This window comes from Ictidomys tridecemlineatus, chromosome 10 (assembly GCF_052094955.1).
Source record: "Ictidomys tridecemlineatus isolate mIctTri1 chromosome 10, mIctTri1.hap1, whole genome shotgun sequence".
NCBI classification, from domain to species: domain Eukaryota; kingdom Metazoa; phylum Chordata; class Mammalia; order Rodentia; family Sciuridae; genus Ictidomys; species Ictidomys tridecemlineatus.
This window is the reverse complement of record NC_135486.1, coordinates 110,303,699-110,542,313: the sequence shown is the minus strand read 5'-3', so window position 1 is coordinate 110,542,313 and position 238,615 is coordinate 110,303,699. Positions and strand designations below refer to the sequence as shown.

At 45.4% G+C, this 238,615-nt stretch overlaps 9 protein-coding genes, 3 long non-coding RNA genes, 1 other non-coding gene and 1 pseudogene across 21 annotated transcripts in view; 8 read left to right on the top strand and 6 right to left on the bottom strand.

Moving 5' to 3' along the window:
- Window positions 1-2,341: 2,341 nt before the first annotated feature.
- Trnaw-cca (transfer RNA tryptophan (anticodon CCA)) lies at window positions 2,342-2,413 on the bottom strand. The gene has a single exon. It is a non-coding gene; the product is annotated as a tRNA-Trp (tRNA).
- An 11,703-nt stretch (window positions 2,414-14,116) lies between these two features.
- Atp5mf (ATP synthase membrane subunit f) lies at window positions 14,117-23,087 on the top strand. Its single transcript, XM_005339739.5, has 4 exons — window positions 14,117-14,257; window positions 19,519-19,626; window positions 21,759-21,875; window positions 22,929-23,087. Exons 1-4 carry the CDS (start codon window positions 14,245-14,247, stop codon window positions 22,955-22,957), a joined length of 267 nt encoding a protein of 88 aa, XP_005339796.1. The 5' UTR covers window positions 14,117-14,244; the 3' UTR covers window positions 22,958-23,087.
- Window positions 23,088-23,850: 763 nt separating this feature from the next.
- On the bottom strand, window positions 23,851-40,210 carry Cpsf4 (cleavage and polyadenylation specific factor 4). Of its 4 annotated transcripts, none has more exons than XM_005339735.5 (8): window positions 39,974-40,210; window positions 35,990-36,040; window positions 34,106-34,258; window positions 31,994-32,089; window positions 31,480-31,573; window positions 29,575-29,647; window positions 27,851-28,021; window positions 23,851-24,771 (listed from the first exon to the last, which is right to left on the bottom strand). In XM_005339735.5, exons 1-8 carry the CDS (start codon window positions 40,074-40,076, stop codon window positions 24,703-24,705), a joined length of 810 nt encoding a protein of 269 aa, XP_005339792.1. In that variant the 5' UTR covers window positions 40,077-40,210; the 3' UTR covers window positions 23,851-24,702. The 4 variants fall into 4 exon arrangements, with proteins under 4 accessions (XP_005339792.1, XP_005339793.1, XP_005339794.1 ...); XM_005339736.5 differs by having other exon boundaries at window positions 27,851-27,946; window positions 39,974-40,209; XM_005339737.5 differs by having other exon boundaries at window positions 27,851-27,943; window positions 39,974-40,208.
- Window positions 28,015-58,713, top strand: Ptcd1 (pentatricopeptide repeat domain 1). 4 transcript variants are annotated; one of them, XM_078023729.1, is made up of 9 exons: window positions 28,015-29,108; window positions 31,243-31,346; window positions 42,563-43,061; window positions 48,430-48,648; window positions 49,277-49,378; window positions 51,381-52,082; window positions 53,132-53,248; window positions 53,901-54,083; window positions 54,896-58,713. In XM_078023729.1, the coding sequence occupies exons 2-9, from the start codon at window positions 31,324-31,326 to the stop codon at window positions 55,070-55,072; spliced, it is 2,022 nt and encodes a 673-aa protein (XP_077879855.1). In that variant the 5' UTR covers window positions 28,015-29,108; window positions 31,243-31,323; the 3' UTR covers window positions 55,073-58,713. The 4 variants fall into 4 exon arrangements, with proteins under 4 accessions (XP_077879855.1, XP_077879854.1, XP_013220379.2 ...); XM_078023728.1 differs by lacking the exon at window positions 49,277-49,378 and adding an exon at window positions 44,823-44,963; XM_013364925.4 differs by lacking the exons at window positions 28,015-29,108; window positions 31,243-31,346 and adding exons at window positions 40,289-40,478; window positions 44,823-44,963.
- On the top strand, window positions 34,303-36,763 carry LOC120887282 (large ribosomal subunit protein P1 pseudogene; annotated as a pseudogene).
- On the bottom strand, window positions 55,457-61,345 carry Bud31 (BUD31 spliceosome associated protein). Its single transcript, XM_005339733.5, has 4 exons — window positions 61,229-61,345; window positions 57,461-57,583; window positions 57,093-57,259; window positions 55,457-55,690 (listed from the first exon to the last, which is right to left on the bottom strand). The coding sequence occupies exons 1-4, from the start codon at window positions 61,320-61,322 to the stop codon at window positions 55,640-55,642; spliced, it is 435 nt and encodes a 144-aa protein (XP_005339790.1). The 5' UTR covers window positions 61,323-61,345; the 3' UTR covers window positions 55,457-55,639.
- A 1,867-nt stretch (window positions 61,346-63,212) lies between these two features.
- Pdap1 (PDGFA associated protein 1) lies at window positions 63,213-74,956 on the top strand. The gene is made up of 6 exons (XM_005339734.5): window positions 63,213-63,368; window positions 66,647-66,738; window positions 67,973-68,080; window positions 70,319-70,440; window positions 72,265-72,416; window positions 74,209-74,956. Exons 1-6 carry the CDS (start codon window positions 63,356-63,358, stop codon window positions 74,265-74,267), a joined length of 546 nt encoding a protein of 181 aa, XP_005339791.1. The 5' UTR covers window positions 63,213-63,355; the 3' UTR covers window positions 74,268-74,956.
- Window positions 74,957-77,358: 2,402 nt separating this feature from the next.
- On the bottom strand, window positions 77,359-89,189 carry Arpc1b (actin related protein 2/3 complex subunit 1B). Of its 2 annotated transcripts, none has more exons than XM_078023730.1 (10): window positions 89,051-89,189; window positions 82,949-83,022; window positions 82,183-82,287; window positions 81,502-81,724; window positions 80,752-80,859; window positions 79,685-79,891; window positions 79,518-79,593; window positions 78,711-78,916; window positions 77,997-78,087; window positions 77,359-77,671 (listed from the first exon to the last, which is right to left on the bottom strand). In XM_078023730.1, exons 2-10 carry the CDS (start codon window positions 83,010-83,012, stop codon window positions 77,633-77,635), a joined length of 1,119 nt encoding a protein of 372 aa, XP_077879856.1. In that variant the 5' UTR covers window positions 83,013-83,022; window positions 89,051-89,189; the 3' UTR covers window positions 77,359-77,632. The 2 variants fall into 2 exon arrangements, with proteins under 2 accessions (XP_077879856.1, XP_005339788.1); XM_005339731.5 differs by lacking the exon at window positions 89,051-89,189 and adding an exon at window positions 88,393-88,533.
- A 19-nt stretch (window positions 89,190-89,208) lies between these two features.
- On the top strand, window positions 89,209-90,900 carry LOC120887483 (uncharacterized). 2 transcript variants are annotated; one of them, XR_005730750.2, is made up of 2 exons: window positions 89,209-89,430; window positions 90,091-90,900. It is a non-coding gene; the product is annotated as an uncharacterized LOC120887483 (long non-coding RNA). The 2 variants fall into 2 exon arrangements; XR_013426827.1 differs by having other exon boundaries at window positions 89,233-89,504.
- A 2,185-nt stretch (window positions 90,901-93,085) lies between these two features.
- On the bottom strand, window positions 93,086-128,279 carry Arpc1a (actin related protein 2/3 complex subunit 1A). The gene is made up of 10 exons (XM_005339730.5): window positions 128,127-128,279; window positions 121,941-122,033; window positions 114,729-114,833; window positions 108,056-108,278; window positions 105,799-105,906; window positions 102,667-102,879; window positions 99,232-99,307; window positions 98,841-99,034; window positions 96,626-96,716; window positions 93,086-95,034 (listed from the first exon to the last, which is right to left on the bottom strand). Exons 2-10 carry the CDS (start codon window positions 122,002-122,004, stop codon window positions 94,996-94,998), a joined length of 1,113 nt encoding a protein of 370 aa, XP_005339787.1. The 5' UTR covers window positions 122,005-122,033; window positions 128,127-128,279; the 3' UTR covers window positions 93,086-94,995.
- A 51-nt stretch (window positions 128,280-128,330) lies between these two features.
- On the top strand, window positions 128,331-136,810 carry LOC120887219 (uncharacterized). Its single transcript, XR_005730325.2, has 2 exons — window positions 128,331-128,905; window positions 135,868-136,810. It is a non-coding gene; the product is annotated as an uncharacterized LOC120887219 (long non-coding RNA).
- An 11-nt stretch (window positions 136,811-136,821) lies between these two features.
- Myh16 (myosin heavy chain 16) lies at window positions 136,822-195,952 on the bottom strand. The gene is made up of 43 exons (XM_078023727.1): window positions 195,712-195,952; window positions 193,654-193,797; window positions 190,708-190,864; window positions 189,667-189,694; window positions 189,255-189,351; window positions 188,513-188,605; window positions 187,527-187,590; window positions 187,050-187,148; window positions 185,559-185,662; window positions 183,694-183,832; window positions 183,038-183,306; window positions 181,837-182,007; window positions 180,493-180,672; window positions 178,827-178,953; window positions 177,786-177,844; window positions 176,386-176,473; window positions 175,884-176,001; window positions 174,534-174,654; window positions 171,244-171,380; window positions 169,528-169,609; window positions 166,661-166,834; window positions 165,689-165,916; window positions 164,826-164,930; window positions 162,554-162,640; window positions 162,101-162,246; window positions 160,982-161,072; window positions 160,522-160,578; window positions 159,797-159,883; window positions 157,833-158,078; window positions 156,694-156,811; window positions 154,838-154,965; window positions 154,291-154,487; window positions 153,196-153,328; window positions 152,139-152,355; window positions 149,945-150,081; window positions 149,751-149,854; window positions 147,066-147,258; window positions 145,936-146,139; window positions 144,883-145,008; window positions 143,572-143,742; window positions 142,770-142,970; window positions 141,506-141,727; window positions 136,822-137,196 (listed from the first exon to the last, which is right to left on the bottom strand). Exons 1-42 carry the CDS (start codon window positions 195,919-195,921, stop codon window positions 141,527-141,529), a joined length of 5,838 nt encoding a protein of 1,945 aa, XP_077879853.1. The 5' UTR covers window positions 195,922-195,952; the 3' UTR covers window positions 136,822-137,196; window positions 141,506-141,526.
- Window positions 141,617-145,567, top strand: LOC144367447 (uncharacterized). Its single transcript, XR_013426828.1, has 5 exons — window positions 141,617-141,743; window positions 142,391-143,081; window positions 143,529-143,593; window positions 143,692-143,769; window positions 144,399-145,567. It is a non-coding gene; the product is annotated as an uncharacterized LOC144367447 (long non-coding RNA).
- A 22,906-nt stretch (window positions 195,953-218,858) lies between the features above and the next one.
- Kpna7 (karyopherin subunit alpha 7) overlaps window positions 218,859-238,615 on the top strand; it is a 24,559-nt gene continuing 4,802 nt past the window's right edge. Inside the window, exons 1-8 of the mRNA XM_078023726.1 lie at window positions 218,859-219,166; window positions 221,418-221,546; window positions 228,935-229,017; window positions 229,427-229,695; window positions 231,131-231,213; window positions 233,066-233,329; window positions 234,959-235,192; window positions 237,034-237,216. Of these exons, the coding sequence (XP_077879852.1) occupies window positions 218,879-219,166; window positions 221,418-221,546; window positions 228,935-229,017; window positions 229,427-229,695; window positions 231,131-231,213; window positions 233,066-233,329; window positions 234,959-235,192; window positions 237,034-237,216 (1,533 nt within the window). The 5' untranslated portion in view covers window positions 218,859-218,878. The remainder of the gene's footprint in view (window positions 219,167-221,417; window positions 221,547-228,934; window positions 229,018-229,426; window positions 229,696-231,130; window positions 231,214-233,065; window positions 233,330-234,958; window positions 235,193-237,033; window positions 237,217-238,615) is intronic.

Below are 238,615 nucleotides of genomic sequence, written 5' to 3'. Positions count from 1 at the left end.
AAAATGGTAGGTAAATATACTGAAGCAGAGATCAGCACAAAGCATACATCCATCTAGAAATAATTTTTAGTTGGGGGAAAAAAATCTCAAAAACAACACTCACTTCTCCAAGATAACTGATAAGTAAAATTTCTTATTATTTTAAATTGAGTAAATTCAAAAGTCTTGAATCTACGTGTTCAATGCATTTAAAAACTAATTTGATTCTACTCTGACTAGCTCTGCAAAATTGTGACATCTGACTGTCTGGGTCACACAGGAGGAAGAATTTTCATAATAAAAACACACTCAATACCAAGGAGTACCAGTTTTCAAATTCAACCCCCACTCAGGTCAAACAGCCTAAACGAAACGGCTATATTCTATTGAAATCTTAAAAAAAAGTGTTTTTGAGAAAAGACTTTGCTTTGTTTTGTACTTATATTTTTCAATTTCCTAAAGGTTTTAGAATTTTAAGTGCTGTAATTAATATGGGGATGAGACTATGCTTATGAAGAACAAAAGGTTATCACTGCATTTTAAAAGTTCATAAATGTGAATGAATTTCTAGAAATCTGCTATAGGTCTACTCTTTTACAATGTTAATCCTAGCCTCATAGGTTCTGCCAATCTTTGATTAACCCAAGGGATTAAACAAAAAGCATAAAATTCCAGCAGTCTTCACTTACACAGTCCAATTAAAATCAGGTTTCTTGGAATATATCTAGAGGAAATTTTTAGTGCTTTCCTCTTTCAGTGATGACATACATACAAGGGTTAACTGTAAGGAATCCTAATATTATAAGATTATTTAATCAGATCTTTAAGAAGTTGGAAAAAATATATGTATTCTAAAGTCACTGGAGGTTAACAGAAAGATATAGTCCAGTACTAAATTACAGATGACAATAATGTTCACAATAAATAGTAGTGATTCCTACTTTGTAGGAAGGGTTAGAAAGAAGAGAATCCCCACTGCCAGGCCCTAAGCAACTTAGCAATTAGGAGACCTTGTCTCAAAATGAAAAATAAAAAGGCCTGGGGTTGTGGCTCAGTGGTAAAGCCCCACAGGTTAAATTTTCAGTACCTCTTGCCCCCAAAATGACAAGAAACTCAGAGGGAATTCCAAACTCTTTGGAAAAGCTGACAACAAATATTGAGCTATCCAACTGAGAGGTGATAAGATTGATATACAAAGAATTTCCTGTTGGGGCTTTTTACAAACAGGAGCACATGCTCCGATCAGAAGGTTGTGCATTCAAGCCACTGGTACATTAAAGCAAGCTGTTCCTCTACCATTTCTAAAGTTTGTTTAATTGACTTTTTAAAAAACAATACTTAGAAGAAGCTCCACTCTCATCTTTTCTTTAGGTGTTAGGTATGGGATCCAGACTCTTATGCATGCCAGGCAAGTGTCCTACCACAGAGTTACAGCCTAGACCAGGACAATCATTTAAACTGAGGAAAGAGCCAGCCCACAGGCTGATGCAGGGGAAGCTCAATCCTGGAAAGCATAGAGCTATCTCTATTTCCATTAAACATGTGTTTCTCTTCCCTCTTGGTGCAGGACAGCTGGTTTATATCTGGAACTTATTTGTTTCATAGCCAAATTGGAAGGATGCATTCAACTCCTAAATGTAATGGTAATAAATGCTCTGGTAATTTTCTACTCTTGGGGACTTCAAGAGCTTTCTTGTATATATCATTCATTTTTAATCAACTCACAGTATTTTCTCTTTAACCACAATGTTCAGAAGGAACATTGAGGGAACAAACTCAAACAATGAAAAGTGTGCGTGTGTGTGTGTGTGTGTGTGTGTGTGTGTGTGTGTGTGTGTGTGTAGGGAGGGGCAGAAAGACGAAAGACGGGAGGGGGGAAGGATGGAGGGAGGGAGAGGGACAGGGGGAGAGAGAGAGAAAGAGAAATTGATTTTGACTTATTCATCAAGGTGATCCAGATATCAACCCAAAGAAACTGTGCCATACCCCATATCTGGGTCCTGGGACCCCAAAACTACTTCTGCACTTGAAAGAATTAATTAACAAAGTCTCTTCTCCTGGGTTGTTTTCAGGTCCTGTTTGAAGTCATCTGACTGTCTTCTCTGAAGCCTGGTCCTGATGGGGTAAATCCTGATAAGGACGTGAACAGAATGACCTAAATTTCAGCTCTTGTGGATTTTTTCCCCTCACTTCCTCACTCTTCAGTTCAAGTTTCTGTCCATTGCAAGAGTTGTTCAAAATAAAATTCTTGGGGCTAAAGAAAAGCTAAGGAAGGTCGGCGTTGAGAGCAGCAAGACGTTTATTTCACTCAGAAACAATTTTTAATATAAATCCCAGGGGCTAAAGAAAGGTACCCCAACTCTGACCCCGACGTGATTTGAACACGCAACCTTCTGATCTGGAGTCAGACGCGCTACCGTTGCGCCACGAGGTCTGGGAAATGTAGTGGAATTGCGTCTTACAAGGATGTTGATTTCAGCAGTCGTCAGGTGCAGTGACCGGGATTTGTGTTTTGCTCTGCCTTTACAATAATTTGGTATTGACTATGAGTTCTTTGTCCCTTTTGTAAGGTCACGATTCAAAGCGAGTAAATGAAGCCGGCGAGGTCCAAAAGGCACGTTCTTGTAATTCAGGAAAACTACCTTCCCAGGGCCATAAAGGCTGAGAGCGTCGTTAGGGGAAGGACTGAAAACAATTTTCAATGCCAAGCGCGGCTCACCAGGGGGGCTGCTGGGGGAGGGGCGCGGGTGTCTGTCATCAGGGATCCAAGTTCTCTTTCCCTAGTCCGTCTGCTCACATATTTGCACTTGAGTCGCACCTTAGGAGGAAGACTATTTCCTGGTAATCTCAAAGGGCACTTTAAAGTTCCTTCCTTTTATGCTTAAAACAACCACAGTCTTTGTAGAAAAAAATAATTAGATTAAAAGAAATTATAAGAGGTGTTGAACACCTACAGGCACCAAGGGAGGCTCTGCATATACATCTTGCCACTTCCTGTGATCTCAGGTTAAAGGACAGAGGTGGGGAGGGGAGGGCATGGCATTTTCTTTGGCATGTTGAATAGACTGTGGATTACACTGTTTATTTCAGTATCAGCACTTATATGTATGCTTACATTCACATTGTTGTGTAACCAATCTGTACAACTCTTTTCATTTTGCAAAACTGAAACTCAATTCTTGTGTGTGTGTGTGTGCATGTGTGCAAGCTCTTGCCCTCGAGTGCTAATGATAGAACTCAGGACCTTACACATATTCAGCAAGCACTCTACTGCTAAGTCTGAATATAACAGGTTCTCATTCCCTCTTTTTCCAACCCCTGGCAGCCTTTCTATCCCTGTCTATGAATTCCAATACTCTAGGTGCCTCAGAATCAGAAAAAAAAAATTTTTGTCTTTTGTGACAATATAATGAAGAAATGAATAAATGATAAGGTTGTATTTGAAGATGCTGGAAAAATGCAAACAATAGAACAAATCCTTTGTGACATCAGATGCAATAAAAATTGTTTTACTTGGGGATTGGCTTTTCCACCAAGGGGATGGATGTGTTTTCCAATATAATATGGCAAAGAAAGGTACACATCTGTGCAGAACATTTTATTGGTTGATGGGAAGATAATCTTGTCCTTCCCCAATGGGATTAGTGAATTATTAGGCAAAATTATCAATATTAAAGAGGGAGGAATTTGAAAAGAACTTAGAGATCTGTTCTAGATGTTGGGGTTTCAGGGTAAATAATTTCATTAGGAAACGTGAACTCTGATTTCTGGTGATCAATTGCTCACAGTTACTACTACCCACTGAACTTTGGCTTACCCAGACTAGTCAGATTAGGAAGAATGTTCCAGCTCTCAATCTATTTACTGGTGAGGCAGACCTCTGATGAATAAGTTATCTCAAATTCAGGGTGGATCAGTTGCCCTGGTAACTCCTGGAGCTGGAGAATTTTAATCCTCTCATCACATCTATAAAAATCACCTCTCTTTATACTCCTCCTGGTAAAGTTGGGGGTTAGAACTGGTAGTGTAAGGAGATAAGTGATTTGTTCTTTTTTCCAGGTATATATAATTGGATACCTTTTCACCAATTTCCCAGCGAGTGGTTCAACGCTAATGTGCCCACTGGTCCGTAAAATGAGGTGTGAAGTGCTGTGAAGTGTAGTTATCAAGAAAAGTCTAGGGCCCTGGGTGTGTGACTCAGCAAACAGAGCGTTGCCTAGCATGCGTGGGGTCCTGGGTTCGGTCCCCAGTGCCAAATAAAGACAAAATGATTCAAAGAATATGCAATTGCCTATTGTAGGAAATACCAGCATCTCTGGAAAAATCTGGACTCCCCCACTCCTCTCGTCCATTTGTTAACTAAAAACTTCTCTTTTAGAGATATAATCGTAGCTGGTGTCCCTTCTGCCCTTGGATCCACCCGGGGTGGAGGGGTACGGTCCTTGCAGCGCCCGCCTCTGGCCTTTCTCTGTGGCCTTCTAGGCTCCGGATGTAGGGATCGTGGGCTGGGGTGGCGTTAGCGTAGTGTCCGAAGAAGGACGTGGGGAGGGGCGGGGACGCAGGTGCCACTTGCCACTTTTTCCTGGTATTGTGTGCTCCTGTAAGGTCCCCGGGGCGGAAGTTTCCGCAGCTCCTTGTCCTCCAGCCCACTAGAGGGGTCAGTACCAGGAGGCGGCCGAAGCCAGGACTCGGTGTTGTGGGGTCTCCCCGGTCCCCGAAATCTTCTGTGTCCCCTCCCCCTCCCCCGCACTTCAGCAGGAGTTGGGATGTGCCACCCCTTTGCGCTCTTCCCTGCCGTATGGAACCTTAGGTCAGACCCCCTGGACCGGATAAAGCCAAGCAAGTAGCCCGGTGAAACTTAGAAGGACTTTCTGAGTGAGCTAGGAAGCGCCCACGTAGTAAAGAGAAAGCCACGTCCCTACACCTGCGGCTGGTGGAAGCCCAGTCCTGAAGGGTGGGAGTGAATAGGCGCTGGCTCTTGGGCGAGGTCTTCCTTGAGTTCAAAACGCAGCTCTAAGTACGTGTGACAAACTCCCGGTAAGACCAAATCCTACTCCCTGGCACTGTCAATCTACACGCACCACTGGGAACTAATGAACTTTGAAGACAGAGAGTTCAAGGTCTAGTGAGTGATTGGAGCACAGGTATAAAATGAGAATAATAAAAGTACCAGAGCAGGCAAGAGTGACATAGAACTAACAGTGTGGGCTATGGAGAGAGGAAGGGGGAAAAAGGAAGAAGAAGAAAAGAGGAGGAGGAGGAGGAGGAGGAGGAGGAGGAGGAGGAGGAGGAAGAGGAGGAGGAGGATCATTATTATCAGCATCATCATCATCATCATCATCAAGCCATGGCACAAGCCTAAAGCCCCAGCCACTCCTGAGGTGAGGCAGGAGAATGGGGAGTTGAAGGCCAGCCTGGGCAATTTAGTGAGTGCCCCAACCTCCCAATAAAGAATCCAGCTGAAGGTTTAGGTCAGGAAAATATATTACTGTCGATGTTTGTTGTGGTTTATTAGAGAGCATCAATAAGTCAATAAATCAAAAATGAATTCCTTTTCTTCAAATTTTTATTGGTGCATTATAGTTGTACAAAATGATGGAATTTGTTATTACATATTCATACACTCACATAACAAAACAATGTAATTTGACCCAGCGCTCCCTGCACCCCCACCCCCACCTCTACTTTTTTTGGTAAGGGGAGAATGTTTGAACCTAGGGGGATACTCGACCACGGAGCCACAACCCCAGCCCGTCTTATTTATTATTTTGAGACAGGGTCTTGATAAATTTTCCTAAGTTGCTGAGGCTGGCTTTGAATTTGTGATTCTCCTACTTCAGCCTGGGATAACAGACATTCACATCCACACCTGCTAATAATAAATTTTTTTTCCTCTCACATATTTTTATGGTTGTATATACTGATGGAATTTGTTGTTACATATTGGTACATGCACACAATACATAATAGAACAATATAATTTGACCAACATCACTAATAATGAATTCTTGTTAAATTTTTGTAACCTATCAGACTGGAGGAAGATGAAATCTCAGTGTAGTTTTGATTTGCATTTCCCTAATTGCTAATAATGTTGAACATTTTTTTCATATATTTGTTGACCATTTGTATTTCTTCTTTGGAGACATGTCTATTTAGTTCATTTGCCCATTTATTAATTGGATTATTTGGTTTGGGGGTGTTAAATTTCTTTAGTTCTTTATGTATTCTAAATATTAATCCTCTGTCAGAAGAGTAGCTAGCAAAGATTTTCTTCATTCTGTAGATTTTCTTTTTGCATTCCTAATTGTTTCCTTTGCTGTGCAGAAACATTTTTTATTTGATGCCATTCAATTTATTAACTCTTGGCATTATTGCTTGACTTTTAAGGGTCCTATGGAGAAAGTCATTGCCTGTGTCTATATGTTGAAGTGTTGACCCTACATTTTCTTCTAGGAGTTGAATAGTTTCTGGTGTAATTCCTAGGTCTTTGATACATTTTTGGGCTGCTGTTTGTGTAGGGTGAGAGATAAGAATCTAGTCTTATCCTTTTATATATGGATAACCAGTTTCCCCACAATGTGAGTTTAAAAAACACTGTCTTTTGTCCAATGTATGCCTTTGGCTTCTTTGTAAAGGATCAGATGACTTTATCGGTGTGAGTTTGTCTTTGTGTCTTCGATTCTGTACCATTGCTCTATGTGTCTGTTTTTATACTGGTACCATGCAGTTTTTGTTGCTACAGCTCTATAGCATAATTTTTAGTCAGATATTGTGATGTCTCCAGCATTTTTTTTTTTACTTAGAATTTTTTTGGCCATTCTGGGTCTTTCATTCTTTCAAATTAATTTTAGAACTGTTTTTTCTATTTCTGTGAAGATTGTCTTTGGTATTTTGATGCAGATATAACTGAATCTGTATATTGCTTTTGGTAGTATGGCCACTTAAACAATATTAATTCTTCCTATCCATGAATATGGGTGGTCTTTCCATTTTGTGTCTTCTTCAATTTCTTCAATGTTCTATAGTTTTTATGGAATAGATCTTTAACTCCTTGGTTAGTTTTAAGTTTTACCTTTAGGCTTTTTTTTTCTTTTTTCTTTCTTTTTTTTTTTTTTTTTGAGGCTGTTGTAAACAGGAGTGTTTTTTCTTATTTCTTTCTCAGCAGATTCATCATTGGTATATAGAAAAGCTATTGATTTTTGTATGTTGATTTTGTCACTTTACTAAATTTGTTTATTAGCTCTAGCAGTCTTTAGTGGAGCTTTTTGAATCTTCTAAGTACAGACTTATATCATCTGCCAACAGTGAAAATGTGATTTCTTACTTTTCTATTTTTATCTATTTTATTTCCATCTCTTACCTCACTGCTCTGGCTAAAACATATAATTCTATATTGAATAGGAGTGGTGACAGTGGACATCCTGTGCCCTTTCACATTTTAAAGGAAATGCTTTCATTTTTTTCTCTATTCATTATGATGTTGGCTTTGCCTTGTTCATTTGTAGTCTTCTTTGTTGTTGAAGTAGCTTCCTTCTGTCCCTCGTTTCTTTGGGTTTTTATCATGAATGGTTGTATAATTCTGTAGAAGGCTTTCTCTGCATTTGTTGAGATGAGTAAATAATTTTGTCCTTAATTCTATCTATGTGATTAATTGCATTTATTGATTTGCATGTTAGACCATTCTTGCATTCCCAGGATGGAATGTTGTGCAATGTATTCACTAATATTTCATTAAGAATTTGTGCTCCAGGAATAGTGGCACATGCCTGTAATCCCAGTGGGTCAGGAGGCTGAGGCAGGAGGATCGCCAGTTCAAAGCCATGGCAATTTAGTGAGGCCCTAAGAAACTTGGCGAGACCCTGTTTCAAAATAAAACATAGAAAGGGGTGGGGATGTTGGTCAGTGGTTGGTACCATGGGTTCAATCCCTGGTTAAAAAAGAAAGAAAGAAATAAAGTACATATCCTAGGTTTTAGGCAAAAAAAAAAAAAACAAAACCAAGACTATATAAACAGCTGAAATATAGACATATAGGGAGCAGCACACAGAGGAGGGAAGTTTTTTTAAAAAAAGTGACAAATCGGAAGAGGGTGTTCTTTGAGAAAAAGAAATGGAGAGAATAAAGGTGCTGTTTGCCTTTTGTGTGCCAAGGATTGAGCCCAGGCATTTAACCACTGAGCCACACACACAGAGTCCTGTGTGTGTGTGTGTGTGTGTGTGTGTATTTTTAAAGAGAGAGAGAAGAGAGAGAGAGAATTTTTTAATTTTTTTTTCAGTTTTTTGGTGGACACAACATCTTTATTTTATTTTATGTGGTGCTGAGGATCGAACCCAGCACACCATGCATGCCATGAGAGCGTGCTTGAGCCACATCCCTAGCCCTTTTTTTTATATTTTATTTTGAGACAGGACCTTACTAAATTGCTGAGGCTAGCTCTGCTGTTTGCTTGTTTAGTAAGAATTCTGGAAAGTGTTTTATTTTTTAATTATTTATTTTTTAATTTTTAATTTGTTTTAATTAATTATACATGACAGTAGAATGCACTTTGGTACATCATATATAATGGAGTATAATTTCTCATTCTTCTGGTTATATATAATGTAGTATTTCACTGGTTAAAGTTTTTCTATATATATGTGTGTGTGTGTGTGTGTGTGTGTGTGTGTGTGTGTGTGTGTGTGTGTATTTAATTGTAGATGGACACAATCCCTTTATTTTTCTTATTTATTTTTTATGTGGTGCTGAGGATCAAACCCAGTGACTCACACGTGCTAGGCATTGAGCTACAACTCTAGTCCCTCTGGGAAGTTTTAATACTTTAAACCATTTGAATGCATGGTTTCAAATTTCTAAGCAGGCATTCAAAAAGATCCTGCTCCTCTCAGGAGTTCTCAGGTCTCTACCTAGGAGAGCCCAGTTAACCATCCTGACTACGAACATGCCTTGACCAGAAGGTTTTACTTGACTTGAGGACTTCCTGCTCTTCATGGGGCAGGTGCACATCTGGGTTCTAGCTTCATATTTCCTCCTTTCCAGTCCAACTCCCAGTTTTCCCAGTTGCTGTTGCCCATTCATAATGTCTGCAGTTCCTCCCTACAGAACCTCAGATTTCTGAATCTGAACCCTGGGCCACCCACTGCAGGACTCCATTTCTCCCATTTGGCATCTGTTGTCATTTTGGGGTCACCTGTTTTGTGCAGGTCAAAGTGGGAAACCCATGCTGTGCTGAGGTTTGGAAACCATTTAGGCATCTTTGGCAGAACTTGAAGAGACTTAGGGCCCCAGACATAGTGACTGGGGGAAAAGGGGATTGTGGAGGGCGAAGGATGTCCCAGCCATTAGGGCAATTCCAAGAAGCACATCTGCTTGGCCTCTCTTCTCAAGCTCCATCTTGTGTTTTCAACTGTGATAACATATTGTAAGGATTTTAGAATAATATGCTATATTTACACAGAGATGCATCTTTTCTGTGATTTTTCCTTCACTTCTGAAATAGTTTCCCTTTTTTGGGGGGCGGGTGGTGCCAGGGATTGAAATCAGGGGCACTTCACCACTAAGCCACATCCCCAGCCCTATTTTGTATTTTATTTAGAGACAGGGTCTCACTGAGTTGCTTAGTGCCTTGCTTTTGCTAAGGCTGGCTTTGAACTCGAGATCATCCTGCCTCAGCCTCTGGAGCTGCTGGGATTACAGGCATGCAACACTTTACCTAGCCTGAAATAGTTTCCTTTGATCATTTTCTTTCCACTCTTAAGATTTCCTGTAATGTTTCTTTTACAGCATGTTTATTTGTAATGAATTCTTTGGTTTTGTTTGTTTTAAACTATGATGTCAGGTGTGACGCCACATACTTGTACTCCTAGCTACTCAGGAAGCTGAGGTCACCAGTCAGTTGAAGATCAACTATAGCACAACACTGATTCAAAACAAAACAAAGCAAGCTGGGCACGATGGTGCATGCCTCAGCAGTTGCTGAGGCTGGTTTTGAATTCACAATCCTCCTGCCTTAGCCTCCCAAACTGCTCGGATTACAGGTGTATGTCAGCATGCCTGGCCTTTGTTTTCATTTTGAAATATATTCACTGGATATAGAATTCTGGGTTGACAATTCTTTTCCTTAAAAGTTCTGTGCCACTTTCTTCTGACCTTCATTGTTTCTGATAGAAAAATTTGCATTTATTCGCATCATTGAGTCCTCAGGTAAAACTGCTTTCTTTTCTGGGTTCCTTCAAAATTGTTTTGTCTTTGATTTTTCAGAATTTTGATTTTGACATCCTGCATAAGGGTTCTTTGACTTTATGCTGTTTGTAGTTCCCTGAACTTCTGAATCTGTGTTTGTCTTTTATCAAATTTGGAGTTGTTCCATTATTTCTTTTTTAAAAAATACTTATTTATTTATTTATTGGCGTAGATGGACACAACACAATGCCTTTTTATTTTTATGTGGTGCTGAGGATCGAACCCGGGTCCCGCCCATGAAAGCGAGTGCTCTACCGCTGAGCCACAATCCCAGGCCCTGTTGTTCCATTATTTCTTCAAAGATTTTTTTTTCCTGTGCAACACTTCTCTTCTCCCTCTGGGAAACCACTGACCAAAATATTTTGGTATTGCCCCACAACACCAAAGGTAAATTTTTTCTCAACATTTATTTCCTATGTTGTTCAGACTGGATCATGTCTATCAATCTATCCTGAAGTTCAGAAAGGTTTATATGTTATCTTCATTCTGGTTGTAAGTACATCAGTTATTGCATTTTTCATTTCTAAGATTTCTATTTCTTGAGCTGGTGTTGGGGCTCAGTGGTAGAATGCTTGCCTAGCACGTGTGAAGCACGGGGTTTGATTCCCAGCACCACATAAAAATAAATTAAATAAATAAATAAAGGTATTGTGTCCATTTACAACTAAAAAATATTTTTATATTTATTTATTTTTGGCAGACACAACATCTTTGTTTGTATGTGGTGCTGAGGATTGAACCAGGGCCGCATGCATGCCAGGCGAGCACGCTACGGCTTGAGCCACATCCCCAGCCCCTAAAAAATATTTTTTAAAAAAATTTCTATTTCTCATTCAGTTTTATTGCTTTTTTTTCTTTCTGAAACTTTATATATGACCACTCATTTTGATTGGAAATGAGTGTTAACCCTTACTTTTGGAGTATCATTATAATAGCTGGCTTTAGGTCTCTGATAATTGTCTTTTCAGGTGGACAACTATTGGTTTTCTCTTCTGCATGAGTGGGGTTTCTTTTTGGGGGGGTGTTTTTGGTGATATTGCAAATCAAACTGAGGGGTGTTCTACCACTGAACTACACCCCACTCCTAGCCCTTTTTATTCTTTTATTTTGATAGACTTTTGCTAAGTTGCCCAGGCTGGTCTCGAACTTATGATCTTCTTGCTTCCACTTCCTGAGTCACTGGGATTACAGGCTTTTGCCACTGCACCAAACTAGTATTTTTATTGTGATAAAATATACATAATATTTATCACTGTAAGCATTTTAAGAATACAATTCAATGTCATTAAGTACATTCACTTTGTTGTGTAATCATCAGTACCATCCATTCCCATAATCCTTTCATCATCCCAAAGAGAAATACCATACTTCTCAACCATCTCTACCATTCTGACCTAACCTTACCACATAGCCACAGTCATCTACAACTTTGCACATACAGTTCTTGGTGATGGCATGAACTTCATCATCTTGTCCATTTGGGCAAATACTCTTTGTTTTTTCAAAATCCAGCTCAGATAAGTGCCTTTTCTCTGAAGCCCTCTTTGACCTCCCCCACTGAGGAATGATGGCTCCTTGTTCAGGGCTGTGCTCCTGCCTGCCTCCACAGCATCAGCTACCTAACACCAGGGCATCTTACAATGCAGAGAAATTGTCTGATTGATTTCTTATATCCCCAGTGCCTAGTACAGGGCAGTGTGGTTTGATAAATGGAGAAATGACAAATGAAAGACAAGTTTGATTATTAATTCCTAATACAAATATCAATTTACTGATCCAATAACTAACATACATTTTTTGGGGGGTACCAGGGATTGGATTTAGGGGTATTTGACCACTATGCTGTCAGATCAGGTGAGGCAGGCAGCGACCAAAGGAGGCAGATTTAAAAGGGCCGCTGAACGAGGCTTTATTGAGATATCACTCCAGGGCGGAACTCGATCAGACCCACAGAGGGGACAGGAGAAGGGTCTGAGGAGAAACCCCGTGGAAGCTCCACCGGACTGGACTTTTATGGGGCTTACAGCAGGAAGGGAAGGGCTTGGGACAGGAAAAGGTGTTTTTAGGGTCCCTTGTCCTGCTGGAGTTGGTCAGGGGAGTTGGCTGAACACCAGGATTGGCCAGGGGGTCCTGCTGATTGACAGGCATTAGTCAGGAGATCTGGCTGATTGACAGGCGTTTCTGCCGGCATCTGATTGATATTCTTTTCCCACACCGGCTGCTTTGTTCTAAGTCGCCACTAAGTTGCCACCAAGTCCACCACCGACCTAACATAAGCCACCTCCCCAGCCCTATTTTGTATTTTATTTAGTTGCTTAGTGCCTTGCTTTTGCTGAGGCTAGCGTTGAACTTGTGATCCTCCTGCCTCAGCCTCCCCAGATGCTGGGATTAGAGACATGCACCTGTAATCTGTGCCCAGCCTCATGGCACCTCTGTGCGCCCAGCCTAGTACCAGGGATGACCTGCTTCCCGTGAGCCTCTGCTCCCAGCGTCAGATGGAGCTCATGCTCCCTACCCATTCAATTCTTAGTCATTTATTTTCATACACATTGTTTCCTTTAATTCCTACAAAGATGCCCAATAAGCATTATGCCCTTATTTTATAGAAGAGGAAACAGATTCAAAGAATCAAATCACCTTGTTCAAGTCAGAATTGCTGAATGAGAGACAGAATCCAATGATTTGAGTCCTTGATTATCAATACCAGATTGTGGCCTTTCTAGAAAAAAACAAGATGGTGTGCCTGGAGGCATCACTGTGGCAGAAAGAAAAACTGGAGCCATCAGCTGACAATGACTCTGTCTTTGACCAAACACCAGCCAGGCTCAATTCAGCATCAACTTTGGCCCATACAAACTTAAAGAGACACATAGTTTCTTTCTTCTTTAAAAAAAATTTTTTTTGTAGTTATATGGACAGAATACCTTTATTTTGCTTATTTTTATGTGGTCCTGAGGTTTGAACTCAGTGCCTCACACATGCTAGGCAAGCCCTCTGCCACTAAGCTACAGCCCCAGCCCCACTTCTAACAGTGCATCCCTAAGATGACCCATACCTTCCCTTATAAAGTGCTTTCTTCAGAAAAATCAAGCCTGCCAAAAGAATTTTCTGTTTGTTCCAGCCAACACCCTTGTGCCCTAGGCTCTGTGAGAGGGTAGGTGTCTAACTTCCATAAATGCCAGTTAGCAAATCCAGATGGGTTTTAAATGTTTCAGACCCCTTCATGGTTTTTGTAATTTTTCACTTCCTTGACTTTACAAAGACCTTGAACATTCCTTCCCTATCCCTTTAGAAGGCTGAGTCATCTTCTGTACAAATCTAAGTTGAGTTAAATTCACAGGACTCTTCCCTTTTGCAATAGTTTATTACTGATGAAAATCTGTTCTTACACCTTTAACTAGCATCCAGCTTTGTCTATCTTGATAGTCTCCCTAGAGTGTTATTTCTGTCCTCAGAGAACAGCCCATAGCCTGGACACCTACAGGTGCTCTTGAGTCAAACTTATGCGGAGCTTAAGTCTGAACACCAGTTTCTCCTGGCTCCTGTGAATTCTTTGAGAATTTCAGCTTGCCTCTCATCCTTCACAGCTTAAAAGAAAGAACGTGCTATGCCCCTCTCATTCCTCGTAACAATTTTAAAAGATCTTTTTATTAGTCGTCGATGGGTCTTTAATTATTTATATGTGGTGCTGAGAATGGAACCCATTGCCTCACAGATGCTAGGCAAGAGCTCTACCACTGACTCTCTCTCTCTCTCTCTCTCTCTCTCTCTCTCTCTCTCTCTTTCTTTTTTTTTTTTTTTTTTTTAAGTCCCTTCCCACCTCCTTAAGTAGAGAACCCAAACTGAAGCATCCCTTAACTTCTGGGAACGTCGCCTCTCCCCTCATGGCACCTCTGTGCGCCCAGCCTACTACCAATGATGACCTGCTTCCCGTGAGCCTCTGCTCCCAGCGTCCGCTGGGGCTCGTGCTCCCTACCCAGCACCCCTTGCGTCGCCCGGCTCAGCGGACACTAGGACTCCAAGATGGCGTCAATCGGTGAGTTCCCGGCTCCCGTTTGGAAGTCGCTTTGGAGGCTGAGGCTGCGTTCAGAGTTAGAGCCTCACCCGGAGGGGAGGGAGCTGCGAAGCAGCCTGCCCTTCGCTCAGGGACTTCACTGCGGCCTCACCTGAGGCATGCTGGACCCTTACTCCAGGCTCCTGCGCCGTTCGACTCTTCACGACTCGCCTAGCTTCGGCTACCCGCTGCTCTTGGTCTGGGCCGCCCGGAATGGGCGAGGAGGATGAGGGCAGCCTGGAGACTTGCTTCTCGGCCGGGGAATGCGCTGCCTTGGGCCATTCTCCCTCTCTCCACTAAGGAATAGATGCTTCCTTTCCCCCACCCCCCGCGACACGGGCGACACGGGCGGTTTGCACCTGACCTTTAGGCACATCCTTGTTCCCAAAGCTGAATCTCAGATTAAGCTCCAGGAGGAGCTAATACCCAGGATAGTGCATAAGGTTCGATGTGTAAATATTGAATAGGCTCACGGGGCGGGGGGGGGGGGAAGTGACCTGTTCAAGGTCACAATTTATGAGAGAACCGGAGCTGGGATTCAAACATTACCGTGTGGGGCTTCACAGTAATGAACTTAATTCTCAAGGGTGGCCTTAGGATCTGCAGGCTTTTCCAAGACAATGCATGTGTCAGTTTGTACGCTCGTCCACTATGCGCACATTATTTTTAACAGGAAGCCATGTTTTAGCTCTAGAGCCTCCCAGGAACTTATCAGGGAGCAAGTTACTGGGAACTTTGGTCCCTTTTTTTTTTTTTTTTTTAGTTGTTGATAGACCTTTATTTTATTCATTTACTTATACATGATGCTGAGAATCTAACCCAGTGCCTCATACGTATCAGGCAAGCGCTCTACCACTGAGCCACAATCCCAGCCCCGAGGTCCCAGTTTTAAAGATGAGGGAAAATAACGGACTGAGATGAGGTGTGGCCTGGAGGTGTGGCCTGAGGTCACACCGTCTCATAGTGGCAGAATTTTTCTTAACTCATGTGTGTCTTGTTTCTATATTGGTGCATAATTTACAGTGAGATTCATTATGCCACTTTCATACATGCATACAACATAATTTGATCGATCTCATTGCCCAGTACCTTCCTTTTCCCCTTCTCTCCTCCCTCCTCCCTCCTCTTTTCTGTATTCTTAATATCAGCCTGGAAAAATGAAGAGGTGATCCAAAAAGGGGAGAGTGAAGCTGTTTTCCCATCTGTAAAATGGGCATGAGATTATTTGTGCTCCAAAGAGGTGTGAAAGGGGAGCTTTGAGGGTCAGCATCTTATTTAAGTAGAGGGTTGAAATGAAGAGTGCTATGGACTATAAGGATTAAACAATTTAGTACATGTAAGATACTTGGAACACTGCCTGGCCTATAGAGGAGGGCTGGTCTTTCTAGTGTTTACTTTGTGGTGTTTGGTGAAGGTCATGTCACATTTATGGCCTATTCACCATCATCCCAGGTGAAGAATATGAAGTTTGTCTGCTCAGTACTGATGATCATTCAGATGATGTCTATTGCCATAGCTCAGAGCTACTAGTTCAATAGTAGATAAAGTGAGGGAAATGTGAATTATCAGCAGTAGATAGGGGTTGGCAAAGTGTGGCCCTCAGCTATATTTTGTGTGTGTGTGTGGGGGGGAGGGGTTCTAGAATTAAACCCAGGGCCTCAAGCATTCTCAGTAAGCGCTTCATCACAGAACTACATCTTCAGACCCAGTGTTGTTTTTGAAAGCTTTTTGATTGTTGTTTTAGTGGTACTAGGGATTGAACCTAGGGGTCCCCACCACTGAACTACATCCCCAACTGTTTTTTTAATTTTAATTTTTTTTTTTTTTTTGGTGTGTGGTTTTAGATGGACAACATGCCTTTATTTTGTATATTTTTATTTGTGCTAGGGATCCAACCCAGTGCCTCACACGTGCTAGGCAAGTGCTCTGCCACAGAGCTACAGCCCCAGCCCCAGCCCCCAGCTCTTTTTGATTTTTATTTTGAAACAGGGTTTGGCTAAGTTGCAAAGGTTGCCTTGAACCTGGAGTCCTCCTGTTTCAGACTCTCAAGTACTTGGGATTATAGGTGGACACTGCCCAACGAAGAGTTGTTTTACATAAGTAAATAAATAATAACTTTTAAAAGACTGTTACAGAGACCTTATGTGGCATGCAAAGCCTAAAATCTTTACTCACTGGCCAATTTCTGGGTTGGGTTTAGCATCCAGGAAACACTTGTTTTTTCCCTACAGTTCCGTGGTAAGTGGGTAATATACCTCTCTAAGCCATAAAATTGCTTACCTTCTCAAGAACTTACGATTGTTCTACAACCATTACTGAAGGTGTCCTGTACCAGGAACTATACTTGGGAATGTTCCTTTAAGTATTCATAATCGGCAGAAAGATAATAGTTCTCATTTACATAATTCCTAGACCCAGGTAACAATTATGTTATTACCCTTATTTTACAAAGGAGACAACTGAGACATGGAGAGAGCAGTAACTTTCTCTAAGGACACATAGCTAACGAGTGGTATTAAAGGCAGAATACTTGATCTGGAGTCTGCTATTTGTCACCATACTCTAGTGCATCTTAGGTGAACCATGATAGTAGATGGATGTTCCCTTGCTGCAGAGGTATGTTGGGGAAGGAGTTCTAGTGTGGCTGCCAAGGACCAAGGACTTTGTCTTCCACCAAAATAGAAGTTCTTACAGTAAGTGCACCTCTGAATTGCATAGCCCTTGTGATGGTGCTGTATTTGACTCTTCTTAAGGCTAATGTGTTGCTTTTTTCTTTTTCTTTTTTTTTATACCTCTCTGCCTTTAAATATTTTAAGGAAATATTCTTGTCTTCATAGTACAGATATATAAATTGGTAGAAAAATAAATATTAAATTGTTGGCTTTTTTTAAAAAATGTATTTTTTCAGTTGTTGATGGGCCTTTATTTATTAATTTATATGTGGTGCTGAGAATCGAACCCAATGCCTCACACATGCTAGGCCAGCACTCTACCACTGAGCCACAACCTCAAACCAATTGTTGGCTTTTTAAAAAAATTATTTTTTAGATATAGTTGGACACAATACCTTTATTTTATTTAATTATTTTTATGTGGTGCTGAGGATCGAATCCACACCTCGAATGTGCTAGGCAAGTGCTCTACTGCTGAGCCACAACCCCAGTCCCAGATTGTTGGCTTTTTTTCCCCAGCCACCATGGCAGCCCCTATACATGGTCATGAACATACAGAATGTTTACATTTTGTGAATGGGAAAAATTAGCTTCACTAGGCCCAGAGTAATTTCTTTCTTTTTTTTTTCTTCCTTAAGTCACCAGCTTTACTTGAATTGAAAATACTTTGATTTAAAATGCTTTTTTTTTTTTTTTGGTTGTTGTTATTTTTTTCTAGGCCTGGTGGTGTGTACCTGTAATTCCAGCACCTCAGCAGGCTGAGACAGGATCCTGAGCTCAAAGTCAGCCTCAGCAAATTGGTGAGGCCCTAAGCAGCTCAGTGAGACCCTGTCTCTAAATAAAATATAAAAAACGGGGCTGTCTCTGAAATAAAATATAAAAAGACTTGGCTCAGTGGTTAAGCATCCCTGGATTTAATCCCTGGTACCAATAAAATATGTTTTTTTCTTTGTTGTGACTCTTGTAATATAGTTCTATTTTTGAAAGTAGTTTAAAGCTTTTTTTTTTTTTTAATTAGTGATGATTTCAAATTCAAAGCAAAGAAAGTAATATAAAGAATGCTTCCTACTCTTTACCAACTTCAACAGTTTGCAACATTCTGGCTTTTTTTTTTTTTTTTTTTTCCTTTTCCTTCCAGTGCTGGATATGAAACCCAGGGTGTCATGCATGCTAGGCAAGTGCTATACCCCTGAGCTATATATCTCCTGAGTTCTTATTCAAAAAGAAAAGTGGTATAGTTTCCCTTGGACTATAAAACCTTATCATTCCAAATGAGGACAAAATTGGGATGTAAGATGTATGTTTGTTAAACTTTTCTAGAAACAACATGTACAAGTTAGAGAAGGGTATAGGTCATTCTTGGATAACATTATTGTTTGGTGTTAAGCTTTAATATCAGTGACACTAAACTCTCCAGTAGCAACTTGAAGTGGATCCTGAAAACTCGCTTTTTTGTTTTGTTTGGGTGGAGGAAGAAGACCTTTGAGACTGTTTCATATTTTATAAGTAGTCCATATTTTATAGCTATTCCCAAACTAACCACAGCTTTCTCTTTGTAGAGAAACCAAGGGCTATAATTAATCCCTGAAAGTCCAAATGCATAAAACAAAGTTCAGGTTTATATGCCATTGCTTTGTCTATTTCCTTTTTTTTTTTTTTAATACTTGTTTTAGTTGTCATTGGACCTTTATTTTATTTATTTATATGTGGTGCTGAGAATTGAACCCAGTGCCTCATATGTGCTAGGCAAGGGCTCTAACACTGAGCTACAACCCCAGCCCTGTACTTTTTGATGTTTCACATAGATAGACTTTATTAAGATTTAAACAATAATAGCAGTCTACAGTGTTGCAAGCACTGTTCTAAATGCCATTACATCAATTCTCATTTACTCTTTGGAGTAAGCCATTTCATAGTTAAAGAAATTGAGCCTCATGGAAGAAAGTAATGGTGTTTATTTGAGATAGGACAGGTGGGGAAGGAGGTCTATATGAAGACATTTGAGACAGTCCTGTGATAATCTTAGAGAACTACTTTTACAAAGACACTCAAGTGAGAATAACAGGGGAAACAGAAAGGGGTTGGGTAGAAATGTGAGTCTGGTAGGTCATTGTTCCACCAGAAGAATGTTAGCACCTTGAGATCAAGGCTTTCCTGTCCTTTTTCTCTGTCCCTGTCATATCTGTAGTGCTTAGCAGGCTGCATGACTCCCACCCCTACACCAAAGTAAATGCATCAACTACTTGTGATGAGTAAATAAAATAGGGTAAAATAAATGTTAGTTTTATAGTAATCTATTTTGTCCTCTTTATTGTGTTCTTCCTGGTTGTCCTTAGAGCTCTTAGCTGTTATTCAGATATCTTGTTTCTTCATAAAGCTGTTGTTGTAGTAGCTGCTACAAAGGCTTAGGCTTAAAATAGTGGTTTCTCTGTAACATTTATTCCTATTATGAATAATAGTGCAGTCTCTATGTTGTTATATCTACCTCCATTGAATAATTGAAATAGTGACATAAAAGGATGCTATTTATATTCTAGGTTATTCATTGTGTCTTCTTTTGTTTCTTTTCAGTGCCAGTGAAAGAGAAGAAACTCATGGACGTCAAACTAGGGGAGTTGCCAAGCTGGATATTGATGCGGGATTTTACCCCTAAAGGCATTGTGGGAGCATTTCAGAGAGGTCAGAATCTGAAGGATACATAAACAAGCAAACCTCTGAGTTATCAGGTCTCTTTTTGTAATGAATTAACTTGGACAATAAAAACTTGGTCTCAAGACTAGTCTGAGCTGGGTGCAGTGGCACACACCTGTAATCCTAGTGGCTTGGGAGGTTGAGGCAGGAGGATTACAGGATCAAAGCCAGCCTCAGCAATTTAGCAAGTCCCTAAACAATTTAGTGAGACCCTGTCTCAAAATACAATACAACAAGGGTTGGGTATGTGGTTCAGTGGTTAAGTGCCCTGGGTTCCATCCCTGGTACAAAAAAAAAAAAAAGTTTTTAGAAAAGGACAGTGAGAGGTGGTCAGCCTTTAAATTTCTATATTTGATTGGCCCTATCAAAGGTTGGCCCTGAGATATTTTCAGCCAAGAAATGTTTGGTTGCTTGGAATTAGCACATCTGCTTCTAAGAGAAATGTCTGTTAGCATTTTTATGCCCAATTGTTCTAGAAGAAATTGAGTTTGAATCAATGGTAGACATCAGTTAGTTTTTTTTTTTTTTGGTACTGGGGATTGAATTTAGGGACACTCAACCACTAAGCCTAGCCCTATTTTATATTTTATTCAGGGACAGGGTCTCACTGAGTTGCTTAGTGCCTTGCTTTTGCTGAGGCTGATTTTGAACTTGCCATCCTCCTGCCTGAGCCTCCCTAGCTGCTGGGATTATAGGTATGTGCCACCATGCACGGCTCAATCTTTTCTGGTACTAGGGATTGAACCCAGGGGTGCTTAACCACTGAACCACATCTCCACCTTCCCCTTTTTTAAAATTTTGAGACAGAGTCTTGCTAAATGCTTAGGGTCTCACTAAGTTGCTGAGACTAGCCTCAAATTTGTGATCCTCCTGCCTCAGCCTCTTGAGCTGCTGGGATTATAGGTGTGTGCCACCACACCCAGCTGGACATCAATCTTATCATGTTTATCTTCTTGCCTGAACTTCCAAGACAAATATTTGAAATTGCCCATATTTCAGGCCTGTGCATTTTTAAAGTACAGTATTAAAAGCTGGGCTAGTGGCCTTTAATTCTAGCAACTCAGAAGGCTGAGGCAGGAGGATTGCAAGTTCGAGGCCTGCCTGGGCAACTTAGTGAGAAACCCCATCTCAAAAGGAAATATAAAAAGGCTGGGTATGTAGCTTAGTGATAGATCACCCCTGGACTATTCATGTCAGTCCTGTGTAATTTATCATATCATTTCAATGAAGAAAGACCCAGATCATCCTATTGGGGTCCCCTCCCTCTGTTTTTTGGATTCTGACTGCCTTAGTCTTCCCTAAGGTTTTTCCTCGAGTTCTACCATGATAAAAAGTGGTTCCCCCACTTTTGCCCAGGGAGTGAATGAATGTGGCCTATTCATGCTCAGAGCTCCCTAATTCCTTTGGGGCATTCTTTTTTTTTTTTTTTGTACTAGGGAATGAACCCCAGGGTTCATTTATTATTGAGCTACATCCCCAGTCTTTTTAAAAAAAAAATTTAAAATTTTTAATTTTGAACCAGTATCTTGCTAAGTTGCTGAGGCTGGCCTTGAATTTGCAATCCTTTTGCTTCAGCCTCCCAAGTAGTGGGGATTACAGGAATATGCCACCACACCAGCCTCCCTCGCTGTTTTAAACTAAGACCACCATCACATTCTTTTTCATCAACCTAAAGCGTGTTTGTTTCCCTTCTGGTGGGTACATGTCCATTTTGTTAGGCAACCCAGTGAAGAGAAGAATGCAGGGAAGTCCTCCTTCTCAGAGGCCTAGTTGTTGGGCTTCCTTATAAAGGAGTTGGAATCTGGGACAGAATTAGTCAACATTAGGGTAAAGGGGATTTTTAAGGGCTAGACAAAGTGAGGTAGGATCCACGGCAGATAAGCTAGATCCTCTCTAGGAGAGTAAGGCCAAAGGGTAGATCCAGGTACAAGGTGGACCCAGTATTGGAGCTGTTCTTGTGCTGTAGGTCCCCCAGGCACCTTTATCAGCTAGGGAATATAGGGTGAGTGAATTAAAGAGCCAGAGTAGGACTGGGTCCCTGAATTCCAGTCATCCTCAAATTGTGCATTACAGAAAGCATTTTCAGCAAAGCAGGGCAGTGAGTGCCTCTTCTGTTGCAGGTTACCACCGATACTACAACAAGTACATCAACGTGAAGAAGGGGAGCATCGCGGGGGTCAACATGGTGCTGGCAGCATACGTGCTTTTCAGCTACTGCCTTTCTTACAAAGAACTCAGTGAGTGCTTCTTGCATTATCTTGCCTCCAGCTCCCCCGTGAGATTGTGGTGATGGCTTGCTTTGTTAGATACAGTAGTTCACTTTCTGCCAGCTGAGGGACCTTTAGTATGTTTCTTGCCTACACTTCCATTTAAAGAATCGGGGGAAATATTTTTGGGTACTGGGATTGAACTCAGGGGCCCTCAACCACTGAGACATATTTCCAGCCCTATTTTTTTTGTAGTTGTAGATGGACAGAATGCTTTATTTTGTTTATTTTTATGTGGTGCTAAGGATTGAATGCAGTGCTTCCCGCATGCTAGGCAAGCGCTCTGCCACCAAGTTACAGCCCCAGACCCCCAGACCTATTTTTGTATTTTATTTAGAGACAGGGTCTCACTGAGTTGCTCAGCACCTCACCAGGTACTAAGGCTGGCTTTGAACTTGTGATCCTCCTGCCTCAGTCCCTTCAGCTGCTAGGATTACAGGCATGTGCCACTACGCCTGGCTTAGGGTACTGTTTTTAAGTGAGAAGTTTGTGACAAGAACACAGGTGAAACAAGATGAAGCTAGGGTAAAGGTAATATTTGTTAAGCATTCTCTAAGATCCTTCAGGCTCTTGCTAAAATTTGGCTTGGTCTTCTTGGTAGCCTGTGCACAGAGGGTTGAGTGGCACTCTCCATTGTCTGTGTAGTGTTCTGGAAAACTTTTCCTGGCTCTAAGACATGAGATGGTCTCAGATGATATGCAGCATGGCCTGAGATACCTGGGAAATATCAGTGGTTTTCCAGTCTGTTTTTGATAGCATCTAGCCCCTGCCAACCTGTTGTATTCAGCCAGTGCTTCCTCTAAAGGTTGTTTGACTAAGTGGGTGTTCCTGGAAGAAGCTGGCCAGGTGGCAGTTGGCTCCTAAGATGTCTCTGGCTCCAAGTCAGCTGACTGTGCAGACAGGTTCTGGGTCATTTGAAAGGAACTCATAGGAAGGCTGCATGGTTAAAGCTTCTGTCCTCTTGAAGGCTTGTGTTTTCACCAGAATACCTTCTAAAAAACTTGCCCTTTCCCCTCACTTCAGAGCACGAGCGGCGACGAAAGTACCATTGAAGAGGGGCCAGTGTGGAGACCATATTATGTACTCTTGAGACTTCCTCCCCTGTGAAGAACTGAAATCATGGCCTCACGGCAGAATCCTTTCATATCCTGAGTATTAATACCCAATAAAAGGTGACTGGTATGTGTGCTGTTTGCCTGGTGTGCCTATCACTCCCAGGGCTTTAATCCTTGGAGCCCCCATGGCTTGGGCTGGCTGTCATGAGTGTTGTGGAATTTGGAGGTACTGTGGCCTTTGTCAGCCAACAGACAGAAAGCAGAGGGCCCTGTGTCCCTGAAAATGCCAGATCTCATCCCTGGCCATCTAAGCTTTAGGCAGGGAGGTTTTCAGATGACTGCAAAGTCTTCTCTTTACTTATTTTTCTGCACAAACTAGGGCATCAGGGGCTCCTGGGCCAGTTCACCAAGCACTATTTGGAGAGCCCTTAGGAAACATAGGCTTCCTGGTAAGATGGCTTTGATAGCAGGGAGCTCAGTTGGATAGGAATGAGGGAAAGGCACAGACCTGATGTGGGCTGCCCCCTATTCATCAGAGGGCTTCAGACGACATTAGGTGTATGTAGGCCGGCACCACTTCCTTACTGAGGTGCCAACAGTAAGCATATACACTGTGCTGGGTGCAGGCTATGGGGGACAGGCTGGGGAGGGCAATGTCATGTCCAGGATCCCCTAGAAGGGCTGAATCTGGATGAATAGGCATCACCCAACAGCTGACAGGGGTGAGACCTGCCAGCTTTGGGTACAAGGGCCCATCTAGGCAGCACCACTGCTCTTTGTGAGATTCTTTCAAAGAGATGAGAAAGCACCAATCACCGCTTTATGCCAGGCAGCTAGTGCAACCAGTGGGTCTCCCCAGCACACAGTCCCCATAAGTAATGAGACACCGCTTAAAAAACAAGCTTTAATCAACTTCATAAAAATTGTTCTTGTAATTGAACTTTGATAGGCCCACTTGCCCAGCAGGTTGCAGGTGATGGTTTCACATTTTCCAGGCTCAAGGGCAGGGCAGTCTCCTCTGCATGCCACAGGTGTCTGAGTGACAGTACAGACTCTTGATCAGCAGGAGGTAGGCGCAAATGGATCAGCTATTTAAAGGGTGGTGTGTGGCTCTGGCTGAAGAATACCTTCAACATCATCAGGGCCCCATGAGAAAATAAGCCCAGAAGATAGAACCTCAAATTAGAGAGCCCTGCAGCCCTCAACTGCTGCCACCTGGACTCAGGGCTAGGCTGAGGCAGTGAGTGCACTGAGTTTGTCAGGAAGGGCTCCCTTGTTCAAATCACATTGATAGGCACAGCTTCAGGATTCACCAGGACGCGGAGGAATGACCTGCCACAGCTCTGAATGATCCACCAATCCCTGGGCTCTCCAAGAACTGGTGTTTAACGAGCCCCTGAGGGGAAAGGCCACCTTCCACACACAACAGCATAGCACAAGCCCTTCCTCAACTACATCCTCCCCCTGGAGGGTAGGTGTGCAGGGAGTCCCAGAAAAAGAGGCGTGGAAGCCCAGGCAAACATGATGTCGACTTGGGGACATAATGAAGCACATGTCCCTTTTTAAAAAGAGATTACAGCAAAATGATAGGAAACTTAACAGTTGTGGCCCCTCAGAACGACAAGCCCCAGTGAGCATGCTTGCCAGCTTTAAGTCAGCTGCACCAACACAACATTCAGCAGGCAGTGCACACACCCAACAGCAGGGCCCCTCAGGCTGCTCTGAGCTGACTCCAGCTGCCATCACTGTCCACTGAGAAAGGCCAAGTGCCCTTTGGTGCATCTGTTGGCGTAGTGTCCTTTTTCACCACACTGGGAACAGTAGAAGGGGAAGGAGAGAGAAAAATACAACACCATTTTCAAATGTAATTTTCAACTAAGGCAGTACCCACCAAATACCAAGCTAGGGAGAACCCTGAAATTCTGTGGCAAGATTTCCTTTCAAACACAAGCAGAGGAATCTTAAGAAAGGTGCAGTGGTACAGAAACTGCAGCCAGCAAGGTCACCAGAGTGACCTGAGAGCCCAGCAAGGTGCCCCTTCAGCCTGTACCTCACCTGCACCAGACCTGGGCCTGCCTGGGAAGGACTCACAAGTGGGTAGCAGGATGAAGAGAAGTCCACGGCATCAGAGCTCTCGGCCCTCTCTGCACACAGGCCAGTCAGTCACTTACCTCTGAGCCAACGTCTGGGGCCTCCCTGAGGAGATGGGGGAGGGAACAACGCAAGAGAAGCTACCAGGCTCCTTCCCCAGCTTTGGGAGCCATGGCTATGGACACAGGGTGGGCTGTACTGACGCTTTCCTCCATTTTTTTTTTTTTAAATACTGCGGATTGAACCTGGGGGCACTTAACTACTGAGCCACATCCCTAGTCCTTTTTTATATTTTATTTAGAGACAGCGTCTTGCTAAGTTGCTTAGGGCCTCCCTAAATTGCTGAAGCTAGCTTTGAACTCTCAATCCTCCTGCCTCAGCCTCTAGAAGCCTCTGGGCTTATAGGTGTGTGCCACTGTGCCAGGCTCCCTCCTGGCTCCTGCACAACTGTCTAAGCTACCCATGAGAACAGGTTTTAATCACAGGGTCAAAGATGGGACAATGATTAGACTTGGGTGAGTGGAGCTGATAGTGTCACCTCTGACACATGTAACACTGACCCTGATTTATATTGGCTGATTACCAGGACCTCCCATAGTGTCTCTATCCTTGTGAGACTTAAAACAGAAGGGAAATCTAAGTGAATGGCAACCTCAAGCATGAAACAAGAGACTCAAGAGGCATCTGGAGGGTGCAGATGCTAATCCCCATTCCCCACCCCAACTTTGTTCCCATAATCCCCACTCCCTGCTTCCCTGGTGTGCAACAATATAAAGGGGTTCTACTGTCCCTACCCAGTGCCCCTATTTCTTCTGTTATCCTACACTGCAGTCTCATGTTTTTAAGATCTGTTTAATCTGTAGGTGCGACTTCATGGATAATTGGCCCTTACGCTAATATGATCACCAGAAAGCATAACCACAAGGCCCCACTCCCAGGACCTAGAACATCCATTGGTCTTCATAATTGTTCCCAGGAATCTAGGATTCCCATGAAGTATTTTTAATATTAACAGCATGAGCTGAGCGCAGTGGTGCACACCTGTAATCCCAGTGACTTGGGAGGCTAAGACAGGAGAATCTCAAGTTCTAGATCAGCCTCAGCAACTTAGTGAGGCATGCCTTCCACCCATCTTGCCTTTTCCAGATCTTTCCCTTTCCTTGCTCTTCTCATATCTTAAGGCTTAGGCTCAGAACTTTCCCCAGTGAGGCTTTCTCTGAATCCAGATACACTTTTCCTTGAGTGCTTTTAAGCACTTGCCTTCTTCAGCCCCAGGAATGCAAGTTTCTGCTGGACAGAGCAGCTCAAGGAATGCTTGGCTGCTGTGGCAGAGTCCTGGGGCCCAATCTTTCCTGAGGACAAGCTGGATGGACATTTTAAGTACATGCTCTTTGACTTAGAACTATCTCTTGCATACATGGATGCCAGTGACATCAGACAAAAGCTCACAAACTATACAGCACTGTTATTAGGAGCAAAAAAACAAATCGAGTGCAATGGCACACACCCATATTCCCCATACTTAGGAGGCTCGGCAGGAAGACTGCAAGTTCAAGGATTGCCTCAGCTACTTAATGAGACCCTACTGCAAAAACTTCAAAAACTATAGTGGAGTAAAAAACATTCTTTCTGTTGTTTTTATTATTATTGTTTTTGGTACTAGGGATTGAACCCAGAGGCACCTAACCATTAAACCACATCGGCAGTCCTTTTTTATCTTGAGACAGGGTCTTGCTAAGTTGCTTTTAGGGCTTCCCTAAATTGCTGAGGCTGGCTTTGAACTTGTGATCCTCCTGCCTCAGCCTCCTGAGCTGCTAGGATCATAGGAATGTGCCACCGTGTCTTTTTTTTTTTTTTGGTTCAGGGGATTGAGTCCTGGACCGTGCACATGCTAGAAAAGTACTCTACCACTGAGCTACACCCCCAAGCCCCTTTTATTTTTTTTCTTTTGACACAGTTACACCAAGTTATCAAGGCTGGCCTTGAACTTATGATCCTCCTGCCACAGCCTCCTGAGTTACTTGGATTATAGATGTGCACCACTATATCCAGCTATGTTTTCTGAGTTTTTAAACATGAACTCATTCTTTGGAACTCTGTGGAGATTCTGTATGGCTAGGGTTGAGAATATACCCCTCAGAGCTCCTTCTGGGAGCCCGTGGTATACTCCAAGGAAGCCAATTATAGATTAAACTCAGTTTGTGACTTTTAGCTCTCACTAAGGATGTGAACACAGGCCCCAAATCATGTAAGGATCAGCTACCAACTACCTGTTCCCAAGGAATTGTTTCTCCTTTCCACCCACAGCCAGGAATGAGAAAGTTTTCTAGTAGATTTGTTTAAATTCACCCTTTCCCCGAGTGTCCCACTTTAGGTTAAGAGGTGTGGAGAGTGTGTTCCCAATCCAGTTCCTCCAGCACAGGCAAAAAGCTTTGTCCTATTCCCTTGAGTATGCCTGGATGCATGATCTAAGGATGCCTGTGGGGCAGACAAAGCTTCAAGGATCACTCTTTGTTGCATTTGTTGTTTCCATTTTGTTCCCTAGCACTTAAAGATCTCCCGTTTTCGTGCAAGCACAGTCCACTCATTTAGCAGCAATATTTTATTACCCTGCACTATGTCTTGATGTGTTGGAGGAAGAAGGATGGTCTCCACTATAGTGGCCCACCTTTATTTTTACAATCAGCAAAAACCAAAGTTTTCACTTTTCAAAAGTAACCAACCACACATCTAGGGAAGGAGGGAATGGTCAATGACCTGAGAGAAGACCCCACCCTGTCCCCAAGTCCTGGGACTCACCTTGTAACAAGTGACCTGCTCCAGCGGCCGGGGTCCCCGGTTGCCTGCACTGCTGTTTTGACTCTGCATGACCCCGATGACCTGCGGGGCTCTCTGCTGATTGGGAGAAGAGTTCTGACTCGTTAACTGGATCAAGGAGGACGACCTTTGTAATGGCGGATTGTTACTTTGCTGGAAAGAGTTACACAACACGGTTTTACTGTGGAAAACACGTGCACGCAGACTACCAATGGGAACAGGAAAAAAGGGCGGGACTGCTCCCGCATGACCAGCAGGAAGAGGGCTTCCGCGATGGCCCAGCTCAGGAGTGGGCAGAAAAGAAACTTGTGGTGATGATGGCAGGAGCTGCTGCCCGAAAAACACCATGCAGACACACAAAAACGAAAAATAAAAGTAGAAAACAAAACACCAAAGAGACAAGAGGAGGTCTCTGGGGCAGTAGGGCGAGGGCATGATCAGGCCTTACTTTTGTTTCTGAGGTTCTAGCTTCAGGTCAGGATGAACGCTTGGTTCAGCCAGATGTTTAGCAGCCTACACGGCGAGCAACAGTCACAGAAAAACAGTTGGAGCCTGACATGCTGACCTGTGTTCTAGGGGCTGAGAGGGCCTTCCTCTAGAGAGTAGCAAGAAGGAAGGGGATGGAGGCTCCTGGGACAGGGATTCCTCAGCAAGGCCACCTCTCAACGAGGTGGGTTCTTGGCTCTGGCCCTCTAAATGCAGGACCCAAGCTAGGAACCTCAGGCTGTTCGCTGCATTCCTGCCCAGGAATTCCTGCCTTTCCTAAAGGTGGGGATCAATGGAGGCCAAGTGCAGTCACATCCCCTCATGGATGCTCAGCTCATGACAATGAAGAAGAATGGGAGGGGCTTTGGCAACTGACTCAGAGCCCAACCAGGTAGGAGGTGAGGCTTCAAGATTGGCAGACCAGTTTACACGGAGGGCCTACTGGAGGCCCTGCCTAACACCTGGGCCAGCCCTTCCTCTGGGCCCAGTCCCCCACTCTGGTAATCAAACCCACACAGCCCTTGATTTTGGGGGGCTGCTGTAGATCCTCATTTGTTGATGGCATTTCCTTCTCTCCCTGTGCTTGAGGGGACCAACAAACTGCACTGTGGGCCTGAATAGACAACTGGAACCAGCTAGTCCTTCAGCCCTATTCTTGGTTGGAACCTCCAAGGAGCAGCAATGTTACTGGCCAAAGAACAGTTGGCCTTGGTTGTGCTACTTCATCAAGCCCCTTCCTGCTGGTGCCCCTCAGGTAAGTCTTTCTTTAAGAGCCCACTTTCCCCATTTAAAAGGGAAGAACAGAAACAAGAGCAGGAGATGTGGGCCCAGGCCACCCTTTACCCAGCTCCTGAGGCAGGCACTATGGAGCTGCAGTGGCACCTTGTCACATTCTCACAGTGACACACAATCTTGTTTGCCATCCTGCTCTTGGCCTCATGTTGCTGAGGTTCTAGGTTTGAGGCAAGGGATGAGGCCAAGTGGGAATTCAGCTCTGGCAGAAGCTCTCCATCTCTAGGGAGATATGTGAACTGCTCTCCCTGATTTTTCTGCTAGAACTTGAAGGCACTTCCCTTCTCTCCTGCCTCCTCCCTCACTCTCCTCTCACAGGCCTCCAGCTGGGACTATAGCATACTGTACACTGCAGACTACACACCGAAGTGGCACTGAGTTTCTCTCTGCAGGACCAGCATGGCCAAGGAGGGGCGGGGGCACGGTACCTTTGTTGGAGGCTGCGTCTGCTGTGGCAGTGGGGGCTGCTCAGTGGTTCCCATAGGCAGTTCAAATCGAGGGCTGGTTACCCGGCAGCCAGAGGGATTGAGAACAGAGAAGAAGGTACGAGAGGAGACAGGTCAGGTTGTGCTAGGAAAACTGCACCTAACCTCTGCCCAAGCAAAAGCAACGCAAATCACTTAGAGGCAGCAAGTCTGGCACTCAGCAATGCCTGTGGGAAGCCACAGAACAGCAGGAAAAACAGAACTGATGGGCCTTGGCTCAGACCCAGCTCTACCTATGCAGAGCTAGGAGACCTTGGGCAAGTGCTGCTCTGAGAAAGGTAAGCACAGGCACACCTGGAGTATGCCTGCTGTGGAAGGGCTGTGTGCACAGAAGGCCCCTTCCCCAAAGAATCTGTCTGGAGTGTCCTAATAATGTATAGGACCTCTTGGTGACATGCTCACCCTGTAAGCATTAGTTCCCAGACCATCTGCAGGCTCATGGGTGCTCATATAGGGAGCGGATGCCAGTGACAGCATCAGCTACCTGCACACAGACAGGGGCCAGGGTCCCCAACAACCAGTAACTATGCTCTTGCTGCAGGTTCAGCATAGTGGTCAGAGGCAGCATGGGCACTCTGTAGTCTTAACATCACCTCATGCAAAAATCCATCCCTAAGTAACAACTAAGTGAAAGAAATGTACTAGGAACTGGGTACAGTGGCACACACCTGTTATCCCAGCAGCTTGGGAGGCTGAGGCAGGAGGATTGTGAGTTCAAAGCCAGACTCAGTAACTCAGCAAGGCTCTAAGCAATTTAACAAAACCTCTCTCTAAATAAAATACAAAAAAGGGCTGGGAGGGCTGGGGTTGTAGCTCAGTGGTAAAATGCTTGCCTCAGCACCGTATATAAATAAATGAATAAAAAAAGGTCCATCAACAACCAAAAAGCAAACAAACAAATAAGGTGTGAGGAGGTACTGGGATGTGGCTCATGGTTAAGTGCCCCTGGGTTCAATCCCTGGAGGAAAAAAAAAAAAAATACACTGGGCTCTAAAGGCCAAGGCAATGACCCTGAAAAAGTGTCACTAACCCCACTGGGCAAGAAGAATCCGGCTTCAGGGGCCCACAGATCTGTGACCAGGTATCACCACATGCTACCATGTGCTCTGGCCAGTGACTGAGCCCTGAACCCCAGGGTTTTCAGGTGGGAAGTGAGTACCATCTTTCCCACTTGCCAGAGTTATATGAATTATTTCATATGGAACCACAAGACAGGACCTACACAAAGAAGGCCCTGAAACTTTAATTCCCTTCCTCTAGGACACAGGTTCCTAAGGTTTTTTTTTTAAGAGAGAGATTTTTTTTTAATATTTATTTTTTTTTAGTTCTTGGCGGACACAATATCATTGTATGTGGTGCTGAGGATCAAACCCGGGCCGCACGCATTCCAGGCAAGCGCACTGCATTCCAGGCAAGCACGCTACCACTTGAGCCACATCCCCAGCCCTCCTAAGGTTTTTTTTTTGTTTTTTGGGGGTTTTTTTTGGTGCTGAGGATGGGCCTCACACATGCTAGGCAAGTGCTCTACCACTAAGCTATATTCCTAGCTCTTACCTGAGGTCCTTAAACCCCCTAAATCATAGCTTATGTGAGAATTTTTCTGGAGCACAGGGTCTGGAGAGCCTTCATCAGATTCCCGGAGGGCACAGGACCCATGGAAGATTAAATGCTGGCCTAGGCACAGCTGATTTTATGCTCCAGAAGCAGCAGCGGTCGTAAGTAGTAATTTCCTCCCCCATTTCCCACTCCTGCCCCAGGCCCTGGTGCTGACATCACCCAGTGACCTAAGCCCAGCTGCAACCAGGAAGGACAAAGGGGCAGCAGCAGGGCTGGGGCCAGGGTACTCACTGCATGAATTTACACGAGGGCCCCTCCGGGCAAAATCCCACGAGGTAATTCACACAGATGACTCTCCGCGTGTGCCGGTGCCTGCACAAGGGACCTGCAGAGCCCAATGTTTGGGTCACTCAGATGCCCCCTCTGTGGGGGATACCTTGGTGTCCCTGCTAATAGTTAATAGCCCCACCCAGACTGCCTGGGGTACAGAGAACCAGAGTGTGGCTTCACAGGCTGGCTTGGGTTATCATTCATAGAGGACAACAGGCAGAAAGGCCTCTCTACACTGGGCTCCTCATTAAAACTGCAGGCAAGAATGCCATCCACACAGCCTCTTTGGGAGGCCTGAGGGAAAGGAGTAGTGTGAAAAAGTCTCACTGACCACAGAATTCAGGTTTCACTGGGACAGATGGCACAGATGGAGTTATGTCCCAGGAGCACCAGCTGGCAGCCCTAGGGTGATGTGGGCAGAGGGAGGGGTATGGCCTTTTTCCTGGGGCCAAGCCCAGCCTACCCCAGCACTTACCATGCTTGCAGAAGCCACGGTCGTACCAAGGGCAGTCCTTGATCTTGGACTCAGGGTCGATGTGAAGGAAGGGGCACTCCTTATTGCTGCACTCCCCTGTAGGAAACCCAGACATGTGGCCTCCTAGAACAGTGCTACGAGAGTTCCCAAGGCAAAGAGGGCCCAAGGGGGTCCAGTGTCCAGGCTTGGCCTGGCAAACCCTGAGCCCAGGGCAGAATTTTAGTGGGGCTGTAACAGTTTTTCCCTCACATGCATCATTGCTGCTGAGAGGGACAATGACATCAACAGAGCCTGGCCCAGGGCAGGCTCTCATCAAAATCCATAGTTCTACCCTTCCCAGAGGTCAGTGTAGCAATTCAGATATGCAAATGCACCTGAGACTAGGGAATTCCCATTCTACTTTGATCAGCTCTTCCCATCTATGAGCTGGGATGGGGGAAGGTCTAAGGAATTCTAACTTTTAGGATAAACACAGGGAGGATCTGGGAGCTCAAGGCTGTGTCCATGTGGTGGCATGGGATAAGCCTAGATGATGACACCACACGTAGACTAGTGCTTCTCAGAAGTAACCAGCCCAGCTGGCCCCCGGCACCAGGACATACTGACTTTCCTGGCTGACCACCCGCTCACCTCCAGATCTGCTCTGCAACCTATGTTAACCCTTGCTTACGATCAAGAGGACATTTAAACTCCTGCCCCGGCCCACCACAGGCTTAGGGACCCCCTTCTCAACCACTCTGGTTTCCTCTGCTGCCCAAGATGAATCCTTCCTACCCTCCAGTTGCCAGCCCAGGACTCCTCTTCAGAGTCCTTCCCAGGTCTCTCTGCCTGAAGTAGATTCCATGTTGGTCTCACCACTGCTCATTTCCTTCCCAGCACTTTCCATAAAAAATTTTCTTCCTTGTCTCACTGGCTTATCAGCTGCCTTTGTATCCAACCCACTGAAGTAAAAACTCATGGGGCAAGGACCAGTCTGTCCTCTTTATCCCTTTATGTATAGGGGACCCCAATACACATCTGTGGACAAGTGACAGAAGTTGCAGGTGATGTGTCTGCACCAAGGCAGGAGCTACAGGGAATAGGCAGGCAGAGGGGATTTCAGAGATGGGCCCAGCAGGAAGGAGGGAACCTCAGGCCAGCCTGCAGAGACATGCCCTCAAGGGAGAGCTCTGGGGCCAGATGGGAGGCTCAGCCCATTTCCAGCATTGCAGTGGGAGCCATGGGAAGCTGGGAAGGCTGCGTCCTAGTTCTGTCTGTCTGCTTTGACTTCATAGCTTATGCTGCCTCAACAAAACAAGCCACAACTATCATTAATAAGCCAGCAGCCAAGCCTGTTGGGATGCTGAAGTAATTAACATCTCCTCTAACAATAGTGCTTTGAAAGTGCAAAGCAAGCCCAGCACTCAGCTCGCTGCAAAGCCTCCCACAGGCTTCCAACCTCCTGCCCCAGCCCCTACATAGGGCCTGCAGTCCTAGGTCCAGAGCCAGCCCTCGTGCTGACCAACAGAGCTTCTTTCTGGGTCACCTTGAAGGTCAGAGCAGTCATAAACCCTGGGGACTAAGCTCTACACCAGCACCACTGCTTCCACTCTGTCCCCTGCTTCTCCACACAAGTCACTCAGGAAAGGTGAGGTCACATACTCTATGCAGAGCTCAAAGCAATCTGTTTTAAGGTGAAGAGTGGGGCTTACTGCCACCAGGAGACCAACTCTGAGGGCTGTGAAGATGGCAAAGATATTACCCCAAATCACATTCCCAGAGATAAGGCACCAACTTAGACCCAGGGGTGCTCAATGACCAAGCTGGATGGAGACATGGATTTCAGGGATCAGGCTACCAGGAACAGAAGCAAAGTCTCTGATCAGCTGCGCTGCTTATTTGCTTAATGGGACCCTTGTAAATCTCAGTGTCTAAAAGTACTCCAAACTCTGGAGCACTATAAAGACATGAGGGGCTATCACCATGATACCCCCTCACTACAGAGCCAGTTAGGGCTAGTAGGCACTGCCCAAGTTTCTCATCAGAAACTGGATATATGGGAGAAGGTAGAGATGCAGCAGGCCTTAGGGTCTGGGTTCTTGGTGCTGCCTCCCAGGGTTTCATGCGCCTTACCGAACTTGGAGTAGAAGTAGCACTCAGGCATCTTGGTCATATCATACTCATGCAGGAATTCACACTGGTCCCCTTTCTTGCACAGCCCCCGCAGCCAGTGTTTGCAAACTACTGTCTTCTCACCGCTGATGTGGCGAAATGGGCACATGCCCCCTGCCCAGGAAGAGGGGCCACTGAGTAAGGAGAGGTATGGGCTTGGGGAAATGAAGGCGCCTTCACCCCACACTTCTCTGAACCACTTGAAAGCAGCACACCCTAGGAGGTGGTGGAGGTGCCCCTGGCAGAAGGCAACGTGGTTTCAGGCACTATACCAGCAAACATTCTCTTTAACAGTAGTTTTAGTTGTAGATGGACACAAAGCCTTTATTTTATTCATTTATTTTTACGTGGTGCCGAGGATTGAACCCAGTGCTTCACATGAGCTCGCAAGCACTCTACCACTGAGCTACAACTCTAGTTCCCCAGCAAACATTTAACAGTTTAACAGCTCTGTATTTTAGTTTAAGGTGTTTTAGAAAAATATAACTGAAACATCAGATCAGGATTTCATAGATATTACTGTAAGATGAAGGTAAAACAGGCCTAGGTTGGGGTGGGGCTGCAGGGTCAGTTTATTCCTTAATTAAAAATAGTTCCAGTGGTACACTTATACAGGAAAATCACAGGGTTGGTAAAACAAAGACTGGGGTTTGAGAAACCCTAAAGGATAAAGAGGACCACCAAGAGAAGCCTAGAGTCCAGATAGGAGTTGTCTCCTGTTAGAAATGCTCACTTTTAAGCCTCCAGATCAACTTTAAAATGGAAGAAATTTAATATATGCAAATGAGGGGAGATGTCCTTCTGCAGCAGGACCTGTACTGCCCAAATGTGATAGAGTCATCCTCGGGGAATGTCAGACATAACTGGTATCCTAGCAGGACTACAGGGAAGGCCCAACAAGAATGAAGCTGTAAGCAGGAAAGATCTATGCTTGCCCGTCCAGTAGAATTTTCTGTAAGAGTGGAAGGAAATGGCCTACATCTCTGCCGTCCAGCATGACAGCCACTAACCACACATGGCTATTTAGCATTTGAATTATTATTATCTCACTGAGGTACATTTTTTTTTTTTAATTTCAATTTGAATAGGCCCATGTGGGTAGCGGCTACTGTACTAACAAATAGCTGTTAAGGATTGCTGTGGCACACAAGGTGGCTGGTCAGAGTGTAGAATAAATAAGCAAACACATGGAAATAAGACCAGGAGCCCAGTGGGGGAATGATATCCTGACCATACAGTATGACACTGAGCTAATTCATCTACCTGCTTTAGTGACAAATGACTGCTATGCAACCAAAACTAACCCAAATCATCCTCTAGATCCATCCTCTTGATCTAGTCCTGTGTTCCTTGTCCACTTTCTGATTTAGTTTCCTAAATAAATTTTCCTATAGGGTGAAAAATGCCCAGACATATACATGCCCAGAATTAACAGGCTATCTGGCTCAAACAGTGTGTATTGGGACCTGGTTAGTACAAACAAGACCTCAAAAGGAGTATTGCAGGGTCCTTTGCTAAGAAGCCACAGTGGACAGAAAGCCGGAGAGAATGGAATCAAAGAGGCCTATATTCACTGGGCTCAGTCACAGAGTAACTCTGGTACCTTGAGAACATTCCCGGATGCCTCAGTGCTGGGGCTTCTTCTCTGCTGAGGTGAGAAGGCAGCATCTGAGCCAGGTTTAATCCTGTGTTTAGATTTGGGGATGCCCCATCAGGTTCCTAGCCTATTCAACTAATGACATTGTTAGTCTACAGAAGGCAACACAAGTCAGAGACTTGGTGACCTACAAGTCTGCTAGGGGACAAGGTGGTGAAGGGGCATTTTAGAAAACCGAAGTCTCTTACCTTTGCCACAGGCAGCTTTCAAAAAGAATTCACAGACAGCAGCCCCCGACTCTGTAAAAAGAAAGGGAGCAGCATCAACCAAAGCAAAGTGCTATTTGCAATGACTGAAGAAGGGTTTATTCTGGCCTTTGACCTAGGGTACAGGAAACATTAGCAAAAGATGCAAAGCCCAACCAAGTCAGGCAAAAACCACTTATTTCAGTCATTCCTTGCAAAATGAGACATGCACATTGAGACAGAGCATCAGTCAGTGCTGAGAACCTCCTGGAAGTGACCTTTCAAGGTATTAGAAGCTGAAGAGTGGCTTTTCCTCAGATGCCACCCAGGTACATGGTCCTTCCCAGGAAGCAAAGGTCACATTGGGGTGATACCCTTACTTCATCTGGTGACTAGAAACATACAGGACACCATGGCCTACATCTCTGAGTTCACCTGTATCTACTCTGCTCTTGTCCTGCAGGATGATGAGGTGATTGTCACAGAGAGGATCAATACCCTCATTAAAGCAGCTGGTGTAAATGGTGAACCTTTTTAGCCTGATGCATTTGCAAAGGCCTTGGTCAATACCAACACTGGAGCCTCATTGGCAATGTTGGGGCTGGTGGACTTGCTCTGGCAGCTGATAAGGCACTGGCAGGAGGTCCTGACCTCTCCACCACTGTTACCCTAGCTAAGGAGAAGAAAGAAGAACCTGAGGACTCTGATGATGCTATGGGCTTTGGTCTTTTTGATTAAACCTCTTTTGTAACATCTTCAATAAAAAGCTGAACTTTACTGATATTCTGGGAATCTGCTCTACAAAAACAAAATAACAACAAGAGTTAAGAGTGGTTGAGGAAGGTAGGATGGAGTACAAGATCACAAAAATAGGTTAATTACCCCAGCTCAGACCTTCCAGGAGGGCTAATTCATGGCACTTAAGAAGGAGGAAATGATCTCATAGGAAATATCAACAAGCAAATGGGGCCTATGAAGGGAGACAGGTTACAGAAACAGAGGCAAGTGCCTATGAGATGCCAGTCCTGAAGAAAGACTGTAAGTAAAGACATGGATTCAGACCTGCTCTTAATATGCATCATTAACACATCATTACTAAAGGAGCATGGCCTTTCTTTTGCCCAGGTGTAGCCGGTTCTGGGAAGGTAAGCAAGACCACAGAGGCAGAGTACAGTAGAAGTCTATGGGACCCTGAGGCCAGCTATTCTGAGTCCAGGATTCACCAGCCACAACTTCTAGGGTAAACTCTCTTTTGCTTCAAGAGCTGTTTTTCTTATTGGCAGGCATTTCAAAATTTCTGAAAAGCCACCAACAGAATATATGAAACCCATTTGCTAAGCCATAGAAGAGATTCTATGGCTTATAAGCAGCAGGTAGATTTTGCTACTATAGAGTTAACGCTGTTGTATTTAGAGGTGTTACCAGGAAGTTAGAGGAGAGTCATTATTTGCACTTTAAAAAGCTTGAAAAGGGGCTGGGGATATGGCTCAAGTGGTATCGTGCTCGCCTGGCATGCGTGAGGCACTGGGTTCGATCCTCAGCACCACATAAAAATAAAATAAAAAGATATTGTGCCCACCTAAAGCTAAAATATAAATATTTTTTTAAAAAAGCTTGAAAAGTCTTGTGTTAAAAAATCCATCACTGGGGGGGCTGGGGTTGTAGCTCAGTGGCAGAGTGCTTGCCTAGCACACATGAAGCACAATGTTTGATCTGCAGCACTACATTAAAAAACAAACAAAAAATACCTACATAAACAAAATAAAGGTATTGTGTCCATCTACAAGTAAATATATATTTAAAAAAAAATGTATTACTTGCATGCCAGGTGTGGTGGTGTAGCCTGTAATCCCAGCAGCTTGGGAGGTTGACAGGAGGATCACGAGTTCAAAGCCAGCCTCAGCAATGGCGAGGTGCTAAGCAACTCAGTAAGACCCCGTCTCTAAATAAAATACAAAATAGGGCTGGGGATGTGCTTCAGTGGTCATGTGCCCTTCAGTTCAATTCCTGGTACCAAAAAAAAGTATCACTTGCCAGGCATAGTGGCATACGCCTGTAATCCCAGTGGCTCTGGAGGCTGAGGCAGGAAGATCATGAATTCAAAGCCAGCCTCAGCAACAGTGAGGTGCTTAGCAATTCAATGACTCCCTGTCTCTAAGTAAAATACAAAAAACAGGCTGGCGATGTGGCTCAGTGGTTGAGTGTCCTTGAGTTCAATCACCAGTACCCAAAAAAAAAAAAAAAAGAAAAAAAAAGTATCACTTAAGAGTATTTAGTCTTGTTCTTTTCAGAGTTTCATTCTTTAAAGTCAGAAATCCACAGTACTGGGGACTGGTGTCAGGCAGATTGTATAAGAGAATACCTCAGGGGCAAAACTGAGATGGGAATGAACTGCAGGGAAGAGTGAGGAAGGATCATAGTCTCATTGGGCTTTAGCATAATGAATATGATCACAAACAGTGAGTGCTACCAAGTTTGAGGCCCTGGGCTGGGGAGGCACTTGTGCTGACCTGACCATCCCTAGGAGTAGATATGTGGGATCCTTATCATTGCACCTGCTCCCACAGGCTTGTAGAATGATGGAGAGATGAGTTGCCTTTCCTGGATTGTTCCATGACCTCAAGCCAGTGTCATCAAGACAGGAAAAGGCTGGGAGTCGTGGTACATGCCTGTAATCTCAACTCTTGGGAGACTGAGGTGGGAGCATTATTTATGTCCATGCATTCGAGACTAGCCTGGGCAATACAGGGAGAAGGCATATTAAAAACAAAACAAGACAGAAGGACCAAGTGCTATGGTGTATGCCTGTAATCCCGGTTGGCTGGGAGCCTGAGGCAGGGGGATCACAAGGTTGAGTCCAGCCTCAGCAAAACTTAGGGAGATACCATCTCAAAATAATAATAATAATAATAAAAAAAAGAGAGCTGGAGATGTAGCTGAGTGGTAGAGCACTTACTTAGCACTTGCAAGGCCCTAAATTCAATCCATAGTACCATAGGGGGGAAAAAAGTCAGAAGTCCTAGTGTGTGAGTGGGTGGGTGTGTGTGTGTGTGTGTGCGCGCCCGCGCGCGTCTGAAGTTGAAGAGTTATTTGCAGGAGGTGTCTGTGTGTGTAAAATGATTTGAATTTGTTTTTTGAGCATAAACATTGTTTGGCACATGAGTATCAGCAGGAGGGGATAGACTCAAGTTGGAAGCCCTGATTGCCAGAAGGGGAATGAGGCTGCAGAGACAGGAAGAAGAGCACCAACTGCAGTCCCCTGGCAGTCATGGGAGAGGGGATGCAACCCTGGAGAGATCTCCTGGCTTTGCCCAAAACTGCTCTCCCACCTGGACCTCTATGAGCTCCTTGAGCTTTAGTGTTATACCTGTCATTAACTCAGAAAGGAGTTAAGAATTAATCTGCTGAAAGTGAGGATAGAGAAGCCAGGAGCCCCTATGTGAAGAGGGAGAGTAGAGGGATCTCAGAACAAGGGTCGATATATCCGCCTGGGTACAATAAATGACCCAGAGTTGGGTTTCAGTGGAAAAGCTGATAGATCCAGAACCAGGAGTGATCTCACAGGAGTGGGGAGTCTTAGGAAAAGAACGGCATCCGAAGGTCTATTATGGGTTTCCTGGAGCGAAAGAGAGCTGGTTCTTCCCTCCCTGGGCTCCTGGAACAGCCCGGTTTTGGTGAAAGCAATAAGGCGGCGCTTGGGGTGAGGGAGGTGGGAAGGGACTTCTCTCTGGTTGGAGAAGCGGGTGTGTATGTGGAGGTTTCCAAATTGGGAGAATGCGCCTTCATTCAAGAGTTACGGGGACAACGGACATAGTCCTGCCGCCCTAAAGCTTATCACGAACAGCCCCAGGCGATCCAGGGTCCGAGGAAGGGGCTCCCGGGTCCGGGCGAGGGAGAGGGGTCCCACATGAGGGGAAAGGGCCCGGGACGCTGAGTCTCGGGTCCGAGCCTGTCTCGCCCGCCCGCCCGCCGGGGCCCCGCGCTCACTGTCCATGCCCGGGAAGGGCAGCGGCTGCGCCCCGAGCTGCTGCTCCACAGCGATCTCCAGGTCGAACTTGATGTGGTCCACGCTGGCGATGATTTCCTGCATGGCGGCGGCGGCGGCTCCCCGGCCCGGCTCCCCCTCAGGTCTCTGGCCGCCCGCACCCACTGCCCACCACCGGCGCCGCCACACACGACCCTCCTCCTCCTTGCCCGCCGCCGCCGCCGCCGCCCGAGGGATGCCGGGAGCGCCCGGAGCCCGCGCCGGCCCTTTCGCCTGTCCAGACCCGGCCAATAGAGCGCAGAGTGCCGCCGCTCCGCCAGGCTCGCCTAGCCGCCAGCCGAACGCCTGCTTCGGCCCGCGCGCGAGTTCGCGACGCGGAATGTGCTTGCGCCTGCGCGTGGCCGGGTTGAGGCACGCATCGCGGAGAGGGTGACCCTGAGGGTGCCGCGGGGAGTGGACTCGGGGACGTGGAGGCCAGGGCGGCGTTCACTTCGCTGGAAGGTTCGAGTGAGTTCCTGTTCGCTCCTCGCAGGAGTCCCCGGACTCGGCGGAGCCTGAGCCTGGCCTGTGCGTCGTGGGAGGAGACCGGGCTCTAAAGGCGGGTGGAGAGGGGTCAGGGTTGGCCCGAGGGTCCCGGAGCGCATCTGGGGTCCAGCGGATCCCTCCAAGGGGGAACGGCGCTGGGAGTCTCTAATTCAGGATTTCAGACCTGGTAAGAAAATTCCTTTATTTTCTCTGTGTGAAAGTGGGCATTTCTGTCTCTGACTGAGCTGCGTTAGCAGCGCCTGGTATTTCAGGCGGAGATGAGTGTTCGAGCCGCGTCTGCGGCACCTGGATCTACCGTTTACACTCGTTTCCGCCTTGAAATTATGACAGGATATCGCTATTTAATACATCGAACGAGAAGAGAAGCACATATACTAGCGCAGCCTGAATGTGTATGTATTGCTATAGTACTGCTGCAGGACCTCAGCAAATCTCTTCCTTACCTCGTCTTGGTCACTCATCTGTTCAACCTTCTATCACCTCCGAGGTCTTTTCATTGGCAACCATCCAATACAGCCATACCTTAAAATATTTTCCTGCTGTTAGCTGGTTATTCTGATTTTTTTAAATTAAAGGATTTAAAGTATGCACGCTGAAATCTCTAGCTCAGTACTGTCTAAAAGAAATAAAATGCAAGGCCCAGCACATTAGCGCAAGCCTGTAATCTCAGTACCTCCGGAAGCTGAGACAGGAGGAGCCTGAATTCAAAGCCAGCCTCAGCAATTTAGGGAGGCCTTAAGCAACTCAGCGAGACCCTCTCTGTCTTTAAACAACATAAAAAAGGGCTGGAGATGTGACTCTGTGGTTAAGCACACACACACACACATAATATATACCCACACAATATATATATATCAAACACATAAGTAATTTTAAATTTTCAAATGGTCACATTAAATTAAAAGAAACTTTGAAATGAATGTTAATAATATATTTCACTTAGCCCAGCGTAGCTGAAATATTTCAGGACTTTTAAAAGTTATTAATGTGTATTTTAGATTCTAGTTTTTTTGTAAAAAAGACTTTGAAATCCAATGTGCATTTTACACTTAAAGCCATATCACCTTTCAGACTGGTCACACTGCAAGTGCTCGGTAGCCACATGCCACAGTGGCTGTTGTCTTGGACAGCACAGCTCTTCCCTATTTGTCCACGAGTTTTCCATAAAAGAAACACTTGAGTTAGATTCCTTTTGCAGAGGCCTAGAATGCCAACAACAAATTTTTCCTAATAAGTGATAGTAACTACAGCTTTTATATATATATAATATGTATATATATATATTATATATATATATATATATTTTAGTTGTAGAAGGACACAATACCTTTATTTATTTATCTTTATGCGGTGCTGCGGATTGAACCCAGTGCCTTACCTATGCTAGGTGAGTGTTCCACCACTTAGCCACAACCCCACCCCAATAACTACAGGTTTTGAATACCTCTTAAATGCCAGGCATTGTACTAAAAGCATCTCATGTAATTTCATTTTACAGTTGAAGCTATCAAGGCACAGGAAGGTCAAGTAACAGGTTCTAGGACTCTAACTTGGCTCTGACTTTAGTGTCCATGTTCATAGATCATGATTTGACAATACCAATAGCTTATTATCTAATAAGTGTTGACAATGCCAGCACTGTGCTACATGCTTCGTATAAGAGTTTGAACCCAGGGGCACTTAACCTCTGAGCCACATCCCATTTTTGTGTTTTATTTAGAGGCAGGGTCTCACTGAGTTACTTAGGGCCTCTCTAAGTTGCTGAAGCTGGCTTTGAACTCACAGTCTTCTTGCCTCAGCCTCCCAAGCTGATCTAATGCATCATGATCTCACCTGTTGCTACAGTGCTGTGTGGGTAACCTTGTTAATCTCAGTTTAGAGGTGACACTGATGTTGGAGCAGTGAGTGCCCAGGGGCATATGGATAGTTGTTTGACAGTGCTAGAATCTAACCTCAGGGCCCACTTTAACCACTTCTCTGTCCTCCTTCTGTCTTTGATGACTATGATTTTGAGTTGACTTCTTTTTTTCCCTGATGTATTCCAGGCCTTGTGGGACAGAAAAGACAGAGATGGACCCCGTGAGACTTGTCCGCCTATTCTCTTGGGCCCGCCCCTTGGGGCTCTTGGGCCTCCAGCACTTTGACTTTCTTGGAGCCCAGTGGACAGGAGGCAGGGAGGGGCTTGTGTGGCTGAGGGCTGTGGGGCCAACTCAGCCAGCCTTAGCCGCCTTCAGCAGCTCCCCTTTGTCAGCTGCCTTTGAATCTGGGAGCCAGAAGAATATGAGCAGCCTCCACTCTGACCCAAGCCAGCCCAGCTCCACAGGCCCTCAAGAAGAAGAGGAGAGCTTTGGAACCCTCTCTAATAAATACTCCTCCCGGAAGATATTCCACAAATCAACACCCCAGTTGTATGACCTACGACTCAGGGAACAGAATATTGAGGAAGATGAAGAAGGGGAACTGGAACCAAAATCATGGCCGGGCCCAAGAAACACCCCATATTGGTACTTCCTTCAGTGTAAACGCCTAATCAGGGAAGGAAAGGTGAGGAACCTTGGGATTTGGCTTTCCTGCAGCTCAGTATATTGTGGTGGGCCACCCAGCCTTCCCCACAATACATGTTGAGATGCTCAGTGTTTGGTCCATGGGCCCTTTTTCTTCCCTGGCATCATTTACCCTGCTGACCCATCAGTCTCATGGCATTGACGTTCCCTAGCTGGTGTATATCTCCAGCTGTGTTCTTCCCATGGACTCTGATCAGTGTATTGGTTTTCCTCCTTGTCATCTCCCTGTGCTTATCCACACAGGCACCTGTACAGATTCAAGTCTGTTTTCCCACACTTCACCTCACTTCATGGCAATCCTGTCATTCCATTGCCAAGGCCAAACTTCCTTAGGTCATGCTTCATTCTTCTCTTGCTCTTACCAACTCTACCCCCAGCCTGTCGCTAGCCCTAAGTACTTCTCACAGCCCCACTCTTGAAAGGCCTTCTCTTTGCCCTTCTCAGCTATTAGAACACTTAACACTTGTTGCTCTGGTCACTTCCTGCCATGCTGTCAATCACAGCACAGAGCTGTCATGTTAAACAGAAGGCAGATTGGGTTAATCATTTCCCCCAAATTCCCAGTGTATTCAGTGGCATTTATGTTGGGGTGTAGTTTAGTGGTAGAGAATTTGCCTAACATGCTTGAGGCCCTGAGTCTAATCCCCAGCACCAAAAAAAAAAAAAAAAAAGAGAAAAAAGGTTATTTTTGTGGGGACTGATAATGATATTACTTTGTGTTTAAAAGTCTCTTGGAGGTATGTGCTGAAGTTCTTATGGATGAACTGAGAGGATCACTGAGATTTGCTTTAAACATAGTATTTGGAGGGGGCATGCAAGCTACAGGTGCTACAGGTGAAACAGGATTGGCTAGATATTTACAGTTGTAGTTATACTGTTCTCCTTGCTTTTGTGTACATTCGGATGAAAAGTTAAGAAATAAAGAGAAGCCAAAATCTCCACGTGGCTTTTTTTTTTTTTTTTTTTTGGAGCCTGCAAGATCTGCCACCCTCATCCTCCACTCCTCCATTATCTCTCTACCCTCATCTCTTACTTTGTTTCATTCACCTCAGCACCCCAACTTCTCATTCATCTTCCAGGCCCACTCCTTTGCACTGACTATTCCCTCAGAGAGCCTCCTGGCTCTCTCCCCTATCTTCTTCAGGTCTTTGTTTATGCGCCACCTGGCTCCTAAAGATGAATCCCATGTATCTTTCTTCCAGTATTCCCTGCTTTAATTTTTGTTCATAAATACATATGTATTTCTTCATTACTGCACTTTGTGGTCTGTCTTTCCAACTACAACATGACTTCATGAGGGAGGAGCTTCTTCTTCACAGCCAGTGAATAGATTTTGCTAGGCTTATAATAGATAGGACTCAGTAATTATTTGAATTAACAGATGAAAGTAATTAAAGGGTGAAGTAGTGAACTGAGGATTTAAAAATATATACATATGTGTGTGTATGTGTGTATGTATAATCTTTTTTGGTGTTGGAGGATCAAACCCAGGGCCTCATACATAACCAGGCAAATGCTCTACTATGAAGCCACATCCCTCCCTGTGAACCAAGGATTGAACCGGGGAGTAGAATAGGGAGTAGAGATGAGGCTAAAGCAACTGTGGTCTGTGGAGGTTTATAGTCACCCAGAGCTGCTGCCCTGCACCATGTCAGGACGGTTCCTCCCTCCCTCTACTGAGGGTCTCTGAGGCCATCCTAAGCCCTTGTCTCATCCTCACTTTGTCTCCCTTTCCTGCCAGCTGGCTGAAGCCCTGGACTTATTTGAGAGGCAGATGCTAAAGGAGGAGCGACTGCAGCCACTCGAGTACAACTACACGGTGCTGATTGGGGGCTGCGGGCGGGCTGGCTACCTGAAGAAAGCCTTCGGGCTCTACAATGATGTAAGTGTGCCACATGCTCTAGAGAATATGGGTTTTGGGACCATAAGGCTGGGTACAGATCCTGAGTGTGCCACTTGCTGGTGCTTTACTCTGGGTGGAGGACTTAAGCTCCCTGGTGGCAGAGTTATCATCTATAAAACGAAGGTGATCTTGGGTATTAATTGAGATGACACCTTCAGCATCCACCTGGGCCACCATGGGCCCACACAGCTCCTTCCTTTTCTGCTACTGTTCCTGGTTCATGTTGTTTTTTATCCCCTGCATATGGCACCCACATGCACTGGCTTCCACATGAGAAAGTACTTTTATTCCTTCTGGAAGATCACTTTACTTTCCATTCATTTACCTCTTTGGTGTGTCATCATTGGGAAGCTATTTCCTTCATGAGTCAAGAAAGGCTTCCTGGGGAGGTCGGTAGATCTGTCGGAGACAGCCTGTCTACTGATGCCAGAAGGTTGGGGGTCCTTTACCCAGCAGGGGCTTCTGGGGATTTTAGTCTTCCTGTCACTCCAGGTCCAATGATCTATAGCTGGAAGCAAGGGGGAGTCATTGCACTTACAAATGGTAGAATAGCATGACAGCTTTTAAAAGACCTACATAGACTTAGGGACCCTGCTCAAAATAAAAAGGTCTGGTATGTAGCTCAGAGATAGAAGTGCCCTTGTGTTCAATCTCCAGTACTGCAGAATAAATAAAGACCTAATAAATAGTCATGGCACAGGAAGACAGGAGGCTTCCCTGGCCAACTAGCTGGCAGAAAATAGTTCACATGCCAGCTAATGGGCAAGGAGAAAAGGGGGAAGTTGGTCACCCATTCAGTAGCAATTCTCCTTTACATCTGCAGAATTCTTAAGTGATTGCCCTACTTATCACCACCTTAGTGAAGCCGGGCTTCTCTATTTAGCCTTTGTCATTCTCTATCCTTTGTTGCCTGTTGTTGTTCTTATTGATGTGTGTGTGGTACTGAGGATTGAACCCAAGGCCTCAAGTGCATGTGAGGCAAGCACTTACCAACTGAGTTATATCCCCAGCCCTCAAATGCTTTTTATTTGGAGACAGGTTTTCACTAAGTTATCCAGGCTAACCTTGAATTTGTGGTCTTCCTGCCTCAGCCTCCCAAGTTGTTGAGATTATAGATGTATTCTAATTAGTATTTTATGTTTACTTTTTTATGTATTTGTGTAGTCCTTAGGATTAAACCAAGGGGCACTTTACCTTTGAGTTACATTCCCAGCCCTTTCTTATTTTTCATTTTGAGAAGGGTCTCACTAAGTTGCTCAGACTAGTCTCAAACTTATAATCCTCCTGTCTCAGCCTTCCAGTCACTGGAATTACAGGCATTTTTTAAATAGCCATTTTATTTTAAAATAATTTTAGCTTTATAAAAAAAGTTGCAGAGGGCTGGGGATGTGGCTCAAGCAGTAGCACGCTCGCCTGGCATGTGTGCGGCCCGGGTTTGATCCTCAGCACCACATACAAACAAAGATGTTGTGTCCGCCGAAAACTAAAAAAGAAATATTAAAAAATTCTCTCTCTCTCTCTCTCTCTCTCTCTTTAAAAAAAAAAGTTGCAGAGACAGTATAGAAAGTTCCCACATACCTTTCACCCAATTTTTGCCATATTGACATCATATAGTACCATACTACATTCGTCAAAAGAAAACACTCAATATCAGTGCATGGCTGGGATCTAAATTCCAGACTTTATTTGGATTTCACCAGTTTTTCCATTCATTCTATTCCTGTGTGCATTCTGGGCTTTCAGACTGGCACTAGTTCCTGCAGTCTGTGACATTTTATGAGTCTTCCCTGTTTTTCACAACCATGACAGTTTTGGAGAGCACTGGTCAGGTCTGGTACAGACCCATCAGTGTGTTTGGCTGGTGCTTTCTCTTAAGATAGGAGTTGGGGTGTGGGAAAAGTCTATCGCAGAGGTTAGTGCCCTTTCATGTCAGGGTGCACATGCATCAACACATCTTATTACTGATGACTTGAACCTTGGTCACTTGGTGAAAGTGGTGTTTGCTAGGTCTCTCCAGTGTTTTCTTATACTTTTTCCCTTTTCACCCTGTTTTCTGGGTATCCTTCACAGCATTTAGGACTGCATGTGAGTACTTGATCATCTGCCATTTATTTTTCTTTTTCTAATGAATGCTTAATGAGGATAGGCTCTGCTTGCTCTGATCACTACTGGTTCCCACTGAGGACATGAAGGAAGTCCTTTGTTCACACCTATCAAATACATGATAAACACAGAGTGTACATCTTCCTCTAAGAACAGATTATCATCTGCATTCCTCCCCCCCCCTTTTTTTTTTTGAAAAAAGTACTTTTTTGGAAAAAGCAGCTTGCCACTGAGTTATATCCTCAGCCCTTCTTATTTTTTTAATTAAAAAAACTTTTTAGTTGTATATTGACACCATAACTTTATTTTATTTATTTTTACGTGGTTGTGAGGATTGAACCCAGTGCCTCACGTGTGCTAGGCAAGTGCTCTACCACTGAGCCACAAATACAACTCCTTATTTTTTATTTTATTCACTAAGTTGCCCAGGCTGTCCTTGAACTTGCAGTTCTCTTGCGTCAGACTCCGTTAGCTGAATTACAGGTGTTTATTATCACACACAGCCCACCTGCACTTTTCGGATAAGGAAATTGAGGCTCAGAGAAGAATGGACATGTCCATGGTTGCCCTGTAGGAGAGCATTGGAACTGGGATTTGAGCCCCAAATGATCTGACTCTAGTAGGGCTCTTTTCAGTGCCTCAGCAGCTGGTCACCTGCCCCATTGGTCAGATAACCTTCTCCAGGCAATAGTGAGTGCTTGGCTTTACTAGTAGGCTCTGACTCCAGTGTCCTCCTCAGCCACCTGGAGGCTTTATAGGTCCCTCATTCCCAGAGTGTGACATAGATGTTGGATAGTCTTAAGAGTGTGTATTGCTGTTGGCTGCTGCAAATGGGTGGGGAGCCACCCAAGATCACTTACCTATACTCTCCTACCAGCCCCTGCATCTCTTTTAGGATGATGGTTTCATTCCCAGTTCTGCAAGGAAAACTCACTTGCCCGTGACCCCTTAGTTAGTGAGCACTGTGCTTCTTTTCCCAGACAGATCCACCCTGTGGCCCTTTGCCAATCAGGGTGATCTGGTTGAGGTTAGGGATTGGAAGACCCCTGCTGCAAACACCCCAGGCCCAGAGCAGTCTTGACAAGTGACCAGGTGCTCAGCGAGAATGATTTCTCATTGGAATTTCTGGGGTGAAGTCTTCAGTTTCCAGAGTCCCTCTGTAGAGTTGGGTTTAGATATGTAAATGTCCCTTGGTTCAGCCTTAGCCCTTTGAAATGTCCCTTGGCTCAGCCTTAGCCCTCAGGTCAGTGGACTATAGTAATATTACCTCTCTAGGGTAACTGCTTTTCTCTGTGTCCAACTGATCCTGGTACTACATCTTACATTTCTTTCACTTCAACAGATGAAAAAACGGGATTTAGAGCCCTCAGATGCCACATATACAGCCCTGTTCAATGTCTGTGCCGAGTCACCCTGGAAGGACTCTGCCCTTCAGAGTGCCCTGAAACTACGACAGCAGCTCCAGGCTAAAAATGTCCAGTTCAACCTGAAGACATACCATGCTCTGCTGAAGATGGCTGCCAAGTGCTCAGACCTCAGGATGTGCCTTGATGTGTTCAAGGTGGGACAGCCCCCTCCCTGTTTCTCCCTTTTGGGCCCAGTTCCATCAGGGCAGGTTGGAGGCAGAGACAATGGTAGGCTGTGGGGCAGGGTGGGGGGGCAGGAAGCCACCAGTCGTGGGGTGGGGAGCCCCTGTACTGACTGGAGGGCCAGAGTAGGGGCTTGAGGTACTGAGAGGTGGAAGGGACATCTCAAGGAGGGGAGAGCCAAACCTGACACACCAAGGGGCCAGTGGGAACTAGACACACTGCAGCACAACATGGTGGTGGGGTTGTTCCAAAGATTCTAGAAGACCTGTCCTTTCACAGATGAGGAAACCAAGGCCAGAGAGCTGGGGGCCTTGCCCTCATGGTCACAGCTGGCTGATGATAGAGCTGGGACATTGAGGCCAGGGCTTCAAGGCCAGGGGCCAAACATGGCTGCTAGGGTGTGGTCTATGCAGAGGTGCTGCCCACACTCACTGGCAGGTGGATGTTTGGCTCAGGAGCTGGTTCCAAGCTGGCCCCAAGTGCCATATTTGTTCACTTAGCTCATTAAGACACATGAGCCTGGTTCTGGCCTAGTGGGCCAGGCACCTGGGCCTGGATCCTGTTGCAGATTCTCAATGGAACCACCTTATTCCCTCCCAGGAAATCATCTACAAGGGGCATGCTGTTACAGAAGAGACCTTTAGTTTCCTGCTCATGGGCTGCATCCAGGACAAGAAGATAGGCTTCCGACTCGCCCTGCAGGTCTGCCCCTTCCACCCTGCCTTCCTGCCCTCCTTCCCCTGTGCACCTGCACCAGGAGTGCAAAACAATGATCCTTTGTGCATTTCCTGAGTTTTTGCTACTCTACTGCCTTATGCCAAGCATTTTTATATTTGTCATATTTTGTCTTTCTCAGCAGCCATTGTGAGGCTCACTGCTCTCATTTTACAGGTGCTCAGGAGATGAGGTCCATGGAGACACCAGGGCTGGTCCTCAAGTGAGGGCACAGCCAGCCCATACCTTTCCCACTGTGCTGGATGGCCAGCCCAGGCCCCTTTAGCTCATGGTCCCTGACTGCCTGTAGCCCACTCCACATCCCCTCTCTCCACTCAGCATCTGCAGGTGTGACCCAGAAATGTGTACTTCATCCCAAAGTCAAACCTGCAGCTCTAATTCCAGTTCAGCCCCCAGAGATAATTTTCCTCATCATGTGGGAAGCTGGTGTCAGTGCTGGTGCACAGCTACTTCTGAAGTCACACTGTCCTAAAGTATGCTCCATAGACAAGCAGCAGCAGCCCCATCTAAACTTCCTGTGTCCAAATCTGCATTTCAGCAAACTCCTTGCACAGAGTCTGAGTGCCCTTACAAGGAACAGTCTGGGGTCAGATGCTCCCATCCCCGATGCAGAACCCTTAGAAGTAGTGGCTAGCTGGCCATCATGGATATAGGTAGTTCCTCTCATTCCTTGAACTGATCTGTTCTTCTTAGAAGTAATCTATTGTAGCAGTGGCCTATTTGTGTTACACTCTGGTGAACTGCTTCTGCTAGACACTGTTAGCCCCATTTTTCAGGTGAGGGAACTGAGGCTCACAAAAGTTAGTACCTGCCTGAGGTGCTACGGCCACTAAAAGCTGGGCCTTTAACTGACATTTTATTTGACACTAGACCCTGAATCCCAACTGCCATAGGATGGTGTATGTGTCCCTTAAATCTCCATCTGTCAGCTATTCCTTGTTGGGTATGTCTGCCAAGATTCTGGATCTCTTCAAGGCCCTGCTGTGGTGGGCAGTGGCCCTCTTGCAAGACTCACCGAGCTAGGGTCTAACCTGTTCCTCCACATCTGCACACACATCTCTCAGGAGGGCAGGGTGTCAGACATATGCCCTAACCCCAGGTTGAGGGTAGATTCCTGCTAAGCCCACAAAGCAGAAATGTGTCAGAGCAACCCAGATATGAATAGAGCTGCATCCGTTGATCACACACTGAATGTACTAGATGTCATACAGTGGAGATGAAAATAATATGTCCTATGAGCAGATGGAGACTCAGTGTTCACAACTAATGAGGGTGCAAGACTTCAGCTGCAGTTGGCCTGAACCCAGCCCCTGCAATCTGCTGGCTCCGAATCTGGCTCCATGTTGCCCTGTGCTGGACTCTCAAGAGAATTCTCTGTTAGCCTCAGCACCCTTAAGTCAGGAGTTGGGCATATAGCAGGCACTCAGGAGTTACTGCTGGATCCTATCCTTAGAAGTCAGGCTAGGCTCTTCCAGAACCTAGCCTCTCTGCCATCTCTCCCTTAGGTAAGGGGCTCTAACGATGTGCAGAGGGATGAGACTGCGAGAACAATTTTGGGGTGAACTTGACGAAAGAGAAGAATTGCAGGCCCCTGTGAGGCCTCCCATGGAAGGAGTTTCAGAATTCTGATGATTCTTATTTGTCAGAGCCTGGTGTCAGGTTAGACATTTTTCTTGAGATGTGGTCTTACTGTGTTGCCTAGTCTAATTCTGAACTTCTGGTCTCAGGTGATCTTCATGCCTCAGGCTCCCGTGAGCAGAAACTAAAGTTGCATTACACGTGCAAAGCTCTTTTTTAATTTGGTGGTGCTGGAGATGGAATCCAGGCCTTGTGCTTGCTAGGCAAACACTGTACCAGTGAGCTACACTCCAACCTTCTTATGTCTTCTGATTTTGATGTCTGCTTGCTGCCAGTGCCCACCTCTACTAGGAGGCGGGAACACTGAGCTCATGTTTGTCTCCTCCTACAGGTGTGGAGGCAGATGCTGAGTCTGGGACTCAAGCCAACCCAACATGGCTACAACTTGCTGTTAGGGGCAGCTCGGGACTGTGGCTTGGGGGACCCAGAAGTGGCCTCCAGGCTGCTCCTGAGACCCAGAGAGGAGACAGTCCTGCTCCAGCCCCCAGGCAGGCGGCAGGCAGGGAAGAAAGGCTCTTCTGTGATTGATGGTGTAATGACCAGAGTACATGTGGAGGCGCTGGAGAGGGAGCTGTTTCTGGAACCTTCTCAGGCAGTTGAGGGACTTCCAGAGCCTCGGGAGGCCCTAGTGCCCTGTAAGGCACAATCTGAGGTGGAAACCAGGGCAGAGCCTGACCACACAGCAGTTCTTACCCCAGTGGCTCTGAAGCCATCTCCCTTGGAGTTGGAGATCAACCTCCTGACCCTGGAAACTGTCTCCCCAGCTGTGGTCTCCTTTGGGACAGTGATCACCCCTGCTGACAGACTAGCTTTGATAGGGGGCCTGGAGGGCTTCCTGGGCCAGATGGAAAAGCACGGGCTCCAGCCCGACATTAAAACCCTCACACTGCTGGCTGAGGTGGTAAAGCCTGGGAGCCCTGCGGAGTCCTCACTGCTGACCATCCTAGACAGGCATCAGGTGGAGGCTGATGTGACATTCTTCAACACACTGATGAGGAAGAAGAGCAAGCTGGGAGACCTGGAAGGGGCAAAGGTGAGGGTCTCCAGAGCAGGCTCTGGGCTGTCAGGGACTCTTTCTTTGTTCTTGACCCTTGGACTGTAGAATGTGGTTCATCTATATCTGGAACCCTGTTCTAGGTTCGACCCTGGGTGAGTCTGGAAATTGAGCCACTAGCCAGCCAGGTGCATCCCTGCTGTCCCCTGCCATCTTCATGGAGCTCACAGATTGGTGGGGAAGGGAGATGTCATCATCACCTTGATAAGGGGATATGATGGAAACAGGGCTGCAGTGCCACTCAGCCCGGCACTGGAGCCCGAGTGGCCTCACCCTACACACTGCAAGGCTGCACTCCCTCCGCTCTGGACACTTCTCAGAGCGTCACATCTATTTATTTCTCTACTGAGCAAACCAGGAGGCACGACTTGTATGTGCATGGCTTAACAGGTGGAGGTGTTGGGGCTTTTGACAGGGTTTTGGCCATTCATATAAAGAGATTTTGTGTTATTTTTTTTTGCCAGAAGTACTGCTCTGGGCATTTGTGAGAGTCAAAGGTGACAGATGTTGCCTCTGCCTTCATGCTCACAGAGGACAAGTTAAACATGACAGAGCCCTTCCCCAGTGGTCCATCCTGACTCAGGCAGGCTGAGGGGACACCCTCCTCTTCATACCAGGCCTGGCGCTCCCTCAGCCAGCACTTCCCACTGCAGGCAGTGTTGCCTCCTGCTCTGAATCTTGAGCCCCTGAGGCAGCTTGTCCTCAGACTGATTGGCTGGCTGAGAAGCTGGAGGCAGCAGGTGGGAGGCAGGATATGAAGGGCAATCATGGAGAAGGGACAGTAGGCTGGCAGTCAGGGTGCACATGCTGAGGAGCTGGGTCCTGCAAGGAAAACTGGGCACTATTTGGACCTAGAGTGCTGATCTGGGGCCAGAGGCACTTTGCTGTCTGCAGAGGGAGCCATGAAGCCTCTGAGTAGAGCTATGCCCTTGTAGTCTTCAGCATCCAGCCAAGGGCTTCATGGGAAGGCCTCAGCAGGGTTGGTGGGTCATAAGTCACAGGTTACAATGACATGTCTGCCCTCACAGGCGCTGTTGCCAGTCCTGGCAAAAAGGGGAATTATCCCCAACCTACAGACGTTCTGCAACCTGGCCATTGGGTGTCGTAGGCCCAGGGATGGTCTACAGCTGCTTGCAGACATGAAGGTGAGGGGACTTAGGCCCAAGTAGGGTGCCTGTGGTTCTGGGGAACACTTGGGTGCTCAGGAAGAAAATCTGTGGGGGAATTGTGGGCCCCAGGCCTCTGCACTGGGGCACGGCAAGTAGGATAGCTCCTTTCTGCTGCTGAATGGCCATTGGCCTCCTTTTTAGAGTAAGTTGATCTTGGTGAGCCACTGTGAGAATTGGTACAGAAAGCAGAGGGTATTCCTGTCTGGAAGATGGAGAGGTGGGGGACAGGTCTGGGACCTGACACTGCAGAGGGACCTTGCTAAATGGATTTTACCTGATCACAGCAGAGCGCCACTTCCTGGGGTGTTTGTAGTCACTGTTGTGTCACCCAGCCAATGCTGGCTGCTTTTCTAGGCTTACCACCACATTCTGATGACCACACTTGTCTGTCACCAGAAAACTCATCCATGAGTGAGAAAGTGGTTGCCTCCTGCTTCTTTCTCTGCCTGTCAGTTATCTCAGTTCTTCAGGGAGAACACATGCCTTCCTTTTGGAGGGGGAGGACAGCCTATTGTTGCTATGAGATTCCATATTGCATTCCTAGTAGCTGCCACAAGACAGCCAGAGCAGACTGTTCTGTCCTAACAAATATCATCTTTCTAATTGTGTGATATCCGTGGTGTTCTAGAAATCCCAGATGACCCCCAACACCCACATCTACAGCACTCTCATCAATGCAGCCCTCAAGAAGCTGGACTACACCTATCTCATTGACATCCTGAAGGACATGAAGCATAACAGGGTCCCGGTGAATGAAGTGGTCATCCGCCAACTAGAGTTTGCAGCTGAGTACCCACCCACCTTTGACAGGGTATGTGCACCAAGCTCTGAAATGCTCATTGTCTCCTTAATCATTGCTGTTCCTGCTTCTGACCTTATATCATATGTGGTAATGCTCTGTATCTCTGATCATTCTTTTCTTTTGCCTATTTTGTCCTCCATCCCCTACGTTCTTACAGTACCTGGTGTATCTTGTTTCTCCTTTTCTTATCAGCCCTCTGTGGAGATGGCTGCAGTAGTCCCAAGGTGATAGGTCAGAAGGGAGTCGGAGGCTCTCTGGAAAAGGTAGAATTGGTGGGACCCAGCAATTCATGTGGGGGCTCTTGTGACATCTATGGATCGAGGAACAGTACAGTGCACATTCAGGAAGAAAAATAACTGTTGGACAGATAGTGGTCTGGCCTGCCACATATAATTACTTTGAATTAACTTATGTATGTATGCATGTATATATGGTCGGTCCCGGGGATTGAACCCAGGAACACTTTACTGCCGAGTTACATCCCCAGCCCCTTTTCATTTTTAGACTTTTTTTGGCTAAGTTGCTAAGGGCCTTGCTAAATTATTGAGGCTGGCTTTGAATTTAAGATCCTCTTGCCTCAGCCTCTGAGTTACTGAGATTACAGGTGTCTGCCACCATATCCGGCTGGAATTTCTTCCTTAATGGTGGCAATGCTCATGTTATATTCTTCTCTGTCTCCTGTAGTCTCTTGGAAGCAAGAACAGTAGGGATAGCTTCCCCAAGGACTGAGCCAGCTGCTGGGTTATGAGAATAGCTGTAGACGATATACAGTGATTCTGATTACCAGGACTCCCCTGAATTCCATGCTTTTCCAATTACAGTACAAAGGGAAGAACACTTACTTGGAGAAGATCGATGGCTTCCGAGCTTATTATAAGCAGTGGCTGAAAGTGATGCCAGCAGAGGAAACCCCCCACCCCTGGCAGGAGTTCCGGACCAAGTCCAAAAGAGACACTATCAGGGATGCTGGTGTGGACGAAGTCCTTGGGGGCAGGTAACAGAATGCACAGCTAGAACAAAGTGCCTGGACCTTGGTGCCTGATGGGAGTCCCAGGAGTCCTTTCCATGATAAAGACAAGCAAACATGCTGGTGTCACCTTCCTTGAGTTGGAAATGCAGCATTTTATGGGTACAGATATGAGGACAAACACTGGGCCCAGGGTGCCCAAGAGCACCTGCCACAGCTGGTCCAAGAGCAATCTTTGCACATCATCTCAGATCAGTTTCACCTGAGAGACTGTCAGCCCATCATTGCTGGGTGACTTGTGGTCATACAGTACGTATGAGGTGGAGCCAGGACTAAGCATAGAGGTTCCCTGGGGCCTGGCATTTTCCTACCAGGTTCCAGTTTGTTACTCTCAAAGAATGGACATAAGGCCCAAGAGGTTTCAACGTTTTATTTTTATAAATCACATCAGGTGAAAACCAAAGCCTTCACCTATAGAGGTGCTCCAACTCGCGCCTGAGGCACTGCTGAGAAGAGCTGCTCCCAAGAAGCCGTGGCAGGATATGCAGAAGCCTGCAAGGTCTGAAGTCCAGGGTGGAGAGGGGCCAGGCCTATGGCCTCAGCCAGAGCAGCCCCGACAGCCACAGTGTGTACACTCGATGATGCGGCCCTGCAACAGAGCACAGCTAAGCTACTGCACCTGGTCACACACCCATATACCCCGACCCTCTGGCTAAGAAGGGTGCCAACAGTGTATTTCCTGCAGAACACATCTCAGAAACCTTTGCTGGATTAGTTCTGGACAGAGGAACTTCAGTTCCCTCATGAAAATGGGAAATGCTACTCTTCACACTGAAGTTATATTTGTGTGCATTTAATACATAAATTCAACATACACAATTGTCAAAAAGGAAAAAAATCTGTGTGGATGAGTCTCATTACTCCACCAGTGAGCTGAGGCAGGTGCCACTGCTCAGAGGGCTCATGCCAGGGGTCTCAAGGCTCCTCTCTGCTAGGACACTGGGGCAGAAAGGTATACACTTGAGTTTCTGTGGCTTACAACAGTCTTATCCCAAATGCCCAGTGGCTGGCTGGGGTCAGCAGACTAAAGGCCCTAGAGCAGTGGTTTATGTTAATTTTATTTTTCCAGTTCTTTTTTTGAGGAACAGAGTTTAGTCTAAGCAAACAAAATCCTCTGCTGAAACTCAGCCAAGCCTTTGCTAGGTTGACGCAGTACCTCTGTCACAACACCCCTGTGGAATCTTGGGGCACTCAGAAGACAGACTTCTGCTGCTCTGCCACCCCTGCCTTCATCATGCTCACAACATAGCCTTCCCTCCAGAGCTAGCCCTTCCCACTGCTGAGTATGCCCATGCATGAGCTTCCACATGGTGCAGGCAGAGCTAGCCACTGCGTTACAGCCCTCAGTACTGAGCCAAAGCTCTAGGAACTCACTGCAGCATAAAAAATACCATGGAATAAGGCGCCTGTGGGAAGCTAGGAGGAAAAAAGGACAAGCTGGGCCATCTGGCCTGACCTCTAGCTGAGCCAATAACTTGGCCAAGGGGCTACAGGACATGACTACTTAATTGGTAAGTGCCAATATCTAATGCCTGCCTTTTTCTGCAGCTTCATTTAAGAGGAGCTCAGGTCCTATTATTACACACACAGCACCATTCCTGAGGTGCCCTGCCTAGCTGTCAAACAGAAAGTTCTGATAAGAAATAAGTGGTGACATTAAAGTGGATTGAAGGGAAAGGGACAGGAACTCCTACTGACCAGCCATCCTTTCCTAATATTGTTTCTCACTACCTCAGAGGTAGGTATTGCACCACCACTTCCTAAATAAGGAAAGGGATTGTTACTTGCCCAAAGTTGAGACTGGCTCCAGACTTAACAAGATTTCTAAGCCCCATCCCTGAACAGGGAACTTATTCCTGGGAGGGATGGCCAGCAGGATTCCAGTGACAAAACTGCATTCCAGCCAAACCAAATGCTGTAAGCACCCCTGGAGTCAATTAGAGCAGAGTTTTGAAGTGAAAACAATGTCAAATTCAATAATCAGGCATTACCACTTCCAGCTTGCTTTTAGGAACCCGGCAAATGCAGTTAGTTCCAAAATTGGTGTCCCGAGTCTGAATGCACCGCAGACAGCACAAGTTCTCATATCCCTGCTTTTTCCACTTTGCAATCAAGTTTTTGTCTGCATAACCTTCTTTAATACAATATTCATAGAGTTCTGTCAAAAGATTGGGAAAGGATATCAGACCATGGTGTAACAAACCTGCCTCCACCCTTGATTAAAAAGAAAAATTTGCCCATTTTTAGTGATTAAAAAAAAAAAAAAAAACAACTCATGGTGCTTGCTGAGGCTACAAGCATGAGAATCATTACTTAATTCTGAAAGTTCAAAGGGTCAAGAGAGAATTTAGCCAATTACCTCTGCTTATGGCTTTCCGCTTATAAAAGAGATCAAAGATATAGCGGGTTTTCTGGTGGTGGATCCTGAAGATGGGCCACAGAGATTCCACTTTTCTCTTTCCCTCATGAGGTTCTGTTTCAGCTGGGAAGAAAAAAAGTATGTTTGTTTTGAGGAGCAGAATTAGTCTACACAGGATGTTTTGTTTTCCAATAACTACATATAATAAATGAAAACTACTTTATACCCCCTAAAATGGCTATAATCAAAATGAAGGACATTAACAAGCATTAGGGACAATGTGGAGAAATCAGGCTCCATACCCTGCTGGTGGCAATAGTGTAGCCACTGTGGAAAACAATTTGACAATTTCTCAAGAAGTTAAGTATATATGGGCATTGTAGTGCGTATCTGTAATCCTAGCAGCTCAGGAAGCTGAAACAAGAGGACCACAAATTTGAGGCCAGCCAAGCAACTGATGAAGACCCTGCCTCAAATAAAAGATTAAGTAAAGGGCTGTGGAGGCTGTGGCTTAGTGGCAGAGTGCTTGCCTAGCATGTGTGAGGCACTGGGTTCGAGCCTTAGCACTACATACAAAAATTAGCAAATGAAATAAAGGTATGCTGTCCATCTACAACTACAAAAAAAGGTGGTGTGTGTGTGTGCCTGTGTGTGCGCGCACGCGCATACTGGGAATGTAGCTTAGTGGTAAAGCACCCCTGGGTTAAATCCCTCAAAAATACAAAAGAAGTCAAACCTAAAGAGTTACCATATGACCCAGAAACTCTTAGATATACACCAAAGATTACTGAAAATATACATGTATGTGCAGACTTATACGAGAATATTTGTAGAAAACAAAAAAAGTACTAACAACCCAAATGTCCATCGACTCAAGAATGGATAAACACTTGGATGTGATGGTACACACCTGTAATCCCAGCAGCTTGGGAGACTGAGGCAGGAGGATCTCGGGTTCAAACCCAGCCTTAGCAACTTAGTGAGACTCTGTCTCTACATAAAATACAAAAAAGGGCTGGGGGGGGCAGCTCAGTGGTTAAGCGCCCCAGGGTTCAATCCTTGGTGGGGGTGTGTGTGTGTGTGTGTGTGTGTGTGTGTGTGTGTGTGTTGGCAATGAATAAACAAAGTGTAGTCTTTTCGTACAAAGGTAGAACTGAGGGTGGTGATGGCTGCACAGGTCTCTGAACATACACTTTAAAAGTGTCAATTTATAGTATGTGATTTATATTAATAAAGTAATTTAAAAAGAAAAAGTTGAACATATTTTTGAAAAAATTTAGTCTTTTAAACTAGGTAAATTAGAAAATGTAGATTTAAAAAAAGAAATCATTCAACAATAACCTCTGTTAACACCCTGGTTAGTCTGTCTCTCTGAATCTCTTTCTATAGCATCATAAATTCTCAAAGTAATCCTGGGCCTACAGATGTTCATTCAGATCTAATCATCCTTGAGGTACCTCCAGTTTCATTTCCCAGCCAAAATCCTTTACTGCTTAGAAGAGCCAAAACAAATGATCAGCCTGAAGGTTTTCAGTACAGAAGGTGTGAAGGAGACATCTCCTCCAATGCACATAAATCAGAGGGAACTCACACATGCTGCAAGGCAGTTTTCTGTCTTTGCAATTACCAGTAGATCTTTGTCTATTACCTCCTCTCAGTTTTTAGGGCAAAGGAAAAGCAAGAAGCAATTAAGAAAACTATACCTCCATTTTCCAACCAACTTGTAAGCCATTCTATTACTCAGTTTTTATAATTCAGTTCAACAAATAATTCTGTGACTGAAGCAAAAAGACAGGTATGAAGGATTCAGAGAGCCTATGTGGTTGCTATGGGGAGGCCTTGCTCTAGGTACTCAAGGAATGGCAGTGGGGAAGACAAAGTGCCCTACCCTGTACATCTGGATAATCTTGGTTCTCAACAACATTTTGGATTTGAACCATCTAGACCTGAAATCCTCATTTGCTCATCCTGAAGCTAATCCTTTCTCTGACAGAGTCATGGAGCCATTCTTGACTTTCAATTTGGAGGTCTGGAAGTGCTAAGCCTGCATTCTCATATGGTGAAAGCAACTCTAGGCTGTAGCTTTTGCCTTTCTCCAGTCTGCTTTGTCCCCAGAGAAGTGTTTGTTCCCAACACTAAAGCCAGAATATATATATCCCTCCCCCCCCCCACACACACACACACTTGGATTTTTGTTACAGTGGAAATAAGAATAATATGAACTAGGTCTGAAGCCTATGTGTTTATCAACAATGAGAGGGCCAAGAAATGCTGAAAGACTGTAACAAATAGAAATGAGAGAGCCAGCTAGGTGGTGCATGCCTGTAATCCCAGCAGCTATGGAGGCTGAAGCAGGATGATCACAAGTTAAAAGCCAGCCTCAGCAACTTAGTGAGACCCTGTCTTTTTTTTTCTTTTTTTTTTTTTTTGAGAATTTTAATATTTATTTTTTAGTTCTCGGCGGACACAACATCTTTGTTTGTATGTGGTGCTGAGGATGGAACCCGGGCCGCACGCATGCCAGGCGAGCGCCCTACCGCTTGAGCCACATCCCCAGCCCCAAGAGACCCTGTCTTAAAATAAAAAGAGCTGGGAATATGACTCAGCGGTTAAGCACCCTTGAGTTTAAATAAATTCCAGAAGAAGGACTACTTTGTTTTGGAGATTAAAAAAAAAAAAAAAAAGTAGGGGCTGTGGCTCAGTGGTAGAGCACTCACTTAGCACATGTGAGACACTATGTTCAATCCTCAGCACCACATAAAATAAATAAAAAGGTATTGTGTCCAAATACAACTAAAAAAAGAAAAAAAATTTAAAGAAAATCCACGTCTAAATACAAGGTAAACTGACCCTCTCAAAGTCAACCCTTGTCTTGGGTTCAATCCTTGTATCACCAAAAAAAAAGAAAGAAAAAAAAAATCACTCCCTAAAAGAGGAGTAGGTTTTTTTGTTGTTGTTTTTGTTTTTTAAATTCCAGCTCACTCCCATTTCCCTTATCTTTACTTGACAGAGCTGTTCAGAGAAGAAATCTCTCAGTCCATAATGACCTTGACTACAGCAAGTTCTGGGGACTTAATAGAAGTTACCTAGCACCATTAGTTGTGAAAACAGGAAGCAAAGTATTTTAACATTGGTTTAGTAATGATTGCTGGAGGTATGACCTCATAATAACAGTGGTTTGATTTGTTTCAAACAAGCATTTTAAAAGGTTGCTTTAGGGGTTGGGGACAGTGGTAGAGCACTTCTGTAGTATGTATAAAATCCTAGATGTCATCTCAGCACCACAAAAACAGTTGCTTTAAATGGTAATCCAGACTTGTGGCTTCAGATAAAAACTTCAAAGATGACATATTACATGGGTTCACAAAGTGCAAGATCACACAGAGGGAAGAACAAGGAAACTCCCAGATGACAGAAAGACTGATGAAGAAAATAGTGTCAAAGACCCAGGTCACAAGAAAGTGAGTAAAGATCGTTTCCTAAAGAGTAGCATTTTCAAGTAACTATACTTTATATGATTTTAAATACACAACCAAAATAGTAAATAGATAGATTATTTGACCTATATTCCCTCAAGCTTTGTATTCACATTGGTTAAAACAACTTTTTCGAGGAAATTTCATCAATGTTATTTCCAGCACTTTCAGCATTCTGAGTTAATACACAAAGCATGCCAATATTATGCTGTTATACTGAATTTGTGCTTGGCCCCAGAGGTACCTAAGCCCACAACCTTCTGTCAGCCCACCACAGAAGCACCCAACTCACCTTCTCTCATCTTTTGATCTAATTCATCTAGTGTTGGCTCAATCAACTCCCAGCCATCTGGGGGAGCTTTCCTGCTTCTTTTGACTTTAGGCATTTTCCTCCCACAAGATAATGTACAAAGGTCTGGAGGGGGAAAATTAAATACATTAGTTTCTGAATCTCAGATTACCTAAGTCACTGTTTTGGTACACATTCACTTCCTTGAAGTGGCCCAGGGTAGTAACTATGGGGGGGGGGGGGGAGCGGTGGCGGCTCAACATCCAGACTGCCTGGGTTCAAATCTTGGTTCTTTTACTTATTCATTGTGATTTTTAGAAAGCTACTTAACCTCCCTAAATCTTGGTTTCTTTATCTGTAAAATGGAGTCATTGTGAATTATTATAATTCATGTTATAACGTAACATGCCTGGTATATAATGTGCTTAACAGACTGTGTTGTTATTAACTTACATCAACTACATCCTGGGCTTGTACTGGTTATTGGGAATACAGAATAAGCAATTAAAACACAGTCCCTGCCTCTTAGAAGGTGACCTTATCGTAGAGACAAAGACAAGTGAAAAGGCAATTACAATACAGTGTGAGGGCTACAACTGAGGGAGGAAAACGGATGAGTGTTTAAAAGGGAAAAGATGGCTATAAAGCCACAGTACCTTAGGATCTCTTTCCCAGGAGTGTAGTAGAAAGCTCTTCCGTCTCTGCAGTTACAGGCTTAGATTCTTATTTAGCGCTACCAATTATTTTGTGACTTTGGAGAGATCACTTTCCCTCTTTGGTCTTTAGTCTTATCTGTAAAATTAGGGAGTAGATTAGCCAAAGTCACGTTCAGATCCAAGGAACGTGTTCTATAAAGTCAGGTAAAGTCCATACAATAGGCAAGTACAAATATAAAGAGCAAAGCATGTTTTTCAGACTACATAGCATTTCCTAGCTGGCAAGGAGAGCTCAGGTTATCTCTTACCTTTAAGCATAGAAGACTCATCTCTCCCAAACTCATTGAGTCCGTCTCACTTTGTGATCCCTTTATAAAGTCTCACCCCTACTCCTGAGCGCCTCTTTTCATAATCTCTCCATAAACTTACAGACGAGGAATCAAACTAAGAGGTAGTCTCAGAGTTGCACAACTGGAAATTGTCAAAGTCTGACTCTGATTAGGGGTTCCTGATTCCTAAATCGGTGGTCCTGCACAGAAGTTAGAGATGGATGGAATCTGATCCCTGCCCCACAGCGCAGAGTCGGTAGCAAGAACATCACTTTTCTCTGATCCAGAGAAATTCGAGGGCCCTGGCCCAATCTGGGATTCAAAGGAGGGCTCTAGGGGGGTAAGCAGACCAAGAGAAGAGATGGTGGGCGGTATACAAAGGCTGGAAAAGAGGTGAGGGAAAGTGAAGACATTACAGCCAGAAAGTAGGGAAGGCTCACAAAGAGGACGGGATCTCAACGGCATAGAAAAACAAGCAGTACTCAGAAAACAGCTGCGACAGAGAAAACGGCGTGAAAAGCCAAGAGGCAAAGAAGACCTCATATCTACCATGACCTCGGCAGATCGAAAAAGGCGCCGACTCTGGCCTCTCGGTCCAGACGCTCAGATTGCCCTCCCGGCCCGCTCAGCTGTCGTTCCAGGCTGTAGTTGCCAAAGTACAATACTTCAGAACAGAAAAAACACTCACCGGAAACCAAGGCACCTAGGGCCGCCGCTTCTCTATTGACGGCTTCCGCCCCTCGGGGGTCTTTTCAGGAAGAGGCCCCCGTGGAGCCCCGCCCCACCTCGCGCGGAGATTACGTCACGGTAGGTGTCTGAAGCGCTGCCTGTATAGATCCCGGCGCCGCTGTCGCCCCTTGCCTTCACTTCCCGGAAGGTGGCCCGCACAGCTACGCGTTTCCCCAGGCGGGGAGAGTAGGGGCTCTGTAGCCTGGCAGTACGTAGGCGGAACTAAACTCAGGCGACTCGCGAGACAGTCGGGTTTCGTGAGCCGGCCTCCGTGAGGTCCCGGTCCTCGCGGCGACTGCGGCGGCGGCGGCGGGGGCGCGTGGAGGGAACTGGGCCGGGCGGAAGAAGTCGAACACAAGGTATTTCCGGTTCCGGTGTCAGTTCGAGGCGCCGCCGCCGCAGCAGCGGGAGCCGCGATGCCTAAAGGAGGTGAGGGGCCGGCGCGCGTGGCCCGCGGTCCTGGTGGGGCGTCCTGGGGCCGGCTCCCGCTGCCCCTTCAGCCCGCGGGCTTCTAGCAGAGGGGCGCAAAGGGACGCCGTCGGCGCCGGCTGAGAGCCAGGCCCTGCCCGCGACGCCCGATTGTCCCGGTGGGGAAACTGGGGACCGTGGTGGTCCAGAGCTACTCCCTCCCGGGTCTCAGGCGATTCAGAGGCCCTGGTTCCCTCCGGCCCGGAAAGCCGGACACGGGCGCCCTTCTCCGAGCCTGGTGGTCTGGAGTTTCTTCCCACTGCCAGGCTGCCCGGAGACTGAGTCACCGCGTCCCGCGTGTGTGCCGGGCCTGCCTGCCTCGCGCGTAAAGTGTGGGCCTTTTCAGGCTCTGGCTCAGCCAGGCCTGCCTAGTAAGACCTAACGTGATGCTGTGGAGCCTGGCAGACCGGGCTTTCTTGCCCGCATTCAGTAGCAGCTGAGCGTGTGCCTTCGACCCAGTCGTGTAACTTCTTTGTGCCTCAATTTTTTCATTTGCAAACGAGAAATTACTATTGCATCTACCTCATAGTACTGGTGAGAGACTTAAACTAGGTAATCCACGTAGAGTGCTCAATACAGTGACGAGCAGTCGTTAAGTGCACAGTAGGCGTTAGCAATCACTGTTTGCTGCAGAGTTTGGCTTGCTCTTGAAGGTTTATGGCTTCCCAGTACGTTGTAGGCCATCTTCCATCCTTTTTCCCTTTCAGAACCGCTCGTCTTTCTTTTGAATCTCCGCTATACCATAGTCCAATTCTGTGGCCTTGAACTTATTTAACTTTCCACCTTTTTCCCTCTTCCTCTAGAATACCAGAGTGATAATTGTTAGCTTGGCGAGTTGGCTATGACTGAATGCCTGACTAAAATGGCAAAAAGTGCCTGCCTAGCTCCTGGCAAAGAACAGATGTTCAGTTAATATTGGTACCTTACATGTTATGCTGGTTAATGCACTCAGCCCACAGGAACATCTGCCTGGAATTTTTCAAACCTAAATTATTTTCCGACTCTACATTCATGCTTTACAGAGCTGAATCTATTTAAACGTAGTTCTTTGCTGATTTATTGTGACACTGGGGGAGCCGAGTCTCTTAGGTTCCCTACACTTTTCATCTGTAAAAGACAATGGGAATACCCAATGAGACTTTCTGGTTCCAGGGTTGGAGGATACAACTAGAACATTTTAAATATGAATTCATGGCTAACTCACTTGGTCTTTTGTGAAAAACTTTGCAGGCTGACAAGTTTTTCTTGCTTGGGTTAATTTACTTGAAACAGCACAAGAAAACATGAAGATGTTAAGAATATGAAATTCTCCAAGAGCAAAGGACCCAATTGTGCTTTTTATTAAAAAAAAAAAAAAAGTCTTGAAGTGCCTCTGATAAAAGTTACAGTAGAGCAAGCCAAAGTCAGTATGTCATAGCCAAGTGTAGTGGATGAGAGCCTGTAATAACCAATTTTGAATTATTACCATTGCATGAAATATTAAGAGGGCAAGAAAGGATCTTGCCTTTTTTTTTTTTTTTTTAACAACAAGCTTGGTCTCACAATAGGCCTTTCATGCATATAGCTTAGATACTCCTGGGAACCCAGGTAGTCATTAAAAATGGGTGGTGTGGGCTATAGCAACCCAATTATGGCTCTGCAGCTGCTGTCTAGGAAATCAAAGGAGGCAGTATCTCTGCTACTGTCTCAAGAGTCTGGAGCAACTCTGGCTGCTCATTAGTAATTTTCTGCTCACAGTGAGGAACCCTCTGGAAATCAGGTGGGTCTCAGCTTTTAGGAGAGATCCTGTGTTGGGATGGAGGCTACACCCACCTCTTCATCCTCTAGGACCAACAGAGGGAAGGATGCCCTGCTTTAAAAATGCAGATGGTTTTGGCACAGTCTAGTGTTCTGGCTCTAGAGGGTCAGGATACAAACTCATTCTTAGGTGAACTTTCATTGCTAGTCACATTTTTAACTCTCAGATTATAGTTAGTTTTATTTTCCCCTTTAATTTTGCCAGGTGAATTTCAAGTAGAGTTGGGGGGGGGCGGTTGCATATCTGGGTTTGAACTCAGGGGCACTCAACTACTAAGCCACATCCCCAGCCTTATTTGGTATTTTATTTAGAGAATGGGTCTCACTGAGTTGCTTAGTTCCTCACCATGGCTGAGGCTGGCTTTGAACCTTTGATGCTCCTGCCTCAGCCTCCCGATCCACTGGGATTACAGGTGTGTGCCACCGTGCCTGGCTCCAACTGGAGTTTTTGCTGACAGGTTTTGGGGTCATTTCTCCTTAAGTAGTCTCTTTATACTGAACCAGAATGAAATTTTTTTTTTTCTTCTGACATTTGCCATAAAGTGGGGGTTTTGTTTTTTTAAATGTTTTTAAATTTTGGTTATTGTTTTCCCATCAAATGCTGTATTACAAAAGTAACAATCAAGGCTGCGGTTGTGACTCAGTGGTAGAATGCTTGCCTAGCACGTGTGAGGCCCTGGGTTCAATCCTCACACCACATAAAAATAAGTGAATAAAATAAAGCTAAAAGAAAAGAAAAATAACAATCTTAGCAAACATTTGTAGTGCTTATCCAGTGCCAAGCACCTTCTGCCAGCTTTGCATATGTTAGTTAATCCATTTTCATGGCAGCCCTATGAAGTAGGGGCTCAAGTGAGGAAACTGCTACTCAGGAGGTTAAATACCTTCCCAAAGTCACAATCTAGGGAAGTGGTAGCCCTGGCATTGGAACCCAAGTTTTGGACTCCAAAGTTCTTACTTGTCACATTCTGCTTTGATCTTAAGTCTCCTTGTCTACAAAATGAAACCAGCAATGCCTCTTGAGCCACAGATTTGTTCTGAGGACCAAATGAGCCCATGGCTGTGACAACATTGCAAGTAAAAAGTCCCTTAGTGACAGCAGAGGTATAAATATTACATGTTTTTATGCCTGCATCTAAGTCTACTGTGTTTTAATTCTAAGGGACCAGGGGATTTAGTTATTTATTCTGTGCCATGCACATGTCCTCCTCAAGATTTATTTATGGGATCTTGCATTCATCACACAGTTTGCATCTACTGGTCATGAGTTGCTTCTTGTGTCCCTTTGAACACATGAGGGTGAGGGAGGTACAGGTTTGATTGGTGCTTAGCTGTAGCCTCTAATGGGAGTGCTTCAAGTAGGACACAACCCTTTGGGGGGGGGCGTTAAAGTAATCAGGACAGCTACTTTCTCTTACCTTCCTAAACTGCTCCTTGTTCAGGGAGAAAGGGAGGCCACAAAGGCCGGGCAAGGCAGTATACAAGCCCTGAGGAAATCGACGCCCAGCTCCAGGCTGAAAAGCAGAAGGCCAGGGTGAGTACATATAGTCTGTCCAGCCACTCCAGTGGTTCAGGGTGGTGCCTGGCCTCTTTGGCTCCCATAGAAGCCAGGTGAGGACTAAGGGTAAGCCAATGTGGGGGTGGGGAAGGTAGTGGACAGCAGATGTGAATTCTGGTAACCAGCCATATTAGAGGGAGACCATCCCGTGACTGGCTCTATTAGAAAGAACTTGGTCCACTTGGCAGTATTTGCTTAGTGTGCCTGCCTTCTTCTGGGGACTCTCTACTGTCCTTCTGGAGCTTGAGTTCCCTTGCAGCCCACCATTTCTCTGATGCATCCTGTGGGACTGCTTGCCATACTCCACACAGCATGCTGCCCTACCTTTCCACATCCCCAGTGTGCTCTTTGCTCCCAGCTCTGTTCAACATCACCATCTCTGTGATCTTGCTGGTGCTACCCACATGCCCTCCAGTCCATACTATCTATCCCCTCTTGTCCTGCAGTACTTTGTCCAGGCTATTGTTGGTGTCCACGTCCCCTACCACACCATAGATCTTCTGTGCTTGAATTCAGAGCCCAAGAGAGCATAGTCAGGCCTCCAGAACCCGCAAGAAAGCAGAGAACACCTCTAGGTGGAGAGGTCTGGGTGAGCCTCATTGTAGAGTTGGAAGCTGAGAAGGACCTTGAAGAAGGTGTGAGGAAGTGCTATGAATAGAAGGAAGATATAAGGTTTTTATTTTATTTTATTTTATTTTATTTTTTTGATGGGAAGGCAAGAAATGTGGAAGAAGGCCACGTGCTAAGGTGTGATCTTGGGAAGCTGGTGCAGCAGGGTGGTACATGGGCAGGACCAATTAGGAGTATAGAACCAGGGAGTACTTGCCCAGGAAAGCCAGTACAATTTGGCAATATGTGCAACTGGTGGGACAGCTGGTTTTCAACCCCATAGCTGGGGTTTTATGACTTGAGTGATTAACTTCTTGCCAGGCTGTCCAAGGTGGCTGCAAGGAGCAGGGCCTTTTGCAGATGTTCAGGGGGCTCACTGGATTGTGGGACTGGCCTCCAGGCCATAATGATGAATAGACAAGCTACCTGTCTGACCCAAGTCCCCTATTCTGGGCCAGGACCACAGAATAGTTTCCTTGTCATGCTTGGTCACAGCCTTCCAGAGGTTTAATGTCAGAGTTTCCCGTCATGTGGTAGGGGGTCACAGTCTTGGGGGTTTGTTTTGCATTTTTGATTCTGCAGGTTGTCCATTTCTGAACAGGAAGAAGAGGAACAAGAAGAAGGTGGTGATGGGGCTGCAGGTGACCCCAAAAAGGAGAAGAAATCTCTAGACTCAGATGAGAGTGAGGATGAAGATGACGACTACCAGGTACTGAGTCTGGGCTCATTCAATAGACATATCTTGAGAACTATTTACTCCCAGTCCTCATAGTAGATGCAGATAAAGTTCTTGCTCTTAAGAGTTTCATTTCTTTTGTGTGGTAGAGTGGGGTACTGGGGATTGAACCCAGGGTCACTCTATCACTGAGCTACATCCTCAGCTCTTTTAACATTTTATTTTGAGATGGTCTCACTAAGTTGCTAAAGTTGACCATAACTTGCCTCAGTCTCTCAAGTAGCTGATATTACAGGCATGTACACCTTGCCTAGCAAAGATTTACATTTTCTTTCTTTTTTTGGATCAGGGATTGAACCCAGGGATGCTTAATCACTGAGCCAAATTGGGCCTCATTAAGTTGTTGAGGCTTGTCTTGGAACTCGCAGTCCTCTTGCTTCAGCTTCCCAAGGTACTGGGATTATAGGCATGTGCCACTGCGCCCAGTTCCAAGGATTTATATTCTAATGGAGAGATGCAATAAAAAAATGAAAAATGGACAATATTAATTCAAGTAGCGATAAGAGTTATGAATAAAACACTGTGACGAAAGATAAATAGAATAGTGTTATAGTGATGAAGTAACTTGGAAACTGAGATGAGAATAAGATGGAGCCAGCCATGTCAAAACTGGTGTGTAGTCAGGTACAGTGGCACATTCCTATAATCCCAGCAGCTTGGGAGGCTGAGACAGGAGGATTGCAAGTTCAGACCCAACCTCAGCAAAATCGAGGCCCTAAGCAACTCAGTGAGACTTGTCTCTAAATAAAAAATAGGGCTGGGGATGTGGCTCAGTGGTTGAGTTCAATCCCTAATACATACAGGACCCCAAACAAACAAATAACTAACCAACCAACCATCCAGCCAACTAACCAACCAACCAGATTAGCAGATGTAAAGGCCCTGGGGTGGGAATAAGCATGGCAAGTTCAAGGAGCAGGAAGGGCCTGTAAGGCTTTGAATTTTGGGGTAAGGAGTAGAGTGGTTTGGGGTGAATGAGGAGAGGTTGGCAAGGACAGCACCTGTGTAGCTGTTGAAGGGGGTTGGGTTTTATTAGGATTGGAAATGGGCAGCTGGTAGAGTCCTTGATTGGGAGAACTGACCAGGTTTGTTTGTAAAAGATGGTTTGGGCCTCTTTGTGCACAGTGAATTGTAGGATGTTAAGGGTGGAGGCAGGGAGATGGCGGCGTGTGTCTATAAATTGGTTTGTGCTGGGGTGGTGGCAGTAGCAGTGGATAAGAGTGGACATATTCAGGCCATACTTAGGGGTTGCTGAAGGAACGAGAAATTAAAGGTATGCTTAAGATTGACAGAAGGAACAGGTTAGGTGAGGAGTGATTCTCAAGTTCTGTCTTAGGTACATTCTAGTGTCAGGTGTCTGAATGGAGGTGTAGATTGGATATAGGTATGTGGAGCTCAGTAGAGTGGTCAGATTGATTAGTATTCGGAACTGTATCCCTGGTCATTTAAGGAGGAAAGATAGGATTTTGTTTGTTTGCACATATTAATTATACAGAATGGTGAACTTTGTTGTGGCAATTTAAACACGAATATAACATAAGAAAAGATAGGATTGTCAAACCTTGAAACTGACCAAACCTGCTGGAGACTGTTCTTGTTTCTTCCTGAACTACCCCAGGGGTGGTCGGAAGTACAGGCTTTAAGTTCTTGAGCCAGCTTCCAAATCCATAAACTCTGCGATGCAGTGATCACTTTGATTCTCAAGTTGCATTTCCCATTCATTTTCTATGATTGGAAGCATTGGAGTGAGTTCTGAGAAAACACATCTGTAGTTCACCCTGCCTGAGGATCTAACATATGTTGGAGGAAGAATCAGGCCTGGGATTCTGTGGAAAATTGCTTCTGGAGGAAGTAGGGAAGTAGTGTTCTGTGTTGAGAGCTACTGTCTACTTCTTGGTTGACCATGAGCAAGTTATTTAACCCTGAGATTTCATTCTGTTGCCTCTGAAACAGATAATAGCCCCCAGTTGCTAGAGTTGGCATAGATTGGGCCCTTGTTGCACATGCTCATTTTCCTTGCCCCTCCAAGGCTGGTGAAGATATGCCTGTGTGCTGTCCCCACTTGAGACTTAGGCCAAGCATCCTGCGGGCTGGCGGTGGAGCAGGAGTTTGTCCCCATCCAGATGGGCTCTTAGGAGATGGTGGGAATGACTTTCAGGGGCTCTGCAGGACCCCAACTTCTCTAACAACCAGCTTCTTGCCTTGTCCTAGCAAAAGCGCAAAGGTGTAGAAGGGCTTATCGACATTGAGAACCCCAACCGGGTGGCACAGACAACGAAAAAGGTCACGCAACTGGATCTGGATGGGCCAAAAGAGCTTTCAAGGAGAGAACGGTAATGTCTGCTGGGAAATCTTGTGACAGCACACAGGCTGGGATGGGGGGTTGCTGAGGTGCTCGGTAGTTGGGGTATGGGGGTGCTCCAGCCATGTTGTTTGTTTATTTCTGCTTCATTTCATCCACCAAAGGCTCTACAATAGCTTCTCAAAAAGAAATTATATATAAACACATTTTTGTTTATCTATAGAGACAAGTAGACAGCAGATTCCAACCTGAACATTGCATTTGAAGTAATGGCCCAAGGACAAAAGGGATACCCTGTAGTCTCTGGCTGCATCTTACCCTTTTGTTTACATCCATCCATGGTATTGTGGCCATGGGGTCTGGGGGATCTGAGCTAGCTAGAAGGCAGCACAGCCTAGTGCAGGGAAGTGTTGCTCAGCTGAGTCAGCTGCTGTGAGTCCCATGTGAAAATGAAGCAGCCTTCCTTATGAGTTGTGTTAAAGTTGAGATCTGGTACTAACGTAAGTCCTTGATAAGAAGTGGGGTTTTTTTGTTTGTTTGTTTTTGTTTTGTTTTCCTTTCTGATATGTAGTGCTAGGAATCTTGTATTGCTGCTCTGCCACTGAGCTGCATCCCCAACCCCAGTGCCCTGACTTTTGATGGCCACCAGAGCCTTTAAGAAATGGAAGTCTACTGAGAAAAGCAGCCCTAGTTTCTCCTTATCAAGTTGCTAGGATTTCAGTTCATTATCCTGTGTGTACCCAGGTTGCCTAGGAACATGTCTATGAAAACTCTGCAGGGAAGTCCCATGAACTTGAGATGTGGTTGGAGGCCAAGAAGGACTCTCCTTATCTCCCTACCCCTCCAAGTAGCTTCACCAGAAAGCCATTTGCACCACTGAGCTGGTGCTGGTCTTCCCAGAGAAGAAGGGCTTTAATGCCCTTTAGTGGCACATTCTGCCACTTCACCGCAGAGCACCCTTTCACAAGTCACTGCCCTTGCTGCTCCTGCCTTTTGGGTTGCAGAAGATAATCATAAAGGCTAGCACTCTGCCTGGCACTTGGCTTTCACTGAGGGGGCCCTGCAGAACTTTGGGCCTGAGGACTCAGAGGTATGTGAGTATGGCGCATTCCTGCTGGGGGAGAATCTACTAGACTGATGGGTTATCTCCTCAGTTCTGTAGCAGACTGTTTTGTCCAGTTTTCCGGGTGAGCCTTCTGCTCATCCCACTCCTCATGGCTGTTACTCACCCATCTTCTCTCACTGGGCTTCGTGCCTTGTTTCTCAGTACTCCCCAGCCTTGTGGACTGTGAGGGCCTCTAAGAGGCCAACTGTCTCCCCTCCTCTCCTGCCAAACAAGTTCTCCCCTCCTTCAACACTTGGCTTCTCTAGATGAGTGCAAATGGCACCCTGTGATTGCATGCCCTGAAGGGCATCTCCTTGAGTTCAGAGTCTTTGGCTTGGGAAGAAAATACTCCTGTTTCTTATAAAATGTGATTTTCAGTTCCTTGATCCAGGTCATTTTCTCTAGAACATAACAGTTCATTTGGTTTGGGTCAGCTTTTTTCACTGTGCCCACCAGACTCTAGTCATGAATCCATCAGGCATCTTCCTGTGTTGCTACAGCCAGTCATTGTCCCCTCTCATGCCAAGGCTTTCTCACAGGGTTTGCCATCTGAGCTCATTCCTTCTGCTTGCTTATTTGCTGAGTGTCCATCAGACAGGGATCACAGAGCCAAGGCCCCTCCCTCAGCTGGAGCACCCTCTTCTACCTGGGCCCCAGTCCTGAGTGCTTAGCCTTCATTCTGGCTCCTACATCCAGCTCAGCTAACGGTGTGGGGAAGATGTCCCCTGAGACACCATTTTATCCAAACAGAGAAGAAATAGAGAAGCAGAAAGCAAAAGAACGCTACATGAAAATGCATTTAGCTGGGAAGACAGAGCAGGCCAAGGCTGACCTTGCCCGGCTGGCCATCATTCGGAAACAGCGGGAAGAGGCAGCGAGGAAGAAAGAAGAGGAGAGGAAAGGTAAGTCCCAGGGATGGTTACCTGCCTCGTCTGGGCAAGCCACCAAACCTTTTGCTTTTGTCCTTGTCCATGAGGTCAGAGTGGGTGAGGACTGATGCCGAAGTCTGTTTGGGCACAGAATCACGAGCCACCACACACCTAGTAGATTCAAACAGCAATTCTTTATTCCCAAACTCACACCGGCCCTCTACAAACACGTTCTGGGGAAATCCAAGTTCTGCCCGCAAAATTCACATACTCCACCAGGCTTTTAATCCCAAATACTTTCTGAATCCCACAAGAACTCAACGGGAACTCAGGCAGCAGGATACGCCCTATTCCCAGCAGGAATAACCTTAAACCTGGAACCGTCCTAAACCAGGAACACCCTAAACCCAAGGAGCGGGATACTCCCTAAAACCTGCAGGATACACCCTAAACCTGGATCCGCCCTAATCCAGTAGGATCCTCACTAAACCAGGATCCACCATGGTCACCTTTCTCAAACATACATGCAATGTCACTGCGAATGTCCAAGGCAGGTCCATTTCCACGAGTCCTTCCTCTAAGCAACATGGGGTACGCTGGCAAGGAAATTGTCATACCTACTTGGCTAATGGCTCTCAGCAGACTGATAACTGCCTGACCAGGTTATCTAGTAGAGACTTACTCTGCATGTACAGGTAGAGAGGGAGGCCCCTGCTCACCACCCCTCAGAGTGCTGGAGGGTCCAGCAGCATTGTGGAGTCTCAGCAGAGCACTGAGAGCAGTTGCCTCACCGATGGCAGGAGGTCTTAGAGTGCCAGGTCAGACCTTTGAAGCTGGAAGGTCTTGCTAAGGTCTTTGGGGCCTTGTGAAGCCAGAACTGCCTGGAGTCACTATCATCCATCCACTGGGCTTGGGAGGTGGTGAATTCCAGCCCAGGTGCCTCTCTTCCTCATGCCCTACCAGAGGGAGGTCAGGGTGGCCATGGGGGCTTGGTTGGTTTATAAACATTTTATTTAATATTTACTTTTTTAGTTGATGAACCTTTATTTTATTCACTTATTTATATGCAGTGCTGAGAATCGAACCCAGTGCCTCAAACATGTGAGGCAAGTGTTCTACCACTGAGCCCCAGCCTACTTTTTCTACTTTTTTGTTTCTTTTTTGTGGTGCTGGGGTTTGAACCCAGGGCCTTGTTCATGCAAGGCAAGCACTCTACCAAATGAGCTATATCTCCAGCCCCCTACATTCTACTTTTTAACCATCTCTTCTGGGGCCCTGAAAGCCCTTAGAGATCCTGTTGTCCTGCCTCTTTGCCAAATTATGAGGAAACTGAGAGTGGAAATGAGAAATCAGTTGCTCAGGAGCATTGTCACCCACACTGGAGATCTGATTATCCAGACTCAGCTTGCTTGACAAACTAAGCAGGAAAGGACTTCATGTGTAACTATGTGAATGGTGTTACTGACTTGAGATTTTAACATTAGAACCCATGGGGAAAGGTTGGAATTATGGGGTTCTCCCCAGGATGCAGGGAGGAGTTTCCAGAACCCACTCGATTGCATATTAGTGGGTCTTTATGGATAGGGCAGCTTTTGATACAGTGATGGCAGTCACTCACTACTTGAGGAATGTCTAGGTGCCTGGGTCTTGGAACTTCAGCAGACTTCTCCTGCAGGGGTTGTCCACCTGGGCCCTTCTCTGGTCTCTCTGCCTACCTGCTATCTATGTACAGTGGTTTTTGAAGCTTCTCAGACATGAAGTTTTGGGGGTTGTGAGGGATGGATTTATTTTGTTCTAACTCCTGCCCTCCCCTCCCACTCCTCAGCAAAAGACGATGCGACTTTGTCAGGAAAACGGATGCAGTCGCTCTCACTGAATAAGTAAGCACGGCTGTGGATGAGAGGCCAGGGGCTGGGCCTTGCCGCCAGGACCCCTCCCGTGCCACCTGCCCTGCGCCCTGGTGCCGCTGCAGCAGCCCCTCACGGCCAGGAGCCCCCCCACGGCCTGGGGCCTCCTCTTCATCTTGGCACAGAAATCGTTTGGGGGGGTGTGGGGGGCTGGGGGGAGGGGGCAGCTGCTATCTTTGAGACAGAAAGATGTAGGACAGCATTTCATATGTAACCATTTGAATGTTTTTGCTGTTTTTAGAATTCAGAACCCTGGTTGGGGGGGTGGGGGGCGCCTGGGAGGTGGGGTAAGAAGAGCTTCCATTTGTTCAGTAGATTGCACGTTAGTGGGTGGTCGTGCCAGGGGCAGCTGCTGATAAGTTTATGACAACTAGCCCCAGTCTGTGTTGCCTGGGTGCTCACTCAGAGAGGCTGTTATCCAGGAGCCCGTGTTCCTGGGTCCCTGAGGGTCATGTCTGGTCCCTGGCCAGTCCCCTCTGACTGAGGCCTCTTCTCTCTGCCCTTCCCTGCCTCATTCCCACCCATCTGGCCAGGGCTAGTGCCCATTTTTAACCCTACCCATTGATCATTTCAAGAAAACCTCTGTTTACTGTGCAGCACCCAGGCAAAACATGCTCCACAAATTCAACTTGTATATTTGGCAGATTAAACTTGACATTATCGTAAGCTTTGTTTTGCAATCTGTCTTTTGGCTCCTGTGCCCAAGCCATTTTTACTTATGGTGGCACTCAGGCAGGGCACGTAGCAAACCTTCTGTTGGGTAGCATGTGCAATATGAAGGGATTATTCCTGGTCCCACAGCAGGCTACACCTTCTCCAGGTGCCCCCTGGTGGTAACAGCCTGATTCTGTGCTGGAAGAAGCTTCCCAAAAGCTGAGCGGTATCATCACATTTAGCTTTTACCGTATTTTATGGTGGGGACTGTCAGTGGGGAAACATCAGCAATGGGTTGTGCTACAGATTCATGTCTAGTGAAAGGTAACCCCACAGCACCTGTCCTGCCTCAGCACCCATCTGAAGCATTCTTTACCTTTGTATTTGGTCCTGAAAGATTAGTGGGTCTGTTGATGTCGTGGGGTGCCACGCAGGGAGGGGTGTGGGTGGGAGTGGTGTGGTTTGCCAAATGGCAAAATGATTTAGTAGCAGAAATGGTATTGAGCTCCTGACTCCCAGGAACTTCTTACAACATGCCTTGGGAACAGATGGAGAGATTCCACAGTGCCAGCATCTGCATTTTGCCCTAGTGTCCTGTAAATCCTGGCCCCTGAGGAGCAGGAATTCCTCAAGGGGCAATGTCTTCCTGCTGCCTGGAGATCATGTAGCAGTTTCCCAGGCTTGTCTGTAGCCATGAAATGAAGTTCTCTGACAAGATGAAGAAGGTGGTAGCTGTTTGGCCAGGTTCCCATTGCCAGCTCTGAAATTGGGCAGCAGTGAGGTGAGTGCTGAAAGCCGGAGGAGGTCTGTAAATGGCTGGTAAAGAGTCAGGGCTTTGTAAGAATCCTCTGGTGCTCAAGGCAAGGACTTCCTGGTGTCTACAGGTCCAGGAGTATAGGTTTACAGTCTTGCCTGGATACCTGGGCGATGTGTGGACTAAAGCTCCTTGGGCTGGAAGCATTTCTCTATGGCTTTACCAGAGGCCCTCTTAGCAGACACCCCTATAGTTGGGTTTGGAAGTCAGACTTGTGTTTGAATCCTGGCTGTGCCACTTTCTGCCTGTGGGAATTTGTAACATCTTTCTCTGGTATGTGTTTTGGCAGTGCTGGGACCTAAAGCATGGTAGGCCATGTTACTGAGCTATACCCCCCATTTAAAATGGGCAGAACAGGTCCTTCCCAAGATGGGGACACAGTGTTTTGTGTCTGTTAGGACTCCTCCAACTCTTCTACTACTAAGTCACCTGGTCTTTTACCTAGTCACCTAAGCCAGGTAGATATCCCAGCTGCCAGCCCCGTTTCCCCTGCCCCACTGTGTCATTCACACATAAATACTGCCACAGCCTCCTCTTGGGCCTCTGGTCTAGTCTTTGGAATGCAAAGCTAGCTGTGGCCTGCGTGGTCCCAAGAGCTGCCAGGAGCTGGTGAGCCTTCCTTGCCTCACCTCATCCTTCAGCTCCCTGAAGGCCCCCACTTTTGCTCACCAGCCCTTGGTTCATGCTATGCCTTGGCTGGCACCTTCCCTCAGTCTCCTTTTCCTGAACTCTCCTGGGCAGTGGGTTATCTGCCTTCCCCACCAGACTGTGAGCTTCACAATACCAACTCTGCCCTCATTGTCCCCTCAGTACCCAGCAAGGCTTGGCATAGGAAGGCCCTGCAAGTCTGTCAGGGTCCTAGTGAACACTGGTGATGTGTAGCACAGAGCAGGGTCCAGGGTCACCCTCCTTTCTGGACTGGGCCTGCTACCTGCCAGGCTTGGAGGAGCCCAACCCTACCCTGTCAGTGCCATGTAGTGCCTTTTCCTTTAGGGGAAGCACTTTGGAACCTGTGTCACTTCCATTATACACAAGCTGTTGGGGTTGGAGCCAGGGCCTCACACATGCTAGGAAAGCACTCTACCACTCAGCCCCAGCCTCTGAACCTGTCCTCTGCCTCCTGCCCCCACCCAAGAGCTACACTGGCCTTGAATTCTCAAGTCTGTCTCAGCCTCCTAAGTAACTTGATTATAAGTGTGTGCCACTGTGCCTAGCTCCACACCTGTTATTTTAAAGCCAATACTTGTGCTCTCTGAAATAGGCTGCAAGTCTGATGAGGAAGGTGGGCAAGCTTCTGCAGAGCTCCTGCAGGAGGCGCCTGAAAGACGGTAGAGGGAAGCATGCTGCTCAGGGTGGGGTGTGGGTTGGGTGTTGTTGGGGACCCTATCTGCCTGAGGAAAACAGCAAAAGGGGTATGAATGCCTCTTTGCCCATTACTGCAGGGCCTTGCGACAGACACCTCAACGAGGGGACCCAAACTCTTAATGGGCTAACACAGGCTGGGACTGCATTTAGTAGAGAATAAAGGGAGCTGGCAGTTCATTGGTAAGCAGTTCATGACCAGTGGAAAACCACCCTCCCAAACACACAGGCAAGCATGTCCACAATTGCATTTTTATTACCTCCATTTTCTGAAGCAGTTCATGACCAGCATTGTGCTTTGGTGGCTTTTTTTTTTAAAACAATAAAGGAAAGCATTTCTTTAAGAAAAAGGCACATATTCCTTGAATAGGTAAGAAAAGCTCCTTCCCTTCTAAGGGAGCAGTCCCCAGGGGTGTCCCATACTGGTACCCCAGAAGCATTCAGCAAAGCCTTCTCAAGCCCTTCCTGGCCCCCTTCCCCAGCTGCTGGGATGAAGGCAGACTCCCCACAGGTCATTTGATCTTGAGGTCCTTCAGGGCTGACTCCAAGCTCTGCAGGGAGGCAGAATGGGCAGACTGGTTCTCAGCTGTTGTGCCCCCATACACAGGGCCCCCAATCTATGCCCCCTTAGCTCTAGCATAGTAAAGGACAGAACCTGGTCTTTGGAGTGGGGCAGGTCTGAGTCTAAATCCCAACCAGAGGGCATACAAGCCCAGGGGTCAAGGGCTGCTCCATTACTGCACCCCCAGCCCCCAAAATGCCTTTCTCCTGTAGGAGTGAAGGATTGGGTCATCCAGGGCAGCTGCTGGGGAGGTGGAGAGGGGAGAAAGGTCAATCCAGGGGCCTGGAGGGAACTGGGATACAACAAAGTCTCACCTTCACATCCCAGATGCTCATGCCACCATCCATGCCTGTTGTGCAGAACTGTGAGCACTTTGCCTTGCCCCCACTGAGCACTGAGATCTGGCTGTAAGGAGGATGAGAAGCTTGGGGATCCCAGCCTATGCACCAGGAGCTCCCAAACTCCTATGAGATGGAAGTGCAAGATGGAGGTGCCCAGCCAGGGACAGGTTGAGAGTGGGCTTGGGAGTCTGCTTTGGGGACCAGCAATTGCAGAAGACACTGAAGGGCTGGGCAGGGAGGAAGGACATGCACATCTAGGGGATGAAGTGCCAGTAATGTACTGGGACAGGGGAAAAGGGAGAAATGAGGTTGGTTCTAAAAAGATGCTTAGTTGGAAGATTGGGCAGATATAGGTTTATAGCCAAGGGGCTGTTGAAGTCTTGCCATCACCCTGATTAACATGGCTGGCAGCTTTGGGTTTTGGAAGGTCCTCAGGTGACTGCAGAGGGACCCTTACCTCCACTGGGTTCTAGTGATAGACCCACCCACAAAAAGCCTGCTGCTCACAGGCCTCACTCCTAGGACAGTCCAATTATCAGCAAGGCTAATGCTCAGCCCCCGCCTGCTGTGATTTTTGTGCACCCAAGAGAGTTCTCAACTGCTTCCCAGCTGGTGTCCCTCCCTCCAGGGCTCCCCCTGCACCTGACTTCTTGGGCAACCCTGGCCTTGCCCCCACCCTGCCCTCACCTGACACTGTTCTTGTGCACAGAGTCCAGCCCAGCTCCGGCGCCTGCGCCACCTTCAGAGCTGGCCTTTTTGTCCAGGTTCTGGAAACGCTCACGGGCTGTCAAGCCCCGCTGCGAGCTCTGCTTGGGCACATCCAGCCGCCCACCAAAGCTCAGTGTCCCCGCGGCACCATCGTAGGTAAACAGCACTGGAAAGCAGTCATGGCCCTGTGGCCATGTGGGGTTACCACTGAGTGCCTGCCAGGGCAGGCTGAGCGCCCCCATTCTCCACCCAACAGAGGAGAGGTGAGGCAAGGTGCTGGGGAGCATCATATGTCCCATGTGGGGCTTTGATGGCACTTCCACTGAAATGAATGTCCCAGCTTGGGGACATGACCAGGCCATGAAGAATTAGGCCTCAACCCCAGGTATACAAATGGGATGGATATGGGAACTGTCCTCTCGCACAGCAACGCCAGGATCTAGTTAAAAATCTTGGACTCCCCAAAGAGTTCCACCCAGCCAGTTATACCACCTCCAGGAGAGACCCTGCAGCTAGCTGCTCCTCTGGATTTTCTCATAAGGCAACCGGGGAAGCATGTCAGAGACCAGGCCTCCTTCAGACCACCTCATAATACCCAACACTGCACATGAAATGGGAGCAAGTAGTCCTTACTGCGTTAAGCCAGGGCAACTGGGGATTTTTTGTTGTTACTGCAGCATAACTTAACCTATTCTGTCCCATGTGGATATGAATGGGTGTAAGGCAAGAAGGGAACAAGGGAGGGGGGAGGTAGGAGAGCTGTTCCTACCAGCCACCACTGCTTACCGCTGCCACCAGACTGTTTTCGGTGATGAAGGTGAGGGCCAGCAGTGGCAATGTTTCAGAGGCCAGTGTAGCAACGCTGAGGAGAAGAGCAAGGTTAGCCACCGGGCACCACCTCCTGCCTGTGTCTGGGTTGCCCTGTAGCCCTGCACCTTCACCCCTGTACTCACGCCATCTTCTTGTCGGCATCAGCCAGGCACACGGTACTGTCATGGCTGACCCAGGCCACACGGCTCCCGCTGGCTGAGAAACAGACGCCGTGTACCCAGCCACAGCTACTGTTGGACTCAAACATCAGCTCCCCAAAGGGCATCTTGGAGCCCCATGGAGTGGGGGCTGGTCGTTCCTCCACCTCCTTGATGTAGGCAGAGAAGATCCTGCCGGCAGAGGCAAGAAAGGAACTGAGGTTTAGGGGCCTGAGAAGGGAACTCCCTCCCAAACCAGGCTGGTGGGGGACTCTGAGTGGTCAGAGCACAAGCTTGGAGCCTGTGCATTCAAGATCTGGCTCCCATGACCTGTGTCTTCATGCTCAACAAGTCTGGGCCTCAGTATTCCCTTTGTGCAATAAGATGGAGGTGAGGGTGTTCCAGAGCCTGTGGGGACAAACCTGAGAGTTGACTATCCACAATTCACGTGGCCCCCAGAGGCTGTGGTCCTATCATGCCAGCTCTTGGGATGCCCCTCCTCTCTTCTCTCTGCCTGGACCCCGCTCTGCCCTTTCCTACAGGCTCCACCCTCTTCCACTCCCCAGCATTCACCTCTTCTCAATCCACCTGACAGATCAGGGTAGCAGCAAACCAACTCCCCACCCACCAGCAAAGCCTCACAGGATGCCATCCTTTCTTGCCTAGGGCCTCTGAAGTGGCTTCTGGTGCCTGTTATTTTCTAAGTGGAGATTCAGAACACAGTGGCAGGGGTGGGGAGCAACCACCTGCGTGAAGCTGGAGAACTGGTGGCCAAGGCAGACTTAGGCTCAGAAGTTAAAAACCGTGAATAGCAACTGGATACGCTATGTTCTAGTCCTTAAGATCATGAAGCAAGACATGTTCCAGTTTACCAGTCATTCCTACCTTGGTAGGAATAAGTACACCCGCTCACCTCCTTCAGACAAGCCAGGAAACTATAAGGGTGGGAGTTATACTGAGGCAGGGGCTACAGGGCTGTAGACTGGACACATGGTGATTGTTCAGAGAGCAGTTCCTCACTTGGGGTCCCTGGGAGGAGGCTCCCATCTCACCTGCACTTGAAGTCACAGGAACCAGCAGCCAGGAGCACATTGTTGGGGTGCCAGTCCAGGCTGAGGACAGTAGAGCGGATGGGCTTCTTGATGTGCTTGCACACCCACCTGGACACGTGGCCAGACAGGTAGGGGGGAGAGGGACAGGAAGTGAGCATCCAGACCTCAGCACATTGCAGGCCACCAATGTCCTAGGTGGAGAGACCTGGACTTATGTGATGTGGGACAGGCAGCAATGTGCTGGGTCTCCTCTGGGGTGAGGATTCTATCTTATATCCTTTTAACCTCACAAAGTTATTTAAGATACAGTTTCCCAGATTTCAGCTGGGCTTCTGCCTGGTGCCCACCCTCAGCCATGTGGGATTGAGGCCTGTCTGGCAGTTGATGAGTGGCGCCCCGCAGTCTGACAGGCTGGGCATCTGGGTAAGTGACTGACTTTGCTCATCTGCAGAGTGGGACAGACCCAGTCCATGGGGCTGTCAGGAAGTCATGGCTTAGCAAGTGCCCCCAGAAGTGGGGCCTGGGATGCTCTGTGTCCTCATTGCCAAGTTGAGGCTGGGGGACCACTGAAGGACTATGCAGAGTCCCTTGTCTCACCAAGAAGACTTTCCTGGGGTCATGTGAGTAGGGGTCCCAACAACTCCTCCTGTGCCTTCTGGGGACTAGTGCTGCTTCCTGTAGGTCTGCAGTCCTGAGCTTGGACAGTCCCGGGTCCTTCCCAGCCCACTCTGGCCCTGCCCAGGCACGCACCAGTCATTCTCCTGCTCAAAGTAACAGATGGAGATGACACGGGAGCCACTGCCCACAGCAAACTTGTTCTCATTGGGGGCCCAGCGCACACAACGGGCAGCACGGTTGATCCGCAGAATGACGAGAGTGGGCTTCCATGTATGGCCCTTCAGCGTCCACACATAAGCATTGCGGTCTGTGCCGCAGGTCACAATGCGGTTACTCTCAGGGGCCCAGTCGATACCTGTGAGGGACATAGAAAACACTAGGCTGAAGCCATCAAGCTGAGCTAGCTCCACAGGGGTCACATAGGAGGGGCCAAAGCCACAACCTGCAAGGAAGCTGCTTCTGCCCAGCACATGCACTTCCCTGTAGTCCACTATTAACTGGAGAGACCAGGGTTGCCACTGGACCTTATGAGAGCTGTAACAGCTCTCCCAGGCTATCACCATAGGCTTGAAGACAAAGCTAGAGATAGAGTTCTTTATAGAGCAAGAACTGAGCTGCTGGATCAAGCCTCTCCTGAACCTACAAACCTTGAGTTTCTCAGTAACATGAGCCAACATAATCCCTTTACAACCTAAGCCACTTTGAAACAGGGCTGTGTTCCTTGAAACCCAATCTGTTCTGCTTAATTCACTGATTAGGTAGGTGCATGACCACAGCCAGCCCCTCCCTGTTCCCTCACCAGTCCTGACCCACCTGTCACTTGCCCGTTGTGCTCCTTGAGCTCATGCACCTTGGTCCACTTGGCCCCGCTCTTCTCGTAGATGTGCACCTCGTGGTTGTTGGGGCAGATGGCGATCTCTGCAGCACCAGAAAGGGCTTAGCAAGGGGAAGAGATATGGGCACCCAGCACCCTTCCCCATGACTCCCCTCCATCTCACCCTTTACAACCCAGGCTCTCCTCCAGTGGAGTCCCCTGAAACCCCTCAGGCCTTGCTGAGCACCCTCTCACCCTTCTGAGTCTGGCTACCCCTCCCTCATCTGTACCCCCTCAATGCTCCCACAGCCGTCTCACAACCCAGGACCTCTTCCCACCCCACTGCTCTGGCCGTTGGCTGCCCTGCTACTGCTCCCTGTCCCCAATGCCAGCCAGCCTCCTGGCTGCTCCTGACACCTTGGGCTCCTACCCCTGCCCTCCCTGGCTTCAGTGCCACTTGCTCAGAAATGTCTCTTTTCACCCTTTCTAGACCAGTAGCTCTGCCTCCACAGCCTCCCTCTTCAGGTCCCAGCTTCATTTCTTGTCCTTGTACCTTCCCCTCAGGAGACCCAAGCTTAGTGTCCTGTCCTATCCCCCCACCCCTACATGCACCAGCTCCTACAGCAGGGACTGGCTGGCATGCTCCACACCCCCTGAGCTCTTCCCCTTCCCTCCAGCACCTCCCTCAGGACAGGGCCTAGGGGCAGGGTGAAGATGGGTCTCAAGGAGCCCACTGGTTGGGGGGCACTCCCGGTGGGCACTCACGGGTGCGATCCTTATTCCAGGCATGGCAGCTGATGGGCTCCACCAGGAAGCTGTGGTAAGCCATGGCTCAGCTCCTGCACCAAGGGGAGAGAGAATGCAGGTCAGCTCTGTTCCTGCCCAGAGAGTCCAGGCCCCACGTGAACCCCATGGGATCTTTTGCAGGAAGACTACCCCGGTTTCAGAGGGGCACCAGTTTGCAGGAAAGGATGGCAGGGCCCATCTGGGTCTCCTGACAGGCCTGGTGTGTGGCTTCCAGTCCTGGGTCCTGTTCCCCTCCTCCTAAGAGGGCAGGTGTCACAGGATGTCTCTGTGGCTTCAAGGAACAGAGTGAGATGGGCAGATGAAGATCTGTTGTGAGTGGGGTGTGCTGGGACCTGGCCAGACAGGCCGGCACCTGCCAGCTGTGCCTCATGAGTTGATCTTCCACCCTCCCACCATAAGGTCTGGGTGAAGATGAAATGCAGCAATCCTGTAAGTGTCCTAGAATGCAGCACACTGACCCTCCATGCCCAGAGCCCAGGGGCCCAAGGGAGAAGCAGAGGTGGACAGGCCTTCACTTCCTGTGCTCAGGCCTGGGTAATGGGGTTTTAGAGAGACCCCCAAGGTGGCCCACCCATAAGGACATAGGAGGAAATAGAAGCAGCAGGGTGAATGCAGCCCCCTGCAGGAGACCAGCCTCCAGCACTAATAGTGGAACCCTGGCAGGGGGGCAGCTCAGCCCCCACCAACCATTCCTAGCTGTAACGGAGCTTCACAGGAACCTCGGAGGGTGGTGGCACAACACTGGCTTCCTTCCCCAGCTCATACCCTGCTGCCTCTGCAGGGTGCTGCCTGACCTTGGCCAGCCTGGGGCCTCCCATCTAGCCAAATGTGCCTTCTATCACCTGCAGCCCTAGGCCACTCCTGCTCAGCCAAGATGCACCCATCCAGAAAAGACCCAACAAGAACATCGCTTCCCAAACCCAGGCTCTGCCTGTCCTGGAGTGGAGGAGCCCCGAGGCACTGCTTGCAAAGCCACCTGGCCTGGGAACCTCTCTCATCCTCCCAGAATCTGTTTCTTCAGCATCAGGGTGGAAACAGGAATCTTGCCTCCCAAGAGGTGTTGGGCTAGTGAAATAAGGTGATACACCACACTAGGCACCAGGGGGTGTTCAAGACATGGCACTCTTGGGCCATAATAGACGTGATGGCACCTGACCTTGGTTTACCCTTTGAAGAGTTGGTCTCCCCAACCAGGCCAGAGGCTGATCCTGGGGCCCACGTATCCTACCATTCAAGTCTGGGAATCAGTGGCACCTCAGCCCCCTACCCCAAAGCTCACTGCCTGGTGGGCCCTGACTGGTATGCCCACCCAAATGCATACTCTACTTTTTTTTCTTTCTTTTTTTTGGTACCAGGGATGGGACCCAAGGGTGTCTGACATTCCCAGCCTTTTTTTTTTTTTTTTTTTTTTTTGAGACAGGGTCTCGCTGAGTTGCTTAGGGCCTCACTTAGTCATTGAGGCTGGTTTTGAATTTGCAGTCCTCCTGCCTCAGCCTCCCAAGCCACTAGAACTATTAGCATGCCTAGCCACAACCCTGCTTTTACATACAACAGAACATCCTGGAAAGTTCCTGGGCCAGAATAAGACACCAACAGAAATGTGTGCATCTTTATGGTGGAGGGACCTTGTCTGTTTCCTCCATGCCTGGGAAAGGGCCTCAAGTGGATCCTCCTCAGTTGACATTTGCAGAGAAAGTGGACAAGAGAGCCATGTGCACATACAGCCCAGGGTCACATGTGAGGACATTGCTGCAGACAGACACTCTGTGTGTGCACAATGAGCCTTACCCAGGGCAGGGCCCCAGCACGGCTGCCACCCTAACCTCTCTCCCAAGGCCTGTGTAAGGCAAAGCCCCCGCCTTAAGTGCCACCTCAGAGCCTTCGGCCAGGTCAGCAGGCCTGCTGGGGGTTTCCCTGAGTACTTCCAGGGTGGCCTAGGTTTAGGCCATCACTGCCCATGCCAGATGACAAGACTGAGGAGAGGGAAGCTTGAGCCTGTCTGACCAAGCTGCTCAGCTGCCCCAGTTCCACGATCTGAGGTCACCAGCAGGGCAGGGGCAGGGCTGAGGCCAGGCTCTGGTTGGCCCCTGGCGTCCAGTGGGCAATGGCCGCTTCCACGGCTTCAGTGGGAGCAAAAAGGAGGAGGAAGCTGGGGCTGCTGTCTGTGGTGGGGCCCAGAAACTGAACTTGGGGAACCCTGAGCTGGTAGGCAGACCTGACTTTTCAGCAACAATTGTGACACTCTGCATGGGCCCAGGCACATCGGTCCTGGCTATGAAGGTGGAGCGGCCACGGCCACCCCCATCAGCAGCCTCCGCAAGTCCTAGTGAGTAATGCAGCAGGAGGCCCTGGGGAACATTGGCCCTGTTTCCTGGAACTCAGGGGCTGATGGGGGAGGTGCTGGTAAAGATGGCCACAGGGCTGGGCGCGGCGGTGCACACCTGTAATCCCAGTGGCTCCGGGAGGCTGAGGCAGGAGGATCAAAGCCAGCCTCAGCCAAAACGGAAGTGCTAAGCAACTCAGTGAGACCCTGTGTCTAAATAAAATACAAAATAGGACTGGAGAGGTGGCTCAGTGGTCGAGTGAGCCACAGGCCATAGGCACAGTGTGACAGACAGGGAGGTTCAGGCCACACCTATTAGCCAATCACACTCCAGCATGAATTGGGGGCAGGAGAGAAGCGTGAAGAGGGGCTGGAAAGAGGAAGACTCATTTCCCCCTTTTTATAACTTCTGCAAAGCTACTGAAACCGGCAGGGCCTCAGCAAGGACTCCCCAAGCCCTGTATCTGCCAAATGAGGAAGTGGGAGCCCCAAGAGGCAGTCAGCCATGGGGCTCCAGGCTTTCCGGCTCAGGGATCATAGGATGGTTCCCTGGTCAGACCCAGGATCAGCCTCACAGCCCGCCACTTTGCCTCAGGAAAACCTCTAACTACCAAATGGGGTGGGTGGGACAACTGCCCTCCGGGGGCTTGCAGGCCACCCTGCCACTAAAAGCTCACAGGAAAACCCAAATGGGCTGCTTCGCCCCAGTACACGGCCACCAGGCCTCTGCACTGCTCCTGGAGGAAGAGTCTGGCAGGGAACGTGGTCTCGCTGAACCCCTTGATGATGTGGCCCTGAGAGCCAGGGAAGTCTCTGACAGCTGAGGAACATGAGAGAGAAGGGGATCCTGGGGAGTGGCATTGGGACCAGGAATCCACGCGTGGTGCTCTGTGCTCCATTACCCTGGAAATGGTGAGGCTGGGGGAGTGAGGGCCAAAGTGCATGCACACCTCATTTGGCTTCAAGCCACCTCAGGTCAGCCTAGGGGCTGGTTTCTCCATACTCACCGATCAGGTGAGCAAGGCTGGGTGGGATTGGGGGAGGGAGGGCAGTGGGGCTGTGCTCCTTAGGAGACTCAGAATTCCCTGCAGGGGCAATGTGAGGTGGGAGTTTCTATTTAGAGGGTACCTAAGACCACCCACCAGGGTGTGAAAAAAATTTTTTTTTAACATGAGGTCTCAGGCTTGGGATTCAGCTCAGTGGTAGAGCACTTGCCTAACATGTGCTCTGTACCTCCAAATGCCACTCAAAGTGGGGTCTTGCTATGTTGCCCAAGCTGACCTTGAACTTGGGAGCTCAAGTGATCCTCCTGTCTCAGCCTTTCAAGGGCTGGGAACCCAGGCGTGTCCCACCTTACCCAAGAACAACCCCCCCCCCCCATTTTTTTCTTTTTTATTATTACAATCTGTACTTGAACAGAAGTTCAAATGAGGAGGTATTCGTTTTGTTCACCGAGATGTCCCCAGCAGGGATTAGGGGCCTGGACATGGTAAGAGTTCCATGAATGTGGCCTATGAATGAACTGCATCCTCTTCCTGAGGTCTATCTTGGGGGATGGTCCCTGAGGAATGTGCTGTGTTACTTCAGTGGCATGTGGGTGTTATGTGATTTGTAGAAATTTTGGGATTATGTATTCAAATTTTTCTCCCAATGGAGTCAATGGTTAGAAAACCTTGGAAACCTCTAATCTAGGGGACCCCCGTGAATGTCGAGGGGAGAAGGATACAGCTCTCCTCCAAAGCAATATGGGCAAAGCCCCAGGCTGTCAGCTAGGGAGGACACTCTCCCTGTCCCCAGGCTTTAGGGCTGCCTCCTCATGGTGCTGGGTTTAAACTGTCTCTCTCCAGATTGGCTGGGCGTGGGTCAACCTTCTGCCATGTCTTTATCCAGCACAGGTTGCAGCTCTTCCTTGCCTGGTTTTCCTGGGTCTCCCTGATTCCAGAGGTCTGGCTGTATTAGAGGCTAAACTAGGCAGGAGTTGCCTGGAGCAAGGACCTTGGCTCCAGAGGCACTGCAGGAAGTCTCCGCCCAGCTCGCTCAGGCGCTTGGAGGGAATTGCCAGCAAGCCATTTTGGTCTGGGTGCTCAGTATTACTCAACTTCCTGTTGTGGGTAGGAGCCTGGGTGGTGTGATCAGCCCTTGCTACCCCCATTCACCCCTCCTGACTCTGCTCTTTAAGTCTTACAAGCCAGGCAAAGTCAAGAAACAAGACTCAAACAATTATAAGGCACCACAAAGCATGAATTAAAGAAAACAAAACAAAACCCAAAAACACATAAAACTCAATGCTAGGAGGGCTGTGGAGAAATTCTCTCATTTGTTGCAAAATAGTTTAGTCTTTCTGAAGAGACTGATAAACTGAATTCAACAACTGTGTTAGGAATTAATAACATTAGCAGGAACTTTAAATTTGTTGACAATCTTGAGTCACAACCATATGGGTACTAATAACCCCTGATCATCATCATTTTCCCCCCTTAAATATGCTCATTAAAACCCTCTTGGTATCAGTAACAGGGAGGAAAAATTCAGATAACTACAAAGATAAAAGGAAATTGTGATATTAACATGTTGGGAGTCTGGGGATATAGCTCAGTGGTTCAGGGTAGAGCTCTTGCCTGGTAGGCTTGAAGCCTGGGTTCCATCCCCACCACTGCAAACAACAAAAACAAAATAAAAAACACATTATGATGCTACTTATCTACTTATTAGAAAAGACCCATCAATCATGTATAAAGACATATTTTGTACATGAGCAAACAGGCTCAGATAAAAGCAAAGATCCCCTCCAAGTCAGAGTTCCTCAAAGGCACAGCTACGACTGGACCCCAAGGCCCCAAGGTCGGGTCCCTCAGAGCAGACACACATCCAGACTGCAGGCTTCATAACAGCAACAATAGCAAGCATTCATACGCTGTCTGTACCTGGCGCATTGCCAAGTGTCTTACACACATTCTCGCATTTCAGCCTCGCAACTTGAAAGGTCCCCATTGTCCGGATAAGGAAAGTTGAGTCACACAGAGGTTAGGGGGCTCTCCAAGGTCATGGGGCCAGAGAAGGAAGAAGTTGGCATGCTCACCTAGGTCCCCTGTATCCTTCTCACCCTCCGGGGTGCACTGCCCAAGGCTCGCGGAGCCCGGAGACAGCCCTTCCTGGTCTGGCCCTAGGCTCTGATCTGCTAAGGCTCCAGTCACCGCCTGCGGGACCTGGCTGCGCTCCCTGCGTCTCGGGGAAGGAGGGGGCGCCCGGATCCCTCGCCAGGACCCACGCCCGTCCGTCGGGACCCCTCGGACCGCGACTCCGGCGGGAGGCGGCGGCCGGGGCGTGGCGGGGGCGCCAGCTCATTTCCCGGCCTCGGCAACCCGGAAGGCTGGAGGATGGAGGGGAAGTGACTGGGCGTGGGGCCCCGCGGCACTGAGAATCGGGGTGACGGCGACACCCGCGAGGGGCCGATTGGGAAGTGGGGACCGGGAGCGAGGCCGCGGAGGCGGGAAGGGGTCCGCGCGGGCGGGGTCCCCGAGGATGCCAGGTGTGCAGGGAGCCCGCGTCCCCGCCCCCGGGCCCCTCGACCCCGCGAGCCCCCGCGCGTTTCCCTCGGGCGCAACTCGCGCCCCCGCACCTGCAGACGGCCCCTCGGCTCCTGCCGCCCGCCCCGTCGGGCAGCACCCCAGCCCCGCGCCCCGGCCCTCCCCGCCGCCCCGATCCCCGCGCCCGGCGCCCAGCCCCGCGCCCCTCACCTCGGGGCGCCCCGGCCGCGGACTCTGGGCAGTCGACGCGCCGAGCCGGCTCTGGGCCCCGCGCAGCGCCGCAGCCACTTCCTCGTGAGCGGGGGGGCGGGGCCTCGCGGTCTGGGCTCTGGGCCGGGGGCGGGACCTGGGGCGGCGGTCGCGAGATCCCAGGTCCCGCCCACCCCTCGGGGCTCAGGGGTTGCAGCGATCCAGCCGCGCGGATGTCGGAGCCCGGACGTGTGCGGAAGTCCTGCGCGGCCACCGCTCGCTGCCTTCCGGGCAGGGAAACTGAGGCTGGGAGGAGGCGGCCACCCAGCCGCTGGCAGCCGGGGGCCGAGCCCCCACCCACCGAGCGCGGGCGCAGACGGCGGGCTCTGCGCCACACGCAGGTGACCGTGCAACTTGGCCAGTCCCTGTATCCTAGGTCCCCAGCGCTCCGTCATTCCCAGGTTGCCCCCGGTCGGTAGGTGCAGGCCCTGCTTGGGTGTGGGCAGCGAGGGCGTGACCACGGCTACCAGCCCCGCCCTCGTTTTCCTTACTGTTAACAGGGGTGCTGGTTCCAGGCAGGGATGCACACGGGTCACCAGCAGTGACTTCCTGCCCCTCTAGGCCACCACAGCCCACTTCAGGTCTTTGAATTATCCAGGTGGCCTTCCAGCCACCTTATTTGGGATGTTAGGCCAAGTGGTCGCCAGGGGTTGTTGAGTTCTGACCCTCTGCAGATGTGACCCATCAGGTAGATGACACCCCGGTGACAAACTCTCCAGAACTTGTCTCTAAGCTGGGTGTGAGGGCTTCATGGTTTCAGGAGGTGAGTGGCCAGACCCTTACCCTGTCAGGTCTTAGAGCTTTAAACACATGCTGTTATGTCTGCCTAGAACACTTTCCACCCCCTCACCTGCCAAATTGGGCTCATCCACCAGGAGGTAGCTAAGTGTCTCTGAGGTCACTTTGCCCAACCCCCACAACTACCCCCATTAGAAGTGACCCCTAGATTCCCATTGGCATCTCTGGTATCTCGTGTCACCATCCTGGGCTCCTATTTACAGAGACAGCTCTTCTGAGGAGTGGCTTGAAGTATCCTCTGTGTTAACAAGTGGAGCACTTCTCCACAGCGAGCACTGTCCTCGCCCAGTGAACTGGAGCTCAGATCTTCTTGACATGACAATTTTCCTGAGATGTGGGGGGCTGTGATGCAAGTTCCCGCATTTGTTGCGCCTTAGTAGTTTCAGATACTCTGTACCAGCAGCCCTTCTCCCATGGGACAAGTGTGATTTGATGCAGAATGACACTGTAGCTGTTTCCACGGACTCCATTCTACCCTTCTGTAGCTCCACAGATGCCCAAGGAATGACCCCAGGAGGCCCTGAGTGGTCTAACTCCATCAGCTTGTGGTGTTTCCCTTCCTCAATGCCTGACTTCAGATGACCCATTTGAAGCAAAGCCCAGGACTTTGGAGGATGATCCAAGGCAAAGAGCTGCCTTCTGGGTGAGCTGCATGAGTCTGGATGAAAATACAGCACAATCTGGACAAATGATCTGGTCAGCCCATAGCTCAGGCTGAGCCCAAGTTACTGGCTTAATGTTTAAACTGGTTTGCACTGAATTTTTCTGCTACTCATTGCCAGAAGCACCCTCACCAACCTGCATAGAGGACTCCTTGCTCCTAATGTGGAAACAGAACTGAAGTAGCCTAATTCAATGAAAAGACTCAAAGTCCGTGTGTGCAGCAGCCATGTTTGTGTTGTCCACTGCCATCCCCAGGGCTGATTGGAGAGGCTGCAGATAGGAGTCACTCAGTACCCATCTGCAGAATGAATGAATAAATGATCAGAAATGAATAAATGATTAGAAAACAATCTGATTCTGCTACTTAACCTGAAGTGTAACCCCAGCAAGTCACTCTTGCTGTGCCTCAGCTTCTGCATCTGTGAAGGGAGGCTGATGGGTCCCGCCCCCACCTGCAGGCCTGCAGCATGGAGGGAAGGCCCAAAGAATGGGGGAGCGAAGGTGACTGCAATGTGAAGGGGGTGTTATTTGAAATCGAAATCGCTCCGTGTGTGGGGGTGGGGGTGGGTGGTGGTGTTTTCTAAGCCTTTAAGTGAAGCAGCTCCTTGGGGAAAGGGAACTTGGGGATGGAGGGATTTCATTCGGAGTTCCCAGAACCACTTGGACAGCTTTCTGCTTCTTCCTGGAATCTGTGTGCAGTGCCCTGAGATGAAGATGCTACACTCCCCTTTCTTTTCTGATCTCAGGTTTCCAAGAAATGTAGCCACAGACCCAGTTGACTTGGAGGAAGGCAGTGTCTCGGCTGGGTTGTCAAGGTCCTCCTCTTCCCTGTGTGAGCCTGGCTGCCTCCTGGTCGCAGGCTGCTTACAGCCATGTAAGCAAGCAGAGGGCTGGCCGGGAGGGTGGGAGAAAAGGGAGGATGACCTTTCCCAGGAGCTTCCAGCATAATCTACTTTTTGTTTCTCCGGCCAGAACAAGGACATGTGTCTACCCCAGATTGGGAACTATAGGTCCCTTTCCCTGAGGCCAAAGGATCTATCACCACCTGATATCTGTTAGTGGGAGAGAAGAGGGGGAACTTCTATGCCCCCTTCCTAGGCCCCAAGGACAGATGTCCACTAGAAGCAAGGCCCATGGAGGTTCAGCATTCCACGTCCCATATGTCTTTTGCCAGAGACTTACGTGTCAGTGTAGTTCCCTTAAAGTACTGTCAAGAGGGGTCCTCTCCCCTCAGTTCCAAGGACATCTTCCCATTTCTGAGCTTGGGTGAGCTGAACTTGGGGGAGCGAAGGTGACTGCAATGTGAAGGGGGTGTTATTTGAAATCGAAATCGCTCCGTGTGTGTGTGTGTGGGGGGGGTGTTTTCTAAGCCTTTAAGTGAAGCAGCTCCTTGGGGAAGGGGAACTTGGGGATGGAGGAACATTGGAGATGCTACAGTAGCATCTCCTCTCCCTTCTCTCACCCAGTGGGGAACATGCTTTGTAGTTTCCACTGGGGCTCTGCAGACTGGTCATTCCCCTCTGTATCCTAGAGTTTTGTCATTTACAAAATGTGGCAATAATAGTACAGCCCTACATGGTAATTGTGAGTAGTTAATGCTATGACTGCTTTCATTGGTACAGTAAGCTAAATTTTTCCAGTAACATACTGCATTTAATGTGTAACTAACACACCCTTCTTCAGGGACCCTCTTGTTCCTGACTCTCAATTAGTGGTTTTCAAACTTTAAAGGAAAGGCTGGGGATGGAGCTCAGTGGTAGAGCACCCCAGAGTCAAGTCCCCAGTACCAGAAAACAAAAAACAAAACAAGAAAGATGATTTGTTGTGTAAACATTGAGTGAATGTATTCAAACATGGGTGGTATGTGTGAATCGCTGGCCGTGGCCTCCTGATGCACTTAAGGAGACACAGGAAATGAGATGTGTTCTTCTGCCTGCCAACTGCTGCTGTACCATGGCATACTGTTTTACAGTAAGTGATTTTTTTCCCTTTTTTTTTGGGGGGGGAGGGTACCAGGGATTGAACTCAGGGGCACTGACCACTGAACCACATCCCAGCCCTATATTGTATTTTATTTAGAGACAGAAGACAGGGTCTCACTGAGTTGCTTGGTGCCTCGCCATTGCTTGGGCTTTGAACTCATGGTCCTCCGGTCTCGGCATCCCTAGCAGCTGGGATTTCAGGTATACACCACAGCTCCCGACTAACAATTTTTTTTTTTTTTAAGTAGGAGTATACTATAAAGTAACAATAAAGCTGGATATGGTGGTGTATATCTATGATCCCAGCCTATCATCCCAGCCACTCAGAAGGCTGAGGCAGGAAGACTCAGAGTTTGAGGCCAGCCTGGACAACTTACAAAGACCCTATTTCAAAACAAAAAATTAAAAAGGGCCAGGGATGTAGCTGAATGGTAGAATGCTCACCTAGTACACTTGAGGTCTTGGGTTCAATCCTTAGTTACCACACACACACACACACAATAATAATAAATAAATAAACAATAAAATATAAGCATAGTAACTACATAAGCAGTACATAAACAAAGTTTTTTATTATCATCGCATATTATGTACTGTACATAACTGTATGAGTCACACTTTTACACAATTGGCAGTAGAGTAGGTTTGTCTGCACCAGCTTCACCACAAATGTGAATGGTACATGGCACTACAACCTCCGACGTCACTAGACAATAGAAAATTTTCAGCTCTGTTATAATGGAATGGGATCACCATCATATGTGGCCCACTGTGGATACAGAACCCAGGGGTTCAGAACCCTCAGATTCAGAGGGTTGATGGCAGAGCACTGAAGGCATCTGGCAGCTGGGACTGGGGAGACATTCTTCCCTGGGTGTGAGTTAAAAAACAAACAAACAAAAAAAAAAAAAAACAACCCAAAATAACTGTGTGTCTACTATGTTTTTGGAGTCAAAGTAAGTAAAAAAAAAAATTTTTTTTTTTTTGGCTGTCGATTCTTTCCCGGGGTACACTGTCTCTCTAAAAATCTCTGGCTGGTCCAACCAAGTCATATCATGAACCTAAAAGGAAAGCTGGAGCTCATTCCTATTTCAGGGCTAGCTTCTGCCTATCCTCCTCTCCATAATGACAGCCTGGCTGATGCACTGTGTGTAAACGTGTGCACCAAAGAGCTCCTGCCATGGGGTGCAGAGGGCTCCACAGCACAGGGGATGGGGCAGGCCACCAGGCCAACACCCCTGGCATTCGACTTTCTTGGAGATGAGAAATCTTCCCACAAATAGCCAAAAGGGCAAAATCAATCTTTTGCAAATCTCATGATGTCCTCTGACAGACATTTTACCAGCACTCTAGAGAGCTGCTAGAATCACTTTCTGAGCAGTGAGATCAAGAATGTGGCCAGGCGCATGCCTTAATCCCAGCTGCTTGGGAGGTGGAGGGAGAGGATCAGGATGGCGAGTTCAAAGCCAGACTCAGCAATTCAGCGAGGAGCCAGGCAACCCAGTGAGACCCTGATTTTAAATAAAATACAAAATTGGGCTGGGGATGTAGCTCAGTGGTCAAGTGCCCGAGTTCAATTCCCAGTACCAAAAAAAAAGAAAAAGCATATGGCCAGGCTGCAGCCCACTTTATGTTTGTTTATTTTGCTACTTATTTATACCTGTACCTCATAAGATTCTTATATTTGCAACATCAAAGTACATGTCTAATTAGGATGAAAATAACTTGGTTTTAGGCACAATAATCTCTAAACTGAGATGATACTGTCTCCCTTCCCCCACTGCATGGGGCTCTATCAGCAGGGGGCTGCCCCATGGTGGGTACAGGGCAGAGTCTGGACAGTGGACCTTGGAGTCCCCCTGGGCAGGTTCCCACAAGGCAGGCTGCTCAGAAGAGAAAGCTGTTCTGTTGCTCAGCTGCCAGGTACAGCGCACTTACTTGCAGAAGCATTGTCATGTGGAGAGAGCATTCAATAAATGGTTCTGCCCCACAATCGATGGTACGATGCAATACAAGAAACTGCAATCTAAGATTTTACCCTAAAAACAAGCTTATCTAATGAAGAATTTATCCATATTTTCCTATTAAACATGGAAATAGTATAAGGAAACAAAACCAAAAACACATTTGGGATTTTTATTTAATTTTCTAGCAGACAATTTACATACCTCCCTCACCCTTTCCTTTAAGTTAGTGTGACAATTTTCCATAATAAACTACTTGAACAGAAGCTTTGGTCAAGAATGGAATGAAATAGCAAAAACAAAAAAACAAAACAAAACAAAAAAAACCACTGTTGCCTTTAAAAAACCAACACTTTCACCAATTATATTTAAACAAAAACACACGATGTTTGCCCATGTGTTTACAGTGCTTCCTGGGGCGGCTCTCCTCACCGTCTCCCTGGGGCAGAGCGGCAGGCAGCCATGTTTCTCCTGCTGGATGGGGGAGGCTCACACAGCTTCACATTATCCGGAGGCCTTGGATTGAAGACTCTAAGGTCTTGAGAAAGCAGAGAACAATGGTGACTTTTGAAAGCTGTTGATACTGTGCTTCCCCCAGGCTCTGCGCTAGAACTCTGCCTCCCTGAAGCAGTGTAGGCCTCACCCCACCCAGCTCCCACCCATGGGCTCCAGGCTCCACCCTCAGACTCCCCAGGACTGGGCTCCCCCAAGCCCTTGTGCCCATGGCCCAGCCATGGGTGCTGGGCCACCCCCACTCCTCCATGTTCCTAAGCACAAACTTCCTCCTGCATCACTGGCCCTCAGGACAAGGCCGCCTGTGCGCATGTGCCTTGCCTCTTCCCTGCTCTGAATGCCCAAATGGCAGGCAGCCTTCTCACAGCAGGCACTGAGAGGCCCGCAGAGGGGACCCTGCCAGACCTCTGCACTTATGCAACAGACAAGAAGCTGTGGGTGGGGGAGCCAAGACACCGTCACTTCCAGATGGTGAGAAAGGTGCAGGGGTGGCGCCAAAGGTAAAAAGAAGGCGAGAGATTTGAGGGCAGCTGGTTTCTCCAAAGGGCACCATGGAACCTCTTCCATACCGAGTATCTGACTCAAGGTGACAGGGTGGGGCGGGGCATGGGACATCAGGGAAATGCTCAGGTAGTGGCAAAACTATAAATGCTGAGCTGCTCAGGAGAAGTTCAGTTCAGAGCCACACAGAAGCCTAAGCTTTCTCTTGCCCTTGCTCCTCCTCTCGGGTTCCCTGTCTCACCTATCATCCAACTGGAGAGCGCAAGGTCTTCCTGGATTTGTCCCCCACTGTCTCTGTGCCCTTCCACTTGGCACCCTCAGGGTCTCCCCAGCCTGGTGCCTCCTGTCCAGCCCCAGCCACTGCAGGAGCTCATGTCCCCACAATGCTCTCTGGCGCAATAGCCCAGGCCACTGTCACCTACATCAGATCCTGAAGCAGCTCCTGGCTGGCTCCTGACAGCCCGGCTCCCTGTCCTAGGCCCTGCATGGCTCTTCTCTTTAGCACACCCCACAGGCAGCACCCTGCTCTGGGAGTCATGGCTGGTCTGCATGTGCTGCTCCAGGAGATGGGGGCGCCCACCTCTGCTTTCTTAACTCCCCACCCGCTTGTTACCCCCTATCACGTCTCACGTGCAGCTTGGGTGCCACCACCTCCCCACAGCATTGGGAGTCCACCCCGCCCCCCACCTTCCTCCACAGAAACAGGGGCCCTGGCTTCTCTCTTAGAGCTCCACCCAGCCCCTGCCCCTGGAAAAGCCCCTCAAGGACTCTTCTCCTCCTCATCCTTAGTACCAGCACCCTGCCCAGCACCCACCAGGTATGCAGTGGGTGTTCACTAATTAGCGCAAACCATAAACACATACTATAACAGGCTGGTGTCCAGCACAGGGCCTGCTGCCAACAAAAGCACTCAAGTTTTCCTCAGGGAGTAAATGCCATCAAGGAGTTGATACCCAGGCCGCTGGGAACAGTGGCTCCCTTCTGCTGGAGAGTTTTGTGATGCCAGGAGAATCACAGTCTGTCTAACGGCCTGTCCTTCTACCGTGACGGGAGCTGGCACCGTTTCCAGAAATGAAGAGTTTGAACACAAGATTTGTTCTGAAAGGTAGAAATACCTTGAAATCCCAAATGGTCATGGCTCCATCGATGCCAGTAGTGCAAAATTTGCGACAATCTTGCTTGTCCACCTCATATATAGACACTTGACTGAAAAAAAGCAAAAACAAGTGGTTATGCAGAATGTGGGGAGTGAACACGGCCCTCCTGACTGACAGCGTGAGGAATGTTTGAGGAAATGAACTGCCATCCACTCCTGGATCGGACCTGTCCGTCAACACTGGGAAGCAGCAACCCGACCCAGAAAACAACCAGAAGGCTTTATTACCCGATGTTCAGGAAAGGCAAAAATGATAAGGGGGAAAAGTCACGAGCCTGCGTGAATCAGAGTGACCTGAAGAGGCAGGTGACCCAGTGCTCACAGCATGCAAATAAATGTGTGGGGAACAGCTCGTGGCAGGACCATGGCAATAATGGAAACGGAAAGAATGTGTGTGTGTATTTGTTAAACTAGAGCATAACTGAGATCCAACTTGCTCTAAACAAAACCTCCCAAGTCAGCCTCTGGGACAGCCAGAGCCTAAGGCTGAGAGCCCTCCTTGCATCTGAAATGAATCACTGCAAATGCTACAGGGGGCAGACTCTCCAGATGCCACCAAGCTAAGCTGAGGAACAGATAAACGAAATAACTTGTCTGGGCCTACTTATGTGGAAAGTGTTGGAGAAAAATCAACTCCACAGCTCAGACAATATTATTCTCTTTCTCCTCTGAAACGTCTAGAACTTGTCCCTCTGGGAAGGTGATGGCAAACCACGGCCCACACTGGCGGTTTCTGTAGAGCCGCTGCCTTCTGTAGAGCTGAGCATCGCTTTTACAGGTTCTGCCAGCTCTCCAGATTGTCCCCGCTGCCTTGTGCCACAGGGTGGACCCGAGTAGCTGCAACTGAGACTCTGGCCCCTCAGAGCCTATGATGTTTTCTATCTGGTCCATCACAGAACAAGTTTGCAGGCATTGCTTTAGGGCAAAGGAGACCTGATTTCTGTAAATAAAAGTAGCTGTCCACTCTGCAAAGGCTTGTTTTTTTTTTTTTTTGTTTTTTTTTGTGGTGCTGGGGATTGAACACAGGGCCCTGCATTCGAGGCAAGCGCCCTACCAACTGAGCTACAACCTGTACACTCAGAAAAATGAGAAATTATATCCCATCTGATTCTGTTTAGTCCATAAAGTTTGATGTTTCTGTAAATCTAGAGGAGAAATATTATATATATATAATATATATATATATATTTCTTTTTTGGGGGGGGCATGGGAATTTGAACCCAGGGGTGCTTTATCACTGAGCTACACCCCAACACTTTTGATTTTTACTTTGAGACAAGGTCTCACTAAGGTGCTGAGGCTGGCCTGGAACTTGCCATCCTTCTGCCTCTGCCTTGCAAGTAGCTGGGATTATGGGTGTGCCCCACCATGCTGGACTGTAATATCTTTTTTTTTTAATTTGTTTTAATTAGTTACATATGACAGTACATAATTCTGTTGTCTTTTTGGTGGGGATGGGGTACTGGTGATTGAACCCAGAGGTGCTCTATGACTGAGCTACACCTTTAGCCCTTTTTATTTTTTAATTTTGAGACAGGGTCTCACTAAGTTGCTGAGGCTGGCCTCAAACTTGATATCCTCCTGCCTCAGCCCCCTGAGGAGCTAGGATTATAGATATAAGCCACCACACATAGCTCTGTTGTCTTTTATAATCACATATGCTTGATGAGAAGTCAGTCAAGAGGTTTCTTGGCTATCATAGGATAATTTGGTTTCTGTGATTAAATCAAATATCCTATTTACATTACTTGAAATCCATAGTTGGAACAATAACAGAATATAGCAATATTTCCTGTTCTGTGCTCTCTTCCAGAGGAACATGGCCCTTGGCAAAGTCCTCTGTTCCCCTGTTGAGAAGGTGAGCCTGGGAAGAGGCTGCCCGACAGGCCCTGCCACCCCAGTCTAACAGGATCCTCACTCCTCCTGCTGGATGCTTCATGCTACCTGCACCTTGAAGGACAGAAGTGACAAGGTGATAGCAGTTCACTCTCTGTCACAAACTAAAAACAAGAACTTGGCAGTGGGGGAGACACAGATATATCACTGTTCTCATTTCTGAGGGGCTGTCCAGGTCTCAGTATACAGGGATTTTGCAGGACTCAGTGAGGAAACAAGGGAAGGAGGCCAGCGCACTGACTACGGGGGCTCCCAGGGCCCTGGCTGGTGGCACCTACGTGATGCTATTCTGGTGCAGCGTTTCCAAGGCTGTATTGCGGTCCTCGGTGGTGGCCCTCTTGTCCATGTTGCGGAAGCGTTCCATGGCAGACATGTTGCGCTGGATGCTCTGTTTTGGAATGTCTAGCTTGGAGACAAAGGTCAAGCAGCCGCGGTCATCGTAGTTAAAGAGCATCGGGCAGCAGTCATGGCCCTGCAACAAGATGTTAGTCAGCCCTGGAGGTTCCTTAGCAGAATGTGCACTGGGACAGGCACCTCTTCATCTTACAAGCTAGCTCTGTTTCCTCTAAGCAGCTGCTGTACTTTGTGCCAGTGTCATAGAGCATGCATTGTTCCTGTTTGGAGATTGCACACAGCATGCTACAAGGAAGAAAGAAGAGAGATACTTACAGCTGCCACAACGCTATTCTCCGAGACAAATGATACACTCAGGAGTGGCAGGAACTCTGTTTTCAGAGTTGAGACCCTAAACACAAGAACACTTGTTACATTGAGCGGAACCATACCACGCAGTTTATAGACTTGCAGGATGACAAAGGACCCATTCTCCTGGGGGTTTCTGCAGTGTCAACGAACACTTCTGTTTAAAAGGAGCCTCCTGACCTCTCCTTGCTGGAATCTCAAGCACCACACAACCCCAAGGTGACCTTCAGAAACGGGCCTTCAGGCTGGGGGTGTAACTCTGGGGTAGAATATTTGCCTAGCATGTACCAGGGAGGCCCTGGGATCCATCCTTAACATCACAAGCAGGGTGGGTGGGTGGGAGAAGAACAAGTGAGGTATGGTGGTTTAATATGCTTATAATCCCAGCAACTTGAGAGGCTGAGGCAGGAGCATCATAAGTGTGAGGCCAGCCTCAGCAATTTAGCCATTTATTTATCTTAAAAAAAAAAAAATAGTTTTTGGCTGTGTAGCTCAGTGGTAGAGTGCTTGCCTAGCATGCATGAGGCTCTGGGTTTAATCACCAATAAACAGAAAGGAAGGAAAGAAAGAACTAACTGAGGCCTCAGCTTTCTCTGTAGCCTATGCTCTGCCCTGTTCTGAGGCCCCTTCAACTCACAACATGCTGGTCTCCAAGGAGACGGGTTCTTCTGTCTCTACCTTTGCCCTCATGTACTTCTACCCCCAGGGTTGGTTCTGCTCCTCTAGCTTATCCAAGTCCATTCCAGGCTTTGGAATGTGGATCTGACTGGATTACCTCCATGAGGAGTTTCCAGAAAACTTTGACCCAAATCAGCTTCTCCTCCTTCTTGCCTGTTGGAATTCTTAACGTCATTATGGCTGTTGAGTTAATGTCCGTGTTGTAATCTTCCCTGGGGCCTGGTATTATGCAAGTATTTACTGAGAGCCAGGCCCTGTGTTAGGAGCTAAAGCTACCAACATGAACCAAACCTGGTCTTAGCCAAGAGCTCACATTCAAGTGCGCGCGCGCGCGCGTGTGTGTGTGTGTGTGTGTGTGTGTGTATGTGTGTGTGTATGTGCGTAACACCTACTTTTGTAGCTGGCAAAGAGGCTGCAGACATGGCAGGCAAACACTGAAGGATGAATTAGGAGCACCTAATTTTACACAAAAGGTGACATGTTTTCAAAGTATATATAACTCTATGCGTCTCAGAAGACCCCTTAATCAAGTTGGTACTGGAATTTAGAACTAATGCATTATCTTAAGCTCTTACTGTGGTATATGTTGCTACCTGAAATATTTATGTTGGCGAAAGAGAAGAGGAGACATGTAATCTGACTTGTACAGGACTGGAAAAGGCAAATAATAAGTCAATATGAGGGTTGACAAGGACTTGTAATAAGCATCTGCTAAGAACTTAACTGTGTGTTAGATTGTATAAAATCAACACTGAGGGACTGGAATTGTGCCTCAGTGGGAGAGCACTCTCCTAGCACGTGTGAGGTATTGGGCTTGATACTCAGCACCACATAAAAATAAATAAATAAATAAATAAAGGTATTGTGTCCATCTACAACTATATTAAAAAAAAAAATCAACACTGACATCAAAATATTCCTGAATGACAAAAGGCAAACTGCTATACAAAATATAGAACTATTGTGTTAAAAATGAAAAGATAAATAAGTGCCTATACATGTGCAAACTTTTCTGAAAGGCTATAACGGTGGGATCTCTTATTTTTAATTACTATTTTTTAATGGTGGGATTTAAAAAAAAAATAAAGTTAGCCACATGTAGTGAGTCATGCCTATAATTCCAATTACTCAAGAGGCTAAGGAGGAGGCTGGAGGTGTGGCTCAGTGGTAGAGCCCTTGCCTAGCACGTGTGAGGCACTGGGTTAAATCCTTAGCACCACATAAAATAATTAAATAAAATAAAGGTACTGTGTCCATCTACAACTAAAAATATTAAAAAAAAAAAAAAAGAGGCTAAGGAGGAAGGATTGCAAGTTTGAGGCCAGCCTGGGCAAGTCAGTGAGACTCTGTTTCAATATAATATTTTAAAAAAGGACTGGGAATGTAGCTCAGTGGTAGAGCACCTCTGGGTTCAATCCCTAGTACTATCACAAAAAACAAATCAATAGCAACAATTATGAAAACTACCCCAAACTTAATAAAATTAAGAAAAAATAGGGCTGGGGATGTGGCTCAAGCAGTAGCACGCTCGCCTAGCATGCGTGCGGCCCGGGTTCGACCTTCAGCACCACATACCAACAAAGATGTTGTGTCTGCCGAGAACTAAAAAATAAATATTAAAAATTCTCTCTCTCTCCTCTCTCACTCTCTCTTAAAAAAAAAAAAAAAAAGAAAAGAAAAGAAAAGAAAAAACCCATATTCAGTCCAGTTAGGAAAGACAATGTTATCTTTCACTGCCACTGTGCAGCCAAGGAAGTAAGGGCCACTCACATGGCTGATTCTCCATACAGAGGCTGGCAAGTCTCAAAGTCTTAAGACTTTTACAGTGACCGCCTTTAGCTGCCAGTGGAAAAGGACTCACCAGTGACAACCAAAGACTCATAAGGGGAAAAGGATCCCAGTCTTGTGTCTTTCTCCAGAATTTAATGATTTAATAAGCAAATAAGATTTTTGTTTTTGTACTAGGGAGTGAAGCCAGGGGTGCTTAACCACTGAGCCACATCCCCAGCCCTTTCCTTATTTTTTATTTTGAGACAGGGTCTTGCTAAGTTGCTGAGGCTGGTCTTGAACTCCTTCTACCTCAGCCTCCTGAGGTGTGCGCCACGGTGCCTGGCACAATTAAGAATCTGAAGTCTAAGAGAGTGCTGTAGGCTAAGCAGGCACCATGCACAAGTGAGTCACTGCAATACGCTTCCACAGACACCAGAGGTGGCAGAAGGAGGCGCTGTTTGCTAACTACACAGAGGAAGAACATATCTCCTAATTAACTAAAGGCCAATGAGTGACACTGACTCACCATAAGGAATTCAGAACACACACTAAACTGGCCATTTCGAAGGCACCCTTATCAGTAGCAAGCCAGGGGATTCTTCAAAGGACTCACTGCCAGTACTTCTATTAAGAAGTGTTTCTGGAAGGAAGATCTAATGCTTCTGTATATTTCCCAAACTCATTTAAAGCTGGGTCTGTAACTTTAAAGGCTGCTTGTAGTTAGCTGGGATTTTTTTTGTGTGTATGTGGGGGGGTGGAGTGGGGGGCAGTAACTAGGGACTGAACCCAGGGTTTCACACTCCAAGCAAGTGCTCTGCCTCGAAGCCACATCCCCAGCCCTTGAGCTGTGATTTTTATTTTCGTGTCCATCCTTCTCAGGGAAAGGTGCCCTCCCCAGTGGGGTGAGAGACTCCACCCCTGCTCCCCCTCCACACAAGGTAAATAAATACTCACTGGACACTTTTTGAGGCATCAGCAACAGACACGGTGCTGTCATGGCTGACCCAGGCCAAGCGGCTCCCACTGGCAGAGAAGCTGACCCCATGGACCCAGCCACCAGTGCCACTGCCACCAAATTCTGACATCAACTGACCAAAAGGCATCTTGCTGCCCCAGGGCGTGCTGGCTGGCTTCTCATCTACTTCTTTAATGTAGGCAGAAAATACTCTATGGTTTAAAGGGTAGGGAGAGAGGGAAAAAGCAAATGAAAATATACGTATATAGAAATGGCCACAGGCAGCCGCATAAGGTAACCCAGAACATAGAGGCTGGCTTGTACAAAGAATAGAACATGACAGACACGTTCAGGTACACAAGCCCCACAAGTCAACCGTGGTTCAAAGAGCTGCCTACAGGCCAATTCAAACCTGGTCAAGTCTGTACAGACAAAGGGCACCCACGGGAACCTGACTCCGGGGGGTTGTTCTCCATAATGAACACAAAACCCTCCTCCATGGACCGCACATTCTGGGAGACCTGAAGGTCCTTCCCTGGCTCATGTCAGACCTTGCTAAAGGACCAGAGTCCTTTCATGTCTACTTCAGCATCGTTCTCAACACAGTATTTCAGGAAGCCCAGTCAATGGAGGAGAGGAAACCATGTGCCACTCTGTGACATATAAATGGCATAAGACAGAGAGAGACACCCAAAGACAAACCAAAGGAGGCCGGCAAGAAATAATGGGCAGGATTCCAAGCACTGTCAGGTGATGGGCTGGCTCCCCTGACCCTCAGGCCCATCATCCAGTCTCTGTGGCAGGACAGTCTGAGAGAAGGGTCGTCTTTCACAACCAAGTGTTCTCAGTCTTTTTTTTTTTTTTTTTTTTGGGGGGGGTACCAGGGATTGAACCCAAGGGTGTTTAGCTACTGAGCCACATCCCCAGCCCTTCTTTGTATTTTATTTAGAGACAGGGTCTCACTGAGTTGCTGAGAGCCTAAGTTGCAGAGGCTGGCTTTGAACTCACCTCAGCCTCTTGAGCTGTTGAGATTACAGGTGTGTGCCATGTGTGTCACTACCCCTAGCTTTCTCTCTTTTTAAAATTTTTTTTATTGGTGAATTATAATTATGCATTAATAGCGGGATTCATTGTGACATTCATATATGCTGTCCAAAGTCTTTTTCTAACTCACTCTTTATCTAATTCCATGAAACTCTATAAGAGATATTTGGGCCCAGAGTTAAAAAGGGGAAGACATAGGCTAGGGTTGTGGCTCAGCAGTACAGCACTCGTGTAGCACGTGCAAGGTCCTAGGTTCGACACTCAGCACCTCATAAAAATAAATAAAACAAAGGTACTATGTCCAACTATTAAAAAAAAATAAATATTTTTTTTTTAAAAAAAGGAAGACAGACAGTTGAAAATTTATCCTTTGGGTCCTTTTTGCATCCTAATGGTATTTCTACGCTGTATTCTCTTTGGTCCCCCACCCTGCCCCTAGTACTAGGGATTGAACCCAGGGGTACCTTACCACTGAGGCACATCCCCAGCCCTTTTTATTTTGAGACAGGATCTTGCAAAGTTGCAGAAGCTGGCCCGGAACTTAAGATTCTGTTGCATCAGCCTCTCCATTTACTAGGATCATAGGCATGGGCCATCATGTTCACCTACATTTTCTCTTTAGAAAATTTCTCAATTAGTTGGGCGCAGTGGCACGCGCCTAGAACCCAGCTTCCAGAGGACGAGGCAGGAAGATCACAAATTCTCAGCAACTTAGTGAGACCCTGTCTCGAAATAAAAAATAAGAAGGGCTGGCGATATGGCTCAGTTGTAAAGTGCCCCAGGATTCAATCCCCAGTACCAAATAATAAACTGCTGAACCTAAACTCCCTAAAATAACCCCAACCCCAATGACAATGGCAGTGGAAACCCTGAAAGATATGAGGCTTCAATGAGGCAGAGGCCAGTGAGTGATCTGTAAATTAGCTGCTCAACTCAGCCTCACAATGGGGCTGCTTAAGAGGCTTAGAAAGAACTGGCGTTGGGCTGAGGAGGTAGCTCAAGGAAAACTGCTTGCTTTGCACATACAAAGCCTTGGGTTCAATCCCTGGCACCACAAAACCAAAACAACCCAGGACTGGTGGTTCTTGAACAGACCCCGACGCACAGGACTTCACATCAAAGAAAAGTTTGTGGACATCAATATTACCAAGAGAACTGCAATCTATTTTCACAAGCAGACTTTTAGACACCCCACAAAACTCCAGGTGGTACAGCGCAGTTGCACCCGGTTCGTTTTCCAAGGCAGTTAGGATGACTCTGGATAACAGACCACAAACAACCAAACTCCAGAATAGAGTGCCCTAATGCTGCCATCACTCATTCTTGCAGTCATACTCACCACACACCCCCCTTTATAAACCTCGGATATTACTGTGTAGTAATCACTGGCCAGGTTCTCTGGAATTTTCCACATAGGTACTGAAGAAATGCACATCCTGATTCCCAGCCAAAGAGTCCACACAAAGCAACATTTATTTGCTTTTCTTTTCATTAAGGGAGAAAAAGCCTTCTCAATAAAGAACAACTTCTAAAAAGCAATTACATGGTGTGATCCTTGAAGCTCTTAGCAAAGTGGCTGTTTTTCTTCTAGCTTCATGCTAATGGCAAATAAAAAGCTTTAACTGAAAAGGACAGCACAGTAATAGCCCTGTGGTGTACCGTTCAGCTCTGTTTTGTTAAGCTTAGTTTCACTCAGGAATCTGCAGAGTCTGCTGTGTGGAATATGTAATGAAGAATAATACTGCAGTCAGGAGAGACAGGCTGAGAGAAAGGGAAAAACAGACAGACAGACAGCAGCTCACCCTGTACTTGAAACCATGGCTATTCCATAAGAAAGACTTTCTTGGCCCTGCCCCTTCCTCCCTCCCACCCCATTTCCAAGTCTATGGCCGTCTGCCCCAATGACTTAACACACTTGTTCCTTTAATTACTGTGTATTAGTTCCTTTTCTAGATCACAACTTCCTTTCTTTTTTGAGACCCTCAGAGTGTCCAGCCAAGTATCCTATATAGAAAAGAAACCTTACAAATATTTGCTGAAGGACAAAAAATGAATGGTTCAAGTCATCAATTCTCATTCATTCCCACCTGCATTTGAAGTCACACGATCCTGCTGCTAGCAAAACATTGTTGGGATGCCAATCCAAGCTGAGGACCGTGGAACGGATCGGCTTTTTAATGTGCTTGCTTACCCACCTACAAGAGGAGGAATCCTAGGTTAGTTTATCTACGCGTCAGGTGACAGTTCCCAAATAGGCCTAAACATGTGCCAGGTGGAAACATCTAAGCGTGGTTTTCACATTGCCTACCAAGTCTCCTGCCAGAAAGGAGGTGCATGCCTAAAGTACAGAGAGGAGAACCTGATGAACTCTGTATTGCCCCACGGGACATCAGATCACATGGGATGTTAACCTTCAGAGTCAAAACTGAAGTTTGAAATTACTTGAATTTTTATTATAAACAGTCAGTGGGGTTTGGGGATGCAGCTCAGTGCTAGAGCACTTGCCTAGCATGTGCAAGGCCATGGGTTTCATCCCCAGTACTGTAATATATATATATATATATATATATATATATATATATATATGTATGTATATGTTTGTATGTATATATATTCAATGATTTGTTTTATTCTGGGTTAATTTTGGGTTGTAAGCTTAATTTCTTTTATACATCTCCACAAAGGTAAAAATTCTTATTTTTTTCCCCTAGAGAAATCACAACCTAGAAATTAGAAGAACCTCTTGTTGGGGATTAGTCTCTAATTCTCTAGTGCCATTCAAAAAAGATTATTTATGTCTAAAATCACTCATTATTTTGGCTTCACTAAGTTAATTTTTGTTCCCAGATTGCTGTTTAAAAGCCAACCATGTCTAGTTGTTTGTGTTGAGACAATCTGGAGCCAAATGCCTCTCCTTGAATGCTGGATTACTGTTTTACAGTATCTTTGTTGGAAACCTATCTGATAACTAGTTCATTCTCAAAAAGATGATATTCTGAATTGTTTCAGTGCAGTTTTTCTTTTCAATTAAGGGAAGAATGTCAAACAAAATAATAAGTAGTTCAAATGAATGAATTTTAGGCTTCTGAGAGGTTGTTTTAAAGCTCTCACTTCATACTAGTGAACTATTATGTCTGAGAAACTGCCCTGAATATACAAATTGTTCCAAGATAATATCTTCTGCCACAGTAAAGTTCAATTGACCTATATTTGAGACTGTCTCTTGATGAATAAAATTGTAAATGATTACTATGGTTGAAGTTTAGCAAGAAGGAAAAGGTCCTTATATAAATTAATTAAAATTAATGTCAACTAGTAATCTCTGACTTAAAGTTCAGCCATAAAGGAATATTAATAAAATTTGTTTGTATCTACTCATTACCATGAACCTTCTGAATGATTTCTAGCATTCGACATTTTGTCATATTTTTATACATAAATGAAAGAAAAATACATGTTATAATTTCTTCTAGCAAATTCTCTTTCTTTCTAAAGAATAAAAATTTCCGAGGTGTTACTAGATGACATAATGTAACATGATAATCTGTTCCTTTCACTGTTTCAGCAGAATACAAACAGTTCCACTACAAAGAGTAATGTGTACTCTGCTATTTTTAGTAGAAACACAAACACTGCCAGTTTCATACTGAAGGATAATTGATGTTGAAGGATATTTACCTTCCATCCTGAACGCATGCCAGGTAGAACAGTTTTCTTATTAAAATTTGCAGGAAGGAGTAGTTTAAAAGTTATTTAGCCATAAAAGTAACCTGCTTTTAACTGGCTTAAACCAAGAAATTTATATAACAAAATAAGCACAACAGCCTAATTATACTTCTAATATTCTGGTGAATTTTTATACCAATGGTTTAAACAAGTAAAATATTATACCAAGATCCATATTTGGTTAGAAAACAGCTTAAAAGAAAGGAAAACACTACTAGCTTCAAGAATCCGAGATATTTTTAAGTTAATGGATATGGCCAGAAAAAAAAAATCATTCCTTAGGGCACTCTGAAACGCTTTCAAGTTTATGATTTATACATAAGAGTAAGAAAACAGAAATTTGAGCAGTAGAGAGTGAGAACAGTAATAGCATGTTGCAGAAAAAAAAAGTTAAGAGATCAGAACTTGGAAACAATAGATGTGAGATCTGACTCATTGTACACATGAGAAGAAATGCTCAGAGAGAACGGAGAATTTTAGAGGGAAAAAAATCCACAATCTCCAGATGAGGAGACCTGGGTTGCAGCTAAGGCCTTCCACAGTGCCACCAGACGTCACCAAGAACATGGCGGTCCAATGTCAATTCCATAGAGAAGGAAAAGCTCTGATGTTGCTCACCAGTCATTTTCAGATTCGAAGTAGCAAACGGAAATGAGCCGTGCTCCACTTCCCACAGCAAATTTGTTCTCTAGAGGGGACCATTTCACAAAAGTGGCTGCACGATTGATCCTCAGGATCACCAAGGTGGGCTTCCAGACACCATCTTTCTGACTCCAGACGTAGGCATTGCGGTCTGCCCCACAAGTGACGATGCGGTCACTCTTGGGAGCCCAGTCAATACCTGCAAATGAGATATGGGTCATCTGCTTTGATCACTGACTGAGTGTGAATACTGGCCTTATGTGAGTTTGGTAGCTTCCCCCAGTCCATCTTCCCCATTTATGGCCCTGATTGCCATCTCACACAAAGGCAACAAGGTTTTTTTTGCAAAATGTCTGGGACACAGGATTCTCCCATGAGGCTGAGTGGGACAAGAGCTGCTTTTAATGCAGTTTTATAATTGCAAAGTGTAAAAAAACCAAGCAGGGTATTCTTTCCACCCATCCTGAAGATCCATTATCTTTTACTTTTCCCTTTATTAGTTTTTTTTGGTATAAAAGGTAACTTTAAGTTGGCGTGGTGACGCTTGCCTATAATCCTAGCAGCTTGGGAGGCTGAGACAGGAGGATCATGAATTCAAAGATAGCCTCAGCAATGTCAAAGCACTAAGCAACTCAGTGAGATCCTGTCTCTAAATAAAATTCAAAATAGGGGCTGGGGATGTGGCTAAAGCAGTAGCGTGCTCGCCTGGCAAGCGTGCGGCCCGGGTTCAAACCTCAGCACCACATACAAAGAAAGATGTTGTGTCTGCCGAAAACTAAAAAATAAATATTATAAATAAATAAATAAATAAAATTCAAAATAGGGCTGGGAAGGTGGCTCAGTGGTTGAGTGCCCCTGAGTTCAATCCCTAGTACCAAAAAAAAAAGAAAGAAAGAAAGAAAGAAAGAAACTTTATTCATTAACAGATCTCATTCCATTATATTAACTGACGCTCTGCTATATGGCATTGAACTAAAATGGCACACTGGGTAAATAAAAATAATCTTCATTATAAAGAGGAAAAAAAAAACAAACTGTGATTCACTATATATTCTTCTGAAGGTCACTCACTGTCAGATAAACTAATTTAAATACACACATCTTTCTTTCTCTCTGTTTTGGCACTAGAGACTGAACTCAAGGCTGGGTATGTGCTCAATGATTGAGCTAATCCCCAGCTCTGAATACCTTTTCTACACGAAACAGGTTCTGTCAAAGAGTCCTTGAGATTCTTTACACTTAAACTAGGAAATTTTCTTAATATGTATCTGAATTTAAACAGAGTTTTACTTATTGGATAACTCTGTGAAGGATCCTAAAGTCAAAAATAAAAAGGCTGGGGACATTGCTCAGTGGTTAAGTACCAATAACTTAGTACAAGAGAAAAAAAGAAAAAAAAAGAAAATATGGGTGCTGTCTTTAAATGATATGCATTTTAGACTTCACACCCATTCAATTTAGGATAATTTTGCAGTCCACTCTATTAGTTTATTATTGTTGTTATTATTGGGGATTGAACCCAGGGCACTCTACCACTGAACTATATCCCTAGTCCTTTCTAATTTTTGAGACATGGTTTCATTACGTTACTGAGGCTGGCATTGAACTTGTGATCCCCCTGAGTAGCTGGGGGATGCAACACCTTACCTGGCTTAGATTTTATTTTTACTCCCAAAATGATACCCATACATTATTAGAAGACAAACCTCAGAATGCAACCTGCAGAAACTTAGGAAAGCCCTGCCCCTATTCTTTATGCCCATATACATTTCTGCTTCAAAATGGGATAAATATCATGACAAACATTTTCTGCTTTTTAAAAAATATTTCTTAGTTGTCCATGGATCTTTTTTTTAAATTTATTTATTTGTATGTATGTGGTGCTGACACTTGAACCCAGTGCCTCATGCATGCTAGGCAAGCGCACCACCAGTGAGCCACAACCCCAGCAGCCCCCCCATCTTTTTTTGTAAATTTTTTTAGTTGTAGATGGACACAATATCTTTATTTTTATTTATTTACTTTTATGTGGGTGCTGAGGATCGAACCCAGGGCCTCACACATATGAGGCAAGCGCTCTACAACCCTGGCCCTTCTTCTACTTTTTAAAAACATTATTTCCGAACACTGATCATATCATGGTTTCCTAAGTCATCTGTTAAAATGGATAACATTGGAATTTCTGGGTTAATGAAGCAGGACTATATGAAGGATGTGTTGGGAAAATATTTGTTATAATTTCAGTTTTATATCTTAGAGACTAAAAGTAAAGTCAGTAGATACCTACAGATGAAAAGATCAAGTTCATATCTTATGAGACCATAAACTAAAGATTTTTAGAAAAAATTTTTATGGTTTTGTGATGCTGTATTTGAGAAGGAATTTTATTTGATTTTTTTCCCTTACTTTTAATCTAACTTCAGCTATAACTTATAGAAAATACAGAGTACAGGGGGATATGTAAGACACCATGAGCCTTTAATCAGGAAATCTAGGATCTGGGATATACAACAGAACACAAACCAATCTCTTAATTTTCTTTTTATTTAAAAAAATTTTTTTTAGTTGTTATAGACCTTTTTTTAATTTATTTATATGTGGTGCTGAGAATCGAACCCAATGCCTCACACGTGCCAGGCAAGTGTACTACCAGTGAGCCCCAGCCCCAGCTCCTCTTTTTTTTTTTTTTTTAAAGAGAGAGTGAGAGAGTAGAGGGAGAGAGAGAATTTTTAATATTTATTTTTTAGTTCTCGGCGGACACAACATCTTTGTTGGTATGTGGTGCTGAGGATCGAACCCGGGCCGCACGCAAGCCAGGCGAGCGCGCTACCGCCTGAGCCACATCTCCAGCCCCTCCTCTTAATTTTCTTAACAAATAAACTGCAAAAAAAAAGAAGAAAGGGAACCTACAAAAAAAAAAAAAAGATTCAAGAAACATATCAACTAATCACAATCATGTGTGGAACCTTACTTGGATCTCAAAAGTTATAAGTAACATTTGAGGGTGTAGCTCAGCGGTAGAGTGTGTGCTTGCCATGTTTGAGGCCTGGGTTCAATCTCGGCAGCAAAAAGAAAACAAAAAAGTTATTGGTTATTATTAAACAATCATTGGCTATTGTTAAAAAGAAGAATCCTTACCTTTTATAGATATTCATTGAAATATGCAACGATAAAATGTCTAGGATGTGCTTCAAATAGTAAAGTCATGGAGAAAGTGAGTTCAGAAGAACAAGATTGGCTGTGAGTTGTTTATTGTTGTAACTGGGCGATGAGTATAAGGGGCTCATTATACTATTTTTTAACTGTTTAAGAGTTTCCATATTAAAATGTTTTTGTAAAAGTGGGACAAATCAAGTATTTAATGCAGAAGAATAAATTCAAAGGAAAAACTTTAGAATTCTTCTATTCCTTTGATGTTGGCCATATTCCTGTTCTCTGTAATACTAGTCTTTTCTTCTAGAATATTTCAGATCTCTTTTTTTCCCCTGCAGTTACTATCTTGCTAAGAAAATGTCTGATCCTTGGTCTCCTATCACAGAGTTATATTTAGATTTTTCCAACAACAGTTGTTTCAGATCTAAGATATGCTGTTTGAATAAGTAGATAGAAAACAGGCCCAAGTTCAAAGAACCCCAAAAGAAAAGTGGGGAAGAAAAGACTATAATTATTTCACACTTTTGGCTATTTTTGGTGTCTTTCATCTTAGACTTTTTTTTTTTTTTTAATGGTACTGGGGACTCAACCCAGGACCTTGTTCATGCTAGACAAGTGCTCTATCACAGAGTTACATCCCCAGCCCTCATCTTAGCCTTCTCTTATTTAAAAGCATTTCCTAATGCTAAAGTTCCAATTAAAATCATGAGAATCCTTATTCATAGGTCATAAAGCCATTGGCAAAGGAACTTAAGCAAAATAGGCCAAACCTAACAGAAATCAGGTCGTGGGAAAGCAACAGCAACATAAATAGAAATGATGTCTTTGGTGCTGCTTTGGTGACCTGCACAAAAGTACCACAAACAAATCACTGGTAAAAAGCAAGAAGAGTGGTCGTGAGTTTTTCCTGGGGAATGCTGGACAACTTTTGAAGGATGCAGAATGACAAAAACACGGCAAATTTTCTCTGACTTGAAGAAGGACATTTTTAAGCTAATCGGTATTTTTAGCTGCAATTAAAAGGAAAAAAAAAATCACTGCTGAAATGAAAATGTCATTTTGAGGAGAGGGAAAAGCCAGATGGCAGTGAGAAATTTGTACCTGAAAAGTTATGAAAAATATTTCCTCCTTCCCTCTTTCCCTTCATTTTTTGTGGTGTTGGTGATCAAACCTAGGGCCTTGTGCACACTAGCCCAACTGCTCTACCACTGAGCTACATCTCCAGTCTGATTTTTTTTTTTAAATTGGGGTACTGGGAATTGAACTCAGGGACACTGAACCGCTGAGCCACCTTCCCAGGCCTATTTTGTATTTTATTTAGAGACAGGTCAACTTCCTGCCTCAGCCTCCCAAGACACCAGGTGCACCACTGGGCCTGGCTGATAAGTTTTGATCTGCTTGGTCAAATCGTTCAAAGCAAGTCAATTACTCTGCCAGGAAATAAGAAAGAAACTGTGATAGTAAAAATCAAAGAACAAAAATTCTCTTGAAACAGTCAAATAAGTGAATATATTTTTTGTTTTAAATAGCCAGATCTAACTTAATAAAGCAATAAGTGCTCCTGAAATTTGATATCTAAATTTGGTTTCCTAAGTAGGGCATGGTGGTGCATGCTTGTAATCCCAGCTAGGTAGGATTTTGAGGCAGGGGAATCACAAATTTGAGGGCAGCCTGGATAAAGACCCTGTCTCCAAATAAAACAAAAAGAACTGGGAGTAGCTCAGCAGTAGAATGCTTCTGGGTTCAATTCCCAGTACCAGAAACAAAACAAAACAAAACAGAACAAAATAAAAGAACTGTGCTTGCCACATTTATCCATCTATTCATTAACAGCTTTTGTCAAGAAAAAAATGTGTATTCTGGAACCTGCCCAAACCACATGCTATAAATGCAATCTTCCACAAATCAACAAGGAAAAAACAAGAACTCAGTGAAAAGATGGTCAAGAGTTAGAAATCAGAAACATCATAAAAAACAGTCTATAGCCATACTAGCCTGAACACATCCGATCTCATCTGATCTTGGATGGTTAGGACTTGGATGGGAGAAACTCAAAAAAAGAAACACAAAACTCAGATGGCTAATATGATCTGAAATATGCTAAGCCTTTCTATTAATCAGGAAAATTCACTTCTCTCCTGTGGTATAACAAGCGTACTATACTATCTCCTCACAAGCACATGTAGGTTCACAGGGATCTGTATGGGGATGTTTGATTTAGCCCTTCACTGTGATAAGGAAAACCTGGAAACAACCTAAATGTCCTTCAATAGAGGAAAGAGTCAATAAATGAGGTATGACGTGCTAACTAGAAGCTAAAAGGAATAAACCTGACTAGATAACACCAACGTAGATACATTTCGGAAATAATGTCAAATACAAAAGCAACCTGCAGGAGATGAATTAAATGGCACTTAATGTAGAATTTATAAATACTAGCTGATAGTACCAAAAATTGCTTACAAATTTATGTAAAATATTTAAAACGTATGTAAAATATTAAAAATTACGTGGGATGCAGAGTGCAGTGGTGCACACCTGTAATCCCAGTAACTCAGGAGGCAGAGGAAGGAAGATCACAAGTTTGAAGCCAGCCTCAACAACTTAGCAAGATCTTATCTCAAAAAAAAAATAAATAAAAGGGTTGGGGATATAGTTCAGTGGTAAAAGTGCCCCCAGGTTCAATTCCCAGTGCCAAAAAAATAAACCAAAACACTTGAGATGATGTCACGGCAAATTACAGTCGGCCTTTTGAAGGTACAGAAAAGGACTAGTGGTGGGAGGGACTTTACCAATATCTGGAATAATATTCCTTATTTTATATTTCTTTTTCCCTGAAATTTCTTGATACAAGAAAAATAGTATTTTCTGGTATAGGAAAAACGTTGTTAGTTATGGTGGCAGATAAATCTGAGACAGGTGTTTGTTATACTACTCTTTTCAATATTTTGTTAAGTCTTCTTTCACCCAAAAACAACACAAACAGAATTTTAGAAGACACTGTATCCTGAAGCAGTTGGGAACACATTTTTGGCTCATGTTTTCATGGTGTCTACCTTTTCACATGGTACACTTTTAGTGTTCATGTCTATCTCCTGATCAGAGGATAGGTAGTAGTAGCTACTGTGTAACAGCTGGGCCACAAGAAGCAATTAACAACTGAGGGAAATATTATGACATTTTCTCAAAATTTCTTAAAAAAAAAAAAAAATGCAGTAGTGGCTGAGGTTGTGGCCCAGCGGTGGAGCGCTTGCCTCGCATGTGCAGGGCTCTGGGTTCGATCCTTAGCACCACATACAAATAAATAAAATAAGTGTATTGTGTCCAATTACAACTAAAAAATAAATATTTTAAAAAAACCCATAAACTCTTAAAAAAATGCAGTAAAAACTGCGTAGTTTTAAATGTTATGGCCCATATACTTTATTAAGCTTGTCATTTAAACAGAGGCTTAATTTGGAAATACCATGTTAAGCCTACAGCTACCTTCATTTACCTGTGATGTGTCCGTTGTGCTCCTTGAGTTCATGAGCTTTCACCCACTGGCTCCCATTCTTCTTATAGATGTGCACTTCATGATTATTGGGGCTAAGGGCAATCTCTGGGGAAAGAAGACAGAATAATTATTAACACCTGATCTTGATATTATCACCAAAACAAAGAAACAAACAAAAATCCCCCCAAACCAGAAAAAGGATGTCACTGTTAGATTTTAAAAAGACAGAATAGGAAAACTGTTTTGAAAAAGTGTTTCCCAAATTCACCCCTGAAAAATTCTTTTGTTTTTATTATATGTGCGTCTGTGTGTGCACTGGGTATTCTTTATTTTATCTCCTCTACTTGTACCCTATATTTTAAAATGTTGTATAGGAAAACTAAATTTAGAAATTAATTTTTCCAGAAACGTATACAATTAATTGTCAACTAGAGTCTAACTAGCAAAAAATAAATAATGTTATTATATTTAGCTGAAATAACTTCAGATCACAGTGAAAATATTTTACATTAATAGAGATAAATATTTAATTTCTGTTACTTTCTGAAATGCTGAAAATAGTTTATAGATTTCCATTACTATTGTCATGGACAAAATCAGATTCTGCTGATAAACTATATGGAAGTTTTCCTTTACAATAAAGTCAATAGAAGTCACAAAATAAAATTCTATTTTCAAATTTCCTGAACCATGCCAAAATATTATGAGAAATGGATCTTACTGGTATATATGTATGTTTTTCTTCCTAGTTCATCCATTCTTTTTCTTCTTAAACATTGATTTCTTAAAATTAGGCTATATAGGGCTGGGGTTGTGACTCAGTGGTAGCACATGCGAGACCCTGGGTTCGATCCTCAGTATCACACAAAAACAAATAAATAAATTTTTTTTAAAAAGGATATATAGTTTCCCCATCTATATAATCACTTTCTTCTCAGGAAAGCTGAGATGACACTATGGAACTAGGTAAATATTTAGATCTATTTTAAATCCTAAGGCTTTTAGTATTTTTCTGGAAACAAGCTATATATTTCTCCAAATTTTTAAGAGGCAGAGTTTTCAAAAGCCAAATCCAAATTGAAACCTACACAGAACTATAAATTTTAAATTACAGTATCATAAAAATTTGGATCTGTATTAACAATAATTTGAAATATTCCCAAAACCTATTTTTATATGAGAAAGTAGAAACAGAAGACATAAGAAGCTCAGTTTCGAAGTAGCTCTGGATTCAGTGTACTGCAGGATGTACCTGTGAAACTACCCAATCAAATGCTCTTATTAGGTCTTCACTTCATCCCACAATAATTGGAGTGAACTTTGTTCATGTACCAAGATTTACTTAAAAATAAGAGTGGAAAATATCTGAAATGCTTTTTTTTTTTGGTACTGGGAATTGAACTCAGGGGTGCTTAGCCACTGAGCCACATCCCCAGCCCTTTTTTATATTCTATTTAGAGATAGGGTCTGAGTTGCAAGTGCCTTGCTAAGTTGCTGAGGCTGGCTTTGAACTCGTGATCCTCCTACCTCAGCCTCCTGAGTCACTGGAATTACAAGTATGCACCACCACACCCAACTTTGAAATGCTTTAAAAAGATATTGAATTTTTAGTTTCAAACAAACCCTAACAAAATCTCAGTAGTTTTCTTAACAGAAATGAATAGAATGACCCTAAAATACATGTGGAAATGCAAGAGACACAGAATAATTGAAACAATCTCAAAAAAAAAAAAAAAAAAAAAAAGCTGGAACTTCCTGCAGAGTTACAGTAGGATAAATACAAAGATCAATGGAACAGAACTGACAGTCCAGAAATAAACTCTCATATTTGTGTTCAATTGATTTTCAACAAAGGTGCCAAGATAAGAGACTTCAACACATGGTGCTGGGACAACTGTAAGCCCCCAGGGTGTGGGCACTGCACACCTGCAGCTGTTTCCTTTTCTGTATGCCCTCCCCCACCTCTTCTTCTTCTTCTTTTTGTTTTTTTTTTTGTTGTTGTTGTTGTTTTGTTTGTTTAGTGCTGGGGATTGAACCTGGAGAGCTCTCTCACCAAACTACATCCCGGCTTTTTTTTTTTTTTTTTTTAATTTTCAGTTGTAGACACAATACCTTTATTTATTTTTATGTAGTGCTAAGGATCAACCCAGGGCCTCACACATACGAAGCAAGCACTCTACAACCCCCAGGCCCCCAGTTCTTTTTATCTTTTGTTTTGAGATGGCGTTTCACTGTGTTGCTGATGCTAACCTTGAACTTGTGATCTTCCTGCCTCAGACTCCTGAATAGGTGGATTATGGATTATGCTCCACCACATAAAGCTTTTTTTTTTCCAATGTGGTAATATGTGAGTTGGATTTATTCATTCAGTAAATCTTCCTTTTTCTTCTTCCTCTTTTCTATATTGTGTCTCTTTTCTCATCATCTTTTCTCCTTTCCCTCATACTCTTGTTCTTTTTTCTTTGTCTTTTTTAATGAGATAATGTGTTGACTGGATTTATTCGTTCTATCTTTTTCTTCTTTCTCTTTTCTGTACTCTCCTGTTTTCTTCCTTCTTGCTTTTACTTCCTCTCTTTTCCCTCTTGCTTTCCTGTTTTTATTATCTTTTTTTCTTTTACCTTTTATACTTCCTCATGTCCCATATAGTATAATATCAATTTATGTTATTTTAAAACTAATTTTTCAGTCTATTATAGAATATAACTCCCCTTTCCAACTTCTGGACTAGTGGAGTTGTAGAAAACATTTTTAAGTACATTTTTATGGCTTATTTGTATATATGCTCTCAGGTAGTTGCACTTGAGACCTGATCCTCATCTCCTCCCAAAGTAGCCAGGGATTGATCACAGCTTTATAAAACACTGAGTAGGTGCTTTAACATAGAGACATTAACCCCTGGTTCAGGACACAGTAAAGACAAAGCAGCACACTAAGGATCCTCATATAACAGCGGAAAAGAGATCCGTTATAGCAGATGGGCAAATATCAACACAGAAAGACAAGAAATACAAGAAAACAAGGAAATACGCTGCCTCCAAAGGTCCATAAACCTCCAATAATTGAACTCATAGACATCACAGAAGTGGAAATGCTGGACAAAGAATATAAAAGGTTGAAGTTAAAATGATAAGTGAATTAAAAGAAGACCTAAGGAACGAACTATGGGAGAAAATACAGGAGAGAAAACAGCATTTCAGGGGCTGGGGTTGTGGCTCAGTGGTAGAGCACTTGCCTAGCACATGTATGGGACTGGGTTTGATTCTCAGCACCACATATAAATAAATGAATAAAATGGAATAAAATGAAGGTCCATCAACAACTAAATTTTTTTTAAAGAATAGCATTTCAATAAAGAGAGAGATTCTGAAAAAGAACCAAATAAAAAAATTAAGCAAATAAAAAAACCTCAGTGGAAAGTCTCACCAATAGATTAGATTAAGCACTGAGGTGGGAGCAGAGATCTAAGTTAATGACATTAATAATCTATTTAGTGAAATAATAGCAGAAAAAATTTCCAAACTTTGGAAACAAGATGGACATCCAGATACTGGAAGCATTTTAAACCACAAATAGACAAGACAAACTTGAAGGAACTCCTCACAACACATTATAATTAAAATGCCAAAAATAAAGATAAAAAAATTTAAAGCCACACCCCCTAAAACAAAACAAAAGACAACAACAACCACAACAACAAAAAAAAGGGTCACATTTAGAGAACTACCAATCAAAACAACATTGGATTCCTTAGCAGAAATTACCAGCTGGATATACCAGATTACAATATCCAATCATTCAAAATCAAAATGAAATAAAGATTTTTCAACATAAGCATAAGCTAAAGGAATTCATGACCATTAAGCCAGCATTGCAGAAGATCCTTAAAGGATTTTTACAAACATAAGAAGACACCAAGAGAGCCCAAGAAAGAATAAATCTCACTAGATGAATAGATAAGCAACCAGGAGCAGGGTTGCATGCCTATAACCCCAGCTACAAGTTTGAGGCCAGCCTCAGCAACTTAGCAAGACCGTCTCAAAATACAAATATGTTTAAAAAACTGGGGATGTAAATCAGTGGTATAGCATCTTTGGGTTTTTAATCCCCAGTATTAGAGGTAAAAGAAAGAGATAAGCAACTGAGAATTTGTATTGAAACAAACATTAGAAATAAATTAAAATGACAGGAAATAATATACATCTCTCTATAATAATGCTAAATGTAAATGGTTTTAATTCTTCAATTAAAAGACAGACTGGCAGACTGAATTTGTTTTTAAAAAGACCCAACTATATATTGTCTGCAAGAAACACATCTCACGGGCAAGTGGCACCTGCCTGTTATCTTAGCTACTCAGAAGAATAAGGCAGGAGGACTGTAAGTTTGAGGTTAACCTCTGATCTCAAAAATAAAAAGGACTGAGGATGTAGCTCAGTGGTAAAGTGCCCCTGCGTTCAATCCCCAGCACTACACACACACACACACAAATCTTGTAGGTAAAGACATCTGTAGGCTGAAAGTGAAAGAATGGAAAATAATATTCTATGCAAATGGAAGCTGAAAGCAAGCAGTACTTACTTATTTACTTACTTACTTACTATTTATTTATTGATGCTGGGGACTGAACCCAGGGCCTTGTGAATGCAAGGCAAGCACTGTACCAACTGAGATATATCCCTAGCTCTATTTATTTGTTTGTTTATTTTTATTTTGAGACAGGGTCTCATGAAGTTGCTAAGGCTGGCCTTGAACTTGCAATCTTCCTGTCTCAGCCTCTCAAGTAGCTGGGATTACAGGCATGCGCCACTGTAACCAGCTAGTAAAGCCAGTTCTAAGAAAAAAGTTTATGTTTATAGCTAAGAGTGCTTCATAAAAATATCAGGCTAGTGTGGTGGCACATGCCTGTAATTCCAGCAGCTCCGGATTCTGAAGCAGGAGGATTCTGAATTCAAAGTTAGCCTCTGTAATGGTGAGGCGCTACATAAAATACAAATAGGGCTGGCTCAGTAGTTGAGTGCCTCTGAGTTCAATCCCAAGTACCAAAAACCAAAAAATCAGAAAGTTTCCAAGGAAATAACCTAATGATTCATCTCAAGGTTTTATTTTTATTTTTTGTAGTACTGGGGATTGAACCCAGGGCCTTGTGCGTGCTAGGCAAGCACTCTACCAGCTAAGCTATATTCCCAGCCCCACATCTCAAGGTTTTAGAAGAACAAGAATAAACCATTCCCAAAATCAGTAGAAGAAAAGAAATAATAAAGATCAGAGTTGAAATTAATGAAACTAAAAGAACAATAAAGAGGATCAATGAATCAGAGTTGGTTCTTTGAGAAGATAAATAAGATTAATAAACCCATGGCCAAACTAACCAAAACAGAGAGAAAATAGATATTCCAACAGACATGACTGAAATCTAGAAGATCATTAGGGACTATTTCGAAAACTTACATTTCAATAAATTAGAAAATCTAGAAGAAATGGATAAATTTCTAGACAAACATTACCTACAAAATTAAAGTAAGAGGAGAGAGGAAACCTAAACAGACCAATAGCAAGCAATGTGATTGAAGCAGAAATAAAAAGTCTTCCAACAAAGAAAAGCCCAGGACCAGATGTATTCATAGCTGAGGTCTACTAGATCTTCAAAGAACTAATGCCAGTGCTCCTCAAATTATTCTAGGAAATAAAATGGAGGGAACACTTTCAAACTCATTCCATCAAGCCAGTACCATCCTGATACCAACAGCAGATAAAGACACATTGAGGAAAGAAATCTATGATGAACATAGATACAAAAATCTTTAATAAAATATTACCAAATTGGATTTAAAAGCATCATAATGACTGTACACCATGATGAAGTTGAGTTCATTCCAGGGATGAATGGATGAAATGATGGTTCGACACAAATAAACAAACACAAAATACCACATAAACAGAATCCAGGACAAAAATCACATGATCATCTCCTTGAATACATTTGGAAGAACAAGAGACCCAGAATAACCAAAGCAATTCTGAGCAAGAAGGCACCACAATACCCAACTTCAAATTATACTACAGAGCAGGAGTAACAAAATCAGCTTGGTACTGGAATAAAAATAGACATGTAGACCCACGGAACAGACGAGAAAACACAGAGAAAAACTCATACAGCTACATTTATCTGATTCCTGACAAAGGTACTAGAAACTTATGTTGGAAAAAAGACAGCCTCTTAAACACAAGGTGCTGGGAAAACAGGATACCTATATATAAAAGAATGAAAATAGATTCCTATCTCTCATTCTACACAAAGTCAACTCAAAATGGATCAAAGACCTAAGAGTAAGAATAGAAACTGCACAACTTTTAGAAGAGAATACAGTAGCAACACCCTCAGTGCAGGAGTAGGCAAGGACTTCCTCAATAGGACTCTTATAGCTCAGAAAAGAACACCAAGAATCAATAAATGGGCTGGTGTCAGATTAAACAGCAGTCTGCATAGTGAAGAAAACAATTAACAGCATAAAGAGAGAACCTATAGAAGATTAGAAATTAAAAATTAGAAATCTTTGCTAACTACTCTTCCTTCAGCCAGAGGGTTAATATCTAGAATACATGAAGAACTGAAAACACTCCACGCCAGAAAAACCCAAAGTACACATTCAATAAATGGGCAATGAACTAAACAGATACTTCTCAAACTAAACTCAAATGGCCAACAATTATAAGAAGAAATGTTCAGCATTTCTAGCTATCAGGGAAATGAAATCAAAACTACACTGAGGGGGCTGGGGTTGTGGCTCAGGGGTAGAGCTCTTGCCTAGCATGTTGGTAGAGTGCTTGACTCGGTTGTACAAGGCCCTGGGTTCAATCCCCAGCACCACAAAATAAAATAAAGGTATTGTGTCCACCTACAACAATAACAAAAATAAATCTTAAAAAAAAAAAAAAGACTCCATCTCACTCCTGTTAGAATAGCAATCATCAGAATACAAATAACAGTAAATGCCAGCAAGGATTTAGGGGGAAAAGGAACTTTTATATACTGTTGGTAGGAATGTAATTTAGTATAGCCACTATGGAAATCAGTATGGAGGCTCTATAAGAGAGTAAATCTTATGTCCTTTTCACATGTGACACTGAAATATGTGAACTTTAAAAATTTGTAAATCTGAAATTTATCTACGGTGACAAAATAAAGAAGCAATGTTAATAGAATATACTTACGGGTACGATCCCTGTTCCAAGCATGACAGGTGATTGGCTCTAGTAAAAACTGATGCAGGGACATTATTCTTAGTGTTTTCAGAAGATAGAAAGCTGCAACAAACAATAGAAATAAAGCACTTAAAATGGCAGGTGATCAATATTTTTAAGTTGCCTGAAGATCCTGAAATGTTTGGAGATAAATAAAACACTGTACTGTCATTTAAAAAACTCAAATCAATGTCACAAATTAATCACTTAAGAAGTACTATCACTGGGTGTGTGTATTCTCCTGTAATCCCAGCTACTTGGGAGGTTGAAGCAGGAGGATTGCAAGTGAGAAGCTAGCCTCAGTAACCTACAAACAAAGTGAAAAAGGCAGGGGGTAGAGTTCAGTGGTAGAGCACCTCTGAGTTCAATCTCAATACCACAAATAAATAAATAGAACAAGCACTGCAATCCCCAATAGAGAATTGATTCTGACAGGTGTGGGTGCAGGCCTATAATCCCAGAAGCTCAGGAGGCTGAGGCAGGAGGATGGTAAATTCAAAGCCAGCCTCAGCAACTTAGCCAGGCCCTAAGAAACTCAGAAAGACTTTATCTGTAAATAAAATATTTTTTAAAAGTGCTGGGGGCGGCTGGGGTTGTGGCTTAGCAGTAGAGCATTTGCCTAGCACAGGCTTGGCTCTGGGTTCAATCCTCAGCACAACATAAAATGAATAAATATATTAAAAGATATTATGCCCAACTACAACCAAAAAATTGAACCCCTGGGTTCAAAACCCAGTACAAAAAAAAAGAGAGAGAGAGAGAGAGAGAGAGAGAGAGAGAGAGAAAGAGAAAGGGAAGGAGGGAGAATGTGTCTAGAATTTATTCTGACAAGGTCATCAATGGGTTGTCAAACCATGGGTGAAAGACTTGGTACAGGATATTCACAAAGTCTCAAATGATCATCCCACACAGTACTTAACAGTTATAGAGGGAAAAACATGCCTTTATAATAAAGAAATATGGCAGTCACCATCTTAAACCAAGTGATTAAACTTCTTTATCACAGATAGTGGAACAATCCAACCTGATGGGCCTCTTGAAGAGAGACAATCATCATTTATAAATAGCAACTAATTTATCATCCAAACCAGACTACTTTTGAGAGCAAAAAGGGGCACTATTAATAATTATGATGTGACAACAGGTCACAGGACTATCCCAGAGAAACCTCGGGCATGGTCAACCCACCTTTGAAGTATTAATGCCAAACATATTTATTCTAAATTGAAACAAGATCCAGATCTAATTTTGGTTCACAAGAAATAAAGGGGGTAAGAATTAGCTAAACAACAAAGGAGGAAATAAAACACCAGATGTGTGCCCTTCTATAGAATAATGGGCCTGGACTACAAAAAAGGCACCATGGGAGAGCAACTGTTCCAGATTTGAAAAAGAACTATGAAAGCCAAATTCCATAAATGAAGTTGATTATAATCTTTATGTTTTAAAATAACCTAAGACATACATTGTACAAGGAAATGTTTAATTTGAACTAGATATTACATGGAATTATTTTTATTTTCCTAGCTTTGTTAATTGTACTGCCATTAGGTAGGAATCTGTCTTAGCTTTTAGGAGATAAAGATATTGACATGTTTAGGGATGATATGTCATGATGTCTTCTGTAACTTCCCTCCCTCCCACCTCCTGTTCCTTCTTCCTTCCTCTTTTTCTTTTCTATCCTTCTTTCTTTTCTCTTTCTTCTGGGAATTGAATCCAGAGGCAACAGATTCCATCCTCCTGCCTCAGCCTCTCTAGCTGCTGGGACTACAGGTGTACGCCACAGCACTTAATTATTTTCGATTGTCTGGGCCTGAAAATATAGAAAATGTGAATGTGACAAAAAACTATTACAACTGGTAAATCTAGGCAAATATTATGCAGGTGTTTGTGACATTACTCTTTAACATCTTATTATAACTAGATGAAAGGCAGAAATGTGAAAAATATCATTAAATTAAAAATCAAGGGCTAGGGTTGTGGGTCACTGGTAGAGCATTTGCCTCACATGTGTGAGGCACTAGGTTTGATCCTCAGCATGATATAAAAATAAATAAAATAAATGTATTTTGTCCATCTGCAACTAAAAATATTTTTTAAAATCAAGTAAAATTCTCTATTTTATAGGTACCCAAATCTAGATCCATTAAAGAAGTAACCATTACCTCAAATTGGGGGAAATTTTCTAAAAAAGCAACCAACCTTCCCCTTTCCCCAGCTATGGAATTTCTAAGAGGCACTCACTTCAAACTGAAGTTTCAACACACTTAAGTCCTGTTGGCTCAGGTGGCGCCTAAAACGTGAGGGAACAATTCTGACGCCATAGAAAACAAATGGAAGAAGAAGGGAAAAAAAAAAAAAAAAAGAAAGAAAAGAGCCCCCAGAGGGTTGTGAATGAACAATAAAAGTTCAACTAAGAGAGGAGAAATGGTATTAGTGGAAAACAGAAGAAATACTTCCACTAAAGGAAACCCAAAGTAAAAAAAAAAAAAAAGGGCATCCTCAAATAAAAAGCACCTAGTATCTTAAATTGCCAGATAAATATCAGTGCTTCACATTTTATTCTAAGGGTAAGATATTTAAGTCATTATTTTCTTTTATATGTCCTAAAAAGCAAATGGCAACTCATAAATAAATAGCCTGTAATTGAAAATTTTAAAAAATTTAATGAATTCAACAGACTGTTTGATTTGCTTTTTTAAAAATCAAAACTTTCAAGCTGGGCATGGTGGCACATGCCTCTAATCCCAGGGCTTGGGAGGCTGAGGCAGAAGGATTGTGAATTCAAAGCCAGCCTCAGCAACTTATCGAAGCCCTATCTCAAAATAAAAAATAAAAAGGGCTGGGAATGTGTCTTAGTAGTTAAGTGCCCCTGGGTTCAATCCCTGGTACCAAAAAATAAAATAAAATAAAATAAAAACTTTCAGAGACTCACAGCATACTTTTATCCTGATATCTGATGCTTACCCTAAATTGTTCTGTCACAACAGATTTTACTCAGAGCTACTCAAAATAACCCATCAACATGTCACAAATATCTCTTTAATTAAAAGTAGTTTAGAGCAAGATGGGGAGTAGGTGCCTATAGTCCCTGCTACATTGGAGGCTGAGGCAGGACTGTTTGGGCCTTGGAGTTAGAGACCAGCCTGGACAACAAAGGGAAAACCTCATCTCAAAAGTAAATAAATTAAGCCAATTTAATTTAAAAGCCAAATTTGACATTTTTGTTAACTGAAATAAAATTGGTCTGCAAACTAATAATTTAATGTGAATATCTATGTGTAATAAAAGCACATATTTCATGTAATCTGAAAAGGTACAGATACAAAGGCTTTTTCATTCTTCAAGTCAGTTTTATAAGCAAGATTAAAAAGAGGTACTATCTCAAAATAAAAAAATAAAAAGGGCTGGGGATGTGTCTTAGTAGTTAAGTGCCCCTGGGTTCAATCCCTGGTATCAAAAAATAAAAAAATAAAATAAAATAGGTAAGCAGGGCTGGGGTTGTGGCTTAGTGGAGCACTTGCCTAGCACATGTAAGGCACTGGGTTCCATCCTCAGCATCACATAAAAATAAATAAATAAATAATAAAAAAAATAAAATAAAAGGTATTGTGTCCATCTTCAACTAAACACACACACATACATACACACACACAATGGCATAATTACTTCTAAAATTGCATTTCTAATTGTTATATCACTCAAGTTCTATATTTGAACATATACCCAGACCTGTACTTCTTTTATAATCATGTGGCTATTTTACATCTGAAAGCCAAGTCAACATTTACATTTGTCAAATTTATAATGCAGGCTCTGGAGTTATGGCTCAGCAGTAGAGCGCTCGCCTATCACATACAAGGTGCTGGGTTCGATCCTCAGCACCACATAAAAATAAATAAATAAAATAAAGGTATTGTGTCCAACTAAAACTAAAAAAATTAAAGTAAATAAAGGCATTCTGTACAACTACAAAAAAATTTTTAAAAAATGTATAATGCAGCTAGTAAACATAGCCTGTATTTACCAAATTCAGTAAATGCAGGAGAAATTCATAATAGTCTGAATTTTCTACCAAAAAAAACCATATTTTCTTTATAGGGTGAAAATTATTTCTAAACTATGGTTAATATTTATGTAAAATCTTTGTAGTAATAGGATCAGAGAGGAGAAAACAGTACAGATGGTGATATTAAATTTAGCAGGTTTCTACTTTCATTGTCCAGCACTGAGGGAGATAAAAATGATTTATGGCATATTATGATCCCAAGGACTCCCCAATTCTTTTCTTAACCTATCACTTTGAGCAGAATAATTCTGATAGATGGTTAGCCATGGGCTCTGCAGTCAAGGGGGCTTGGATTTGAATCTTTGCTTTGATACAATACTAATAAGACACTCTTTGAATCTAATTTATTTCATCTGTAAAGCAGATCTGCTATTGACATCCCAAGGCTATTGGCAGGAGGGTGAAATGAGATAACATGGAAAAGCATGCAGTGCAGAGTCCAGCCCATACTACAACTGTTTTAGTTGTTGCTAAGCTGGTTCCCTTTCTTCCTTTGGTTGGAGGCTTTTGAACCATCCTTAAAAAGTACCCTTGGAGCTTGGTAAGTTAACATGCTATAAATTCTTGCCTTGCTCCAGTGAAGCTTTAAAATAGTCATCAGTGAGAATTTCAGTTCCTTGTTTAGGGTCAGTTTTCAAGATTGTGATTCATCGAGTTTCTAATTGCTCTCATTACCCAACCCAGGAATATCAGGTACTCCTACAAGGTCACCACACCTTCCAATTCCAGTCTCACCATGCAGGACTTGTGTCAGTAGAGAATTAGATAACTAGATAACAATTATTGCCACTCTTCCTCCAAAGCAGCAATTTTAATTTTCCAAGATGATTCCTCCTCCTCTAATTTTGAGAGACAGATGAATTCTAGAAGGTCCCTAAATACCACCTGGTAGGAAACAGCCAATGACACCCACTCTCTAATAGGGTAAATAGACCCTCCTGAATGATAACCTCTCCTTCATGTTAAGATAGCTGAAAATCCAGGCCTACCAAAACCAAAAAAGGTAGATTAAATTGGTAAAAGTGGGTAGAACTAAGATAATTTCAGTAATTTAGACAAATGAGTTAAAATGGAAGACACCAAAGGCACAGTATTATAAAACAGATGGTTTTATAATTAAAGATTCTAAAGCACAAGTATTTCGTGCCTACTATGTTCCTAACGGTGTTGAAAGCACCAGGATGGGGCCAGAAATATAAATAAATCAGACACCATTCTGTTCCTCAAGTCTGGGTAGGGTGTGGGAGTAGGAGAGGAAGGAAAGACATAGAATGCCCAGAAACACTAATAACAGCTAATATTTATTGAACACCTACTCCGAGCCAGAAACTATTCTAAGCGATTTACGCAAATTAACTCTCTTGATTCTCAGAAAAAAAAAAAAAAAACCAACTAAGAATCGTCTCATTGCAGATGAGCAAAGAGAAGCAATCTTCCCAGGGTCACCCAACAAAGTGGTGGTGTCTGGGCAGGAACTGCGGCGTCCCTACATAAGGGGTTCCACCAAGATAATGGAAGCACATAAAAAGGTGCAATTTTGACTTGAGGGAGATTCCTGCAAGGGAAATCTTAAGAACTCTGAGGGAAGACGCTCCTCGAGTTGGGGTAGGTCCTGGAATAACTAAAGGATTGAAGGCTGCCCTGGATAGGAGGCAAATATTCCAGGGGCGCCTTCTGCGGGCAGGGACTTATTGTAGATTCTAAAGAAAGAAGTGAATGGTGCCTACTGACGACCCTTTAGGAGGAGAGCATCCCGTTAACTCAATTTTACAGACTCTGCTAGATGCCCACAGGAGAGGTGCAAACGGGGCCCTGGGGACTCCAGAGATCCGAGGTGACCCAGAGCTAGAAAATCGCGAGAAGCGATCGATCTATGTGCGGGGGGACGCCAGGGGCTCAGAGGTGCTCCGGGAGAACAGGGGTTCCGTGCCCACTCCGAGGCCCGGGCAGGGAGACCCGGCCGCCCCCAAGCCTCGGCTCCCTGCGGCCTAAGCCCCCGGCTCCCCGCCTCCGCGGGTCCCAAGCAGGTGCGAGATCAGGATAATGGAGGTCAACTGGGTCAGACGTTCGCCCCTGCTGCTCCTTACCTGGGGTCGGGGCGGTCCGGAGGGGCTCGGAGCGGAGAATTCGCGGACTCTGGTCAGTCGACGCGAACAGGCTCCGGCGGGCGAGGGCGGAGGACCGAGGCCCAGAGGGAGCGGCTGACAGATTCCGGAAATGACCACTGCGCCTGCGCAGCAAGGCCGCGCGGTCGTTCTGCGCACGCGCACAGACTCAGCGTGCACCGAGGGGCGGAGCCTGGGAGGGGGCCACGGCTGGGTGTCGGAGCTGGTTCGCTGTCCCCGCGGCCTCGGAACCGTAAAAAAGCTGGAAGATGCTGGCTGAGCAGAGTGGGGCGGTTCACTCCTCACCTCGGAAAGTTTTCTCAGAATAATGGAACAAGGTGTGGCGCCTTGGCCGCTTCACAGGCGCTTTTGTCAGGACAGGAATTACCGAGGCTTGGGGTCGTTCGAGCTGTGTGGATCTGAGGAATGACTGGTTTTGTCCCTTTAGAAAGTCTGGGTCAGAAGCCGTGGAACCTCCTCGACCCTTCCTCAGTCAGGACCCCTTGTGCCCTGCTCCCAAGATGGCGCCACGGCGAAAAAAGAGTTGGGGGGAACTTGGCTGCTCTCCCGAAGCACGTGGAGACAGGGTGCTTGCTGTGCAGATGCAGCTTCTAAGAACTGTCGCGGACCCCAGGACCCCACTTCCAACCAGTCCTTGAATCCATATAGATTCTGGAGCAGCACCCCCATCCCATGCAGGTCACTAACTTAGTGCTCGTTTCATTCTCTCGGTTTACACGTTTGACCCCCAACGCTTGATGGTAAGGTGATGTTCACAAAAGTGAATTTATCAGACTCCCAATTTCACATCCATGCTGTGTTCTTTGGATTTAATTAATTCAGCTGTTCATGGAGCGCTAAAGCAGGAAGACACTGGTTTTACTTTGTTGCATGGTCAAAAAAGTCTTTGATCATGGGGGAACAAGGACAGATTGGAAGGATCATTGTAAATTAACCGCCCCAAGAGACAACTTGGCAAAAGGAAAGTCAGCATTCATGGAAAGCAAGGATTCCTAGGTCTGGGGCTGTAGCTCAGTGGCAAAGCATTTGCCTAGCATCCCTGAGGCACTGGGGTTCCATCCTCAGCACTACGTAACAATTAACAAAATAAAGGCATTCTGTCCATCCACAACTACAAAAAAATAAATAAATTAAAAAGAAAGCAAGGATTCCTTTAATCCCTCAGTATGTAGAGTTGGTACCCAGAGTCAAAACACCACCTGCATATTATTTAGAGCCTTCCACCTCTTTGCGAAGAACAGTTCCTGCTTTGAAGGAATTTATAACCTGGGAAGATGAGAATGACAGACAAATTAGTACCAGACTCTGATCAGTGACAAAAAAGGAAAGAATCTAACTCCAGAAAAAAATAATGGGCTTTCATTATCAATCACTGGTTCTATCTTTTGAATATTTTGCATTTTAGCCTAAAAGCTTACTATTTATGAATTTCAAAGCAGAATTCCCCTACCCCCCAACTGGGGATTGAACCCCAGGGTACTCTATCACTGAGCTACATGCCTAGCCGTTTTTAGTTTTTGTTTTGAGACAAGGTCTCACTAAATTGCCCAGGCAGGCCTAGAACTTGTGATCCTCCTGCCTAAAGATGACAGGTGTATGCCACTGTCCCCAGCCAGAAATCAGAATTCTTAATTTAAATGATATCTTTAACCACCTTATTTTTGAAACTGAGGAAACAAGACCAGATAATTTTTTTAAAATATTTTTTTAGTTGTAGATGGACACAATATCTTTATTTTATTTATTTATTTTTATATGGTGCTGAGGATTGAACCCAGTGCTTCATACCTGCGAGGCAAGCGCTCTGCCACTTAGCTACAACCCCAGCTCAAGACCAGAGAATTTTGAGTCTTGAAGATTTTGAGAAAAGGAAGGAGCAGGGCTGACCTTTCCATCATGGCTTGTGTTAGAGCCACTGGAGTTCCAAGGAGGACCAGTGATGAGTTATGGTGTTTTCCTTGCGTGTGATGACACTGATTTAGTATCTAAAATAAGAAGTCTGACTTTTAAAAATTTAGTATCAGAAGGACTGGGGGTGTAGTGCTCAAGGCCCTGGGCTTAATCCTTGGCACCATAAAATAATAATCATACTAACAACAACAATAATAATAAATAAAAAAGTATCAGGAAAGGTGGTTGTATTACTCAGGCTGGCACTATGGCAAAACCTGAGATAATTAGCAAAGAAGAAAAGGTTTATTTGGACTTCCTGTTTTGGATGGTCTAGTTCAAGATTGGGCAGACCCATTGCTTTTAGTTTGTGGTGGGTATGCTGGATGGTAATGTCAGAGAGCATGAGAAGTAGCAAACAGTTTACCTCAATGCCAGGGAGCAAAAGAGAAAGTAGAAGGAAGAGGCCTGGATCCCACATTTCCTTTCAAAGGCAGTGGCACTAAGAACCTCTTACTAAGTTCCAGGATCTTAAAGTTTCCATCATTTCCCAGGAGCACCACTCTGGGAACCAACAAATGGACCTCTGGGGTCATGCAACATCTAGACTAGCTTGTAGTACTTAGAAGTGGAGGGTGAGAGCAAGAGAGGGGTTGGACACTGCTGAGGGATGATTTTGGTTGCTTGCCAGAGAGGTTTGGAATTGGATTGGATTGGAATTTGGTCAAAATTCATGTCATCAGATATTTATGCAAGGACTCTGTTTTTGGCTAGGGGGCGGTGTGGAGAGTGGGAATGAGTAATTGGGATTGAACTCAGGACCTGGAGCAGTGCCTTAAGCATGTTAGACAAGGGTTCTACCACTGAGCTATATCTCTAGCCCAAGTCATTAGGTGTTTAATAAGTACTTACCAACTGCCAAGTACAGATGATCCTTGATTTATAATGGAGATCACTTCCAGATAATCCCATCATAAATTGAATATATATTCTAAGTATAAAATATTAATACACCTAGGTTCTAGGTTATAACCTAGGTCCTAGGTTAGCAACATAATACACTGTAGAGTATTGGTTGCTTACCCTTGTTGATCCCATGGTTGGCTGGGAGCTGCAGCTCACATCTGCTGGCCCACATTACAATAAAAGATGGAATACATATTACTTGGGTAAGATCAAAACTCAAAATTTGAAGTATGGGCTGGTTGTGTTGGTGCTTGCCTTATCAGTTTTGCATCATTATAAAGTTGATAAATAAGTTGAACCATTGTAAGATAATTACTATATTTCTTCTTTTGTCAGAAGCAGATATTTTGTGTGTCAACTTGACTACAGAGCACCTGTATTTTGGTCAAACATTATTCTGGGTGTTTCTGGGGGCGGGGTGGGGTAGAGTTCGGATGAGATTGACATTTAAACTGGTATACTAAATAAAGCAGATTTGGGAGATTGCCCTCCCTGATTAGATTGGGTCTTGTCCAATCAGTTGAAGACTTGAATAAAATAGATCACTGACCTTCCGAGTAAGAGTAAATTCTGCGTGTCAGCCTTCAAACTGGAACATCATCTCTTTCTGGTTCTACAGCAGTTTCCAGCGTTCAAACTTGAATGTCAACTGCAGAAGACTTGCCAGTCTCCATAATCATGTGACCCAGTTGCTTATCTTTTTATTTATTTCTTTATGGTTTATTGGAGATAGGTTCTATTTCTATGAAGAATCCTAATACAGTAAGTATTTAGCAAGACTCCCAATCTTTTTATTTTATTTTATTTTATTTTTTGTAGTAGGGATTGAATGTGGGTACTTTACCACTGAGCTGCATCCCCAGCCCTTTTTATTTTGATACAGGGTCTGGCTGAGTTGCTGAGGGCCTTGTTTAGTCGCTGAGGCTGACTCCCCATCCTTGAAGGGCCCTGGTCCTCTCAACTTTCATCTTCATAGTCCTGAAAGTCTGTTAAAAGAATCACTTATTCTTTTTTTTATATATTTATATTTTAGTTGTAGGTGGTGGATACAATATCTTTATTTCATTTTTATGTGGTGCTGAGGATCGAACCCAGTGCCTCACACATGCTAGGCAAGCAGTCTATCACCGAGCCACAACCCCGGCCCCAAGAATCTTATTCTTACCTCCCTATTGTGGAATCAGCTTTGTGTGGTGGTATTTACCTATAGTCCCAGCTATGTGGGAGGCTGAGGCAGGAGGAGTTTGAGTTCATCCTGGGTCACAAGGTGAGACCCTGTTTCAAGGGGAAAAATTAAAAAGGCACAGTAGAATCAGTGAGTAACCTGTGGAGTAAGCAGTCCTAAATACTGGGCTCACTTTTTTATGTTCTCTTTACTTTTGGATATTGACCTGGTAGGTCTTATTACATTTTCAGGTCTCTTTTATCTTTGAGTAAATTTTTTGCATATTTTGTCCTCTTTTCTAATTATGACTAGTGGAAGGATTGTTGTTTGTTGCCCTAGTCCTCCAGTAGCCGAACAATTTGATCAGTAACCATTTTTTAATATTACCCTGTTTGTCTGTTTTAGTTTGCTAAATTCTATTGCATTAATTATATATCTTTTTTTTTTTTTTTGAGATGGAGTTTCACTATGTTGTCCTTGCTGGCTTTGAATTCCTGGGCTCAAATGATTATTCCATCTCAGCACCCTGAGTAACTGGAACTAGGTGCACCACCATGCAATTATATATCTTTGACACATACTATGTTGTGTTTACCATACATATTTGTTGCCAGTTAGAAGGAATGTTTAATTCTCACCCAGAGTGTATATCATCATTACTGCTTGCAAACATAATCAGGGAGTTCATTAAGTATTAAATAATTGGGTAATTAGTATTTAAATGTTTATATTATATAGAACTGTTTGAAGGTTTTTAAGAAGGTCTTAGTGATATTTGGATACATTGGTTGGAATTTGGGACAGGCTGGGAGTACATGCTTATTTCTTACTTAAAATAATATAGCATAGACTCCTTTGATCTAAGAATTGTTTTCAGAAATTTTTTTTTAATATTTATTTTTTAGTCTTTGGCGGACACAACATCCTTGTTTGTATGTGGTGCTGAGGATCGAACCCGGGCCGCATGCATGCCAGGCGAGCATGCTACCCCTTGAGCCACATCCCCAGCCCCGTTTTCAGAAATTGATTAATCTGGAATGACTATAGTTAGTTCTAATCATGGCATATAGATACCTGTTTTATGTGCTTTATGTATGGGCATCTTACCATATCACATTCACAAATGAAGATATTGGCAAAATTCTAGTGATTACATACCTGGAGAGAAGTTAATCAATGTGAGAATGTCTCTAGGGACAAATTTAAAATAATGGAAAATTGTAAGTCTAATAATTATTTCCATAAAACACTGAACAAAATACCTGTTTTACTTATGAGCACAATGGCTCCTGTTTGGTTCCTGCTTGTGGACCTGGACCACAGATGCTAGTGAGCCCAATATTCTGCTTCCCTCCAGACACACCTTCTAAGTAACCTCACAGGCGCTTGGCTTCCGTTACCACCCATAGATTGATATCTTTCACAGATATGTTTCACTTTGTCTCAGACCACTGATAGTTCTGACTGCTAGAGACAGGATCTCTCTGAGTTGCTTAGCACCTCGCTTTTGCTGAGGCTGGCTTTGAACTCTCGATCCTCCTGCCTCAGCCTCCAGAGCCACTGGGATTACAGGTGTACGCCACCACAACCTGCTAGAAGTTGGTTTTAAAAACTTCTATATAGGAAAGTTTTATAGAACTATTGCTGCAATAGTTCTATAGAACTCATTTTTTTTTTATTAACCTAACTCAGGAAACGGGAAGAAGTTCGAAGAATAGTTCCTTATAATAGCCAGCATCATCCCATCCAACTTTTGATTCAACTCTAACTCAAGGTTGACCTTTTTATAATAAATCTCTAGCCTTGATTCCTGGTAGCTTGAGGGTGGGAGGGTTGGGAGTGTTTGTGATGATTTCTTGGTTCTTGGAAACACCCATGGGTTATGCTCCTTGAGAAAAACTCAGAACCTTTTGATTTCCCCACAAGGACTCCCCACTCCCACTCCCACAAAAAAAAAGAGGAGAAAGGCAATTGGTGATGTATAGCAGCCTTGAAACCTGACTCAAGACAAAGCCATTTAAGTAATCTTTGGTCCATTTTCTCGAAGAACATGGTTTCAGTGTCCTGGTTTTGATCATTGTGAATACCACTTAACGTCATTATTTTTCAAGGCCACACATTATACCTTGTATCAAGCCATTCTGAAAATAAACATCCTTAGAAAAGAACAGAGTCAGTTTTCTTACAGATACTAAGAAACTTGACCTCATGCTACAAGGAATTTCTTGCTCTACCATTATGATCTTAGTCAAGTCACTGATACCACCTACATCTGGACCCATCGCTGCTGCAAAGCAAGGGGCTTCTTTGGAATGCCCTGAGTTTGGGGAGAATTGGGCCAACCATCCACCAGGAGACAATGATGGGGTCTCTGTGCTGGGGATGGAACCTTGAGCACATTAGTCAAGCACTCTACCACTGAGCTGCATCCCCAGCCCACAATGGAACCTAAGGCCTCATGGAATGTCCCTCACATTTCTCCAGCAGGAGGCTCACAGCTGTCATCTACTAGAGTGATAGACCTGATTAAGGCTCCACGGGAGGACAAGGGTTAAAGTCCTGCAGAATGCTCAAAAAAGTTGCTAAGTGTCTTTGTCAAGTCATCTCATTTAAACTTCACAGATGCTTCTATTCCTCATTTAATAGTTGAAACAGGTTAGATAGGATAAGTTGCTTCAGATCACATTCCTGGGTAAGTGGAACCTCTCTGTCCAACTTCAGAGTGTATGAATTAGACTTAGGTAACTATAGAGATGAAAACTAGAACAAACAATGCAAAGTATTTAGTACTCCTTTCATCCCCTAAATATTTTGGTTCAGTATCAAGTGGGACTTTCTGATCATGATCATCATTCAAAATTGGCACAGACTGTTTTTTTTTCCTTGTCAGTGTTCAAGTAAAAGATGGATTACCAGTTTTTTTTCAATATTATTATTATTATTATTATTATTTAGTTTTCAGTGGACACAACATCTTTATTTTATTTTTATGTAGTGCTGAGGATCCAACCCAGCGCCCCGCACATGCCAGGCGAGTGCGCTACCACTTGAGCCGCATCCCCAGCCGGATTACTAGTTTTTGAGGAATGATATGGAGAATTCCCACTTGATTGAGAGTTGGCTAGCTACTCTGTTAAATATCCCATCCAGCCCTAAAATTTTAAAATAATTCCAAAATTCTGTGATTTGGTATCTCCAGGAAATTCACACATGGCAGTTAGAGACCCCGCCACCAGAGGGCAATGTTTTCACATTTGATTCAGTTGTAGGAAAGGAAACAAAATTCCCTCTGGAGCTACCTAGATGGTGCCAAGTTTAGAACCATCACAAGGGTGATGTGGACCTAGGGGATGATGGAGATAGACTCACCAAGGAATAGTATCCCTCTCTTCATCGCCATGAACAATGGTTTCTTTTTTCTTTTCTTTTTTTGTATTGGGGATTGAACCCAGGGTCACTCTATCACTGAGCTACATCCACAGCCCTTTTTTGTTTTTAAGACAGAGTCTTGCTGAGGCTAACCTAGAATTTTCAATCTTCCTGCCTTAGCCTCCTGAGTCACTGGAATTATAGGTATGCACCTCCATGTCTGGCTCTGAACAATGATTTCTCTTTCTTTCTTTCTTTCTCTTCTCTTCTCTTCTTTCTCTCTCTCTCTCTCTCTTTTTTTTTTTTTTTCAGTAGTGCTGGGGATCGAACCCAAGGACTTGTACAGGCTAAGCAAGCACTCTACCAACTGAGCTGTAACCCCAGCCCCTTCAACAATAATTTCTGTCTGCCAGTGTGTTAGAAGGAGGTCAGAGGTCAGAAGAAGGACATACCATTTCCAGAGAGCCAGGGTTCCCAGGGCTGTGAAGTGGCAGGAAATCTTTCCTCGTGGCTGCCCTACAGCTGCACTCTGAAGATTAGGAAAGCAAGGAAAGGAACAGGGTCCAGGAGTATTAGAAGGTCATAACAGAAACCCTGCCACACCAGGGAAGGCTGAAGGATCCAGGAGTATTCAGCCTTGAGAAGAGAAAACTTGGAGGAACTGTGAGAACTGTCTTCCATTTGAAACCCAGGACCCTAGGTTTCAAAACCAGGGACATCAGGAGATTGACCATCAGGGGCCAGGTCTCAGCTTGATTTGAAAACTAACTTTTTGGCACCATCAGAGAGGATTTACCTTGAAAGTCAACTCGTTCTATCATCTAGTCACTCTACACATATTTACAGTGTGACCTCTTCAGGCCTGGCACTCAGTAGTTGCTGAGGATACAGCCATGAACAAAACACACAAAGCTGCCCTTCAGAAGCTGACTCGCCCATGTTCAAACATTCTGGGAGACACTGAGGCAGAATATGCATCAGCTTCACAGGATGTCAGCCTGGATACATCTTAATATTCCCTCAGGGGGATTCTACAACGTTTTTGGTCTTAATAAGCCTAGTTTGTCTTCAGTACTCTGTATACTTTTTTGGAGTTTGGAAAGAACCTCATCAAGACTGCGTGGGGATTATGGTATCCAATTGAAGCAAACCTGTGAATATAGGTACACAATAGGAATCAGGTATGTGGCAATTGTAAAAATTGCCTTTGGATTTGGAAATCTTAAAACAATAAAATTCTTTCATTTAAAAACAAGCTCTACACAATCCCTTATTCATGTTTCTTTTATTTAGGTTATATGGGGACAGAGACAGGCATTACAATTATCAACATGAGAACAGCCAGGTCACATATTCCGTCGTTGACATGAACATGTAAGATCTCAACTAAAACAGACCCATTGTTATTGTAATCCAAATGTTTGATGCAGCCCCAAAGAAGCTACATTAAGTTTAATTTCTCTAATGACTGGATGTTACATCCCCAAAATAATTTTCCCCCCATTGCTATTCTTATTCTTCAGCATTTGACTTTTTCTGGCTTGTACTTTCCTTTGCATAGTAAACATTCTCAGGATAGTCCCAGTTTTCCATTTTCACATTTTCTTCCTCTCAATGGGCTGCTGTTGAAATCTGTATCACCTTGGGGGGGAGAGAGAGAGAGAAAGAAGGTCCATATAGGTCAGTGCTGAGGATTCTGACATCTTTATTCCTTCTTGCTACAAACTCCCTGAGACGCCTAGGCTGCTGCTGCCCAGGCTTCCTTGTCATGAATACCACTGGGTCACACCTACCTTGTTTTGCACAAGATGCGGGTTTAGAGACACTTTCTTTGGACTTGGCACATTTAAGTAGGCCTGAACACCTCACAGGCCATTGAGAGGGCCAGATTATTCCCAAGAGCCTGCCTGTGGTTTCTCATGAGGGGCCCAGAGGTTTGCTTTGCCATTGTGACATGAGTATCTCCCCCAAAGAGAAAACTTGCTCCTCATCACATCCCACAACTGGATTTTAAAAATCAGTGAGACTTTCATACAAAATTTATGGTATGTTTGCACCCAGCAGGTCTTTCGCAGCCTCACCCCTGCTTACCTTGCTGTCTCCTACCACTCTCCAGCTCTCCAGCCTCATCCTGAGCCCCTCTGCTGCAGTCAGGCTATGCCCTTGTAAAAATCTCTCTTTTGTACCATTTTTGTTTTGTGGTACTTGGGGATTGAACTCAGGGGCACTCTACCACCATGCTACTTTTCAAGCCCTTTATTATTTTCTTTCTTTCTTTCTTTCTTTCTTTCTTTCTTTCTTTCTTTCTTCCTTTCTTTCTTTCTTTCTTTAAATAATTTTATTTTTTTATTGGTTGTTCACAATATTACAAAGCCGTCCATTTCCCTGCAAATTCTATGATTTTGTCATTTTTTATTGCTGCATAGTACTCCATTGTGTATAGATGCCACATTTTTTTTATCCATTCATCTATTGAAGGGCATCTGGGTTGGTTCCACAGTCTAGCTATTGTGAATGTGCTGCTATGAACATCGATGTGGCAGTATCCCTGTAGCATGCTTTTTTAAGGTCTTCACGGAATAGTCCGAGAAGAAGCCCTTTATTATTTTCATTTTGAGGCAGGGTCTCACTAAATTGCCCACGCTGGCCCGCCTCAGCATCCTGGGGAGTAGCTGGGATTACAGGTGTGTGCCATTGTGCCTGATACCCCTCAGTACATTTGCATATGTTGTGCTTTCTCTTTGGAATTCCCTTTCTCCTTCTGTGCCTGGTGAAGGATCAGTCTCTTTTAGATTTCTTTTAAAGTATCATATTTATTTGATTTTAATTTTTAATTGTAATTAATATTAGAGACTGATTTTCTGTAAAATAGATCAACCATGTATTTGGATGTCATCGTGTAAATCACTCTAAAAATTTCTAAAAACTTCCTCTCAGTTTCTGCACTTCTGTTGTCATGAGGATTAACAAATAGTGAGTGACCTAGAACAGGTCATGTCTCTGTGGAAATGCTCTACCCTGCCATTCTGGGTTGAGCCAGTCACTCCTGTTTTTTGATCCCCTCCCATGAAATGCAAACAGTGTATCACAGAACATTGGCTTGCATGCTTTTCGTGACTGATGCATACATCTACTGCTCCACCTGATTCTGAGTATCTCAGGGGAGGACATTCTTATTCACCTCTGAATCCCAGAGCACAGGCCTAGCCCATATTCAGAGCTGGGTCAATATGTGTGGGAAAGATATGATGCCATTTTAAGAAATTAAATTCTGTTGTAGCTCATGAACATGAAGGCAGGGTCCTGGCTTATTCGCTAGTTTGCTTGAGGAATTCCATTGCACAGATGATGTATCCAGCCCTATAACCAATAAGAGGAAATGGCTAAGGAGGGAGGTAGATCAGTACATGAAGAGCAGACCCCCGCTGCCCAGCCTCATCACCTCTGGACACTGGTGGCAGTACTAGCCTGGTGCCATGGAAGCAGAGCCTTGCTATGATAGAGCAATTGGACCCCCCAAGGCCAGCAGACCCCAGGAATAAAGACCCCCAAACAGGGCAGGGTGATCTGCTTTAAAAGTTATCTAATCTTGGAAGATAAGACTTAGGTGTGAGAGGCTGAAATGCCACCTGAGTGGCCTCCTGAATAATCCCACCCAAGTGAGAGCTCAGCAGGAGGGATCCCTGTCAGATTAATGCCCTAAAAGGAGTTGGTTACATGTTAATTATAGGACTTATCCAAAAGATAGCCTCTGATTTCCTTAACTTTCTGAGCTATTATTTCAGAATTAGAAAATTAAGAAAAAGATTCTGTGCCTTATTTTTGTTTCCTCCCTACCAAGTGGTAAGATAAGGCTAAGCTTGAATTCAGATGTCATCTGGGTTATCACTTTTTGGCTAAAAGCCAGAGGGTTGATCCTGAGAGATTGTGAAACGTAAGTATGATTCAACCAGATGTTTGAACATAAGGCCAAGTAAATATAACACAAGAATAAATAAAACTGATCCTTCACCAGGCAAAAAAAGGAGAGAAGGGCCTTCCAGACAGGAGACCCAGCACACACAAAAATGCAGAAATGGGACTCTCACGAGGGAACAGCATGACTACAGCAGAGGGGCTCAGATGAGGGAGAGAGCTGGAGAGTGGTAGGAGCTGAAGCCAGCAGGGTAGGCAGGGGTGAGATTGTGAAAGGCCCTATTGGATGTAAGCAGAAGACCAGAAGTAATCCCCAGAATCCATGCAGGTTGATGTTTATGCTCCAAACACCATCTGTCTCCCCTGCCCCCCCCCCAACCTGAACCAAGCCCTTGATTTTGAGCTATTCTGGTTAATCCCAAGCAGAGGGCAACCTTATCAATCCCCATAATAATTCAAATTAAAAACAAACAATTTGCCTTTTCAGAACATGGGGTTTGCATGACCATGGGCAAGTCAGACTTCTCTGAGTTGTGGGGATATTTATACCCACCTCATAGGGTAAATAAGATAGCATTTGCCTTGTCCCTGGCTCTTGTGTAAGTAGGAGAAACCTCTGTTCCCTGGCTCTGTTTCTGTAAGGGCAGATTTTAGTTATCTCAGTGGTTCTTAGACTTGTTCACTTATCTGAGTCACATGGAGGACTTGTTATACTCCAGATGCTGGACCCAGCCACAGAGATGCTGGTTCTGTAGGTCTGGAGCAAAGCCCAGTAGATATCTCTAACAACTTTCTGGGTGACCTGGATGATGCTGGTCCAGGGGACCATGTTTTGGGGGAAACACTGCTCTAGAATAATGTCCTTTACTGCTCTCCTGATCTTTCCCTTACATCTCTGCATGGAGAGAGGAGAGATTTAACCTATGTTTGGAAGAAGGAGGCAGAAAGACAGGGTAGAGCCCTATCTGCTCTCTGCCTTTGGATCCACCTGTCCTTGGCCTGAGGTGCTTGTTCTATAGGCACCTTTAATTCTGAGGTGAAGTACGAGGATGCCTGTGTGAACACACAACAGAGCCACAGCCTCATCTAGAATTATAGCATAAAATGGGCATTTGAATTTTATATTTTTGTTTCCTATATCTTTTTCTCAATTGTTTTTGAATTAAAGGGAGTAGGAAAGGGCTATTTTAAGTTGCCCTCTTGAAATCCCACCTGAACTCAGTGCTCAAGGAATGGTAGCTGCTACAAGGGTGATTAATGTTAGAAACTGAAATTCAGCCAGTCTCGATGGAATCTCCATGAAGAATGCTATGGTGGGGGATGTGAAAGAAGTTTGCTCATTGTCCCTGTGCTTACAATATCCCTGTGGCTCTCCAGTGAAAAAAAAGCATGTTGTGGGCTGGAAGTGTAGCTCAGGGGTATAGTGCTTGCCTAGCATGTTCAAGACCCTGGATTCTATCCTTAGCATGTCAAAGAAAAAGAAAAAAATCAAGTGTGTTGGCTGGACATGGTGACGCATGCCTGTAATCCTAGTGGCTTGGGAGGCTGAGGCAGGAGGATCGAGAGTTCAAAGCCAGCCTCAGCAATGGCAAGGCGCTAAGCAACTCAGTGAGACCCTGTCTTTAAATAAAATGCAAAATAGGGCTGGGAATGTGTCTCAGTGGTCGAGTCTCCCTGAATTCAATCCCCAGTAAACTCCCCACCCCTAAAAAAAAGAAGCAAATGTGTCCTGAGCACCTGTGTTCCAGGTCTAGGGTCAGTGGCTCATATGCAGAAGCTGCCTTCTACTCAGACAGCACCTTCCACTACCAGCACCTGTGACGCAGGTGGACAGCACCCACTGGAAGGGTGTGAGAATCCAGAGGAGTGTTGCCACTGAGGCATGGGGAAGCATAGGAGATTAGGACCCAAGAGACTGCAAGCCTTAAAGCATAGGTAGCACCACTAGGTGGCACTCTGGTCACTACCAGGAGCAAAGCAGGTGCTGCGGAGGTGAGATTGGAAACTCGGCAGTGAGAATGGCGTTCACACCTACCGGCTGTGGTCTTGGAGGACCTCATTCCTCAGATAGGGTTTTGGAGGAACCTGTCTTGGACACTTGGATGATCTCCACGGAGGTGATGCCCTTGCCGGCCACGCGGTGTCTGGTACGCAGCTTGTTGAGGGCAGTCTCCGCCATGCCAGCCCGCTCCTCTGCGTCATCCAGCTCGTGCACTGTCTTTCTGTATCGTGCCAAGGTCTGATTGGCCTGCTCCTCCTGTGACAAGAGCACGGTGTGTAAACTTGGCCTGTCCTGGTTGAGTGTGCATTTTTATCAATTCTGCAGGGATATCCAAGGGTCCAGTCATTACAGCAGACCTAGGTGGGGGCCTTGCCAGGGACAACCATTCACAACACTTTTAGTTGATTATTTTTGCTTTGTCATCCATATTTTAAATGAAATGTGCTTCTGTGGCTGCTCTGTAATTGGTGGTTTTAGGCATCACCTGTGTCCCACCATGGAAGGTTAGCCCTTTTCCCACCCAATCACACATCTCCTTTCTCCTGGTCTTCTCACAGAGTTGTAGTAATTTTGGAAATTACACGGTTACAACCATGGTTTGGGTCCCCATCCCCACCCGCTTCTCCAGGGTTAGAACCTGATTTGCTGTCAGTCTGGCTTTTATTGAGCCTTTCGGAAAGAGCATTGGGTGCACATTTAGCTGATGGACTTAGTGTGGTGGCTCCAGACCCTAAAGCAAATGACATCAGAGTCACCCTGTCCAGGAAGGTGAAGTGTGGGATGTGAGGTGTAGGGCTGAGACTTGAAACTGCTATTTGCTAACCAGTTGACTTTCACTAACATTAAAATCAGTATTCTACTCTACATCTGTTTCCTTGCCTATAACATAGACTAAGAATCTTAATTTTCCTGTCTCAGCATCAGGAGGATCAAATGAGAGAAGGTCCTTGCTACGGTCCGACCAGGAGATAAAGAAAAGCCCTGCCAGAGCCACCAGAGTCAGTGGAAGCAGGACAGAGGCAGCCCAGACCCTCTCCAGATGGCACCTGCAGTTAATGGAAGTATTTGTGGGGGTTATTTTTTTGCTTTTTACGTGTTCTTATCTTCAGCGTGCTGTATCTGGTCCCCTTCCCACACAATACTGACAAGGTGCCAAGGACACAAGCCTCATGAAAGTCATCTTTGAATGAATACTTGACCCTTTCCCAATGGTTGGTTCTAATGGAGGCAGATGATGACCTGGGCTGGGGAGTAAGCATGAGGGCTGGAAGGGTGGGGGAGCCTGCCGAGCACTCACCGCCTCCTCGATCTGCCGCTTGTAGACCTTCAGCTTGTTCTGCAGCTTCTCCACCAGCTCCTGCATGCGCTGGTTGGTCTTGTGATCCTCCTCCGTCTGGAAGACCAGCTCTTTGAGGCGACGTTCATTCTTGCGCAGCGTCTTGACTGTCTCCACATGTCGTTTCTGCTCGCCGTCCAGCTCCGTCTCTAATTCCTTGATCTGAGGGAGGAAGAGAGAAGTGTGGTTGAGGGAACACAGGTTTTTGAACTTCAGAGCTCAGAGACATTAGATGGGCTTATCATGGCTACAGTGTCCACCTCTTGACCAGAGGTGAGTGAATGAGGCCTGAATGGGAAAGCGACGTGGGCTTTGCCTTTCATGGGCCATGCTATGGGTCACCAGTCACTGTCTCCCAGGGTCTCAAGTTTCCTCATCTGGGAAGTGAAAGAGTCAGGAAGTTGTTCAGGTCAACGAAACCTTCTGGCCCTTTCCAGTTCTGATGTTTCACAGGGTAAAGATGAAGGCCTTAGAAAACCAAGCGAGTACTTAGAGGGAGGAATAATGTTGGACACAGTTGCAGAGGAAGAATAGGAGGAACTGCTCTGCTCCAGGGCCAAGTGCATTCTGGGAAGAAATATGATGGGGCAGAGGGTAGGAGAACTTTGAGTAAATAAATTAGAACTGTTGTCTATGCTTAATTTTAGTTCCTAGCACTTGTATAATCCAATATCTCATCAAACACGCAGGTTTGTTTGTTTGTTTGTTTTTTGGCAATAGACATGCTGACCTGCAGGAACAGAAGGCCCAGCATTGCCCTTACCCTGGCTTCTAGTTTCATGATGGTACGTTTCCCTCCCTTCAGAGCCAGCTGCTCAGCCTCCTCCATCTTGGCCTGCAGGTCTTTGATGGTGACCTCGTAATTCTTCTTGATTTTCTCCAGGTGCATGCAGTGGTCCTGCTCTTGCCGAAGTTCTTCTGCCATGCGGGCAGCCTGCAGGCAGAAAGGAAAAGAGCATGAGTAAGAGCTGGGGGCCACCCAGGCTTTTTTTTTTTTTCTCCTTTCTCTCTCAGTGACTGAGGATGGAGCCCAGGGGTGCTTTACCACTGAGCTGCATCCCAGTCCTCTCTTGGTTTTTTAAAATTTTGAGTCAGGATCTAAGTGGCTGAGGCTGGCTTCCAACTTGCAATCATCCTGCCTCTGCCTCTTGAGTTGCTGGGATTATAGGCATGTGCCACTGTGCCCAGCTGCCACTCAGGGTCTTAAGTGCCTTTGAGAGATGAGGGAACTTGTCTGCTGGTCTCTGGGAACCAAGTGGTAGCAACAGGCTCTTTGCTGATGTGTTGATGGGTTTGGTGGAGAGGGGTCCCCATGTTTCCATGTGCCCCTGAGTGAGAAGAGGGAGGCAGGCTCATACACGCACGGCCAGGCTTCCTCCCTCCTGCTAGCTGGGAGCATTCAAGCAAAACCCTTTGCTGTCACCCTGGAAGGGGGTATAGCATTTAGAGCTGGAAGACCTAGGACTGAGTCCAGTCCCTGTGTGGCCTTCAGCAAGTTGCATATCTGCTCTCAGCCTCCTTGTTCTTGCATTAATTCCACCAGTTTTCATGGAGACCTACACAGTGACTAACAATGTTCTTGAACTCTAGAAATTTCCATCAAGTGGGAGGAACCTGACACTAAAGATCTGTATTCCTTCATCTTCAACATGGAAATAAACAGAAACTATCACTTAAGGTTGGTGTGAGTACCCAAAGGGATGTTGGGGTAAAAATACTTGGTGGTACATACTGCCAATATCCACCTCTGAGACCTTTTGCCTTGAGTCTGGTTTGCCTCCAGCCCACTTGCCAAGAAGCCTGCCCAGATGAGCCTACTTCAGTGATTCCTTTGATGGAGTCTTCTGGACTCACACTGTAACCTTTCACAAGATCTTGAGTAGTTTGTAATTCCACCCTACTCTCCTGTGTTTGACTTTTTAGAAAAGCCCTGGGCTCCTCCAGAGCAGGGCCCTGTCCCCACTGCAAGACTCCATGAATAAATCTACTCTGGTCCTTCCATTGCAGTGTGGCCTAGTCCTCAGCAGGTGCCAGGCCCTGGGCACCACTAGCTGCTAGCAACACCAGCACTTACATCTGTCATGGCTTTCTTGGCCCTCTCGTCGGCAGAGCGGAACTCGCTGATGAGCTCCTCATGCTCGTTGGAGATGCGCTGGACGTCTGACTCCAGCTTGCGCTTGACCACGAGAAGGCTTTGGTTCTGGAGGAGGAAACAGAGTCACTGCCATGAAACAGGGGTCTGCATAGCCCTTCCTGTGTTCAGGAAAGACTGGCCCTCTCCCAGAAGTACTGGCCAGAATCCCCAGCAGGAAATGGTCCTGGGCTCTCTGCATGAGTGAGGGTCTCCCTTCAATTTTTCTCTGGGTCTTGAAACAGAATTTGTATCAAATGCACTTCTACCTGTGTGGATAAATCCCTTAGATCTATGAATCTTCTCATCCCTAAAATGACATTGTAACCCTCATATGTCTCACACAGATTTATTCTTTTGGTAATTCACAAGAGATGATGTAAATAAGGAATTAGCTGTTCTGATAAAGGAGTGCACTGTGAGCAGAAGCAGTATAAGTGTTGTCACTGGCAGCAGATGGGGTTCCTAGATGCTGACTATGGGCCATCATTTCTCATTTTAAAAATGAATGTCATAGGGTTGGGGTTGTGGCTCAGCGGAAGAACACTCGCCTAGCATGTGCGAGGTCCTGTGTTTGATCCTCAGCATCACATAAAAAGAATAAATAAAATAAAGGTATTGTGTCCAACTACAATGAAAAAATAAATATTCAAAAAAATGAATGTCAGGGGAAATAGCTCAGTGGTAGAGCACTTGCCTAGCATATGTGAGGCTCTGGGTTCAATCCCCAACACCACAAAGAAAGTAAGACTACAGAATATTCTAGGTCCTTTCCACTTCAAAGTTCAATTATGTTGAGGATTTTTTTGCTACAACTTTTTTTAAAAGCTCAGCAAATGAATTCTGAGGATTCGCCAAGTGGGGACACTGCCTGCCTTTGAGTTTTGCAGGAGCCCCTGTGGTTTGCACCCATCCTGGTCTCACCCCAGCACCCACCTTTCCCCATACTCAAGTGGGTGAGTCCGAGAGGCACCAACCCAGGAGATGCTGTCCTACCTGGATGTTGACCTCATTGTGCCGCTCGGTAATCTCCACCACCTCCTGCTCCAGCAGCTTGCGAGAGCGCTCACTGCCCTCCAGGCTCGAGCGCACCTCCTCCAGTTCCGTCTGCAGCAGGCTCAGGCGCCGCTCCTGCAGGTTGTACTGTTCCCGCAGCTCCTCATGTTGCCGGGCATCCTCATCCATCTGGACCTGAAGGTCCTGGAGGGCAAAAGGACCCAGTCTGAGCCTTCTCTGGCTCTGGTATGAGCTGGAGCTGGACCACGAGGGCACCATGACATTTGTGGACCAGGTGAGGCAGAAAGCTGGGACAAGGACTGAAGGTGAGGCCACAGGGAGAGAGTGAGATATAGGTATCTTAGTTCACAGTGTGGCAGGGGACTTATCCATCAAAAGGACAATGTAAGGTTGGGGCATTCCTAATGGCAGAGCACCTGGTGTTCCCGGGAAGGCCCTCCCAAGGCAGCCTTCCCTGACAACCTTGGAAAATTACGGTCTGACTGGCTAATTTTGGCTCCCTTCCTCTGCCCTCTTCTTTCTCCAAGGCACTTATTGCCATTTTTAAATGCTACAGTTTTATTTATTTATTGCTTAATATCTATCTGCAGGGATGATTTCTTTCTTGTATACTCTTCTACTACTCATACCTAAAATAGTGCCTGGATGGGCAGGTATCAAATAACAAGTGCTGGATGCATAGATCCAGCTCTGTAAGCTTTAACCACCAGCTTCCATGATGGAGGGTAATAAAAGGGCCTTCGGCTCTATTTGTGTTTCTTTCCTAAGGTGAGTGGTGGGCATTTGAGTGTTCATTATTCCTTATTTTTTCTATGGCTGAAATAGTTTATAAAGTCAAAATGATTTTTAAAATCCAGACAGTCCCAACTTCATGTTCCCTCCTTTCTTCCCATTTTCCAGATGTCCAGAATATGAATTTTGGTGGTGAAGGCCTCCTGTTGGAGAGACAGTTCCCAAGTCTCCTGCTCCCTAGATTGCCAGCCATTTGCATGCTCACTCTCATGCATTTATCCTTGCTGAAGACACATGAAGCTAGCTCCCTGTAAGCCTTCAATCTTGACCAATGATGCTTGCTTTGGGATTAGTCCTTCATCGTTCAGATTGCTTACCTTGATTTGCTGTTGCAGTCTTTTCAGTGTCTTTACAAGTTCACTGTTGTTCTTGTTAGCATGGTCTAGCTGGATTTCCATCTCATTCAGGTCTGTTTCCATCTTCTTCTTGAGCCTAAGTGCCTCTGCCCGGCCCTTGGCCTCTGCCTCCAGGCTGGCCTGCAAGGACTCGATGGCCCGTTGGTGGTTCTTCCTGTAAGTACAAGCAGAGAAGAAGACCTTGGCATACTGTGCCCACTGATCAGTCTGTGCCAAACCTTCCTGGATAAACTGTCTCTGAACATAAGGATGGATATGTCCACCATGTTGTGAGATTAAACAAAACCTTAACACATTTAAATGGGGGAGTACAATGCTTTGGGGAAAGAAAGGGAGGGTCATATTTTCTAACATTTACCATGTGTCTTGTGTGATCTCAATTCATTTACCATGCAAACTAGACCTTCAGGGAAACCCAGGCTCCAAGATACTAAAAGTATGTTAAAGTCCACCCATTTCCCCCTCAATAGAATCATGATTCAAATCCAGAGGCTAAAGTCCTTGGTTTTTCCATTAGAAGATGTGGGCTTTGGCCACACAGTCAGGTTTGCATCTTTCTTTACAAACAATAGTCATGGGGCAAGGAAGTGGCTCAGTGGTTGTACACTAACCCAGCATGTGTAAGGCCCTGAGTTCAATCCCCAGTATCACACCCACACATGCACAACAAAACTATTAATTGGTGGTATTTAATGTGTATAACCAATAAACATTAAAAAAAATTTTTTTTTTAGTTATCGGCGGACACAACATCTTTTGTTTGTATGTGGTGCTGGGGATCGAACCTGGGCCGCACGTATGCCAGGAGAGCGCGCTACTACTTGAGCCACATCCCCAGTCCAATAAATATTTTTATTGTAATCAACTCAAATATTTCTATAAAACCTTCATATAAGTCTCATTAATCTCCTTTTATAGGAGGAGACAGAAGAAGTAATTGAGGTGTTCAATAAATGTTGAATCACAGAAAGTAAGTGGTTAGAATGTAAAGATTCTGTCACCTCCCTTTTTAGATCCCCAACCTGTGGGCTTTCAGTTTCCAGATATGGGACACAATATCAAGACATTTGCAAGAGTGAAAAAAATAGTGAGTTAAAAAAAATAAATACAGAAAAAACTACAAAATATTGTTGAAAAATTAAATAATTGGAAAGATATATATGTTCATGGATCAAAAGACTTACTATTGTTAGGAGGCAATAAAATTATAGGGTTCATACTTTCTAATTTCAAAGCTTATTACAAAATAATAGTAAGACAGTACAGTCCTGTTATAAGGATAAACATATACACAAGTGGAATAGAATTTAAAATCTAGAAATAAACTCACACTTAAGGTCAATTCTTTTTCAAGAAGGATTCCAGGACCATTCAATGGTGAGAGAAGTCTTTTAAAAAAATTGTGGTGGCATAACAGGACATCCACATGTAAGGAATGAAGTTGGATCCCTACCTCAAACCATATTAAAAAATGAATTCAAGATGGATCAAAGACTTAATTATAAGACCTAAAACTAAAAGACTCTTTAGAAGAAGATATAGGCATAAATCTTTGTGACTGAATTAGGCAATGGGTCTTTAAATATAACCCTTAAAGCACAAGTGACCTAAGAAAAAAATAGATTACTTGGGCTTTTTCAAAAGTACAAAAACTTCAAAAAAATCACTTTCAAGAAAGTGAAAAGATAAGTTGGACATGGTGGTACACACCTATAATCCCAGTGACCTGAGAGATGAAGGCAGGAAGATCACAAATTCAAGAACAGCTGGAAACTTAGTGAGACCTTATCTCAAGAAAAAAAAAATTTTTTGAAAGGATGGGGGATGTACCTCAACGGTAAAGTGCCTCTGAGATCAATACCCAGTAACAGGAAAAAAAAATGTGAAAAGATAACCCATGGAATGTAAGAAAATATTTGTAAATACATATTTGATAGAGTCTAGTATCCCAAAGACACAAAGAACTCTTTCCTTTTTCTTTTTGGCAGTGCTGGGGATTGAACCCATAGCCTTGTGCATGCTAGGCAAGTACTCTATCAACTGAGCTATATACCCATCCCTAATACAAAGAACTCTTAAAACTCAACAATAAAAGTACAAATAACCCAATTTTTATTTTATTTATTTATTTTTAAATTTTTGGTTCTGAGAATTGAAGCCAGTGGTACTTTGCCACTGAGCTACATTCCAAGCCCTTTAAAAACTTTTTTTTTTTTTAAATTTTAAGACAGGGTCTTAATAAGTGTCCCAGACTGACCTTGAACTTTGAATCCTCCTGCCTCAGCCTCCCACGTTGCTAGCATTATGGGTATTAACCACTGTGCCTGACTCAAATAATCCAATTTTCAAAATGGGAAAAAAATTAGACATTTATCCCCCAAAAGTTATATAAATGGCTAGTAAGCACACAACAGATATGCAGCATTATTAGCCAATGTAGCTAAGCTAGTTTGTTCTTAAAAGTGTTTGTAAACCAGACAGGGCCACCAGTGTAGGGTACCACCATTACTCCCATTTAACAAATGAGGAAACTGAGGTTCACCTAAACTGACCAAGGTCACATTAATAGATGGCAGAGACCCAGATTTTCAGACTTCACTCAGCACCCTGCTTAAAGTCAGCTTCGCACCCAATCAGATCCCATACCTTGTAGCTTCAAATTCCTCTTCTTTCTCATGGATTCGCCGGTCTATGTCAGCTTTAACCTGAGCCAGTTCCAGCTGAATCCGAATCACTTTGCTCTCTTCAACCTACCAGGAATATAACCATCAGTCTTCCTGGCCAAGAAGGTGTGCAGTCCCTGGCCAAGGGTCCAGCCCCAAGTGATACCACATGGTTACCTCCAGGGAAGACTCAGCTTCTTCCAGGGCCACCTGAAGTTCTTCCTTCTCAATCTCCAGTTTTTTCTTCAACTTCTGTAACTCATGCACACTCCGCCCTCCTTCACCCAGCTGATCAATGAGCTCCTTTATCTCCTCTGAGAAAGGAATATTCATGTGAATGAGGTAAACGAAGATCATTAGAATCCAGGGTCCTGGCATCACGCAGGTGAGAAGCAGATAATCCTAGCATCTTGGAATCAAAGAAAGGGCAATTTTCTTCACATCACAGACTCATGGAATATCAGGGTTTGGACACTGTAGAACATTGGATTCAATGTTTTACAGATGAGGAGTCAAGGCCCAGGGGACTCCCCCTGCCAAGGCTTATTAGTCCTACACACTAGGTCTTCCTTTCTCAGAGTCCTACCTGGTGCTCAAAACCAACTTACAAAAAACCCACTGGGGAGTACTAGAGCCTTTTCCATCTCCTTCCCCAGTTGGAGACCCCTCAGTCGCCTACCCAGAGGAACTCCTGGGAACACACTGCACCTTGGGACAGGTAAGATCCAGGCCTATGACCAAAGATGTTCAAGAAATACAACTGTCTTGACTCATCCACAACTCAACTTCTAGCTGATGTCTCCTGGAGTACAGAGAAAGCTCTCTTAATCCATGGTTGGGGTTCTCCATTCCAGGTGGCTTTTGGAGAGGATGTCATCTAAATCTCAGTTGTTGTAGTCCACCTGTGCTGGCATTAATGACAAGTCCGTGGCTCACATAGCCCCATCTTGTATCTCTGGACCCCATGGCTGTTCCCTGAACATCACTGCATTGCCATGGGACCGTGAGGAGCTGTGTGCTGCGTCACAACCTCTCGGCCCCAGCAGGCTGTTCAGCCATTCTCTTCCCTGGCTGCCACCAGACTGGGGCTACTTCTCAAGATTTGGTCGCACATGGGCTTCACCTGCCAATGAGGTACATATTCCTCTGCTCTTAACCCCCAGGTTACCAGGGAGCTTCCTCATCTGTATGTGAGTAAGGGGGTACTGGACCTATTGGCTGAACCAGTGCTTGACCATCACTCCACTCCTACTGATTTTTGCTCTCCTAGCCCAGGCTGCCTTTATTTGGTTCAGCTCCCTAATCCTTACCTCATGTATTTATGATCAAGTCCTTTACTTTTGAGGTTAAGACAATGGAGCCCTTCTAGCTCAAATATATGATTCTCAAGATTCTCTTCTCTAAGCAGATAGATCTCCTAAGAGGGACTCATAGCACCTTGGGCAGGTTTGGGGACCATTGACATCATCTGCCTTTGCCCTCCACTGTAGTGACCCTATATCAGCATGCAATTTAGATACAACTCAAGGAAAAAAGCAGATTGGGGAACCCAAAATTAATCAAGAAATCCTGCAATGACTAGGATTTGTTTTTTGTTGTTCCCTAGAATGAGGGGCCTAAAAGCAGTTCTTTAATATAAAGAGTGACATCTCTTACACAATTGGGTTTGTTAGAAATGTGTGCCTATGACAAACATACACATACACACACACACAAATAATGACTCAGTCAAATCTTTATATGTCAAAATGATTTGCAAAAGACAGCCAACATTTTAAAAGCAATATCTAATGGAATGGAATTCTAACCTGAGGGTCCTATATTTCATAAATGTATATGAGGCTGGGGTTGTAGTTCAGTGGTAGAGTATTTGCCTAGCATATGCAAGACCTTGGGTTTGACTCCCAGCACATGTTCTCTCTCTCTCTCTCTCTCTCTCTCTCTCTCTCTCTCTCTCTCTCTCTCTCTCTCTCACACACACACACACACACACACACATATGTATGTTTACATATGATACATGTAAGGGCTCAAAACATAAAATCTTTTGAGCTCTTATTTGTGTCAGCTGCTCTTTGGAGTTAAGAATTCATACATTTATTTTATTCTATTGTGACAACCTCACAATGAAGTAGTATTATTTCTTTATTTTATTAATGAGGAAACCAAAGCACAGAAAGCTTACGTGATTCTCCTAAAGTTACATTCTCAAGTTCCTCTAGAAAGTATTTGCTAGCCAATCAACAATACACTTATTAGGCACCTACAATGTGCCAGACCTGTGTTCAAGCCAATGATGTACACAGGAGGAAGGGGCTCTGGCTGTCCCCATCCCTGCAGGCCCACCCGCTCTGCCCACCCTCAGACTTACCCTGCAGTGTCTTATTCTCTTTCTTCACTGACTCAAGGTGCTCCAGGGACTCCTCATAGGCGGTCTTGATCTTGAAGCTCTCTGTCATGTACATGCGGCACTCCTTCTGTGAGCTGTCCACCTCCACCTGCAGCTCCTCACACTTTTGCTGCCACTCGGCCAGCATCTTGTCAAACACTCGCTGCTTCTTGTCCAGGGCAGCTGCTGCAGCATTGGCCTGGGGCAAGGTGGAGATGGTTTAGGACCTTTCTCTGGAGCCTCTCGTGGATGTGAGCTTCCTAGTAGCCACTGGAAATGGCCACATTTTCTGAACCAATTGCACGTGGTCCAGCTGGCATGCTTCAAGGTCCTTTTTAGACCAAGATAAGGGAGGTGTGTACTAATGGAAATCTAATTTAATTCAGCTCAAGACAGCAGATCAGCATGAACCCAGAATGCAAAATGAAATAGTTAGCTACACAAGGTATGCAGGATATGGTTTGCATAAGAAGGAAGAAGAAAGGGGTATTATGTAATCTTGGGGACAAATCTGACCTTTCTCTTGGACCTATCTATCTAATACAGTCAGTCCTCCTTACCTTTGGGTTCTATGTCTGCAGATTCAACCTATCATGAATCAAAAATATTTGAAAAAAAAATTGCACCTGTACCAGATACTTTTTTTGTCATTATTCCCTAAAACAATATAACAACTGTTTACATAGCATTTGCATTGCATCTGTTATGATAAGTAATCTAGAGAGGATGTGCAAATGCTATGTCATTTTAAGTAAGGTATTTGAGTACCCACAGATTTGGGTATCCTCTGAGGTCCTGGAACCAAGCCGAGGGAAAATGCTGTGGCTTATTGAGTGTTAGAACCTCAGGTCTCAGTTTATAAACAGGTACTCCAACAGGAGCTGTGTCCAGTGCACTACTGAAGACAGGATCTGTGTTCCACCCTCTTGGGCCATGAGTTTCTTCCCGATACCCCCAGACATGTGGCAGTCTTGCCCCAATACTGCTATGGGCCACTTGCCCAGTAAACATGCAGCCTTTGAGCGTTTGACCCTCTAACCTTCTCCAAATCGATGGTGAGGTCCTCGACTTCTGCCTGGAGTCTCTGTTTATTTTTCTCAAGGGAGGCAGCCCGGGCCTGGGCAGCTTCAGCTGCCTCTTCTGCTTCCTGGAGCCTGGCAGCCAGCTTTCTCCTGTGGATGAGGGACAGAGGTGCCATCAAGGAAACCTAGGAGCCCACAGGCATGGCCTCACATTGTTGGGGGCAGGGTTGTATGGCACTGAGTTCTGGTGTCAATGTGGGAAGAGATGCAGATGTGGAGGAGTGTTTAGAGGAGAGCGGTTACTGTCCATTCACTTCTTCATTCAACAGATATTTTTTTTTGTCCCTATTTTGTTCTGAGAATATGCAATCCAGACCAAGATCCCTGCCCTCATGAAACTTTTGCAATGTTATATCACACATAGAACTTGAGTGCTATAGAGAGGAATAAAGCAGGAAAGGGGAAGATAGAAGGTGAGGGGTGACTACGATTTTTAAATGAGATGTCAGGAGAGGCTCTTTGAGAAGAGGATAGAGGAGCAAAGACCTCAAGAAAGGGAGCTGGGACCCTGGGAGTTCCTGGGGAGAGGGTTTCAGGCAGAGATGGATGCTTAGGTATTGAGATTTGGTTTAGCCCAGGCTGTTAAGCATGGTATCCACTTCTCTACTCAGTAAATAAGGAAGAAAATTCAAAGGAATTGAGGACATTTGCTACCAAGCTGGTGAGCCCACAGAGGGGAAACCTTTGCCATTGAGTCCTTCCAACATCAGCCCAGCCCACTGGATGGGAGCGTGCATTTAGCAAGGCCCGAGATGCTTGAGCACCTTGAGTCCTGCCTGAAACTAGAGCCCTGGTTCCTGAAGCCCCTGCAGGCAACCTGGATGCATCAAAGCAGAGATAGTCCTGATTACAGGTGAACCCTGAGGACTGGCAGTGCATGCAGCAGATAGCCCACCGAGAGCATAGACGGGCTCCTTTGTCCAGACACTGTCCTCCCTTTCCAGGAGCCCATGGACTTCCTTCTCCTGGGCTTGGCACTGTCCTCAGCAGTGACAGGACACGAGCCACCACACCCAGCCCTCCTGGCTCTCCCATCCCAGGCTGATGCTCACTTGGTCTCCTCCAGCTCCTCAGTCCTCTGGATGGCATCAGTCTCATATTTGGTCCTCCAGGTGGTCACCTCAGTGTTGAGTTTGGACACGAGGCGCTGCAGCTCCGACTTGCCTCCCTGCTCTTCCTCCAGCTGCTCCTTCAGCAGGTCCAGGTCATGCTTAGTGTTGGCCAGACTCACTACGGCTGTGCTGCGAGACTGTGGGGATGATGCGGGGATGAGCCTATCACTGCCCCTGGGGGGCCAGTGTAGGCTCCATGGCCGTCACTCTACGTAACATTGCATTCACAGTGACTGCAGAGAGAGGGCGGGAAAGACACATGATCCCACAGCAAAAGCCACCAGGGCTTTATTTTCCTTCTTCTAATTATTGTCCCTGAGGATATGTAATCTCATTTAGTTGTACACATCACATATTGTAGTTTTGTAGTTAAATTTTTCACTTGCTATTGTGTAAAATGTTCTTTGTGTTCCTTCTGCATCTTCATAACCTATAACTTTCTTTAAGGAAGTAGTTCTGTCACTACTAACCCAACCCCTCAACAAACCTTTGACTCTTCATCCAGCTGTCTCTTATAATCATCCACTTGGGACGTCAGAGATGTTTTTATCCGTAGGATTTGATTGAGTCGGCTCTGCGATTCTTCATATTCTCTGCTCAGTTCACTATTTTCCGCTGGGTGAGAAAGGAATGGGAGAAATAATGGATGAAAAACTGGTAAATTTGTTCCTCAACCAGATCTGAAGTCTCCTAAGGCATTGCTGCTCAAGTGCCCAACAAACATGGCAGCTTGGCCAACTGAACCAGAATGGGGAGCACAGAGAAGCACCATGCCAGTCGCCAATATCTAAGGGACTAGTCCCCAGGTCTGTCTGATAGGAGATACAGCAAAGGAATTTGGTGAAAACAGCAAAACGGAGTATTTAGTTTTTACCATGTACTCATCACTGTCCTATAACCTACTCTCCCATCATTTGTGGAATGACTACGGAGTCAGAGACCAAGAAGTTCATGAGATAAAGAGAAGTATTTCTAGTTCTATTCTGTAACTCACTTCATCTCACTTTTCTTATTAATCAAATGGAAGTATTTATTTTGAAAAGTATCCAGGCTGGATATGGTGATGCACACTTGGAATCTCAGTGAGTTGAGAGGCTGAGGCAGGAGGATCATAAGTGTAAGGCCAACCTGGGCAACTTAGGGACACCCTGTCTCAAAATTCAATAAAAAAGGGCTGGTGATGTAGATCAGTGGTTGAGTGCTTGCCTACCATGTGTGAGGCCCTGGATTCAATCCCCAGGACTGTATAAAAAATGTTCAGAATACGGGAAATAAGGTCAAAAAAGATCTTCAAGTTCTCTTGATGTCCCACTGGAGCACAATTTAACAAGCCCACTGAGGGGGACTTAGTGTTTTATCCGGGCAGTACAGGGTCTCATATATGCTAGGAAAATGTTCTCCCACATTCCCAGCCCTCCTTTTTTTGTTTTGACTTTGAGACAAGGTCTTGTGAAGTTGCCTGGGTTGGCCTCAAACTTGCTATCCTTCTGCATCAGCCTCCTGACTCACTGGGATTACAGGCATGCAGCCCAAACTCGGCCCCAGCTCTTTTAAAAATTTTATTTTGAGACAGGGGTTTGCTGAGTTGCCCAGGCTGGCCTTGAACTTGCAATCCTCCTAGCTGAGATTACAGGTGTATGCCATGGTATTGGGCAGAAAGATTTAGTTCTTTAAGGAAATTCACCTTCATTTGACTTACTGTTTAACCTCGATTGGAATGCAGCCTCTGCAAAGTTAGATGTTAATTTGTATATTGATAAACTGAAAATCATTTTTGTCATAGAGATGCAAAGGATTTCTTCTGATAGAGAAGAAAACAAAACTAAACAATCCCAGAGGCCTACAGTATTATTATCCTATAGGACATTAACCTTTTTACATCTAATTCAGCAAATTTATTTTAGCATCTCTTTCTCAGTTGACGACATAAATCTCTGCTCTTCAAAGTGGCATTTTTCTGATTGTTTCAATAATGAGTTAAATAAATCCTTGACACATGTTCACTTTATACTAGTATGTGGACCCTGTTTTAAGTGTTTGAGAATTGTATTTCATCAATATTAATGTTCCTCTTGCTGCTGTCACTGGGTAAGTGAAAGAGCAGATAGGAAAAGGCTTTAAATAATGTCCCCTGGTTTACATTGTAAAGACGTTACCTGGAATACTCAGCAGGTAGGAACGAAATCTCCTGTCTCATCCTACACAAGGAGATTGGATATGAATTTTCCAAAGCCAAGAAGGCTCAGGGGAGAGGACCGGGCATTTTTCTTTCTGTCCCCTTGAGGATTCCAATTTCTTTCCATGCACAGCTCCTTTGGGAGCTGCAGGGAAAAGCACGCTCACCTTGGAGGCGGGTCCTAATGGCATTGATTTCTGCCTGGTTCCTTTCTAGCTCGGCCACCTTGGCGTTGGCTTCTGATAAGCTGTCTTCCAGCTTTCGGACATGGGCTTCAGCGTTCAGCTGCTCAGAAACAATGAACTCAGTGGAGAAGAGTCCCCTGCTTCCCCCTGGACTTTTGCCCTCTGTCATGTTTCTCCTGCATGGCCTCCCAGGCCACCTGCCTGATACTCAAAGAATGTCCTATTTCTATCAAATGGGGATAGAAAATTGCCATTTTCTACCAACCTAACCCCAGAGCCCTTTGGGGGGGGGGGCACACAGCTGCTCCCTCCCTGGTTCATTTCCCTTTCCTAGCTCCTCTGGACTCCTGCGGACCAGAGCCAATAAGAAAGAGCAGTGGGCTGACTTAAGGGAAAACACTGGCATTAACTCCAGGTCGGTAGGTGAAACGGGTACTAGAAAGACACCTTGTGAGCGTCTGAGATTTAGAGACAGTGTAGTTGCCTGGGACAAGGTCTCCTGGGGTATCATCTTTGCTTATCTTCAGAGCCCTGTCTCTCTGGTGTCACAAGAGGGTTGCTTACATGGTAGATGCTCAATAAACACATTGAATGGCTTATTTCACTTTATTTCTTATTTTGCCTTTGAATTGTGACAATGTAAGTATTTGTCTTATTACTTCTACTAGTCTCCAATTCCTTGAGAACATAGTAATACTAATGTAATAAAAATTGTACTAGTACATTTTTTTTTCTTTTCTTTTTAGTATGGTACTGGGGATAGAACTCAGGGGTACTCAGTCACTGAGCCAAATCCCCACCCTATTTTGTATTTTATTTAGAGACAGGGCCTCACTGAGTTGCTGAGTGCCTCACTTTTTGCTGAGGCTGGCTTTGAACTCTGCGATCCTCCTGCCTCAGCCTCCCGAACGGCTTGGATTACAGGCAAGCACCACAGCACCCAGCATACTAGCACATTTCTTAGTACCAGGCACTAATATAGCCCCATGAGGTAGAAATTGTTGTTATCATCCCACTTTACAACTTGGCCAAGGTTAAACACCATCTGGGGGCTCTGTGATCAGTGTCCCTCCACAGCATCCCCAAGTGAAGGGGTACCTCTGGGAGGGGGCCTCCCTCACCTTAGACTTCTGTATGGTCTCCACACTGGCATTGAGGTCATCGATCTCAGCCTTCATGACTTGCTTGTCCTTCTCCAGCTTGGCCTTGACCCTCTGCAGGCTCTCCACATGCTCCGTCAGCTCAGCCATGGAGTCCGTGTGTTTCTTGCGCAGCGTGGAGGCTGTCGCCTCGCTTTGCAAGGCCGCCTCCTCCAGCTCCCGCCTCAGCTTTAGCAGCTCAGCCTCTCGCTTTCGGTTCTGCTCAATCTGGTGTCAGAAGAGGAGGAGAACTTAGCAGAACTGTCCTGGCCACTGTCCATCTGCTTCTCAGTCCCCTGATATTCCTACACCCCACTAGAGGAAACTCCTGGTGGAAATGTCAGTCCTTAGCCTCTCCAGGGTTGCTCTGAGGATTTGTGTAGACAGTGTTGTGTGTTTGCGTTTCACACAAAGATAGATTCAAAACCTAACCCTAGGAACCTCTGAATGTGCACTTATGTGGGAATAGGCTCTTTTCAGACGTATTAGTTAAGGTGTCATATTGGATTGCAGGAGGTTCTAATTCCTTTTAAGAAGCGGGAGAGAGGGCTGGGGATGTGGCTCAAGCGGTAGCGCGCTTGCCTGGCATGCGCGAGGCGCTGGGTTCGATCCTCAACACCACATACAAATAAAATAAAGATGTTGTGTCCACCGGAAACTAAAAAATAAATATTAAAAAAAAAATTCTTTCTCTCTTTAAAAAAAAAAAAAAGAAGCGGGAGATTTGGACCAGAGGGACATAGGGAAGGAGGCCACGAGATGACAGAGGCGGATTGTAGTGATGCATCCTCTCAGGTGCACCAAGCACAGCAGGCTGGTCTATGTGTGTGTGTGTGGGGGGGGTGGGGGGTGGGGAAACAGATTATCCCCAGAGCTTCCAGAAGGAACCAGCCCTGATTTTAGGCTTCTGGTCTCCTAACTGTAAGAGAATTCATTTCTGTGGTTTTAAACCAACCAGTTGTAATCCTTTGTCACAGCAGCCCTAGGAGACTAACAAAGACTGAACTTGACTGTTTCTCCCCTTCACCTCTGTGTAACTTCTAGAGCTTTCCCCACTCCAAGTGCAGACCATAGCCAGGGGCATCAGAATTGCCTAGGAACTCGTGGGAAATGGGAACTAGAATCTATGGAACGAGAATCTACATTTGAATGAGATTCCAGTGATCCACGTGCCTCAGAGTTGGAGGAGCTCTGATCTTGACTAGTGTTCCTGGGTGCTGGTTATTCCTCATCTACCCAACTTCTGCGTTCATTCTCTACCCAGACCCCTCAGCATCTACCCCCCCACCAGACAGCCCTTCCTCCCTGGGTCCTGCTTCCAAGGGTCCCATAACCCTGCTTCTTGCCATCTCTTTGGAGAAGAAAAGGGCCGCTGTTGCTAGTGTTGGGACCTCAGCACCCTATTGTTCTCTTAACCTTTCCCTACAGTGGTAGAAGTATCCCTTCATCAATGCCAGGTCAATCAAGCATCTAAGATGATTTTTGTTTCCTACAGGTTGAAACATGGCTGGGCACAGCTAGGCACCAGTTCTGAGCATGCACCCTCCCTTACAGAGGACTTGGCTAGGCTGGTGAGGAAGTGGACTCAGAGTCTAGAATAACAGGGAGCGTGTGCTCAATCCTCCAGTGATGGTGAAGCACAATGGTGTGTGGTCTCCTGGTCTGTTGACCTCAGTATAACTGTACTTTCTTGATAAATGCACTGTATTAAAAACATCTGCTCTCTGCATCCAGTCCATATCCTGCTTCCATAAATACCACCACAAGTAGATGGAACCAGGGGCTCTCATGCTTGCCCTTTGTTATCAATTAATTGGTTTCTTCTCAAGTTAGTCCAAGAAATTCAGCAAGAACTGATTTTTATCCCCTGGCTCAGAGTCCAGTGCTTTTACTCCCTGTAGGCAAGCAGGTAGGGCTGGGGTTCCTAGGCCCCCAGATATGGATACCTGAGCAGTTGTGGCTCCACCAGCCTCCTCCAGCCTGTCGCTGAGGTCTTCAAGGTCCCGGGACAGGTCACTACGTTGTTTCTCCACCTAGGGTGAGAGTCAGTGGTGCTGCTGAGACCCACCCAGAGCTCCTCTCCCCAAGCAAAGAGTGCAATCATGTGTGAAAGCCTGGGTTCTGCTCTTGGGGGGCCCTGCACCCTGCCTGCCCTCCCACATGTTCATCCTCCCCACCCTGAGTGGGCATTAGGACCCATCCCACTTCCAGCCAGTTTGGCTGAACTTAGAGTTTAGGCGCCTTTTGATCCTGGCCTCAGCCCCTTTGCAGGATTCCCACCCCAAGCCTCCATCCTTTTTGTTCTCCTTAACACATGCTTCCTCCTTCTACATCTTTGTACCTGTGAAAACAGGTGCGATTTTATTCCCTTTGCTTATACATTCATCCTGCATCAGCCTGGTGAATCCAATCTTTGCAGTCAAATGTTTCCTGCTTCAAATGTCCCAGGCAGAACCAGCCTCTGGACCACACACAGCACCTTTGTATTTCATGTCATCTTACACGTGGCTCTATAGCACAGTGCCTGGCACGTACTAGGTGCTCAAGAGACAACTGGTCTTGATGCCTGCCCACCCAGTTGGCTTCCTGGGCAAGAGTTTTTACTCTTGGTTGGATGTGTGGTTGGCACTGGGTCCTTTGACTCGGGAAGATGTCAAAGGACTTCATTTACCTTGGCTCGCATTGCCCTCTCGGCCTCCAACTCTTCCTCCAATTCCTCAATTCGGGCCTAGAAGACACACAGTGAGACAGATAAGGGTGGTGATGGTGTAGAGGGTGGGCGGGTTAGAAGTTAACTAATGGGAATGGGAAATAGGGACAAGAGCATACGATGGCCATTGTCCAAAGCAGAGAGAAGCAGGGCACAGGGGGCAAGTGGAAAGGCCCCAGGACAGGAGGGAGCCTGGCATATTTAAGACCCAGGGAGGAGCTGGCATGGCTGGACAGGGTGGCAGGGAATGGTAGGTGGCAAGATCCAGGAGGATTTGACTCTGAGTGAGGTAATAGGAGTTGAATTCCAAGGATTTCATGGCAGTCTTGATCCTCAAGAAACCTCCTTAGCTGATGTGAACAGAGAGTGCAGAGAGGTGCATTTCAAACAGAGAGCTCAGACTTCTGGGTCCTGGACATACCTGATGTTCCTTTAGCTTCCGCTGCAGTGTGGAATTCAGAGATTGCTCATCCTCATATTTAGAGTTGACAGAATTTATTTCCATATCCCTCCTGCAAGGGAAGGTTTGCTCTCCTGAGGAAAGCTATTGAGGGAATGGGACCTGGGCTGCCAGAGGAGGGCTTGGACAGCTGAAGCTACTCCTCTCTCAACTTTTGGCCTTCAGTGTCACCCAATGGAGGAGTTAGACCTCAGAATCTGCTCACTCACTCACCCATTCACACATTATTATTGCCACATATGTTTATTGAGCATCTATTATACCAGATGTTGTTTGGGGCTCTAGGGACACAGTGAACAAAAGAGACAGAAATCACAGCTCTGGTGTAGCTTGCATTTGAGAGGCTCCAGAACCACAGTGATGCTTTGCCTTTTTAGGGAAAACTGTTCCTTAAGAACTTTCCATAAAGTGCTCAGATGTGTGAGCTGCATGTGAGAACCAGGATGCCTGGGATTGAGTGGATGAGGAACGTGGGCAGGGCCTCGTGCACCTCCTGGGTATGCCACAGGGGAAATGTGCCAAGATACAGATTTAGCTGACATGCTCCTCTCTCTGGTGCTTTAAAGTTACTTTATCAAATGTACTTCCAAGATACAGTCTCCAAATTCTGCTCCCTAAAATCTTTCACCATCTAACTCTACATTTTCTTCCCTTTGGATACTTACTTGGTTCAGGTTCTTGCCTGGACTATTGCAGTAGCTTCATACTTTTCTTCCTCCTTCCAGATTTTCTCTACTCCACCTGTCCTCTATGTTAACATCAGAGTGATATTGATAAAACACTCTCTTGACTCCTTGCTATCCTCAAGAGCAAGCTCACTGGTATCCATGGAAACTCCTGGGCCTGCCTACTCCTTGGTTTCCCCAGGGAAGTGGTTCTAGTCTCTTTTCCTGTTCCCAAGAAGCACTTATGGTGAGAGTTTGGGAGCTCCCTGCAGTCAGGGCAGTACCTACTCCTTTGCCTGTCCTCCATGCTGGGCCCAGAGCCTGCACGTGGCAGGTGCTTGGGACATGCATTCATATGCACGAGGCCCTTGAACAGTGCCTGGCACAGAGGAGATGAATGCCTGCGTAGGCGTACTTTTTCACCACCTCCTCGAGGTCTAGCTTGGAGCGCTCCATTTCATTGAGGTTGTCAATGGTCATCTTCAAGTCACCCTCAGCTTTCCGACGAGCCTTTTCTACCTCCGCCCGGATTTTCTTTTCCTGCTCCCAATTATCTTCCAGCTATTGAGTCAAAAAAAAAAAAAAAAAACCAAACAAAACAAACAAACAAAAAAAACAAATAACAAAATCAAAAAACAAAAAAACAAACAAAACAAAACAAACAAACAACAACAACAACAAAAGGGAAGGTAGAAAAGGGGATTTTTAGGCTAGATTGCAAGAAGGAAGCAGTCTGGGCAGTCCCTTAGCTGTAGCATCAGAAAGGCCCCCACACCCAGGAGATGTGTCACTCTAGCCAAGGACCCTATTCCTCAGGATAGACCTGGCCCTGAGGGGTAGGAATAGCCTTAGAAAGTGGGGGCGTTACCTCATGGATCTGGGTGCTCAGCTTGCTGTTGTTCTTGGTCAGGTGGTTCACCTTGTCCTCCTCAGCTTGCAGGTCATCTAGGGTTTTCTAGAAAGAAAGATATATATACTAGAACCAGGTCTGCGCAGCGAGAGCGGCTGCGCAGACCTGGTTCTAGTTCTGAGCCATGTTGTCTTAGGCCTCAGAGACTCGAGTTGACTTCAGTGAACAGCTACTGGGGGCTGCTCCTGGGCAGTGGGGGAGGCCAGGAAAGACAGACCTGAGCACCCATCAACCATAGGTGGCTCTCAGGGGGGTCATTGGAGGCCCTGGTTCTCCAGAGGACATTGGAAATCTATACAGTGCTTCTGCTTGTCACAATGACTGGAGTCTCCACTGACATTTGTCTCTGGGTGATTCCAGGCCTCCTGGACATCCTATCTTCCTCTGGACAATCTGGCCTCATAAAGAACAATTCTGCAGTTTACAGGCCGGATGTCCCACCCAGGAACTCATCTAAGTGAAATAGCCATTTATATTCATCTGAACCTAAAACCCAAGCCCACTTTACACATAATTCAACACTCTTTTTCATTTAGTCATTTTTCAAGAATGATCTGCCATGGAAGCTTGAGAGAGGATTTGTTATTATTCCAAAGAATTTCCCAGGGACTGTTCCCAATTCTATAAAATCCATATAGATGACAGCCGCTGCACCTTGGTGGCCAACTCGTAGAGCATCCTCCTGTGTGGCCTACAACCATCAAAGATGCCTCCTGGTCCATCTGCCAGAGCTTTTACATATCGATAGGTGCATTATTTATTATAATTTACTTTCCCTTAATTTCTCCTTTATATCAAAGGGCATGCTATCGATTTTTTTGGAGTTATATGTTATTTATAATTTTGAGTTCAGGATAGCTAAGAGAGCTTTCCAAAATATACTTGAGCCTCAGTACTCGGATCCCTGCTTTGCCCATTCGCCTACATGCTAAAATGTAGCTGTAATTACAAATCAATACTCTTGGAGCTCTCAGGGTCATTTGTAAATATGCACACAGTGGGGAAATTTTGAATTGCCCAATGTGCACATTCCCAGCTGTGGCTGAACAAGGTGACACCTGCCCTTGTTTCAGCTCTCATAATGTAAAGGAGTGTCATTTTTATGCTCCACTGAGTGCCATATTTTTTTGTTTGCTTTTTGTTTAAAATGGCCCCAAGCATAGTTCTGCAGTGCTGTCTAGCTAGTGTCCTAAGCAGAAGAGGGCTTCAGAGTCCCTTGTAGAGAAAACACAGGAATTAGGTAAGCTTTGTTCAGGCCTAAGCTGCAATATATTAGCCATGGTTTGATATTAATGAGTCAGGAATGGTATCAAAATAAGACATTCCAAAACAAAAACACATAAAACAAAGTAACATATTGGTTATAATTCTATGTGTTATGTATCGACTGGTTGACAAAAATATTAAGACCAGAGGCTCACAGCAGCTAACCCTGCATTTCCCCCTAGGAGTTGTGGCTTGTATTTGCTAGTCTGATGCTTGTGGTAACTTTATGGTCAATAAAGTTACCACAAATAGCAAGGATCAATTATAGTTGTTATGAAAGGGGGCGCTGGGTCTGATAGGTTGAGAATCACAGCCTATGGGAGGCAGTCCGAGAGGCAGCAGGAAGAGGAGCTCCAGGAACATGCACTGGATTCATGGTGTCAGTTAATATATGGCTCCACCGTCTGCTCTGGGCATTGACTTGCTCTTTTCCCTTGGCTGCAGAGGCACTCTGTGCCCTGGTCAGCACTGGTGGCCAGTCAGCACTGGCTCTGCATTCAGGAACCTCTGTAACAGCAGCTTTGGGATGGGAAAATGGGGCTCCCCCATGACCTAAAGAACTTGTGGCCTGCCGTTGTCATGCTATATTGAAGACCCTGGGGCTTTAGAGCTCACAGGGCATTTCCATACAGCTTCAGTGACACACCTCACAGTGTTTCTGGGACCTACCTGACTCACGATAATTAATGGTTCCCCCTTTCATTCTCAAAACTCTCCTAGTTTGGGTGACAAATTAAATAGTCATCCTACCTAGAATGAACCTAGGAGGCAGGCAGCAGGAGGCAACCACACCCACCTCACTGATGAGGGAATTAAGACTTAGGGAGATGCCTTGTTTTCCCCGAGGCCCCTGAGCTGAGGGGCGGCAATGGCAGAATTTGAAGGTGGTCTGCAGTCTCCATATGCAAAATGTATTGGACACACTCCACTTGCTCTGCCAAGGAGAAGGGCAGGGGGCGCCCACCTGGTGCAGCTCCTCCAGGGCCCTCTTCTCCTTCTGGAGCTTGGCGATGTTGTCTTCACGAAGGGAGAGGTCTCCTGACAGGGTGCGGGCCTTGTGATCCAGAGCCTGGAAACAGGCAGGGAGAGAGAGGGGTCCTTAAAGTGGGAATTGGCCTTGGTGGGGAGGAGAAAAGGAGCTCTCCACCTGCCTGACTGCACCCTGGGGTCTTCAGGGATTTTGGGAAATATCAACACCAGGGGCATGTCCCAGACCACCCAAGGCTGGATGTCAGGGGTGGAGGGGAGCAGGGAAAACCAACAGTCAGCCTTCTTCTACTCAAACATGGTCCTCAGGCATCAGCAGCGACATTACTAGAAACAAGGACCCTTCAGGCCCTGCAGTCCTGTCAACTGCACCTTACCCAGCTTGTGAACCCCACCCACCTGCAGGGCAAGATGGGGGCCTCAGGGCCAAGGGCCAGATAGATGGCATCAGGAGTCAGGGGAGCACCTGGTGGGGTGCAGAAAATGCTTGTTTGGGCAGAATATCCAACATAATGGTGGCCCTGTCACCATTATGAGAAGAGCTCTCTGTCCCTCACTCAGCTTCTCTGTCCTGAAGAACTTTCTACAATGATGGGAGTGTTCTCTGTGCTTTCCAATATGGAAGCACTTAACGGTGTGGCTGTTGAGCATTTGGAAGGTGACTAGTGCAGCTGTGTTTAAGTCCTCTCAAATTCATTGAAGTTATATATACCCACGTGGCCAGTGGCCAGGGCATCGGGCATTGTCACTGTGGGGACTTTAGGTGTGGCCCCTGCAGGTGAGTGGGCTAGGGGGTGCCCTAGTTTGAGAGGAGCATGGTAGACCCAGGAAGCTGCTCACCTGCTTCTCTTTTTCTGTCTTGGCCAGCGTGGTTTCCAGGCCCTCCAGGTCCCTTTTGAGGTCACTCAGCTCCCCCTCCAGCTTGCGCTTGCTGGCACTCAACGAGGCCGATGTGCCCTCCTCCTCCTCCAGCCGCTCCCGCATGTCAGAGATCTGGCTCTCCAGCTCCATCTTGGACTTCATCATCTGGGTCAGGCGCTCCTCTGCATCCATCAGGTTCTCCTGCTCCTGTTGGAAGAAAGGGTCTCTATCAAACATAGTCCATTTACCCACAGGGACTCAAAGGGCTATCCCAAGACAGTGGACAAGCCTCAGGCTCCTGACCCTCGGCACATGCCCTGGGGGTTAGTGGAGGGGCCTGGCTGTCTCTGAGCTTCTTTTGTGAGATATTCGACAGAGCATTGTTTAGGAATGTGGTTCCTGGACCAGCAGCAATAGCTTGGTCTGGAAGCAAAACTTTATATCTTGGTGGTCCTGGGGATCAACCCAACAGCCTCACATAAGCTAGGCAAGGTTCTACCACAGAGTTATATTTTCAGCCTATGGAAGCAAATTTAGGCCCTGCCTGAGATCTGCTGCATCTGAATCTGCATTTTAATGAGACCCGAGGTTATAAGGGGAGCTTAAGTTTTCAGCAGGGTGGCGTGGAAGTCAAGGGAGCTCAAGCTCCCCATAATCAGTCATATTTTGCCACTGTATCTGCTGCCCCTGCTGTGTGTCCATGTCATGAGTCCATGTCACCATTCCTGGAAAGATAGTTTTCATGCACAGGGCCCATAGTGAAATGGGCCCAGCTGGCTGAGTGTGCAAATAATTCATGGAAACTTTTTGGTGGTTGCATCAGTGGTGATATGTAGTGAAGGGAAAGAGAAGGCTGTGGAGTTTCATTGTAATGAAGGGAAAGCTTCTCAAAGAGCTCATTCTCTCTCCCTCCCTGAGTCTGACTGAAGCAACCCCCAGGACCCCACATACGGCCTGCAGTTGGATGGTGAGGTCCTTCTTCTCCTGGCTGAGTGTGGCTGTCTTCTCTTCCAGATCCTTGACCTTGTCTACCAGTTCCTGAGCCTTGGCCATGGCATTCCTCAGCTCCTCCTCCTTGGCCTTCATTTCCTCCTCTTGCCGAGCCACATTCAGGAGTGGCTTGACCTGGGCAATAGGCAACACCAGAGTGTTAGGAGGGTGGGCTTTGCCAGGGGCCTAGGTGATGGGCCAAGGGGTGTCTGCCTCAGACTTGACCTCAGAACACCACTGTGGTTATAGTTTTGCAGGAACAGTGCCTCTCTACAGATGCTATCAGTCCTAGTTCCTTGCCACAAAGTACCTCTCTCCTCACAAAGAAGGCCCATACTTGATTAGGACCAATTCTCCCCCATCCCTTGGTACTAGGGATTGAACCCAGGGCCTCATCCTTGCTATGCAAACCCTCTACCACTGAGCTATATCCCCAGCCCTTTAGGACCAATTTTTAGGATGCTCCTTAATCCCAAGAGACATGAAGTTAGATGTTCCTCATTATCCAGGTGCCCCTATGTATACCTTTGCCATGCCTTTTGGGTACCTTTTGTATACTTTCTTTCTCTCATATTCTCTCTCTATCCTTTCTGTTTCTCTGTCACTTTGTTTCTCTGTGTGTCCCTCTTTGCTGCCTCCCACTTCATCTTCTTTATAACACAAAGTCCCAACTCTCAACCTGGCCTCCCAGGCCTTCCACATAGTAGCTCCTGCTTATCCCATGTGCTGGCTTGCAGGTATTCCCTGCTTCTGGCCCATGCTGGCTGTCCCCATGTCTGTAGGGCTGGCCATTCTTTACTGTTGGGCAGTTGCTGTTGGCCTGCACCACGACATCTATCTGGACCTCTCAATTTCCTTGGCACTTCTCACCCTGCATCAGAGTGCCAGGGTCCTGAGGTGGCATCACTTATATTCCTCTGTCCTGTTAGTGTGTGGACCTCTCAAAGATCTCTCTTCTACCCCTCCTGCTCATTCCATACTGAGGAGAGCCAGGGACAAAGGCCACCAGGGAGCATAATAGATCCATTTCCAAGAATGTCAGACGCTGTGGAAATGGATTTGCCAGGCAGCATGGCCTCTCAGGGAAGACAACAGGTAAAGGTGGGGATCTGGGATGCCACAGAGGCCATGTGCACATTGGAGGTCATCATAAGCACCACAACCTGCAGCCATGCAACTCTTTTTAATCTGTGGAAATGGATTCAAGTGTTGCCTCCCCCACCCCACACACATTGACCCGTCCTGTCTGGCTTAGTTAAATAAGATTAGAGCTTAGTTAAAACACTTAAGAGTAAAGGATTTTGAAAAACTAATTAGAATAGGACCTTGATCTGTCACATTTAATTAGTGAGGAGCAGGGAAACTCCCAGCCTCAGCCTCCTCCTCATCTGTTGTCACTGTGTCCTGCACAGGATGACCCTTAAAGGCTGTTGATCTAGATATTCCAAAGGGTGACACATATAGTAAGGGGAAGGAGATGGATCCAAGCATTACATAAAAACCCTTTGAGCTGGGCATGGTGGCGCCCACCTGTAATCCCAGGAGCTCTGGAGGCAGAAGGATTGCAAGTTTGAGGCCAGCCTCAGCCACTTAAGTGAGATCTTGTCTCAAAATAAGAATAAAAAGGGGTGTGGTGCTGGGGTTGTGGCTCAGTGGTAGAGCACTTGCCTAGCATGTGCATGGCCCTGGTTCTATCCTTAGCACCACCTAAAAGTAAACAAAATAAAGGTATTGTGTCCAACTACAACTAAAAAACAAATATTCTTTTGAAAAAAAAAAGAATAAAAAGGGTTGGACTAGAGTTGTAGCTCAGTGGTAGAGCACTTGCCTCACAGGTGTGAGGTACTGGGTTCAATTCTAGCACCACATAAAAACAAATAAAGGCATTGAGTCCGTATACAATAAAAAAGGGGTGGGGGTTGGGGATGTGGCTTAGTGCTTAAGTGCCCCTGGGTTTAATCTCTGGTACAGTAAATACATACATACATACATAAATGTAGCTTACAAAGATGCTTCTCTCCACATCCCCAGCTCTTTTTATTTTTTATTTTTTATTTTGAGACAGGCTCTCACTAAGTTGCTTAGGGCTGTGCTAAGTTGCCAAGGCTAGCTTTGAACTTGTGATCCTCCTGCCTCAGCCTCCCAAGCCATTGGGATGTATGCCCGACTGTGCCCCGTAATATGTTCCTTTTTTTTATTTTAATATTTTTTTTAGTTGTTGATGGACCTTTATTTTATTTATTTATATTAGTGCTGAGAATTGAACCCAGTGCCTCACACATGCTTGGCAAGCTCTCCAACACTGAGCTACAACCCCAGCCCCGGTATGCTCCTTTTAATGGTGGCTCCACAGTAGACATGAATGGACTCCCACATGGTGGAATGGCTTGTGACCTCCTGCGGGGATTGAGAGCCACCTGGTTGCTCACAATGCCTTCGCTACTGTCTTGGGAAAACCTGGGAAGGGTGAGGTCCCATTCCATCATTTCCTGAGCTCCTTCAAGTTCTGAGGCCAAGAACTCACTGAAAGGATTTAAATAGCCACAACATACTTAGGGGAATCTGGGTTAATAACTCAAACTACTTTTGGGGTGGCATAGGATAGGGTGGGTGGAGGCTCTCTCCATCCTAAGTGATTTTATTTAGAGGGATAAAATGGAAGGTGGGAAGGCACAGCATGATTTTTCTTAGGTTCTCATTTTCAGGCTGTTCCTACAGCCTCCCGGGCCTCCTTCCCCGAGGGACACCGCTGCCCAGGATCCAGCTTTGCCCCACTTCTTCAGCCCCAGGCAGCAGCTGGCTCCACTGTCCTGCCCCCCAGCCCTCACCTTGTTGTATAGCTTCCACCAGCCCCACAAACGCAGCTGTAGGAACTTGCGCACATTCCTCTGGATGACTTTCAGGCCTAATCTGAAAAATAAATCCAGGATTTCATGAGTTCAAATGTGTCAGGGCCTAGTCTCCCCAGGCAAGAAGTTTGGGGCAGAGAAGCCCATAGATTTATTTTCTCTAGACACTAAAGTGCTTTCTCAAGACCCAGCATTGCCTACGTGGTCTGGGGCAGCGAGACTCAGGCTGGGATCCAAGCCCTGCAATGGGTTAGGGGAGGTGAGGTGGACCCTGACGGAGCTCGAGGATGAAACAGACCCCTGGTTTACTCCTGCACTCTCTCTCCTTCAGTTTTCTTATCAGAAATCACCCACTAGTCTCTGAATCCCTTTAATCTGCAAAGTTTCTGGAACCCACCCTTTCCCTGTCCTCTGTGGCTTCATTCAAATAGACTGTCATTCTCTGAGGGCTTCCCCCATTTGTTGATATGAGGGTCAACATCCCTCCTCTTGGCCCCTAACTGAGGTGTCCTTGCTTTCAGCCAGGGTCACAGAGGACCTGCTGGTGGGTAACAGGAATTCATAACTAATACTATGACCACAAAGAGCCAGAGTCAACCACAGGCCAACTGCCACTGACCCAGCAATTTTTAAATGACCACATTAGGGAAATGATGAAAAAAAAACAAATTCCAAGGGTAGGGATTTGGAATGAGAAACACTGAGTTCTGTTCCTGATTCTGTATCTGGTCCAGTTCCTTAACCACTCTGACATTGGTTTCCACATCTGTAAAATGGGGGTGCTGGTCCTACCACAACCCCCTACTGAGCCATTATATAGATCAAGTAAGGTAAAGGCTGTGAATGTGACTCAGTAGGTTGGGGAGAGAAGGGTTTGTATCAGTTGCTCTCTGTTAGTGGTTGAATTGTGTCCCCCCCACCCCCCGAAAAGATATGCTCCTCCTCAAGCCCTAACCCCCAGTGCCTGTGAATGTGACCTTATGAAATAGGGTCTGAGCAGATGTAATTAGTTAAGACGAGGTCATGTGGGTGGAGGGTGGTCCTTAATCCAAGGTAACTGGTGCTTTTATAGAAAGAGGGATGATGAACCAGGCGTGGTGGTGACACCTGTGATTCCAGTGGCAGGAGGATCACAAGTTCAAAGCCAGCCTCAGCAATCGCTAGGTGCTAAGCAATTCAGTGAGGCCCTATCTCTAAATAAAATACTAAACAGGGCTGGGGATGGGGCTCAGTGGTCGAGTGCCCCTGAGTTCAATCCCTGGTATGAAAAAAAAAAAAAGAAAAGAGAGGGACAGTGACATGGCCCCATAGGGAGAATCCCAAATGGAGACATAGGTAGGGATTGGCATGATACAGCTTTGCAGCGAGGGAACACCTGGGGCTACCAGGACTGGAGGAGGCAAGAAAGGACCCTCCCCACCCAGGCTTCAGAAGGAACATATCCCTGTCCACCCCTTGACTTGGATTTTTGGCCTCCAGAACCATGATAGCATGAATTCCCATGGTTTCAAGCCACCCAGAGGGTGGTACTCAATTATAGCAGCCTCAGGAAACTAAGACAGCCCCTCAATGGGGTTCTGGGCACTGACAAGGACATGAGCATCTGCCCTTCTCCCACCATGTGGTATAGCCGTAGGTGCTGACCACCTCATGTGCCTGTGGTGCTCCTTCCCTGTGGGTGTCTGTGAGTGCTACCTTCGTTCCAGCATCTTCTTGAACTCGACCCTCATGAGGAAACCCCGAAGTCGACACTGCAGCAACGTCATGATCTTGGCCAGACGCTCGTCCCTCATGTCCTCAAGCTTGGCCAGGATGCCCGCTCTGAAGAACACCTGGAGAAGAGGCACTTGTCTGAAAAAAGTCCAGCCATCTCCCAATGGCAGCTACTTGGGGAAGTTTTAAATCAAAGAGCCATCATGTCTTGAAATTAAGAGACCCGCTGGTGCTGGTGCTGATGTTTAAGTTTCCATGGAAACAGGGGGCCAGCTCTGGACACCTCTGCCAGCATTAACATCAGCTTCCTCTTGTCAGTGTGTCCCTGGCTTCTCTGGGAGTCAGCTGGACTCCAGTTCCAGCTTTGCATTTCCTAGATGGGTCACCTTGGACACATCTCAGTCTCGATTCCTCTTCTGTGAAATGGGGATGCAAATCCCTTCCTTAGAAGATTGCTATAAGGATTAAATGAGATAATAGGTAAAAGAGTTCTGCAAGGCTCCAAGTAAAATGTGATAGATCCTTATATAATATGATGATTGCCCTGCAGCCAGGGTAGCAAGGGGCCTTCCTTCTTCACCATCATGTAAAGCAGACTTTAGACAGAATCATTGCATCAGCGTCCCATGGGATCTGGGTGGAGGGAGAGGGGGAGAGTTTGGGGGGAGGGGAATTAAATTTCTCATGAAAATAAGATGGTTTTACTAGGGCTACTTGGCCTCAGGCTTCAAGTAGCAGTGAGTGAGTGGGACTTATCCCCAGGAAAACAAGGTCAGCTTTGCAATGTGTTAGAAAGAGCTGGAAATACCCACCCTCAGAGAAACACAAATCAAGGTCAACAAGAAGCCATTTGCCCCAGCCTAGTCCTGCAATGCTTAAGACTTGTGATAAAACAGGTGTTCACGAGGGTGTAGACAAAGGGGAGGGTGAACTGGTACTAGCATTCTGGAAAACTGTTTGGCATTCCTTCATCAAGTTGGGTGTTTGCACATTACTCAGGCCTTTATCTCAACCGTGGATGCGCATCACACCTGTTGGCAGGACTTTTGGAAGATGCTGAGGCCTGTGCGTGGGGGATTTCAAATAGAAGTTTGGGGATGGGGCTCAGGGTTTGGTAATTTTTAGAATCCCCCAGATAATTCTAAGGCATGGCTTTGTTCCAGAGAATCTCCTATAAGGAACCACAGGCAAGGATGACCATAGCAGCATGGTTGGTAACTGAGAAAAAAATGGAAAGAAGAAAGTAGAAATGTGATCATCCAAAGCCACAGGGTGTGGCAGTGACAATGAATGAAGGTCATGTATCAACAAGAATGAATCTCAGCAACAGTTAATTGATGAAATGACATCATAGAGGAAAGTTATAGAAGTGGACACCAAAGTATGATACTTCCATGAAACTCAAAACCAAGCAACACCTGGGGCAATCTGAATATGCAAGAAAACTATGTTTTAAAAGGCAAGGGTATGGTTAATGTAAAAGTTCAGAACAGGGGTTACTCCTGGGAGTGGGGAGCAAAGGTTATATTCTGGGCTTTTAAGTGGATTCGTGGGTGCTCTTTCATTATGTTTGATAATGTAATATCTTTTTACATATTTGAAATAGAATGGTAGAAACTTGTAGAAGGATAGGAGGTATGATGACCTGCATGCTGGCTTTAGTGGGCCTTCAATGTGTTATGGGACCTTGATCAAACCTTTCTCTTGTGGGGAGCTAGGCCTTCCTCCTCTCCAGCGAGAGTGCTAATTACAGAACCCCCAAATCCTCCAATTCCATGAGATCCCCCACCAAATGAGTCTCAATGGAAAAAGAATAGGAAAGTGTCCCACCCCCCACTCTTCAAGAAACTCCTCCTAATAAGCTAGACATCACAGCACAGAGAAATTGATCTTGGTGTCATAAAGTGTTTCTTGATATTTCAACACTAATTGGCTTTGAGGTGTGGTCTTGGGGGCATGTGGTCTGTGGCTGGGCATGGGGCCCACGTGAGCCACCACCAAGGACAGGGAAAGAGTCTACAGGTAGAACCATCCTATTCTTTGTTCTGCCCCTGCTGCCAGAGTCTGCCTGGTCTTTGGGGAGCAAAGCTGTCTCCAAGAGCCCTGCCTTTCTCTGGAACCAAGGTACAGCTGTTCAGCAAGTGACTGTGTCAGATTTTGGTTTTTAGGCCACATGGGCCTAGATGCCTACTGTCCTGCCTAGTTCTGTGACGTTGCCTCCACCCCCATCTCCAGGCTTTCTTAAGTTTCCAATCTGTCAAAGGTGGGTGGGGAAAGGAGTGGCACATTGGTATCCAAGGTTCTTTCAGCTCAAGTATTCAATGATTCTGTGACAAAACCTCAAGTGTCCTCCATAAGTCAACGTAGCTACACACGGCACATTCTAATTACGAAGGAGGCCAGAGCAAGCCGTTCTGGCTGTGTTATAGATCTACACACAATGTTGTAAAGCAAACCCAGGGAGCTGGAGACTCATCCTGTCCTCGTCATGGATCCCTCAAGTCTGTGCCTTGCCTGGCACACAGTAGGTGCTCTAAGAGCATTCATAGAGTGACCGGATGCATTGGAGATCTGTGCAGGCTAGAAGCTCCCACATCAGACCTGCATCACACGTGAGACTTGGAGAAGGAAGTGATCCACTTGTGGTCCCACAGAGGCAGGCATTGAGCCTGGTACTCCTGACTCATGTTGGGGCCCAGTCTGGTGAGGCCACTGTAGATGGGTGTCTTGTACCACTGACCTGAATAGTCCTCACCATTCTGACAGGACTTTTTCCTTTTTTCCTAGAAGAGCAGGAAATGGGACAGACACAGGGTGGCCCAGGCCCCATGACTCAGGATCAGGAGGCCACTTTGCCTGAGTCACCTGCCAGCTCAGGGACTGAGACTCCCCATGTGGGTGAGCTGGGATTATGGGGCTTCACTAGTCAGGCCCTTCCCACACACACTGCCATGCTCCATCAGATCCAGGACCTCCATTCTGATAGGCTCTTTTTATTTTTAGAAACTGGGACTTCCTACAGTTCTAAGAAATATCCTACCATTGACTGAGTACCATTTTGTGCTGAGCTGGGTTCTATGTGAGCTGCCACTAATAACCCCAAATCCTGTGAAACTGGTATTGTCAGCTCTGATTTTTCAGAGCTGAAAACTGAGGCTCTTATTGGCTGAGGGGCTTGCCCAGCGATTGAGCTATAGCTTGTACTCTGAAGCCCACCTTCTTGGGGCAAAGCAGAGTGGGTGTTGGGAGGACATACCCACCAGAACACCTACCTTTGTATGTCCAATTTTGTATTCATTGGTATCTAGTTCGATGGCTGCAAGAAGCAGCTCTGAGGCCTTCTTGTTGTCCACAAACCCTTGGGGAATCACGTTGGGGTTCAGCACTTGGTACCTGCCAGGAGATAGAGGATGATAGTTATCATCATACCCAAATGGGCAGCACACAAAGTACATCCATGCATTATCCACCGATCTTTGAGAGTCTTACAGACAGGCATTAGGCTTGATTTATAGATACCCAGGTTAGGCAGATGGATGATAGAATTTGGCACAAGGGCTACAACTTGGGGGTAAGTGTTGGTGTGCATTGGGATTTCCTAGAAGAAGTATTCCAAGAAATGAAGAAACCAAAGTCCTTTCCTTCCTGATAGAGCTGGGAGTACAGAAAAGAGCACTGGCCCAGGCAGAGGACACATTCTTTTCCTGAACTGTCAGTAGCCTCCTTTGTGATAGTGGACAAGTCCTTCCCCAGTTGAGAACTTTAGAGGGAGGAACTTCTAATGACAAGGTGACTTCTAGTGATCTTTTTGGTCCTTCTATCTGTGGCCATGTGTTCTATGAAGTTGGGGTGTGGAAGAAGGTCATCGCTAAGGTGAGGATCTTAGCTTAGTTTCCCCAGGTGCCAACCTTCAGACAAAAATTCAAGTATAAGTCATTTATTTGGTAAGTGGCAGTATCGGGAAGTGGGCAGAAAGCCATGTTATCAAGGTAGGGGTCTCAAAGGGCAATAGAATTTTTTTTTTTTTTTGAGAGAGAGAGAGAGAGAGAGAGAGAGAGAGAGAGAGAGAGAGAGAGAGAGAGAGAGAAATTTTAATATTTATTTTTAGTTTTCGGCAGATACAACATCTTTATTTGTATGGTGCTGAGGATCGAACCCAGGCCGCACGCATCCAGGCGAGCCTGCTACTGCTTGAACCACATCCCCAGGCCGGGCAATAGGATCTTAATGCTACTGAGGAAGATGGCCAGTATTTACACCATGGAAATTTACATCAAATTTCCTACCTATTGGGACTTCTTCTTTTTTTAAACCTGAAGAACCCTTGTTCAACCTTTTCCAGTATGATACTGGCTGAAAGCCAGACTTAGCCCACTGGGAGCAGGAGGGAGCTGAGTCTTTTGTAATTCCTAAGACTTTCAGTCTTCCAGGGAGGGGCAAAACAGGCTCCAGGAGCCTAAGAAGTGCAGGTGCTGGTAGCTGAAAGTTGGGCCAACACTCACTAAAGCAGCGACAACGAGGCAGGGAGTCCACAGTGCTATCATGGGACTCTACTGATCTGCTAGTCAATCCCTCAAACACAGAGCTCTGCGTGCAAGGCGTCAGGGAGACACACCACTCACCTCTGTTTGAACTCTGGGTACTGCAGCCTGTTTGGGAAGCCCTTCCTGCAAATACGGATGCCTTCCAGGACACCATTGCAAGCTAACTGGTGCATGATCAGGTGGGCATCCACCACACCTGCCAAGAGAGGAAACACAGAATGGAAAGTCACTGCTTTGGGGTGAGACAGTCCAGTCTTTGCCACCCAAGGAAGCTGAATTAGACAACTATGCTGTCAATTCCAGTCCTCTCCTATCACTGTCCAGGGGGTCCCCAGATCCCCCACAATTTAACCAGTGCTTAAAGTTTACTCCCTGACTGTGATTTCTGGCTGGGTAGTCACCATTCTGCTTTATAAAGCAGCTAGAACATGAGTTTTGGATGAACTGTTGTTGGGGATTCTTTCTGAGCCTTCTTTGGTCCTCATCAGCCCTGGCGATTAAAGGTGGACATAATTGGGAATGAATGCTAACTTCACAGACCCTCGGTGTTTCAGCAGGGAGACATGACCCCACCATGTACCTGACTGTTTAAACTCATTGGGGACAATACAGCGGACAAAATGGGGGGCAGTGCTGTGGAGGGTGGTCATCAGCTTGTTCAGCTGCTCCTGGGGATGGAGAAAAAAGAAAAACAGGAAGTAAGACTCAGCATTGGTATTATTGGGCAGTTCACACTCAGAAGTAGTTGGAGTTTAAATAAGTTAAAATTAAAATCAGTGCTCAGGTCACACCAGCCACTTTTCTAGTACTCAGTAGCCACATGGGGTTAGTGGCCATCATACTGGACAGTGTTGAAGGGATCGTTTCCACCCCTGCAGAAAGTTCTGTTGGACAGAGCTATTCGCAAGGTCCAAGGGGATATGATTTCTCAGAAACAAGGCCTCTCCTGATCCAGGGCTGGTTCACGTAGGATCTCAGTATTAGAAAGGACCACAGGGTCTAAGTGGGCAAGATCCTGCCTTCTATTAACTTCCCCAACAGAGGGCCCCTTTTCCATGGCTTGTGACTGGTAAGGTGGCCCACTCGACTCGGGGGCAGCCTAAACCTTGGGAAATACTGAAGTCTTCACTCAGCCTTTCCTTGTTGACTGTACATCTGCACTCTGTCACATATTTCCAGTAATGACCAAACTTTGTGGAAGTTGTGGCCAGCTCAGAAGTCCTGTCAGTCACTTCTTGGACACAAGGTCTTGGCGCTAATATCTTAACTTTTTTTTTTTTTTTTTTGAGACAGGGTCTTTCTGTGTTTCCCAGGCTGGCTCCAACTCCCTGGACTCAAGGCATCCTCCTACCTGGTAAGCCACCTGAGTAGGTAGTACTACAGGCATATACCACTGCCCTGGACTGGGCATTGATATCTTTGTTTGCCATGTTGTAAAAATTCCTTTAATTCTCCAGGTTTCAGTCTGAAAAGTATATAATTGGACAGGACCCTCTTTAAGGGTCTTTCCCATCTGGTGATCCTATGATTCTGTGGCCTCTTTGGAAGGGAAAAAAGACAGGTCTAGTGTTGCACATTTGTAATCCCAGTGGCTCAGGAGGCTAAGGCAGGAGGATTGCAGGTTCAAAGCCAGCCTCAGCAATTTAGCAAGGCCCTAAGCAACTTAGTGAGACCCTATCTCAAAATAAAAAGTAAAAAGGGCTGGGGATGATTAAGGACCCTTGGGTTCAATCCCTTGTACAAAAAAGAAAGAAAGAAAGAAAGGAAAGAAAGAAAGAAAGAAAGAAAGAAAGAAAGAAAGAAAGAAAGAAAGAAAGAAAGAAAGAAAGAAAGAAAGACAGACTCCTTAAATAAGACACCTCTCCATTCAAAGGCAAAAAACTGCCCTTGGCTATGAAAGAGCAGCTAGACCATCACACCACTGAAAGGGAGGGATAGGAACACTGGACTCTAGGAGGCCTCTGGGCAGCACCTACTCACCCTGTAGAAGTTGGAGACTGTCATGAAGGAGGACCCTCTTTTCTGCTTCTTGCTTCCAGCTGAGGAAGAGACAAGCATGTTTTGCATCAGTACCCAGCACAGGGGCCAGTAGCACCATTAAGTGTTCTGGGCCAAAGCACATGCATTTTCTGAAGTTAAAAAAAAAAATTTCTTGGGATGGCCAGGCACAGTGGCGCACGCCTGTAATCCCAGTGGCTCGGGAGGCTGAGGCACGAGGATCACGAGTTCAAAGCCAGCCTCAGCAACAGTAAGGCGCTAAACAACTCACTGAGACTCTGTCTTTAAAGAAAATACAAAATAGGGATGGGGATGTGGTTGGCTCATGGTGGAGTGCCCTGAGTTCAATCTCCCCCCCCGCCCCCCCGCAAAAGAGACTTTTCATGGGACTAAATGAGGTAAAACCCTTGACACCAGGAAAATGAAATCTACCAAGGAGTTGGCAGATGGGCTGACTGTGGTGTAATTGTCAGAGGGATTCTGTGCCCCCAGAAAAGCATATAGCTCTTTGTACTTTAGGACTGGCACAAGGTCTTTGAGACTTTTCCCATGAAGGAGGAAGCATGTGTTTATTGGTGATGAAATGTCACTGAGCCCAAGAGGATTGGCATTTTATGCCTAATTGAGTGGCAATCCCTTGGGGCAGCTTCCACCTGGGATGTTCCCCTTTGGGCTACATGGGGGCTAGAGAGTAGTGCTGGGCTTGACATTTGCTTCAGACAAGAGAGTGGGGAACAAAAAATAAGCACAGGGCATTTGGGTGTCAGCTTTTACAAAGCAGCATCGTTCTGCCTAGAGCTGATGCAGGACCAATGATCAGTTCAGCTGATGGAGGCTCCACCCTTCGACATCTTTCTATTGTAGGATCAACCATGGCCTACCTTGAGCTTCTTGTCATTCATTCATTTACTTGTTCCTCATTCAACAAGAGTTGAATAACAGAGTTTTATTTCTTTCTCCCCATTTTGGCTATTAAAGGGCAACAGACTAGGAAGACTGGACATCAGGAGAGGCCAGTCATACCTGCAGCCTCCTCTTCTTTGAAGAGAAGGGCCAGGAGTCCCAGAGTTGATTTCTGAAACAAGCCCACCACTGTTTCATTCAGGGGGTCTTTGTTCTTCTCCAGCCAGCCCGTGATGTTATAACCAACCTGGAGGGAGAGGCAAATGCCAGTGGGTAAGCTTGGGGCCCAGCCTCCCCTTTCCAGGTCCTATACCTGGAACCTCCACCTAATGCTCTGCCTGCTATGGGCTCCCAGGACCAGCTTTCTGTCCCCTCTCTTGGAGCTTTGGTTCTTGTCCTGATGCATTTCATGGTGTCTGGGATGGCTGAGTCCCAGTCTGAGCTGGGGACCTCGTTATCTAGTTTCTTGGGCATTTGCAGTTTGTCTATCTAGGACACTCCATCTCTCAGTGCTGCCCATGCACCAGGACTCCCTGGCTACTCTCTCCTGGGCTGTGACCTTTGACAGCTACACTGAGCCTCCCCTAGTCTCAGGTCTTCTGGGCTTGCTGTGAGTGAATGGCCATGGCAGGAGGAATCCTGACCTACATGAAGAAATCTCTCCAGAGGCTTCAGGTATCTCTTTTCTGAGGAGCATATGTTCCCTATGATAATGCTATAGGGTCATTGCCTGGTGGAAGGAGGCAGCCCCAGGATTGGGGGCTCCATATATGCAAGTAATTGGATACATACTAATTTCCATTTTCCATTTTGCCATGTGGCCCCAGATCCTTCCACTGAGCACTGAAGACTCAAGAAAGTAGATGAGAAGCCACAACCTTTGGGTTTTCCAACTCCTATTCAGCATATCAACATTAATCATCTTAGTGCCTTATTCTAGGGCCTTGACTTTAAATAAATATTTCATTGCTATAAATATGGAACTCTTCTCATTCAGTGGGAAAGGCGAGGACAGAGCACTGCAATTTGGCTCCAAGCCTGCTGTTTGCTCAGCGTATCAGCCTGATCCATTTTGAGAGTAATTGGTGTTGTTATGGTTGATGATATAAAATCTTGGCCCTGATGCCCAATGCAATCATGGCTTTCCTGACAGTGCTATCCTCAGGCAGCTGTTTCCCTGCAGTTAAACCCAAGAGGCCCAACAAACTCTATTGGTAACAAGAGTGTTGGCCCTTCTAGCAATATCAAAATCCCTAGGAAATCCTACATGTTCTTATAAGCTGGCTGGACGAACATTACAACCCCTCTTCGTTATACAAACAGAACCTGAGTCCTGACTGCACTTAATTTCCCTCTTTCCCAAGGACTGCATTTGTCATGAGTAAAAAAGCTACTCTACAGAAGTCGCCTTATTGTTTTGGCTGCTACCTGCTGTCAGAGGGACAAATTATTCAGTTGGGAGTAATTCATGGGCTCATGGAAGGTAAAGCACTGTCACTTCTGGCCAAGACTGACATTTGGCCATCAGACTGAGGGCCATAGATACTGTGGCATCCCTGGTAGGTTTGATGGCATGATCTACTGGCTGATCCCCAGTCCTTTGCTGGATTGCTTTGGAATTTTCTGATGGACTAGTGATGAGGAGGTAAGAGCCAGAGTCCATTTAATTGGCTAAGAACCCCTATACATCATGGAAGGAACCTCTGGAGGGGCAGAACAGGTCCTAAATGCTGGGGGTGGCCAGCAGCCAGAAGGTAGTCCCAGAAGGCACCAGGCTGGAACTTACTGTGCCTGCATAATGGACGAGCTCGAAGTGGGCCTCAGGCCCCTTGCCCTTGCCTCCCTTGGGCTTGAGGAAGTTGCTGGACTTGCCCAGGTGGTTGTCATACAGGGCTGCCTTGAACGTGGCGTCCGTGGCTTTGGGGAAGACACATTGCTCCTCCAAGATGGAGAAGATACCCATGGGCTAGGAGGGAAGAGGACAGGATGGTGTTAGGAGAAGCCACAGAACCTCAAAGAGACCACACTGGTATTGGCCAGGGACTAGTGGTGGAGATGAACCAGACACCCATGTGGAGGGCCAGGAAGCAGAACTCTAGGCAATGACAGCTGGGAACAGCTCCTGGTATTCCATGTCCTCATCTTCAAACACTACGGCCATTTAGACACGAAGGAGGCTGGAATCCACTGAATCCAACCGAAGGGGAGACCAAAGACTGAAGGGGCCAGAGAGCTCCTCAAAAGCTAACCCATGGGAACAGTGGCCCTGGGCACACTTGACCTTCAGAAAAATGCTGAAGTCAATGACACCTAATGCTCTTCTTTTGATTCTTTTTTATCTCTTTCTACCAGGGGCCTCATGCTGTTCTAAGTCTCTTTTCACACAAAATGAGGTGCTCATAAATGCTGTTAGGGACCTCATTTGCCCCCTATACATGGGAGGAGGGTCTGGATTTAAAAGAGGACTGATGAAATAGGGCAACACCTAACCCCAAAGCTCAAGAATGAAGATAGTTCAGGCTCTGGGATAGCTGAACAGGAAAGTATTTGTAGGTGTTGAGCGGTGCAGGGATTGTGCTCACAGTCTACCCTCCTGGGAGGCTCAGACTGGGCCCATGGTGGAGACCCTTGGTTGCCTTGATGCCTAAATACAATTGACCGAGGGTAAGCCTAGGAGACAGAATCAATCTTTCCTTCCCTCCTCCCTCCTTCCCTTCCTCCCTCTCTTCCTTCCTTTAAAAACAACAACAACAACAACAACAACATCAAAACTTCTAACATTGAAATAATTTCAGGCTTGCAATGTTGCACATATAACAGAAAGCCTTCCCATAGACCCTTGACCCAACCCCTCCTAATGTGAATTTAAACACCAGGTGTTCAATGATAAAAACCAGGAAGTTAACATGAATATAATACTATGAACAGACTTTGTTCAAATTTTGTTATGTCTTTTTCCTATCTTTTTTTTTCCACATTGAAATAAACAATATATATTCTTGAGGTCATTACTAACTGCCCCAAGGCCAATTGCCACCTTTCTGTCTGCCCCAGTGACATCCTTTCCTGAGTCATGTCCCAGTTAGGGCTATGGCCTCTCTCCAAGCCCCTTCTCAGAGAAGCAGGTCACCTTTTCCAGCAGGTCGATGCAGGCCTGAAGATCAAGGCCAAAGTCAATGAAGGTCCACTCGATGCCCTCCCTCTTGTACTCCTCCTGCTCCAACACGAACATGTGGTGGTTGAAGAACTGTTGCAGCTTCTCATTGGTGAAATTGATGCACAGCTGCTCGAAGCTGTTGAACTGTGGTGGGAGGACAGAGAGAGGTCATCAGCCCAGGTTCAGAGAGAGCTGCTCCCAGGAGTGGGTGAGGAAGCCATGCATGAGCAAGGATGCGTGGAAGGCCCACCAGAATCAGGCACGGCCCTCCGTGCCTTGACACCAACCAGATCACGGTCCCAGCAGCCCAGTGAGATGTGATTCTGTTCCCCTTCTCTGTAGTGGGGATTCTGAGACCTGAATCCCAGGCACCTAGACTCTAGCACACATGGTGAACAAAAATAACTGTAGGGCCAGGCACAGTGGTGCACTCCTGGTCCCAGTGGCTTGGGAGGCTGAGGCAGGAGAATTGTAAGTTCAAAGCCAGCCTAAGTAATGGCGAGGGACTAAGCAACTCAGTGAGACCCTATCTCTAAATAAAATACAAAATAGGGCTGGGGATGTGGCTCAGTGGTCGAGTGCCACTGAGTTCAATCCTCAATATCCAAAAATATAATAATTGTAGTATACTGATAAAGCTAGTCCTGTCCCTTAAACCAGAAGACACTCTGATTTTGAGTGTTTGTCAGTGTCTATGAGCTAAATATTCAAGCGATCAACACAATGTCAACTTTCAGAATTCCTGAAATTCCTGAAAATTCAACAATCAGCTCTTGTGAACCAGGACATGTCAGCTCTGGCATCTACTCATTCTATCCATTAAGTCTATACCATTCTTTTTTTTTTTTTTAAGTTATACATGAACACAGTGTCTTTGTTCTGTTTATGTATTTTTATGTGGTGCTGAGGATCGAACCCAGAGCCTCACACATTTAAGGCAAGCACTCTGCCATTGAGCCCCAGCCCCTGCCCATAGTCTATACCATTCTTTATGACTTGGCTTCATAGAAACAAGATGGAAATTTCTAGAGTCCAAAAGTCAGAGATCCAATGGCAATCTGAGATTGTCCCATCCCTGAGGCTCCCAGGCAAGAAACAAGACAACCATGGTGAAGGGGAGCTCACAAAAGGATGGCCACCTCAAAGCAGAAACCAAACAGGAAACCAGGCATACCTCAAAGATCTCGAAGCCGGCAATGTCCAGCACCCCGATGAAGAATTGCCTCTGCATCTTGGTGTCCAGGGTCTTGTTAATCCTGACCACCAGCCACTTGAACATCTTGTCATAGACGGCCTTGCCCAGAGCCCCAATGGAGTTGTTGCATTGCTCCATGTTCTGGCCTTTCTGCACAAACTCATTGCCTACTTTGACCCGGGGCCTGGTGATGCCCTTCTGGAGTTCCCCGGAATTGAGTCCCATGAGATGGGCGACTTTGTCGGCCACTGAGTGGAGATGGAGAAAGTGAATGAGAGAAAGGAAGATGGCATCAAGCCCAGGGACACCCAGTACCTTCCTGTGTGGTCTTGGAAGGAGGAAAGGGAGCATGGGGGAGACCCTGTTTTGCCAAAAAGAAAACAAAGATCTTAGGTGGTTTCCATACTTTCTCAGGGTCAAGTGGCAAAGTAGGGGATAGAAACTGGGATCATACTCTGACTCTTTCTGCCTCTCTGAGAAGATCCATGTCTGACTGTCCAGGGAATGCCTTGGTTACAGCCATCAGGGAGCCTGAGAATCTCCAACATGTCTCTGAAATGGCCATCAAGCTGGGAGAGCAGAGAACTCCTGCCACCAGCTGCCTGGCCCCTGTACAGACCCAGCCCAACACCTACCCTCAGTGGTGTCCACTTCAGCTTGCTCCTCTCTGGGCTTCTGCTTGAACTTCATGTTCCCAAAGTGCATGATCCCCCCAGTTAGCTTATAGACCCCAATCTTCTCATCTGCACTGAAGCCCAGCACATCGAAGGCCTCCTGCCAAGCAACAGACGGAGAAAAACACAAGACTTCTGGCTTCTTATTCCACACCATGGAGGTTGGGTCACTGCCATTGCAGGGCTACCCCAAGGGGTCACTGCACAGGGTGTGGGCTCTAGAGTCAGACACACCCTGAATGGGGAGAGGTCTGTTTTCCTCCAGGGAGTTCAGAACAGACTCTTTGCCATATGGTCTTTATTATTATTATTATTACGAGGATCTAACCCAGGGGTGTTTTACCACCAAGTTACAACCCCTACCCTTAAAAAAATTTCTTTTATTTTGAGGCAGGGTCTCACTAAGTTGCTGAGAGCCTCACTAAGTTTTTGAGCTTGTCTTCAAACTGGTGATCCTTCTGTCTCAGTCTCTCAAGTTGCTGGGATTTCAGGTATATGCCACCATGCCTGGCCATATAGTCTTTATTTAACCTCTCCACTCGCTGTTTAGCCATCTGCAAGATGGTGCAGTCAGTGGTCATAAGCATAGAGCTGAATGATATATAAAATGTTTAGTTTGGTTCTTGACATATAGAAAGTTTGGAATCAGGGGAATTATTATTATTATTATTATTATTATTATTATTATTATTATTATAACCACAATTATTGTCATTAAGGCTTCATGCCAGGTACCGAAGAGAGGAAGGCCAAGATGAATCAGGAAACTATTCTATGGCCAAAAAGAGGACCTCCTACACAGTACAGTTAGGAGCTACATAATAATGTTTCAGTCAATGTTAAATCACAAATATGACAGTGTTCCCATAAGATAATAGTGTGGCTGAAAATCTCCTGCAACCTAGTAACACTGTAGCCAATGGAACAGTGATGCAATGTGCTGTTCATTTATTTGTGAAGATGCAGAGGTGCACACCTGTAATCCCAGAGGCTCAGGAGGCTGAGGCAGGATGATTGCAAGTTCAAAGCCAGCCTCAGCAACTTAGGGCGGCCCTAAGCAACTTAGTGAGACGATGTCTCTAAATAAAATATACAAAGGGCTGGGGATGTGGCTCAGTGGTTGAGAGCCCCTGAGTTCAATTCTTGGTACCAAAGAAATTTTAAAAATTTAAAAATCCTTTCACGGTTATTTTGGAGTGCACTCCTTGTACACATTTTTAAAAAGTTCTCTGTGAAGCAGTATGTATGTTAGCCTGGTAGCAGCCTCGTGCATCTGTGTTTACTGCTGTCGTGATTGCCTCGTTTCTCTTTGGCTTGACTTAATTTCACATCACTTTGCTCATCATGTCCCTCGGAGCAATAAGCTATGCGCTATGTAAATACCAGCAGCCCGGGTGTGTGCTAGGCCACGCCACCTAGGTTTGTGCAAGAGCACTCTCTCATTTTCGCCTAGCGCCTTTCTCAGAAGGTATCCCCATTGTTAAGCAATGTATGACTAATCCTAACAGGAGTCCCAAGTGCTTAGTGTCCTGAAAGGAGACACACAGGGGACTGGAAGGACTGAAGAGTCACTTCCAGTTGGACTGGGGAGGAGGAGAAGTTGGACAACTAAGTCCTGTGGAATCCTAGTTCAAGCCTGAAAGAGAAACTCTACTTGCTACAACAGGCTGGGGATGAATGCCAGGTGCCACCTCAGAAATCTACAGGCAAGACTTTGAGCTGCTGTCTGACACCCCCACCCTCACCCCCACCTAGCTCTGGTGCACACCAGGCCCTAGAGCTTCTGTCCTGGTTCTCCCTCCTCTTTGCCAGCCACACCCACTCACATCTGTGATCTGTAGCTCTTCCCCGTCATCCATGTTGTCCACCATGGTGACACCTTGGCTGATCCAGTGGTATTCCTTGGGGTTGGGGACCAGCAGCAAACTCTCTACCGAGAACAGCAAAGCAAGTTAGCAACTTGGTGACCTCTGGTTATTTTCTCTTTCATTTCTAATCCCTGTCTCTTAATGCCTTTCGCAGGCCAGCCATGATGGTGGGATCACCTGGAGTCACAGAGGGACTGGAACAACATCACACAAGGAGCTTTAGGGCCATGAGAGGGTTGCAGGAACTTGGCTGTGTCCTCTGTCACTGGCCCCTAGTAGGCACCCAGTAGATAATTTGGGGAATAAGTAAATTTATATCTTTCTCCCTCCTCTCCTATAAAAAGCAGGTCACATTCTAATGCAGAAGGTAACATAACAACGACCTTGAGCAACACCACCATTGGCATAGAGTGCACATGAGAAAGTTGTTGCTTTTACAAAAATGCATGCTTCCTTTCTAGCTTCCTTCAGATGTGTGCCTCTCTTGGTCTCACATTTTTAATTGTTCACTTTTGGAAGAGGAGCTAGTACAATAAATATTCTCCTTTCATTGTATCTCTACTATATTAAAAAAATTATAGCACAGGAAGGAAGATAAATGATGGCTACCAATTTGCTCCAATGTTAGGGAGGCAACAGGGCTTGGTGGGGAGCATGGTAAATGAGAGAGCTGGTGCGGCAGCCAGGGGGCCACCACCACTCAGCTTCCCAGATTAGTGGGAGGACAGGCTCTGAGGTACTGGCTCTTCTGCTATTCTAAGAGAAACCAGGAAATTGTTTTTTTTTTTATGTGAAATTTCCCAATTTCAAAATGTCATCCATTGATTTAAAAGTCCACTTGGTTCAACACACATAAAGCCTACCTGTGGGTGGGTTGTGGTACCCAGTACCCAGGTTAGAAAGTGTGTCTTCATCCCTCCTCCCACCTTATTTCCTGAGCAGGTCTGCCATGGATTTCTGAGCATGTCAGTGCCTGCATGAGGGCATCCAGTTGAGTGGGTGAGTTACTCTGCTCTCCAAGCTATGCACCAGTGTGGGCTGGGTCTGTGGTTATGGCTCATGCAAGCACTGGTCCTGGGATAAGCGTGGTCCCAGTCTGACCCCTGTGCTGCTGTCTGACCATCAGGCTCAGGGGCAGCAGGTTGGAGACAAGAGTCTAGAGCTTTATCTCCCAGGTCTACACCTCAGCCATGAATCACAGGCATGCCAAGGTCCCATCCGTGAAATGGGACAACCAAGGTGTGCAGTGTCCCTTGACTACTATAAGAATGAGAAGTGCAAGCAGAACCCCGAGGAAGCTCCCTGCTCCAGTGGTTCCTGTAACTAAATCAAAAGGATCACCAAGAACCACAGGGGCGACCCAAGACCTTTCGCACATGGGAATCTTTTCATATGGACAAGAGAGGAAACGCTTGTTCTGGGGCAGGCAGATGGACACAGGATCTTTACCGACAAGTTCAGGCTTCTTATTGGAGAGAATCTGGTAGAAAATATGGTAGCCTCTCTCCGCTGCCTGCTGGGAGATGACGCGAGACTTCTCTAAGAGATCTGAAAAGCAAGGACACTGTGAGGACCATTCCATCTGGAGTTCAGGTCCCATGGAAAGTGGCACTACTGTCTCCATATAGCCCAGTGAAATTGCCCGTGAGGGCCCCACTCTTCCCTCTCCCCAAGACACACAGCCTTGGGGGGGCCTGTCTGCCAAAGAGGGGAGCCCAGAGCCCTTGACAGGTGACCCTCAGAAAGGGCCTCTGATGCATTTTGTTTTATGCTTCTCTGTGGCTGTTTTGAATTTCTTATTTAAAAAACAAAAAACAAAAAAACAATGATCCTTCAGTTTTGCTTTGTACTCAAAAGGAAAGGCTTCAAAAACAAAGAACCTCACAAATGACACAGCTGGTCCTGCTTTGGAGAAGCCTGACTTACAGCTCTCGATGTCAGCTCCGGCCAGTTTGCCTGTAGTCCCAAAGTGGATTCGGATGAACTTGCCCTGAGCAGGAAGGACAGGGGAGAAGATGTGAGGGCGGTGGCTCATACTGTAGGACAATAGTCGGCTCAGATTGGGGACACTTGTCAACAGCCCCTAGGGATTCCCAGGGGAATGTAACCAGGCTCTGCCTGGGGCTGTGATGTCCCATGACAATGGGCAGAGAAGGAGTTGGACAGGTTGGAGCTAGATCCGGGGTTTGAGTCTTGGGTTACTTGTTGGGGAGAGACACGCTCAGCAGGAGAGGCTGGGACCCTTTGGAATTCTACCTTAGAGGCCAGGCCTTGTGGAAGTAGGGCCAGCCAACCAGGTGGCCTGGGGTTTCCTTATCAAGGGACATCCCATTCCTCTCCCTGACTTGTGTCAGGACCATGAATAAACATTCCCGGGAACAGGCTTCTCCTGGGTCTGTTCTCCATCACCTCTTTTTCTCACCTGCCCCCATCTCTGCCTGTTTTCTAGGGTCCCTAGGCTCAATGAGGGGCCCCTGGGAGGCTGGGGTGGCAGAGGAGAGACGGCTGGGATTGCTCTGCCATGAGCAGAACCTCAGGAAGTGACTCAGCTCACAGAACCCTAACCCTACAGCCACTAGTTCCAGAGTCTGACCAGGGACCCTCTCCTAGATCCCTCCATCCTGGAGGAAGGCCCCCACCCCCAGCTTCCTGCTGCTATGAATCTCTGGCTTCAGAGACATGAACTCCTGAGACCTTCTATCACCCTGTAGCTGAGTCTGGTGCCCTTGAGCAAATGCAAGTGGGTTCTGCTTGCTGATTAGACCCAGAGCGGTACTCCCTAAAACCTCTGGGAAGGAGATGCCCCGACTTGCCTTATCCTCGTCACCTTAATTTTCCATTTTCTTACCCGGAATGGGCTCACCACTCCCACCCTACACCCCAGGGAAGCCCATGCTACTGCTCACACTTACGAAGCGAGAGGAGTTATTGTTCCTGGTGGTCTTGGCATTCCCAAAGGCCTCCAGCACAGGGTTGGCCTGGATGATTTGATCCTCCAGGGACCCCTGGCCCAGAAAGAAACCCAAGGAGGGGTGATCAGTCAGTTGCTGTCTGGGGACCCAGGGCTGAGGGGCTGATCTTGCAAAGGGCAATGGCTTATGTGCACAGAACCCAGGAGGAGAACGACCATAGGGAGGCTGGGAAATCAGGGCTGGGGGCAGATATAGATCTTGCCCTGGGAGGAGGGCCACTCCTGAGGAAAACCTGTCCCTCTGTGGCCCTGTGACTTGGAAGGGGGCTGCCTGGGGACACTGACAACCTTGATTCTTAGCTATTGTTCCCATATTTTGCTGATGGTGAAGACACCACTGAGTGAACCCCAAAACCTTTCTTCTCTGTATTTCTGCCTCCAAGGCTCTGCTATTCTCTGTCAAATTTTTAAAGCAGTGATTGTCCCAGGTAATGATCCTTGTGTTCCTGGGGGCAGCCAGGGCCTACAGAGGCAGCTTAATGAAGAGGCTGTGTTCCCCTTTCTCCTCTGCCCCTATCCTTCTGGGACAGGAACCAAGGTCTGTGGCTGCCTCCTCCTGGTATGACCCCAGCCAAGTCACTTCTCTCTAAGCTCCATCTCATCAACAGTGAAATGGCCAAGAAGAACGAAATGGGCTCTGCTACATGGTGCCCTTGACCCCAAATTTACCCGGTAGGCCCTACCTTTTTATCTGGGGACTGTTTTCCAGTTCCTCCAATATTGGCAAAGTACTGGATGACCTTCTTCGTGTTCTCAGTCTTGCCAGCACCAGATTCTCCACTGCAGGTGAAAAACAACAGTGGTCACATGAAAGTAGGAGAGGAGTGTTGATCGTAGACAAGGGAAACCATAGAAAAGTGCATATTCTATTCCCATCTCACGCCCCAGCCTGGACATTCAAGCAGATGGGGAGGCCTGGGGGACAGGATCCTCCCACAGGTTTAGCAGGCACAGCCTCGGTGGCCCTGTCAAGCCCACTCACTGCCTGCAGAGTTCGTAAAAGTCCCCCAATTAATTCTGAGAAGGCTTAATTATATGTGTAAGGCACAGACCTAATTATATGTACATAGACTAAGAGACAGAAGAGACACTTACGTGATTAGCATAGACTGATTTTCACGATCTGTGGGGAAGAAAACAGCAAGGAGGAAGATGTAATTAGGAGACATTTAGAAAGTAGGCATTTGACAGTAGCCTAACCAAGCAGCCCTCTTTGAGTTGCACCCAGCTTCGAGAGTGGCCTTGTCCACACTTGGAAGCCAAAAACCCAGGATCCTGTGGCATCTGAGTCCATATGCCCATCTCTACATCATATACTTTTGTGGAAAGGGTGAAGAATTTACCAGCCACTCCATTTCTACCAGGCTGCTTTCTTCAGTCAGAAAACTACCCAGTCACTATCAACATCAAGAGAAATGGCCATAAAAATCACCTAAGGGATCTGGGGCTGTAGTTTAGTTGCAAAGCGCTTGCCTAGCATGTGTGAGGCATTGGGTCTGATCCTCAGCACCACATAAAAATAAACAAATAAAATAAAGGCATGCTGTCCATTTACAAGTACAATTTTTTAAAAATAACTTAAGGGAGACAATCTACCAGCAAAGAACAGCAAAGATCATACAGGTAATGGTTAAGAGTGTCAACCTAGCCTGGCGTGGTGACACAAGCCTGTAATCCCAGTGGCTCAGGAGGCTAAGACCGGAGGATTGTGAGTTCAAAGTTAGCCTCAGCAACTAGTGAGGCACTAAGTAACTCAGTGAGACCCCGTCTCTAAATAAAATACAAAATAGGGCTAGGGATGTGGCTCAGTGGTTGAGTGCCCCTGAGTTCAGTCCCTGGTACCCCTCCCCCCCCCCAAAAAAAAGTGTCGACAGCATCCCATAGGTTTGTGAAGACAGGGCATAAGTTGGGGCTGCTGCTTGGTGAGTGTCCAGTGTACAGACAGGTACCTGGTACTAAAACCACGGGCAGCAGCTGCTGCTCCAGGGTGGCAAAGAATCTCAACTGGAATGGGAAGGTGGGGGAGTTCAAGGTCAAGGTTGGGGTCAGGTCCTAATGTACTTGGAGCTGCAAGGGCCAAGAAAAACTTGTCTCCCCCCCCCCCCGCCTGGTACCAGAAGACCCCACCCCACTCACCCATGAGCATGTCATGGTAGGCATTGTCAGAGATGGAGAAGAGGTGGGGTGGCATCTCTGTGCGCTTCTTGCCCTTGTACATGTTGGCCACCCGGGCCCCATAGATGGGCAGCCACCTGTAGGGGTTGACTGTCACACAGAACAAGCCCGAGTAGGTCTGGTGAAGAGAGAGAAGGAAGACGGTTAGCTGACCCTTCCTCCTGGTGCCCTCTTCCCTCAGGTCCCCCAGGGTCCCAGCCTATCTACCTCTGAGCAGACTGAGAGAACCACTGATTTCTCTGAGACAGATAAAGTGGAGAGCAAAAAAAAAAAAAAATCAATCTCTTCATCAAGCAAAACAAAACTTCTCCTTAATACTTATTTGCTTCATTTTCTTTTGGGTTAATTATATAAATAGGTAACACAGTTACTCTATGGACACATCCACAGCAAAAAAGTCCCCCCAACCTGCTGGATGCCCAACTTTCTCCTGCCACAGGTAAGTGCTGCTGTTACCTTTTTAAAAATATATTTTCCATTATGGCTGTGGATGTATATGCAAGCAAACTCAGAGACACATTCTCCCTGTTTTTCAAACAAAAATAATGCTTTATAATGCTACTTTATATCTTGTTTTTTTCCCACTTAATTATCTAGGAGATTTCCCCTGAGAGTTCCCTGAGAGATTTCTGGTGTTTTTAACAGACACAAGAGTCTGCACTTTGTAGACCCAGGTCCCTTTTGGTGGGCAACTGGGTTTAATTTATTCTTGAAAAGAAACCCCAACTTCTCTTTTGGCTCCAAGACTGCAATTTTGTAAGAAATAGTTCCACTTAAAAATAAAGGACAAAAAAACCCCAATGTAGTAAAAGAAATTATTGGAGGGAAGGGAGAATAAATGAGGACAGAAAATGGCCAAATCAATGGGTCTCCAACTTTCCCTTCTCTTTGTTTGGTCGTCACAATGACCTCCAATGCCTCTAGTCTATGCCTCTTTTCAATTCAACCTCATTTGCTTCTACTTGACCTTCTACTTGAGCCCACATGAAAATAATCTAAAAAATAATCTAAAAATAATCTAGAAAATCTAAAAAAAATCTAGTTTCTCTTTAGCATATCTGTGATATGTTGAACTTTTAAAACGAAATATTAAATAGAACTGGAAGAAAAAGAAATGAGATAAAGAAAACCCATTGACGTGTCGAGAGCATGACACACGGTGTCTCATGTTGGAACTGTGGCCACTGAGTCACTCTTTACCTCCAGCTCTGTATCAGCTGGGAGCGGGGCAGGCAGCAGCCCAGAAGCCAGTTGTGTCCCTGTCCTGGTCAGGAGGGTTACCCGAGGGAAGTAGTTGGGGTTCAGCCCCCACCTGCCACAGAGGTGCTTTAATTTAAGGGGTGTCTCCCTGCCTTAGTCCCTCAGGCCACATTCTGCAGAGTCTACAGTTCCTTAATCCAATGACATGGTGTGTCCACCCACCAGGAACAAGGGCTTGACTATAGAATGGTCCAAAGTAAGCCTCAGCCCCAAGCTTGACCATCAAACCCACCAACATCCTCAGCCCAGGCTCCAGGATTAACCAGGGATGGATGTAGTTCTTTCCCAGACCCAAGTTTCAGGGACACTCCATAACCTCCAGACCCAGAAAATATCTGTCACAGTTTCCCAGAGATCTTTCAGTACCACTTCGGGCTAGGTGCTTCTACAGGTCTGAATCCAGAAGCAAAATAGTATTAAAGTTGGACAAGACCGGTGAGCACAGCAGCCATCTTGGCTATAACCACAGACCTGGGGAGGGGAGATCCCCAGCAACCCTGACTTTGCAATTAGGCCCCACCTCACTCATTCCTACCACATCTAAAGAGGAAAACATCAAACTTCCTTAGACAACCCACTGTGGAATTTAGCTACTGACACTTTCAGGAAGAAAAAAAATCCTTTTGTCTGAGGATTTTTTTTAGACACACTCAGCAGACTGCTTGTAGCTTGCTCTTCTCATCACCTCAGATGAACAGAAACTGAACTTCTTCAAGGATGCAGTCTGTTGTTTTTCCTAAGTCCCCGGGGAATGCACTTTTTTTTTTTTTTGTACTAGAGATTGAACTCAGGCGCATAACCACTGAGTCACATATCTAGCCCTTTTTATTTATTTTGAGACAGCATTCCACTAAGTTGCTTAGGGTCTCACTAAGTTGCAGAGGCTGGCCTTGAACTTGTGATCCTCCTTCCTTAACCCTCAGAGTTGCTGGGATTATAGGCATGCACTTCATGTTTGACCCAGGGCTGCATTTAAGTCACATTTCCTCAATGTTTGTTGAAGAAATGGATGGATAGATGAATGCGTGGAAAGGTAGATGGATGGAGGGATGGGTGGATAGATCTATGAATAGATGTATAGATAGATGGATGGAAAGTTGGGTGACTGAATGGATGGATGGATGAGTGATTGGATGGATGGATGGATGAATAAATGGGTGGACAGATGGATAGAGGAAAAAGGACTTCTAATAAGATGTCCGAGGGGCTGAGGTTGTGGCTCAGTGGTACAGTGTTCACCTAGCATGCATGACGCACTGGGTTCGATCCTCAGCACCACATTAAAAATAAAATTAAAAATGTCCACCTAAAACTAAAAAAATAAATATTATTTTTTAAAAAAATGTCTGAAATCACTAGGGGGACATGATATTTTTATTGGAGGTTTTGAGGGATTGGGGGACATGAGGAAGAAGATTTCTGGCTGAAAGTTTTCAGCTGTCTATGGGGATAGTGCCATCACTGAGTTTACTGAAAGCCTGAGGCAGAAGTTGTAACAACAACAAAACTATGATCCCTGTGCCCTCTTCTGAGTCATAATGTACATTGGGAGCTTGGAAGAGTACAGTAGCTGCCCCACCCCATCAAAAGAGGCGTGGAAGACAAGTTCCCTCCTCCCCACCCTCATCCCCAAACTCTGCTACTCACATAGATCCTCATGTGGGTGTAGCGTTGGCGAAGATTGTCCAGGACACTGGCCTCATTCAAGAAGGTCATGTCTGCCATGTCACTGGCCTGGTAGAATTTGGGTGGGTTCATCTGCTGGATGTCATCCTTCTTCATAGTGAGTGTCTGGAGGGTCAAAACACAGCAGCATGTGCATTAGGAAATAGTGCTTTTATAGCTAAGACAGCATCACAGGGTCCCACACATCCTCTGGTGTCCTGGAAGGAGCTGGAGTGAGGTATCCAGGGGGTCCAGCTCCTGATCCAGACACATCCCACTGTGTGACTTGGGATGGGGAAGGACTTCAGAGACCATAGCAGCCTTAACTGTGTCCCCTTTGAAGTAGGGAAGACAATAGCTGGTTGTTGGGAGAATGATACACACCTAAGTGGGGTCATGAAAAAAGACCTTGTAAGCGATCACATTCCCTCCCTATGGTGCGGAGTGCCTCTGGGCCATGCGTTCTCTGCCAGCTAAGTTCATACTGGGAGTTGATCAGAGCTTGCTCTTTACTCCCAGAGACACTTTGCAGAGATGTCTTTTGGAACTCTCCCTGGAGAGCAAGTTTAAAGAACTTTTCATTGAGAGAGAGAGAAGTGGGGAGGGGGGGAGGCATTTCCTTGCTCCCACCAAATCACCTTGAAGGATCAAGTTGAAAACAAGCAAGCAGAAAAGACAAAAAATGAAAACAGCAAAGAATGCTGTTGAATGGTATGTTAACTCCTGGGTGAGGCACCCTGATTTTTTTTCATCTGTAAATGAAAACTAGCACCAGCTTTTCAGTTTCAGAATCTGAGACCAAAGAGGAAGACACGTGATCCAAAAAGCAAATATCTTTTGGTAGCTGGCAGCCTTAGATGTGAGGCCTGAATACATACTGGGATTTCTGGGACTTTTAATAATTTATGAGTACAATAGGCAGATAATTTGAAGTCTTGACAGTTCTGAAAAATCTGCCCAGTAATGGACACCACCCCTCTGGAAAATCAAGCTGGGTTTTAATCAGAGTTCTTATCCAGTAGTTTCCAGATCTAAGGACCTCACCCACATGCTTTGAGCTCCAACAGAGAAGGACTTTGGCTTCATCTTAGGGGCCAGGTGGTGAGACAGGCTCTGTTCTTTCTACCCCACACCTGGCTGACTGGCTTGTCCACTGCAGATGCTCAAATAAATTGATTGTTTTCCTTAAATATGCATCCAAATGTTGTCAAAAGGATTTCAAAAACTGTCAAGTCTCTTCCTAGGAATATGCCAAGCGGGAGGAAGTGAGTTAGGGGTTTAATAAACCAAATTTTCTATCTACTTTCTCAAGTCATACCTCATCATCAGACATAGTATGGACTAGCAGAGAAAGTGGTGTGTTGGTAAACCAACAGAGGGAGGTATATATGTAGAAATCCATGATTTTGTAGCATTTGCCAATTTCAGTGGTGAAAATACTTCCACCATGGTTGATATCAGATACCAAAGGTTTAACACAACTGGCCGTGAAGCCCTTGACTGTTTCCTGTTGGGCCTTTGTGAGCCAGCTTGGGTCTAGCACAGCAGCAGCAGCAGCAGCAAGGGGCTCAGGATTCACCACCTGTCACTCATGCTGCTGAACAGCTTATTGAGCCATGGTTGTCTGAGCCTTGCCCTACATTTCTTATTTCAACATGGGACATGGAACACAAGGTTAGACTGTATGTTGGTGGGATGTTCACTTTTACTCTTAGAAAATAAATTCCATGTATGAGGTGCTTGGAACTTTAAAGATAAATGACTATCATGACAGTCCCTTACAATCATGTATCCAAAGTACTTTCCTATATCCTATCTCATTGGAATCCCCAGTCTGATGGAGCCAAAGTTTAGTGACAGAAAGTGTCTTACCCTGGGCCACATATCTTGAGTATAGTTGAGTCTGGAATCAAAGCCAGGATGGGGGACTCAGGGACATCTACTCTTTTTTGCCTACTGAGTAAAAGTGTATGCAGCAGAGGCCTGGGTCCCTGCCATCCCTAACACTCGGTTTCTTCCCAGAGATTATTCTCCACTCACCTGGTTGGTGATGGTCTTCACGGTGACTTGGTCACCTTGTTCAGACTGGATCTCCCCAGCAATAAAGCCCTCCTTCTCGTCTTTGACCCAGCAGGACCTCTTGATGTCGTATGGCTTGTTCATGGCTTCTATCCTCTCCTTGTCGGGAGGTGCCAGGAAGGGCATTGGGTCCACATCGTCCCCACATTCCCCTTTGTACCCACCAGGCATGGCAGCTCAGCTGAAGGAGAATCAGGAAGGAATTGATGGCCGGAAGCAGGATTTCTCCGGGAGCTGTGGAGGGAAACAGGGACAGACTGCAGAGGCTGATTGACAAACTAGAAGGAATATCCTAACAGAGGTAGGGCTTGCTTACATCACTTTGGGTGTCTTGGTGACATTAAGTCTTCATAATCAAGAATAAAACATAAGCTAAATTCCTCACAGTCATGTCCTTATCACTAACACAGAATGCTTCTGCATCTCTCATCATATGTTCCTCACATAAGGCTGTGAGGTAGGGATACAGAGAAGACTGGACTGGGAGAGGTTAAATCAAAGCTATTGTTATTTGTTTGTTTGTTGTACTGGGGATTGAATGCAGGGGAAACTCTACTACTGAGCTACATTTTTATTTTTTAGCTTGATACAGGGTCTCCCTAAGATGCCCAGGCTAGCCTAGAACTTGCTATCCTCCTGCCTCAGCCTCCTGAGCAGCTGGAATTACAGGTGTGCACTAGCATACCCAGCTTAAATCAAAGGTTTTTAATCAAGGTTCAATGAATGGAATGAGAAACAATGATCACTAGGTGTTCACTTTCCTTCAGATATGAACAGAGGCCACAAACCACATGGCCTATGCCTTGCTCCTCACAGAAATTACAGCTGTTTAACTTTCATTTTAGAAAAGTCACAGACATGTCAAAATATTACCCTCACTTCAACTTTGAAACTATGAGACCCTCAGATATTGTTATTTAAATCTATTTATAAAGGACACTCATTTTTAATGTCTCAGTAGCAGCATTCCAATACTATTGATTTCCTTTGCAGACCTTTGGATTTTATTTTATGCATTTAAAATACTTATGAAGAGTCTCTGTCTTATGATGGTTCAACTTAGAATTTTTCAACTTTGGGATGAGGCAAACCCGAACACATAGGCATTGTGCTAGATGATTTTGCTCAACTGTGGGCTAAAGTAAGGTTTCTGAGTATGTTTAAGGTTATGCTGTGATGTTGGGTGGGTTAGGTGTATTAAATGTATTTTCAACTTATGATATTTTCAATGTGTGATGGGTTTGGCAGGGTGGAACCCCATCATAAATTGAGGAGCCTCTCTAGTCTGAGAGTCTGTTGGCTTTACCAGATGTCAAGGATCTCTCTGGTACAAAATGGCGGCCTGGATCAATGATTATCTCTCCTAAAATAAGGTCAGCCTGGGCTTATGCCTAGGTTTCTTGGCTTCTAAGCCCAGTTTGATTAGGAAGGAGGGGCTCTAGGGACAGAGAAGCCAGGAGCCTCCCCAGTTTACCTTGGGAGTGAAGAACCAACTCAAAGTCAGTGAGGTTCTGAGACCTTTTTCCACAATGCTGTTCTCAAGGCCAGGAGTACAGCCTCCATCTTTAAATAACCCAGTGGAAGATTGAGGGCTTCTGGCTGAACGTTGGGCCTCTGCTCTACAGTGCCTCCTCCTCTCTTATGGAGTTCTTTGGTGTCTCTAAAAGAGGCTGAGTTGGGACAGGTAAGTGGTGGAGGTCAAGCCAAACTCCTCATCTCCCTGAATCCCACACCTCCAAGGCTGGGCAGATCAGCTGCATGAGAAGAGGAAGGCGGGGGTGGAGGATTTGTGCCTTCACAGGCTAGGGAGCCCTTTGGCCACCTGGGGTTGAGTGTGGTCTCATTGGACAAAATGTTTCAAATTCAGGTAATAAAACCCGTAGAAATACCAAGGAAACAAAAGATATTAGGATACAATTACCAAAGTATTAAAAATTCACAATATAGTAATATAAATGCCTCTGTAAAAAATGCATCAAATAACATGAACTAGCAGCTGGTCTTACAAACGCTGTTGTTCTGAAGCAACGGTGAGAATTAATGATATTTCAACAATTGTAATCTGATACAAAAATAGTGACTTCCACTGCAGAGAAATGCTGTGGGACTGTGATTTACTGCCTGTGCTATGCAGGGTGGCAGATAGGATATGTTTCAGTTAAAGGTAGAGAAACCATGATGGAGTCACTTTCCCATTGAAGACCCCCAAACTCCAGGCTAAGAACTCCTGCCAGCTCCTCTGGGTCTGTCTTCAGGAGCAAAGCCCTGGCTTCTGCTGATGGCATCAAAGAGTTTTGGCCCACCATCCAGACCTCAAAGTCACTTTGAGCAGCTCAGTCCCCTTGTTGGGCTTTCCCCCTCCCCATTCCCCTTCTGGAAGCTGCAATTGCTCAACATAAACTTCCCTTTGTCATTTGTCTTCCCTGATAGGACAGCTCAATTACATCATCTTTCTGTTGTCTAGTTTCTCTGTTCTAGTAAACATAGATGAAACCAAAATCCACATGGAAAGGAAATACACATATCAGCAAAGTCAGGTTAAGTTCACTCAACTTGTCATTAAGACCAAACATCTACAGCTGGATGTGGTGGCATACACCTGTGATCTCAGCCACTCAGGATGCTGAGGCAGGAGGATCACAGATTGGAGGCCAGCCTAATCATCTTAGGGAGACCCTGTCTCAAAATAAAAAGAGTTGTGGATGGAGCTCACTGATAGAGTGTCCCTGGGTTCAGTCCCCAGTACAAAAAAAAAAAAAAAAGACAAAACATCTGCCCACATCTGGGTTTCTTTTGGTTGTTCTAAGGGGAAGAATGGGGATAAGATATTCTCCTTTATTTATACCAGTTAGGAGGTGTATATAATATATACATATAATATATATAATTTTGATACATGGTCTCACTGTGTTGCCCAGAATGGCCTCAAATTTGCAATACCCCTGCCTCAACCTCCCAAATACCTGGGCTTCAGGTATGCACCACTATGCCTCACTTTGTCTGTATTTATTTTCTTTTTAATTATAGTTCTTTGATGAATCACAAGCTAAGATGCCATCGCTTTTGTCCCCTGGGACACAGGTCCCTCCAACCAGTCACTTCCCCGAGGGACATGCAGGTCTCTGACATTATGTTCTGTCCCTTTCGGTGGCCACTGACCTCCTGCTCTGTCCTCCTGGGACCCCTGCATCCAAACCACTCCTGTCTCCCCAGCAAAATAGTTTCTCTGATAACCAAGACCCATGTTTAAAATTCACGAAATACAAAACAGAAAAAAATTTAGCTCATGAGATGAAAGTGACTTCAGAGGGAAAAATGTCTTATAGAGTAAGTAGCCCATGTCCAGTGGACGTGGAGGGCAGCTCACTTGGAGGGCTGAGAGTCCCCTCCGCAGCCCTTGGGGCAGGCTGGTGTTCCCAAAATGCTCATCGTCACTGCCCCTTGCTCTCCTGTCATCACTATGTCCCCTTTCCTTGGGAACTTCCTGTCCGTTCTCTATTGCACCCCATCCTGGTTTCCATCTCCCCCAGCAGCCCCGCGGTACTTACCTGAGACCACACCAGAAGAGACTGGGTGTCCTGCCGAGCCTGGCCATCCCCTTTTAAACCTGCCCAAAAGATCTGAGCCAGCAAAACCTTGAGAAAGAAAAGAACCCCTCAGGGCCCCAGTGACCCGGCTGGCCTCCTCTTCCAGGGCCTGACGGATGCTCCTGGGTCCCTGTGGGGGGATCAGTGAATGTCCTGAATCCAGGACATTTACTTTCCTCCCATTGCCCTTGTGGGGAAACTGATGACCTCAGCCAGGGGTGCAGGCTGAGGGCAGAAATAGAACAGCTGGGTAATGAGTTTTCCTCTCAAAGATAAAGTTATAACTGCACCAAAGAAGCGGCCGACTCTCAAGGGGCAAAACCTGGGTTGACTCAGCTGCAGCCTTTGGCATGGCTGAGCCCAGGGAACCAACCGGCTGATGACTTGGTCCCTTCCACATGCTCAGGGCCGAAGGCCCATGTCAGCTTGGACTTCACTTCTCCAATAATGCCATGGACCTCCTTCAGCCCTAGTGGCCAACAGAGGCCATGTGGCATCATGGCTCAATGCCAGCCCCGAACCCCAAAGCCCCACCTCTAAGTCCTCTATGGATTTCTCTGTGGCAAGTCCCTGCTCCCTCCCAGCTTGCCTTTCCCATCTGTAAAATGGGTGGCTGGACCTACAGACTCTAGGCATCCTCTGTGCTCTCTCAAGTTCAAAGATGGCTTTTGGGACTGGAGGGAGGAACTGCCTGGGGGTTATTCCTCCTGACATCCACTATTAGCCATATCTATCCCTCAAAACTCCCTCATTCACATTTTTTTAAAAAAAATTAAGGTGAAATTTACATAATATAAAATTCACTACTTTAAGCAAACAATTCAGTGGCATTTAGTACATCCACACTGTTGTGAAACTGCCACCTTGAATTTCACAACATTTTCATGAGCCCAAAAGGAAACCTAGTACCCTGGCCATCCCCAATCTGCTTTCTATCTCTGGATTTGCCTGTTCTGGCCATTTGATACTTGGGATCTACACTATGTGGCCTTTTGCCCCTGGCTTCTTTGACTTAGCATGTTTTCCAAGTTCATCCACATTGAAGCACAACTCGAGACCTCTTCCCTTTGTATGGCTGAGTAATAATCCACTTACGGCCAAGTGCAGTGGCGCACTCCTGTAATCCCAGCAGCTCAGGAGGCGGAAGCAGGAGGATCCCAAGTTCAAGGCGAGGTTAGGCAATTTAGGGAGATCCTAAGCAACTTAGTGAGACCCCATCTCAAAATAAAAAGCAAAAAGGACTAGGGATGTAGCTCAGTGGTAAAGCACCCCTAGGTTCAATTTCAAGTACCAAAATAATAATAATAAAAGTAAATAACAATCCGCTGGTGGATATTCTGCCGTTTCAGTTGATGGATGTTTGGGTTGTTTCCACCTTTGGGCTTCTGTGAATAGTGCTGCCATGAGCACACATGAACCTGTATTATTGAAGCACTCATTTTCCATTCTTTTGGATATTTGTCTGGAATGGGATCGGTGGATCGTATGGTAATTCTCTCCAGCTTCTTGAGGAAGAGCCAAGTTGTTTTCCTCGGCAGTTGAATCATTTTACACTCCCGCCAGCAATTCACAAGGGTTTCAATTTCTCCACATCCTCACCAACACATCTATTTTTCTTTCTTTCTTTCTTTTTACTCTGCCATTCTAGGGAGTATAGAGAGGTACCACATTTTGATTTTAATTTCCCTAACGACTGATGCTGTTGAACATCCTGTCATACAACTTCTTTCGCCCATTTTTAAATTGGATTGTTTGTCCTTCTGTTATTGAATTATAAGTCTTTAATATTTTGGGTACTAGACTTTTATCAAATATATAATTTGTAAATATTTTCTCCCGTTCCGTAGGCATTTCCAGTTTCTTGATATCTTTTGAGGCAAAGTTAGTTTCAATGGAGTCCAATTTATCTATTTTTGTCTCTTGTCACTTGTACTTTTGGTGTCATATTTAAGAAAACAGTGCCAAATTCAAGGTCTTGAAGATTTGCTCCTATGTTTTGTTGTTAGTGTTGTATGCTTTTTGCTTTTATATTCAGGTTGTTGATCCTATAATTCACTTTTTTTAAAATTGTAGATGGACACGATACCCTTATTTATTTATTTATTTTTCTGTGGTGCTGAGGATTGAACCCAGTGCCTCACATGTGCTAGGCAAATGCTCTTACATTGAGCTACAATCCCAGCCCCCACAATTCACTTTTTTTTTTCAAGAATTTAACCTTTATTTATTTGTTGTTGTGTATTTTTTTTTAATGTGGTGCTGAGGACCCAACCCAGGGCCTCAACCATCCCAGGCAAGTGCTCTACCACTGAGCCACGACCCCAGTCCCTACAATTCACTCTTAAAGGAGAAAGGAACCCACCTGGAGCAGGAGCCAGTGAGCAGAAACAGGATCCTGCCCCACCAAGATCCTAGGAAGGGATGTGCTGGGTCAGGAGCATGAGGATTTTCTTCTTGACCCAGGCATAGTCTCATGGGAAAAAGCTCATCCATGTCCTCCCAGCATCTCCCCTGGCCAAACCCAGCCAGAAGCCAGAGAGGCGGGGTCCTGAAGGCGCCAGTAGATGTCAGCCTCCTGGGACACAGAATAAGGGGGCCAAGGGTGGCAAATGAATCTAAAACAGGAGCATCCAATGGGTGGTCAATGTGGCAAAACCTGCTCCTTAGTCTCTTGTGGGTTGAGCTTCTCACAGGGGTGGGGTGGGGGTGTTTATGGTCAGCATTCTAGAAAGTTCCATTTTGGAAAATGTGTTGGTCTGTGGAAGGCTCCCAAGGTAGCCATCAGATGATGACCACCTCCCAATAAGTGGGCACACATAACACTTTCCTCCTTCAAAAACACAGTCAGAGCCAGGCATAGTGGCCCATGCCTGTAATCCCTTTGACTCAGGAGACTGAGGCAGGAGGATTGCAAGTTCAAGACCAGCCTGGACAACCTGGTGAGACCTTGTCTCAAAGTAAAAAGTAGATAGCGCTGGGAATGTAGCTCAGTGGTAGAGAGCTTGACTAACATGCCTGAAGCCCTGTATTTTGTCCCAGCATTGCAAAAACAAAAAACAAAACCAAAAAATTAAAACACAGCATGCACTGGGTAGAACCCCTCAGCTCATGGTATCTGGGGAGAGTTTAGTGTTCTTCTATAGAAAGCAAGAGCTTAGGTCCCTGGAGGAAAAAAGTCCTTGGACTCACGGTTATTGTTGGTACAACAGTAAAAATAAAAGGTTCTTGGGTCCATTAGCTCATTTGGATTCTTCTGACAACCTGGGAAGGTGGATGGGACAGGTGAGTAAGAGCCCCCTTTTAGCAGATGAGAAAACAGAGGCTCAGAGGGGTGAAGCAACTTGCTCAAAGACACACAGTGAGTCATCACTGAGATTTGGCTTCATTTTTCTTTCTAGTGTTTATCACCATCTGACAATGCATGATAGATCTATTAGATCATTCTCAACTCTTTTTCTCATTAGAATGTAAGTGTGCAAGGGCAGGGGGTTTTCCTCCCACACTCACTAAACACAAGCACAGCTGTATGGGGACATACAGCCAGACCAGAGTAGGCCTGCTAGCAGCCCCTGGGTGTCCATCTCTCCCCTCCCTTTCCCTTCTTCCTGTCTTTCTTCAGTTCCTTGTTGAGCTCTGTGCCAGTTACTTGCTAGACATTAACTGGATGCTTTCCTCTGCCTTCCAAAATTTGTAGCAATTCCCTCTTGGCCTCTGGTGGAGAAATGCTGAGCTAAGACAGCCTGGGAGGGCCGAAGAGACAGGGAGATAAAGGTGGCCAGGTGAGGATCAATCCTGGGTCTCCGCTCTACCCTACCCCCGCCCCATGCTGAACCATGCCCTAAGCCTTGGCTAGAACTCAGTTCTCAGGCAAGGCGTTTCAAAGTAAGTCAGATCCCTGTCCAGGTCCACAGCCAGGAAGCCAAAGCTGGAGATTTCCTCCGGTGTGCTAGCCCCAGGGCTCCTGGAATAGCCCCCTTTCTATGACTCGGAGTGGCAGTAGTGGATGTTCCACAGGGCTGGCCTTTCCAGCCTAGGAAGCCCCCACCTTGGGACGCTCCACAGCCACCCTCTCCACACACTTCTGAGCATCCAACAGGGCCAAGCTCCAAGCAGGATCCTACAGCTTAAGAGGCTGACCTGCCCATCCAGGGTGGTGGAGGGTGGGATAGGAGCCTGGTCTTCTCTCCTCTCTTAACATCAGAAGTGAGGCCTTGCCTAATGGGCTGCTAAATTGGCTTCAAGAACCTTCTTAGAACCCAGAAGTCTCCCAGGTGGAAAGAGTTGCATGACTTTGAGTTTCAGTTCTGAATTTGGGCAAACTCCTCAACCTCCACGAACCTCCATCTCTTCCTTATAAAATGGGAATAATGATATAATAACCATAGCTGGCCTCACAGACCTCATGAAGGAAGGGATCAAGTGGGATGACCGACTTGAAAATGCTCTTTACAGATTTCAGCTCCTGGGGCTGGGGTTGTGGCTCAGCCGTAGAGCGCTTGCCTAGCATGTGTGAGGCACTGGGTTCGATTCTCAGCACCACATAAAAATAAATAAATAAAGGGCCACCAACAACTAATATTTAACAACAACAACAAAAAAATTCAACTCCTCATCGGGGACTAACCATGTTGGGCATCTTTTCTCTGCTTACTTTCCACTGATTTATCTTTTTTGGTGAAGTATCTGTTTAGATCTTTGCCCATTTTTTTTTTTATCAGTTTGTTTTCTTGTTATTGAGTTTTGAGAGTTCTTTATCTTCTAGGGAAAAAAAAAAAAAAGACCGTTATCAGAACGTAATGTGTCAACATTTTCTCCTGGTCTATCGCCTGTCTGGAGAATGCTTTTTGGGGGGACAGGGAGTACCAGGGATTGAACTCAAGGGCATTCGACCACTGAGCCACATCCCTAGGGACAGTATAGCAGGAAAGGAGAGTAAGCATGCTGGGGGATGCACTGCGACCTTAAACAGGCCTCTCCGAGGTGACATTTGGGTAGAGCCTGGGTGGAATGATGGAAGGACTGGGAAAGGATAACCTGGGCAGAATCAACAACCTGTGCAAGGGTCCTGGGGCTGTGGGTCTGAGTGTGCTCAAGGTGCTGGGGAAACAGCATAGAGGTGGGGGTAACAGGGCAAGTGGAGCGTGGGCCAATGCTGGAGTTAATGGGAGTTTTGTTAAAGGGCTTTAAGCAGAGCATTGTGGTCCAACTCCTGTCTTAGGCTGAGACATAGTCAGGTAACAGTGTCTTGATACAGAAGACCCTTTTAGACTGGACCACAGAAGGTCCAGATCTTGGACCCAGACCTTTAAGCTTCCCCCACATCCTCAGCACACAGTTCTAGTGGGTCCTGACCCCAGGTTGCAAGCTGGAGTCTACCACCCCCTGCCTCTTAAAATGGGCTTCCAGACCCCAATTATTATTGAGGGAGAGCAAGGCTCAGGATTTCCTCAGCAGCTGATTAGGAGCTTATCACATTCTGCTGGTGTAACACAGGCCCCAGGAATCTGTATTTTCACAAGTTCTGAGTGATCCCTAAGTGGTCACCCTGTCAGGAGGCAGTCTTTGGAAAATGTTCTGCGGGTTGTATGGCTGTGCATAACTAGTGACTTTGCCTCCACGTTTAGCAGCCATTTGGCAGGCCATTGGACAAAGCCTCATTTCTGACGTCAAGAGAGGAGAGAAGACCAGGCTCCTATCCCACTCTCCACCACCCTGGATGGACAGGTCAGTCTCTTAAGCTGTAGGACCCTGCTTGGAGCTTGGCCCTGTTGGATGCTCAGGAAGAGTGTGGAGTGGGTGACAATGGAGTGTTCCAAGGCTAGAAAGGCCTGCCCTGTGGAACATCCACTACTTCCACTCAGAGTCATAGAAAGGGGGCCATTCCAGGCTATGTCACAGGGACATGGTCTTTTGGGGAAAGTTCTAGGGCTATACCTGGAATATAGTCCATATTCAATGTATCGTGCCTATTATTACATTATCTTAATAATAATCTCCCTTGCCTGCTAGTCCGCTCCCCTGGAGCACTGTCTGTCTGAACGTTGTTTCTAGAAGTTGGTTTACTGGATTCAAGTGGCAGCTCAAGCACAGAGCAGGCAGCTGAAATCTCTCAAACCCCTGGGCTGCTGCCCCAACCCCGTGCTGCCATGAGCCTTGGGAAACCCCGCATGGAGTCAGGTGGCTCTGAGCTGGCTTCTTCTGAAAGGACCAGAAGAAGAAACTTCCTGGAAATGGCACTGGATTGTCAAACAAAGAGTGGGAATGAAAAGTTAGAAACAATGTCCATGTTTTTGTACTGAATCAAGTCTTTGCCTTAGCTCTTCAATTTCTAGATGTTTATTCTCAGGAGTTAACCGCCTCATTCAGTGAACCATGACTTAGGTATTAAAAAATCCAACAGAGTTTGCATCATACTAAAGCCATTGAAAATGTAAACACTGGCGGCATGGACCTAAATAAAGCAAAATCAGAAACTTCAAGTATGGTTATTGTTAAAAATCAAAGTTTCATAAGGGACAAATAAGTTTAAAAATCCTGTAATTAGGGCTGGGATGTGGCTCAGTGTTTGCATGCGGGAGATCCTCGGTTCAATACCAGCCCTACCCGCCCCCCAAAAAAGGTCCTATAATTAAAGAAAAAAAAATCCACAATGTCCATGTCCATCCATAGGGGATTAGTTACATAAAAGCCAGTGTCTCCATAGAGGGGAATTTTTTTTTTTTTAAACTGAGGATGTTAATTCCTATTCATTGTCATGGAGCAAAGGTCTCTAGAACAACTCAAATCCATTGTTATGCAGTGGGGGCTTCTCTAGAAACCAAGATAAGGTCAGATATAAGAATGAAATAAATAAACACAAGAAAAGTAAAAATAAGAAGAACAAAATAAGGAAAGATAAATAAGATCAAGGAGGGTTTATCTGAAAGGGTGCCCAGTCAGGGAGACAGGGAGAAGTGAGATTTCAGGTGATTTAAAAAAAAAAAAATTTTTTTAAAAACATTCTTTTAATGTATCTATGTTGCCTGATGGCTTTTTTTTTTAAATGAGAACTATTTTTAGAATCTGAAATTATTTTTAATGAAGGGGGAAAGAAATACCAGTTGATGCCAAGACGCTGTCCTTGGTTTCCACCCCTGGGATGGTAGTGGGAGGGTCCCCGCTGGCAAGCTCGAGAAGGCACATTCCCAGCTGTTGTTTGCCCAGTGAAGGAGGGAGGAGGGCATCCGTGCCCTCCCAGGAGGGGTGCAGGATGAAGCCTTGGCATGTGCACTGTGTGCTCCTTGAAGACCAAACATGGACATAAAGTCTGGGCCCAGAAATAGCCCCTTGCCCCTGAGACCCTTGGAATTCTGCAGGGTCATCTCAGAGAGGGAAGAGCCAAGCAGGTGGTTGCTGGAAACTTCCTTCCTGGCTCTAAAAGGGAAAATGGGGACTGGGACAAGGGCTGCAGAGGTACTGAAGCCCTTCACAGAAGCCAAGTCAGGGCAGAAACAAGCCTGGGATCTGGGCAAGGACTTCTCCAATGTCATTTCAGCTTGAAGGATTTCCAAGCTAACTGGAGTTTTCCAAAAGAATGTGGATTCTATGGGTTCCCAGAAATATGGTAATCAAGTCTGCTGAAGATTTATTCAGGTATACAGACACCTTGTTCCTGTCCACCCTCCCTGGACCCCCACACCACATTTAAATTTTATATCTTAATTTTATTTTACTTGGGATTGCCATCTTCATTTTATTATCTTGAAAATACCTAAAAAGTTTTCCAATTTTTTATGACCTTTCCTCTTCTCCTTCACTCCACCAGCCCAACATCATTGCTGTTTGTCAAGAAGTGTTTAGTCTTATTTTTTTTTTATAGGAGAGAGTCTCTTTGTTTCCCATGAATCTCTCAAGTTCAGATCAAGCCAGTGTCTGGAAATCTTAAGTGGATCCAAACGCCCACTCAGTGGAGTGAGCTCCCATTCATCCAGCCAGTACCTACTTAAGACACTCTATCTAGGGCCTGGGACTGGACTCGAACAAACTTTAGCTTTATTTTCCTGTACTCTACGAAGACACCACGTCTCCAGGAGACATCACGGGGAATGAAACTTTAAAGACCTGCCCACAGGAGTGTTTGTGAAAACTGACTGGTTTTCCTGTAATCCCAGTGGCTCAGGAGTCTGAGACAGAAGATTTCGAGTTCAAAGCCAGTCTCAGCCAAAGTGAGGCACTAAGCAACTCAGTGAGACTCTGCCTCTAAATAAAATACAAAACAGGGCTGGGGATGTGGCTCAGTGGATGAGTACCCCTGAGTTCCATCCCTGGTACCAGAAAAAAGAAGGAGGAGGAGGAGGAGGAGGAGGAGGAGGAGGAGGAATGGGAGGATATTGCAAATTGTAAGGCCCTGGACAGGTACGACCATGGAACATAGTATGGGTTAGGACCATTGCCCTGTCCTGAAGACTCAGCCCTATAGCTTCCTTGCTGTGCCCCAGAGCACATTATTTAACCTCCCTTGTCCTCCATTACCCCATCTGTGACATAAGTACGTGAATCACCATGCCATGTTTTTTGGCTGGAGGGCAGTTCTGGGGTTCGAACTCAGGGCCTCACCCCTGCTAGGTCAGGGCTCTACCTCTGAGCTACACTCTCACCCCTACCCTGCTATGACTTAAGTGTACCCAGCCCCCACCACAAAATTCCTGTGTTGGAACCTTAATTCCTCAGTGTGGCAGTGTTAGAGGTGGGGCCTGGTGGGAAGCGTTGGGTCCTGGGGTGGATTGATGCCCTTCTCACGGGAGTGGATTAGCTGTGGAGGTTGGTTCTCTTCTCTTCTTCTGCACATGCCCCCTTGTCCTTCCACTTTCCACTCTGAGCTGCAGAGGTACTGAAGCCCTTCACAGAAGCCAAATGGATGCAGGCGCCATATTCTTGGGTTTCTCAGCTTCCAGAACCATGAACCAAAGTATCCTGTGATAGCTGCAGAATACACATATCACCTGTATCACACCTGTGGTTGACAAAGTTCATTGTCTCAGACACCGTAAGTGCTGGGTAAGTGTTAGCATTCACTGGTGTCATGGGCTGGCTGGGCATGGTCTTCTGATGCCCCTTTTCTCCTGCCTTGCCCCTCTATGTCAGGCTGCAGCCCAGGGCTGGAGAGCAGGACCCTAGATTGTTCATCTTTTTGAAGGCTAAAAAGCCTCAAGAGACCAGATTGTAAATGACCCATCTTTACTATGATGCTCTGTGAAGTCAATCTGGGTTAGGAAATCAATTCCACCTTCTCCACCTTTTTCTGGCTCATTTGTTCTCCACAGACAGAGGTGGAGTGCAAACAGGAGTGCTTTACAGGAAGGACACACTTCTCTCTTTCCCCACCGTCTTCCTGGGAGTGTGCAAAAATCTCCAGGTGAGCTCCCCAGATTCCTATGTACTTCCTCTGTTACAGTCTAGTTGTGGCTGGAAACCCAGCAGATCGTAAGTTCTGTGAGAGCAAAGAAGATTCCCTGTCCACCACTTTCCCTCGGCACGAGCGCGTCTGTTGGAGAGCAGATTGAGTTAATCACAGGGTGGACAGATCCTCCATCAGAAGCATCTCTCCAATGATCATATATCTCTGCTGCTTCGGCCCCATGGCTCCCACCACCTATTGAGATCAGGGACAGGAGGATTCAGGGTCAGAGAGTCAAGGTTTACCCTCTTTTTCAAATGTATTTGCTGAACTGCTGCCCATTGTTCAAACAGGACCTCTGCTTTGTCCAGTTCTCTTACACTAGGTGCATCCAAAATTGACCTGTCCCCAGCACGTCCTGCCTGATAAAATCTACCCGCCCTGGACAGACCCTTGACTGCAGCCCAGGGGCATGTACTCTCTCTCTGTCTCTCATCTCTCCATCTCTCTTAAGCTCTCACAGGGCTCTTGTGTTGCCTTTAAAGAACTTGGAGAACCCTACCCAGATCTAAGTCCATTGGAGTCTCCGCCTAAATTTTCAAAATGCAGATGGGGCCAGCACCTGGGGTATCCAGGTGCTCATGGTACAGATGTGGACCAGACACAACAGCTGGACAAGGAAGCAAGGAAGCAGCAGAAAGTGTGACAAATGTGCTGAGGAAGCCCAGAGAGAACCCAGAAGGCAGCACAGAGGAGAGTGGAGGGGTGTCCCAGGCCCTGTGATGGGCACGGGCAGCACAGGGTATGTGTGGTTGAGAATGACCAGCGCCATGTCGTGGCCTTTAGATAAGAGCCCCGATTCTAGAAACTTTGCTTAACTACTTACTGCAGAACATGAGATATAATTTCTCCTCCCTGAGCTCCACTTTCTTATCTAGGATAATAATCCAGGGTCCCTCTGTATCATAGGATTCTGGGAAACCTCGAATGCCAAGTTTCATGCATGCACAAGTTTCTTCTGTACAGTATTTGCATGTAACTTCTGCACTTCCTCCTGTATACTTTAAGTTGTCTCTAGATTACTTATAATGCAAGATACAATGTAAAGAAATCAGAAGGCAGAATAGTTGTTATTGTGTATCATTCAAGGAATAATGACGAGGGGGGAATCTGGATATATTTAGTACAGACATATATAAAAATATTTTTATCTAAGTTTGGTTGAGTCCTTGGATGTGGAACCCATGGATACAGAGGACCACCTGTAATATCCGCCTCACAAAGTTGTTACATAGATGTGTTAACAGTGAACAATAAGTCCCTTATGTGACCCTCAGCCCAGACGAGGCGCTCCAGCTCAGGGAGCAGTGAGTTCTGGATTCCTTGGCCTCAATGATCACATCTGGGTCAGTCCCACACCCCACAGGGGTCAGCACAGAGAGGCACCCGGACCTGCCTTCCGATGGATCCTTGTCACAGCCTAGTGTCTGAGGTCAGAGGGGGACAGGAGAAAGCACATATGACCCTGGACCGTGGGCATGGTTTGTGCTTCTGCTATTCTGAGTCCTCCACGAGGAGTAGATTCTACACTCTAAAGAGAACATGCTTCGGAGAATTTGGCAGAGCAATAAGAGTCAAGCAGTCTGTAAATTAAAACACATTCTTAAGAAATAACTTCCATATTGAGGGATTTGGGTTCTGGTTTTATGAGACATCACAGACCTAAGCAGTAACCAGCCTTTGGTTTCCTCTTGCTGGCTTTCCCCACGTTCCTCCTTTTCCCTCCCTTCATGTCCCCTCTCCTCCCCATCTCCTGGTTCTGTGACAAATGGCTTCCACCAAGAATCTAAAATAAGTTCCTTAAGGGACAACATCCCAAGAAGTCTAATTTCCCCATACCCTGGGGACTTCCTGACACTGGCACAGTGAGAGCATCACACACACACACACACACACACACACACACACACACACACACGCACTCTAGCAGAAACCAAGATGTTGACAGCTGCATTTTTCAGGAGCCAGTAGATTCCCGAAGACTGACCTCAAGCACAAAATCTTTCCTGAATCCCCTGAGGAATTATGACATCAACTCTCCAATTCAGGTTTTAAAAAAATTCATTTTATTCTATAAATGATAGAAGTAAAAGGTGCTTATATGTTAATAACTAGTGATGTACCAAGTCAGGGACAGTAAGAGCAGTTGGTCAGGGCTGTGCACGTCAAGAGGTGCACTGGCTTTAGAGGATTTAAAGATAATTTTTAAAAACAGCAGAAATTATTCAGCTTTTTTTTTTTAACTTGCCCTGCTCTGGCAATTATGAACAATGACAATGATAAATATTCTTCCCTACTGGGGAGGAGCGCAGCTCCCCAGCCCCCTCTTGGGAGGCCACTGTGAATAACAGTATTAATGAAACCACAGAAATAGGAAAAAAATGTGGTTTTAAGAAAGAAATCAGAAGGCAGCAAATTCTGACACCATCTACAACATGACGAACCTTGAAGATGACATGCTGAATGACACGAACCAGACACAAAAGGACAAGCCTCATGCGGTTTCCCCTCTCTAGAAGGTTCCCCAGGGCAGCCACAGTCCTAGAGACAGAGGACAGAAGGTGCTGCCAGGGGCAGGGATTTGAAGTTTGATGGGGATAGAGTTTCAGTTCAGGAAGACAAAAAAAATTCTGGAGGTGGATGGTGGCGATGACTGCTCAAAAAATGTCCTTAATGCCACCAGCATGTTCACTTTAAAATGATTGTGTGTATATTTTACAATGATGAAGGATGGAAGGAAGGAAGGATGGAAGGAAGGAAGGAAGGAAGGGGGGAAGGGAGGGAGGCACAATCCCAGCACCTGGCAGCAGAGCATCAGGGTGAAGAAGGACCACACAGGTCCGGGTCTTCCCTCATCCTGTGACCGTGAACTGCTCATTTTGATGTTCACAGCCTCCATTTCCTTCTCTGTGAGACTTCAAATTCCTACCGTAGCAAAAGAGACTGGTAAATAAACCAGGAAAATAAACTCCCTGTAATCATTTTTTTTTTCAGTACCCGGGGGTTCTCTGCGCAGAGACAGGGTCTCGTGAAGTTGCAGAGGCTGGCCTTGGACTTGGGATCTTGCCTCCACTTCCTGAGTACTGGGTGTACCGTGGCTCCTGGGACCAATAATTCATTCTTGAGAACAGAAAGTACATGTTGTTGGAGAGGCGTTAAACAAACAGAAGTGCCACCAGTCTAGTGAGCATGTGGGCCCCAATACTCAGCCTGGAGCAGAGACCCAGAGGGACTGAGGAGATGGGCAGCGGATTCCATTTGATTCCTCTGAATGACTCCAAATTTCCTTCCTTCCTGCTTTTCTGACACCTTTGGGTAGCTGCTGTGGGCACTGCCATGATTGGCTAATGAGATATACTCAAAGGCTCCCAGCCTGATTCTTGCTTGAGAGATTTGGAGTACTGCCCACCACATGAAGGGTGGTCTCTAACAAGACAACATCTGAACTGTGTCCTAAAGGAAGTAGAGGAGGAGGTCTTTGCCAGGCACAGGGTATAGCAGGTGCAAAGGCCCTGAGGCAGCATGGGCCCTGTGTGCTTGAGGAACAGTGAGGATAGCAGGATGGCTGGAGCTACAGCAGGGTGTTGGGCGGGGGTGAGGTCAGAAGGAACAGAACAGGTGTGAGCAGATGGAAATTTTGTTCCTATTTCCATTTCAATTTGAAACTTTCTCACCATCCCCCAGTGCATCAAGGGCCTTGTAGGGCCGCATTGGGACATTGGCAAGTACTGGAGTGGCTGAGCAGCTGCAAGAAGGTATAACCTGACTTGATTGTGTATAAGATCCCTCTTGCTGCATGTGGGAAATAGTCTGCAGAGGCACCTGCCAAAGCAGGGATACCTGATATGAGGGGAGAGGGTCACCTTTGGGCATATGTCACCACAGAAGTGGGAAGATGGTGACTGTGTCAAATGCCTCGAAAAAATAGGGTCATCCCTTGAGACTCCTCCAGGGCTAAACCTTTGGGGATCAGGGCTTGGTTACTTCTTCCCAAACCCTCCTCCTGCTGCCACCTCGGCCCGGAACCACAGCATCCGCTGAAACATCTCTGCCTTTCCACTCAGTACCCCAAATGCTTTGCTGCATTCTCACCTTCATGTCCCCCAGGCACCTGGGTATGAGGAAGGACACTGAGCTCCAGCTCCACCCAGAGTCCTGGCTTCCCCGTGCCCCTCTCCGTCCAGAACCAAAGGTTACGGGGACCAGACCCCTTCTTTCCCACTCACAGGCTGGACTTCTGCTGGCTACTGAGATCCCTCACCCAGAAATTTCCAACTACCTCCTAACCTACCTTTCCTCCAGCCCCACCCTGGAAAGACTCCTCCCCTTACCTCTGAAAGGCTAGCCTGGATATTCTAGAAAGACATGCTATGCTTCTCACTTATAATGGGGTCACATCCCAAGAAACCCAGGGTACGTTTGAAATATTGTAAGTAAAAATGCATTTAATATCCCCTGCCGTGGACACCCTCGCTGAGCAGCACAGCACACCGAGGTGGGTCAGATGCTTGCCCTCGATCACAGGGCCTTCTCAAGGCGGGGTGGGTGTTGTCCAGGCGGCTGCGTCTTCCAGACACTCCTCAAAATTCCTGGATCATGATGTTAATACAAAGCAAACAGACTTTCCGTTGATTTCATTATTGATTTAACATCCCTAGGGACACTGTGAACCCTTACTCCTTCTCCCCTGTACACCATCTTTGGCCCAGACCTGGCTCCATCATCCCTCCAGCAACATGAGCCAGCTCTTTGTTCCCAGGGAAGCCCTGGGCCTTTCTCTTGTCTCAGTACCTTTTGCTACATGGTTTCCTCTGCCTGGAGCATCTTTCTCAGTTTTTCGCCTGCGAACTCATGTTGTTCCGGAGGACCTGCCTCGGGTATCATCTCCTCCAGGAAGTCCTCCTGACCTCCCCTGATCTGTGTTGTTCCAATGGCTGTCTTGCTCTTCCAAGGCTGGGAGGGTTTGTTTGCTGTCACATGGTCGCGTGGCACATAGAAAGGACTCTATAAATATTTGTTGAGCCGGGCGCAGTGGTGCACACCTGTAATCCCAGTGGCTCAGGAGACTGAGGCAAGAGGCTGGTGAGTTCAAAGCCAGCCTCAGCAATTTAGCGAGGTGCTAAGCAACTCAGTGAGACCCTGTCTCTAAATAAAATACAAAATAGGGCTGGGGGTGTGTCTCAGTGGTGGAGTGCCCCTGAGTTCAATCTCCAGTACCAAAATAAATAAATAAGTAAATAAAATTTTAAAAACTGTTACATATATACCTGAAATATATATTTCCTTGTTGAAATCAGCCTGACTATTTCCATTTCAATTTGAAATATTCTCACCATCCCCCAATCTCCTTGCCTGCTGGGGAGTCAGTGCTCATTGACTGGCAGCTTGAGGTCTAATACCCAATTTTGCAAAGAGGTCCAAGCCAAATGTCAGGAGCCTTAAACTTCCAGGGACAAAACTCAGCCAGAGAGAGACGCATACCCCCTCTGATAGTTTGAGGGCTTCAAAAAGTGCATTTGCAGAGGCTACAGGTCCCTGGTGCTTCCTAGGTACTCATCTGGCCATGAGAATCACCTGGGAGGCCTGGGCTTCTCTCCTGATCAGCCCAACCAGTCCCTGGGCCCAGGTGAGCATGGTTTTCAAAGCTCTCCAAGTGATTCCAAAGTGCATCTGGGCCTAAGAACCACAGATCAGGGCAGCAGCCAGCCCTGTGGGGAAGAAGCACCCGGAAGCACCTGCTGCCTGCTGAGGGCATTTAAGCCCGACCCAGGGGCCAGAGGCAGCGGTTTCCTGCCAGGTAAGTAAGGGATGGGTGTCGGGGCTCTCAGAGTGTTTCTCTGAGCCCTCTGTCTGGGTGTTGATTGCTTTTGTTCAGACAGTGAGCCAGGTGGCTGTTGGGGTTCTCCAGGGAGGCTACCGTGGCCTTGTCCTTAACAATGGAGGTGGCTTTCATGGTCCTCTCCAAAGCTGGGCAGCCTGACCCACAGGGCAATTCCAAAAAGTCCCAGGCTGCCGTCTCCCCTTGTTGGAATCAGCCTTGACTTATAGACACGGTGCTAAGTGGCTCTTGGCTTCTGTTTCAGGATGAATATGGAGGAAGGAGACGTTGTTAGGTGTTTATTTTGCTGAGCCCGGACATGGGCTTGCAAGGATCTTGGAGTAAGTCTAACCCACAGCGAGCATAGACCTGAGCGCTCCTATACTACTAAAGTTCCTAAGCTTTAGAACAATGCTTCTTGGCGCAAGGCCTTGGCTTGTGCTCCCTCAAAAGGAGATTTTTCCTCAAAACACTTTCACCTGTGGGAAGTGTCCACTCATCCAGCCCCCTCCCAAGTAGCACCTCCTTAGCCGGGAGGCCTAATCGCCCAGGTACAGGGCCTGATCTCCCCCCTCCTTCCTGGGTATTACCTGCTTCCCCTTTAAGGAGCTCTGGAGGAAGGTGCTTGCTGTGTGTTTCCTGGCCTTGAACTAGGTGTCTGGAACTCACAGGGTGTCTTGTCCATGTTGGCAAAGCCCCTTGAGGAGCTAAAGAACAATGAGAGGGGGTTCCTGTCCCAGGGATGCCACCTCTCCCTGGACCCCTCCTGACACTGGGCAGTTACTGTCCTTTTGTGTCCCCAACTTCACCTAGCCCCAGCCGTGGAACCCGTATACCTCAGGGGCCTTTGGAGCAGAGGTGGCATGAATCCCTCAAACTCTTCTTCATGGGGAATAAGCCTCACCGGCTCCCACTCAATGGATGATTTGAGCTTAATTAAACCCAATCCTGCTTTGAAGAAATGGCTGTTGGTGATGTAGAGCTGAACACACCAAAGTCAAACAGCGTCCCAGGTACAGATGAGTAGATGTGATGCAAAACAGGGTGTCCATCAAGATCCCCTCTATAATGAGCACATGCAGAGCAGGGCACTGGTTTATATATGTATATATAATTTTGGTGCTGGGAATTGAATCCAGGGATGCTTTACCAAACAGCTAGCCACCCCCAACCCTTTTGAGACAGGGTCTCACCAAGTTAAGCAGGCTGACCTCCAACTTGTGGTCCTCCGGTCTTCGCCTCCCAAGTTGTTGGGATTGCAGGCATGCACCACCAAGCCCAGCTGGCAGTTTTTAAAGGTGAACTTGCAGGAGGAGTGGAGATATTGGGACCTAAGGCTTAGTGTTTTTCTGAACTACAGATGGTCCCCAATTTAGGATGATTTGACTTAGTGATGTCTCAACTCTCTGGTTTTACATTGATACAAAAATGTTACTCATTTAGTAAAAACTCTGCTTCTGAATTTTAATCTTTCCTTGGGCTAGACAGCTTTCTTTAGTACAATGTTTCTTTAGGATCCTGGGCATAGGCACATGGAATCATAAGGGTAAACAACTGACATTGTTCTCTGGAGTGCACTCTATTCAATACATTGCATGAGAAATTCAATCCTTTTTATAAAAATAGACTTTGTTAATTCAAACTAATGTAAGTTGAAGGTAGGCTAGGCTAAGTTTAGGTGTATAAAATGCATTATTATAATAATTATTATTAATTTTGGTACCAAGGATTGAACCCAGGGGTACCTAACCACTGAGTCACATCCCCAGCCCTTTTTATATTTTATTTAGAGTCATGGTCTTGCTGAATTGCTTAGGGCCTTGCTAAGTTGTTGAGGCTGGCCTTGGACTCCCAATCCTCTCACCTCAGCCTCCCGAGCTACTGGGATTACAGGCGTGCGCCAACATACCCAGGTATAAAGTGCATTTAAATGTGTATTTTCAACTTAGGATGGGTTTGTTCAGTTGTGAGCCCATTGTAAGTTGGAGTATTGTATTTATATTCTTTTAAAGCCCCATGAGTATATTACTTTAAAATCTAAAAAAAAATTACTATATAGAAGCCAACTCCTGGATGATAAGACATGTCTTAATTTAAAATGGTTCTTGGTTCATGAAAGATGCTCACTGTAAAAGCTTGGCTAAATTTAGAACAGTACAGGAAAAACAAAACTGCCTGAAATGCCCCAAACAGAGTTACTCAATGCCATTAATAAGACTTGGAAGTTCCCAATGTCCCCTTATACAAAAGGATTCAAAGGGCAAGAGCTGCTTGGGTGCCTGGGTGACCTTGAATGTGCCCAAGGTTCCTTGGCTGTCTCTCTGCCACCTGCCACCCAGCAGCAGTGCTGGCCCAAGACTCCAGGAGTAGAGAGCCCCTCAGTAGGTGACATTTGCCTGCGTCACCAGTGTGGCTTTCTCTGGATTTCAGACATTGGCAAACTGATGAAGTAAGGTCTTATCTGATTTTTGCACAGGTCTCAAAGCCTCTGCCTTGGCCCTGTCATGGTGCTGGTGGGGAAGCACACAGCCAGCTGTCCTGGGGGCCTGCAGATCACAATGTGAAGGCAAGGAACACAGGTGTTGAACTAGGGAAAACTGAGAGCAAGGATCGGCTTTGCAGCTGATTTTACAGCTAAGATTACTCCTGTCATCAGGAAATGATCTGGCTAGATCTGTGGCTTTCAAATGCTCCCCAAAGATGTCCCAGGATTAGGAGAGCACCCTCTGATTGGCAGATGAGCTTTCTGTGTTATCTCATATTTGGTTTCAAAGGAAGGAGGCAAACACCTAAACCACCAAGGTTATAATTGCACCTTCTAGAAGAGGGCAGGGGGATGAGTGCCTTGGGGGCTCTCCAGAAGCAGAAGCCATTCTTTGTCCCTAACTAACCTCTTACTTTATGCACATTTGGGGATACTTACAAGCTGAGAGCTGTACCTCGAACAGTGGGGAGAGGCAAGGGGGCAGCACATGGCAGAGAGTTTTCAGAAAAGGATTCCATTATTCCCGTTGCTTAAAATGGTCACTTTCCCATCTTCCAATCGCTAGCCCCACACGTGTAGGGCCACTCACAGGAGTAACTTCCTGCCTTCCTAATCAGACTTGGTTACAGGTTATCGGCTGCCAGGTTTAGATGAATGCACATGTCAGATCCAGGCTGAAGTTCTCGTTCTGATACTTTGCATCTCTGGGAACTTAGGGAGATGTCTGAGATGGTTCATCCACCTTAGTGATAGATGTTTGAACTTTCTGCCTCTAAAACTGGGTTAAATAACCTATTTCCTTTATAAAGTAACTCAGCCTCAGGTCTTTTGTTGTAGCAATGGAAAATGGACTAATAGTACCTAAGACACAGATGGTCCTATTGGGAGTAGGGGGAGGAAGATAGAGAAAAAAATTAGGAAGTTATATTCCATTGTATGTATAATATGTCAAAATACATTCTAATGTCATGTATACCTAAAATGAACAAATTAAAAATTCAGAAAACAGTAGATAGTGGTAAAAGTTGGTAAGAAAATAGACTGTTTGGGAAGAGACTTCGATTCTTAGAGAGGTTTTCAGTGATGATTATGTTTGAAACTGAGAGTGAATATAAAGGAGCCAGCTATGTGAGATTCTGGGAGAACCTACTTGTTCAAAAGCCCTTCGTAGGGATAAACTTGGAATACCTGACAACAAAATCCAAGGGTCCAGAGCATAGTGATCAAGAAAAGAATCATTGGAGATGAAGTGGGCTGGGGCCAGCTCATGCAGAGCATTGAACACCGTCTGAATTTTCTTCTAAGCTCAATGAGCAGACAGCACAAGAGTTTTAAGCAGAGAAGTTTCACGATCAGATTGTTTTCTTGAAAAGATCCCGTGTCTGCTGTACTAAGAGACTGGAAAAAGGAACTGGTAGAAACAGGGAGGTGGCAGTGGTAGAATGTGGGTGAACCACGATGGTGGCCTAAACCAAGCAGAGGAAGTTGACCAAAGTCTTCGTGTCATGCTGGAGTGGATTCTGACTCACTGTGCTGGTGGGTGGGGTGAGCAAGGAGAGGGCATCTTCCTATTGGGTCCAATTGCCCTCCGGAGCATTTTACACATGAACTTTGCTTAGAACTCCTTGAATCAACAGCCAAGTTCAAACCAACCTGTCTTTTTTTTTTTTTTCTTGCTAGTTGGACAGAATGCCTTTATTTTGTTCTTATTGCAGTGCTCAGGATAGAACCCAGTGCCTCATGCATGCTAGGCAAGCACTCTGCCACTGAGCTATGGCCCCAGCCCCCCAACCTGCCTTTGAATGGCTTCCTTTATTACACTCAGGGCTGGTCACCTCAGTTCTCGTGGCCTTTTGAGTTGGCACAATGACTCTATGGAAGCCGACTTTTGGAGTCTGCTCTCCGATCCCCCTGATCCTTTGGAGAGCAGAACACTTGGTGACTTTAACACAGTAACCCCCACACGGGACACTGAACATCTTGTAATTTTCCTCCCTGCAGGTGGTTTCCTCCTCCCAGTCAATATGTCTACCTTAGATGTTCCAGAAGAAAGGCTGAGAAAATTTAAGTATCGAGGCAAAGATGCATCTGTGAGTATGAAGCAACTGCTTCAGTCTGTCAGGGACCAGTGGGGTGAAAATCGCATGGTTGAAAGGCATCAAGAATCAGGTGGAGAGGCAGGGAGAGAAGGCAGTTCTAGCAAAATACTTGTTTAGGAGTTCAGATGTTCACTGAATGATTCTTTCAAATTTTTTTTTGCATGTTTAAAAATTTCAAAATAAAATATTAAAGGCAGAGAGGACAAAAGTATATGGACTTAGGAGCCAGACAACTTTGGGCCTAAATCAAGGTTTCCATATGACCTTTAAATTATGTAACTTCAGAGTTCTAGTTTCTTCATCTAGAAAACGGGGCTGCTCACTGCCTCTGAAGGGCCAGGTCTATAGATGCCGGGCTGTGGCAGCAAGAGGTCTACCAAGGAACTCAAATGTTGGCATGAAGGCAGTAGCATGCCTTGCAGAAATAGGACTGGAACAGAAAAGTCCAGTTTATTGGGCTTGTTTCCAGGGTGGACATTAGGGTGGGGGCAGGAATCTGTGTGTGGATTCTCTCATTCAGCTTTTCTGGTCTCATGGCTTTCCTACTCCTACATCCCCAACTGTGTAGCATGACTGACATCTCATATAAGACTGGGAATCTGAAAGGCAGCTTAAGATGAAGGAAGCACTTGGTTGTGGAAGCCTGGTTAGGACATGTCCAGGACCAAATCACAGTTAGGGTAAACTGTTCCAGCGAGCGTGGCTCTCTGGCTTCTAGGACCATTGCAGACTAAAGGAAACCAGATAGAACAAAGGAACTGAACCCTCTCTGTGGGAAACAGTAGGAAAGGCCAGCAGCTGAGAAGAGAGAAGACAAAGGTACAAAACCCTCTGTTCACAAGCAAGTCCCATTTGGTGACAGGACCACGGTACCATTGGTTCCAAGGGCCTCAAAGGTGTGCTGCTTTGCCTTTTAACAGCTAATGACCTTGTTTTCAAGCAAGAATTAAATGATTTGTTTAAGGAACCGAAAGTCTCTAATACATCTTAACTAATTTCTGCAGTCTTGTACCACCTAGCAACCTCATAGAAGATGGTGGTGCTGTAAGCTTGCATTGCTTGGTGACGACATAGCTATCTTAGTTGGTGTGAGTACATTCTGTGATGTTTATACAATGACAGAATTGTCTTGACAACCCGTTTCTTAATGCATTCCCATCATTAGGCAATAAATGATTGTAATTACTATTTTAGTCCTTTTTTAATATTTATTTTTTAGTTGGACACAATGCCTTTATTTCACTTATTTATTTTTATATGGTTCTGAGGATCTCACACATGCAAGGCGAGTGCTCTACCGCTGAGCCACAACCCCAGACCACTATTTTAGTCTTTAAACTCATTTATCCAGGGCTGTGGCTGTGGCTGTGGCTCAGTGGCGGAGCGCTTGCCTAGCATGCATGAGGCACTGAGTTCGATCCTTGGCACCACATAAAAATAAACAGATAAAATAAACTAATTTATCCAAGAAGTTTAGGTAATTCTCCAGGATTCATAATACTTCTGTGTATTGTTGACTTATTTAAGGAAAAAAGCCTTTAAAAATTCTTATCTACACATGACATTACAATGATCTTGGCAATTCATACATTTGTATCATTGGGGTATAATTTCTCATTTTTCTAATTGTACAAATTTCAGAATCACACTGGTCATAGTCACCTATATACATACATCAATCATAATGTCTATTCTGCTGCCCTTCTTATCCCCCTACTCCTCCCCTCCTCTCCCATCATTTCTCTCTATCCAATCCAATTAAAAATTCTTTTTAAATTTCCTTCAATGTCTTTAAGTAAAACCTCTGAGATGGTGCATCTAGTTCATGGGTAGCCCACCAGAGTCCCCAGCGCCACTAATCTGGCCACCACTGAAAGGTCTAGGCCCATTAGGACTTTATAGTCTTCCAAACTAATCAACATCCATGAGGATATGCTCAGACTTGGATAGTGGATTGCTCTGCTCATGTCTTTATGGCTGAGAATTCTGCCTGTCAAGGATGAACATGACCTTCCTATAATTTGGGGCAGAAGATTGAATTTTTTTTCCTAGAGGTACAAGGTTGGGAGAAAGCAGAGGCGGGCCGAGATGATTTACTGGTTCTGTGACCTTGATTCTTCCAGGCTATTGCAACTGTAAAAAAATGAACTCATAGGCCTTGCCACCTGCTCCAAAGGCTAAATGACAAAGCATCCTGTGCTCTCTGACTCTGATTGTTGCAACTGTTTCTTATCCTCCCTAGATGAGGCGACAACAGAGGATCATTGTCAGCGTGGAGCTTCGGAAGGCCAGGAAAGATGAGCAGGTCTTAAAGAGAAGGAATATCAATCATGTGGCTGCTGATCCTGCTTCTGAAAAAATAGCCAAAAGGGTACGTCAGAACGTGGCATTGAGAGCAGATGTGTGCAAAATACATCCTTGAGAGAGTTTCTCTGGCTTGGGCGTGTTTAATAGATTCAGGGCTTCTAGACTGATTTAGGGCCTTTCAAGGAAGGAGTGAAGAAATCATGGTTCCAGCCAAAGTGCCTTCCTCAGAATGCTAAGGGTCTTTACGCATGGTGGTGAGTCTGTGGGATCCATGTCTGATGGGAGTAATTGCCACTGCAAACTGGAAACTCGCTTGCTGCACTAAGTCTGGTGGGTTAGGAAATGAGGATTCATGGAGGTTACTTCTAAGTAGAGGCATCTAGTCCCTGGAGATGACATCTTTCCTAAGACTTGAACACTATCTTTCAGCCTCCATCCTCCCCAACTCCACTGTATATAAATCCTGGGTTGACTTTAAGGCTATCCCTATTTTGTGAATTTTGAATTTTGATAACATTATATGTGTTTTTATTCATATTCATACATACCTTGGGTTCACTCTCAATATGTATCCTACCACTGAGTTACAGTCCCACCTGTTTTTGGTTTTTTTTTTTTTTTTTTTTTGGTACTAGGGAATCCAGGGGTACTTAACCACCGAGTCACATCCTTAACCCCTTTTATTTTTTATTTTGAGACAGAGCCTTACCAAGTTGCTTAAGGCCTTGCTAAATTGCTGAGGCTGTCCTTGAACATGCAATCCTCCTGCCTCAGTCTCCCCAGTGTCTGGGATTCCAGCTGCTTAGGGCTCTTTGAGGGCAGAGATTGTTTCAATTTTGTCAAGTGGATTCAATAACGCATCCGCTTTCATCCATGGTAATGAATGATCATTCTCTGAATTGCCATAGGGACAAGAACTATATATATCAAGTTAACTTCATTAGTCTAGAGTAGTCCTTGGGGTTCTTCCCAACAGAGGAAGGTGTGAAACAATGAAAAAAAATCGTTTCCCTATTTATCCTATATTAGCATATTTATTTTTTAAAAAAATAATTCTGATCTAATATACATATCTCCAAATTCACCCCTTTAAAGTGTAAAATAAGTAACTTCCAGTGTTCACAAGGTTACACAACCATCAGCACTAAAACATTTATCACTTCAAATAGAAACCCCATGCCCAACCAGGGGTGGTGGTGCACACCTGTAATCCCAACCGCCTGGGAGGCCAAGGCAGGAGAACTTCAAGTTCAAGGGCAACCTCAACAACTTAGATCCCGTCTCAAAATAAAAAGGACTGGGGATGTAGCCCAGTGGTAAAGCATCCCTGGGTTCATTCCTGTCCACTCCCCCTGAAAAATAAACCCCATGCCCATTAAGCAATCAGTTCCTATATCTCATTCTTCACAGCCCCTGGCAAATACGAGACCACTCTCTGTCTCCATGAGTTTACCTTCTGGACTTTCATATGAATGGAGTCCTTCAGTATGTGACCTTGGGTGCTTGGCTTCTTCCACTCGGCATAGTTGTCAAGGTTCCTCCATGTTGTAGCACATATCTGGTTCATTTTTTTCTGACTGAACACTATTCCATCATATGGAGAGAGCACGTTTTGTTCATCCATTCATTAATGGTGGACATTTGGGTTGTTTCCACTTTTGGGGCTGTTAAGATTAATGCTGCCATTAACATGTGTGCACACGTTTTTGCTTGGGCAAGTGTTTTCAGCTCCTTTGGGAGCATACTGAGGAGAAGCATTGCTGGGTTATATGCTGATTCTACGCTTAACTCTTTGTGGTAGGCTGAATAATGGTCCCCTAATCTCTTGTCTTTTAAGCCCTAGAATCTGTGAATGTTACCTTACAACAAAAAGGAGTTTGCAATTTAAGTTAAGGATCTTAATGAGATTTTGCTGGACTATCTGGGTAGGCCTACCATAATTACATGGTCCTTATAAGGACAAAGGAGAAGTCAGAGAAGTTGAAGATGGAGGGAGATGGGCAGGGTTGTAGCTGAGTGGGGGAGTGCTTGCCTACCATGTGTGAGGCACTGGGTTCTATCCTTAGTGCCACATAAAAATAGGTACAATACCTTTATTTTACTTATATTAAAAAAAAAAAAAGATGGAGGGAGAGGCTGCAGGCAAGGAATCAAGTGAGCCCACTACAGGTTGAAAAAGGCAGGGAAATGGATTCTCCGAGAGCCTCCAGGAGGAATCAGCCTTTCTGATACCTGAACTTTAGCCCAGTGAAAATGACCTTCCGAACAGTAAGAGACCAAGTTCCTTCTAAGTCATTGGGGCTGTGATAATTTTTGCAGCAGTAATAGGAAAGTAATATGCTGAACTATTTCCCAAAGTGGCCACACAGTTGTACATTTTCACATTCTTAATAATATTTGTTTTCTGGGGTTTTTTTTAAGGAAAAAAAAAACAACTCTCTAGTGAGTGCAAAGGAATATCTTGTAATTTTGATATGTTTTCCTATTGACTAATGGTAATGAGCATCTTTACCTATGATTGTTGGCTGTGTTTTTCTTTAGAAAGATGTCTATTCAAACCCTACAGCCATTTTTTTTTAAGGTCAAGTAATTTATATTTTTTATTGAGTTGTAGGAGTTCTTTCTCTAATTTGGGTACTAGACCCATTATCTAATCACATAGGGGTTTTTTTTTTTTTTGCCTATGTTTTTTTCTTCTAAGAGTTTTCTAGTTTTAGCTCTTATGTTTAAATCTTTGATCCATTTCAAATTAATGTTTGTAAACCATATGACTAAAGGTTCAGCTTCTTTCTTTTGTGTGTGGTATCCAGCTGTCCCAGTGCCATTTTTCTTGAAAAGACTATTCTCTACCCGTTGAATATTTCAGCACCCTTGTCAAAAACCTAATATGGTTATCTTTATGTCAGTACAACAGAGACTGGATTGCTGCAGCTTTGTAGTAAGTTTTGAAAATGGGAACTGTGAGATTTCTTTTACAAGATTATTTTGACTGTTTTGTGTCCTTTATATTTCCCTATGAGTTTTAGAATCAGTTAGTCAATGTCTTCAATAAAGACAATTAAGATTTTGATGATAATCGCATTGGATCTATAAAACAATTTGAGGAAAATTGCCATCTTAATAATAAGTCTTTCCATTTATTTAGATGCTGTTTAATTTTTTTAATAGTTTTCAGCATGTGAGTCTTGTACCTTTTATTCCTAAATATTCTATTGTAAATTGTTTTATTTTTATTTTTGGATTATTCATTGCTAATGTGTAGAAATATAATTGATTTTTTTTTTTTTTTTTTGGTGCTAGGGTTAGAACCCAGGGCCTTGTGCATGCAAGGCAAGCACTCTACCAACTGATCTATATCCCCAGCCCCAAAATAAATTGATTTCTATTTATTGATCCTGCGATGAAACTGAACTTGTTTATTAGTTTAGGATTTTTCTTGTTGCAATTACTTAGGATTTTCTGAATCTAAGATCAAGTCATTTGCAAGTAGAAATAGTTTTATATCTTCCTTTCTTATCTAGATGTACCTTATTTCTTTTTCTTGCCTAAATAGCCTATCTAGAACTTTTAATACTATGTGAGTACAAGGAGCAGAACAGATATCCTGTCTTAGTCCTGATTATAGGGGGAGAAATTTTCAGGCTTTCACCATTAAGTATGATTCTAAGTTGTGTGATTTTTATAGGTGCTATTATCAGTATAAGGAAATTCCTAGTTTGTTTTTATAATGGAAGGGTACTGAATTTTGTCCAATGCTTTTTCTGAACGTATTGAAAAGATTTGTGTTTTCCCTTTTATTCTAATAGAGGGTATTACATTGTTTTTTGTGGGTTTTTATGTTTTGTTTTTGTGTATGTGCTGGGGATTGAATTTGGGGGCACTCAATCACTGAGCCATATCTGCAACCTTATTATGTATTTTATTTAGAGACAGGGTCTCAATAAGTTGCTTAGCACCTCTCTGTTGCTGAGGCTGGCTTCGAACTTATGATCCTCCTACCTCAGCCTCCCAAGCTGCTGGAATTACAGGCATGTGCCACTGTGCCTGGCCTACATTGGTTTTTATATGTTGAATAATGATTGCATTCCTGGGTTAAATCTCATGATGAATGTTTCATATGTTGATACATTTGGTTTTCCAGTATTTTGTTGAGGACTTTTTTATACCAAGGAATCTTTTTTATTCAAGTGTAGATTACCAGTTATTTAAAAATACTTGGGAGCACAGTGCGGTGTCACATGCCTGTAATTCCAGCAGCTCCGGAGGCCGAGGAAGAAGGATCGTGAGTTCAAAGCCAGCCTCAGCGACAGCAAGGTGCTAAGCAACTCAGTGAGGCACTGTCTCTAAATAAAATACAAAATAGGGCAAGGGATGTGGCTCAGTGGCTAAATGTCCCCGAGTTCAATCCCTGGGGAAAATATAACATAGAAAGACAGTGTCTTACAACTAATTTTTAAACTTGATACTATTGAAATATAAAACAATCACTACTCCCAAAAGTCACTTTGCCTACAAATTGATTTTTAAGTTGATCTGCAACTTTATTCACTCAATTTTGGGTATGAATGTTACTGAGTGTTTTGGTTCTACTCTATATCAAAAATCCATTTTTAAAAATGTGTTTACTGCTCAAGTAGTATAGAGCCATTTCTTGCAATTAATGTTAACAACTATAGGTAAATTCCCTAAGTTGCAAGAATTTAATATATTTGCTATTCTAGAAATAGTTATCATTTGGGGTTATTTACACTAAGACTCACATATTTAAAGGCAAAATATTAAGAAATGATGAGAGTTGAGAGCAGGAGGACTAAAAAAGACAATACTATCTTTTACTGCAGACCTGCTTTAAAAAAAAAAATTCCATTACTTACTTTGGTATTATTGTAGAGAAGCAGTTTCTGCAGACCATGGGTATTTACATAGTTGTCCATTTTATATTTCCTTTTTTTTTAGAATAACACTTTACCAGTTAAGTTGCTCAACCAAATAAGCAGACACCTTTAAACTAACACATGCTTTAGCTGCTTGGAATAAATTATTTTCTTAAATGGTTTAGCATCCTAGGGTCTGGAAAAGAAAGTGAAACCCTCTCGGTTCCAAAATACTGATTCAGAGGCTGCCCACAAGATACCTGGCTGTCTTATGTCCCCAGACTATCACGAGGGTGGGCTTTGAGGAGCTCTGTAATATCATAGATGCAAAAATCACTTCCTTTCTCAATACACAATACTGAGCCAGCACAAAGAAACACACTCACAAGGTTAAAACTGGCTTGCATAAAACAAGAGGGTACGCACAACCATATATTTTTCTCTTATTTCATATAAGATATTAAAGAAACCTATAATAAACTTGTATAGAGATGATCCTGGTTTACATGTAAGTCTGCTTAAACAGACTATGACTGAATGATTGGAAATTTTCTTTTCCTAACCTAATACCCATCATGTAAGCCTAAGCTGGTCCTCGATTCTTACAGATCTTATTTCCTTGGATTTATGTACTATGTTACCATGAACTTATAAACTGGGCAGGTCTGCCCAGGCTACTCTGAAAGCCTCTTCAGAAATATACCAGATGCATTAAACAGTGATATGTTTAGTAGAATTCTGCACTTCAAGACAGCATATGAAAAACCAGCAATTGATCTTCTGATGTTGATACCTCCTATTTCACATTATCACGAACGCCGTGCAGTTTACCAACTACTACTACCTTATAGGAAACTCGGTAGCTGTAAAAGTTTCTGTTCATTTTCAAAACATTTCAATATTTATTAATTCCAAAGATCTGAATGCCACGTAGTAGTGGCATTTGGGAATAAATGCACACAATTTTAAGGATTTTTTGCATCTATAGTGATACGGGATATTGGTATGTCTCTCTCTTTTCTCATCATGGCTTTGGTTGTTTTGGTATTGTTAGGGTTTAAATATGATGTGAGAGTGTTTCCCACCCTCAAAGGTTTATGAACTGGAAGCTTGTTCTTTCCTGTGTGGTAGTGTTGAGGTGGTAGAACGATTCAGAGGTAGCGCCTCATGCAATGTGATTAGGTCACTCGGGGGGCCCTCACCCTCTGAAGGGATTAATGTAGTTTTTGCAAGATCATGGTTCTCACAACAGTAGATAATTATAAAGTAAAGCTAGTACATGAGCTTGACCTTTTTGCATGCCATTTGTTCTCTTTCCATTACTGTGTCATGTTGTGATGCAGTCAAGGGGCCCTGACTGGGTTACCAATACCATGGGATGTTGACCTTCTAGCCACCAGAAGCATATGGCAAATAAACTTCTTTACTTTGTAAGTTACCTGGCCTCAGGTATTTTATTATAGCCACAGAACATGTACTAATGCAGTTATCAAGGTAATGCTGGCCTCAAATAATGACTTAGAAAGTTCCCATTCTTCTATTTTTCTTTTCTTTTTTTTTTTTTTTTTGCAGGGGGGTGGGGCAGGGGAAGAATTTGTAAAAGTTTGTATTTCTTTTTTGTGGGGAGGAGGGTATGGGGATTGAACTCGGGAGCATCCAACCACTGAGCCACATCTCCAGCCCTATTTTGTATTTTATTTAGAGACAGGGTCTCACTGAGTTGCTTAGCTCCTCACTTTTGCTGAGGCTGGCTTTGAACTCATGATCCTCCTGCCTAAGCCTCCCAAGCCACTGAGATTATAGGCATGTGCCACCGTGCCTGGCCAGATTGTGTTATTTCTGATGTTTGGGAAATTCACCATTAAGCCATATAGGCCTAGACGTCTCTTTAAGGGATATTTTCTAGTTCCTAATTCATTCTTTTTAGTTGTTATAGCTCTATTCAGATTTTCTATTTCTTATCACTTTTGGTGGTTATGCATTTTTAGGAATCTGTCTACTTCATCTAAACTATTTAATTTGTTGCCATTGCTCCTATTTCTCTTTTGTTAATTTCTATAAGTTCAAGAGTAATTCCCTCACTTTAATTTCTGATTTTCAATGACTTGGTTCTCTTTTCTCTCTTGGTAAGTCTAGCTAAATGTAGTTTTGTTGATATTTTCAAGAACCAACTTTTACTTTTGTTGACTTTTCTCTATTTTCTCAATGTCTGTTTTTAGTCTTTATTATTTCCTTTTTTTCTACTTGCTTTGAGATTGTCAGTTTTCTCATTGCCTTTACAGAAGATGGTTAATTTGAAGGTCCTCACTTGCTATTTGTTTTTCTGATATCCACTATTAAGTTAATGCACAGAGTAAAAGGGTTCGGAAGATCCAAGTGAATTATTCCTCCCTTAAGCATAGAGAGTATCCACTATGACCTATGACCTATGCACCAAAGAAGTTTTACCCCCTTCCCTACTATAGACCTGCATGCACAAAGGGGCATCCTGTTGAAACCAGGATAGATGAGTAGACTAGGTGATATTTATTCTCTCTTTTGGCAAAGACTCTGGCCTGACTGTGTCTCTCTTTTGCAGGTCGACCTCACTCTGGATGAAATAATCAAAAGTGTGAATAGTTCTGATCCAGTTGTATGTTTCCAGGCCACACAGGCAGCCAGGTATCACCAAGCAGATTTTTGCTATTTGCAGGTTTACAGCCTGAAATGAGCTCTCATGACCCCTTTGGATTCTTGGCTTTGAGAAAATGCTCATAAAACACAGGAGAAGGCTAGTCCTTCTAAAAGCAAGACTAAGGTTCTATGCTATACTGTTTAGAGGGCAACAGAAAAGATGCAATATGTTATCAGAGATGAATTGCTTAATTTACTGTAGCCTCTACAGGACCTTTAGCTCACAGATAAAATATTCAAAGAGAATATTGCCTGGTGGCTGCACAGTGCTATAGGCTGAGTTAAGTGGCTGTGGGATCCTGCTGTTTGTTTTTTGTGATGTTAGAAATGCTAAGAACATCGAGAAGGAGGTCCTGAAGGTCTCCCTCCCTGTATTCCCCTCTCTTTCCTTTCATAGGAAAATGTTGTCCCGGGAACGGAACCCTCCCCTGAAATCGTTTGTTGCAGCAGGACTCATCCCGAGGCTGGTAGAGTTCCTGAAGTGGTCACTCCATCCCTTCCTGCAGTTCGAGGCAGCCTGGGCTCTCACCAACATTGCTTCTGGGACTTCGGATCAGACCCGAGCCGTGGTGGAAGGGGGCGCTGTCCTGCCCTTGATTGAGCTCCTGTCTTCTCCCCATATGACCGTGTGCGAGCAAGCTGTGTGGGCGCTCGGGAATATTGCCGGTGAGGCTCTGTTCTTAGTGGGCTAAGACATGTGGTGTGCGACGTGAGCTCTTTGGGTAGTACGGTGCTCTCCATGTTCTGGAATCCTTCCCAGTATGAAAACCTAGAAGTTCTGGGAAAGGTACCATATGCTCTTTCAAAGTTCAGAACCAAGTTCAGAGACCAAACATTGACACTGAAACTAGATGACGAAGTGCATGCTAATGTGACAGGCTGCAGGGACCTTTGCCAATACTAGGATCACACAGCTTCAAATCTTACTTTTTTTTAATAGTGGTTGATGGACCTTTATTTAATTAATTTATTTATATGTAGGACTGGGAATTGCGCACCCATGCTAGGCAAGCACTGTACCACTGAGCCATAACCCCAGCCCAGCCTCAAATCTTAATAGCTTCAGGAACTAAAGCCAAGTCTTTGGCCCATGCAGTACTGGGGTTTCTGTTGGATGCTTGAATGATCCAGGACCCTGAAAGAACTCTTCCTCCAGTGAAAGCACTAAGGTAGAAAAAGTCTCCTTAGCTTGGGGTAAAACCTCTTCCCCAAAAATGCAGTCCTAAAACTGTGTAGATTGAGGACCTCTGGCTATGGCTGCATGTCTGAGAAAGCACAGGGTAGAGAGTTAGTGCTGTAGGACTGGAAGCCCCCCCCCCCCCGATTCCTGGCTGAAGTAAATCGACATGCTCTCTGGTTATGGGGGGGACCTCAATTGGGTGCCTCAGGATTTTGACAAATTAAGATCAGCCAAATATTAGCAATTTCAAGTTTGGAGAAGGAGCAACCCACCATGACGGAGTCTGCAGAAACACAAGTATGATTAGATCTCCAAGGACTTCAGATATTGGAATTAGCAAACAGAATATAAAGTAACTGCTTTAACAAATGCTTGCAGAAATGATGCATCTATTTCAGATGTGTTTCTCATTTTTCTGGGTCTTGTCAAGTACAGGCCAGCCTGGGTGGTATAATGTGACTTCTGCCTTGCCTCAATGGTAAGACTCCTAGGGACACTACTCAGAGATGCAGATGGCTGATTGCCAGCCTCTATCGATTCCCAGATTTTGTTCTGAATTGCGTTTGTAAGTTTCTGCCCCTGCTACCTGTATCTTCTGGGTCTGCATTAGGTTCAATCTTCCTGAGAATAGCACTATGAAAGGCTGCCAGCACTTATGGTGTGCCTCCTGGACCAGGCTGGCTCTCTCCTTTGTGTCCAGAGCCTCCTCTTTTAGCAAGTGGTACTGTGTGGTGCCTGCTTGTCATATCATGATTGTTCACCCAGTGGATACCTTGGTGACCTCAGATCTAGTCCATGACTATACTACCTACTTGCCAAACCCCCAAGAATGTGTTTTCGTGTCTCGTCTTTGCATAAACTTTTTAAAAGCATATCACCCACTTTGTTCTCTTTGAATGTCATCTTCTGATCTATTTGTAGGTGATGGCTCAGAATTCAGAGATGTCGTGATTGCGAGCAATGCCATTCCACATCTGTTAGCCCTGGTTTCATCAGCCATACCAGTGAGTGTCTTCAAAGGAGAAGACCTAGCTAGGTGACCAATTCTCAGGGTTGGGAAATTGGGGAAGTAGTTCCTAAGTAATGCCATATCATGTGGCTGCTCCCTAGTCCCTTATGATAGTAGGGGTCTAGGACAGAGGTTCATTTTGGTAAAAGACTGACCCAAAGTTGTCCTTAGGGACCAGTAGCACTGATCTTTCTTTTGGGGGTATTAACAGAGGTCCATTAAAATTTTTTCAAAGCTCATCATCCTGCAAACATTGATGACTAAGAGGTCCCACAAAGGGACCACCAAAAGATGTGATGATGCTCCAGTTCTGTACATGGGTGATAGGGTCTAGGTTTGAAGCTCAGTCAAAGTTGATCAACATGTAACAACAGAAAACTCCTGGATTTAGGAATTGGGTTCTCAACTTGCCTCCAACAAAAATGCAAAGAAGCAAAGGGAACAAGTACAAAACCCTCAAGATGGGAGAACACAGGATGTATTTGAACTTGGAAAAAGGTGGCCATGACCTAGGGAGTTTTCAAGGAGAGAGAAATGTAAGATGGTGGGTAGGGCAAAGGAATTGGACGTCATCCTGGTGGCAAAGGGAAGCCACCAGGATGAGGATGTCAAAGCAAGAAGGAAGGTGGTCTATCTTTCAGAAAGACCCTCCTAGCTGCCTGGGGTGGGATTGTAGCAGAGGAAGCTGGTGAGGCAGATGGACAGGGTTGCAGTGACACTGGACATGGAAGACGGAGGGAAGCAGGGGTGCTCCGGGCTTCTGGATAGGTTGTTTGGATGACTGTCCTCCTAGAGAAAGGAAGAGGGAGAGAAAAAGGAATCAGAACTTTCGTTAGACATATAGCAGAGGTTAGTCAGAGGGGACCGTGACAGCAAAGGCAGGTTCATGGATGTGTCATTCTAGATGATCATACTCATATGGGACATCCAGTTGGGGGTCCAGCTAGGCAACACCAGTTACCAAACTGAACCTGGCTGATGCTTGTTTTGTAGAATTTTACAGTCCCATGCTGTTCATTTCCATATCTTCCGTGGCCATGGTTGTAAGATGAGGGCAGATTTGAGTTGTCACAGTTAGAGACACATGTCCTGCAAGGCTGAAAATGGTTTACTAGGCGGCTCTTTACAGTTTGCCAGGCATTTCCTTTTGAAAAAGTTGTTCTTGGCACTGTGACACTGAACCTGGTTTTCTATTGTCAAGTGAGCCATTTCTTCCCCATCCTCCTGCTGGGCTCTGCCTGACTCCTAAATGTTGGAACCCCCAGGACTTGGTCCCATCCCTCCTCATACTGTGGTATTCAGGAGCTGGAGAAGAGCCAATGGCAGGATTGAGGAGCAGGGTGTTGAAGGCCCTGGCACACGTTTCTACCCCAGAGGGAGCAATTCATCAAAGACAGATGATGATAGAGGCTGGATTTTTAAAAGCAGAAAGTGATAGGACTCAGAGATAGGGTAGGGAAGACTGATTTCAAATAAAAGATCAGAAATATGATTGACAGGCCAGTAGAGCTTTAGATGGGCAAAAAGACCAAATGATTTGTGTTTGATTTTTTTTTTTTAACCAATGAAAAACAAATTAGATCATCCATTGCCCCTAGAGTGGGTAAAGAATACTACAACTTTTTTTTTTTTTTAAATAAGAAACCTCCATCTAACATTCAAATATGAAATAAAAAGCTGGTTCTTTTTGTCTCCAATATACACCACTGCCTAGAACAAGTTTCTATTTGAAGCTCAAAAGCTTTGGTTCATGCTAATCAATAATATTGATCAAAGATGGGAAGGGAATGCTGTGATTTGCATTTTCTCTCCTTTGCACCTGATGCTGGAAAATCTCCTCATTACAGATCACATTTCTGAGGAATATCGCATGGACCTTGTCCAACCTGTGCCGGAACAAGAACCCATATCCTTGCAGTGAAGCCGTGAGGCAAATGCTGCCTATCCTCTCCCAACTGCTGCAGCATCAGGACAATGAGGTTCTCTCAGACACCTGCTGGGCTCTGTCCTACCTCACCGATGGCTGCAATGAACGCATCGGGCAAGTGGTCCACACAGGGGTCCTGCCCAGGCTAGTGGACCTCATGACCAGATCGGAACTCAGTATCTTGGTAAACGTCTTTCTGGGTCCCAACCGTCTCTGTAAGGGCCTTGAGATTCAAATTTGAAAGCCAGATTCACTTTGTAAGATTCTGTTTCCCCATTCCTGGTCTCTCCACAGTCGGCTCTAATCCTTTGCTTGGAACAAAGAATGTCATCTGCATTTCCCTGGTCTTTGCCATCCTCTAACCAAAGATTTGGGTCTATTTTGATCTAAAAATAATAGTGGTTGTTAAAGGGCCTTTCTCTTGTGGTACTGGGGATTGAACCCAGAGGCATTTTGCCACTGAACTACATCATCAATCCTTTTTTAAAAAATTTTATTTTGAGGTGGGGTCTTGCTAAGCTGCTGAGCTTGCCTCAAACTTGCAATTCTCCTGCCTTAGACTCCCAAATTCCTGGGATTATAGGCATGTACCAGTGTGCCTGACTAAACGATTTACTTTTTAACCTGATAACTGGAAAAAATATAGAAAACCACCAAGTGAAAATTGCTTATAACCTACCATGCAGGGAACTGCTTTTATGTCTTTCCTTCTAGGGGTCTGTACATGTGAATTTAAACAATTTGGTTTGTACTGTGTGTGTGTGTGCGCACGCATGTGCGTGCGTGCAAGCGAAGTTCACTGTATAATTGAATTTCTTATACAAATATAAAAGAATTATTCCCCCCAATCCATATTCTTAGGTTACCTTGATATAGACAAATGGCAACTAAAACTATTAGCAAACACTTTGATAGGTTATTAAACATGTGCCACCTATATAATATACTGTTTTGAGAGAGGTGGGTATATTCACTCACCTCTACTCTGCCCCTCTTGATTTTTATACCTAATATTATAGATTGTGCAGCCTTAGCAATCATGTTCTGAGCGTGGTAGTGTTTCTCAGATGTTAAGATTGGTTTGGGAATAGAGCTGGGGACACAGTAAAGAGAATAAGAAAAGAAGCAGTTCTTATAAAAGTTTTGGGACTCAACTGGAGCTGTCCTGGCAAGGCTGTGATTGGCCAACAGTCCTGCTTTGGCCTCTCACATGAGTAACAGATATGTAGCCTAATAGGCTAGGAAAACTCTAGAACTCTGGATGGGCTTTCCTGGGGACTGCCACTACAGTGCAGAGAATTCCAGAGAAGTTCAGTCAGTCTCTCTAGGAGAGTTGCTGCCTTGAGACCAATCATTGACCTTTACAATTATCATGAAGTGGGTACATGAATACACCAAGAAATGCCACCATAATCTCATTTGTTCCACTTAAATATATAAAGAAGCTTGATACTAGGGCCAAATACAAATGCAGTGGAAGTTATGACATGATCAATGCTATAATCAGTTTAGTGTTTTCCCCAGTTGAAAGTAGAAGGAGCCACAGCATTTCCTGATAAAGGTATCCCTTGACCTCTATCCTACTTAAGCTAGACCTTTTAGGAAACTGGCCAGTACCTTGAAACTGTGTAAGAACAGCCATGGATGTGTGGAATTAATAAGAATTGTGGATTTAATTCTGGTTCATGAGCTTTCAGAGAGCTCACTCCCTAGCATGACTGATGTTTGGGAGGGCACAGAACCGGGTGTGACTGTCACTTTCTACTGTGATAGATTTGCAATACCGGTTAGACTTCTAACTTTGTTCTTCCAGATCCCTTCTCTCCGCACGATGGGGAATGTTGTCACGGGAACAGATCACCAGACCCAGCTGGCCATCAATGCCGGCTTGCTAACTGTGCTGGCCCCGCTCCTGAAGCACTCTAGTATCTCCATCCAGAAGGAAGCAGCCTGGACCCTGAGCAATGTGGCCGCTGGGCCTCACCAGCACATCCAGCAGCTGATTGCTTTCAACATGCTGCCGCCATTGGTGGACATACTAAAGGACGTAAGTGGCACATTCAAAGTCCACAGCAAGAGAGTATTTCCTATGGCCCTGATTCCTTCAGGGATGTAGATGCAGGCTGAAAAGGAAATTGAGATCACAACCAAGCTATGAATCTGTCTGGAAAAAGGAAGGGGGCTTCCATTGTGAAGAGCCTATCAAATATCTGGAAGACTAAACATTGTTCCATGAAAAGGTTACCCCACAGCTCACACATCCATAAAAATCTTGAGCTAGTAAATAATGGCTTATCTCTAATGGCATGGTCAAAGAATATGCCTGCCAAGAGGGAGGAGATTTTGCTTTGTTTTAAGAGGAAAATCTTATCAGGCTATGGTGATGTCATACAGTGGAAAAAAAAAGGTAGCTTTTCGGTATACAAATAAAGTTGATGAAAGAGGTGATCTAAATGGAAAATGGAAATGCAAAAGTAGAAATATAATAAGGCTTCCTTCCACCTCCTGATTCCTACTTCCCTGGAGCAATTATTATCAGTGTTTCATTTCGCAACATTTAAACCATCTATAGTCAGGAGTGGTTAGCGCCGATTGGGGGTGAGGAGGCAGGAGTCATTGCATGGGGAAGAGAAACTTCTCTGTTCTGACATTGGATGTTGGGTTCCCAGGTGCATGTCAAGTAGGAAAAGGTAGGCAGGTGTGCAGTCTAGGTCATGGCATGTTCCAATCATTTGAGCACTACCTGTTCTACATCATACCTGAATCTGTAACTGTTTTAATTTTAAAAATCCAGTTATGAATCAGATAGTACTCATATTTCAAGCCATGTCTTTTGAAATATAATTCATTTGGCACCATACATTATTTATTTTTGTTTTTGTTCAATGCTGAGGCTAGTTTGCCTCAGCCAAAAACAAACAAAAAAAGAGCAAGTTCTTCTCCCTAGGAATAGAAGGATCCATGATAAATTAGGTCCCTATTTCTGGGCCAAGTGCTTTTTAGAAATGTAAAAGATTCATTGAGCTGGGCAGGGTGGCACACACCTGTAATCCCAGCGGCTAGGGAGGCTGAGGCAGGAGGATTGCAAGCTCAAAGCCAGCCTCAGCCACAGTGAGGCGCTAAGCAACTCCGTGAGATCCTGTCTCTAAGTTAAATACAAAATAGGGCTGGGGATGTGGCTCAGTGGTTCAGTATCCCTGAGATCAGTCCCTGGTATACCCACCTGCTTAAAAAAAAAAAAAAAGATTCATTGAGTAATATTTCAGTGGTCTTTCTCTCTGCCTCTGGGCTGATTCAGTCCCATAGATCACTTTTGTGTGACCTAGTACAGAATGTGTCCACAGTTTTATTTGGTCAGGAAGAATTAAAACATAGAGCTGGGTGCAGTGCAGCATGCCTTTGATTCCAGAGGGTCAGGCGGCTGAGGCAAGAGGATCACAAGCCAGCCCCAGCAACTTAGAAAGACCCTGTCTCAAGATTAAAAAAAAAAAAAAAAAAAAAAGGCTTGAGTTGGGGCTTAATGGTTAAGTACCCCTGGGTTCAGTCAGAAAAAGGCCACTATCATCTACAATTCCAAGCACAATTCCTAATCTATGTAGATTACCTGGATTATGTTGGTTCTAGTTTCCTTGTAGCCTGACGTAGGGAAATGAGTCTACTTGACCTGAGAAACTACCCCCAAAGGACCCATTGGAACGGTTTCCTTTTTCATGGTTTCTTAGATGCCATCTTCTGATCCAGAACCAGAGGCAGGTAGCCAGGGCATTCTACTAAATTGCACATAAAGTCCTGACTGTCACCATCCCACCCAGAAAGTGAACCAAGTCAGCATCGCTGTATTTTGGTTCTTTGGGATAAGTAGAGAAGGTCAATGTTCTGTCTCTGCAGGGAGAGTTTAGAGTTCAGAGAGAGGCCGTGTGGACAGTGGCTAATTTCGTCTCGGGGGCCACAGTGGACCAGATATTTCGGCTTGTCCACTCTGGAGTCATGGAGCCACTGTTGAATCTGCTCAGCGTCCCGGACGTGAGGATGGTTAACATCATTCTCGATGTCATCGCTTACATTCTCCAGGTGAGCTCTCCTGAACAGGATGGTGTGTAAACGGAAGTCTCTAGTTTTAAAACATTGAATTAGGTGCTTCAAACTCAAGTAGGATGCTCTTTCCTCTCCACCCTTCCTAACCACATGTCCTGTGGACAACACAAAACCAAGCCGCTCAATGGAAGGATGACTGCCTTCATTTTCTCAAATGAATGACTTTGTGCCAGGCGCCATTGGGAATACTCAGAATATGCCAGTGCCAAGTCCTTATTCTGGTAGAGTTTATATGTTAGTGAGGTGGGGGACAGACACACCAGGGAGGGAGTTCTAGATAAAGTCTATCAGATCAGGGATAGTCACTAATTGCTCAGGGTCGGGAATGGATGTAGCTGTCCTATGGGCTGTGGTCAGGAGAAGGAATGCATTTGAGTAAAAATCGAAAGATCCTTTGCCCAGATGTGGATGTCTTGGGCAAAAGGAGTAGCAAGAAGGAGGTGTGGCCAGAACAAATGGATGGAAAATCATAGGCGATCAGGCTGAAGGCAGGCAGGGGCTGGGTCGTGTAGGGTCTGTGAAGATGATGACTTATTCTGAGTGAGGCCAGGAAACTAGTGGAAGGTTTGAAACGGAATCAAAGTCACAAGTTCTTTATTTTAGAATAATCAGTTAATTGTATTTTAGAAGTGCTAGACAATTCTACTCAGTGTTTAGAAAGATTAAAACATAGGATATCCTGGAAAAGGCAGCAATTTATCAGTGGTCAATCTTGTGGGGCCACCCTGAAGTTCCTGTCCCATTCAGCTATGTCCTTAGGGAAAGGGACTACCAAGGATGGAACTAAAATTCTAGAAAAGTCTTAGTTCTGAAATAATAAAGCAAAAATTAAGCCAGTGTTTATATGTTATTTGTGTTAGGTCTATATTGCTGCATAACACATCGTTCCTGTGTAGCTTAAATCCAACATGGAGTATCTCACAGAACTTTCTGGAGTTAAGAATCTGGGGCCAGCTTAGTAGGATGGTTCTGGCTCAGGATCTTGCATGAGGTTCAGTCAAGATGTCAGCCTGGGCTGATATCATCTGAAGGCTTCCACTTGGATCAGTTTCCAAGTTGGCTCGCTCACCTGGCTGGTGAGTCACTTACCTCTCCATTGGGCTGCCTGAGCATCTTTACATCATGGCAGCTGGCCATCTATGAAGCAAGCCAAATTAAAGCAAGCTGGAAGTCCCAATGTCTTTTATGACCTATCCTTGGAGGTCACATGCCATTTCAACAGCACCCTGTTGCTTACACAAGACAGCCCTATTCAATCCAATGGGAAACTGCACAGGGCATAAATACCAGGAGTTGGGGATCATTTGGGGCTATCTTGGAGGCTGGCTATATTCATTTGATTAAGCTCCTTTTATATATGGCTAAGCCATTAGAA

Excerpts from the sequence above, each read along its gene's own strand:
- Atp5mf (XM_005339739.5), top strand. Across the intron at positions 19,627-21,758 it reads TGTGGGAGCATTTCAGAGAG|GTTACCACCGATACTACAAC; the intron begins GTCAGAATCTGA and ends CTTCTGTTGCAG. Across the intron at positions 21,876-22,928 it reads CCTTTCTTACAAAGAACTCA|AGCACGAGCGGCGACGAAAG; the intron begins GTGAGTGCTTCT and ends CCCTCACTTCAG.
- Cpsf4 (XM_005339735.5), bottom strand. The coding sequence starts at position 40,076 with ATGCAGGAAATCATCGCCAGCGTGGACCACATCAAGTTCGACCTGGAG. Across the intron at positions 36,041-39,973 it reads GCCCTTCCCGGGCATGGACA|AGTCGGGGGCTGCTGTCTGT; the intron begins GTGAGCGCGGGG and ends TTCTTTTTACAG. Across the intron at positions 28,022-29,574 it reads AGACGCAGCCTCCAACAAAG|CAAAGTAACAATCCGCCATT; the intron begins GTACCGTGCCCC and ends AACTCTTTCCAG.
- Ptcd1 (XM_013364925.4), top strand. The coding sequence starts at position 42,588 with ATGGACCCCGTGAGACTTGTCCGCCTATTCTCTTGGGCCCGCCCCTTG. Across the intron at positions 49,379-51,380 it reads GCTTCCGACTCGCCCTGCAG|GTGTGGAGGCAGATGCTGAG; the intron begins GTCTGCCCCTTC and ends CTCCTCCTACAG. Across the intron at positions 52,083-53,131 it reads GAGACCTGGAAGGGGCAAAG|GCGCTGTTGCCAGTCCTGGC; the intron begins GTGAGGGTCTCC and ends CTGCCCTCACAG.
- Bud31 (XM_005339733.5), bottom strand. The coding sequence starts at position 61,322 with ATGCCTAAAGTCAAAAGAAGCAGGAAAGCTCCCCCAGATGGCTGGGAG. Across the intron at positions 57,584-61,228 it reads AGATCAAAAGATGAGAGAAG|CTGAAACAGAACCTCATGAG; the intron begins GTGAGTTGGGTG and ends TTTTCTTCCCAG. Across the intron at positions 57,260-57,460 it reads GCGGAAAGCCATAAGCAGAG|AACTCTATGAATATTGTATT; the intron begins GTAATTGGCTAA and ends ATCTTTTGACAG.
- Pdap1 (XM_005339734.5), top strand. Across the intron at positions 68,081-70,318 it reads ATGAAGATGACGACTACCAG|CAAAAGCGCAAAGGTGTAGA; the intron begins GTACTGAGTCTG and ends GCCTTGTCCTAG. Across the intron at positions 70,441-72,264 it reads GAGCTTTCAAGGAGAGAACG|AGAAGAAATAGAGAAGCAGA; the intron begins GTAATGTCTGCT and ends TTATCCAAACAG.
- Arpc1b (XM_078023730.1), bottom strand. The coding sequence starts at position 83,012 with ATGGCTTACCACAGCTTCCTGGTGGAGCCCATCAGCTGCCATGCCTGG. Across the intron at positions 81,725-82,182 it reads GCACAACGGGCAAGTGACAG|GTATCGACTGGGCCCCTGAG; the intron begins GTGGGTCAGGAC and ends TGTCCCTCACAG. Across the intron at positions 79,594-79,684 it reads GATGCCGACAAGAAGATGGC|CGTTGCTACACTGGCCTCTG; the intron begins GTGAGTACAGGG and ends TCTTCTCCTCAG.
- Arpc1a (XM_005339730.5), bottom strand. The coding sequence starts at position 122,004 with ATGTCCCTGCATCAGTTTTTACTAGAGCCAATCACCTGTCATGCTTGG. Across the intron at positions 114,834-121,940 it reads TTGGAACAGGGATCGTACCC|AGATTGCCCTTAGCCCCAAT; the intron begins GTAAGTATATTC and ends TTCTTTCCCCAG. Across the intron at positions 99,308-102,666 it reads GATGCCTCAAAAAGTGTCCA|GGTCTCAACTCTGAAAACAG; the intron begins GTGAGTATTTAT and ends TCTTGTGTTTAG.
- Myh16 (XM_078023727.1), bottom strand. The coding sequence starts at position 195,921 with ATGCCTGGTGGGTACAAAGGGGAATGTGGGGACGATGTGGACCCAATG. Across the intron at positions 193,798-195,711 it reads TGAAGACCATCACCAACCAG|ACACTCACTATGAAGAAGGA; the intron begins GTGAGTGGAGAA and ends TTGACCCTCCAG. Across the intron at positions 189,695-190,707 it reads CTACCATGACATGCTCATGG|ATCGTGAAAATCAGTCTATG; the intron begins GTGAGTGGGGTG and ends TCTTCCCCACAG.